General features: G+C 40.3%; 1 protein-coding gene and 1 long non-coding RNA gene across 4 annotated transcripts; one reads left to right on the top strand and one right to left on the bottom strand.

The window, feature by feature from the left end:
* Positions 1-44,895: 44,895 nt before the first annotated feature.
* LHFPL6 (LHFPL tetraspan subfamily member 6) lies at positions 44,896-286,222 on the bottom strand. Of its 3 annotated transcripts, none has more exons than XM_025874688.2 (4): positions 285,908-286,212; positions 283,830-284,399; positions 75,289-75,387; positions 44,896-46,020 (listed from the first exon to the last, which is right to left on the bottom strand). In XM_025874688.2, the coding sequence occupies exons 2-4, from the start codon at positions 284,212-284,214 to the stop codon at positions 45,902-45,904; spliced, it is 603 nt and encodes a 200-aa protein (XP_025730473.1). In that variant the 5' UTR covers positions 284,215-284,399; positions 285,908-286,212; the 3' UTR covers positions 44,896-45,901. The 3 variants fall into 3 exon arrangements, with proteins under 3 accessions (XP_025730473.1, XP_073750733.1, XP_073750734.1); XM_073894632.1 differs by having other exon boundaries at positions 285,948-286,212; XM_073894633.1 differs by lacking the exon at positions 75,289-75,387 and having other exon boundaries at positions 285,908-286,222.
* Positions 169,272-171,601, top strand: LOC141373070 (uncharacterized). The gene is made up of 3 exons (XR_012378701.1): positions 169,272-169,347; positions 169,573-169,625; positions 170,712-171,601. It is a non-coding gene; the product is annotated as an uncharacterized lncRNA (long non-coding RNA).
* Positions 286,223-288,358: the final 2,136 nt, after the last annotated feature.

Here is a 288,358-nt window from a genome sequence, read left to right as displayed (position 1 = left end):
ATTCTTCAAAAGAAAGTAGATTATTTTGCTTTTGACAACCATCTTAAGGAAAATTCTAAAATTAATATCTTAGAAAGAATGGTTTGTGAGGCAATCTTTAGAAGAAGGAATGGTGATTACCAACCTACAATGTGTTGATTTAAAATTCATATACGATTATCTACATTTTCTTTTTCTGAAAGGATTACTAGATGGTCAGAGCAGAAAGTGCTTGACATAATGGCTCTGGAATTCAACAAGCCATTGACATAATATACATATGGACATGCTGGGAAAATTTGGGTTGGATAAGGTTACAACTGAGCTCATTTGAAACTGATGAATCAATGGTTGTTGAAAGCACTGACTGATTTTCTTGGCCCCACCTGGTTCATGATTTTAAGCAATAGAATGTTTATAAAATTTGTGGGTGACATGGAGTTGTGAGAGGGGAAATATGCATTGAGTGACAGAATATGGTTCAGAAGTTTCCTTTAGGCTACCCTTCCATAGTTAGGATGGATAAATATAAGGTCAGGAACTTGAATCCAAATATAAAATTGTTGAGACCAGGCTTAACAGTGGTATGTGTGAAAAGGGTTTTAAACCCTTTAGATCAAAGTTGAGAGAAAGTTCAATATGAGGCAACAGTGCAACAGAGCTTCCAGAAAGTCTATGTGGCTACTATCATAAAAGTATTATATATCAAAGAGAGAATGGCACTGGTCAGAGATACTTGGAATATCAAGTTTCTCCCTATTCCCACCCCAGTAATTTTATAATACCTACTGAAATGTGGTACCTCATCAGAAATTCTAGAAACAAGATTCTTCACAAAGCAAGGGAAAACTCCAAAGACAACAGAAATTCCAAAGTGAAGGAATGTAACTCGGCAATTTCCTTGATGAATGATGATGGTTCGGGTATTTGGAATACTATCAAAGACCAGTTGTTGGTATGCTAGGGCAAGATCAAATTTTATAAAGACTCCCCCCAGTGAAATCCATAGAAGTTTGCTGACCCAACTGTAAGCAGTGGAAAGTTGCACAGAGATGGTAGGGACTATGTAAGTGTGTCATGGACGGAGCACTTGAACTCTGTGTGACTTCCTTTTTCATTAGGCACTATTGGCGCATATGTAAGAGGCTCAAGAGCACAGTTACATGTTTAGCCCTTGGACAAGTTTTTCTTTGTTGTTTTCCCCTCCCTCAAAGAAGTTTTTCTCAAAAGGAGATTAATAGGGCATTTGTCCCTCAAGAACCAGGACAGCAGTGATTGTGGTCAAATAAACGGGCATGCTAGTTAACAGTATTTTTTTTTAATTTTTTTAAAATTGAAGTTGTATTTGTTATCAAGTAACAAAAGAAAACAATGTTTCAAAATCAGATGCTTCCACAAACTTAAATAAAAATAGTGGTACCTCATCCCATTCTTTTCACACCCAATCCTCTTTATATGAGACCCAACTTTTATTATTTTTTAACCTCTCTGGAAGCTTTTAGGAAGTTCTTTTTGTTCCCTGAATTTTGAAACTTCACATTGTTCTGTTATAGTGTGTTTTTCCCCCCAACTAATATCCATTCTGCTTTACAACTTTCAGAACTTTGACGCCATCTCCTTTCTGCTCTTTACTTCTTTTCTATTTCCTGTTTTCTTTATTTTTGTGGTTTCTTTTTTTTTTTTTTAATCTCTTTAACATTTTAACAGCAGTTAAGGATGGAGCAGATATAAGTGTACGTGTGTTGGATCCACTTGGTTTTCTAAACATTTTCTTCATGATAGGACTTCTCAGAACCTAAAAAGTGTGAAATTCTTTGTGAATATCTGAGAAGGGGATGTACTTTGCAGTGTTTTTATATTAGTTAGCTTTGCTGCAGTAACAAGCAGCTCTTCAATTTCAGCAGCTTACAACATGGCAAAGGTCTCTTTTTACAGATGTGAGTAGATGTAACTTGTCACAGCTCTGATCCATGTGTCTAGTCATTCCAGGACTTGCACTGAAAGAATAGATAGGGCCTAGATCATGCTATTCTTGTAGCACGTATGAGAGAAAGGAGGCTAGCCGAAACTTCCAAGGCATCTTGGAGCTTCTCCTTAGATGCTCACATTCCATTGGCCAAAGACTGTCACATGCCAAGCCCAAAGGCTGTGGGGCAAGTGATGTCTCTCTCCCAGAAAACACTGCATCACACAGAGATTGGCAGGGTGCATCCTTCTCTTATAAGGAAGAGGAGAGTAGATAATTGAGGATAAGATACCACTGATAATCGAGAATAAGAGTATCTACCAACATATCACAAACTTCTATCACTTGCTTGTGTATGTGGCTTTGGGAAAGCTAATCTCTGAAGCTCTTTCCTCATTTGTAAAATAGACATAATAACATGAACTCCTCAGCTTTGATAAGAAGATTAGATATGAGCTATGTAAAGGGTCTAGTGTGTCATGGTATGCCACTGATAAATATTTGTTGAATAAATAAATGAGTGGATGAGTGAATGAGTGAATGAATAAAAGCTTTTGAGTGAAGTGGTGTAAAGGCTTAGTTCAGTTGAATTTGGGCTGGCTCTCTCATTTTAAGCTTCTGATGCCATGAAGAATTTTTTGAGTAACCTGTGGCTGAATCATAGCAATTATACCATTTTAATGGAGTGAATGCTTTTTAACATAATTTCTTCCCAAGAAACTTTTGCATTGTTCTTCTTGCCAAATTTATATTTTAAGCTGGAGTCTGCATGCACAGTGTTAGTATAAACTGTTCCCTACATGATCAGAAGGAGACAGGAGGGAGGAATTTCCTGTGTTCCCATGTTACACTGTTGGCACAGGTTCTCAGCTATATGCTATGGACACTTAGAAGCTCTTCCTTCCATTTTGAGCCATGTTGTGAAATACTTTTGCTGGTATGGGTTCATTTTATTGGATGGTTGTAAATAATAAATTTCCTCCACCAAGAGATAGCTTTGGAGAAATTCACCATGAACTCCAGATACAAAGATATGTCCCGTAATATATCACCTAAAAAGCGCTTTTACCTCCATAAAAAAAAAAAAAAGTTGAATGGGAAAGATAATCGTATAAATAATTTATTGAAATACAAATCAGAACGAAACAAGAACTAGAACAAAGCCAAAAACAAACAAACAAGTCATCGGAATGTCAATATGGAAACAGGTCATTTGGCTGCATAATGTAATTGGAATCGCCTTTACAAAATTGTTGGTTCTTTTTATCAGATGTTTGACGCTGAATCATTATCAATCATGTGGTTGAGAAATGTACCTTTAATTATTCCAGAAGTCTTTCCAATGCCCTAGTTTTAGATGATGGACCCATGGTGAGACATTGTTTTGTGGGAAACATTTGGACTTCGTGAATTGTCACCAGCACATAGCATCTGGCTGAGAACCCTCAATTGTGTTTTCTTCCAGACAGAATGACAGCCATTGCTCTACATGGCTTTCAGAAGGCTGACTGACAAACCCTACGTTCATCTAGATACCCTGTGCCGTCATTTACAGTACATGATCTTTGGGGGTTCTCTGGAAGAAATCACGTTAATAGCAGATTACTAGTACTAGTAGTTTTTTTTTAAACGTGTTATTATGAGTCAAGATTTCCTTGGGTGGGGGGAGGGGAGGGAGAGTCAAAGACACTGCAAAGCCCTAATAAAAATTTTCTTTTGTTGTGGCATAACTATTCTAGTGTAACTCAGATCACTGAGGCATGCCAACAGAAACTCAAAAGGATTGAGAAACGCTAATGTTAAATCACACGTTTCTTTGTGTATGTGCATAATAGGTCCTTCCACCTTAAATTATTTGAAAAGGAAAAAAAAGTCTGAATGGGGTTTGCCTTTGTGAAAGAATTTTGAAGTGCTCTTTATCACTTTATAGGGAAAAATTAGAAATGAAATGCAAACATCCACAGGATCCAATACCAAGGGAATCTGTCCTCTCATGGAGTGCTTCTGAAAACTTCTGTAAGGAAGAAAATGATGCAGACTGATCCACTAAATTAATAGATGAAAGAACTGGCTTTCTGGAAAAGAATGAGTAAGGAAGACTTCACCGACTGTAAGAACACAGGAAGGTATTTTTCAGGGCAAGCTATCTGGTATCCTAAAATAGATGTTCCACTGTTAAATCAGGAAGAAATGGACCAATTTTCAAAGCTTTAAGGATCTAGTCAGTTGAATTCATTAGAATATTCCTTGGTGTCCATTTGGAGACTCCACCTTCCTGTCATCAGCTGCCAGGCTCACCCTTCATAGCACCTTTCGTCAAATGGAGAACATAATCTGGGTTTTCATCAAAGCAAAGGGGCTGGAAGGACTAAATAGGAAATCATGGTTTGTAGCTTATCTTTCATCAGAGGACCTCAAACACTTTCTGTACATGATCTTTTTTCATCTTTTCCCAAGTTCTTGCCTGGGTTAAGATAATAAGTACTTAATAGTTATGAAACTCGTGATCTATGCTTGACCTGCTTGACCCCAAGATCTGATGACTAGGAAACAGTTAACATACAGTGGAACAAATGTAGGATTATAATGTCCTATGTAAGAGTAGAAACAGTCTTTGATGATAAACTTATTTCCATTGCAATACTTGATTTCCCTCTACTTTCATGAAAGTGATTTTTGTAAGGGTTAAAAATTGCAAGTATACATGTGCAGTGTCCATCTCGGTGGATTCTCAATGCCCATTCATACTCAAGGTCTTTAAGAGAAATTGTCATGTGCTTCTTCAGATGCCCATCTATAGGTCTCAAAGAAAATTACATGGAAATTGTAAGCTCCAAGTCTCTCTCTCTCTCTCTCTTTTTTTTTAAGATTATTTATTTATTTGACACAGAGAGAGAGCACAGGCAGGGGGAGCCGCAAGCAGAGGGAGAAACAGGCTCCCCGCTGAGCAAGGAGCCTGATGCAGGACTTGATCCCACGACTCTGGGATCATGACCTGAGCCGAAGGCAGATGCTCAACCGACTGAGCCACCCAGGTGCCCATCAAGTCTCTCTTTTATAAAGGAACTCTTTGAATCAGAGGTTATTTTTCCATCAGAATTTAGGTTTGTGTACTTGTTTTTAATATCTCAAGCTTCATATCTTTCCTTAGACCTATGTCTAAAATGTTAACAAAGGAAAATTCTTTGGAAGTGTGCTTTGGACTTGTGCTTACTGCAGAGTGCAGAACCAGGAGCATATTCTCAAAAGCCCAGAGATATATTTGAAAAACAATATAAAAATGGACAATGGCCAGTCCGTATGTAAAAATATAACTCTGCCCCACAACCTGCAGCTACCTGCCTAGGAAGCCAACTCCTTTCACTACAAGGAATACCCCAGGAGGTCAGCCTGCCATGCATAATACAGGAAGCCAGACTGCCATCTCTAGGGACAATCCAGGAAGTTGAATACCTTTCGTAATACTCAACCTCAAATGACCATGACCTAATTAATAATTGACAGTTTCTCTCATTTTTGTCCCTTCTTCCAGCTTAGGACCAAGCAGAGAAAGCCAAATATGCACCCTAACCAATCACTCAGGATGCTCTGCTTCTCGTTCGCCTGCTTCGAGCTTCCCGTTGTCAACAGCCTCCATGCAGGGCACACCTGCTCCACTCCTGCTCCCTTTCCTTTTGCTACCATAAAGCTCTCCCACTCCCCTCCTCGCCTTTGAATCTCTGCCAAATACAAGTGATGGAGGCTGACTCCTTTGCTGTAGCAAGCCCTGAATAAATAGCCTTCGCTTTTCTCATTTAATTGGCCTTTGTTTACTTCCACACGTTTAACTTCTGAGAGAAGTCTGACAACTTGTTCAAGCTCTCTGGGGCTAATGAATATAGTGAGAATGAGAAAATCAGGGGAATATTGAAGTGTTCTATTACAAAAATTATCAAATATTTAGAGCTGATATTGCAAAAATAACATTGACAACCAAAGAACTGGCATCGTCTTTTCAAACGATTTGCTTTTCCGAAACAAGCCTGATTGAATGAGGTCAGGATAACATGGCATTGTCCAGAAGAGACAAAGTTGTTAGGGTTTAAAAGAGCAAGACATGCATGCCATGACAGACAGGCAACTGTTTCCTCCAGGAATGCACAATTAAAAAAAAAAAAACAGCTGGAATATGAACACAGGAGGTTTAAGTTTCACGCTTAGGCCTATAATGTTAGTAAACCAGGAAAGAGGCTGCCTTGTCTATAATACTTCTCTGTAATTTTATATTGAACCGTCCAAGCAAGGATTAAAGGGCTAAGGTTGCAATAATAAAAAGATGAGATAAATAAAAAACCAAAGGATGTTTAAAATAATGATTATAGAGGCCTAATAATATGAATGTATTTTTCTCACCAAGAACCCTATTATTAGCTATTGCACTTTAAGAGCTGAGGTCACAGGGGAACCAGGAAAGGTAGAAAGGCCATCGTGGTACAATATTTCAGGGAAGAAAACACGAGAGTACTTCACTTTGGGTCAAAATGATCATATTCACTCCTAGTTATTAGTTAGGATGAATGAATTATTGAAATTAATTATTGCTTGTCAGCTCTCAGGATGTATTTGCTAAGTGACTGAATGGCTGCACAATCAAGTCATGCCTAAAAGGATGAGAGAAGACTTTTCCAACTATGCTGGGTCAAGTAGTCATTGTCAGTAAAGTACCATGGTATACTGCTACCTTTCTTAAAAAAATATATTTATTTATTTGTTTGTTTGTTTATTTGAGACACAGAGAGAGAGAGAAAACATGAGTGTGGGGAAGGGGCAGAAGGAGAGGGAGAAGCAGGCCCTCTGCTGAGCAAGGAGCTGGATGTGGGACTCGATTCCAGGACCCCGGGATCATGACCGAAGACAGACACTTAACCAACTGAGCCACCCAGATGCTCCATACTGCCACCTTTTAATCAAAGTGGCCCCAACCCACTGTTTTTGCGGGGTGGGCATATGCTGCTTTGATTTCTGACCGCTGCTTTGTTACAACCGATAGTACCAGGTACGTGTGCGTGAGCTGAAGCACCTATATGCAGGTTTGGTACCAGGTAAATGAAGCACCTTTGGGAAGTCCTCCGAATGCATCGGCTTTCACTGCCATCATAAATTACCACAGCTTTAGGCAATACCCACTTATTACCTCACAGTTTCTGTAGCAGGAATCTCAGAACAGTGGGGCTCAGCTGGCTTTCTGCACAGGTCTCACAGTGTTGAAATCAAGGTGTCGGCAGGCCGACATCCAAGGTCCCTGTTTTCTTATTGGCTGTGGGCTGGAGCATTCTCAGCATGTAGGCTGCCTGCATTCCAAGGCTCAAGGTCCCTTTTCTCCATCGGCAAAGCCAGTAAACACCGGTCAAATCTTTTCCCTGCTTCTGCATCTTTTTTGTTTTCCTATTCCTGCATCCCTGACTGCCATTTCTGCACCCCCCTCCCCCTTCCACTTTTAATGGCCCATGTAATTACACTGGGCTCACCTGGTAATCTAGGACAATCTATTTTCAGGTCTGTAATCTTCATCTCATCTGCCAACTCCCTTTTACCATGTAGAGTAGTGTATCTGAAGTTTCCAGTGACTAGGGCATGGACATCTCTGGAGGGCCATTATTCTGCCTACCACAACCTTCTCTGAAACCACCACGATATAGGTGTCCTATACCTATATTGAGTGGTGGCACGCCACTGCCACTGAACCCTTTCTTTTAGATGGACCAAGGTAAAGCATGTTCTTGGAGCTCTGGTTCTTGTCCCTACAAATGCAGAGCTATCTTTCCAGTTCACTGTGAAAGGTCCTCTTACACGTTCTGGTCAGGAAAGAAATGAAACCCTGGGGTGCTTAGCTCCTGTTTACATTCTTGTGTATCTTTGCAAAACATCTCCGATAATCCTATCTGTAATCTGAACCTGTATCTATTTCTAGCCGGCTCAGTGGGTTGCCTGCTATAATACAGAAGGTCACGTTTGCACTGGGTCTTAAAACATTAGGAAGTTTGGGGAGGAAATAACATTATTGAGGCCCTTCATGTGTTCAAAACTGTGCAAAGTCCTTCACATGAGTGATTTCACTTAGTCCACACTGCAGCCTTGCAGGGTGGGTACTGTGCGTCCATTTTGCAAGTGAGAAAAGTAAGGCTGTGAGAGACCATGTGACAACCACTAAGTGGCGGTGCCAGGACACAAACTCTGACTCTAAAGCCAGGGCCCTGCCCACTTCACGTTGAAGAAGATGGGGGAAGGAGGAGAAATCTATTCCTGGAAGATAGCACAGTTTGGTGCAACAACGCGTCACTGATTGGGTTCATTGTACTTTTACTTTTAGCGAGGAAGGAAGGGGAAACAATGGATCCCAGAGAACGGGGCTTGACAAGGACAGAAGGGATAGAAATAGGAAAATGAGCAGGAGCCCAAAGTCTAGGTGCGCCCTGTGTGTGTCTAAGACTTTTCAATAAAAACAAGACTCAAAAAGTCTAAGGATAAGATTTCTGGCAAAACTTGTAAACTCCTAGAACTATAGCCAGACCAGAAATTCCACAGGCCCAGATCACTGCCTGTTTTTCTCTGGTATTTCTACTTTCATTCCCCAGCATAGTTGGGAATGTCTGGAGTTTGGGAGGGGACCTCACTCCTCTATCGTCCTCGTCTCCCTCTAGCCAACGAAAGTAAATCAAACGTATCAGAATTTGTTCCCAAAGTAGTGAAATAATGAAGAAAATCTTTCCTGTTCCCTGTCACAGTTTGGCAGAAAAGAAATATGTTAGGATTCTCCAGAAAAACAGTTGTGTGTGTCGAGAGAGAGAGAGAGAGAGAGAGAGAGAGAGAGAAGGAGGAGAGATTATAAGGAACCGATTCATATGATTGTGGAGACCAGCAGGTTTAAAATCTTCCAGGTGGACCAACAGGCTAGAGACCCAGGGAAGAGTCAGTGTTGCAGTTAACGTCTGAAATCTTGCTCAGGATGGGAGCGGGAGTGAGGAGTAAAGATTAGTCTTTGTTCTATTCAGGCCCTCACCTGATTGGCGAAGCTCATCCACATTGTAGAGGGCGATCTGTTTCACTCAAGTCTATCGATTTACATTTAAATCTCTTCCAAAAGCACTCTCACGGAAACATACAGAGTAACGTTGGACCAAATATCTGGGCACCATGGTCCAGCCAAGTTGACCTATAAAATTCACCATCACAGACAGGCAAGTTAGCAACCATTCATCAACTTCAAGGGCCCCACCATATTTGTGTTTTAAGATCTCTTTTTTGTTGAGTGTTTAGTGAAGTAGGTGAGGCTCACAATATCCAATTAAACTTCTTGGAATGCCTTGTAGAGGAGAAATATTGTGGCCTCTTTCCAAATGACTGATTCAGTGTGTCAGAGAATTCTATAACCCTGGGGTAAAATTAGGAAAACCTCTGGAGGCTGTATGATTCAATTTTTACTTAGCCATAGTCAATAAGCCTGCTCCAGAGACTAAAGGATGAGATATACAAGACAAAAAGCTGAGGAAACTCACGTTTTCTGAGGCAAAGAGGAACGTAGAGGAAAAAAATATTAAATCACCTGAACACATTTAAACATTTTCCTATACACAGTTCCTATGCACACACAAAACCAGCTGAAAATTTTCAAGTATTTCCTTAGATAAATATACACATTTATTTATGTGTGTGCGCGCGCGCGCGCGTGTGTGTGTGTGTGTACACCTGGAACATTTCTGTATTTAAATAAATATATATTTAAATCTATACATTGAACTATCTTCTTATCGTACATTTCAAGTAAAACCCAGCCTCATACTTAATACTAAAAATGCTAAAAGCATTCTCATTGAGGTCAAAAGCAAGATAAGGAAGTTTACTCTCTGTTAACACAGTTATTTAGCTCTTTTGTAATGGGCGAAACAGACAAGGCAAGAGAAAACTAAGAGATAAAACATTTTAGTAAGTGAGTACAAATTAGCTTTTCAATGATATGATTGTAGGTCTAGAAAGGGCTCAAGCCAATCAACTGAAAAATTATTCATATACAATAAGAGATTTCTGTAAATGGGTTCAAAATGAGTATATAAAAATCAATAGCCTTACAATATATAAGCAGCTATCAACTAGAAAAACTAAAATGGAAGAAAAGAAACTATTTACAAGAGCAACCACAAACAAATAAACAAGCAAACTCTAGGAATAAACCTAACAAGTGATGTGTTAGATCCATAAGAAAAATATTTTAATAGGTCAAAGAGGACTTGAGTATAAAGCAAGGTATACTCTGTTCTTAGTAAGAAGACTAACAATATAAACATATCAATTCCTTCTAAATCAATCTATAAATTATATTTTATCCCACTATAAAATACAAATAGAAAAATTTGAAACTTAACTCATTCTAAAGTTCATGTGAAAAAGTAAATATCCAAGCATATCTAGAACAATACTAGAAAAGAAAAAATAAGGAAACTGGAGTGTTAAAAACATTTTAAAGAAAAAATAAATAAAATAATGTTGTATATAGAAAAGGACCATTCCAATGAAAAAAATGCAGACACAAGAGAATACAAAAAGCATGTTTATAACATTCAGTTATAACACGATAAAGGAGTTAATGTATGGAGGTGGGAAAAAGATGAATTCTTCAATAAATGGAGTCTTGACAACTTGATAGCCTTCTGCGAAAAAAGAAGTCCATCTTTTACAACAAAATTTCCAGGTGAATCTAACATTACGTAAAAAAAAGAAGAATAAATTGGGCCCCTGGGTGGCTCAGTTGTTCAGCGTCTGCCTTCGGCTCAGGTCATGATCCCAGGGTCCTGGGATCGAGCCCTCCATTGGGCTCCCAGCTTGGTGGGAAGCTTGCTTCTCCCTCTCCCACTCCCCCTGCTTGTTTCTACCCCAGAGAGCTGTCTCTCTCTCTCTGTCAAATAAATAAATAAAATCTTAAAAGAAAGAAAGAAAGAATAAATTATAAAAGTACGAGAAGAAAACATGGGTGAACTTTTTTACACAATGTAACAATATTATGTACTATTTCCTAAACCCAAAAAGATTGATAACATTGACTATATTAAGAAAAAAATTGAAAAAAATCTTTTAATACATACGTCTAACAAAGGTCTCATTTCCTTAGTAGCTAAAGAACTTCAAATCAAGAAGAAAAAGTTCAATAATTACATAGAAAATTAGGTGAAAATCTTGACTAGTCCTCAGCAAACTCACAAAACTACAACTTAAAACTCTAAGGAAAGACCATTTTTCACTTATAAAATTAACAAAAGTCCAAGTTTGATGAGGCATTGTGGAGGGAACGGGAACTGGAAGGGATGTGCTGCTGCCCTGAGTGTGTATCGGTGCACGTTATGGAGGTCAATTTGAAGACATCTAATAAAATGCAAAATGCATATTGCTTTGACTCAGCAGTTCTATTTCTTGGAAGTTATCTCACACACAGTCTCACATGTACACAAAGACATATGTTGAAGGATATTTATTACAACCCTGCCTGCAAGAGCAAAATTCTTAAGAACAGCACAAATGCACATCGATAAATATTTTTAAGTCAACTATGGTCACCCACACAATAAAATGTGAGCAGATATTTTTATTGATTTTTTTACTTAGAGAGAGAGTGAGAGAGAGAAGGTGGGGGAGGGGCAGAAAGAGAGGGAGAGACAGAATCTCAAGCAGATTCTGAGCTGAGTGCAGAGCCCGAGGACTTGAGGCTCAGTCTCATGACCGGAGCTGAAACCAAGAGTCGGACGGTCAACAGACTGAGTCACCCAGGGGCCCCTAGCAGGTATTTTTTTTAAGTCATTTCTAAATGTACTAAAATGGGATAATTTCAAAATATAATAAGTGAGAAAAGCAAGACATAGAAAATGATGTACAATATGCTCCCATGGGTGATAGGCTGTATGATTGTCTGGTGTGGGCATGATGTGTCTATAGAAGGATGCTTAAAAAGCTGAGTGTAGCAGTGGGAAACCAAGGACTGTTGAACAAAATGGGAAGAAATGACTTTTTACTACTGTATGTTATTTTGTACCTTTTAAAGTTATGTACCATGTGTATACATTATCTCTTCTAAATGAATAAAAAATTCAATGTTATTGGAAATTTTATGGGTGGCCAATTCACAAGATCAAATTATAAAATAAATGTTATTATAGCAATAGGAGCTACTGGTGGTAATATTACGTATTCTGTCCAGAGCATTTTTAGATAGATAAAGTCTGGATATAGAAAGCCTTCATATGTATATATGCGTATATATATTTGATATTTAAAAACTTGAGGGAGGGCGCCTGGGTGGCTCAGTTGGTTAAGCGACGGCCTTCGGCTCAGGTTATGATCCTGGAGTCCCGGGATCGAGTCCCGCATTGGGCTCCCTGCTCGGCAGGGAGTCTGCTTCTCCCTCTGACCCTCCCCCATCTCATGTGCTCTCTCTCTCTCTCTCATGCTCTCTCTCTCAAATAAATAAATAAAATCTTAAAAGAATAAAAATAAAAACTTGAGGGAAAAGGGTCAAGCAAGACATTGCAATTTTTAGACTACGAAGTGTGGGGATGATTTTTTTTCTAAGATTTCATTTATTTATTTGACAGAGAGAGAGAGAGAGCACAAGCAGGGAAAGTGGCAGGCAGAGGGAGAGAGAGAAGCAGACTCCCCGCTGAGCAGGGGGCCTGATGTGGGGCTCGATTCCAGGACCCTGGGATCCTGACCTGAGCTGAAGGCAGACGCTTAACCGACTGAGCCACCTAGGCGCCCCGAAGTGTGGGAATGATTTATGATTTGTTTATTTCAAAATGAATTGAACACAATTATATGTCAGGCAGTAGAAATGATAATGTAAAGGGGAAAAGCAAAAAATTTCCTGCGCTCAAGTCATTTCAAACTTAGTAGACAAATGGGTGCAAGATAACAAGAAAGACAAAAAGAATTCATAAGCAGCATAGATTAAAATGACTTGAGCTGGTTCAACTAACACTAAAAGATTAAAGACTAAGAGAAGTTTTGCAGAAGTTAAAATCTTGACCTTGACTTTCAAGACCTTACCAACTCCCTTATGAAGAACAAACTCTTCCAGCTCCAAGAGCGGTTCTCAGCTACGACCCCTAGTCCTCCCCTACCCCCAAGGGCTCACATAGTTTCTGTAATACTCTGTTCTGACCTTGCACATAACAGGGATGTACAGCAGCTGTCAAGCCGCTAACAATCAGCCACGGAGGCCAGGAGGTCTCATCAGGCTGTGGTAGGGAGAACGAGTTCCATAAATAGTGCAAAAATGCTTCCTGAAACACTCTGTCATCATTACCAAGAGCATCTTTTTAGGACTCCAAAAGATTAAAGTAACAATTGACTAAACGTGTTCTGATATGTAATGCGAGTGTGGAGAAAGTTCCAAGCCATTGTAGTTTACCTTTATGTATAATCCATCCTTCTCGGGGGATTTGTAACTTAGTAGAGCAAAAGGAATCTCTAAAATAATATTTCCAAAAGTACATTTTTTTGCTACCTTCTACATTGATTTACATATTCCATTGACTCTCACATATTCTGTTGAGACTTGACATTAATAAAACCTACAACTCTGGTTTTAATTTTGCCTTGGAAGGAAGGGCCATCAACAGTTCACTTAGAATTTGAGGTTCTTTTCCAAAAATTCAAATATAATCACCTCAGATGTGTAGATGAGGGGTCTGCAACCTATGGCCTGTGAACCAAATCTGGCCCACCGGCCAATTTTGTAAATAAAATTTTTTAAAGCACAGCCGTATCTTTTGCTTACATGTTGCTTACGGTGGCTTTCACAGTGTAACAGCCAAGTAGAGCAGTTGCCATGGAGACCATAGGACCCACAGCCTAAAATATTTACTCTCTCATCCTTTAAAAAAAGTTTGCTGACCCCTAATTGAGTTTCATGCAGTTAGAGCCCTAAACGTCCAGAAAAACTTTATTCTTAATGATGTGATCACATCAGCAATAACTAAGATTCTCCCTCTGATAATAGCTGAGGATTTAAAGCTGTCAGGCTTGGGTTTCCATCCTGTCTATAACGCTCTTGCATATTTTGGTCAAGTTACTCATTCTCTTGGTGCCTATTTTCTCATCTATAATAAGAGGATAACAATATACATAGTGCAAGATTATTGTGAGAATTATAAAAAGATGCCATTTATAATAGGCACGAGGTAAGGCAAAGAGGCCAATGGCTAAGAATCCAGTTACTATCTCAAAGAACATACCTTTTTGTGTGTTTGATTATTTATTGGGTTTAAGACAACAACGATTTTATTATATCACAGTTCTGTGGCTAAGGGATTCAGGCAGGGCTCGGGGGAGTGACTCCATTGTTCTGTATGGTATTGACTAGACGGGCTGGTCCGCAGGTTTCAGATAGCTTCACTCCCATGTAACTCCGTAAGGGGCTCGGCTCGGTTGGTCAGCTAGAGCACCCACATGTGGCCTCTCAAGCCTGGCTGTTCCAGGGTAAGTGGACTTACCAGAGGGCAGCTCAGGACTCCAGAAAGTGTTCCAAAGACAAAGGAAAAAGCAGGAAGACTTCTTGTGACCTAGCCTGAGAGTCATACAAATGTCACTTCCGCCACACTCAAGCGAGCCCTTGAGGCCAGTCTTTACCTCTCAATGGGAGGAGTCACAGAGAATTTGTGGCCATCATTAATCTACCATGCCCTATTTTATATACATAAAATAATTTCACTAAAACCAACCACCAAAGCAACAAGAATTGGATTCAACCAAAGAATTGGAGAATTTAGGACTGCATGATGTTTGTTTACATTACTTTCCAACTTGTCTTCATTTTGTTTTGGCAGCAGTTAAATACAACTTGTTCCTTCTAACAACCAAAGGGGCTGGAATTCTCAATACCCCTGTTTTCATTTTCCAGAATTTACCACATTAGCTGAGTCACCCATTCTTATTACACCTAAAAAGGAATGAAAGAAAAGCATTTTCTTCTTCCAAGGGAAATAAGTACAGTGTACCTGAAAGTATAAAGGATTTTAGCCGCATTTGAGAAGTATTTTGATAGAAAGTGATAGCCACCTACTGTCTTTGCCCTTTCCTCAAATGTGGAAATGTAATTTTTCAAATCCATTTTTATTCCAGATGTGTTGGAGGGGAAGAAGCCCTGTGATGGTGAGGAATTCAGTCATATGTCATTGAGCAAATCCAAGTGGGTGGTTCTACCAAGAAATGCAGTAAAACTAAATTGGAAAAGTGAAGTGAGATCAGTCCTCATGTACTGAACAGATGTTGGATCTGAAATAGACACAAGGGCCCAGAGCTTAGCTGAGGCTGAAGTTCTGTGGAACCAGCTAATGGTGTCACGTTCCGTGTCTTCTTGCAAGCACTAAAGACTTCAAAACTGTGTTGGGGGGAAGGGCTGAAGTTTTATGTCTGAGAAAGAATATCATTCTCCAAATGAGAAACATAACCAAAAGCTCTTTTGGAGACCCCTTTTGTGTGAAGTTATAGGAAATTATCTTTGTAAAATGTATTTTTCTTTTTTTTAAATATCAATCTCTGATGTATAAAATCAATAATTTTTGATAGTGTTTAATGTACTTATGTCACTTTCATGGACATAGCTGGGTAGCTAGATGGGAGGACGGCCCACAGAATCCTTGTAGTCTGCCAGGCCTAGAAACACACTCAGTTATTTTAACCAACAGTGTTTCCCTTGATGAGAAAATCAGGTCATCAGTGGACACTTTAAGATTAGCAGCATTGTTTTCCTTTCAAAACAATATTTCCAAGAAGAACAGCTATTAATCAGCAAGTAATACTTTTTTAGTTTAAATAAATCAAGTTCTTCCTTTTTTTTTTCTCTAGGAATATGACCTACTTAAGAAAATTCACACACACTATCACTAAAATGTTAACAATTAATTATTTAATATTGTTACTGTAAAATTTAAACTGTAAAAATTGTTGAGTCTATCGTTTAAGACATAATAAAAGAAACTAGAAACCAAGTTTTGCTTTTAAAATTTGCAATTTTTAAATTTAACATAGTTCTTTAAAATGCTTTGGTTCTGAGGTTGGTTCTCAGTGGGAAGATCTCAATTTGGCACACAACTTAATGTCCTCATACTGAAGAATGCCATTCCTGAAAGCCTAAGCATCCAGGCGTGGGGCCGTGGCTTCTTAGGAAGGAATCATTGTTCGGGAATCCCCTCCATTGAGAATAACCCATGTTTAGAGTACTTAGCAGTTAACAAAATGCTTTTGCATAAATTGCCTTATTGGTTCCTCGTAAGCCTGTGAGTTAATTTTCTTGGCCCATTCTCTAGTTAAAGAAACTGAGGTCTGAAAAGATAGAAGGTTTTTTCCTTTGCTCCCAAATCCCTGACCAGTCCCGAGCTAAGCCAGGACCCTGAGTTAGGTGCTTCCCACCACGCCCTCCCCCAACCTCTTCGTGGCTAACCAGCATTACCCATTCTGGGCACACTGATTTCCTTCCTGCCTCCCACACAGCATGTTCTCTCTCACCTATGTGTGCTTGGTGGTTTTGTGTTGTTTGTTTAAATGCTTCTCTTGTCCAAAAACGTTTAACCCAGGAAGATTTCCTAAACATGTCAGCTCACATCTCTCACATTTTTACACCACATGTACGTGTAATGCATCATGGTATTTGGGTGTGTGGTTTTCCCACTCCTTCTCTAATATTTGCACATCTTAGGCATCCAAATGGCACATCAATGCCTTGAGTGCAGGGGCTGTGCCCCTCATTTACTCTCCTTCCCGAGAGGGTCAATCACAGCTCCGTGTATGGAGTAGGAGAGTACTTATTATTCAAATGAACAATCTGGAAATCTCTGTTGTTCAGCCAGGTGCCCAGGCTTCATTCCTCTGCCTCCAGTGCCTTCTATGCTCCCACCTTTCCAACTATCCTGAAGATCCACCTCCTGAACCATCAGGGAGACTTTAGTCACTGTCTTCCAGCATTTGTCATTTGTCATTTACATGCCCTTCTCTCCCACCAAACCACCCAGAATACTCACACACGGTCAATACCCGCCACAGTTTCAAATACCTCCCATAATTTTTTCTTTAATTGTCAATAGAAGGAATTCTTAACCCCAGGAGACTGTAAATTCCTTTAGAGTAGAGAATTTGTCTTGGGAGATATTCATGGGCCGAATGCAGTCTTTGGAAAAAGATCAGCACTAAAGCAGTGAAATCATCTCCGATGAAAAGCGTTCATCCCTGAAGACAAATAACCTAACTCCTCAAAGCCTTTTTGAAAATCACCCCATTTTTCAGAGGAAGTTGGTATGTTTATCTGAAATTTTTTGTCATAAACAAATCATTATATGCCCAACACACTTGGCACAATCCTATAAAAGAATATTGATGGTGAGCAAGGATAGCTGTCATGTGAATCATTTTTTACAATGAAAATGTCTGATGCAAATATTTCTCATAATTCTAGGATGAGCATATTTATGAGCTCCATAAAGATTTCATCTAATTTCTAAAATATATGGATTTTGGATTTCCATAGCATATTTTACATTCAAGATAATGAAAAGTAATGAGCTGAATATAGACTATTATATCAAAGTGAATAGGATGGTCGTTATTCATTCCAAATATTAGAATCTATTTTCGTTACATCTTAGGGACTTTAGCCTAATATAATAACACATAATAATATCTTAGTAAATTTTGTGGTATGAAAATGCACTTAGACTTCTTGATCTGGAATGGCAACTCCACATATACAAGACCAATCTTGTATAGGAATGAGTATAGGCACCAGAGCTCAAAGGCATTATAAGGATCACCTAAAACTTGTTAAATATATAGTCTGGCCTCAGTTGCAGAGATCTGAATCAACCTCTACACTTTTAGTAATAGCAATAGCGATTCATACCAAAATTTGGGAGCCAAGATACTAGGGGGATAAACTCAAGGTCCTATAGGCTTTCAAGAGCTAATTGTGCCCATCCCTCTTCCCAGCCCTGCGTTCACTGATGACCCGCTGCTAACTCAGTCAACCCTGGCAGCAGTGTGTACACCATGGATAATGGCAACTACTGAGTTGCTAAACTTTTCCCAGCCCACCACCAGATAAGAAATCAAAACCCTAGTCTCTCTCCATAAGAGAATTTGTTGGACAAACGTTGGTCCTGCTGAAAGTCTCTGATAAACATTCTGTTACAGGTAGAGCAAGGAACTCAGAGTTTCCAAGGTGTCAAATTCAGTACTTTCCCTTAGTGAAGTGAAAATTACAAGGCTCAAGGAAGTGAGTTAATGGTCATTTACAAAGCAAGGGAAACTAAAATTTCTTGTGCTGGTGAAACTGTTAAGGATTTATGGCCAAGGTTTTACCCTGGGTAAGGTGATCCAAGGGGAAGATGTTGGGGAGAGGGGAAACTATAGATCTGCTTTGCCAACTTTCTCATATCTAATCAGGTCCAACTGTCTTTTGTCTTCCAAGTGCAAGCCAACTTTGACTCACATATGAGGACCTGATGGGGGTAATCAATAGCACACCCTCTGCCATCCCTCCCGGACATGCGTAGGCATGTATGCTCACCTAAGAACAAACCAGAACTAGACAGGGATGACGCTCATTCAGCACTTTATTAAATACCACAGGAAACTCAGAGATTGGGCTTTAAGATTTGGATTCTTTCTCCACTCCAGCATTACATGTGAGTTTTGGTATGACTGGGTCAGCAACGAGTCCCATGACTCTGAGACATATTCATGCTCTCAAGTCCTGTGTGCAGTGTCCAAGAGTGGGAAAACTATGGTGTTGTTTTGTTTTTTGAGGTTTGTTTTTTTTTTTAGAGATTTTATCCATTTATTTGAGAGAAAAAGAGAGAGAGCACAAGCGGGTGGGGGGGATGTGGGGAGAGGGAGAAGCAGACTTTCCACTGAGCAGGGAGCCTGATGCTGGACTTGATTCTAGGACCCTGAAATCATGACCTGAGCTGAAGGCAACCACCTGAGCCACCCAGGAACCCTGTGAAAACTACAGTTTTGAAGGAGAAAGAAACTATCTTGCAGTTTCAATCACTGAGAGAAAGGGAATGATAAAAGCCATCTTTGAAAATAATTGTGGCAGAGTGGACTTGGTCTGGATTCGCAAGGAATTACAAAGGATCAGTCCCTTAAAAGAGTAATAAATATACAAAAAATATTCTTAGGGATAGTCTGCAATCTAAACACCATGTGGGATCACATATATTGATCGTCTATGCCAGCTTTCCTGGTATAGTCATGATTTTATAAAATTTTTATAAAATTCTATTTTCTCCAATAAAAGATTTGCATTACTGGAAATCCATAACCAAATGAGATGAATGCATATCCTATAAAAATTAACTAACTTCACAAATTACAAAAACAAAAACCTTTAGCCAGATGATGTGTCCCAATTTGAGATTTGGAGACTATGATCACCATGTTTATAGAATTCATGATAGCTTCCTCATAGCTAGGTATATGTCCAAAGGCAGGCCCTGTGTTTTAAAGGTGAGAGCATGCACATGAACTCTCCCTGAGTCTTAGTGCTCGTTCAAGGCTGATTTCTCCGCCCCGGACTTCCTCTGAATCACACCCTCTACTGCTCTAAAGCTGAAAGTCTATTGAATTAGACAAAGGCGAGAGGCCTCAGATGGCACCAGAGAGGTTAATCGATGTTTCTGGGGCTACAGGCTGCCCTGTGGAACAAAGTAAAGAAAGAAAAAGTAAGGGGTACATAATAAAAGCTTGTGGGAGAACTGGAGTATTTTCCTAAATGCTTAACTTTCTACTGTTTTCCCCCAAATTCCGGCCCCGGCTTAATAAGAGTAATTAAGTGTAGGAGAAGATCTGTTAGGGGAGGAGGTCTGAGAACTCAGGAAGCATGTGTGGGAACAAACTTATTCCACGACATAGAGATGGAACTCTGGGTGGTCCTCGCCCAGACCGAGTCGTTCCGTGGTGCCGAAAAGACACAGATGCCAAGGAATAGCCCACGCAGAAATTGCTCTCTCACTTCTTATTTTCCATGAGAAACTTTCTGTAACATTTTCCAGTTTTCCTCCTCACATGGGCAACTTTCGATGATACTAGGGCTCAATATTCATGAACCTCCACCTTGCCCACCCCATGGAGCATTGTGAATTATCATGTTTTAAAAGAAATAACATTCCTAACTTAAATATCTAAAAGATTTTCTCTGGGAAGGGGATAGGAAGAAGATCAAGGAATAAAAAGCAGTCTATATTCATAGTTTCCTAAGTATATCCTATTTTGGGAAAGCGTGTTTTACAACTTCTCATTTCAAGTAATATTGCACTTGAGCATAATAGACGCTCTGAGACATCCTGCAGTTAAAATAATCATCCTTAGATTTTTTTTAAAAAAATTTTTATTGTGTTAACATACACGTAAAATAAAATTTACATCTTAGTCATTTTAAGCGTGTGGTTCAGGAGTGTTAACATGCCTGTATTTAAATACATTCACATTGTTCTGTAGCCAACACTACCATCCAACCACAGAACTCTCCATCTTGTAAAACTGAAACCCTGTCCCCACTGAGCACTAACTCCACATTCTCCCCTGTCCTTGGCAACCACCATTTTACCTTCTGTCTCTATGACTTGACTATTCTAAGTACCTAATGTAAGTGAAATCATACAGCATTTGTCCTTTTGTGACTGGATTATTTCACTGAGGATGATGACCTGGAGGTTCATCCATGTTGTCACCTACACAAGAACTACCTCCCTTTTTATTACTAATATTGCATTGTGTGTGTACACCATGTTTTGTTTAGCCAGTCATCAGTTGATGGGCACATGTTTTAGCTACTGTGAACAAGGGTGTGCAAATACCTCTTTGAGACCTTGCTTTCAGTTCTTTTGGGTGTATACCCAGATGTGCATAGATTTGGTTTTAATTCATCATTTCCCAAACTTGGTAACTGCAGAACCCTTCAGCTTATATTCAAATAAAATAGAATGCTGTTGATATTGAATCTCTATTAACAGCACAAGAAACTCATGTTCTGCAACCTACTACTTAGAATGTGAGTCAGATATGTCATTTCTTTTTTCAGAAACAGACAAAAAAAAACCTCTGAAAGAGGTTCCTTCCCTTATACACAGCTTTAAATACAAGGATACTTCACCAGATGAGCCCACTTCTTGAAGTAATGGGGTCCTGAGTGAGAGCTGCACCACAGGCATGGAATCAGACCCTTGAGATCACTGAAGCAGGGCACTCTTGCTCAGAAGGGAAGCCAGCCAAGCTTCCATTGCTGGAACTGAATGGTTTTCACTCCAGGCATGGCACTTCCGCTCAGATTCCAAACGTCACTCCTTGACAATTTCTAATTGAAGGCATCGATTTCCTTCTCTGGGGGTTTTACTATCTACCACATGGGCTCTATCTTTAGTGTGCATTTGCTATATTATATTTCATAACTTTCTCTTGCCAAATTATTCCTCAACATAAATTCTCAGTAAGCTAATGCTTCACCCCAAGTCCTTTGCAGCAATCTGCAGTAAATGTGGGTGCTGAGACTCTCAGTAATAAAAGGAAAGCTGCTAATGTAGACATAACCATATATTTTAAAGGAACAGATGGATCATAACCTCAGTTCTTCAGGAAGTGGGGTGTGCTGACCTTCATGGTTTACTCACTGGGCTTTCTAGAGTCAAAGGTTACTACCTGCAAATGGATCTCTTTCACCCCCTCTGTGTCCTGAGGTTCTCCCTGGTTCCAAGCTCATTGGTATTTGAGATGAGCTTTTCCCAGTGTTTCTTTAGTGTCCACTCTGCAAATGCCAAACAAAGGAAACATTAGCAAAGAGGAGGAGTAGAGAGGATCTGTGTTGCAGCTCGGGAGGCAGCTCTGGGGAAGGCGAGCACAGACATTGCAACACCAAGAACTGAGCACTCAAGGGAATATACATTCGTTGGGGCTGGTCCAAAGGGCTGTCAAGACCTTAATAAGAGGAGTAGGCATGTCACTTCTGTGACTATGCTGGCTGGACACAAGGACCTCAACCTGGCTGGAGATGTGGAATATGGAGGAACTACCCTCTCGAATGCGTGGTTCTTCTCCTGCAACTTGATTACCTCCAGATGGCCAGGGCTCCTACCCCAAGTCCTGCATGGTGGAATACTCTGTTCTGGCCACCCTTCAGCTATGCCTTTCTGTGGCAGACAATTCTGAGCACCAAGCCCATGCCACCTTCTGCTTCCACACCACACCCTGCGTAGCCAGGATCATGAAATTCTCCATCCAAGGGCTCAAGCCCCTGCCAGCCTGCAAGGAGCTCTTCCATGGGTATAGTCTCTGGAGGACCCATTCATAGACCTGAGAGGTGGCCGAAGAATGGCTGTTTGTAGGGCAGGAGGGAAGTGGGTTTGGACAGAGCTGTATTATATATACACATGCATGGGTGAGGTACCTTGCAGTGAGGGACAGAGCTGAAAGTGGGAAGAAAGTGGGAGTGGACATATATGTCTACTCTTGCCCCCAAGCCCTGTAAATGATGGAGGTGAACTCACTGAATCCGTCATATTAGGCATCATATGACTGGCTAGGAGACATTCTCCATACATTAAATAAAAAAGGTCTCTTCACTTTGCTGGGTACAGTAAATAATAATTAACATAAAAGCTACCAGCCCTTAATGTGTAGTAGACTCTGTGCTAAGAAGTTTACATCCACACCTCCTTGAATTAACTAAAATATAGAAGAACTTATATCTGTCCCGTTTTACAGATGACGAAATCAAGGCCAATAGAGGTAGTAATTTGCCCATATTAACACAGCTTGTAAGTGGTAGGCTGGGGTTCAAACTCCAGGAGACCTCTATCTTGCGTGAGTGAAGGGAAGCAGAGAAGGCTGAGTAGATGCAGCCAAGGGTTGGTTGCTGAGATGGAGGGTAATCTGTAGACATTTTGGAAAGGGTCGGGAAGGATACAGACACACTCACAGAAAACGAGCCAGCTAAGAAGGAGGAAAAGCAAGTCAGAGGCCCAGGACGAAGTGTTGCCAAGAGCTGGGGGGCTTTTGGAGGCTGGCTAAAAATTCCAGCTTTGCCTCTGAGTAGAGCCCAACTCCACCCACCAGTGATCTTAAAGCAAATTATTCAGTTAATTACACAGCACACCTTACAGCCTGTTGGACCAAAGAAAATTTTTTTTGAGGGAAGATTTACATTTTAGATATAAGTAAATAGTTGGCTCTAAATGTTTGTAGTTCAAAGGAGGAATTTCCCACCCCCTCTTTTTAGTTAACTAAAAATGACTAGAAAAGCTATGAAAGGCCCTTGTCATGGGCTCCTTCACACAGTTCCAATGACTGAAGCTTGGTTTTGCCTGTTGTCTCGTAGCCCTGGAGGATGTGTAGGGCTGAATTTCTGAAAAAGAACTTACAGCCACCAGATCAAGGCAACTAGGGACAAACATTCTGGATATGAACTGTTTAATAAAAGACCGTGTTTTTTATTAAGGTCCAATTACAGTCCACCTGGTGAATTTGGAGAGAAATTAAAAGCCATGAAGAAAAATGACCAAATTAATTTCAATGCTTCTTTCTTAAATGTGGAAGGAGTTTATAAAGCATCTGTGTGTAAATGAATAAAGAATACTCCATCATTTTCCAAGTACACAAGTTTGAAGACAGCGAACGAGCAGAGGACAAGTAGGTAGTACTGGTGCTGCACGTAACAAAAATGAACAAAGAGCATCACACTCTCATTACGTTGCAGTTTTGCTCTTGGTGCTATTATATCCCTGTTTGTTCTCCATTAATGAGATCTTATAAAAAACTCCATCTTCCTTCTCTGACTGGCTAGTCTGACATTTCCCCTCCTGGTGGATGCCAAAAACAAAAATAACAATCCATATCCACAAAAGAAAAATAGTTGTTTTTTCTTTTGCAAAATAAGAACTGAATACAGCAGGAACGAAGGACACTCCTGGAGCATTCCAGTGGGCCTGCTGGCTCCTGCTCACTGACAAGAAGATTCTAGATCTGTCTGTCTTTTGGAGCACTGTTCCTTCCTGGAGGCACTTTATATTTGTTATATATATCGTGTAAGCCACACAACACTTTACTTGAATGACTACCCCTACCGTTAAGGAACTGAAGGCTCCTTGGTCAATACATTTTTAGTTCATGTAAGCTTTATCTTAATTTTCTTAAACTTGCATTTTTATTTTAATACCAATAATTTTTCAAATATCCCAATACCTCAAAAGTGGCTTGTTAAGGTGCAAAAATGGGGATGAAAATAGAAACATTAATACTCCAACTCAGAATAACTTCACCATGAAGAATAGCGAAGAGGTCCCCAGGGTAAATATTGAATTTGACTCCGCATGTGTTGGGATAGCAAATCTGTAAATGAAGATATTTCACAAGCATCCAAGGAATGACAAATATTTGAACATTGAATTTTATTGGATTGTCTTTTTGTGTAACATGAGTCCTTAGTGTGTTTTCTTTTAAGAAACCTTGTTATATTATGACATTAACCAATGATGCTTTTGCATCAAATAAAGAAAAATTGCTTTTATGAGAAACCAAACGAGTTTCTCCAGAACTTTCCAGTGCAAAGCTGATGTTCTTATTGATGTAAGTAGCACAGTCTAACGAGGCACAGGCTTTGAAAGTAGATGGGCCATTGCAAATCCCAGCTCTGCCACTTACTACTTTTGTGACTCTGGGCACATTAATTTGGACACAATGTCCCTTTACCCACCTTCCCTTATGTTTAATGTGGAGGTAAGATTTATCTAATATTATAGGTTTGTTATGAGGATGAAATGTACGTACAGAGTTGAGCACCATGCCTGGCAAAGAGCAAACACTCAATAAGCACTAGCAATCATCAAACACAAAGTCCAAATCCATTGAGGGTTCTCAGCATCACACTCTTCATGAAAGCACAGGTATGAATAATAGTAAACTTGAGCTCAGAGAAACAGTCTAATAACAGATTGCCAAAGGCCTTTATCAAATGGAGCTATGGATACTTCATACCAGGGGGAAAGACAAGGACTAATACACATGCTGCAGGCATAAACTTTGCATCTGGATGAAGGTGTATGTTGTAAAATGGGGGATTTATCTGGTCTTTGTGCCAGGTTTCCGAGATGGAGCTTCTAAACTTTTGAAATTTTCTGAGTGACCGTAGTGAGTCCCTAGATAGTTCGCGGATGAGGGATGGCCATACCAGAAAGATGTAATCAGAGGGTTGGGGCTTTGAGCCATGTGATACTAGATGTACCTCCAAGGAGGAGAGGAGGGGCTGGGGATTGAGTTCAATCATGTGCCAGTGATTCAGTCATTCGTGCCTATGTGATGAAATCCCAATGAAAACTTTAACCATTGAGGCTTGTCTGAGATTTTTGGCTAATGAACACATTTATGTGTGAGGAGGGTGATATGCTGATTTCTCAGGAACAGGACATGGAAATTTTGCATTCAGGATTGTCTTAGACCTTGCCCTATGTGCTTCCCCTTTTGACTGGTCCTGATTAGTGTCCTTTATCATAAAACTGTAATCACAAGTATAGAGCTTTCCTGAATTCTGTGAGTCCTTTTAGCAAATTATCAAAGCTGAGGGGGTTATGGGAACTCCTGAATTTGCAGCCAATTGGTCAAAAGTCTAGGTGGCCTGAGGACTCCGAAATTTGCAGCCGGCATCTGAGGTGGGGCAGCCTTGTTGGGGACTCTGCCCTTAACCTGTGGAGTGTGCATTAGCTCTGGGTAGTTAGTATGAGAAATGAGTTGTGATAATGTACTGTACGAATCAGCTCTTGGCATATATATGTGCCCACTGTGTATTGAGTAGACGGGCTTGATGGCTTTTTGACTTATTCAACACTGAAACGATAATTTAGAAAAGGAAACTTTTTTTAAGCTAAGGATTCTTTTATGAGCCATGGTGTGGATGGGAGAAATTGTGTTAACATTAATACTGACAAAACGTGAGCTCAGGACTCATCAAGGGAAGGTCTCTCTCACCATCCACTGAACACTTTCTCAGAGACAGCCATTGTCAATCAACAAATGACTCCTCATCTTCATGTCAGGGTTACGGTGAGAGGTACAACTGTAAGGCAATCAAATCAAACCCACAGAATAAAGGTATCTTCAGCCTATTGTGCAAATAGATTGGAAGTGTAAGCTTCCTTCTCCTGAATTTCTTGACTATCAAAGGAGAAGATGCTTCACATCAGCCTTTGAAATCAAAATAATGATAAAACCAGCTCATCACAACACTTTATAAGGCCAGTAAAACACATTTCCATAATTTCATGAAGCCTGTTCAAGTATCATAGCTCAACAATATATCGAGAACTCTGAGTAGCCTAAACCTGTCGCTTCAGAGGTGAAATTTCAAGATGTTGCTTCGGAGGATATAAGATTAGGATTTTATAAGAAAGACAAGATATGATAGACTGATTGCCGAGAATCTGACCTTCTCCAAAAGGTATGTGAAATACTTCACTCAGGAATTAGTGGACTTCATATTAGTTGGTTAGAGTTTAAAACAACCTCCACGGGAGGCAATGGAAATGGAAAAAAAAAAATTACTTTCCAGAGTGGAATGTCATCAAAGTGTGGATGAGGAAAAAGTAAGCTGCTTTATCCCAAGCTAAAATACTCATAAGCCTATTGACTTTACACCTGACGGTGCCAGAAGCAGTCTTCAGTGAGAGATCACTCCAGGAATTTTGAGTCCTTGCTTTGCCCTGAAAAATAACAAATTCACAAGTCACTTGCCTTCTTTTTGAGTTAGCTGCTCTAATTTAGTAAAAAATAAAGAATACAAACCCCCCAAACCATACTGAGTGCTAAACCTCACTTAGGTTGAATGTTATCTACCATCGAGCTGAATACAGTAACTTGGGACAGAGTGCCCATTTAACTAATATGGACTTACCATCTTTAAATTATCTTCATTAATAGTAGCAAGGACATTTGTTTTACATTTATGTAAAATTGACTGTCTGATTCCTGGGTGCCTATTAGCTGAGGCTTAAAGTTGACAAACTGGCCTGGGAGGGGATAGTTCTGGAATGGTGACGTGAGCCTCTAGATGGGGACCTAGAGGAATGGTTTCCCCAGCAAAACAACCATTTAACTGGTGGGAGTCGTAAAAATAGAAACAGAAACAATCATTTAAAGTCTCTGGAGATTTCCCCAAGGATGTATAGCAAACAGCCTGACATTTACTCAAATTATGCTAAATCTTGATAAAAAACAGAAAAAGTTTCCAGCATTTGAACTAGGACCAGCCCCCATCACACCATCACCTACCCACATTCTGGGTGATGGAAGAACTATTGCTATGGGGGTGGGGGGTGGGGAGATAGGGTCTCCTGCTCTCCTTAACATCGAGTCTAAAGCTGGAAGTAATAAGCCACTAGGATTGCTCATCCTCCACAGTCTCATGTTGGGAAAACACTGTTTAGAGCAGGCATGGCAGAGAAATGGTATACTTCCTTCCCCCACCCAGCTCATTCAAAGAGCAAAGGTTCTTCTGCAGGTACTACAAACTGGGAATCCTGGGGCCCGATGGTCTCCACTACAGCTTGCTCATAGGGAAGAGGTTCCACACCAGCACTGCAAATCAAGAAAACAAAAGGCACCAGAGCAGGTGTCACTCTGGGAGAAGTGGGCTGCCATCCCCATTTCTAGCTCTGGTTCAGGGGCTCTGAGGTTCTTATCTGGGATGGGGGGAGGCGCACGCTGTAAGAATGGAGAACTGCACAGCTCCACCTGACAGGAATGACGTTGGAATGGAGCATTTGCCAATATCCATAGAACTTTATAGCACAAGGAGTGGACCTTAACGTATATATAAACATTTTTTTAATACATCATTTAGAAAGTGAGGGGGAATCCCAGGATAGAATGAAGAATGTGGAAAAACTTACCTAACGCAAACAAAATAGGCAGAAGTGAAGGGAAAGATAAACAATTCAACAGTAATCACTGCGGACTTCAATATCCCACTTTCAAAAATTGATAGAACAACTAGGCAGAAAACCAATAAGGATACAGAAAACCTGTATAACTCTAACCCAAGCTGACCTAACAGACACCAGTAGAACACTTCACCTAACAGCAAAATATACTTTCCTCAAGGACACATGGACCATTCTCTGAATCAAATGCTAGACCATAAAAACTAGCCTGTCGCTTTAAATTCTTGAGTATAATGGGACCAGATCCTAGATATATTCATTCAATTCAACAAATATTTACTGAACATCTAATAAATGACAAGCACTGATCTGGAGGCTGAGGTAACAATAACCCACAAGAAAGACAAGGTCTCTGCCTTCAAGAAAATTACACTCAGGGAAGGCAGACCCACAAGTCCACAAAATATCAGTAATATAAATCCAGAGTGTTATTATTAGCCTGGAAGTAATAAACAGAAAGGTAGGGTAGTACTTGGGGGGTGAGAGGTGGGAAGGGCGTGGCTCTGTAAACTACTTCAGAGAATGAGATCATGAAAAGACTACTGTACTTGAACTGAGACCCAAAGATAGGAGAAGGTTAACCCTTCAGATATTTAGAAGGCCAACACCTAGCCGAGGGAACAGCAAAGGCCCTGAAGGCAAGGCAAAGAAGGTCGGCGTAGCTGGAGACTGACAGAGAGAACATGGGCAAGATGAGCTTGGAGAAGCACGAGGCAAAGGCCTGAGCCTTTCTGGACCCCTTAAGAACTTGGTTTTACTCAGAGTGCGATGAAAAGCTAGTCAAGGGTCCAAGGTAGGGGACTGTCAAGATCAGATTTATGTTTTTGTAAAAGAGATAATTATTACAAAAACACACAGAAAAATTTAGAGGCTTGGATTAGAGTAATAACCCTGGTGGCATTGGAGACAAACAGATTTGTGATTTATTTTGCATTTGGACCTGGGTGGAAAAAAATGAAGAATGAAGATGACTTTTTTTATTTTCAGCTTCATTAACTGTGGGTACAAGTTACCACCGACAGAGATGAATAGAATTGGAGGGAAAAAAAAGTCAGAACCATAGAGAAAATGAAAGGTTCTCTTTTGGATATTCTTAGCTTGAATGTTGTTAGATATCTGTGGGGAAGTAGCATGGCGGCCATTAGATGTTTGACTTGGGGTGCTCAGTGAGAGGACTGGACGTACAAACTTGGCTGCTATCAGCAATTCAGTGGCACATTAGGTCCTTGTCCCACTCACTGGCCCCATTCTATGCTGGCCCTACCTTCCTGCCATCATGAACCGCTCCCGTCTCCCCACAGTACCCAGCTATCCTTCACCTCCTTGTCTTTGCCCATGTTGCTCTTGCTTCCCGGACGTTCTCTCTCACCACGTCCACCTGCTGGATATCTACTCATTTTCTAGTACTGAGGAAGAATCTGCAAGTAACATCCGCTATATATGTTACTAACAATTTTGTAAGCTACCATCCTAATCCTTACCTAAATTTGCTTATCTAAAAATTCTCAAAAAACAACACAAAACAGCAAGAACAAAACTCATGGAAATTGAACGTACATGTGCCAAACCAAACCAAAACTGGGTCCCAGAGATCTGGACGTGAACACAGAGACCAATCTGTTAAGCATTTTTGCTAAGCATTCAGTCCTAGGTTTTGGTAAACAACTTCCTCTGCCTAAAAATTCTACTTTAAGATTCTTGAGGAGGATCTTCACTGACTCCCATCTGCGTGTCTGTCTGTGTGTATACCCCTGACTAAAAGTCTGACAAGGGCTCGATGCAGTTGCTGGGTTTTCTTTAACAAGAACAAAAACTCAGGGGACAATTCCTCTTTATGTTGCTTTCCCTCAAAAACAAGGTAGAATAACCACTTCCTGCTGTCTCCCTAACTGGATCCTCTACACACTTGTGTAATTGCAGTTCCACGTCTTAACATGGCTGCCTCCCTGTTAGACTGCTTCTTGAGGGTCGGGCCCTCTATTTGTCCTGCATATCCTCTCACATACAGCACGTTTCTTTTTCTTTGTTCTTTTCTTGTTTAAATCAGAGAAAGCGAGCACAAGCAGGGGGAGCGGCAGGCAGAGGGAGAAGCAGGCTCCCTGAGGAGCAGGGAGCCCGATGCAGGGCTCCATCCCAAGATCCTGGGATCATGACCTGAGCCGAAGGCAGATGCTTAACGACTGAGCCCCCCCAGGCATCCCACATACAGCACGTTTCTTGCCCTTAAAGATGCAAGCTAGGAAGGGAGGGGAAAAGGGAGCAAAGGAGGAAGGAAATGGTATGTAGCATGTTTCTAAAGCAATGCTGTTTCTAATACTTTACTTGATAGACATTTATAATTCACAATTTATGTTTTTCTAGAACGATCGACAGCCCCAGTTTTTTTTTTTTTTTTTAATAAACGCGTGTAGCTAATACGGTATAACCAGAAATCATGGAAACACAACAGTCTATTCAGTTGCTTAACTAGGTCAAAACACATTTTCCTTCTGTCTCATTTCTTTTTTTTTTAAAGATTTTATTTATTTATTTGACAGAGAGAGAGAGAGACAGAGAGAGAGCACAAGCAGGCAGAGAGGCAGGCAGAGGGAGAGGGAGAAGCAGGCTCCCCGCTGAGCAGGGAGCATGATGCGGGGCTTGATCCCAGGACCCTGGGATCATGACCTGAGCCGAAGGCAGCGGCTTAACCAGCTGAGCCACCCAGGTGCCCCATCTTCTGTCTCATTTCTTCCCGAAGCACCCAGCCCTTTTCTTTACTAACTGAATAGCTCAAAACCACTTGCCAGAGGCAGAAAAAAAAAAAAATCAGTGACTGAAAATGTCTGCATCAGCGAGCTGACACTCGCCGAGGAAGGTCATAGGAATTGCTCCTTGAGAGTGTCCTTAGGTCCGGGAGCAGCCCTACATCCTGGGCAAGCCCGCTGACAGCCTCCAGCCTCAGGGGAGGGCAGACCCGCTGGGCCTGGGGAAAGCCCCAAGGTTCTGAACTCAGGAAACAACAAAGTGCTCATCCTGGCCACGGGTTCTGGGGTCCTGTGGTTTGTGCTATTTCTTATTCACTTTTGAGAACACGGCAGGTGGTGGAGCCCTCCTGTTGCTGTCTCTAGTCCCCACACAGTGCACTGTGCTCATGTCATGCCCTTCCTTCCTCAGGCTGGCACGCCTCTTCCTCCGGGGCCTCACTGGACACACAGAGGTCTGAACCGTTGCGTCTTCATTTAGGAGATGTAATTTAAACACCATGAACATTGTGAGGTGCAATTAAAAAGATCAGTCCACGGACGAGCTGGGCAGAGCCGTTCTTGCTTAGGTGGTGGTTCCGATAAACTAGGTCTCCAGTGCCCCTGACGGTACTGCTAGAGACCGCTTCACAGGCTTTACGAGGTTCCCAAGGAAACAAACTGCCAGAGCACTGTAGAGCAGGTGTGGACAGAAATTTTGCAATTCAGAGTCATATGTTAATTTGAGGTAAACGAGGTTCTGATAGATTCTTTCAGATATAACCGAGCACCAGACTTCAAAATGTGAAAATGTTAAGAGTGAAAATCATAGTAACATTTCCTGAGCACTCATTATTTGCCAGGCACAGTGCTGTGAGTTTCCCATGACGGGCGTACGAGTGTCACCTCTGGTTAACAGACGAGGGAACGGAGGTTTAGAGATTAGGACATCTGTCCAGCTAGCAAGTGACAAAAACAGGTCTCTGACTGCTACTAGTCCATGGCTTTAAACTCCAACATGGCCAGAGTTTAAAACAACAAATAGGATGATTTAATCCAAAAAACCCCCCCAAAAACAAAACAAAACAAAAAAACCCAAGATATAAAACCAAAGAACAAGAAAGGTTGGAGCAACTTTGTCCAGGACCCTGAGAGTGAGTGAGTGGGACTCTTGACAGGTCAGCGGTGAACTGTCTGGAGAAACCTGCTGAGCCTGCCCCAGTCTGGCCTCCATCCAGACCCACGGAGGGAAAAACACATTGGCAACAGCTGTTGGATGCTCAGGAAGAAAGATCAAATGCTCTGGGGGCAGACGCTCGGAATTCTAGACCATCATTTTTATCTTGTGACTAAAACTGTCTTAATAAAATCAGAAGTTTATCCTCAAGGCCTTTAACTCTTACCTTTAGAAAATCAATTATGGAGGGACTGAAGGTTTTCAGTACATAAAGGGAATTACTGACCACCCATCCCCCCGTTCCCTATTTATCTGGCACTTCAATACTGTCCATTCCTGCTTCTCCTCCATATTCTCCCCTCAGCCTATATGCCCACCAAGAAGTCAACAAACCCCTTGCATTTCTAATTCATAACCCTCTACCAAAACGTATGGGTCATACTTTTTTTTTTAAGTTTTTTTTAAAATATTTTATTTATTTATTTGACAGAGAGAGTCATACTTTTTAAATAACAGCTCTTTTCAAAAATCATCAACTGGGTGACATATTGTTCTTTTTATCTGAAAATAGATTTGTGCGCATACCTTTCTTTGGATAGGAAGTGTGTTCCTATTTTAAGCCAAAATATTGTAGGTATATTCATATATTAAATGTATTAGAGAAGCATGCTGCTTACATTATTATCCATTATTTATCTCTTGTGGAACTTTAGGTTTTTCTAATAAAGAGAAATGAGGAAGCCATACTTGTGTTAGTAGATATTGCTAAAAAGACAACGTAGATCACTCCCTGTAGAAGAAAAAGAAAATATCTCTTTTCTATTCCCTCATTTGTAATAATATTCCCTTCCATTTCAAATTCAAGCTACCCCATTTTCTCAGTAGGTCACCCCAATACCTGCTGAGATCACTAATCTCTCTGGTGGTGAGGACTGTAACAAGATGGGACTCTCCACAACTGGTCAAAGTGGTGAACTGGATTCATGTGTGTGAATAAGGTTAATATGGATGTTTGTTATATGCTTTCTTACAGGTTTCTCTAGCTTTTAATGTCTTAACTTATTTTTTGAAGAGCACATTCAGGGGCCCTGGGCCAGACCTCCTGAATAATACTCTTTGAGACTTAGGTCCAACCAACTGTATTTTTAATAAGCAATACAATGCTGGGGGGAACTGTCTGATGATTTTAATGCCTGAGAGGTTATTGGCAATCTTTTAATGTATAAATTATCTCTTGCATTGCCTCCAAGACATCGCAGAATGCCACAAAAGAAACCTAATCCTTGCAATACAAACAGATTTCGAATCTGTGTTTGCTTGAACAGAGCGGATAGATTTTGCACTTTGTAAGATTTCCCCATGTGGAGCGAATTCACAGCACAATTTCCAAACTAGTTTGCTGGGAAACTTCTTTTGACTCCCATTAGAAAGGGCCTAGATGTCCATCAACAGATGAATGGAAAAAGAAGATGTGGTATATATACATGATGGAATATTATGCAGCCATCAGAAAAGAAATCTTGCCATTTGCAATGATGTGGATGGAACTAGAGGGTATTAGCTAAGTGAAATAAGTCAATCAGAGAAAAACAATTATCATATGATCTCACTGATTTGAGGAATTTGAGAAACAAGACAGAGGATCATAGGGGAAGGGAGGGAAAGATGAAACAAGATGAAACCGGAAAGGGAGACAAACCGTAAGAGACTCTTAATCTCCGGAAGCACACTGAGGGTTGCTGGAGTGGAGGGGGTGGAGGGACGGGGTGGCTGGGTGATGGACACTGGGGAGGGTATGTGCTGTGGTGAGCGCTGTGAATTGTGTAAGACTGATGAATCACAGACCTGTACCCCTGAAACAAATAATACGTTATATGTTAATAAAAAAAATTTTAAAAAAAGAAGGCCTTCCTGTGCCCCACCTATGACCCCTGCTATACTTTTTGCAGGAGACCCTGAGGAAAACTGAGGGAGAAATTGCCAAACGTAGTATGCAATGATTCGTGTTCATCTTGTTCTAAATGTTTCTCTTCTCAAGGATCATTGGAAGCCTCCGATAAAGAGGGTTTAGGATTTAGATTTCAAAGGACATCAGATTTATACTTTCTTTCTATATAATACGGCTTGGGTAATTAATGCACCATGTCATTTTCCAAAGAATCTCACTGAAGATTGATATTCCCAGACATAACTACAAACCCATGTTCCAAAAGGAAGCACAAGGTAAGCCTGGGGCTGAAGTTCCTCAGATATGATACAGCTCTTAAATTCACTCAGTCGTGCAACAAATATTTATTGAACACTAACAATGAGACAAAGGCAGTGCTGAAGGAGTAAGAAAGACATGAACCTTGTCCCTAAAATAACAACATTCCAGTGATGAACATCAGACAATTGACTCATTGCAACTTCAGTCACAAGAGGGTCTGTCGAGAGGCCCACTTCATCCAAGGAGTCAGGGACGGCTTCCTTTAGATTGTGGCCTCCGTTACACGTAGGGTTTAGTTACGCCCAGAGAGGTGAGAATGATGTTCTAGACGGGGAGGACAAAGTGCAAATGCTACAAGGCACTTGCCATCTCAGCCAATGGAAGGACCAGAAGGGTGGACGATGTAGCCCAGCACAGGAGATCAGGAGAAGTCGCTGAGGCAGGCACATGATTAGGTCTGTGATTTTGATTGTTTCACCCATATGGAAAATGGGTTTACCAGAGAGCAAGAGAGGACATGGGAAGATGAGTCAGAAGTATGCAGATAGGAGGGATACGCTGTCTGCAATGTGCTTTATAAGTGTTACGTATAAATACACACACATATGGGCATGATATTATATAACATATATGTTACATGTAACTACATACAAGTATATATAAATTAAAAAAAAATTTTTCTGCCCCAGAGGTGGCTACTTCACATTCGATTTACCCTTATCAGACATCCATTTCCCAGAGGCAGCTGCACAAATGTCTTCAAATATGGCCAGTAAACCTTCCCCACAGTGTCCGTTCATTGGCATAGGAATGCTAGAAGGAATATTGCATTGGTGAAAGGAGAGGCGTTCAAAGTTTATGAATCGACTCTGGGCAATTAGACAATCTCTTCCGACCTCTGAATCACTTCTACCTCCTCAGAATCTCGCAAGCCCTGTAGCCTCTCTCATTTTTCTAAGGAGGAGCCCACACCCTCGAAACCAGACTCTTGGTTCCGTGTCGCACTTCGTAACAGAGGATTCGGATCCAAAAGAAGGAGAGCTAAATCCCGCTGCTAGAAGACAGTAGTCACATCTACTTGAGGGAACCCTTCAGCCCGGGTACCTTCCAAAGTGCCAAAAGTCCAACTAAGTGGGACAGATCGTATGACAGCTTTCGTGCTTACTTGCAAACAAATGCTTGCAACAGGCGGCAGAATCTGGTCAGAGACTTGCTTTAATTGTAACATCCCATCTGGTGGCACACTCATGGAGGAGGATATTTACAGCTCTCACAAAGCTCCAAACATCCGAAGCTAGCAATAGCTTGCCACAAGACCCTGAACACAGGATTGGAAAATTTGGCTTCAGTCAGATACCATTAACTGGATTAAGACAGTCTGTGTGGGGATGGAGAAAGGTGGAACTTCCTCAGGGGCGGATTTAATGTGGATGAGGGAGGCTTCTGGCATGAGCAGCTTGGTTCGTACCGTGTAATACACAGAGACAAGGAACCCTGGCAATGAGGCTGGTTTAAGGAGGAAGATCATCAACTCTGTTTGGGTCAGTGGGTGTGATATCTTTGGGAGTTTGCTAAATAGAGATGTTGCCTATGCCTTCGGGTATGAGAGGTCGGGGGCTGAAGATGTTCCTGTGGGCGCCTTTGAGAATCGATGTATTTAAAGCCACGGGAATGCATGAGATTGCCCAGGGAGAGAGTGGTTTAGAAGGGAAGGAGACCCTGAAGAACTGCAACATGTAAAACCTGAGTCCCGAAGCACATAAATCCATCAAGATTTTGGTGTTACCACTCTAGCTAATATGTGGCATTTTACATAATATTAGAACCAAGAGCAAATTTGCTTTTCAACTAAGAATTGTCTCTATTTGGAAAAATACTTGCACTGGAGTATATGTGTCAGTGGTACATTTAAGCAACAAAATTGGGACACAGACCCACTCTGCAGGAGAGAAAGAGAATTTAAGGAAGAGTACAGAGAAGGGGGCCCGATGAAGAGAGTGGGCTGGCCAGTTTATTGGAACTCCACTGTGGAAGGGCAGCTAAAGGAAGGTTCTCGTGTTTCCGTTAAAATTGCTTGTGATGCTGCATTGTAAACCCTTCCCTCCTTCCTTGTCACCTGGCAAAGCTTCAGAAAAACCTAAAAATCTCAAATTCTTACTGTGAGTACTCTTCTTCCTTTTAGAAACCAAAAAAGGAGTTTCGGGTCAAGGGCAAAGAAGTAAGGGACAAAGGCAGCCTGTGGGTCCATACGGGGTAGCCTCTGAAAACATTCCCCCAGAAATATGCAGAAATGTGGGGGCTGGCTTTGAATGTTAATAGACTGTGGACCTGAAGTGTTTGTTTTCCATGGATTTTGAGGGGTAGGCATATCTGTCATCTCATCTCTGGATTATATACTTTTAAATGTTCTTTGTCTTCTTTTAAAATTATTTTTGAATAAGTAGCAGTCACAAGTTTGACAATACAAAAGGTCCCATAAAGTAACTCTCCTTCCCACCTTTGTCTCTTATCCAGAAGCAACCATTATCGTCTTTCTAGAGATATTCCTTTTGTATAAAGAAAATACATGGCTCTTCTTTAAAAATGATCTTAGAAATTTTAGCACACAGTACAAACTCCTGGGCATCTTGCTCTTCTTTCTTAAAAGACCCTGAATATCTTTCTACATCAGTACAGAAATGCTGCTTTTTAAATGGTCATCTAATTTTCTACATTCGAATGGACCATAATTTATTTAAGGAGTTCCCTGCTTGTCATCATTTAGTTGTTTCCAGACTTCTACTATTATTGAAAATGCCTCAGTGTAAACCTCGTCCACACATAATTTTGCACATGTGCAAATTGAAATGGTTCTTCCTGACAAAAGAATTTAAAGCTCCCTTATCATGACAAAGGGCAGACCATGGAGGAGGCAGGTGCCAAGGAGAACACAGATGGAGGCTAAGAAAGCTCAGCTTAGAATCTCAGACAGCTGCAACAGCAAAATCACAGCCAGCATGTTTCAGGGCAGGTGGAGGAAAGCAAAGCATTGTAGAGAAATAAACTGATAAAGACTTAAGACTAGAGATCTGTGTTTTAGAAGAAGACATTCTAGAGCATGTAAGACCTCACAGGACAAAGCAATGTGGAGCACACAGAAGACAAACTAAATTAGCAAGAACCATCCCCTTACTTACCATAGATAAGGGTGAGCAACGGGTCTTCGGGAGAAACTGAAGCCAAGGATCAGAAACTGTGTTTGTGTCTAGCTTTTACAATCACGTATGGATATATGTGTAAAAAGATATACGTGTTACAAAAGATTTGTAACAAATCTTTTTAGACGCCTTATAAAATCCGGAGTTCTTTCACTTATCTCTTTTTTTTAAAGGATTTTATTTATTTACTTATTTGAGAGGGAGAGAGTGCAAATGGGGGGGCGGGGAGAGGGAGAAGCAGGCTGTCCCCTGAGCAGGGAGCCCGATGCGGGGCTCGATCCCAGGACCCTGGGATCATCACCTGAGCAGAAGGCAGACACCCAACGGCCTGAGCCACCCAGGTTCTCTCACTTCTCTTGATACTGTTACAGACATATACTTGGAATGCATGGACTCTCCCTTACTATTAATCAAAACTCCAGGCCTGGAATGAAACAAACCCAAAACTAATGATGGTAACAAAAATTAACATGTATTGAGTGCTTATCACCTGCTGAGAACAACAAAGAGCTCCCCACTGATGATCTTGGGTTATTTTCATAAACCTCTAAGAAGATAAGATTATTGCTCAGATTCTACAAATGAGGAAACAAAGGGTAAGAAATTTGCCCAGGTTCACATGACTAAAGCAGGATGGAATCAAGATCCAAACTTGGGCACCTTGAGTCAGAAACTCTTAAACACTGACGGACAAATGACATCTTAGCCCAACTAGAGCATCTAAGTCCATTGCCGGTAACTAGCCCTGACCTATCCATCTCTTTATGTTAGCTCTATCCTTAACCCTAAGGCTGCCTCAGAGACCGGGTGTTTGTCAGCCAAGTGACTGGGAAGCCAACCACTTCATAACTTGCCTTGAGCAAATAATAATTCATTCTCGATAAGTACAGAAAAACAGCCCTTATAAACAGTGTCTCCTAATGAAGCTTATTTCTGTGTGTGCTACAAGTTAAACATTCATTTTTAAAAAAATTAGTAGTAGTAGCATTATGGTCTAATATAGGCTTACAGAACTGCAACAAAGAATATTTGTTTTGAGAACTTAAAGGAATAGAAAAACTTAAGGCTCATAGTAAAAGAGAAAATATGTCAGCCTTAGATGTGTCACAGCGTATGTGATCAGCAACCACTTTTTTTTTTTAAGATTTTATTTATTTAATTGACAGAGAGAGAGAGACAGCGAGAGAGGGAACACAAGCAGGGGGAGTGGGAGAGGGAGAAGCAGGCTTCCCGCGGAGCAGGGAGCCCGATGTGGGTATCCATCCCAGGACCCTGGGATCATGACCTGAGCCGAAGGCAGTCGCTTAACCAACTGAGCCACCCAGGCGCCCATCAGCAACCACTTTTTAAATAAATGAATAATTAAAAGAAAAATACCATGGTATCAGAAGTCATAAAAAGAGCATTCTGGGTGAGCCAAACAATGTTTCAGGCAATCATACATAGAAGGCACAGCATAATCTTTGAAACAGGACAAGCAACAGTCCTTTCCCAGATCCCAGAGAAACAGCAATTATGAAAGTCGTTAAGAAAAAAAAAAAAAATAGAATAGGGAGAGTTTCCAGATCCAATTGCTGCTGGAAGTAATTTATAGTCAGTGTGGTCACAGATGGCCTCATAGCACAGTGTTCTCTCCTTGCTCTTATTTGTATTAAAATATTCTCATTTTTCACTACTGCCTAAAATTTACTTTCAGATATAAATATTTACTTTAACCACCTTAAGTACATAAAACTTGGAATACAGAACTAAAGAAGACCCGGACTATAAGAATGTTGTTCTTTTTCTACGCTAGGTGAATTCCTCCACGGAAAATATGCTTATTTTCTCATTGACCCCTGTTGCTACGTGTTAGTGCAGTGACCCAGTTCATGGCATCCTTTTGCCTTATTTGGGGGAATTAGGGCAGTCCTGTTCCCTCTTGAGGTGACAGGCCATTTCTTCTAGGTCCTATGAGCTTGCTGGAACCTGATGGTTTTATTTCCATTAAGGCTCTCTCGAGATACCTCCTCCATTTTGAAAGAAAGCCTGAAACAGAGAAGGGTGCATGAGGAACATTTGATGCTCTGACAAATTCACTCCAGTTACCAAGGACTGCAAAAACAATTTCACAAGGACCATTTTGCTTTTAACAAACATGCTAAATGAATTCTATATTTAATTTCTCCTTCCCAGCTAGGTTTCTTTTTCTTTTTACAACTTAATGAGGTAAAAAAGATACACAAAAACTGCACATATTTAATGTATACTACTTGACGAGATTAGACATAGGCAGACACCTATAACCTCATCACTGCAATTAAGGTAATAAACATAGCCATCACCTCTAAACATTTCCTTGTATCCCTTTGTATGTGTGTGTGTACCAAGAACGCTTTACGTGAGATCTACCATATTAACACATGTTTAAGGATGGTCAACTAGGGGCACCTGGGTGGCTCAGTCGGTTGGGCGGCTGCCTTTGGCTCAGGTCATGATCCCAGGGTCCTGGGATCGAGCCCCGCATCGGGCTCCCTGCTCGGCGGGGAGACTGCTTCTCCCTCTCCCTCTGCCTGCCTCTCTGCCTACTTGTTCCCTCTCTGTATCTCTCTGCCAAATAAATAAATAAAACCTTTAAAAAAAAAAAAAGGGATGGTCAACTAAAGACAGACACTATATTGTATAGCAGATCTCCAGAGCTCCCTCATCATGTGGGGCTATAATTTTATACCCATTGAACAGCAACTCTTCATTTTCTCCTTCCCTTGACAGCTGAGTTTCTTGAAAGTCCACTCTATTATCATCCCTTCTTTCTCATCTCTGATTCACCCTTCCACCCCTAACAATTTCAGCTCCACCCCGCCACTCTGCTAAAACTGCTGTCTTCTGAGGGCATTATTCACCTTCTAGGTACCCAATAAAATAAATATAACTTGACTCCCACAAGACATCTGCCATAAACACTACTGAGAACTTTCTTCCTCTCAAAATTCTCTTCTCTTCCATTGAGGTCTGTGACATGATTGCTCTTTCAACAGGGATCTTATCCTTTAAATGATGACGTTCCCCAAGGTTTCCCTTGCATTCACTTTTTTTTTCAAGTATCACAAGGTTAATTGATAGATACAAGTATATAAAATCAGGGCATGAACATGACTTGATAAATTGAGTAGACTTCATTTCAATACTAAAATAAGAGGGGCCGGGGCACCTGGGTGGTTCAGATGGTTAAATGTCTGCCTTCAGCTCAGGTTGTGATCTCTGGGTCCTGGGTTTGAGTCCCATGTCTCACTCCCAGCTCAGTGGGGAATCTGCTTCTCCCTCTCCCTCTGCTTCTCCCCCTGCTTATACTCTCTCTGTCTCTCAAATAAATAAATAAATCTTAAAAAAATAAAATAAAACAAGAGGGGCCAATTCTAATTCTCACCATGTGCTTCACATCCATAAAACCACTTCAAAGGCATTAACGATCTCTCAAGACTGATCAATTTTGTGCAAGTAAATGATATTTCTTTTAAAAAGACTTGTGCATTTGCCCAGGCTCAAGGATATTAAAATCTAGCACATCAAGCCCATTACTAGAGGCAGAAATACAAGGCAATATACTATTACAGCAATAACCATCAATTAGAGTCAAGAATGCTTGAGTCACAACCAAATGGATAATCAAATATTGCAACAACTCAAGTATTACCGAGCAAAGTGCATTTCTACAGTATTTGGTGTTGCTCTTCAGTCTTCCAACTTGAAAACCTAGGATAATTGGTGGCAAGAAAGGTTCTTGCAATAGACTGCCTCTGCCTGAGAACTTATGACGTAATTATTGCATGCTGCTAATATGCTATCTAAACATTAAGGCTACTCCTAAAATATTTGATGGTAGACTATGATTAAGACATTACACTACAAAAAAACCTTATGCAGAAGGACATCATAACCGCTGTGCTTCTGCTTTAAATATTGTGAAAATATTCTTGCATTTATTTCTTTTTTCTTTTTTTAAAAGATTTTATTTATTTATTTGACAGAGAGCACAAGCAGGTGGGATAGTAGGCAGAGGGCAAGGGAGAGGCAGGCTCCCCACTGAGCAGGGAGCCTGGTGTGGGCCTCAATCCCAGGACCCTGGGATCATGACCTGAGCCGAAGGCAGATGCTTAACCGACTGAGCCACACAGATGCCCCATTATTTCTTATTAATGCCTGTAGTCACTGATATTGCCCATATCTGTTATTTCTCCTGAGCCTAAGGCCTTAATTTTCAACTACCCATTAGGCATCTCCACCCGGATATCCCACAGGCACCTCACACACAAGTCCTTCATTACCTTGATGTTCTTTCATATCGCGTCTCTGGGTGTGGCATTCCACACTGGAGACCACAACCACCTCTGCTCTCATCCTTCCCACTTTCTGTATCTCAACATCTATTGATTCTAGCCTCCTATTCTCTCTGATTTCTGTCCCATCCTCTCCACTTGCACTAACTTTGCCTAACTTGGTGCTCACTTGATGACATCAACCTACTTGTTCACCTCCTTTTCCTGAGCACTTAGACCAGAGCAGGAGCTCATGACTCTCTGTTGGTAAGATGAATCCATTGTAACAATTCCTCTCTCCACCTCTGCCCCCGAAGTGACTCACCACCATGGTAGCTCCGGGGATCTTTGTAAACCACACAAACCTGTCGTCAGGCCACATTCCCTCCCACCTCCCACGTCAAATGCTTTCCCCACCTCCACGATCAGTTGTGATCTTCTTAGCATGGCCTACAGAGCACTTCTTCCCTTTCCGCCTCCTGTCTAGCCTCGTCTCCCACCATACCCCAAGGCACCCTCCCTGCAGCCCTAGGAGACAGCAGACAGCACCAGAACTCGTTAAGGACCTCCCCCCTCTTTTTAGCAAGATATGATGAGCATAGGATAAAGGGCAGACTTCAGCTGCCAGATGGATGGATTCTGGAAAATGTGTACATCTGTAACCACCATCCTAATCAACACATGGGGCATTTCCATCACCCCAGGAAGTTCCCTGTGTCCTCACCAGTTAATGCCTTAAGGTTAATCACTGCTCTGATTCCTATCACTATATAGTAGTTTTGTCTGTGTGTCTGGCTTCTTTTGTTCAACACAACATCAGAGATTCATCTGTGTCATCATGTATATCAGAAGTTCACTTCTTTTTATTGTGGAGTAGTATTCTACTATTTAAAATATACTGCAATTTCTTTATGTACTGGCAGACATTTGAGTTGTTCTCAGTTTGGGAGTATTATGTAGCAAACCGAAATGTACATTTTTATATAACGTTTTTGCTGGCGGAGTTTTTTTTTTTTTTTTTTTTTGGCGGAAATACTTAGGAGGAGGATTAGTTCGGTTAGCTTCATAAGAAACTGCCTAATGGTCTTCCAATCATGCATCTCTGTGCTTGGTAATGTTGGGTGTCAACATTTTTATTTTGGTCACTCTAGTGTATGTTAAGTGGTGTTCCATTGTGGCTCCACATTGCATTTTCTTCTGCACTAATGATGCTGAGCACCTTTTCAATATGGTTATTGGCATTTGTATATCCTCCTTTGTGATATACCCCATTCAAGTTTTTATCTGCTTAAAAGAAATTGAGTTGTTCATTTTTTTATTATTTGTTTGCCAAATACATAACTTCCAGTCTCCTTTTCACTTTCTTAATGATGTCTTTTGAAGAGCAGAAAATTATAATTTCTCATCTTTCTTTTTCTGTGCCTTTTTAATTTGTCTGTGCAGGATTATTTACCCAGCAGGAATTTCCCCCGTGTTGAGATTCATTTGACATCACAGGATACGGAATTTATGGATTTTTCTTCTTCCTTTTCCCCCACAAGCATGGGGCCAACTTGAGAGCAGGAGTCATGTTTTATGGAGTGCTTCATATCTAGTGGGATACCTAGCAAATAGCAGGTGCTCAAGGACAATTTATTACCCAAATACACAAGTGAATGTGTGGAAAATCGGAAGAGTTGGTTCCATTTCATCAGTTAACTTTTTTGCATGTCATTTTCTGAAAACAAGGAAAACTCCCCACTCAACCTCACAAGTGTGTCCAAGCAAGAAAAGCTTTATGAGGTCGTGAAAATGAGGGGGTTCTGCCCCTTAAGTGTATATCAGTAAGCAGCCTGTGAATAGACACATTTCACAGATTTTATTATTCATGCTGTTGTTATTATTTCATGAATCCTGGTTTTTATTTGAAAGGAAGTACATGTAATTTCTTTTGGTAATTCTTAATAAATTAGATGCTCCTTATGAAATGCTGGGACATCTTGAACCAAAAACACAAATGACTAGTCAGAACTCAAGATACAAGGGTTTGCCATTTGACTGCATCCTGTTGGAGTGATCAGCTTTTTATTCTAGTGAGGTTCACTAATGTCTAAAATCATATGGGTCACATAAAAGCAACAATGTCATCATTAAATCTGTCCAAGAAATAACCTCAATGAATTCCATAGAGAACTCCCACTTGATAATGGGAGTTAAGAAGTCATAATACTATTCTGACAGGAAGGTGTGGTTCAAAAACATTTGAAAAGCACCAGCAATAATGAAAATGATGGGCTCATTGAGGAAGCAAAGTGTAATCTCCTCTTGGCAGGAAACCACAAAGTGGAGAAACCCCTGCTTGGCGGACAATGAGACACAATCAAAGGACATTCAGCCCATTATGAATTAAGCATCTGAGAGCAGAATGACTTTTTCCATAGCAACAAAGCCTTAGAAAGTCCAGAATTTTATTGGCCAGATTCTTGTATTGTTCTTCCAGGCCAGCATGAATCCTCATGCTGGGTGATTAGAAGTACCAGAAGCAAGTGTGACATTCAGATATTCAAGCTCAATTGATAAATATGTATAGAAAGAATAGAAAATGTAGTTACACGTATAAATAACCAGAATGCTCAATTCCCCAATTCAAAAAGTACACAATTTAAAAACTAATTGAAACTGAAGTTTTAAGGATTTGATGCAATAACTCAGGCTTGCCTAATAAAATAATAGATCCATTAGCCAGGATGCAATCTTTGCTCCTCAAAGTGTTGGTTCTGCTACAAGGTGATGAAAACGTCCAAATCCTTCTCTTTAGTCAAAGCTTTATGCCGGGAGCAGACATGTGAGATAATCTCTTTCCAATGGCCAAGAACCCTAAAAAAGAGTGGTGTGCAATTGTCCCTGGCCCAGAAGTACTAAAGAAACGCAGCACCGTGTTGAAGGTGGAGTGGCAGCAAGTCACAGGTGGCTTGTCATGACACTGGCGTCATCCCAGACACTGTCGGCCCAGACACCTCCCCAACAATGACCTATGGCTCTTGTTGCCCTAAACCATGTCCGACTATTGTCCAGATTCTCAAAGTCAATCCAGAATAGAGTTGAAATTCTTCTCTCATAAGAATTTGGTCATGATTTAAATGTAGTTAGAATTCTAGTTGCAAAGAATTTCAGTTGAAAGCAGGAACTCTTACTTACCTTTAATACCTTGTGTGCCCAGAACAATGCCTGGTTGGGTGATTAGGGAGAGAATTAATGGGAGGAGTTAGGAGGAAAAGGAAAATTTATAGGACTGTTGGAGTAGAAAGGCTATATTTAGAAAATTAAAGAAGTAAATCCAGCAACTGAATTAACACTCCACGACTCATTTAACTATTGATCAAAGAGAATTTATTCACAGGGTTTTTCAAATACAAACAAAATAGCACTTTTAAATTTTTTTTATACAAAATGAATATTGAAATAAATGTGGTACAACGCAGTACAATAATGAACAAAAGAAAACAAGATCTAATGAATGGATAATGTCTCTCATTATCTCACTCCTTCAACTGAATTCTCTCCTACAGTGGACAGGAAGTTGCCTCTTTACTTCATAAGAATATCATAGCAGAAGCTACTCAGATAAAGAAATCTTGCATATTTTTGAATAATATTGAAATACAAAGGCTTAACTCTAAATGTCTGCATAAACACTGAACACATGTTGAGGGCATAAAGAGTTTATGCGAGGATATACAAAATACTGAGAGTGGCTTATTGGTCCATTTATTAGGTTTAATGTATGCTTTATAAAGTGATAATACTGTATTTTAAGTGTACATTAAAAAGAAAACAGAGGAGTAATGCGCTGCTAAACCTCACATACAATCTGTGTAACAATGTCTATGTTTGTGTGTGGGCATGTGTGTGGATGCGCATATGTCTGTATGTGCTTTCAGAAGTGCCATGACCTACAGGGAACATCTGTGTGTTACCCTGCTTCCCAACATAATACTGTTTCCACTAGCCCTTTTAACTTTCATAGTCCTCATCTTTTAAAACAATCCAAAATCCTTGTTTGCATATATAGGTTTGTTTGGTGTGTGTATGTGTTCAACATTAACAATACTCTGTGGAATAGAAACACCCAACACCCTGCAATATTTTTAGCCTTTGGTCCGTTCTTCTCTCTTTCTCCATATTCTCCATTTCTTTTGCAAATCTTGCACAACCCTTTATGCCATTCTGTAATGTTGACCATTCCACTGGGTTTCATTTCACGAGCACTGTATGGATTAGAGAACCACTATTCCACCTTTTGAAAGCAGCTGGATGTTTCAGTCTCTCCAGACCCCTTTGGCCTATCTTCTCCTCTGTTTGCTCCCGGTGGCTCCATCTCAGTAGGGGTACTGCTTCTGTTTCTTGCCCGAGAAGCAAGCCAGCCATGTGCACAGCAGCATGGCTGTGGCAGCACCTGCCCCCGTGCAATAGTAGGCCCAGCCGATCTCACACTTACCTAGGGACACAGGAGAGGGAGAGAAAACAGGCACAGATCAGGATGACTTTGCAGGACACTCTGTTATTTCTCCCAGTGTGTATGCTCCTGGCGTACTGCAATAAAACTGAAATACCCATTAAAAGTGTGGTGTACTCACTCAAATGGAATGATAACAAGTGCTGAAAGCTATCTCAATACTGAAGAAAGAATGGCTGTGTGCATTTCAGAAGGACCTCAGGCCCATGCCTCCTGCTAGCTAAGAAGATAGAAGTCTATTCTCTTCCACCAATGCTCACTCTTCTGGTTGAAGAAAAGGAGGAATGACAGCAATCAGGATGGGGGGATAAAAGTATTAGTTCTAACAGAAACCATTCAAACTGATATGCACAATGAAAAAAAATCAAAATATAGATATAGTCCTTCTGCAAAGGGACCACTCTGAGGAGGAGATCCATTTGAAGGATGATGCTAAAATGAATACGGCTATTTATATAAAATTGCTGAATGACTTACAGTTTACCTTTTGAGTTGAAGAACAAAAATTCCCAGGTTTTCTGGGGTCAACACTCACTTTTAAATTAAAATGTCATAAATGAGAGCATAATGGAAAGGGTTCAAATGGGGCCTGACCTGTCAGAGTTGGATTAGTACTCCTGGTAATAACAACACACCTACAATACTAAAAATATAATTAGGAAAAGCAAGCAGAAGTAGCTATTTTAATTTCAGAGAGAGCAGACTTCAAAGCAAGAAAAGTTATCAGGTATAAAGAAGGGCATTACATAATGATAAAGGAGTGAATTTTCCAAGGAGACATAATAATCCGTAATGTGTGTGTGCTTATCAACAGAGCATCAAATTACATGACACAAAAACTGACAGATTTCAAGGAGAAATAGATAAATCCATTATCATAGTTGGAGACTTCAACACTCTTCTATTGGAAATTGACAGATGCAGAAAAAATCTGAAAGGACGTAGTTGATATCAATCAACTATATACAACTGACATCTACAGACTACTTCAACAACAGCAGAATACACCTTCTTCTCAAGGTCACATGGAAAATACAGAAAGATTCTGGGCCATCATACGCACCTTAAAACATTTAAAAGAATAGAAATCATACACTGTCTACTCTTAGACTACAGTGGAGTTAACCAGAAATCAGTGACAAAAAGATCACTGGAAAATACCAAAATTTGTGGAGATTAAACAACACTTCTAAATAACACAGGGCCAAAGAAGAAATCTCAAAAGAAATTAAAAAATAGTTTTTGAACTAAATGAAAATGAAAACACAACTTATCAAAATTTGTAGACTGCAAAGGAAAGAGTGCTTAGAGGGAAATGAATAGCATCAAAAGCATATCTTAGAAAAGAAGAAAGATTTATAATCAATAATATAAATTTCTGCCTTAGGAAACTAGAAAAAGAAGAACAAATTAAACTCGAAGTATACTAGCAGAAGAAAATAAATGAGTTAGAGCAGAAATCATTAACATTCTATGAAACCATCATTGCCCTAACACCAAAACCATCATTGCCCTAACACCAAAACATTACAAGAAAAGAAAACTACCAACCATTATTTTTCATGAACAGAGATACAAAAATTCTCAACAAACTATTAGCAAATTGAATCCAACAATGTATAAAAAGAATTATACACACAACCAAGTGTAATTTATCCCAAATATAAAAGGCTGGTTCAGCATTCAAAAGTCAATTAATTACTGGGGTGCATGGGTGGCTCAGTCAGTTAAGTATTTTGACTCAGTTCATGATCTCAGGGTCATGAGATCAAGCCCCACACCAGGAATCCATACTTGGCAGGGAGTCTGCCTGAGATTCTCTCAAGCCCACCCCCCCCAAAATGGGTAAATTAATCTTTAAAAAAAGCCAATTAATATAATGTATCACATCAAAAGACTAAAAGAAAAAAAATCACATTATCATATTGATAGATGCAAAAAAAAAAAAGGATTTAACAAAAATCCAACATCCATTCACGATTAAAAAAAAATTCTCAGTGAACTAGGAATAGAGAGAAACTTTCTCAACTTGTCAAAGAATATCTAAGAACATTTACAACTAATATCATACCTAATGATGAGAAACTTAAAGCTTTTCATTTTCAGATTAATTTTCATTAGTGCCTGTAAGAAATTCAGGAAAATTTTGAGGGATTGCCATTTCAATGATCTTGATGAAACTGCTTAGACATGGTTATCATTAAACTTCAATAAGAAAGTCCAATAATTTATTAATATGTTCAGGGTAAAATAAATGGCAGAGGAAAACTGCTCTATTGTACTGTGTTGTGCCTTTCCCACAAGGTAAGGATGTCCTCTCTCACCACTCCTCTGCAACATTTTACTGAAGGTTCTAGCTAATGCAATTAGGCAGGAAAAGAAAATAAAAGGTATACAGATTGGGAAGAAGAAAATAAAACTGTCTTTGTAGATGGCATGATTGTCTCTATGGAAAATGTGAAAGAATCCACAAAACAAAACAAACAAACAAACAAAACACTCCTGGAACTAATAAGCGATTATAGCAAGGTTGCAGGATATACAAGGGTAATATACAAAAGTCAATTGCTTCCTATAGACCGGCAATGAACAAGTGGAATTTGGAATTTAAAAGATAATACCATTTACATTAGCACTCCCCAAAATGAAATAATTGGGTATAAATCTAATAAAATATGTACAAGGTCTATATGAGAAAATCTACAAAACTCTGATGAACAAAATCAAGGGACTAAGTAAATGGAGAAATATTCCATATTCACAAATAGGAAGACCTGATACTATGAAGAGGTCAGTCCCTCCCAAATTGGTCTATAGATTTAGTGCAATCCTATTCAAAATCTCAGAAAGTTAGTTTGTGGATATTGACAAACTGATTCTAAAGTTTATATGAAGAAGCAAAAGACTCAGAATATTGAACAAAATTCAACAAATTTCAACACAGTTTGAGGACGCTACTCAACTTCAAGACTTACTATGAATCTCCAGTAACCAAAACGGTGTGGTATTGGTGAAAGAACAGACAAATAGATCAATGGAATAGAATAGAGAGCCCAGAAATAGACCCACATAAATACAGTTAAGTGATCTTTAAAAAAGGAGCAGAAGCAATAAAATGAAGCAAAGATAGTCTTTTCAATAAATGGTGCTGGAATATCTGGACATCCATATGCAAAAAAAAGGAAATTGCACATAGATCTTACAGTCTTCACAAAAATTAACGAAAACTAGATCATAGACCTAAATGTAACACATAAAACTACAAAACTCCTCAAAAATAACATAACAGAAAACCTAGGTAACCTTGAGTATGGTAATGACTCTAGATATGACACAATCCGTAAGAAGCACAATCCATGAAAGAATTAATTGAAAGGCTGAACTTCATTAACATTAAGAAAAAAAAAACCCTCTGCTCTGTGAAAAGCAGTGTTAAGAGAATGAGAAGGTAAGACACAGACTGGGAGAAAATATTTGCAAAAGATATATCTGATAAAAGAATCTTATCTAAAATATACAAAGAACCCTTGAAATTCAACAATAAGAAAACAACCTGATCTTAAAAATGGGCCAAAGATCCTAACAGACACTTTACCAAAGAAGATGTACAGATGGCAGATAAGCATATGAAAAGATACTCCATATTATATGTCATAACGGAATTGCGAGCTAAAATGAGATACCACTTCATACTTACTAGAATGGCCAACATCTGGAACACTGACACCACCAAATGCTGGTGAGTATATGAAACAAGAGGAACCCTCATTCATTGGTGGTGAGGATGCAAAATCGTACAGTCACTCTAGAAGACAGTTTGGTGGTTTCTTATAAAAGTAAACATACTCTTACCATACAATTCAGCAATCACACTGTTAATAAAATAAATCACACTGTTTAATAAAATGTGTTTAATAAATGTGTTTAAAAAGTGTTTAATAAATCACACTGTTAATAAAACCTATTAATAAAATAGGTTTCTGCGTTCATTAATCCTCCCCTTCCTAATTTTTTTTACAGCATTCAAATTATTCTTTTTGTGTGCACAGTATGGAAGGCCTCTATATCTTGCATTGAACATTGTCTTTTCTGCTCTAATTTTAATTCTTTTTTTAGCCAGTCTTACGATCTTATCAGAAAATGCTTTAACAACAATTTCCCTCCCTTTTCTTCTGTTATCATTTATACATTACATTAGATACATACACCCAGATATTTAGATTTCAGTCACTGAACACATAAACCATAGACTGAAAACTATACCCTTTTTTTTTAACAAGCCAGTCATTTTATCTTGTTCATTAATAACTTTTCTTTTGAAAAATACAAAGACTGTTAAGTGCAGCATACAATTTGACTTCATATCTTCGCCCCATTTACAGATAAGAAGGGGAGATCAGGCAAAGCCAAGTCAGTCACTGGCTTGTGACCATACAGGAACAGCAGCAAGATTAAATCAAGGGCCTCCACATCTCAAGAGGACACTACCTGGGGACACAGACAACAGGCTATGTGCAGTCTTTGCCCTGGGTGTCATCCTTGACTTCTCCCTTTCCATATCGAATATTAGTAACAATTTGAACATAGCAAACATGTATTGATTGCTACTTGCTCTGAATTGCAGAAGAGCTTTACATGGAGTGAGTATTAATGCATTTAATCCTAATCTGAACATGATGTGATAGGTACCTTCAGACGGGAAAACCAAAGCCAAGAAAAATGCAATAACCTGCCCAAAGACTCGCCCGTAGTAAGTGGCAAGTCCTTTGCCTCTCTCTCTCCAAAATTTACCTTCTGCGCTACCACTCCTCAAGTGCCTGCCATCACCCTCGAGCCGTCTTCCCTGCCATCACTGCCTTCCTGTCTCCCTGCTCCTGCTTATGGCATCACCAATAGCACAGCGGGTAGCTATCTTGTAAAAAATAAATCCTGTTAAGACCCTGCCTTACTTAAAATTTTCTAATGGATTGTCAAACATCCAATCTCCTTCCAATGGCCTATCAGGACTCGAATGAGCCTGTTACCTGCCTACTTTTCAAAACTCATGACCAACTTCCCTCTTGTCTTCTTTCTGGATACACTGGCTACCCTCTCTGGACCTCCTGAGGCTTGTTGTTGGCTTGGGTGCTTCACGTTCATTATTCCTTCTACTCAGAAAGTTCTAGTCCAGATCATTAGGCAGCTGGCTCCTTCTGAAATGGCAACTCTGTAAAGATTTGTCCCACCCCCGCCCCCACCTGCTTCATCAAAGTCACACTATTCCTCTACCTCACTTTACCGCCTTTGCAGCAAGCACTTACCATGCTTTGTAAATACTGCGTGCGTGTGTGTGCATGTGTGTGTGTGCACGCGTGCGCGTGAGTGCATGTGTTTAATTTCCGTCTCTCCCACTGAGTGAAAGCTTCAATTAGGGGAGATATTTGCATATTTTCTTCCCTACTCTACCCCTACAACGGTGCCTGGCTCACAGTAGGCACTCACTAAATAAATGTTGAATGAAAGGCAAAGTAATAGAAAAACAGAAAGAAAGGAAGCAAAGTAGGCAAATAGCCAGTCCCTGAAAAACAGAGTAAATCTGGAATTTTATTATAAGAACGACTCTAGTCCTGTTTTGGCACAGAAATATTGGAGAGAAGTTCCCAAACCAACTTTATAGCATTTACAGCCTCATACAGAGTGTGTTAAATGTAACAGGTTAACAGATCCTGAACGATCACACCTCTACCTCAGGGTAGGTCTCATTGGCACAATGACCTCCATCAACACTCACAGATTGAATAGGTTTGAATTTTTCAAGGGTAACAGAATCCCCTTCGTGGACCAAATTTTCTGATAACCATCCGCAAATGTGTCTGGGGAATAATCTCCATTTGTAAATCTTAGGAATAATCTCCATTTTGAATTATTCTTTAGCTGGATTAAATAAATCTAGGAGGAAGAATTAATAGATAGCTAAAGGATGGCAAGTGGTTGAGAACTTTTCAAGAAGTCAGCAAAATTTGTGGGTAATCCATGCAGCCTAGGGCTTATAACATGGAACACGATCAATCATTCATTAATAACAAGGTATTGACCTACACACACTTCCATGACCTAACAGGAAAAGCAGAGGGCATAAGTCTTTATTAATTATTGGACACTTATTCAAGAAAAAGTAACTGGTGAGGGCAGTTATTTGAAAATAGTCCATGTGACAGTAGCCATGTGTATTAAATAAAGATGAAAAAGAAGCTACTAAAGAATTGACTACTTAGGACCCAGGAGAGAGAGCATGATTTTTTTTTTTTTCCTCCAGGGAAGTCAATAGAATATAGGGGTTCTTAACTGGCAAGGCTGGTAGCAGATGGTATAGATATTCTACCTAATTCCCTTATACCCTCTCGTTGGTCCTGAGTTCTCACCCTTAACTTCTCATTGTGCTCTGCTCCTAACAGCTTACCCTTGCGACCCTCTTCAGAGGACCCATGAGTGTGGAGCCTCGTTGCCCCAACTCTCAGAGAGCTTAAGTGCCCCCTGGTGTGGCCAGTAGCCAATGACTGACTGGTGCAGAAGTATGAAAGCTGGTTTCCTCACCTCCAGGTGAGACAAAATCTGTGGTGGAATGAATGTTCCAGAGCCCCTGTGAGTTCAGGGTGAGGCTGGGACCTCACCTCAAATTGCACCCTTGCCTGGCATTTACCCCTTCGCTACCTTACTTCCCATTTCCTTACTGGTTTCTTGAACGTGAATCCTCGTCTCAGGATCTGCTCTGGGGAACTTGATTTAAGACGAGAGCAAGTGAACAAAATTTTTCTTGGTTTTTCTTTTTCATAATAAAGCTTTGTGAGGTTTCAGTTGTCAGAGGCTTAACCCCACAACCCACCTACCCAACCCACCCAGGCCCTGCCATCACTGAAGGACCCACAGGATAAAGTCTTCGGTGATGTGGGAAACAAAGGTAAAAGAGAAAAAATAAGGCAAATTTCCTTATTACTTATTGCCCATTGACAAAGTCCTTGAAACAGGTAGAACGACCTTGCTCTGGGAGCTCAGCTGCGCGGACGTTCATACTTTGCTAAGGGCAAAAGGCAACCTTAGGCTAACATTATCCCAAACCCCTAGGATCCTGTGAGTCTACTTAAACATATAAAAACTCCTTTGGAAACTTCCTTTTCCTCTCTCCCCCAAGATATATGTTGGCAATCATTCCCCAAGCATATGGTTCCCTGATTTACATCTGAAGGGTCTCAGGACTAGGGTTTTACTAGACAGTGATAAAAGACCTTTTCCTAACAATAGCTAGCCCCCTTGAGGTCCTGGAAACCTTGCTTCCAAAATTCCTTAGAGATTTACCCTGTTCCTAACCCCTTCCCACCTTGAAAGAAGACAATCCGCCACTCCTGACAACCTCAGGGCAACTCTTTCTGCCCACGAGTCCTGTCTCCAGGCTTTAATAAAACCACCTTTTTGCACTGAAGACATCTCAGGAATTCTTTCTTAGCCATCAGCTCTGAACCCCAACATTTCCTACATCATTCAGCACCAGGTGTCTGCACTACTGTCTTCCAAGGGGCAAATCCAACTCCATGCCTTGTTAAGTATTTCTAATAATTGTTGTTTCTGGAGCCCTTCTTGTTGTGTCATAAAACATGTGGTCAACTCATCGAACCAGCTGTTTATTAGATGAAAATAGAAAGGAAACTAAATAAAGTTATTTAAAAAGTGTGCCATAGGAAAAGAAAATGTTTGAGAATGTCATCAGATATTGCCACTAAGTACTCATCTATGCAAATTTATGTGTGTAGTTTACACATTTTGTGATTTAAATTCAGCAACTGGCTCAGATCCAAAATAAGCAACTAATGTTCAGTGTGATATAGAAGAAAAATATTCCTCTATTTCAGATATGAAGACTTTCACTTACTAAGTAATTCATAAAATACAGAATCATTAAATCAATACGGATTTATTCTGGTATTTTGGATTATTTAGAAATATAGCCAGCCCATCAAACTACCCTCAAAAGATATACAAAAAAGTATATACACACACAGATACACACACACAAGTACCTTTTGAGAAGCAGGAAATGGAGAAGATCAATCTGGTAAGATCAACATGTGTCAATAGGATTTAGGCAAATCTAAAGAAACACTAAGTCATCCAACCCCTGATTCTTGATTCCTTCCTCCCATTCTTCCTCTCTCCCTCAATTCATTCATCGAGTCAACAAATATTTATGAAGTGCCTACTTTGACTAGGAATCACTGGGTGCCGAGGATCTTATTGGAAACAAGATAGATATAGTCCTTGCTATCAAGGAGTTTTGTCTGGGTCAAGGAAGTACAAAACAATAATTATGCAGATTATTATATAATGATAATTGAGACGTGTGATTTGAAGAAAAAAATTCAGGATGCTAAGACAGCCAATCACAAAGGATCTTTAGATCTTTAGATCAGTGAAGGTGAGCCTTAAATTAGAAGTGAAATACACTCTGAGCCCTGGAAGAAGAGCAGGAGCAAGCCAAGTGGAAATATGAAAGGCCAGCGAAGAGTGTACTTGCACTTGGGTGCTGGGAAAGGAGAAATATGGGCAAATTAAGTTTTGTTAAAGCACTGCTCAAGAAAGAAATGAACGCCACTTTGGGTGTAAGCAAGAGAGGGGGCTGGGTGTGACCACGTCCAGAGTTTGAGAGCTTGAAGCCTAAAAACTTCCTCTCCAGAATTTTCATCTGTATTAGTAGATAGAAATGTAAGGTATTCAACGTTGGTCAATAAATTTTGAACATCTATTATATGTGTTGCAATGTTACAGGAGCTGGAGACCCAGCAGCGAACAAGACAGAAAGGGTCTTTGGCCTAACAAAGTTTATGTTCTAGTAAGACCGATTCTCAAGGATCGCTCACATCACTTGCATTATTTTGAAACCATCCCTTGTATATTTTACATGTATATTTTGCAGAAGTTCAGTCGGATGAAATTAATCAGATACAAGAGGGATTTCTTTTTTATGAAACATAAATACAAATACAAAATATCGAGAGTTCGTGAGAGTTCTGTGACTTTCCAACTGCACACTAGACACCCTGTACCTTGAATTTCTCCACAGGAGAAAGAAAAGGAGATTTTTTTTTTCCTCTTTGAGCATGATCCCATTGCTCAAACCCACATGCAATAATAAGAAATTAGCACCATGTTTTACAATAATAAGAGGAAAAAGTGTTTTTGAGTACATTAGGCTACCAAGAAAGTTTTTATGTTTTTAAATGGCATGGTGGTCCCTGAGTAGTAATAACAGGACTAAAGGAAACCAGGAAATGCAGGGCCATTCTTCCAAGGCCTCTCTCTTCCCCGTCAAGGCAATAAATGCTTGTTATTATAATGCAAACCAAAAGCATTTTGCTAGAGGGCAAGTTCCGTCTGTGATCCTTTCAGGAAATTAAAGAAGGAAATCTGTTTAAACTTTCCCTTTTGCTCTCTGTAATGCTCCATCAGACAGGACTCCAAGCTTGCTTGGTTGGCACACTGCTGCTTTCAACAATGGGGAATACTATTCTTGACAGATAAAATAGAGGTTAATGGGACAAAAAGCAGCAAACCACAGTCACCTGCCAAGTCAATGGAAAAAGATGCTGTGGCGGCGATCCAGGGCAGGCCGGAAGAGGAGATGGGGTGCGAGAGGTGTGTGGCTGGTTTTTTCCGGGAGGCTCAGGTTAGTTTTTGGTGCAGCTTGCATCAGTAATAGAGACAGAAGAAAAAGTACAAAGAATCCAGCCATACTAAGAGTAACAATGGAATTCTAGAGATCTTTTCATCTTTTGAGGAAATGGCAGTTTAACCTCTGCTTTTTCATTAATTGGTCCCATTAACATTTCAGAGCCTACGATCTGACACTGTGTCTGCCTGGTCTCTTTTGGTATCCTGGTGCTCAGTACAACGCCTGCACCACAGCGGACGATCAATACAAGTTCCTGGCAGGAATGAGTATCAGACACGGTACTGAGAAGAGGCACTGTGCTGAGGACAGGAATCTGAAATTAATAATTATATAACAGCCGTCATGTATATAAACTGTGAGCCAGGTGTGGGACAGTTTGCAAGTGGCATCTCTCACTTTATTATTTTTGCCTCTGATGCTTTCCAGAAATTAGAGAAACAAATCTGATTATATTTTCTCAGCATGGTTCCCATCGTGAAGATGAAGAAATTGTGTTATATGCAAGGTAAGTAATTTGCCTAGTATCTCAAATAAATGGCTTCGACTCGAACTTGGGTCAAACTGATTCCAGAACTTTCTCCTGTGCTCCTGATAATGTATTAGGATGTCCTACATCAAATGTATTTTTCCCATTTCCATGTGTTAAGATAGTACTTGTTGATGTGGGAAAAAGAAAAATTATTAAATTTCCTTGCTACCTAGAGCCCACTGACAAATCCTTGAAACAGGCAGAGTGACATTCCTCTAGGGACTCAGCTGCCTTGATGTTGATACTTTTTGCTAAGGGCAAAAGGCAATCTTAGTCAACCCCTAGGATCCTGTAAGTCTTTTTTAAGATATAAAAACTCCTTTGGAAACTTCCTTTATCTCTACTCCCCAAGACACATGTTGGCAATCATCCCCCAAGCATATGACCCACTGATACACATCTGGAGGGTCTCGTGACTAGGGTTTTATTAGACAGTAATAAATGACTTTTCCCCAACAATAGCTAGCCCCCTCCAGATCCTGGAAACCTTGTTTCCAAAATTCCTTAGAGACTTACACTATCCTTAACTCTCTCCCAACACACAGCTCAGGCAGCCCTGCCCTCTCACTCATGCCCTCTGACAAAACTCCACGTGTGTTGGCCTCCCCGGGCTCTGCATTTGAACCTGAGCCTCACCCATTCCCAGCTTCCTCCTTTCTTCACTAGGTCACTGCCAAGTTGCCAGACTTGTGGCCACAAGGGCCTGAGTCCAAATATCGTAAGATGACTGACTTTATCAAGGTGGAATACCTTTCCTCTGTGATTTTTAAAATGTTCACCGTACTACGATATAAATGCAAAGCCTGTGTAGGAAAGAAGCAGACATGTTCAATATCATCCTTTTTGCTGGATAAATAATGAGGGCACACGAAGGTGGAAGGATCAGTGGAGAGACAGAAACTTTTGTCCTCTTAAGTACCAGGGACAAAAGTTGGATAGGTCTTTCTCCTCTTGAATAAACTCCTTCATGTCTCTTCATATTCAGACCATCTTGTCTGCATATGCATTAAAACAAACAAACAAACAAAAATAAGGAAGAATGAAAAGAATCAATCGCTGGACCAATTCCATTTGTTCTTTTGTGAAGTTACTGAACAAAGGTGTCTCTAGTAAAAAAGGAACAAGTTTAAATTTAATTCAAATATTTAATTCACTTATTTATTTAATTTTTTTTAATTTAATTCAAATGTTTAATGAAACAAGTGGTTAAAATGATACCTTTTATGTCTGAAAAGAGAAGAGCAGAACACCCAAACTTGGTGGCTGGGTACAAAATGTAGAGGTAAAAAGACTGAAGGAACAAAATACATGAAGTGTGGGTCTTTCTCAAGGTCCTGGGCGGGTGCCCATCTGGTCATTACTGGATGAATAAACTCTCCTGTACACAGCTTCAGGGCCCCATTTATTTGTTTGTTTGTTTGTTTGTTTATTAAAATATTTATTCATTTATTTTAGAGAAAGAGAGAGAGAGCACGAGCGGGAAGAGCAGAGGGAGAGAGAGAATCTCCAGCCGACTGTGCTGAATGCAGAGTCTGACACGGGGCCCCATCTCAGGACCCTGAGATCTCCACCTGAGTGGAAACCAAGAGCTGGATGCTTAACCGACTGCACCACCCAGGTAATCAGGGTCCCAGTTGTATTGTATTCTTTGTACCCCGTAGGGATGTGCTCCAGGAGGTACCTTCTACAAGCAGGCATGCCCCCTCTTAATACTTCCCGAAAAAATAGATAGTGGGGAGGTATGTGTCATGGTAGAAACCTCGAATCCTAAGCACCGCATGTCCCAAAATGCCCTAGCAAGGTGGATGTGTTCATGCCTTCTAAATTTCTAGAGCAGCACCATAGTGCATGGCCCCAGTGTTTCTCCTCAAGGACCGTGGCTTTTGACTCAAATATGGTAGGCTGACTTTATCGACCTGCTCTGCCCCTCATTCCCAAGTTCAGGATATTGAACAGTGGGATTTGAAGTCTCTGGAAGTTGAATGATACCTCTTCCCCCAAACACAGAGCATGCCTCAGTGAATGATGATCTAGCTCTGAGCACTGGAACCACTTCAACAAAAAAGAGGAGGCAAGAATGTCTTAAAATATTCCCCCTACCTTCTTGGTTTGCCCTACTTTCTTCACAGAGTTAACCAAGATGTTAATAATCAGAATATAAAATGCAAATAAATAAATAAATAAACAAACTGGATCAGAACTTAAAGCCGCCCCCAATCCCCCCCCACACACAAAGAATATAAAATGCAGAAGTGCCATTGGTAAGGACTGACACACTCAAGCTATGGCATTAGTAAGTATTTTCACAACCATGAATGTCAAAGAGAGCAGGGATTTACTCTCTGGAAAAGATAAGATAGGGCATCTACAAAGAGCCCCTAACAGCACCAGGTCTAAGAAGATATGTTACGGGTGAATTTTGATAGGAAAATATATGTCAGCCTTGTAAATTTGATCCTGTCCAGCTTCATTCATTCTGTAGCTGGAGCAGAAGGAGTGAGGAGAGGGGTCTCCAGAGGAGTCCACGAGGGGCAGTGACTGGTGTGCAAGCCCTATATTCAAATATGACTATGTGCTATCTGGGTCTCAGATTGCAGGGGGAAAATCTTTCTGAATTACAAATTAATTCTTTTTTTTTTAAATTTAAATTCAATTAGCTAGCATATAGTACATCATTAGTTTTTGATGTAGTGTTCAAAGATTCATTAGTTGCGTATAACACCCAGTGCTCATCACAATGGTATAAATTTCTCTTCTGAAACCCCACAAAAATTCTGCTAAAAAGCGATAATTTTAACTTGCTCTGTTGTGTCTCTCTCTTGTCCCCATACAAGTGTTTTAGCTTGACCTTTAGGGTGAGGAGCTGAAGAAAAAAGAAGAGTTTTGCCCAAGTACTTTGTACTATCCCCCAAGCAAATGGTGCTAACCATCGTGCACTTAGGGATTTACCAGAAAATACCTATCTGAGGTCTCATATCTGCACAGCTACTCATTTGCAAAAGGTCTGGACTCCCAGAACGGTAGCTGGACTTGACCAAAAGTTCAGTAGCCTGAGCCCAAACACACATCAGGAACAAAGGGCATTGCTATTTACTGTTATTACCACTACTAACACTAGTAATATATTCTTTCTTTTCTGAAATCTTAGTATGTTCTAATATCATAATGTAGGTTTGGACAGCAAGCATTTTTTTTTTTTTTGAGCATCTGGAGACCTCAAATACTACTTTGCATTTGTTATTTTCTGCAAATGGAAAACCACATAGCAGAAATATAATCCAGAACAAGCAATACCCACTATGAGAAAAGCAAACAAATTCAATTTCTCGCATGCATAATTCTACACTTAAAATATATCAATGTAAGGGCCAGAGATTAGATAAGAGTATTTCATCAATGTTAACTTTCTAATTTTGGTAATTGTACTTTATGGAAAAGGACATTACTTTTAGGAATTATTCCCTTAAGTATCTAGGGTTGGAGGGGCATCGTATCTGACAGAGACAGAATAGAGCAAGAGGGTGGGGGAGAATGATAAAGCAAATATGATAAAAGTTAATATTAAGGGAAATGGGATGAAGATTATATGAGAATTCTTTGTTCTATTTTTATAACTTTTCTAGAAATCTGAGCTCATTTCAAAATCAAAATTAAATGAATATAAAAATTTAACTATGTATGTGTATATATATATATATATATATATATATACACATACCCCCACATATATAAATATAAATACACACACACACACACACACATATAAAATGAGTGGGCGACTTTTATGCTTGTAAATATAAAAAAACAGAACTCAATAAATATGTTGGTCATACGGCATGCAAAACGAGACATCTGCATAATGGCGATTTCTGGTGTGTAATTTTCCTCATGAAAAGAGGCATTCACTGTCTTCCACTCCATTTGCACAGGTACAGCACTCAGCGGGGGGGGGGGGGCTGAGGAATCCCCACCCTCTAGCTGCACCCCACATACCACAAAACCTCCTCCCCTTGCCACCAACCACGGCCCGCTAGAGCGGGCCACAGCGAACAGCCCACAAATTAAACTCACCTAAAGAAAGGGGACATTCTAGCATTGATCATAACATAGTGTGAAACGCTAAGGGAGGGGCATCTGTGGGCAGAACGCAGGTGTCCAGGTGAGGAGGAAATGGAGCCCAGAGTCCATCCCCTTCTGGGGGCGCCGGGCGGAGGCCGGAGCAGCGCTGAGGCACAAAGGGTCCCTCTGGCTCCACAAAGTGCCTCCAGGCTACTGGTTGTACATACGCCCCGTGGGAAACACTTCCCACTGAAGGAGAGGGGCTTTTCCAGCTGATAGGTTTTACAGGAGCAAAGCATATGCTCCCTGAGAAGAAAAACCGCAGGAGGTTTATGTGCCGTCGAAGTCATCCCTGGTGGGTCTGGCTGTGAGCAGTCGCGCGGGGCCGCCAAGTCGGGAGGACGCAGGGTCATGGGCTACGGTAAGGAATCCAGCCTGCGCGGGTCAGAGGCTTGCCTCCGTTTTAAGCCTTGTCAAGAACAAGTGCATCACACCTCCGTTTCTGTGTCCTTGGGACTTTATCTTTTCCTCACTCCTGCTCCCCTCACCTAGCCTATCACAGCATCATGGATTTCAGAGCAAAGGGACATTCGAGAAGGATCATCTAGGCAAGGGTTGGCAACCACTTTCCGAAAAGGGCCAGGTAGTAAATATTTTAGGTCAAAAGCAGCCCCGGATGCCAAGTAAACACACGAGCATGGCTGTGTTTCAGTAAAACGTGAAAAAACAAGCAGGACAGATTTGTCACATGGTGTGCTCGCACCCTTGATGTTGGTCATCTCCCATATTTCGCCAGTGAGGATACTGCAGCTCAGGAGACCAAAGTCACCTTCCCAGGTCTCCCAAATGTCCAGTAGGAGAGTCTTTCTCTTTGTTTATAATTGAATTACCTGGTTCCAGTCTAAAGTAGGGTGCTGATGCTGGGTTATTCTTAACCAAAAACCTAGTCCTGAGTAATTGGGTGATAAGTATGTATGCCACATCATTACCTACCTGACTTTTAAAGTTAACCTCACAAAGCCAAAGCAAATAATTATAAAGTTGTGAGGAAAAAAAACAAACCTCTTTTATCAATAAACCAGTGAACAGATGTACTTCATGTCAATATAAATAAATCACCAGTGTGAAAACAATTCTAGATCTCTAGATAAAAAATGAGCAGGGTTAGATGAACAGATAGACAAAATGTGGTGTATCCATACAATGGAATATTACTCAGCCATAAAAAGGAATGAAGTTCAGACATGTGCTACAACATGGACGAGCTTTGAAGGTATCACGCTAAGTGAAAAAAGGCAGATACCAAAGGACAAATTTTGTAGGATTCCATGTGTAGGAGGTACTTCAAATAGGCAAATTCATAGAGACAGAAAGTTGAACAGTGGTTCCTAGGGTCTGGTGGTTGGAAATAATGGAGAGTTATTGTCTACTGGGTACAGATGCTGTTTAGGATGATGGAAAAGTTCTGGAAATAGAAAACAGACAGTGATGATGGACGCACATTGTGAATGCACTTAATGCCATTGAATTGCATACTTAGAAATGGTTGAAATGATCAGTCTTATGTTACATACATTTTGGCACAATGTAACAAAAAAGGAGCAGTGTTACGTGGAGGTAGAAAACAAAGTAGAGTGGGTCCGTCAGAGAAATGGATCCAAGAAGATGCGAAAAACAGACATTCAGATGATTTTGCTGGGTGTGGCTGCACAGGAAAAAGACGCTTCACTTCCTCTCACACCCAGGCTGTCAGGGGTGTTCCTGATCCTACCACACCAAGCCTGCTCATTGTTTTTCTTTCCCATCGGATCCATTCTGGGTCCTTCCTCTTAAACTCTACACTGACTCAAGGTCCTGCATCCTCCCATCCTGAATTCCGGTAAAAGCCCCATAACTGGGAAACAGGTGGCAAAGATGCTTTGCCTACGTAGCATTCCCGCGACACAAAGGAATGGCCAAAGAAAATAAAACTACCCTGGTGCTTCCAGAAATACAATCAAGTTTCAGTTTAAGTGTCAGAAAAGTAGGGTGAGTGCATCTGAATTCTTATGATCACACCAATCAAATGGACCTCTGTTCCGTGGCCCAGTAAATAATTTTGTTAAGATACACATTTGCAAGATTTACACATGAAAAATGGTTTCCCCTTTGTCCCGTCTGGCCGGCTGAGTCTCTGCTAGCACAGTTATCAATCCTTGCCCCTTAGCATCGGATCCATCCTACAGGCGTCACTAGAGATAATGCCGCTGTTAAGGTGATAAGGCTCACACGCTGGCTCTATATACACAATGTACACTGATGGCCTTTGTGTTCACGCTGTGAACCGACACAGAATCCGATCTCCACGTGGGGGAGGCTGAGATCACCGGTGGGGTTCACTCACTGTATGCTGACAGATTATCCTTTGGTTTCTGTCTATCGCTGCCATTTATAAAGGCTGGAACGACCTGAAATTCAGCTCTTCTGACTTATAAATTGGCCACAAAAGAGAGTGTGAAGGGACCTAGACTGTGCCTAATTGCTGGTCGTCCGTGTAGCCTGCGGCTGCAGCCAGTTTTCCAGCAAACCCACATGAAGAGGTGCTGCACGCCATCCCGTTGGCATTTTATCTGCCCTCCTCCCTTTGTTTGTCATGCTTCCAGTGGCCACCAAGCAGCCTCTGAATATACTCTCGGTACCCACTTAAATGGAAATGGGCTGCAGCAAGCAGTGCTTTGATCTTGGTTAGCTGCCCTCCATCTAAGAGGTTTTCCTGGATGATCCCTCCTTCTGTGTAAGGTGGTTGCTGGGGACGAGCCTAATCCAATTTGGTCAAGCACAACCTTCAGACTCTCTGGTAAATTACAGTAACTGCTGAAAAAGTGTGAGGGATGGTGCCCGGTAGCCACTCTCCGACAATCTCATTTCCAAGTTATAATGAACTCGAGTCTCAGACCAAATGCTGCTACACAGACAGACGCTTATTAAACAAACAGCTATCAAGAAGCAGGCACAAACCAGGTGATCAACCTGGTCTGGCAGCTAGTTAAACCCTAGCTCTCTATCCTTTAAGAGTTTGGAAATACCACTTTGCATGAAGGAACCACCCGAGCAATGTTCTAGGGCAGGATTCTGTTCCCTTTGGCAACAAACAACCGGAAATCCTCCAAAGAAAGACTGGGAATTGAGCTGTTTAGGGATGATCACGCCTTGGCTGCCATTCCTGAGGGCAGCATACATGTAGCTGGAATGCTTCAGTGAAGCTGTATCACTTGTTAAAATACTAAAATATGTACCTCTTGGTACTGGTGGGTAAACATCCACTTCTCCAAGTTCCCCAAGTGTCCCATTGTCCCTTCCCTGCTCCTGAGAACTCCAGAGAATCCTAGCCTCATGTCCAGAAACCCAGAAACTCCCAAGAGTCAGTGCCTGGCAGAGCAGGGTTCCTTGGGAGTCTGCTCCAGGGCGGTGGCCAAGATTTATCTCAGTTTGGACTGGTCAGGGCCTATGAAAATCTGGTTGTTAGAGATTCTGAATATCACTGGGACTTAGAATAATGGCTATATGCCTGGACGGATGTTTAAATCTCTTCATGCAAGGATAGGGAATCCATTTTTAGTATTCATCGTGGTAATCAGTAAGATGCTAATTCCACCAATAAAAATCCATTTCTGACATGGCGATCCTAATAGTCAAGCTTCTGATGTTGGCTGAGTTGCGGATACCTGAACACTGTGCTAGCAGCCTTGAGTATCTGTTCTGGAGGAGGCACCTGAGTTGTGACTTCCCCTGAGACACATCTCTCTCTCTGTTTATCCTGAAGTATCTTCAAAGGAATCACAGGCATTATGACAGTGGTGTCAAGAACTGTGAAGCATCTGAGATTTTACTCTACTTGCAAACTAGCAAATTCAGTTGCCACATTTCACAGATGCTGGAAAAGCCAGGAGACTCCCAGGTCAGAGGTGGAGGAGTGCATCACTCCCAGCTCAGCAAGCAGCTTGAGCTTCCCATCTGCATCCATCCCCTTGCCTCCCACCCGCACAGGTGGCAAACTCAGTGAGTTTGGGTCACAGTTGAGGAATCCCATGCTTAGGGAACCCCAATTTTTTATAATAGGCTGCAAACAAATCTGCCAAAATTTTGACCCAGAGGGAGACATTATCTTTATTGTGCTCAACAACAAACAAACTTGTCCTCTGCTCCAGCAGGATTCAAGGCTGTTCGGTATACAAACATCTTTGACAAGACAGTTCAGAACCAAGAGCTCTCGGGACATGCTGGAGAACTGTCTCCTGATAGTGGCACCAATGGAACTGGCCATCAGTCTAAGTGGAAACATTCAATTCACTAGGAAGGTTGAACACTCATTTTCACAGATATGATTTCAAAGTAGAATTGGTGTTTGGGAGTATCTATTTGCAATAATGCATATTGTAACTACGATGTTTTGCTCTACAACATCCCCCCGACAAACACTTTTACAGATAATGAAATCAAGTCAAAAGGGTTCAGTGGCTTTCCAGCTTCCGGGGGAGGGGGAAGGTACTTGAGGATTGTTGGCAGGTAAACTCTAGAGGTCAAGTTTCTCAGGTTCCTAATATCAGACTTCCAAATGTGGATTACCAGGGGTTCTAAGTTTTCTGATGTCAGGAACATATTTGAATACATATAAAAGCTACGAATAAACTCTCTAGAAAACAGCATGGACACACAGGCATATAAAATTTGCACAGAATTTCAGTGGGGTCACAAATCTCTGAAGCCTATTAATGGACTTTGGACCCTTGAATGATCCGGAGACACCAATCCCTGGAACAAGGCTTCCTGTAACCTCAAACTCATTTACCGGTGTCATCAAAACATCCAATTGCCAAGCCCAAGTAGCTTCCTATCCAGATACCATGTAGCTGACATTCTTGGCTATCCAAAACAGGACCCCAAATCAGGAGGTAAGGAAAAAAAACAAAACAAAACAAAACTGTCCAGTGCATACAAAAATCAGTACTTAAAGATACACGGTGCACAGAAACAGAGTTGAACTGTGTTCCTTTATTTTTTTGAGATTATTTATTTTAGAGAGAGAGGAGAGAACCAGGAGGAGGGGCAGAGGGAGAAAGAGTCTTAAGCAGACCCTGCGCTTAGCACAGAGCCCAACGTGGGGCTCAGTCTCACGACCCTGAGATCATGACCTGAGCCAAAACCAAGAGTTGGATGCTTAACCTGTTATGGAACCTGGACTGGATCACCCGACGGGAGAACCAAGCGGCACCCGGAGATCTTGGAGGATAGGAGGTTTATTTAACGCCGGCGGGCTCAGAGGTGAGCCATCTCCAAAGGTCTGTGCCCCGAGCACAAACAAAGGGGGCAATTATACACTCTACTTCAGCATACTTGGCACTTTTGGCACGTGCACGAAGCGGGGCAGGGAGAAGAACCCGGATTGGTGTGCACGGGAAGCAGAGCAGGGAGAAGAACCCAGAAGAGTCCTGGGCCAAGGACTGGGACTCTCTTGCCGGCTCGGTCGGCCATCTTGGGACACAGATTTTTCTTATCAAACCGACTGTGCCATACAGGCACCCTGAACTGTATTCTTTTAAAAGAATGATTCTAAGATGATTTATGATGATTAGATTAGAAAGGACACAAATCAGAGGTGGGGGAATACGGAGAGAAAAGCATAATTAATGACTGCAATAAGTAATTGCTGACAGTGTGACATAAAACTGTTGCAAAACAACAGCAAAAAACAAGAAAGAACTCAAATTTTTTTTCACTCTTGGTTATTTAGTGTAAAGGCAAATGACTCTACAAACGTCCTTCACTCTTAGGAATGACTCCTTCTGAATCATATGAGAACATAACTGCTAATGATGTTTTTTTAGACTTGCTTATGTTTTTTTTATGTTTCATATAATCTGGTTAAAATGATGGATTCTGGCTATAATACATCTACATTCTCAAACTATTTCAACATGATTAAAATAGGAAGTGTGTTGCCTTTAAGGCAGAAAGGAGGGACTAATGGTTACACTAGACCTTCCACGTATAAAGCACCTTCCACTCTCATCACATTTAATCTTTTCAGTGGGCCTGTGAAGTAGGGATTGTCATTCCCTTTTAGAGACTCAAGAACTGAAATTCTGAGAGGCTAAATAACCTGTCCAGCTAAAAGAGAGTGAAACTGGGATTGAAACCAGTCCACGCTTTTTCCATTAACTATCCTTTAAGGGGAAAATTCAGTACTCTGGAACAATTCATTCATATGAAATTTTCTGAAAAGACCTCATAAATGAGTTTTGCTCTACAAATTCTCTACATTAATTAGTTTTTGTCAACATTCCACCAGATTAAAAATCAGATTAGAAGTCAGATGAGGGACACCTGTGTGGCTCAGTCGGTTAAGTAACTGCCTTCGGCTCAGGTCATGATCCAGGGTCCTGGGATTGAGTCCCGCATCGGGCTCAGCAGGGAGCCTGCTTCCCGCTCTGTCTGCTGCTCCCCCTTCTTGTGCTCTCTCTCTCTCTCTCTCTCTCTGACAAATACATAAATAAAATCTTAAAAAAAAAGAAGGAAGTCAGATCAGCCTTTTGATGACTTTGTTACATTTTTGGTTTTATTCTAAAACATTTTTGATATGTTATTAATCAATAATGCTTACAAATAGCCATTTCTTAACAAAAGACCCACTAAGGAGGGTAAGTAGAACAGAGGCAAAAATATACAGTAAGGGCACAAAACAGATGAGTTCTCAATTCTGGGGCAGAAATATTTCTTCAGAGATTAAGAATGATAATATCAAGATTTGAAAGAACTCTAATGTTCATATAGACAAATCTCCCAGCAACAGCACTGGAAGGTCTTTCCTCAGTGTCACTATGTAATAAGAGAATGTTCTAAGATAAATCTGTGATAAACCTCTCAACTATAATTTCTTTGAGGGCAGGGAGCAGGTAGGGGACTTTTCAAGGGGGCTGCATTAATTACATCATCAAAAGGGGTGCACTTCGGGATGGAGGAGGGGATAAGTTCTTCTTCCGACTTAACAGATTATTCCCCAAATCCTTAACTACCAGGAAATTTTAGTAAAACCTACAGATTTATTCAAGATGATGTTCATATGGCCGATTTATCTTAATTGCCCTTTCTTACAGACATCATTGATAGAGTCAGCTGAATAAAGTTCATTCCTGAGAGAGGATCTGAAACATCAAAAACAGTTAAATTTAAAATGAGTGCTTTTCTACTGCCAGATTAATACCCAAGTGGAACATACTAAGAAATAGTTAAGAGCACCTAATACAAAAGAATAATTAGAAAAGCCAGTTCAATTTCCTAAAGTTCTTTAAGTACACTATATCTAAAATAGCACGCCACTCAGATATATTTATTTTTTTTGTTTTTATAAAGGGGATAATACTGAAAAAATTAAGAAGAATCTTTAAAAAGAAGACTATTCTTCTCAATAGTGTGGCAGCCATGACTTAAGAGATATTATTTCCCACAGGCTTTTTTTTTTTTTTAAGAGAATTACCTTTTTCTATAATCACTGAATTTCACTGCTGCAAATCACTGTAAGCCACTGAATTAGGTTTTAAGAAGGCTTAATACAGGCTTGGGGATGATCCTGCTCTGAAATAACCAAACCAAAAAGACTTAGGAAGGAAAGAATTTAGAGATTTTTTTTTTTTTTTCATCTCTCAGGGCATTTTGTTCTTTGAACTATGACCCTGAACTTGATTTTTTTTCCTGGAAGATGGTTAAGCCATATTCCTTTAGAAAGTAATGCCATAATCTCACCAGGATATCAGTGGCCAAGTATCTACAGAAACATAATGGCGGCTTCTTTAGAGGTGAAAAATCAGCAGCAGGGTTTCTTCCTTCCTTCCCTCTCATCTTCTTTCCTTCCTCCCCTTCTTCTTTATTCCCTCTCCCCCCTTCACCCCCCCTTCCCCCTTTCCTTTTCTCCCTCCTTTCTTTTAACCATTCGGTGGGTGGCAGATATGTGACATGTGTAGGGATCATGTTTATCTTAATTCATAATTTCATCCTAAGTATGTGGCACAATTTCTGATGCCAAAAACGTGCTTAATAAATATCCATTGAGTAAATAAATCTGTTGAATACTTCTCTGGGCCAAACACTGAGATAGACCCTGAAGTTGCAAAATTCCTGTCCCATAGGCTCATGTGGAACCTACAAAGATGTGTTTAGGGAAGCAGACAGAATTAGATCTAGGATTATACAGAAGGGGTACTATTTCCTAAAGCAAGACTAGAGGCATTTACTAAGCTGTAACTTAAAGCAGATATGTGTTGTCATGGTCCCACTGGTATTCATGGCCCCAAATTGAAGTGGTTCTTCTCCTCACTTGCCAGAATGAATTCAGAAAACCCTTCTCTTCATGAAAAGAGGCCCCTAAGAAGGCTGAGCGATCAGCAAAGCTGGCTGTTTTTCCTTTGGAGGTGCCTGGACCCTGCTCCATCACTTCATTACTGGCTACATGGAGCTCCTTCTGCCTGTGGAACTTTCCCAGCATCATCCGGAACCACATTCTAGAGTGTTCCCACGAGTTCCCATTGGTCTACCCAGTTTGGGGCTTGGTTTAGCTCACAGCAGCCTCTCCGTTTTCCTGTCGTCCTCCTGCGGTAGCATGCTGCATGAGGGAATACAGGCTCCTCCTCCTGGATCTTCCAAATGACTTCCAGCAACTTGGGACAAATTTTCTATTTTTGTTCCCATTTTTTTCTCCACTGACTATAACCTGCAAATTATTTTTTCTCAAGTGCAATTAGATTTGAAAGGAAAGAAAACATGAGTCAGGAGTCAAAGAGATGTGACATGGTCATTGCTCAGATTGGAAGAGATTTCTTCATTGGACTGAAAATGTGGAGGAAACAGACTCTCATCTCTTTCAACACTGAGAGTTCCTGAGTTTTCAGAGTTTATGGTACTGTTCTTGAGAAGCCAAGAGCATAATTTTGAGAACAGGAAACATGATGGCTTCTTTTTTTTTTTTTTTAGATTTATTTATTTATTTTGAGAGAGTGAGAATGAGAGAGAGAGAGAGAGTACATGAGAGTGGGGGAGGGTTAGAGGGCGAAGCAGGCCCCTCGCCGAGCAGGGAGCCCGATGTGGGACTCGATCCCGGGACTCCAGGATCATGACCTGAGCCGAAGGCAGTCGCCCAACCAACTGAGCCACCCAGGCGCCCAACACGATGGCTTCTTAATCAAATTAAATAGCAAAATGAAAGCAATAGTTACTCAAATTTACCTGGCAAATTAGCAAGACAAATTAATTGAAACACTACTTTTTATCATTAGGATATAATTAGAAAAGTCGGGTGGATGAAAATATCTCTGAGGCATGAATTAAATCAACTGGACAACCTGATTATAAAGACCTTATGCTTATTGTGTAAATACAAACTTACTGTTATGAATGTAGAAGAAAAAGAAAAGATTAATCAGCAAATATTTATTAAAAATGGTCCCGTACAAATGACACGAATAACAATGGCAAACATCTACTGGATTTTTATTTCGTGAAGATACTAGGTTACACTACATATAATTCTTATCACCTGTATTGTTTTGTTCTCTTTAAAAAGTAATAAATTCACCATTGTTAACACTTACACAGTATAAGCCATTATTGACCCTTAGTCCACAACCACAGGCTTCATGATGGAAGGAACACAGGGCACCAAGGCCAACAACAACAACAACAACAAAACCAGACTGAGATGTCTCTTCTGTTCTTAGCCTCATCTTCCACTTACAAATGCCACTACTTCTCAGTAAAATCTGTTCTATAAAACTCTGGACACATCCAAGCTCCACCACAAGAAGCCAATTTGTACACGGTTTCCCCTGACAGCAGCTATTCATTCAAGTTGGCCCAATTAGATTGAGGAGAGAGACTTTTATTCCGTTACTGGGACAAGGGGAAACTCACCCTCTCTTATTTGACATGAACACAAGCTACACGTACCAAATGTAATCACCAATGAGAAGAAAACTAGCCTCAAGATGAAGCCGAACTTAAGATGGTGGGGCCAAGGTTGACCCGCAAGTGGCAGGTCTCCTGTTCGGGAAAATCCTGGGCCCTGGACAACATCCTGGAACTCCAGGATCAGTCAAGTCGGCAGCTCACCTTAGCTCTGGCCTTCCTATGGTAAGAGGTGTAAATACCTTCTTTGTTTCAGCTGGTTGGAGTCAGATCTTTGTAACCTAAAGTGAAAGCACCCTGATGTATATAAACAAAATGAATGTTAAATGGCATTCTAGCAAAGTACAGAAAATTAACTTTCTGTACAGAAGACAAACATGGTTGCCAGAGGGAAGGCTGTTAGGGGATGGGCAAAATGGGAGTTTGGGAGTGGGAGATACAAGCTCCCAGTTATGTAATGAGTAAGACATGAGAATAAAAGGCACAGCATTGGGAATACAGTCAATGGTACTGTGACAGTGTTGGATGGTGACAGACCGTAACTACACCTGTGGTGAGCATTGCATGACATAGAGAGATGCTGAATCACTGTGTTGTACAGCTGAAACTAATGTAATATTGTGTGTCAACTATACTCAAACAAAAAATTAAAAAATAGTAATTTTCTATATCAATTAGGGTAATTTTGTTTCAAAGTATGGCTGCTGATCCCTGGCACCTGAATCACCTGGCATATTTGTTTAAAACACCAATGAGAGAAACAAGTCTACCTCTGATTTTAATGCTAAAGGCTGAAAGCTACTGTCAAGGCAAACTGTGCAATTTTACTTGGGTAATTTAGGAATTCATTATGCAACCTGTTTGTACTCTTGTTTTCCTGTTTTAAAAATGTGTGTATTCAAACATGCTCCTGGCTTCTTCATAAATAAGAAGGATCCAAAGGTAAACAGTAACAATCTTTGATTTATAAAACCAGGTATTTTTGCAAAATTGCTGCAAAGCTTTGCACTTCACAACATATTAAAATGCTTGAGAAATAATCAATAGCCTTATAAAATTGTTTTCAAGGCACATAAAAAAGTTCTCCCCAAATCTCCTTGCTAAGGAAAAAAGGCATTTTTAACAACTAGATTCTACTAGACTTCTACCACAGTACGTTAAAACCACAAATGTGAGTTTCTACAGAATCTGTTACTTGCCTAACTACTACTCATGTGTTTGGACCCAGTTTAAATACTCTTAACCTGGGAGGCCCTTCCTACCCGCACCCCCCCCCATTCCGACCTCCTCCAGTGTGCCTACTTGGGGTCTTTCTTGGCTCTACTGCCTGCCCACCCTGCAACCTAAAACACACCCACACTCACCCTTTATCTACATAAACCCTTTACAGCCTTGAATGAAAGCTCAGCTAAAAATAATACTTCCTTAGGATGCCCCCCGGGGGAGGTCAAGTCGGCTTGAACTGTGATATAGCAACTAAATAAAATAGCTGTCAGAGAAAAGATGCCTTTAACATTACCCAATAAGGAAATGAATTACTATGTATCAGGAGGTTGAAAATTCCTAGGGAAGGCCTGCTTCAGGGGTGGCTGAGCCTCAGCTGGTTCCTCTGCCTACCCCAGCCGCCACCCCCCCCCCAGGCTGCTTCTTCCTGCCTTTCTACCTGGCTCCCAGAGGGAGGGGGAGCATGGCTTCTGGTGGCCTTTCCCTTAGGCATGTGACCCCCTTTTCCCCAAAAGCTCTGGACACATTTCCTGCTGTAATCCCTGGTCCAAACGGGCTTCAGACCTTCCCATCCCAAGCTAGTGTTAAGAGGTAAGATGACCAAGATTAATTTAGAGTGCCTGCCACCTATTCATAACACAGCACAACAAAAAAAGTGTAGTATGTGTGCAGCATATTAGGATAACTGGATGGGGCTGCTCTGCGCAGCCTCTGCCCTGGGCCCTGACCAGCCGTCCCGGCGGCTGAAAGGATCAATAAAGGAGCATTATCTGAAATAAACCTCTTTCTGGAGTGTCAGGGGTATGCGTTGGTTGAAATCAGGGGTCCTCAGACCAGAGCCCCACCACCTGTTTTTGTAAACAAAATGTTATGGGAAGACAGTCACACCCATTTATACATGGAGCGTCTTTCCTGCTGCAGCTGCGGAGCTGAATCGTTGCAACAGAGACCATATGGCTCCCAAAGCGGAAAACAGTCACTAGCTGGCTCTTTACAGAGACAGTTTCTCAGGCTCTGGCCTAGAATCACCAACCAGCATGGAATAATATTGGTAAGGCAACCATGAGGTCCACTGCCGTGCCCGACACCCTTCCTTTCTAACACACATCCCAGGGATATGATCTTCTTGAACTTCTGCCTGTCCTGCTGGGTTTTTTTTAGTTCCCTGAGGGCAGTGAACAGGGTCTTTTAAAATGTCTTGATGATGGCATATCCCCAGCACCTAGCACAGGGCCTGGCGCACCGTAAGCACCTCATAAATACTCGTTGGCTGGATAATTGAATGAGTGCACTCCTTAAACAATCCTCCATACAAAACCAAAAGCGATGGTTTCTTTCAGGATATGCTCTAGAGAGAGGAAGTAACATTTCAGTAACGATACGCCAAGAAAGTGACCCACGCCCCACGATAAAGAAAACACGAACCTTAACGACATTAACATTTCCCAACCCTCGGGAGGAAGATGTGCCCGCTCACTGTCTCTTTTGAGAGGTGGCAGCAATGAGCTTGGGTTCTCAGAAGTGGCAGAGGCAGAGTGTGTCTGTGGCAACCAGCACGCGTACCACTAAAACCATGGGCCCTGGAGCCATCCTTCCTGAGAATGCTCTCCCTCACACACATGCTGTGGCTCCCAACTCCAGTCCTAGGCTCTCCCAAGTTAGCACCATAATCTGCGACTTCACTCATTTGCTGAAGTTCAGCCTTCATCAGCATTCAGGGGAACAGTAACAATTTTTTAAAGATAGAAAACAGAAGCAGTTTTGTAGGATGGTTTTGCAGGACCTAGAGCTTATTTTATCTATAAGTAATGCCAGTTTTATTTCTTCCTCATCATCCAACTAAGAGAAATTTAAAAAGAAACAGGCAAAAATTAACGCACCGTAGTTTTTAAATTGTTAAAATGTCTTGGTGAGTTTAATCACAAAAGACATTATTACCACCAGTAAAGAGGCAAGTTTTTTCTTTTTTTTTAAGTTTGACATTCAAATTTTTAATCCACAATGCTGAGAAGATATAAACTACTGGGATGCAGTAATGAAAACTGCAAAAACAGGATATGAGTTTCATTATAACCTGCTAATTAATACAGCAACACACAATAGCAAGAGATCAGCAAGAACAGTATTCTAATCAAGTTGAGGCGTGTGTGAAAACAGCCAAGAATGCCCCAAACACCAGAAAAAGAAAAATGTGAAACACTGTGTTAAAATATCTCCCATGGACACAGTTTGCTTTCCAAAAAAACCCAAAAAACAAAGAAGCAAACAAAACGAAAAAACCCCACCAAAACCAAAAGGCAAAAAAACCCCAAAACACCCCAAAACCAAAAACAAACAACAACAACAACAACAACAAAACCAAGCTGACACTCAACTTTGTGCTGGCATTTTCCCTTCTCTGCTTTTTCAGCAATCACAAACGCATCCAGACTTAGGAAAGCCTTCATAAGGAGGGAAGCACAGTCAGAAATCTCTTTTATTTTTATCCATGCAAATTAGTAGTAGTTAATTGTATGGGCTTCTCCACCAAAAGAACTAGTATTATGTTGAGGGAAGCAGGGTGTTTGTCATCCAGAGTCAAACAGAAATTGCTTTATTTTTAAATTCACAAAACCGTGATGTGGTATCACATCTGTCCGTTTTTCTCAAGATTTGACAGGAATTTTTTTCACAGAAGTTCTAATGTCGAATTTTTAAATGATGATTTAGGATAGACCAACTGACATTAGACCAACTCCCTTGAACATTTCTTCTTAGAGTGAAGTAATTAATGGGAAAAGTGAATGTTTAAGTTAGCAACTCACTATGCACTAAAGGTCAAAAACTTAATCTGTCTCTCCTTATATTAAGGGAAAGTATATTTGCTTGGCAATTGTCTTTGATGTAGTAACACCAATTCCAGAAAAAAAGTCCTCAGAAAGTAATTCAATAAAGAAAAGACTTCCTTTCATTAAATTTCTCATTACAATATGCCTCAAAATCACAGAAAACTGGACTAGACGAAATACCCAACTAGAAAGAAATAAGGACATGTTTAAGGAAATGGAGGCTCAACAACCAAGTGAAATATAATCCAATTAGTACAGATTATAATGATGCAAACCATGTAGTACTCTGCAACCTTTTTTGTAGATTGCTAAATAGAACACACTATAACTACAAGTGAAAATTCCTGATCAGGACACACAAAACCAAAGTCATGAGGTGCTCTTCACCAGTGTGCGAACTTCCGACTACTCAATCACATCTCTCCCAGCTTCTCACATATCTACGGGGCCTCCTGATGGGCTTTTCTCATTCCTTCCTGGTGCTTTTGCTGTGCTGTATTCCTGGCTCTCTAGGTGCTTCTGTCTACTCCCAGACAACCCGCATGCATCACCGTGTTCAAGACCCAGCCCTGCAACAAAGTTGTCTGCTACTCTGGAGTGAAATCGCTTTGGATTTCTTAGCCCTGGACAGTTTTGTTTGCTTTATCTCCTCAGGCAGCCTGTAAATTCCACAGAGTTATTTTTAGCACATGCAATAAGTAATAAACACATGATTCTGAATGGACTGATCAATGAATATAAACTGTTCAGAGCAGGGACTATTTCTTATCTTTGTCTCCACAATACTTGCCCTCGTCCAGGCAAACGATAGTATGCCAGTAACTTCACTAAACAAACAGATAAATGAAGGTCTGTGTGGTTACATGTGACTGCTGGCTGTATGGTTCTCTTCCTCATGTCTCTTCTACTCTCTGCTTCTATGAAAGGTCAGATAAGGTTCTTTTCTAAAAGGAGTGCCATCAATGAAGAAAACTTACCCAGGTCAAACTGGCCAGAAACGTAGCCACAGGTCTGCCGGACTTCCTCACTGTCCCAGCCCAAGGGGTAGAGGGCACAACCAGCACCAATCAACAAGCCTGCGAAGAGAGAAGCCAAGAAGGCTTTACCCGTGTTCCTCTGCATCACTAGATAAAGGCAGCATCTGGGGGGAGGGGGGTTGATATTAGCAATATAACAGATCATGGTGTCTGCTTTTTGGAAAGCCCCAGCCACGGCTCCTGTAAGCAATCTAAGGTCAGTCTGATTCCATGAACAATTTCAAGTCTGCTTAAAAGGAAAGAAAAAACAACAAAACACTGATAGACAACGCAGTTTGCTTCCAACTTTGCCTTTTGAAGCATTAAAAGCCTTGCAAACCCTGTTTAGGAAATATGATTCAGAAGCTTTCTAAATCACTCTTGTAAAAATCCAACCAATTCTTCCATCAGTCCATGTAAACAAGTAAATCAACAGCAAGCAGAAGTGCCTAATAGGTTATGCTTCATCGTGCATTAGATTTTTTTTTCCAATTTAAGAATTAAAATAGAATGTTTTGGCATCATTCAATTTTACCAGGGGCAGAGAAAACAAAGATTTTCATGAACCACTTTGGCACACAACAATTGGACCTATTAACTGTACTACCTGCTATTATACTCCGTTGAAAAGTTGAGAATCAGGGAGCGTTGCTTCATCTCAGAAATATTCTAGAAGACGGACATTTATATAATTTAAGTCCTCCTTGCAGCTAAGACCAAAAGTTTTGATGACCAAACTGAAGAAGGTGACGATTTTACTTTAATATATGAAGTTATCATGGCAGAGCACTCTGAGCGGACGGCTTTTGATAGGCGTGTCTTCAGTGTTGCTTCAAAGTCTAATGTGGGTCGACAAGAAGCTGAATGAGGCTGAAGCACTCACCACCAGAATCCGAGGGCTAATCAGAAAGTAACATCTTGTCCTATCAGGGAGTGAGCACTGTCCTCGTCTGTAAGTTCCACAAGTGTGCTGAGCGAGTAGGACCACCACACACACACAGTCTGATGGGTGGGAACACGAGCCCAGTCTGAGAGAATGTGTGTTCTACAGCGCTAAACGAGAGAGCGCTGAAATGAGAAAAAAATCTACTAAGGTGGTAACGTTGAGGCAGAATGACAGCTACTCAAGTGCCTCTAGAAGAGACTTTCAGTATTTCTGTATTGAGTTCCTTTCTGTTCCCTTTTTGCTTCTTCTGGCGGGAACGTAGCCACAGGTCTGCCGGACTTCTGCCCCAGCAGATGATTCTTGCAGTTACAGCCCCCACACATAAGTAGTCTCTTTCTATACAGGCACCTAAGGAGGGACTGCTTTCCATACTCTCCCCAACCTCTATGCTGAGCTATGTGGAGAGACATCCCCCGTGAACTGACATAGATTTCTCACCCTGGCGCCCCTTCCTCCAGTCTGTCCCTTGGTCAACAGTAAAACAACCATTTAACGCAGAGGCGCTGTGATCCGAGGGAATGCCTACAAAGAATCGCTGAAAGTGCAAATCCTGAATTCCAGGATGCCTTCTTGGATGAATATGAATTGTGTCGAGGCTGAAGAATAACCCAGAAAGCAACCCTATAAGGTTTTGCTGATTGAGCAAATGCCTCCAGTAACTGATTTCTTTAGGCTCCTCCCTTAGGACAGAATTTATAGTATTCTGAAGACAACTCTAAACCCGTGTTATCCACCATCAGGTAAAGAGATAATGAGGAAGCCAAAGTTTATGCAAACTGAATTCCATGAAGTTTTTATAAATAATATGGTCTCGCTACCATGATACTCAGTTCTTAAATTAATAAGTAACACGGCTTTTTTGAGAAATTGTGAGCAATTTTTTAATGATGACAAATGCAGAAAGAGAAAATTTTCAAATGTAAGAAAAACAAAAAATAGTAACATTTAAACCATCAGTTTTCTCTTTTTCTGATACGCAAACAAATGATTAAATAGTCTCATTTCAGACGGGAGGAAAATGTGTCATGTATCACAAAAGTGGCTGTTTTGGTCCAGGATGATGCCAGGCACTTTGGGAAATCAAATAGAAAGGAGATTATATACGGAGCACATTGACCTGTGGTTTTCTAAGTGGTAGAATGCTTGGCAGTCAGGATTCCTTTGTAGAATGGGGGGTCTTTGTGACACAATGAAATGTAAATTCAACCATATAAATGAAGAATAAATTTTGTACATAAGAAATTTGTGTTATTTGTATGATTTAAAAAAAAATACCATGGGCATAGCTCACATTAAAAAAAAGTGTTAGGGGAGGGCAAATAGCTTATCTGGATTTTTGTATTAATACTTATATAGCCTTTGTTTTGTCTTTTGCTAATGTTTGTTAACAGCAAAATTACCGCAGATGATAAAGGTCTGGGAAACATTTCTGGGAGAAAAATGTATGTCACAAGCTGATCAGTCTAATTGGCTGTTGCAATTTTAGGTCCCACAGGTAACCACTGGTGGCCTCCCACTATCTTTCTACTGTTGTATGTTATGGAGAAAGCAAGTCTTAGACTAAATTCAGCCAAATATACAATGATGTTTATTAGTCATCTGGCACAGAAAGCAGCCAGATGACCAATTCTTTTTTTTTTTAAGATTTTATTTTATTTATTTGAAACAGAGAGAGAGAGAGAGAGAGAGAGCACAAGAGGGGGTAGGGTGAGAGGGAGAAGCAGACTTCCTGCCAAGCAGGGAGCCCGATGCGGGACTCGATCCCAGGACTCCGGGATCATGACCTGAGCTGAAGGCAGTCGCTTAACCAACTGAGCCACCCAGGCGCCCCAGATGACCAATTCTGTAAGCTCAGTGAAACCCTCCTCCCCAAATCCATCACATAGTCATTCTAACAAGTGCCATCAACATACCATAAATACAGCAAATATTCAACCGGCACATTGAAGACACTCCAGACAGTGTCTTCCATCTAAAGACCAAAGAGAGTTTACTCCTGCCCAACGCAGTGGCCATGAGCTCCATGTAGCAAACTTAAATTTAAGTTGATTAAAATTAAACGAAAAATTCATTTCTTCATTTCCACTGGCCACACTTGAAGGACCTGACAACCACATGGCGCTGTTGGCTACCATATTGGACAGGGCAGAGAGAGACCATTTTCACAACTGCGGAAAGTGCTACTGGAGAAAGCTATTCTCGACCTAAGACACTACTTCAGGAGGATGCTGGGTGGGACAGATTCTTAAATCCTAAGCCTGGTACTTCTTGTTAATCAAAATCATCTCTGCTCTTTTAGATTCTCCCTTTCTAGGTGGGGCTAGAGATGCAGAAACTACATTTCAAATCTCTTCTGCTGGCAGAAATTCTGGTTCATGTCTGTTAATGAGAAGCTCTCATGTGGGATTCAGAAGGTAAAAGAGAGAAGTAAACCACTTCCCCATTGGCAGCTGCAACCAGGGGCATGCCTTTTTGTAGACAGTAGACGAGACTGGGGCAGTGGCTTCCAGGCAGTCTCCACGGCATCACCCACTAAGAGCAAATCCTCAGCTATAGATTCTTTCTACCCCTGCATGTCCTGATTTCCTGAATTCTTCTCTGCCCTTCACTTCCCCAGACCTAATAGGTCTGTGAAACTTTAAATCCCTGGGCTACCTCCCTTCCTAACTGAAATACCTGTAGTGGTTTCTTTCACTGGTCAGACTCTGGCTGGGACATGCCCGACTGGTGCTGATACAGGTCTTTCTCTTCTACCCTATAATTTGTACAGTGTCCATTTTCTCGATGAAAAATTCTCTCTAAGGGGCACCTGGGTGGCTCAGTTGTTATTCGTCTGCCCTCGGCTCAGGTCATGATCCCAGGGTCCTGGGATCGAGCCCCACATCGGGCTCCCTGCTCGGCAGGAAGCCTGTTTCTCCCTCTCCCCCTCCCTCTGCTTGTGTTCCCTTTCTCGCTGTGTCTCTCTCTGTCAAATAAATAAAATCTTTTAAAAAAAAGAAAGAAAAATTCTCTCTAATACAACTTATGCTGATTACTAAACCTCAGCAAGTATAGATTGATATTAGAAGGCTTCTGGTAACCCTCTGTGGTGTGGTCTGTGGCTAAGGGAATTTATGCTAATTAACCTTCCCTGGAGTGTGAGTTTCTGAAGTGAATACTCCAAATGTTCACCCACTGCCCCTAGATTGTCAACTGGAGTCAACTAGCATTTTATTGTCCATACCGAAGTACTATATTGTGAAGTAAAGTTAGAGATAATTAAACAGAAAAGACAGAACATGTTTTTTATTATTGAAGTATTACCGACATACAATACTAGTTTCAGGTGTACATCATAGTGATCTGATATTTTCATATGTTATGAAATGATCTATCATAAGTCTAGTTACTATTTGTCACCATACAGTTGTTACAATATCATTGACTATATTCTCTATGCTTTACATTACATCCTCATGACTTACTTATTTTATAACTGAAAGGTTGTACCTCTTAATCCCCTTCACTTATTTTTCCCATTCCATTCCCCTCCCCCTCTGGTAATCAACAGTCCATTTCCTAGATCTATGAGTCTGTTCCTGTTATATTTTGTTTGTTCATTTGTCTTCTTTTCTTAGATTCCACATATAAGTAAAATCATATGATATTTGTCTTTCTCTGACTTATTTGACTCAGCATAATAACCATTAGGTCCATCCATATTGTTGCAAATGGCAAAATTTCATTCTTTTTCATGGCTGAGTAATATTCCATTATATATGTATATATCTCACATCTTCTCTATTCATCTATTAGTGGACACTTGGCTATTGTAAATAATGCTGTAGTGAACACAGGGGTACATATATCTTTTTGAATTAATGTTTTCATTTTCTTCAGATAAATACCCAGAAATGGAATTGCTAGATTGTATGGTAGTTCTATTTTTAATTTGTTGAGAACTTCATACTATTTTCCATAATGGCTATTCCCACCGACAGCGCACATGGGTTCTGTTTTCTCCACATCCTTGCCAACATTTGTTATTTTTTGTCCTTTTGATAACAGCCAATCTGACTGGTGTGAGGTGGTATCTCGTTGTGGTTTAGATTCGCATTTCCCTGGTGATTAGTGATGCTGACATCTTTTCATGTGCCTGTTGGCCATCCATATATGTTCTTTGGAAAAATGTCTATTCAAGTCCTCTGGCCATTTTTCAATTGGGTTGTTTGCTTCTGTTTTTGTTTTGTTTTATATTAAGATGTGTAAGTTCTTTATATATTTTTGGATATTAACCCCTTATTGGATATATCATTTGCAAATATCTTCTCCAACACCGTAGGCTGCCTTTCCATTTTGTTGATTGTTTCCTTTACTGTGCAGAAGCTTTTTAGTTTGATAAAATCCCCTTTGCTTATTTTAGTCTTTGTTGCCCTTGCTTGCGGAGACTAGTCCAAAAAATATTGCTAACACCAATGTCAAAAAGCTTACTATGTTTTCTTCTAGAAATGTTATGGTTTCAGGTCTTATATTCAAGCCTTCAATCCATTTTGAGTTTATTTTTGTATATGGTGTAAGATAGTGGTCTAGTTTCATTCTTCTGCATGTAGCAGTCCAGTTTTCTCAGAACCAGTTATTGAAGAGACTGTTTTTTCCCTCTTGTATATTCTTGAGCTATGTCTTAGGTTAATTAACCATATATACATGGACTTATTTCTGGTCTCTCTATTCTATTCTATTGATCTATATGTCTATTTTCATGCCAATACCATACTATTTTGATTACCTCAGCTTTGTAGTATAGTTTGAAATCAGAACGTGTGATATCTCCAGGTTGGTTCTTCCTTCTCAAGATTGCTTTGGCTATTTGGTGTCTTTTGTGGTTCCATGCAAATTTTAGGATTCTTTGTTCTAGTTCTGTGAAAAATGCCACTGGTATTTTGATGGGAATTGCAATGAATCTGTAGATTGCTTTGTGTAGTATGGATACTTTAACAATATTAATTCTTCCAATCCATAAGCACAGTATATCTTTCCATTTACTTGTGCCATCTTCAATTTCTTTCATCAGTGTCTTATACTTTTCAGAGTACAGGTCTTTCACTGCCTTGGCTCAATTAATCCTAAATATTTTATTATTTTTGATGCAGTTGTAAATGGGATTGTTTTCTTAATTTCTCTTTCTGATAGATTGTTATTAGTATGTAGAAACACAGTCTATTTCTGTATCTATTCTGTATTTAGTATCCTGCAACTTTACTGAATTCATTTAATTCTAATAGTCTTTTGGTGGAGTGTTTATGGTTTTCTATATATAGTATCATGTCATCTGCAATTAGTGATAGGCTTACTTCTTCCTTTCCAATTTCAATGACTTTTATTTCTGTTTCCTACCTGATTACTGTGTCTAGGACTTCCAATACTATGTTGAATAAAAGTGGGGAGAGTGGGCATCTTATCTTGTTCCTGATCTCAAAGGAAAATCTTTCAGCTTTTTACCATTGAGTATGATTGATGTTAGCTGTGGGTTTATCACATATGCCCTTTATCATGTTGAGGTATATTCTTTCTATACCCATTTTGTTGAGGGTTTTTAACAAAAATGAAGGTTGAAATTTGTCAAATGCTTTTTCTGCATCTATTGAGATGATTATATGATTTTTACCCTTGGTTTTATTAACGTGATCGATCACATTAATGTGGTATACCACATTGATTGATTTGCAGATGCAAACCCACTGTGGATCCCTAGAATAAATCCCACCTGATTGTGGTGTATAATCCTTTTAATGTATTGTTGAATGCAGTTTCCTAATAATTTGTTGAAGTTTTTTGCATCTATGTTCATCAGGAATATTGGCCTATAGTTTTCTTTTTTTGTGGCATCTCTGTTTGGTTTTAGTACCAGGGTAACGCTGGTCTCATAAAATGAATTTGGAAGCATTCCTTCCTCTTAAATTCTTTTGGAATAACTGAGAAGGATAGGTACTAACTCTTCTTTAAATGTTTGTAGATTCACCTGTGAAGGTATCTGGTCCTGGGCTTTTGTTTTTTGGGGATTTTTAAGTTATTAATTCAATTTTATTATGTAATAGGTCTATTCCAATTTTTCTATTTCTTCATAATTTTGGAAAGTTGTGTGTTTCTAGGAATTTATCTATGGCTGGTTTAATGGTGATGAACTTCTTTAGCATTTGCTTATCTAGGAAACTTTTTACCTTTCCTTCAATTCTGAACACCTTTGTGTGGATCTCTCTGGATTCATCTTGTTTTGGACTCTCTGTGTCTCCTGGACCTGGATGTCTGTTTCCTGGTTAGGGGCAATTCTTAGCCATTAGCTCTTCAAATATGTTTTCTAACCCTTTCTCTTTCTTGTCCTCCTGGGATCCCAATGGTGCAAATGTTAGTATGCTTGATGTTGCCCCAAGAGGTTTCTTAAACATTCTTCATTTTTTAAAACTCTCTCCCTTTCTCTCTCTCTTTCTGTTCCAATTGAGTGATTTCCACTCTTCTGTCTCCCAGACTGTGAATCCATTCTTCTGTATCATCTAATCTGCCGTCGATTCTCTCTAGTGTATTTTTCATTTCAGTTACTGTATTCTTCAGCTCTGACTGGTTCTTACTTACATTTTTTAATCCTTTGTTGAAGTTCTCATTGAGTTCCTCCATTCTTTTCCCTAGTTTGTTACCTGTCTTTATGGCCATTACTTTGAACTCTTTATCAGGTAAATTACTTATCTCCATTTCATGAGGGTTTGATTCTGGGGTTTTATCTTGTTCTTTTGTTTGGAACATACTCCTTTGTCTCATTTTGTTTGACCTTCTCTGTTTGTTTCTATGAATCAGGCAGAATGGCTACTTCTCCGATGTTGAAGGAGTGGCCTTGTATAGAAACAACCCCTTTGTAGACTGCATGTGCCTGGTGGCTTTGGCAAACTGGCTGGAGAAGGAACAGACACAGACAGGTGGAGAAGGGGTCCCAGGGTGAGACAGTAGTGTCCCTGGTGACAGGAGGGCTAGGGCTGGCGAGAGCACCAGGGCCACTTTGATAAGATAGTTGAAGCTCAGGTGGGTATGCGAGTGGGGGGCCTATGGCATGCGACACCAGGGCCACCTTGGGGGAATGGCGGGAGCTGATGTGAGCCAGGGGCCCAGGACATGATAGGCCAGCAGGCCAGCTAGAGTGCCTGGACCCTTCTTCTGCCCACACTATCGAGCTGAAGAGGGGATATGAAAAATGGTCTCACTGGTCCTCCAACCCTAGAGACAGTTCCAGCAGTTCCTCACCTGTTTGGTGGATGCTGTAAGGTTAGCAAATGGATTTCTTTCACTTATAGTCTGGTTGCTCTTTAAACCACTATTTTTTGCTGTGCCCCAAGGTGGGAGAGTCTGGTCATGGGCTCCTCAGTGTTATTATCCCTCAGTGACTCTGCAGGTCACTGAGTTGGAGGTGGGGTTTCTGTCGTTGCAGTCTCTCTGTCTCTCCCACTCTTCTATATGTGGTCTCTCTATCATTTGTTGTGCAGAAGCTGTTCAATCAAACTTCAGTTCTTCTTGAGGAGGAACTGCTCTATATGTTAGTGTAGGTTTGGTGTATCTGTGGGAGGAAGTGAGTTCAGGGTCTTACTATGCTGCCATCTTGGACCCACCCCTGAGAACATCTTTTTAATGGAAGAAATCTGTCATTTTTCAGTTTTAGACATGTTAAACCTTAGACCATGTTGTAGAAATCAATGTTTCAGGGAAGTGTAGTTTGAAAATCCCTGAACTAGACACCTCTTAGTTGTTATGCTGCCTGCTAAAATGGGGCTCAGAAAATATTCTGGAACTTGAGGTGGTTGCCCAAATGATATCTTAGTGACCTAATAGGTTTTAATAGCTCTTGTTGCCTAATTCACGCCTGGAGAGCAAATGGCTCAGTGAGAATCTCTGGCTCACAAACTTTTATATCATCTACATGGATTTTCTTTATTAGGTTTATAAATATGGTGGTTTATAAACTTCAAGAGCTTAATTATGTATTTTAACCACACCCTTTTGTCATTGCCATAAAAAGATGTCATGAAAAAATAGTCACATTATCACATTTTGGGAAAATCTGTGCCTATAGGAGTGGAAGTGAGGAAAGAGTTGTTGTTGCAAGGCAACAACCTGAGGAAGGTAGTAATGCGGTGGGGGGAGGGGGGATGGAGGAGGTCTGAGATCATTTGCAGCTACAGGCTCATTTGTAACTAAGAAGTGATCTATTTTTACAATCCTAAGGGGTCGTGAGTAAATCACAAATTAGCATACATTAGCTCAATCTTTAGTTTTTACCTGGCACCTAGCTGAAATCAGCTATCCAGGGGCAAGAGATCATGAAGGTCAGTTTGTAGGAGGTCTTAGAAATTTAGAGAGATGTTGCTTCCCATAAAGAATGGAAATAATAATCCAAGAAATGACTCAATAATACTTAAATGAAAAAAATTCCATTTTTTTTTTGACTATGACGCCATTCCAACCTGAATGCCCTAGGGTTTTGGTCTCACCCTGTTTAAGACAATTACAGTAGTTAAAGAGCCAGGTTGGTGGAATGACATCTAAGGAGAAGCCAGTGTTAATGGAGAAGAGACAGCACAGATAAATGTGACGCAAGCAATCAGGAGCTGTGCTGCGATGTTGTGTTATAAAAGACATCTACCTTTCTCCCCAAATGGATTCTTGTACCTAAATCTTACCTAAAACTCTGCCTGCCCATAAACAACCTTTGGGAGAGTTCCTAGTGGAAACTCTATTCGCTTTCACACAATGCTGGAAATATCTGCCATGATACTAATTATTTCTTAGAATTCAAGTGTGAAGTCTGAAGTTTGTAAAGAGCTCAGTGGTCAAAGTGAGAACCAGATTCTGGGAATTTTCCCTTCTGCAAAACTCTTTCTATTCAAAGTTGGTACTTAAAACTTAGCCAGAGGAATATTAACATAACAATTTGGCTCCTGCCAAGAAGGCAAAACAAACCTCTAGACAGCCAATGCCAATTACTCTCCACAGGTGGTAAGAATAGAGTCCTCATGTTAGACTCAGAAAGCCTTATTTTTTCCAGGCACTCTTGAAAGTTTTTATGTGATCTCACTTTTTTCCATGACTATCGCTCCATTCTTTTTCCACAGTTTATTTTTTTTTATACCGTGACTTTTTCCACTTACTGCCCCTTCAGTGGTCACACCAGTGTTTCCCATCATTTCATCTTTTATGTTTTTTGGATAATTTTATCCATCCTCCAGTTCCTTTATCTTCTTTTCTGTAGCAAGCACAGAAGGAAATTGTTTTCTTTACTCTTCTCATGCAAGCTGCCCAGTCTTAGGGCCTGTTATCTGGATTTCTCTTTGGATGATGTTGGCACATTTCCATCTCCAAGTCTCCATATGCTAATTTATGTACACAATTCTCGTCCATTCTCACCCCTTACATAACTGTCCCTTTACAAAACAAATCCACTGGTGGGGAGGAAATAAGAGCAAGGACCAGTATTACAACTCTTCGGACCTTGAAAGCACCATTACAGGGAAGCTACAGTTGACCCTGGAACAACACAGGGGCCAGGAGCACTAACCCCCTGTGCAGTCGAAAATCTGTGTATAACTTTTGATTTCCCCAAAACTTAACTACTAAGAGCCTACTGTTTACCAAAAGCCTTACAGATAACATAAACAGTCAATTAGCACATATCTTGTATGTTATATGTATTATAGGCTGTATTCTTACAGTCTAGCTAGAGAAAAAAGTTACTAAGAAAATTATAAGGAAGAGAAAATACATGTACAGTGCTGCACTGTATTTATTGAAAAAAGTCCATATATAAATGGACCCATGCAGTTCAAATCTGTGTTGTTCAAGGGTCAACTGCACTTAAGTATCCTATAAAAAGGAGGCTTATGCAGGCTCATAAACCTCCCTTCAAAGTGCTTTCTGGAAACTGAGGTATAGAGGATGAAAGAGGATCGTCCAAGGACACAGAACCCAGATCAATCCCAGGGCTCCTGGATTCCAGACCAGGGCTCTTTTCCACCTATCATGATCCCAGTGCTTGCTTGCACATCAGGCCATTCCAAGGTCACACACTCGCCACCTGCTACCCAAGTACAGCCACAGCTGTGTTGGATTTCACCAACATCATATTTTTCTAAGTGGAGCTTCTCGCCGGCAACTCCATATTTCATGGGTCTCATTGAAAGCTGTGCCCACCCTGGACTGGGTAGCTGGCACAGAGCCAAGTCAAGATGGTCCCATTATGTGGCTCACGGGCCCTGACCAGTCCCAAAGGCATTTCTGACTGGGGACTATCAGTTCTTTGGAATGTCTTGAATTTTCTTATCTCTGAAGGTTGAATCCCTTCCCTTTGAGATACTCTCACTCCCTACTTCATGGTCGGGTTCCACCATGAAAATACTAGCTGACAGTTCTCCAAAGAAGACATACAAATGGCTAACAGACACATGAAAAATTGTTCATTATCATTAGCCATCCGGGAAATTCAAATCAAAACTACATTAAGATACCACCTTACACCAGTTAGAACGGCAAAAATTGACAAGGCAGGAAACAACAAATGTTGGAGAGGTTGTAAAGAAAGGGAACCCTCTTACACCGTTGGTGGGAATACGAGTTGATACAGCCACTTTGGAAAACAGTGTGGAGGTGCCTCAAAAAGTTAAAATTGAGCTACCCTAAGACCCAGCAATTGCAGTACTGGGTATTTATACCAAAGATACAGATGTAGTGGAAAGAAGGGCCACATGCACCCCAATGTGCATAGCAGCAATGTCCACAATAGCCAAACTGTGGAAAGAGCCAGGATGCCCTTCAACAGATGAATGGATAAAGAAGATGTGGTCCATATATACAATGGAATATTACTCAGCCATCAGAAAGGATGAATACCCACCATTTGCATCAACATGGATGGAACTGGAGGAGATGAGGCTAAGTGAAATAAGCCAAGCAGAGAAAGTCAATTATCATATGGTTTCACTTATTTGTGGAACATAAGGAATACCATGGAGGACATTAGGAGAAGGAAGGGAAAAATGAAGGGGGGGAAATCGGAGGGAGAGACGAACCATGAGAGATAGGGAGTCCAGGAAACAAACTGAAGGTTTTAGAAGGGGACGGCAGGGGGGGGATCGGTCAGCCTGGTGTTGGGTTTTAAGAAGGGCAGGTATTGCATGGAGCACTGGGTGTTATACGCAAACAATGAATCATGGAACACTACATCAAAAACTAATGAGGTAATGTATGGTGACTAACATAACATAATAAAAAAAAAAATACTAGCTGTTAAGGTCCAGAAGCCTCAACACGCAGCCTGCCCTGGCCACCCCAACAGGGAGCTACAGGTTTTACCACCCCCCGACCAGAGCCATGAGCTCCTACTGAGATGCACTGTATATCATTTATCTGGGGCTTACTACCTTGCTATAGTTATTCACAAGTATTACAACTCCCGGAAAGCCAAAAACTTTACCATATGTTTACTTGCGTCTAACTCACTGGTTCATGATATTTGTTAAATGTTAAATAGCAGTAATATGATTTATTTAGTATTTACAAAGGCCTCAGCATAATTATAAAATACTTATAGAATAGATCATATAAAATATATCATTGCCCTCATTTAGCAAAGGAGGAGAGGCTTAGAGAAGCAGGCTCATGCTCATGAGGCTACTAAGCGGTCATGCAGGGACTTATATTCAGGTCTGTCTGAGCTCTAAGCCAATATTGCTAAACTCTACCTTCTAATGCCTCCCAAGTCCCCAAGTGTTCATGGTTCCAGCTCTGGCTTATCTCCCACATCCACACATGTACTGAACCCTGCATACAAATGGAAAAGGAAGAACCCAGCAGAAGATCAAGCAGGATTGCAGGCCAAGATCTTTTCTCTAGGATTGACTCTATTGCCACCTGTATGCAAAGGTAGGGGTTCTTGAGAGCCCTACAGTTTTCCCCTTCCCCTGGTGCCAGGGAAGGAGAACCTGGATGTGTGCTCTAGCACACAAACAGCACATCAAGGCATACAGATGAAAAGTGGATTCTTTATCATCAGAAGCCTAGCCTAGGAAAGCATATCCTATCATAGCACTAAAATATAAAATAGAAATATGACCATTTTGGAACTATCTAAACTCTTGTTACAAATGACAGTAAGACTCTTTCTTTGCTGAAAACATCTTGCAGAAGAGAACATACTTTAGATTTTCTTAAAATGCTTTCAGAATGGCTCCTTGGTTCTTATTTCTTCTCCTTTTCCAGTTCATGGGTCAGAAGACACGAAAGACATACATCAGAATACCTGCTTCTTTGCTCAAAGCAAAAACTTCTCAAACTAATTTCAGCCATGAGTGACTTGTCATCTTTGCTCTTTCTAGAGTCGCAGGCAATCATTGGTAGAAAGCAAGCTGTTTCAAACAATGAAATTTTGGGGGACATTTTGCCATTTCTATGTGACAGATTTCTGGTAAATTACATGAGCTTAAAAGCCATGATCTTTCTAACCTTAGTAGTTAAGAAATTCCGGTTCTACCACTTCACTTCTTTTGGGCTCAGTTTTCCTCATCTATAAAATGAGGACAATATCTACCTCTTGGAGTTGTTGCAAAGATTAAGTGAGATAGTGCACGTAAAGCATGGGGCACAGTGCCTTACAGTAAGGGTACAACGAATGGTCTCTATTGTCAGGCTTTAGACTTTGTGCCACGTGTGGAGGGAGGCTGGAGGATTTGGTTCAAGCCAATGTGTGTTTGTACACCATCTCCTGAAATGGAGTCCTCCAGTCCTCTGCTCTCAGAGAAGGTCCTCTTCTTAGACGGAAGGAGGGCACGGTTTCCAGCAAGGACATTCCTGGAATGGTGAGCCACGATCACTTGCCCCAAAAGTCCTATCTGCCATGTAAACCTCAGTTAGGAACAAATGAAATAGCCTGATAATCCTCACATTTAGGCGAGGAATTCATATGCTACTACCGACGCTAATAATATTTTTGTCTGTTCCATTTTGCTTTGGTTTTTGTTGCATTTTACTTTTAAAGACAATGTTGGCTTTTCTGTGAGGTAGGTAGAGCCAGTACCAGCGTCCCCATTTAGCAGATGAAGGAATGGAGTCACAGACAGGTGGGGAGATCTGAGCTTCATCAAGTGGATAACCTGCGGCAGAGCTGGGCCACAACCTCAGCATACCTGACCCCTACTTCTCTGCTTTGGTTCAGTGTCTTTACTCTGACACTACGAGAAGGGAGCTAACAGTGCTCAGTGCTGCAGCTATACCTCTGAAATAAACAAAAATGCTAATTTTCACTGACTCTAAGGTGTTCTGCAGTGTTACAGCAGGAGAGGAATAAAGACACGGTCCTGCATTTCCAGAGTTGTGTGGCCCAGTACAGTGCTTCGCAGACTGACCAGCACACAAGACAGCTGGGGGGCTTGTTCAAAATGTCGACTCTGGTTCTATAGTTCTGGGGTGGGGCCGGGTCTCCTGTGATTGCAAGCATCTCATGGTGGGACAGACATGGGACCACACTGTGGGCCCTGAGGGTCGAGTGGGTATAGAGCAGGCTTTGATGTTGATCATGTCAGGTGCAAATCCTGACACCCCCAACCAGATGTGTGACCTTGAGCAGCATGCTTTTGAATTCTCTGAGCTCAGCTTTTCATCTACATAACAGACCTAATGGCACCCATATCTTTAACATTTTTATTAGAAATAAATGGCTTAATAAAAGTGCCCACTTCTGTGCTTGGCATAAGATATGTATCAATACTGATATTGATATTGTACCGCTGGACCTGCTGTCTTAGAACTGCAAACATTTCATTCTACTGGAGCTTCCAGTTTCAGATGCTTCATGAGCAGCTATAGGTGCTCATCAAACAGATAAACAAATAAATAAAAACACTACTCAAAAGCAGAGGGCTCTGCCTTACTGCTTGTTCATGTCACAGCAAATATCTCTTCTGAAACTAACCACATCTCTATCACTAAGAGTAATTATACCTTTTTTTCTCCTCCAACATGATATTATGAAGATGATCAGACTTACAAAGAAGTTGGAAAAATTGTATAGTGAATGCCCATACACCCCTGATCTCGATTCTATGATTAACATGTTTTAAAGTCTGCTCTATTACCTATCTATCCATTTTCCATTCCTCTACTGATCCGTCAATTCATCTTTTTTGGGGGGGGTAGGTTTCAAGCATCAGTCCATATGACGCCTCTTTCATTATTCATCCCCTAGCCTCTTTCTTCCCTTGAGCCAGTAGCCTGCACAGAGCTAGGAGCCAGTAGCCCACACAGAGCTAGGAGTCAGTAGCCCGCACAGAGCTAGGAGCCAGTAGCCCGCACAGAGCTAGGAGCCAGTAGCCCACACAGAGCTAGGAGCCAGTAGCCCGCACAGAGCTAGGAGCCAGTAGCCCGCACAGAGCTAGGAGGCAGACACAAAAGTCTGACTCAAGAGCCACAGCTGACGCAACACGACATCCTCATGGCCTGATGCCTCTAAATGGGGACCCAGCAGCGCGGAAGGGATTTACGTATAAATCTAGAGCAATGAAGACCTATAAGCTGTTCACATTTCTCAAACAATCACCTCACAACCTAAAACAGGGCTGGCTTGCTGTTTGACCCAGAAATACCTGTAAGAACTTCACGAGACATTTCACAAAGCCCAGAATGACAACAACATAAAGAGTTCCAGCCCAGCGCAGCCACTCAGCTCGGAGTTTTCAGTGGACACGTTTTCTCCTAAGGATCACTGCTGTTTTGTACAAACTGTATCACTCCTGATCCCCCTTACAGAAGAAAAAAGGAAAGAACAATGATCACATTTCAACATGAAAGTGTCCTGAGTGTGCTGCACTAGGCTCCAGCAATATCCTGTCAACACCAAACAAACAAACAAACAGACAGACAGACAACCTGGCTGTAAGTCAACTCACACTGCAAACTTAACCTAGTCCATCCCTGCTTTGAAAATGCAATGCCAATTCCACACCAGACTCTGGTCAGTTTCATGTCGGCAAACGGTGGTTACCGCAGTCAGATAAATATTTGGGTAGTAAAACTGTTAGGGACGAGGGCTTTGGAGTCTTACCTGTCCTCGAATATTGGGTCTGCTCCTTACTAGTTTCTGACCGAGCAAGGCTCTTACACTTGAGCCCCAAGAGTTTCACTGAGAAGATGGCTCTACCAGTACCTCTTTACAGAGTTGTCCAGAGGATGAGCTATAATGTCCTGGCACAGTGCAGGGCATATAAAAGTAGATTCCTCTTATGAAATGATGAGGAGGGGCGCCTGGCTGGCTCAGTCGTTAAGCGTCTGCCTTCGGCTCAGGTCATGATCCCAGGGTCCTGGGATCGAGCCCCGCATCGGGCTCCCTGCTCGGCAGGAAGCCTGCTTCTCCCTCTCCCACTCCCCCTGCTTGTGTTCCCTCTCTAGCTGTGTCTCTCTCTGTCAAATAAATAAATAAAATAAAATAAAATAAAGAAATGATGAGGAAAGAGAAGGGGAAGGTAATATTCCAAACATTTGTATTTATTTCCACAACAGTGGCTCTATGAAAACAAGAGGAATGGTGGAGCCAGACTCTGCCCCGGCTGGAGTGGCTTAGGCAGATCACTTCTTTGAGCCTCAGTGTCTCCCTCACGGCCAGTGTGGATAAAGCCCCCCGCACCTCTCAGGGATGGCATGATGACCCAAGAAATGCACGCCAGTTGCCCAGGGCATGGTAGCTGCTCCCGTAGAGGGTGGTTTGGCAGGTTTGCACATGACAGGGGAGGGTGCCCTGCAGATCACTCAGGGTAAGCCCACAGGGAGGATAATGTGTTTGGAGGAAAATATCACCCTCCCAAATTCTGACATCCTAATATCATAAAATTACCCAAGACAGTGGAGAACTCCAAAGGACTGATGAGCTCCCTGGGGCTTTTCCTTCAGCTTCCCTGTAAGTGCTATTTTAGGATCCTGTTTCAGTTCTAACATAGCAATATTTAGGAGGCAGAGTAAAACCTCTCTCCTTCACCAATACATCAAGTGCCCACAAACAGATTCCACGCCTTCAAACCCTGTTCATTTATTTCTACTTGACCTTAAAAAAAAAAAAAAAAAGTGTCAGGATAAGAATGATTTATCTTCCTATTTATTTTTAAGGTCCTTAAGTACTTCAATCGGGGGCCCCACGACAACACTAAAGTCAGATGCCAGGCATATTTTTAAAAAGTAGTAAAATCTACATGTGCTGAAATGAACAGTTAGTGAAAGACTTTCTTACAAATTGAGAGGGACGAGGCCTCTGTGCAGTTTATAACCTGCCACAGTGAGCTGCTTGAAGGCTCGAAGCTCAAGCAAATTCGAAGAGTATTTAAAATACTTTTGAAAATGTAATGGAGGGAGCATAAAGGGAAAATCTTATGTAGTAATGAAGACATGACTACCATGCAGTGCTTTCTCTTTAAGTTCTAGATATTACCAGCTACCTTCCAAACAACAACAAAAAATGAAAGCCTGGAGTTGTCCAGATGTTTTGTCTTGACAAACTACCAGAGCAGAGACTAGACTTAAAAATCTCTGTCTTTACAACTGGTTTTGATGCCACAGTGAGAACATATTCCATAAACACTGCTACCGTGTTGTAAGGCAATTCAGAGCGTAGCCTTGGAAGATGACCATGTGCCCCTCTGGCTTTGAGATCCTGGGTCCTCATCAGTAAAATAGGAATAAAATCCATACATAGAGCTGCTGTAAGGATTATTTTATATACATATGCACCTATATACACAAGCCTACATATACGCACATGTATGCACATACACAAGCCATATATAATTACAGATGTAGCCTATGTTGTCATTTGAGTATAATATATACAGGTTATATATACACATGTGGGTTTTTTGGGCTAGACTATAAGGCATTTATAACAGGTTTCTACTAACTTTCTGGCTTAAATATGTTATTTTCACTACTTATATACTCATCAAAGCACCTTTTTCACCACCAAAAAAAAATGGAGAGTATTAATATATGATAAAATCATCAATAGATGCATTGAGGAGTACAGGTGGCCAATGGACTTCAGACAGACATTTCTTTAAAGATTTTTTTTTAATCTACCTTCTTGGGTATCAGGAAAGAAAAACCTCATTTATTTTCCTCAGGTCTTTTTAGAATACCATCAATTCCACTAAAAAACAGTAAAGCCATCTGGAATAGCTGACAGACAACAATTTGGAAGCAATTTCTTTCGAGACAACTATAATGATTTTCCTTTTCTGTTTTCTTTCCCTCTTGAAATGTCAAGGATAACTGAAACTTTTTACTTTTCCATCTGTGATTTACTGATCAGCTCCAAACAAGTTTAGAAAGTACTTGAAAATTTGTTTCCAGTCAACTTAATACCGTTTTCTTTCTTTAATTCTATTTTGAAAGTACCACATTCTGCCTTAAGTGCCTTTTTGATATTTAGAAAATACAAAATACTTAAAAACACAAATTGAAACATGATTACAAAGTATTTCGCGATGGACAAAAACACTAAGTATTTAAAATACCATCATAAGCAGACACAATGAAGTCACTCATATCTTTTTCAAATAGATTATCCCAAGAGGTTTAATAAAATGAACATAGAAACAAACCCCCACATGGGTAAATGCTGCATCTTGCAGAGTAGGACTCACAGAGGATAGAATCCAGAATTCTCCTTCTTAGCCTGCTGATTTAGTTACCTGAAGAGGAATTCTACACACACACACAGAATAATACTAATCTCTTCATGAACTGAGCTGGTGGGCTTTGGGGTCTCTGCAAAGCATGGCGTTCTTTGCTATGGAGGAATTAAAAAATCTGAAGATAAGATCCATTCACTGTAGCATCTGAGATGGAGAAAAGTAACATGGAAACAACACTTCAAGCTTGTATTTGTGCCACGTTAGCAGCAAAAGCAATAATTGCCATTGAAATCAGTCAGTTTTTGGCTGGAACTCACTGGCAGGATGAGAGGGGCTCTAGTAAGTGGATGTAGTCATCCCTGGGGAAGAAAAGGACATGGAAGACGGACAGGTGCAAGTCTGAGGAAGATGAAAATCGACCAAGATGGGAATCAGGGAGAAGAGGGCAGGGACGGCCAAGCAGTGAGGATGGGGTCAGTGACTCTTGCAGAAGGTCATTAATTCTACGCCAAGGAAGCTGGCCTTTACTAAGAGGGCAAAGAGACCTTACAGTTGTGAATTAAGCTCCCAAATGAAAGAGCTGAAAGCAACCATCAAGATGATCTAATTTAGTACTTCTCAAACTTTTCCACCAAAACATTCCTAAGGAAGAGGTGAGAACTTCATACCGTATGGAGTCAGGGGTCCTACCTTAAATCGGTCCTCCTCTGAAACAGGGCTTCCTTGCTTCTGCTTGATAAATTATCAAGGGATTTTCCAGTCTACTCCACAGATAATTTAATTTTTTTGTATAAAAAATTTGCTTTCTCCAAAATGGCATAAGATGTCCATCTTCCAAAAGAAATTTGGGGTTTACCCTGTGCCTTTGAAGATGCACAGCGCACGACCCTTTCCCCTCACAGTGTATGTGGAGCTCAGCTGGAAGAATGAATCTAGGCTTCTGCTCACAAAGATAAAGTGATGTGCTCAACGTCACAGTTAGTGAAGGAATCAGAAATGCAATATTTCTTGTCCCTCTGTCCAAAACTCTCTTCTGCAATACCACACTATTAACACAGAAAAGAAAGCACCTGATCTGACTGGCACAGGGCACCTCACCCAGCACTACCCTATGAGCGAGACGCAGACTTCCCCGGCTGGCCCCAAAGATGCCATCTTCACCCACCATGCCAGCCATTGTCTCCCTCAGGGCAGGCTCGCGTGTGGTGAGAGAGATGGCTTAGACCAAGCTTCTTCCAGAGGAACTATCCCCCACATAGAAATTTCTAGCCTATTCACAAAGGGAGAATAGAACCTCAGACAAATGTCTCCTTTTCCTAGTGGAACTGAGCAGGTGCTAATCAAAGGCTGTCAAGCATGATTTGTACTACCAAGGGCTTCCAGGGAGGCATAAAAAGAAAAATCACAACACCGTGTTTATCTCTCTTTCATTGCTGGTTCTGGCAATAGTATTATAGTCAGGCAGGCTGAGTCAAAACAATTTTCTAAAAATATGGATCAGCTGAGACCATTTAAAGCCTCCTTTTATGGAGTTAACATTAGGACTTTCCCCTTGGGCTGTTTTGTGTATTCTTTCCCAGAGCCTGCTCTTCCAGCAGCATCTAGCCATCCAAAAAACACAATCTTTCTCCTTGCCAAGGAGATCGCAGCCTCCCAAAGGCTGATAAGTGGGTCTGCATTCTTCCCAGGAGCCTGGGCAACTATTCCCAAGGGGCTCCCTCATTGGGGTGGGATGCAGCACGAGCCTCCGTCAGGGTTTCTGTTGGGGAGTAGCTGGTTCTGTTGGTGGACCTGGTGCCATCCCACAGATGGCGACTAGCTGCGACTGGGGAGTAGCTGGTTCTGTTGGTGGACCTGGTGCCACCCCATAGATGGGGACTAGCTGCGAATCAGTCGGTTTCAATCATTCCAAGGTTGAGTTTCTACTTTCCCAAGTTTTATGAAAGGTGACCATTAGGCTCTGGAGGGTGAACTGCAGGCCACGATTTTATGTGGATGTTCAACTTCAGGGCAAAAGAAAATCCACCCCACATCTGTATTAAGTTTTTCACCCAACTCTGGTTGAATGGCTGCTGGTGACAATGCTAAGGTGACCCTGGAAGAGGTGTGCTTTCTGAGCAGATTCTATTTCCTTTATATTAAAATCAGTAAACAAGGGAAATGCAACTGCTTTCAAACAAGCTTTGCAAACAGACTATTTTTAGACTGTGTGGTCCTGAAAGCTGCTGCTTTACAGGAATAGGATTTTACTTGAGAAAGGAACCCAATGGCAGAACTACTTCCATAGCTTTTCACCCTGGAAGCCCTCGGGTGGGGTGGGGGGGGATTCTCCTTAGTGTCTTTACAGCATGCACATGCACACGGGGAGGGTGGGAAGGGGCCAGGAGCTCTGGAGGGGTGAACAGATAGGCCCTGGGCTCCACCGTTCCTTCCACGGGGCGGAGCTGCTCTTCCTGCTCTCCGGCTGGACTTCCATATGATCTTTTATGAGGGGAAGGGTTCAGCTCCTAAATATTTTTGAAACTACCTTAACCTGTATTATGGACTGAATCATGTTCCCTTTCCCACAACGACTTATATCCTAGCCCCCAGTACCTCAGAATGTGATCTCATTTGGAAATAGGGTCTCTGTACATGTAATCAGTTAAAATGAGGTCATAGTGGAGTAGAGCAGCCCCCTAAATCCAATCTCACTGGGGTCCTTCTAAGAAGGCACCCGGTCACAGCGGGAAGAGAGCCACGTGAAGATGGCTGTGGACACTGGAGTAGGGCTGCCACAAGCCAGGAACACCTGGCAGTGAGGAGGAGGCAAGGAAGGGCTCCTCCCTGGAAACTTCAGGAGGGGCACAGCCCAGCCAACACCTTGATTTCAAATTTCCGGCCTCCAGAACTGCAAGGGAATCAAGTTCTGTTGTTTTCCACCATCCAGCGGGTGATCCTTTCTTACAGCAGCCCTAGGAAACTAATGTGCCCAGTCAAAAACACTTTCTTGTCTCACTGTTTAATTTTTTTTACCCTCCTAGGCAATATGTTGATAAAGGAAAATACATTTTAAAAAAAGAAAGTTTTTTTTCTCAGTTTACTAACCAACTCTGGGCCCCTAACCCCCCACCCCCCACTGCATATATCTCTTAAGAAAAATGCCTCCAATTTCTCCAAGCACAACGCTGAGGTTCAAGGAGGGAGACTGCGCTCAGATGCCACACGTAACAGCCTAAATCTCTGCCTTACCACTGAGTCAGAGAACTCAGGTCAGTCAGAGATCCCCATCTGGAGAAAGCACAACTGAAGCATCAGGCACAGTTAACCATGCATGCTTGAGGTCTGAGATGCAAGCTGCGTAATCATAATTGATATTTAAATAACTTCTTTCTCTGAAGGGCTCAAAGAAATCTACAGACTTTTACTTAATTAATCCTTGCAAGCCATCCATGAAGAAGGTAAAGAAAGGTCATTCACTTCTCCCCCTTTGCTCTGGTTCATCTCAAGGTTGGCCACTCGTAGTTCTCTTTAGTCCTGTGTTCAGCATTGTCGAGTTTCTCTTCTTCCAGTATATAGACTTTTATTTTGAAGCTGTGTTCATGTTCCCATATAACCTTACTTCTGGCAGCTCCTGGTTGGTAGAAGAAAATTATCCCTGTTCCCCCACCCCCACCTCTTTTTTTGGCGGGGGAGTGGCTGCTCAGAAAGACCCAATCTATTCTGAAATCACCATTTACTTAAAGCCTGTACTCTTGGATTATCTTGAGGCTTAGGAGACTCAGTGTGCATGAGCGTGTGTGTGCATGAGCGTGTGTGTGTGTATGTGTGTGTGTAGAGAGAGGAGTAATAGCCTTGCCAAGTGGCATTACAGTGCCATAAAAAGTGTTTTAGGGTTGGAGGCGGGATCTCAGCATCTCAGCAGACACCTCATCACTACATATATCTTTTGGCTACTCTTTTGGTCAGTCTTCAGATTGTGTTCCATTGCAACTCCTCCCAGAATTGCCATGGCTAGGAGACATGGACGAAAAATACTCAAGGAAACTGAAGGAGAAAGAACTTTAGCCCCAGCTCCTATTTTAAACAGGGCTGTTTCTCCTTTGCCTGTTTTCTTATCGAACTTCTTGAGTAAGCAATTCTATCTCCTGAGCATCTTCATGGATCTTAGGCAAAGATTCAAGAAAGATCAGTGGATTTTTTTGAGCTCTTTAGAGAAAGAAGTTAGTAAAAAGAAAACAAAAACAAAAGTGCTATGTAACATTGGGTTCTCGGGACTTGACCTGGGAGGCTCTACCTTTAATTTGCCATAATGAGAAATGTAAATATCTATATCTCTCAATTTGCTAAGGGCTAAAACTCTTCTGTCCAGGGTGGAGTAAGACACTTCAATCTTCACTAGCCCATATTTGAGGCAACTCAGCAAAGGGCTACATTTTACCAACCTGGAAGCTTTGCTATACTAGTTTGCCCTCTTGGATGTTGTGGATTGATGGCATTTAGCCAAGAGCCACCAGCCTCTAATATAGCGGAGCACCTTCTCCAGTCATTGGACATGTGTGCGGCCAACCCACCCTACGACTCGAAGTCTCTTGTCGAGCCAATAACCAGTGTAAGAATTCCAGTTTTTTAAAACCCTATCGTTTCTCAGACGCTATAAAAATTCCAACCAAAGGCTTCAAAGTTTCAACGCAAGTGTTTGCAAGCCAAAACAGCTTCACACCCAATCTGCTTTATTCTGCTGCTTATATTAAAATCTGTAACTAACCACATTTCTATACTACTTGCACCCATCTTGTTGAGACAGTTGAGAAATCACAGTCAAAGGTGGTTTCGGTATATTCATTTCAGCTCAAAGTGGTCTGAAAGATTCAGAAGAAAAACTGAGTTTAGCTTCTTTAAGCAGAAGGATGTTAAAACGTAAAGTTCTAAATCATCAAGAAATCTATATCATTTAGCATTTATTAGAAGGAAAATGTGACCATTAAGAAGGAGCCAGAATTAGAAGGGAGGTGCCCAAGTTCTTCCCAAACTCTTATCAAAAACATGTATGTAGGTGTATCTTGACTGGCAGCTAAAGACAGCAAAATTGAGAAGGCGAGGCAGGAATTATTAACCCCTGTTTGTGGAAGGGGGAGAAGCATGGGGTCTTAGAAGGACTGAATTCTATAAAGATCAAGCTGTGGAAAAGAAAGAAATTCATTGAGTCAAAATGTTATGGCTAATATTGCCTAATGCTGCCTCTTGCATCTTGGGTAAGATAAATTGCATCATTACCAGCACCTGCAAGGGGCTGGAGGAACTCTGGTGATCAGAGGATGTTGATTTCCAGGGTTAAAATAAAGAAATACAGAAACTAACATCTGATCCATGAAAGCAACCCCAAAGTGATGTGGAATTAATAACAGTCAAATTTAAAAAGTAGAATGGCCATAATGTGTACCTCAGCATGACACCTTTTGCTTCAATTGGTATTTTCTCTTCCTGTTAACTTGTAAAAAAAAATTGGCCTGAGTTCAATCAAATGTAAATTAAAATTCAGTTTTTCAGTCATACTAGCCACACTTCACATCTTCATTAGTCACACATGGCTGGTGGCAACTGTATTGGACAGCACAGATATAAGACATGTTCATCATTTGCAGACAGTTCTATTGGACAGCGCTGTTTTAGAAGGAATACCTTTCAGACTACTCTAAGGATGGCTGGCATTAGTAAGACCCTTCTGTATCTTCTGAACACCAAAATGCCTGTCAGCATCAACTGCTGGGTCCATCCTAAACTTCTTTCCTTCTTTTTCAATGTTATGTCTCAGTTTCACCTATTTCAAGCTTAACTACCAAGGAAATAAACAAGGAACAAATATTATAGAAAAAGGTAATTTAAACATATAAAATGCTGTCCTATAATTAATATATAGAAAACTAAGTTGGATTATTCCTTCGTGGAGCCTATATGACATTAAGTTCTGGCCTCCCCACTATGTGGAGTGTAACTGCAAAGGTCATAGCAGATACCCTGAGCATTTTATTTATTTATTTATTTTTAAATTTATTATTATTATTTTAAAGATTTTATTTACTTATTTGACAGAGAGAGACACAGCGAAGAGCAGGAACACAAGCAGGGGGAGTGGGAGAGGGAGAAGCAGGCTCCCCACCGAGCAGGGAGCCCGATGTGGGGCTCCGTCCCAGGACCCTGGGATCATGACCTGAGCCAAAGGCAGATGCCTAACGACTGAGCCACCCAGGCGCCCCCCCCTTTTTTTTTTACCCTGAGCATTTTAAATCCAAGAATTATAGAGCCCTCAAAGTCCTCTCAAATATGGGAGATTTTACAAGAAGTGCACACAAGTGCCAAAGTCATTTGCATGAACCCTCTCTTACAAGCAAGAATGAAAGGAGAAACTAGAAAAGAAGAAAACAAATACAGTTTGTTCCTCCTTCTCCTTCAACACTGAGGACTTCACTGCCCGGATTGAAGAAGGCAAATTCATCAGTTTCGTGATCACACAGGTAAAGGAGACTGGAGGCAGAAGGGGAACATGACCTCATCCGCTCATGCCGTCAGATTCAGTTAAGGTGTGCAGTGGGGGGCATTCTCCATGTGTGCCTGTTCTTTCCGGTCATTATTATTAGACTGGTGCTAAAGCAGAAAGATTAGCAGCATGAAAATCTCAGCTTTTTAGAGACATACCTGCATAGTCTTTTTTTTCTGAATTTTTTTAAAATTTAGGTTTCTCAGTAGTATCATGAGTTCTACTGCCAAATCATTCTCATGCTTTTCCTGGGTTGCCAGTACTCTGCCACCATGAGCCATCAGTCTGATTTCTATCACTTTTATATTGCTGTGAACGGTTAACAAAAATGGTTAGGGTGTGGGGTTAAAGGCTTCAAGGGCAACATGTTTGAACTCCACAGGGCCAATTAGTTTGCTTCTAGCAATCGCCTTCATCCTGTCATCTCAAAAATAGGAACCACTGGTCATGAGAACCACCGGGAAAATAGGGAAGGATCCAAACATATGCTTTAAAAAAAAATCAATCCAAATGATAAGCTGAATGGGAAATGGATTATTTAGATAACAGATTTCTTGGTGATATTATATAAACTTCTGTTGTCGGAGATAGTAGCCACTAGCTAGCCACATGGAGCTATGGAGCCACCTGAAATGTGGCTAGTCTCAACCGAGATATGCTAACAGTGTCAAATACACTTGCATTACAAAGACTTAATATGAAAAAAAAAGTAAAACCTCATTAATAATTTTTATACCAATTACATGTTGAAATGGCACTATTTGGATATATTGGACTACAAAAAAAATTATTATTAAAGTTAATTCATGCTTCTTTTTGCTTTTCAAAATAGAGTCCCCAGAAAATTTTAAATGACATATGTGGCCCACATTATATTTCTGTTGATGGCACAGACCACGATCACAGGCTCTTTCTGTAATACAAAAGGGCTTAGAAAATGCTGACTCATGAAAAGCGAGTCTAAAACATTATCTGCTCTGAAGGCAAAAGATTCTTCTGGCAACAAAAGCAGAAGAGTGGTTGGAATTGGAGTAGGCATCATAAATATCTCCACTACTGAGAGCAACATAAAGGCCTAGCCAGCAGCTGAAGCTACATAATCTAGCAGTATCAAAAAGAAATCAAACACAGATTTCAAAATCCCCGCCTTGTCTTTCGAACTGACTGTGGGAAAGCAGCTCCCACAATCTGCTAGAGGTTGGCGCCGTGAGTCCCGAGGTACTCAGATCCTCACTTTGATTTCTCTTGATCAAAGATGGCACCTCATTACTGAAAAAGAGCCAAAGCCTCCTGGAAGGAATTTCCCCAGGGGGAGTATACAATGACCCAGGGAGACAGCATGATAATTTGATAATTACATCCAAGAGTTTTCTGAATAATATCTAAGTCCCTAGATATTGAGAAATAAGGAAAATTAGGGATCAATACATTGTAAGACCTGGGAGAAGCAATGTTTTTCTCAAGTGGCAATTCAATCATTCACAGAGCCAGACAAGGAAGGCATTTGCCAGTGTAGAAGAGGGAATATCCAACCAGCTTTCAGCCTCTTCTATTTCCACGTTTCTGTCCTTGCACTCAATAAGCTCTTGTGTTCCATAAATAGGCAGGAAGGGATGTTAATCGGTGTCAGGTTTCTCATCCAAGAAAAATTTTATCTCTGCCTCCTCTCCAATCTTTCCAGGCTTAGAGATGACCATTCCTCCCTTGTTACAAAGTCTGTACCTTATTTCATTATAATCAGTGTGATACTGTGCATATACTAGTTGGGTTAAACTTTCATGCCCAGAAGTCATTAGCTAACGTGCTACAAAGAGTACCTAGGTCAGAGTGAGAGGTAACTTCCAATCAGAAAGCCACAGTCTAGAGGTAGTTACAAGCCCTGCCATTATCTATATATCAATCAAGAGTAGAAATTTGGCCAATACCAAATAAATATCAACAGTGTGTTTCTATTGGTGAAAGTGATGTTTTGTTAATTAGCTTAATAGATGTAATAACATGATCTCATTAGGTGACATTTCAGATATCCAAAATATGTGCTTGGGAAAAAATAGATTAGCTTTGCCCCCAACTGTTGCACGAAGGTACAAGAATCCAGCTTGGCCTGTATCCTATATCCTGTATCCCTGAGGCCTGATTCTTGCACCTCTTGGAGGAATGGTGCCTGTGGCTTGATTCCTGGTTGGATTTGTGCCAAGCCATTGGTGTAGAAGGATTTCTGATTTCTGATGCCAAGTAGAAAGCCTAGAATCCCACTTTGTAAATGCTGTTGTTTCTGTCTCAAGTACATCTTTCCTCTAAGGCAAGGTCAGTACACCTAGAAATACAGAGAGCTGAGACTTTATAGAGCTTAAGGAACAAAGTATATGGGCTGTTTTGTGCCTGCTTTACCAAAGGCTCTTTATTAAACAGCGTGTGATAAAATTTTGTTTGAAATCTACTTGTTTTATAATCTGGTAGGCAGGTGATAAGGCAGTGGCTTTTCTCTCACCTACTTAGGACTCCTTAGTTACTACTCTGATCTAACAAAATTAACTCCAGTGCCCTGCATGGCCAAACTGGCTTAGGTCAGGTGGCAACTGCCCCATTTTTTCACCCTGATCGAGCAAAGAGCCTTCTTTTAGTCCTTGAGTGCAATCCTTCCTGCTTTGAGGGCATGTGATTTCCCCTCTCCATTTTTCATCTGGTCAACTCTGATGCACGCTTCAGGTCTCAGCTTAAATCACTCGTTCCCAAACTGTGCTGTGCATTAGAATCACCCATACAGCCCCTAACCTACCCCACAGCCTGGATCACACCCCATGCAAATTAAATCAGGACCTCTGGAGGTGGGAGCCAGGCATCAGTACTTTTTAACGATTCCCTATGTGATTCCATTGAGTAGTCATTTGGGAACCACTGGCTTCAATGTCATTTTTCTTAGCACAGACTTTACTAATCACTGCCCCTAAATTTAGGTTCCTGTATAATTTAGTTTCCCGTGTCTTAGAGCTTTCTCCACATTTTCTTATGTTATCATTAGCTGTGCCATTTCTGTTTTGGTGCTGCCTGCCTCCTAGATGGGATGTCCTTCGAGGGCCAACACCTTGACTGGTTTCCTAATCTCAGAATCTGAAGCAGCTAGTCCCATGCCTGGTCTGTAGGAGGTGCTCAATATCTGTTTGTCAGTAATGAATAAATCAATGAATTCAATATTTGCCACTTCACTGAAACTGTCTCCCCCAATGAAAACGAACCAACTAACCAAACATTTGAGTGATAGCTGTTATTAGTTTTCTGACAGGTACTTTGGGATGATAGGAGGGAATTGTAATCTATTTGGAAATAGGATTAATGCAAAGGAACCATAAGAGAAGTGAAAAAGGCAGAATTATAAAAAACAAGGGCTCACAGAAAGTGCCAGTGCATGCAAGGTGATGAGTAACACAGATATATGGCCATTTGTTCTCCCAGACTTCTGGGAGTGAATTTGGGCACAGATAGTCAAACTTATGTCATATAGCACAGCCTGCACCATCCATCCCAACTTTGCTTCCTTTTGCTCAGATTTTTGAATTCTATTACGAGGCAAATCTTCCTGAACTTTATGCAGCATTTGCTGAAATCAGCAGCCTTTTGTTTATGTGAATCAGAAAACTAGATTCACTCATAAAACGTGAAAGAAGTATCTCCATCTTGAAAACTGATTGTCATCTTTATTTAATTTTGATCAAGCCTTTGGGATGATATTTAAATGATTAGCCTGATGAATCATAGAGCTGTGTTAGCAGAAACAGATTTGTTTATGAGCTCTAAACTATTTATTCTTCTCACATTCGTATTCTTATCTCCCACCCAAATCCTTGATGATGTAAACACTTTTGGGGCTGTCTCTACAAACCACAATTTCTGCGTCTGGCCTGAATAGATAACTCCAGAACCCAAATTGGGGGCAGGGGGCAATACATGTTCTTGTTAATTTCAACAAACTGACACAGAAACAAACAGACCAAACGAAGTTCTCAGGCCCCTTTGCCTCATAACAGAAGCAAGTGCTGCAAATTAAGGTAACATTCACTGACCATATCAGAGAGAGAGGATGAATACTTTCTAGGGAGCTCTGGAATGAAAGAAGGCATGTAGTAAAAGTACTAATGGAAGACATGCAAGATTAGTCCGAGCTGCTTGGAGACAACAACAGCCCTTTCTCAAATCTAAATCTGAGTTAATGGGGGGACTCATCCTATTAAAACAAAGGATGGAATTTGTCCAAACTGTTTTTGCAATGGGTAACATTAAAGAGGCCTCGTGTGTGTGACTGACATTAATTTATTTTTTGGCATTGTCACTGAGCTCCCCGGAGTTCAGGATGACTGGGAAATGGTAATAAGGCGTTTGGCACAGTTTCACTCGGCTCCGGCTCAGTCCTGTGTCCTGAAAGGCCGCAGAAACTCTTTCCCAATCAAGGCTTGAGACTGTTAGGTAAAATGTTGTCCAGTGGGTGCCTTTTCTTTCCAATAAACAATATACCATTTGAGGAAGAACTGTGTCAGATGAGTATGTGTGTGGCTTTTAGTAAACCCCAGGGTGGTTTTTGTGCACAGTTAAGATTATCTAGAAGTTATTCTAAAAAAAAAAATAAATATTCCTGAAGTGTCTCAATCCAATTTGTAAATTTTTTTTAGTCTCTTGAGAAATTTAGCAACTATTAACAATTTCTTTCAAGGGATCTTTGATCAATAACTACTCTCATTTATTAATCAAACTTCTTTTTTTTAAAGATTTTATTTATTTGAGAGAGACAGAGAGAGACAGAGAGAGAGCCCAAGCAGTGGGGAGAGGCAGAGGGAGAAGCAGACTCTCCACCAGAGCCCCACACAGGGCTCGATCCGAGGACCTGGAGATCGTGAGCTGAAGGCAGACACCCAACCACCTGAGCCACCCAGGCGCGCCTATTAATCAAACTTCTTAAACATTTTAAACCACATTTACAAATTTACAATGTTTAATTTCCTTAATTCCTTGAATTGTTTGAGAACTCCACCACATACATAACCAGTTCTTGTAAATATAACAAACGAAACCTTAAACACAGTGAATCTTAACTTATATCAAATGACTCAATATTGTTTATAAACTTATCGGTATTTCAACTTAAAACCACAAGCCTGAATAAAATCGTCAGTTACCCATTTTTCAATTTAATCATGGGGCTCAATGGAGATACTCAAACATTTAAGATGCCAAACACATTCAGATTTCTTTACACAAAACATTTAATATTGTGGGATGATTCTCTGACATTGTACATTTTTTTTTTTAATTTTGAATCTCATGAAGACAACCAAGTCACCTTAAACAATTTTGTGGTCATGCTGACAAGCAGAGAGGTGAGCCCGCATTCTCTCCTGGGAGTGACTGAGTATCAACTATAGCTTTTAGCCTAGAGGTAAACTCTGGGACTGCAAGAGATCCAGGGTAATTTTTCTCTCTACTGCCATCAACATGCCAAGGAAGTTCTGTTTTGATCTTCACTAGGCCAACATGGATCTCAAGACCATGCCTTTCAAACAGGCGATCTTGTAGCCCAGATCTCCGGATTAAAGTCGTATCTTTATTTAATTTTCCTTTACTGGCAGAATTTGGCAACCCACATTAAGCCCAAAACTAATATTCTTCACTGTTTCCATTGTATTTATTTGTGGTTATTTGTGTTTCATAGATACTTAATTTCTTCATTGGATTCTACGAATCCTTTCCCTTTAAAAAAAAAAAAAGGCTGTACTGGGGGCTCCTGCTTAAGGATCTGACTCTTGATTTCGGCTCAGGTCATGATCTCAGGGTCATGAGATTGAGCCCCGTGTTGGGCTCATGTGCTGGGCTTGGAGCCTGCTTAAGATTCTCTCTTTCCCTCTCCCTCTGCCTTTCTCCCCTCTAAAAAATAATTTAAAAAATAAGAAAATTTAAAAAGTCTGCTGACCAAGTAGTTAATGATTTTTCCAGTGTCTCCACTACTGTTAAAATCTTCTGCCTGAGAATTTCTAGGGTAGAATCTGGTTCTTCCAGACCAACTTCCTGAATACCTCATATGCTAGACATAGCTCAGCATGAAGTTCGCCTTGGTGCAGGCAAAGGCATTAACTCTCCAGCATGCAAGTTTTCCATTTTCCAGACCTTTATCTACAAACATCTTCACTAACTTTTCTTGATCCTCCTCAGGTAAGTGCCAAATGGAGCATGGGCCAAGCAGAAATTGAAAACTGGAAGAATTAGGTCACATCATCAAAACTTTGCTAAGGAAAATGATTCCAAAAAGCTTTAGAAAATACCTGCTTGCAATAGAAAGAAAGATCTGGGTGGCAAATAGTAAATAAATGTCATGAGCTATGAAGGTGATGCTTTTCTAGATAAAAAATATTTGTTTAAAAGGGTGTTATACTTTAATATTCACTGATTCATTCACATATATAAATACACAGGACATATGACTTTGCCCATGATTATTAAACTGATTTATGACCTATCAATTTTTTTTTTCACAAACCATTTTACAAAAGTTGGCTGATTTAATTAGCCATCAAACCAATTATTAGGGACAGATAAATAGTACTGGATTTCCTTGGAAAGAAACGGGCATTTCCCTTCTGAGATCTCATGAAAGGTGCCAGATGCCTGTCTGGGACACATTGTCCAGCACTGTGCTTTCCTTCTGCATAATAACCAAGGAGTGAAAACGGATGCCAAAGACTACTTATCTTTGTACCTGCCATAATACGAAGCAGGATGTTTATACTCAGCTATCTCAAATCCTTTACAAAATACAGTGGAAATTAAATAAGTAAAAACAACATATATTTACATTATGTGTACATGAACAGACACGTGAAAGGATGCTCAACATCACTCATCATCAGGGAAATGCAAATCAAAAGCACAATGAGACACACCTACACCTATCCACATGGCTAACGTCAAAAAGACAAGAAATAACAAGTGTTGGTGAGGGTGTGGAGAAACTCGTGCACCATCAGGGGGAATGTAAATTGGTGCAGCCACTGTGGAAAACACTATGGAGGTTCCTTGAAATTTAAAAATAGAAATACCATATGGCCCAGTAATTCCACTGCTGGATATTTACCCAAAGAAAATGAAAACACGAATTCAAAGAGATATATGTACCCCTGTGTGTACTGCAGCATGATTTACAATAGTCCAGATACAGAGGCAGCCCAAGTGCCCATCAATAGACGAATGGGTAAAGAAGATGTGGTACGTATGTATGTGTGTGTGTGTGTGTGTGTGTGTGTGTATAATGGAATATTACCCAGTCATAAAAAAAGAATGAGAGCTTGCCATTTGCACAACACAGATGGACTTAAAGTATACTATGCTAAATGAAATAAGTCAGACAGAGAAAGACAAATACCATATAGTTTCACTAATACATGGAATCTAAAAAAGAAAACAAATTAATAAGCAAACAAAAGCAGAAACAGACCCATAAATACAGAGAACAAACTGACAGTTGCCAGAGTTGAGTGGGGTAAGGGGATGGGCAAAACAGGTGAAGGGGAGTGGGAAGTACAGGCTTCCAACCATGGAATGAACAAGTCACAAGGGTGAGAGGCACAGCATAGGGATACAGTCGATGGTATTGTAATAATGTTGTATGGTGACAGATGGGAGCTACACTGTGGTGAATACAACCTAACATATAGGGCTCCCGAATCACTATGTTGTACACCTGAAACTAATGTAACATTGTGTGTCAACCTTACTCAAGTAAAAATAAGTAAATAAATAAAAATTAATTATGTAATTAAAAAACCCAATATATATGCAATCCTAGAAATGCCAAAAACTATTGAACAAGCTATTCAATTATGCTGAGAAATAGCTGAGTTTTAAGTAAGCTTCTTAATAAATCAGTTACATAAACTGAGATTGCTATTTTATTTGTTGGTGGGATAACCTATAGACTAAACTACCCTAATGTAGACAAAACCCTTACCCCACACTATCAGACCAGAGGCCCAGGGAATTATTCATAGTAATGAAGATAACTTTTCATCCTCAAATTAAAAACAGTGTTACAAAGTTCCTAGCATAATCACTTTAATTAAGTGTAATTTATTTGATCCTTGTGCGAATCTTCCAGTATTACTGCATGCATATAACCAATTATAAATACCCAGAGACTTTTCAGTTCTCATTACAGGCAAGTAAAATGCTTTAATAAATAATGCATCCTTCCATAATTTGGGCCCGTTCTCTTTTTGTGATGGTGCTTTCCTATGTTTTGCACCAAATACACAATAAACACTATTCCTTACCTTTAACCCTATGATCAGATTGAAACTGCTGTGGCTTGAGTTATTGAAAAATAAAAATCAGGCGCCTGGGTGGCTCAGTTGGTTAAGCGAGTGCCTTCGGCTCAGGTCATGATCCTGGAGTCCTGGGATCAAGTCCCGCATTGGTCTCCCTGCTTGGCGGGGAGTCTGCTTCTCCCTCTGACCCTCTTCCCTCTCGTGCTCTCTATCTCTCATTCTCTCTCTCTCAAATAAATAAATAAAATCTTTTTTTTAATAAATAAAATCTTAAAAAAAAAAGAAAAAGAAAAATCAAATTCAAATAGAAGCGGGCCATGAAAGACAACTAGTTGATGCCATCAAATGACATTCTGCCTGCCAACTTAAAAAAAAAAAAAAAAAAAAAGGAAGCAGGTCCAGTTTGGAGCTTCCAGCAGCATGATCAGAAATATAATTTAGAGAAATATTTTAAATAGCAATGGAAGGAATGAGAAGTGTGAGTTATTATTTTTTGATTTGGCTAAATTGGTTGTCTTTAAGAAAATAAGGCCTTCTCCTTTGGCTTGTTCCATCCATACAAAGCAACCTGAATGTTATCACAACAACAGAAGTAGCTGTGTGTTTGTGCACCATCATGGGAAAGTGGCTTAGTGTACCGTAAAATATAAGAAATTCCTGGTCTGAAGAAGTTGACCTTGACAACATCACCTAGATCTACAGGCTAGATTCACAATTCTAAGTGGATTTTCTCTTCAAGACATAACTCCCTGGCTCATCTGACCAGACCTCTTGATACTTTACAGTTCAAATTGTGATGCGCTGAGATACTCCGTATGACCGACAATGATAGGCATTTTTGGTCATCACGGTGTTCTAAGCCTTGATGCACTTTAGAGACTCATATATGTCTCTGGGCCAACCAGTCTTTATTGAGTTTAACATACACAGCTCAACATACACTAATAACTCTTTACATTTCTTAAAGTAACCATTAAGTTATTTGGATAAAACTTAGAATGGTCTTTGGGTAACGGTAGTTAAAACTGGTACTTGGTTAGGAAAGAGATAATGTGACAACAACAAAACAAAACAAAATCAATCCAACATAAGTTGTTCTATAACTGAACATGTTCCTTTTGGCCTCAGGCATCTCTCTTCTAGAACAAGAATAATTCAGTAGTGTTCAATGTTAGTCAATAGTATGGCAAGATCTCTAAACCAGGTTCTACAGAGTTTATCATTTTTTGTTCCAGACACAATAATCCTGTGCTGGAGCATGCTCAGCACCAAATGCCACACAAATGTTTAAAGGGGGAGCTTTTATGTAAGATAAAATTTCTTAAAAGACTATATAGACTGGAAATCATTGTTCAGATATCCACATACTTTACCTATAACTTTTATGTGCTAAATTTGCACCGATATGAATTGTACATCACATTTTGGATAACAACGATATCATCTGAAGAACAAATTTTTTTGCCTTTAAAAAAAAAAAAAGCCATGACACAAAACAGTCTTTCACAACAGTTCAAAAATCCTGAGGCCAAATTTATTCATTCATTCGGCTTTCAGCGGGCAACTGCTTTGTCCCCCGCAGTATTATGCAAGCTTACTTAAGAATGCCGAAGAGCTCAGAGAGCTGAAAATCCTCTTCCCATTGCCATGGTGAAAAACCATAAGAGTATGAAGATAGTGGCCCCCAGCACAGCTGGGGTAGTCTCCAACATCCCTTTGGGCCACCACCACTGAACCTGGAAACAAATATTACAATTTAGAAACACACCTTCTGTCTAGAATCTAGAAAACATCACTTCAAATACCATTTGGGGGAAAAAGATCCTCTTTTCCCCATCAAACCAGCAACAGAGATACAAAACTAACAAAAGACCATCATGAAAAGACAAGAATTCTTCCCATAACTGAAAACATGTATGAGTAGCACTCACTACAGATACTTCCCACATCCTAGGGAGGTGCAGCTCCTTGTAGCACAATCTAAACACAAGTATTTTGTACAAAACCACCCAGAGGACACCCCTGCTGGGACAATCAATCAGCGCACAGTGGCTTTGGGAGGTTTTCCAAAACCAAAGTCACTGAAGAATGTTAACATTTCATTACTTCCTTCTTTTCTGAGGATTATTGAATCAGGAAGTCATTGTCCCCTATTAATCTTTGAAGAGAGAAAAAATAATGGCAGGAATCTACAACTTCCTCATAGCACAGCACAGCTGCTTGGCTTCCAATCAACATTCCATATTTCAAATAAGCATTACATGTGCAACCATAGAATTATGACTAAGTGGTTCATTACAGGGAAACCCTCCCAGGTGGGCATCTCTGTTAGAGGGATATTTGACTAAAAGGCTAAATTTCCTTTTCATAATGGTATGTTGACTATCATAAACATATTTCTGCGTGGGCAGCAGGTGAGTGTGAGTCATCTGTTTCCTCTCTACCCTAGGGCAATTAGTTGCTGTAACTAGGAATATACATTTCCACTGTAGTTAGCTAGTGTTTCATCAAAAGGCCACATCTCAGGTGCCCCTACAGATTTGCTTTAGTTGTGTTTATCACCACACTAACCTTAGAAGTTGTTATAATTAGTCTACGCCCATACCACCCTAAACGCGCCCAATCTCGTCTGATCTCAGAAGCTAAGCAGCGTTGGGCCTGGTTAGTACTTGGATGGGAGAAGTTGTTATAACTGGCAACATGGACGTAAGAGGTGAGGGTTCGGGTTAATGAAGTTAGTGGTGCTGCAGGAATGGGGACTCGGTAGAATATCGAGATATCTCTACTCTTCTGTGTTCATACCAGAAGAGTCTAGTGAGCTGTGTATACTCTCTGAATGCCTTCTGAGACTTGACTCCAGCAGAGTGCTGTATTCTGACATGATTCATAGGACTGTGGTTGCCAGATGGAATCATCACTCAGGTTAACTTAAGTCCTGACCCCACAATAGTCTTGCGTTTATCTCAGAAGGACTCTCTCATGTCAGCAGTGGTTGAAACACCTAAAAGGACAGAGAGCTGGGATTCTGATGAGCTTCAGGAAAGACACTATCATTGTTAGGGCCTGTTGTTAATAAGTGTACATGTGGAAAAAAGTGTTTTGAGTATGCTTCTGTATTTGTATCAGGGTTGTCCGGGAGAAAAGTGATAACCCTCACTTACCTCATTTTATACTAACAAACACTGTGAATTGTTCCTAAAACTCACTTTCTTCTTCTGGGGCACACACTGAAACTCCATTTACTAGCCTCTCCTCAAATACATGGGAAGTCTTCAATTGCAGCTGAAGTCTGGCCAAGGGAATGTGAGGGTACATGATGTGTGCCGTTTTGTTTCAGGGTTTTAAGAAGTAGATGCAGCACCTCCAGGTTCTTTTCCCTCTTTTGTCAGCTGGATATAGACAAGGATAAGGCTCAGGGAATGGTGCCTCCGTGGAATGAGCCTGGGTCCTTGAACCATCACGTGGAAACTGAACAGTAATATTTACTTGGACTGTAATGTGAGCTAGAAATAAACTTTCATTGCCTTTCAAAGTTATCCATCTGGGACCTATTTATTACCATAGTCTAGTCTTCTTAACTGAATCAGGAGACCACCAATATTCGCCAAAAATAACCCTAAATAAGTGTGTATGACCAAACTGATTTAGAATAGTTTGAATACATTTAACTACAAGGAGATCAACACACTGTATTTGAATAATATCCGAGAAAAAATTTGTAGTTGGGAATCAGCAGACACAATCTTTACCAAACAATTCTACAGTTTATTTTTAAAATTTAAAGATTTTTTTTTTTTTTTTTTTTTAGAGAAGGCATGAGTGAGAGAGAGAGCAAGAGCATGAGCAGGGTGAAGGGCAGAGGGACAGAGAGAAGCAGACTCCCCGCTGAGCAGGCAGACTCCCCGCTGAGCAGGGACTCCCCCCCCCCCCCACCCTGAGGACACAAGGCTCGATCCCAGGACCCTGGGATCATAAGGCAGACACTTAATGGACTGAGCCACCCAGGCACCCCTCTACATTTTATATATGACTTGACTGACCACTACTGCTAGATTTTTACGGTGTCTTTTCTTTTTCTTATTCAGGAATCAAAATAAGAATCATCATGATATGACAATGACCAAAAATAGAAACTGTCAATTATTGAGCACTTACTATGTTTCTGGAACTATTCTCATAACGTTATGCATCTAATTCATTTAATCTTTATAACCACCCCAACAGGTGCCATGATTGTCCCCATTTTATAAAGAAGAAAACTAAAGTACAGAGAGGTTAAGTGTTACATATAATTTATAAGGGGCAATCCCTCTCTGCCCCTTATAAATTGAACCCAGGCAGTCTAGCACCAGTATACAAGCTCTTAACCTCACCACTATATTGACTGTCTCTAGAATATCACAGAAGATTCAAAGATGAATAAGAGACTTGACCCTGCCCCAAGGAATTTAGAAAATTAAGTATAATACAAGGTAGTATACATATCCTTAAGGGAAACACAAAATATTGTGGAGTTTCAAAGAAGGGAGAGATAATGTCTAATCAAAAGAAATTCAGAATGTTTTATAAAGGAAAATAGCATCTGTTGTTTAATTCAATTCAACGTACATTTATGGAGCACCATTTTATGCCAACTCTTCGAAGAGTTCCTAGTCAAATAATAACTACACAATATACCCACACTGACATGCAATCAGGAAAATCTTTTACCATTTAAAGTTAGAAAACAAGATCTGAATATTCACAAAATATGTTTCTATTTAAACTTCAAACCCAGAGCTACTTTTTTTAAAAAGTAGGTGCGCCTTAAATGAATTTTTTCTAATGCTACTCTCTTTAATAAATGAACACATGTTTGCACTTGCACCAGTGTACTGAAATCTAACATGTATATTAGAGAAGTGCACATAATCTGGGTACAACTCAAAGAATTTCCATAAACTGAATGCCCCATGTAACCTTTATTCAGATCACAAAACGTGACTGGCATCCCCAAAGTCTTCCTTCTCCTCCTTTTGAGTCAGCACCTACCCCACGTGTAATCATTATCCTAACTTCTAGCAGACTAGATTGGTTTTGCCTGTCTTTGTACTTATATAAATGGAATCATAAATTATGTGTTCTTCTGTTACAACTTCTTTCACTCAACTTTATGTTTGTGAAATGTTTATGTCATCCCTATTGCTGAGTGTCATTATAATTGGTTTCTTGCCAGTGCTGCATACCAGTCCATGTGTGAATCTATCACAATATTATCCACTCTCCTGTTGATAGGCATTCAATAGTTTCCAGTTTTTGTCTCCTACCAAAAAATGCTTCTGTGAAGATTCTCATATACGGCTTTTCTTCTTTTTTTTTTAAAGATTTTATTTATTTATTTGAGAGAGAGAGAGAGCATGAGAGGGGAAAGGGTCAGAGGGAGAAGCGGGCTCCCCGCCGAGCCGGGAGCCTGATGTGGGACTCGATCCCAGGACTCCGGGATCATGACCTGAGCCGAAGGCAGTTGCTTAACCAACTGAGCCACCCAGGCGCCCCACATATACAGCTTTTCATTCACATATCTATATATTGCTGTTTTGAATATACTCGGGACTGGAATTGCTACAGCAGAGAATATATGGACATTTCAAAAGATATTTCCTACCTGGAAATCAAGCTCAGTAAATAATATGTGTTACTAATAGCACACATCAAATCAGAAAGCACTAATAAAATAAGCACTGCTTTTGAGAAGTGTCAACATTTATACATAACTCCAGAGTCAGATTTTATTTTTTTAATTTATTTTGTTTTTTAAAGATTTTATTTATTTATTTGAGAGAGAGAGAGAACAAGCAGTGGGAGGGGTAGAGAGAGACAGAGAGAGAGAGAAGTGGACACCCTGGCTGAGCAGGAAGCTGGATGCAGGGGTGGATCCCAGGACCCTGAGATCATGTCCTGAGCCAAAGGCAGACACTTAGCCAACTGGGCCACCCAGGGGCCCATGGAGTCAGATTTTAGCCACAGCTCAAGAGGAGCCTATCACAGGGACTGTTGCCATTTTCCAAGAAACTGCTCTTAAGATTTCACACCAAGCTTTAGGGCATGTGCATCAGAGCATTTAAAAACATCTAAAAACATTCTCGGGGGCCATTCTGGCCGGAGTGCAGGTAGAACACGGAGCCCTGCTCTGGGGCATCTCTCTTGGAGCACTTCTTTCACTTTCCTGTTCTTTTTTCTAGAGCAATCAAGTTAATTTCACATAGAGTGATTCAAGTTCCTGTGGCTGTGGGCTCATTTTTTTGCCACTTGTGTTAAAACATGCTATGAAATTTTTGCTTATGAAACTTTGATAGAAGGCATAATGATGCCAGTTATTTGTTTTATCTCTGCCCAAACACCTAAATGGCATAATCCCTTGGCAGTTAAAGACTTTTTCCGTGTCTACCGGCACTTAAACTCTTGAGAGTAGGGTAAATTAGACTAAAAAAAAACAACAGCATGTTAACTTATTTCAAAACATAAATAATTTACTAAAACCAGGCCGAAACAATGTCTTTGTGAAGACACTGGGCATGGTATTTTTCTTAAGAACATTTATAATTCAAGGGATCGCTCAGATTTTCAAGTTTGGGTTTCTCCCTCTTTCTAACCCTTATGTAGCCCCTGACCAAGTTGTTTGGGGAAGAGCACATTCCTCAGCCCCAAGGGCAGGCCAACTTGGCCTGGCTTAACTTGTGTTGTGTTTTTTTATAATAGCAATCCAAGACGGAAACATCTGGAAAAATACCCTGACTGAGCTGGTGGGATCAAAGACCAAAGTGAAGTGGTCTATTGTTAATTTCCAGGAACTGACACAGAGTGCAGAATGAAATAATTCAGTTGGGCATGAATCCCACTGGATTTCTGAAAGACTTGTATATCACCGTATTGCCGTGCCAGATAGCTAAAGATAAGGTAGTTCAGCAAAACTGAGGAAAAATAAATCTCTGTGTGTGTGTGTGTGTTTGTGTGTGTGTATGCGTGTGCATGTGATGTGTGTGCACATATATGTCAAACAACTCAAATCAGTAATCGGTATGTTCATGGTATATTCCTCTGATGGCAAAGACAACTTTGCCACAAAGATATCAAAAAACTAGGAAAGCCAGTCGAAGAGACGCTCACATCATTCATGACTTGGGGTCAGGAATTGAGTTTGCAAAGAAACATCTTGGTCCCCGACCAGACTGAGTTCCAGAGGGCAATGACTGTCTGGTTTATCCTTGCTCTGCTTAGTGGCTCATACTAACCGAAAGTCTACTGGGTGAAGAATAAATGAATGAATGAGTCAATAGGAGAATAAGTACAACAAACAGCCAAACTTCATAGTCTCAGTGCTGAGTTTGACTCTTCTGAAGCCTTTCTTACTTGCAATCAAGTGATCTCCTTGACTTTGGGTAAATACATTAAGAAATGAGGGCAGAAAAAATAAAAACATATATTACCTTGCCTGTGAGGATATTTGATACTTAGGTATATACAGAATGAGGATTAGAAAGACCCTTCAGGTATCACCTCTCTATATCTCTGGCCAAGGAAAGTGCTGAATGAGAAACAGAAGGGATATAGATGGAAGAAATGTCCCAAAGATGAGATTATGCGGTTTCCCTGGGTACCATCTGAAAGCAGAGCACTGAGCATACATACACTGCAGTGGGAATGGCAAATAAAATTCATAGAAACTGAAGGGTTTGCCAGGATTAAGAACATTGAGAAGATTTAGGGGGGAAAATCTGAACCATTCAAATCAGGTTCTGAGACCAAGATTCTGTCCTAGAATAAAACCTCAAGAGGGCTGGTGTCTTTACCTCATTTGTTCATTAGTATATCCCAAGGGTCTAGAACAATGGCTGGCACATTAGAGATGCTCAGTTCTTATTTGTTGAATGAATGAATTAACCTTAATATGTTAAAATTAAAAAGAGGAGAGAGGAGGGTATTAAACTCTATTATATTAGGTGCATTCGTTGGCCAGTTCATTGCCGCTACATTTTCTCAGCTGAAAGCAGGAGATCATGGTTCTGTTCACCTGTGGTGTTACTCAATGATACAAATGATTGTTGCAGTTCAAAGGATAAAAAGATAGAGAATAAAAGGTTTTCTCTCCTCGCCCACTTTGGGCTCCTTTTTCCATACAATCTCTTGTTATTTGGGCACTAGAGTCCAAAGTTCGAAGCTGGAGAACAGTAAAATCGGATTCATCTGCTTAATGCACCGATGCATTATTTAGTTGTGAGAAAGAGAAGATGCCCAGCTTTCTCTCCAGCTTCCTCTCTTTGGCAGTTTGTGTGACCATAAATCAAACATAGGCAAATCGTAAAGTCACTGTGCCGTTTTTTAAACTTTTATAACTCTGGTGTCAGAGGTGGTAGAAATTATTTGTAAATGGCATGCAAATCAAATTTTCCTCCTCAAGTTGTTAAAACCTCAGTTCTGCTGGTCCCAGCATCTATTTTTAATCTTGTCGCCTCCAAGAGGCCTATAAACATTTGTCACAGGCATCTAAAGGATGAATTCATTTTGTACAATCACATAGGGTTGTTTTTGCAAACATGAATACATTTTTGTTTTAAAATGTCATTTGCAGGTTTCTTCTCTCCTGCCTATACATTCAAGTTATCGCAAATTTTAAGAGCCCAAAGGTAAGCGGACACTCTGAACTCCGGAAAGAAACATAGGTGGAAGAGGTTGAGTTGTCTTTATTGCACTTCTTTTTTTTCTTAATTACTTTTATTTTTTTTTAATTTATTTTATTTGACAGAGAGAGAGAGAGAGAGAGCAAGAGAGGGAACACAAGAAGGGGAGTGGGAGAGGGAGAAGCAGGCTTCCTGCAGAGCAGGAAGCCGGATGCCGGGCTCGATCCCAGGACCCTGGGATCATGACCTGAGCTGAAGGCAGATGCCTAACGACTGAGCCACCCAGGCGCCCCAATAACGAACTTTTAATTAGGTAAAAGTTTGATGATATAGTAAATCATTTTCATTTTCTCACTTCACCTCAAATAGAACAATGTCTGGGGCAAGAGGAACTTAGATACCTCCATTTCATTTTTTTTTTTAAAGGATTTTATTTTATTTATTTGATAGAGAGCACAAGCAAGGGGAGCAGCAGGCTGAGGGAGAGGGAGAAGCAGACCCTCCGTGGAGCAGGGAGCCTGATGTGGGGCTAGATCCCAGGACCCTGGGAACAGGACCCTGGGAACATGACCCGGAAGGCAGACACTTAATGACTGAGCCACCCAGGCACCCCCTTTATTGCACTTCTTATCAGTGTCTTATCTCTGCCTTGAAACCACCGTGATTTATTCATATCCCTCCAGAAAGAGGAGACTGGATTTTACCATAAAGACTAACTACCCAGCCTTTCTCCCAAAGGTGCTGTTGGCAGCCACGGTGCAGAAGCAGCTGTGGGTAGCCCCGAATCCTTGGACTTGGGAAACCCGTACTAACAAGGCTAAATTAGGTCATAGCAGCTGCATTAATGCTTAGGGCTGCGCCAGCAAATCCACCAGAGGCTTACATTCCTCAAAGCCTGTATTGGAAGCTAAAGTCAAAGTTTTTTTCTGTTTTTTTTTTTTTTTTAAGTGTATCTTTCTGTTCCCACTTATCTTTTCACCAGCAGCTCCTTTAACTTTCCTCCCCCTAAAAAGGGCAGAGAGAAGGGAAGGAGTCATATCAATGATAAAGTTTCCCTCTGCAAAATTCTTCCCTGTGAGCGCTGCTGCAAAAATCCATTAGCTGAATCCACCATTCTCCACAGAGTTCATCTTTATTCCTCTCTCCTTTCCCTTCCCCCCCCCCTTTCTTTTTAACCTTTCAGTGCAGAATTAAGTCTTTGTGATATTCAGCACATCAATGAACTCTCGCCCAGCCCCAGAGGAGCTCCTGGGCCAGGGGCAGGGGCCAGGATGTGGGCTGCATTCCAATTCAGTGAGGTGGTGACAAGGAAACCGGGCCCAGCCCTCCAATGGGCCCTGTGTCTGAGTATGATTCATAACACAAACATGTTTAGAAAACGAAAGAAAGGAGGAAAAAGGCATGGGATTTGGAGTCATTCAGTCAGTATTGTTGGAAGATTTAGAGCCTTATGAAGGGAGAGAAAGAGGATTTATTCTTGGGTCCCAGTCCCCAGTGCACAGGCAGATCTGCTCCAAAAGAAGGCCAACGGCATTACACAGCATCTTCTAAAATAAGCTCAAATTAAAGCAAAACAAAACAAAACCCACAACTACTCCTCCCACCTCACCTCTTGCTTTTGCTCTGTCAGGGCAAGATAAGCATATGAATGAATGACTGAAGGAACAAATGAACAGAATAAACAAGCCATTTTTGACTATGACTGGTTTTGTCTATAATTATTTGTTTTCCTTATGAATAATGTAGGGGCAAAGGCTGAATTAACTGCCGATTCTTTTTTTATGAGATTCGGGGAAAAAATGCTGCAGGGACATATAAATATTCAGTGAACTTAAAGAACAAATTAATTTAGGTGTTCTCATTTATCCACATGGAGTATAATCGATTCAAAACTAAATAAGTGATTGGCTCAAAATATACTCTGATTCCTAAAATAAAAATTTAAAGAAAAGAGTAAAGCTTTCGTTTATTTAGGATGCGGTAGAACTAATATCAGAGAAAAAAGAACTGGCCGTGTCTTATTTTTGTATTGCTCCCTTATTTTTAATAGATTTATGCATATTTTACATTTTATCCAGGAATCTCCTTATAACACATGTGGCCACATATTAAAAAACTGGAGAAGCTAATATTAGTTTGAACGTGTGTGCCCTTGATGATTATCATACACTTTAAATGACAGACGTCTGTGTGACCCTCATCATTAAGGCAGAATTCCTTAAAGCTCCAAACAGCAGCTATGCATTTTCTTCAATTATAGAAATAAAATATTTGATTTGTTCCCAGAAACGGCCATATTGTCTTATCTTTGGGAAATTAAACAGCTTTGCCTTTCCTATTTTATGCTCTCATAATCTCTGGCATTAACATAGAATATTCACTGTGGCAAACCAGCCCTGAGGACTTTACAGCATATCAACAGTCAACATTCATTCCCAGCTGCCTGGAGAGTAAAGGTGGAAGATGCTGCCCATTGATGAGAACAAAGATTCAACAGATTCACTTTTTCTGAAATGTTTCAACAATATGACACATTCCCCCTTTTTAAAGAAATAGGGGGTGAATTAAGTTTTTCAATTTGTCAACAGTGAATCAGTCTATCTTTTAAATGGTAGTTCATTAAAGAAGCGGGTCCCACAAATCAAGAACACTTTGCACTCCCTTTGGACTGACCTCAGTCTTGCTTGCAAAAGACAAACACACACTCTTAAATGTGAAATAAATGATACATAATAACCGGATGTTTCTCTACGCTGGGATTTCTTGCTTCTTGTAAAGTACAAGTACAATCCCATATCCTCTCAACAGTAAACTGAAACTGATGTCATTGGTGGGACCACAGTGGTCTAAGGTCAACGTCTTTTATATCAGTGAACAAAGAAAGAGAGGAACATTTTCAGGCTGGTTTGGAGAAATGGTTTCAACACATATTTGGTATTCCCATCCTCTCCTCTGGAAAGAAAATGTGAGATAAAGTATTATAATTCCTACTTAAAGAATTAAAATAAGAATTATTTTAAAATAATAAAAATAGATGCTATTTTATTTCATCTGAAAGCTTTACAACTAATAAATTCCTCATTCACTGTGTGTAAAATAAGAGTCTTCTGAAATCAATTTAAATGTTTTAACTTCCACCAAAGCTGCTACATTCCTAATTGGGCAAAGTGGTTTAAGTTCATAATTCCTTCTGAATCCTAATTTTTACTAAAATTTTTAATCACTATGAGCTTTGTACATACCAGTCTCAAATTTAAAATAACGTCACGCATGTTCCCCTGCCTACAAAGAGTTCAGAAACCATTTTTCTTTTTTTTTTCTTGAGGGTATTTTCCCAAGTTGAGCTTTACCAATATAGGTTAGAATTAAAATGTTTCTAGAGATACTTAAAAATATCCAAGTACTTTTTATTACTGTTACTAAGACATGTTATTTCTTTTATATAAGTTAAAAATGAAGGGAGTGATGATTTTCAATAAAGTGACCAAAGGCACAAAGAGATTTTATGGAAAATACTCAGCACAATAGCTGGTGTGTTCCTAGAAGATCTGGATCGCCAGCTGTCTGTGCACCTGCTCAGCTGCCCCAGCCTTTATATTATCAGGCAAGCCTTCTCCAAATTAAGCTCTCTGGAGTCTGTACCCACTGTTCTCCCACAGCTCTCTTCCTAATTGAAGCAAACCGCACCTTCAGAAATAAGACTTATTTCCCAAAGGCTTTGGAGTGTCTAAAGACTATGGGTCTGGGTTATCATAAAATTCTCAACATACAGAGTATGTCTTTGCCTATCAAAATGTAATCTATACTTCAACTTGAACCTCTTTAGGAAGAAGCAACCTTTGTGTCTCCCTTCTATTAAGTAGCAATTAATGTTGCTAGCATTATGGGAGGAAAATAAGACTTTGCAATTTGAAACAATTGTGCTAAAGGAAGAAAAGAGGAGAGAGCTCACAACCGGAAGCTGGGACCCACCATATCAGTTTTCTTTATTTTATACATAGTATAACCCAAGATGCCCACCAAGAATTAGCTTGTGAATACCAAGGGAGATGAGCTTTGTGACATTGGGTAGGGGAGAGAACGCCTTTGGACTTTCAGCAACAAGAGGAAGGTGGGGTTTGTCAAAAGTTAGAAAACTTTCAAAAGGCTATTTGAAAGGCTTGGCAGAATGGTGTTACCACTTTCACTGGAAGAGACACTTGCAGGAGCCAAACATGGTGAGAGTCAGGGAAAGAGAATGTTCCCGGTATACTGCTGTAAACAGTGGGAAGCAAGGTAAAAACTGCCCTGAATTCTACTCTGTATCTGCCCAGCACTTTCTCAGTTGTATCAGTAGTCTTGACGTTATTTGTCCTGCAGAGAACTCTCCTCCTTTCCTACAGTACAGTTTGGACAAACACTAGTATCTCATCTTTAAATTCAGAGTCTCCCTTATTCTTTTCTCAAAACTAGGAAACAATTTGGTAACAGAATTGCGAAGGAGTTGTGTTTTATCATTTCTGTTTTCTAAAAATGTCTATCAGATCACACACAAAAAACCGTATCACAAATGTGGGTGCCCATTTACTTTCCTATAAGATCCCCAACAGACAGGCTGTCGATCACGGAGAAAAGCCAAAAGATTTAAAGTAAAACTTCAAAACACACTTCAAGAAAGCGATGCTTGGACTTCATATTTGCTTATTGGTTTAAAATTCCTAATGATAAAATTGTTTGTGTTAAAAAGTATTTTGCCAGGGGCGCCTGGGTGGCTCAGTAGGTTACAGTGTCTGCCTCCGGCTTGGGTCATGATCCCAGCGTCCTGGGATCAAGCCCCGCATCACATCCATCACATCGGGCTCCCGGCTCAACGGGGAGCCTGCTTCTCCCTCTCCCTCTGTCTGCTGCTCCCCCTGCTCCTGCTCTCTCCCTGTCAAATAAATAAATAAAATCTTTAAAAAAAAGTATTTTGCCAAATATAATTAATAATTCAAAATTTTTCTTACAAATGTTACTAAATGTTGAATTTGCAAACATTTAAGCCTTAGGTTCATAACATACCAATCACTCATATACTGTGATGAAATAGATTCCAGCTTTATGACTGATCCTACATATTGAAAGAATTTAAAAACTATTCTCAGTGTCATTTAGATGATTTCATTGGGTGAATGATAGTCCACCGTTCCACTTTTTGTCTCACAAGGTATGAAATCAGATGTTTCATATCAATATTATCATCATTTCCAAATGAAGTTTCACTTGGCAAGATCCCATACTAATGGACTGACAATTTCAAGGTCCCAACTTCATTCCTGCTGGTAAACAATGGAGAAATTAATGGGGCCATTTTGGAAACTCACAACTGTCATCTGTTTCTACTTAACCCAAAGCAGTCCAATAAAAGGACCTTGGAGGGAGGATGGAGGAAAGTTGAAAAGTGATTTCAGAACGCTGTAATTTGAAGGCTGGCTGTACAAACAAAACCTTTTCTATCACATATTCGAGTTCTGTTCCCTTACCTGGTGAAATACATACATACAAAGCCAATTTGAGGAATCTGACCTCTCAGAAAGGACAATCAGGTAGACTGGTATAATAATTTAAAAGATGGAGTAAACATAAAAATTGGTTTGGGTTTGTTTGTTTGTTATGAATCTTCAAGAGATGACCTTGTCTTATGTCCCTTTTGGCAGATTTTGTCAGAGATAATCACGGTCAATAATCTGGGACCAAGTACCAAGAAATGGCAAGTTATGAAAGAAGTTCTGTTCCTACCATTATTATTATTATTTTTTTAAGATTTTATTTATTTGAGGAGAGAAAGCGAGAGAGACCATACAAGCAGGGGATGGGGCAAGGGGGGTGGGGCAGAGGGACAGGCAGACTCCCCACTGAGCAGGGAGCCTGATACGGGGCTAGATCTCAGGATGCTGGGATCATGACCTGAGCCAAAGGCAGACGCTTAACTGAATGAGCCACCCAGGTGTCCCTTCTACCATTATTTTTTATATAAATGACAGCAGGCAACATTGTGTGCTTAATGTTAGGCATCAATTCTAAAAAAAAAAAAAAAATGATGCTTGTGTACAAGAAGAAAATACAGTGGGTGACAGCCACAGGTTGCATATAAAAATATGCTCTTTTATCTGGAAAGCTTTCAATTCAGCTCCTTTCCCTCAGCAATTTATTTTGGGTCAGGAGCTTCATTTGTGTTGTCTTTTACTGGATCCAAGAATCAATGAAAGGATGCTCCATCGTGTGTAATTTTCAACAGGTCTTTTGCAGTACTTAGATTATATCAAATATGATACAGAAGTTTACTGGGTTGGAATATCAACACCACTTCAGTATGCCAAATGACTTTAGTTAAGTCTTGCTTCAGGAATATTTGAAGCATATACTTTTCAAACACACAATGCAATGAAATCTTCAAAGTTATATGGGCTGTAGGTCACAAAGTGCAGCCTGCATGGGATTTCACAAATGCCAATTTCTATAGCTGAGCATTATATCAGCAAAAAACCTTTGTTTATCTTATTTCCTTTAATTTATCCCATGTTCTGGTGGTAACCACAGAATCCTCTGTAGTCTTGTGGACAAGACGGAAACTCTCAGTGTCTAATTCATTATCAGAGCATCAGGGCCAAAATTTCCGTCCTCTCCTCATCCGACAACTCATCCATCTGCTTGTGCATCATTGCTGTGGGAAGACATGTGGTTTCCTAATTAATATGGATGAGTTCTCTAGGTGTTAAGAGCACATTAAAATGTGAGAGGAAAATAGTAATTTGAGATAATCAATTCAAATGCTGCGGCTCTCTGAACACACTGTCTAAAGAAACTCAGTGACCTGAGCTGTTTACCTTGGAACTCCTTTGCCTCGCATTTCTCAATGACCGTCTCTCTGTGTTTTCCATTTTCCTTCTTGTCTCCTCTCTCAAACTTGAAAATGAATTGACCATAACGTTAAGACTGAATGTACCATTAAGTGTACAGTTCAGTGGCATTAAGTACATTTACATTGTTGTGCAGCCATCATCACATCATCTCCAGAACTTTGTCTTCATCTCAAACTGAGTCTGTCCCCATTAAACCACAGCTCCCCATTCCCCCCCTCCTCCCCGTCCCTGGTAACCATTATTCTGCTTTTTATCTCTGTGAATTTGACTATTCTAGCTACCTCGTATAAGTGGCATTAGGTTGGCTTAATTTTAAAAGGCACAAGCAGAATAATGATTATTTATCTCAAGAAAGAAACCCATCAGGCTAATTAGGCTGGCTTTTATTTATGTGTAGCCTTCCTTTTGTTGGCTTGGATACCTTTAATTCTGAATAGAAAACAGAAGTCCTCACTTTCTGCTCCAAAATGATCACAAGTCCATTTAGTTTATTATGGGTGCCCTCCCCCACCTCCCAAGATAATTCACTGGTCATTTGGCCCCTATCATATACCAGACATTATGCTAGGCAGGCCCAGAGGATAAAATGGTGATCAAGACAGAGTCCCCAATTTCACACAGATCATGGTATAGCGCGAGAAGCAACTACCAGAGTATTCAAGCACTCTAAGAAAGCTTCTGATAGGAAGAACGCAGGGTGCTTCAAGATGCCCAAAGGAGAAGCGCAAAGCCAGCTTGGGAAAAGGAGGGCTTCTGGGGAAAAGTAATGTATGAGCTGGAGACACAAGAGATAAGTAGGCACTGGAGGTGGGAAGGAGTGATCCCAGATGCAGGACAGAGTATCTGTGAAAAAGACCTGAAAGACTTTCAACAGAGAATGAGTCAAGTAAGAGACAGGGAACAGAGGGACAGACGAGATAGAGCGGGGCCAGCAGGGCACGCGGGACCTTGATGTGAGTCATGGTGTGCTGTCCGCATTCTTTTTCCAAAAGCAATGGCAGTTGCAGGATTCCAAGCATACTGGGGCAGGAGCACATTTTAGAACGCTCATTCTGGCTAAAATTAGATTAGAAGTAGAAACGAAGCCTAATAAAACTAGTTGGGGATTATAGGAGTAATCCAGGGATGAGAGTGGTCTGACCTACAATAAAGGCCGTAGAAGGGAAGTAAGTGAACTCTCCTTTGTACAGAGTTTCTGTAAACAACGATTTTTTTTTTAAAGAGCTCCGTGTAAAATAGTTACCTAAAATCATGGATTTTCCTCAAGTGGCTTATGCATCAAAATGAAAATATAAACAAAATTATGTGAAATTTGATAATAAAACGAGAAGTTTTTTTTAAATAGTTTGATCTTAGATTTGGAAATTCAATGAAAATTCAAAAAAAAAAAAAACCCACCAGATTTTCATCTCAACCCCACAATTGAGGGGAGTAAAGTTTTAAGAAATTTTAAATAAATGGAAGTTGTGAATGTGAGAAGCACCACGCAGTTATGAACAGGCTGTCAACATTGCATCACGAGCTCAGCCTCATCACACTGCTAACAATCATGTGGTCTGTGAAGGGAACATCCATACTATGCAAATGCGAAGTCCAAGGGCACATGAGTAAAGGAAAGAGCAAAGCAGAACTACAGAAAAACAGATCACTTGCTTATGTGCCAGTTTACGTTCCCATAAATAAGTAGCCAGATAGCATCGAATTTAAAATTATGGAGATTTTTACTAAGTTAAAAAAATGTTACTGTAATTTTTCGAAATGATGACCATGTCCTGGTATAATTTCCGAGATCTGGAGTCTATGTGGCTATCATTTCTCAATTCTATCTGTAATAAATTAGCATGAAATTTGAAGAGAGGGCACCAGACATTCTTAGAATATTTCCCAGAACTCTTAAAATTAATAAGGGGAAGTATCTTAGCATTTTTTTTTTGACTACTGAAGTTTTATTTTGTACCCTTAAGTTGTTCTAGATGGATCTACTAGGTATAAGTGACTTGGAATAAACTCCACATATTTAAAATGTACAATCTAGTAAACTTAGGCCTGGGCATACTCATGAAACCATGGCTACAATCAAGGTAACAGGCATATCCATCACTCCCCAAAATTTCCCCGTGCACCTCTCCTCCCACAGGCAACACCTGATGGGCTTTCAGTCACTACAGGGCAGTCTGTGGTCTCTAGAGTTTTATATAAATGGAATCATAGAGTATGCACTCTTTGGCTTCTCTCTGTCAGCAGAATTGTTTCGAGATTCATCCATGTTTTAGCATATGTCAGCAGTTCATTCCTTTTCATCATAGAGTAATAACCCATTGTATGACTATATCACGATTGCTTATCCGTTTACCTGTTGATAACATTGGTGTCGGTTCCATTTTTTATGGTGACAAACAAAGGTGTTATAAATATTTGCATACAAGTCTGTGTATGAACAGATACTTACTTTTCTTTGGGAAAATATCTCTAAGAATAGAATGACTGGATCATATATGATGGGTATATGGCTAACTTTTTAAGTAACTGCCAAACTATTTTTTCAGAGTGACTTTACCATTATACTTTTCTACCAGCAGCGTATGAGAGTTCCAGTGCATCCACGTCCACACCCACATGTTTTAGGGTCCATCGTTCTAACTTTAGCCATTCCGGTAGCTGCATGGTAGCATCTCATTGTGGTTTTGACTTGCATTCCCCTAATGCCTAATGATGTGGAGCATCGTATCATCTGCTTATTTTCTGTCCATATATTGTCTTTGGCGAAGTGTCTGTTCAAATCTTTCCTCCATTTTTATTAACGGATTGTTTATCTATTTTTTGCTTTCTTAATTTTTTAAAGATTTTATTTATTTATTTGAAATAGAAAGAGAGAGAGAACATGAGCGGGGGGAGGGCGAGGGGGTGCAGAGGGAGAAGGAGAAGCAGGCTACCCGCTGAGCAGGAAGCCCGACACAGACACGGGGGCTTGATCTCAGGATTCCAGGATCATGACCTGAACCAAAGGCAGATGCTCAACCAACTGAGCCACCCAGCCACCCCCGCTTTCTTATTATTGAGTTTTGGTAGTTTTTTTATATATTAGACACAAGTCCTTTATCAGTATATGATATACAAATATTTTCTCCCTGTCTAGGTTTGTCTTTTTATTTTCCTAACAGTCTTTTCTTATTTTTATGTTTACTGTGGTAAACTATATATAACATAAAATTAGCTATTTTAACCATTTTTAAAGAGTACAATTCAGTGACATTGATTAGATTCTATGCAATCATTACCACTATTTCCAAAACTTTTTTATCACCTCAAACAGAAACTGTAACTATAAGCAGTAATTCCCCAACCCCCATTTCCCTCAGCCCGTGGTATCCTCTAATTTAATTTGTGACTCTATAATTTCCCTATTCTACACATTTCAGGTGAGTAGAATGATACAGTATTTGTCTTTTTTTTCCAGTTTTTTTCATCTAGCACAATATTTTCAAGGCCGACCCATGTACCATGCATCAAAACTTCCTTCCTTTCTATGACGGAATAATATTCCATATATAAATATCATATTTTTTCCTTAACAGTCTTTTAATGAGAAAAATTTTTATTTTTCTTAAATCTAATTTGTCAATGTTTTCCTTTTATTCATCATGTATTTGGTGTCATACCTAAGAAACTTTTGACTAGCTAAAGATCATAAAGATTTTCTCCTGGGGCGCCTGGGTGGCTCAGATGGTTAAGCGTCTGCCTTCGGCTCAGGTCATGATCCCAGGGTCCTGGGATCAAGTCCTGCATCGGGCTCCCTGCTAGGCGGGGAGCCTGCTTCTCCCTCTGCCTCTGCCTCTCTCTCTCTCTCTGACTCTCATGAATAAATAAATAAAACATTTAAAAAAAAAGATTTTCTCTTCTCTTTGCTCATAATTTTTACAGTATTAGGTTTTATATTTAGGTCTTGGCTCATTTTGAGTTAATTTTTTGTATGTGGTGTGATGTAAGGTTTGAAGTTCATTGTATTACATATGAATATTCAATTGTTCCAGCCTAATTTATTGAAAAAACTGTATTCTCCACTGAATCGCTTTTGCACCTTTGTCAAAAATCAGTTGTCCATGTATGTGTTTATATATAAAAATAAAATTGCATTTTGTATAGTGATCTTGTATCCTGCAACTTTGCTAACTTAATTTTTTAGTTCAAGAAGTTTTTTGGGGGGATTCCCTCTGATCGTGTATCTCATATACATATATCTACATGGATATACATGATATCTAAGGATAAAAACAGTTTTCTTTCTTCCTTTCGAATCTGGAGGCTTCATATTTCTTTTTCTTACTTTAGTGCACTGGCTAGAACCTCCAGTTCAACGTTGAATGAAAGGGAGGAAGCAAACATCTATGCCTTGTCTTTGATCTTCAGGGAAAGCATTCAGTCTTTCACTATTAAGAATGATGTTAACCACAGGTTTTCTGTAGATAATCTTTATTAGGCAATGGAAGTTCCATTCTATTCCTAGTTGGCTGAGAGTGTTTATCAGGTATGGATATTGGATTTGTCAAAAGTTTTTATTGCCTCTATTGAAATGATCATATGCTTTAATTTAAAAAATTTTAAAAGTACAGTAATTTACACTGGTTGATTTTGAGTGTTAAAACCAGCCCAGCACTACTAGGATAAATCCCACTTGGTCCTGATATATTATACTTTTTACATATTATTAGATATAGCTTGCTGAAATTTTTAAAGACCTTTGGCACTTATGTGGATGAGTGATAGTGAACTGTATTCTCTTCCTGTGATGTCTTTGTCAGGACCTACAGATAATGCTGGCCTTATAGAATGAGTTGAGAAGTATTCTATTCTATCCAATTTTCTGGAAGAAATTTATAAAATTAACATTATTTTTTCTAAATGTTTGGTAGAATGCATCAGTGATACCAACTGGGCCTAGAGTTTCCTTACAGGGAAGGTATTTAACAACAAATTTATTTTAAAAAATAGATACAGGGCTATTCATCTTTTCTATTTCTCCTTTGGTTGTTTGTGTTTTTCAAGGAATTTTCCATTTCATTTGTCAAATTTGTTGGTATGAAATAATTCATAATATTTGCTTTTTATTCTTTTAATACAGATAAAAATCTTTAGTGATAACATGTCTCTCATTCCTGATATTTGTAATTAGCGTCTTCTCTCTTTTTTTTCTTGATCAGTCTGGCTAGAGTTTTATTAATTTTATCTACATTCTCAAAGAAGAAGCTTTTGATTTCAGCAATTTTCTCTATTGTTTTGTCTGTTTTGTATTCATTGATTTCCCCTCTGGTATTTATTATTCCCATTCTTCACTTTGGATTTAATTTAATCCCTTTTTAAGGTTTTTGAAGTGGAAATGGAAGTCACTGATTTGGGGCTTTTCTGTTTTAACAGAGTAATATACTATTAGGGTAAACTTCCCACTACATAACTGCACTACCAGCACCCCACAAATTTTGATATATTTGTCCTTATTTTCATTCAGTTCAAAATACTTTCTAATCTCCCTTTTTATTTCTTCTTGACTCGTGGTTATTAAGAAATGTCTTTTTGTATTCTGAACAACTGCTAACTTTCAGATACCTTTATGTTATTTATTTCTAAGTTAATTCCATTGTGTTAAAACGACATATATTATAAAACTTGAATCTGTTTAAATTTATCAAAACTTGTTTTATAGTCTAGAATATGGTATATATTGGTAAATGTTCCATTTGCATTAAAAAAAATGTATTCTTTGTGTAGTTGCTGGGTAGAGTATTCTAAAAATGTCAGTTAGGGGGTGCCGGGGTGGCTCAGTTGGTTAAGTGACTGCCTTCGGCTCAGGTCATGATTCTGGAGTCCCGGGATCGAGTCCCGCATCAGGCTTCCTGCTCAGCAGGGAGTCTGCTTCTCCCGCGGACCCTCCCCACCTCATGCTCTCTCTATCTCATTCTCTCTCTCAAATAAATAAATAAAATATTTTAAAAAAATAAATAAAAATTTCAATTAGGTCCAGTTGACTGACAGTTTAAGTCTTCCATATCCTTATTGGTTTTCTTTCTACTCGTTCCATCAATTATTGAGAGAAAGGTATTGAAATCTCTCACCTGTAATTATTGACTTCTCTATTTCTGCTTACAGTTCTATCATTTTTTGCCTCACGTGTTTTGAAGTTCTATTATTAGGTGCATAAATATGTGAGACTGTTGTTAGGTCATCCTGATGAACAGACCCCTCTATCATTAGAAAATGATCTTCTTGTTCCCTAACAACATTCTTTGCTCTGAAATCTACTTATATGATATTAATATAGCCCCTCCAGCTTTTTTTGATTAGTGTTAACATGGCATATCTTTTTAACCTGTTTGTGTCTTTATATTTAAAGTGCATTTCTTGTAGGCACCATATAGCTGGGTCTTATTTTTATCCAATCTGGCAATCTTTGCCTTGTACTTAGAGAGCTTAAACTATTTATATTCAATGTGATTTTTTTTTTTTTTTTGAGAGAGAGAGAGAGAGCACACACACACATGTGGGAGTGAGGGGTGACGGGGAGGGGCAAAGGGAGAGGGAAAGAGAGAATCCCAAGCAGGCTCCATGCCTAGAGCAGAGCTTAATGTGGGGCTCGATCTCACTCCCCTGAGATCACGACCTGAGCCAAAATCCAGAGTCACATGCTTAACTGACTGAGCCACCCAGGCACCCCTCAATGTGATTACTGATGTTGAATTTTCTGTTTCTGTTTACAATTAAACTCCTCAAAAGAATGGTATAGACTCGATGTCTCCAAATCCTCTTCTTCCATTCTCTTTTGAACCTGCTTCAGTCTGGCTCTCATTCCTACCACTCCACTGAAACAACTCTTTGTCAAGGTTAACAACTTCCTCTGTCTTGCTAAATCTCAAGGTCAATTGTCAGTTCTCTATACTTGATCTCTCTGTAGCATTTGACATAGGAGATCACTGTCTCCTTGCAGTATGCTTCTTTACAGTATGCTTGTAGGACCTCCTTGCACTCACTGGAAAACCCTGACTTCCCCTTCTCAGAGTCCTTTGCCCTTTCTACGTTATCACCGCAACTTCTTAACTTCAGAATACCCAGGGCTCGGTCCTTGGACATCTTCCCTAGCTGCGTTCATTTCTTTAGTGATCTCATCCTTCTCATCAAGTTAAATACTATCTGCAGTGGGTGTTGGTACCAGCGCCCCTGCTCTTTACGACTGCAGCACTCATTTCCTCGCCTGCTAGGGGTATTGATGATTGACACCTCAAAGCTTATTCCCTACCTCCACCAAGGGATTGCCTTATCAAAGAGAGCTGATTCACTCAGATTCACACTCTTGGGCATCTAGTGACTGGTTAATGTAGGAGAAATAAATTATGTCAACTCTGGAGCTTTCCTTAAGATTAGGGGAAGCAGGTTTTTTTTTTTTTTTCTTGAGAGAGAAAGAGCGAGAGAGAGTGAATGCATGTACACAAGCAGGGGGACGGGCAGAGGGAGAAGCAGGCTCCCCCCTGAGCAGGGAGCCCTATGTGGGGCTCGACTTAGGGCTCAATCCCAGGACCCTGGGAAAGTGACCTGAGCCGAAGGCAGACGCTTAACCAACTGACCCACTCAGGTGCCCCAGTGGAAGCACTTCTTTGTGATCTTATTACCACCTAACTTTTCCCTCCGCACAATCTTGCTTCCTTGACTTCTCACAGTTACTGATCCCAGGAGTACTTGTCAATAAACTTCTGGTGCAAATCTGCTTCTCAGTGTTGGCTTCTTAGGAAAGTTGACATGTGACATCATCCAAATGCTGACATCTATAAACTTATATTTCCAGCACATATCTTTCTTCTGAACCCCAAGACTGAAGTAGCCATCTTTCTTCTCAACTTTGCATTTTTTTCTTATCACTTTGAGGTCTAATGGAAATCTCAAACTTAATATCTAAAACTAAATACTTGGCCTAAACCATTCACCTCACTTAACTCCAAAACTATCCCACGCATAGTCTTCCCCATCTAAGTTGATGGAAACTCCAACCTTCCAGTTACTTATTACATGAGCCAAAAGCCCTGGAGAAAATTTTGGTGGCTTTTTTTTTTTCCCCCCATATTCCAGCATTGAATTTGTCAGCAAACCTGCTGGCTCTATTTTCAGAATCTTTAGCCATTCCTCACCCTTTCCAAGCTATCACTCTGGCCAGAACCATCCTTCTCTCTCACTTGAAATAAATGCAATGCCTCCTAACTTGTTTCTTTGTGTCTGTCCTTGCCCTCTACAGTCTAATTTTAACTCAGAAGAAAAAATAATTCTATTAAAACACAAGACATAGCAGATTACTCTCTGCTCAAACTTCCTAATGGTTTTGCCCTTCATCTATCCCTTCCCACTCTACCCCCACCTCCAACCTCACATCCTCTACTTGCTGTTCCTCCTCAGGGCCCTCGCACACACTGGCTAGTCCCGTTGCCTAAAAGGCTCTTCTCCCGGATATCTGCTGGGTTTACTCTCTTGCCTACATCAAGTCTTTGTTCAAATTCAACGCTCCATTACAATGGCAACCCAGCCTTATCCCTGGTACTTCCTGTTTCCCTTTCTAGTTTTATTAGTTTTTCCTTCTTGAACACCCCATTCCCAGAATTTAAACCCCATGATTTTGGGGATTTTTATCAGTTTTACTTATTGTTTCTGCAGGGCCTTGACAACAGCCTGGCACATGATAAGCAATCAATACATGGTTGTTAAATGAGGCAATTAATCAGTCAATCTGCCAATCAACTGACAGTGGCTGAATATATTTTTGTTTTACCCTAATTTCCATGGCTGAAATGTAGAAATGTAGAATATATATCTTGTTAATAAACAGACATGGACCCAAAGAGAAAGTAAGCCCTTTTCAATGTATCCTTCCACGAGGCAAAGGAGCACATTTGCAAAAATCCATTCAAATTATCTAGTCACTAAGATTTTTGCCTTCTCATGCCAAGATAAGCAGATATGGTAAATAGTTTGTGACTCTTACACTGTCATTTTCCCACTGATAGGAGTTTTTTTCATCTGTAATATTAGGGAACCGGCCATCTACGCTCTCTCACCTTGAAATTAATATAATGCTATGATAATTAAGTTTCAGAAACAGCTAACTTGGTGAGTAATCCTTTTCCCTCCAAATGGCAACTAACTTTCACTATGAAGTATATTTAACTCTAGCTAACAAGATTAACAATAAACTAAAAAATAAAACAAAAGAAATCCTACCAAAGATGAACATGGGAAGTAACTGGCATTTCTTGTAATTAAGAATTTCAGAACTATACAATACATGTGCATGCACAATTCTGTCCTTAATGATACTTTATACGGAGTAAAGAGTGTGTAATATGCATAGACCTTTGGTGATCCATCTTGTCGAGGAGTGCTTAATAAATAACAAAAAGCAGCAATTAGGCCAGTGGAAATTCCTGACAAGATTACAGACATCTGGACATGCACATCTGTTCAAAAGGCAGTGATCTGTACAGAAGACCCTAGAGAAAGAATTAGTGTCAATCTGATATTCAGTGATAAATGATTATTACCAAAAATCCAAAATGACACTACAGATAGTAACAAAACTGGCAACTTAAGTGAAAACTGAGTGACCTCGGATTTTATGAAAATTTGAAGCCGATTGCTGCTAAAGGCTGTCATGTTGGCAAGAAAATTCTCATTCAGCCTGAAAGTACAGGAATTTCTATCTGTCTCGCTCTGGTCCTATAATCCAGCTCCCGCAGCCACAGAAACCTCAGATAATCCAGCAACCACCAGGGGCCTCCTTTGGTCTAAACCTTGTTTCTTCTACTGCTTTCAACACATCGATTTCTGCCCCCCTCCCCCCTCCCCGCCAGTTTCCCTGGCTCTCTGGCCCTATTCCCGACCTCTTTTTTTTTTCTGGTGACTCTTACGAATCTAGCATCAGGCTTTTTGCTCCCCGTTGCTCATCCCAGCTTCTGCCACCGCCCCTACCAATGGGATCTTTGATTTGTACTCTCAGAGACAGCTGTGGGTCCAGCTAAGAGACCTCTCAGCACCTTTGTGAGAAAATTCATTATTATTGACATTTTAGAGACGAAAGATCTGAGAAGTTAAAAGTCACATAGCTAATAAATATACAAACAAGGCACCATGCTTTCTGCTCTGACACACTGTTTCTCTGTAAAGCATTTGCAGCATGGGTGAATCCAATGTCATTTTCCCCTTTGTATATTACATAGTGGTCAAATTGATGGAAATATTTTAACCATTTCCGTGCCCAGTGAAATTTTTTCTAAGCATGGAAACTGTATACCATTATAGAAAGGCCATATAAAAATAAAGTACACAAGGGCGCCTGGGTGGCTCAGTTGGTTAAGCGACTGCCTTCGGCTCAGGTCATGATCCTGGAGTCCTGGGATCGAGTCCCACATCGGGCTCCCTGCTCAGCGGGAAGTCTGCTTCTCCCTCTGACCCTTTCCCCTCTCATGCTCTCTCTCTATCTCATTCTCTCTCTCAAATAAATAAATAAAATCTTAAAAAAAAAAATAAAGTACACAAGTATGTTATTAATGCCTGTTTATATCTTCCTAAAGGGCAATTTGATAATGTGGCTCAAAAGTTTTGAAAAGTGTTTGTTTCAATGCAGCAATCCCACTTGTAGAAACATACCCCAAGAAAATCTTCTTTACAGTTTTAGAAATAACTGGTGTGCTCCCAAAGCAGGAGACTGATGGAATTAATTTTGAAATTTCAATGTATTGCCATGGTTTTCAAAGTGTGGCACTGACAAGGGGATTCATGAGGTCAGATCTTCTTTTATAATAACACTAAAATGTTATGAGCCATATTCACTGTGCTGACATTTGCACTGACAGTACAAAAATACAGCTAAAATTGCAGGCATCTGAGCCCAAGTCAAGGTCACAGCCACATCAACGTACACTATACTGTGTGTGCACAGATAGTCTTCCTCACTACCCCCTCACAATGGAAGAAAAATGCCAGTGTCACTAAGAATATCTTTGATGAAGAATTAAAATGTATTAATTTTATTACATATCAACCCTTGAGTACTTGTTTTTGTAATATTCTGTGTGACAAAATGGGGAGGATGCCCACACAAGTATGATGGTTGTCTGGAGCTAAAACACTTGTGTGATTGGTTATTTTGAGTTTCAAGCTGAACTAGCTTCATTTTTTACTTGAAAAAACAAATGACAAAGTATTGTTCTGACTTGAGGATTTGGCAGACGTTTTCTCTATGACAAGGAAAGGGAACTCAGTGCTGGCAGCATCTTGTGCCAATGATAAAATTTGAGCTTTCAGGTAAAAATAAGAGTTTTGAGAAATTTGTTTCTGTCATAGTGTACCTGACATCTTCTCAACACTGAAAGGCCTTTCATATGAAGTTGTTAGTGATATTAATAAATACAACTTTTTACATATAGTAAAGTGAAATACATCAATATTTGGAAGATGTACGTAACTCAGTAAGTCAATTTTTCCAAATGACTAATGTATAATGTTACAAAAATTACACACGAGTAAAGACTCCATTCAAAATGCAAGACAAGAGGATGCATTTTAATGAACAGAATAGGAAAAATTCATGGAATTCTCCACATTTCAACCAACTTTTAAGAAACCATCTCTTGTCAACTTTGGTGTAGCTTCAAAAGAGAATATCCATAACTACCTGACAATGCTATTAAATACTGTTCTCTTTTATGGCTACATATCTACATGAGCAGAGATTTTCTTCATATAGTCAATCAGATCAATATACTGCAACTGACTATGGGCACAAACATGAGAATCTACCTGTCATCTATTAAACCAGATGTTAAAGAAACTTATAAATATGTGAAACAATGCCAATCATAACTTCTTCTTTGGTTGGTTTATTCTGGGGAAAATATATTTACATTAGCATGTATTGGGTTTAATATTATCATAAATAAATAAATAAATAAATAAATAAATATTTTAATAATTTCTCAGTTGTAATTTCTACCAAGGTAAATATCAATAGCTGTAACTCAAACCAGAATAACCTGAAGTCTTCAATAATTTTAAGAGTACAAAGGGGTCCTAAGACCAAATCATTTGAAAGCCAGTGATGTAAGAGAATTTTATGTAGGCACTGAATATTGCAGGAGTTTATGGCCAGAAAGAGCCCCAAATAAAATACAACAGGCATCCAAAAAATGACTGAAGTAGGATGTACTTCAGTGTTGACAGTAGCTGTAAGTGGTACAATTTTAATTTTATTTCTTTTTGTTTTTAATGTTCTGTTAAAATCTTTACGAGTACAGCTTGTAACAAACTAACAAATGAATCAGGGAATTGTGTCGTACTAGATCATAGTTTTAGTTAAGAAAGCAACTTCTCTTTCTTCATTGTCCTCTTCATTTTTATTCAGTCCTCTCCTTTCTTCCTGTCTAGCAATCAATTCTTGATATGCTCCATTTTCTCTCCACAGCCCCTACCCTGATTGAGGTTTCCCAACCCTCAGGGCCCCAGGATACTTTATCTTATAAAATAACCTTTCCTCTCACTTGAAGAATTTCAACAAATCCTGAAGTCACTGTTTTCTACACTTATGTATTACAAGGCTCAGGGACACTATGCTTTTTGCAATCATGTACTGCAAGTTGCATGTCAAATTATGCTGGTCATGCAAGGATGTGGACAAAGGGAAGCCCTCCTACACTGCTGGTGGGAATGCAAGCTGGTGCAGCCCGCTCTGGAAAGCAGTATGGAGGTTCCTCAAAAAGTTGAAAATAGAACTATCCTATGATCCGGCAATCGTACTACTGGGTATTTACCCAAAGGATACAAAAATACTGATTTGAAGGGGCACGTGCACCCTGATGTTTAGAGCAGCATTATCTACAATAGCCCAATATGGAAGTCCAAATGTCTATGGACAGATGAATGGATAAAGAAGAGGTGGTATATATATACATACAATGAGATATTACTCAGTCATAAAAAAAGAATGAAATCTTGCCATTTGCAACGACATGGATGGAACTAGAGGGTGTTATGTTAAGCGAAATAAGTCAGTCAGAGAAAGACAAATGCCATATGATCTCAATCATATGTGGAATTTAAGGAAAAAAAATGACTCTAGGGGAAAAAAGAGAGAGGCAAATCAAGAAATATACTCTTAACTATAGGAAACACACTGACAGTTACCAGAAGGGAGGTGGGTGGGGGATGGGGGAATAGGTGATGAGCATTAAGGAGTACACTTGTGATGAGCACTGGGTGACGTACAGAAGTGATGAATCACTGAATTCTACACCTGAAAGTAATATAACACTGCATGTTAACTAATTGGAATTAAATAAAAATTTAAAAACAAATTGTGTTGATCTTATAATTTCCTGAGCCAGTATGAATTTCAGCATCCCACTGCCCACTTAAAAATAGTTGCAAAAAACTGGAGCGCCTGGGTGATGCAGTCGGTTTAGCGTCCAACTTTTGGTTTCAGCTCAGGTCATGATCTCAGGGTACTGGGATTGCATATCCCCGCTTAGCACGGAGTTTGCTTGAGATTCTCTCCCTCTGCCCCTCCAGCTTGTGCTCTCTCTCTCCCTCTAAAACAAATAAAATTAAAAAAAAAAACTATAAAATATAGCTATGGCCCCAACAATGGTAGAAAGGGGTGAGAAGAATGACTTCCATGTTGGGTCCACTTAGCCACGTGATGGCTCAATGGTTAGGTTGCTGGAGTCCAACAGAATGGGGATAAAATCCAGTTCTGTGCTCCTGCATACTCTTATAACCTCTCTAAACCTCATTTCCTCATCCAAAAAGTGAGGAACATCACAGAGTTATTACAATAGAAAAATGTTAGCTGCTGTGCTTCTATTATTATACTATTAGTATTATTGTTACTGGTGTAATCCTAGACGTTAACTCCCCATTTAGTCCTGCTTTCCTGAGACATCATTTGAGTAGGTAATGGTGGTTAATTTCTCTTCCAGTCCAACCTCATTCAGTAACTCTTTTCACATGAATCAGGGAATACATAGAGCTTAAAGGGGTGAAGTCTCATCATGGCTTAAAAGAGAAGGGACAGAGACTGCATCATCTGTAGGCTGGATGAGATATTTGAGAAGGCAATCTGGACAGACTGCAGGGATGTGTCCCACCTCCCAAAGAAGAGGTGAATACAAGGGGCCAAGTTGGGGGGGGTGGGGGAGGGCAGGCTTGTGGACAAATTCTGCCAACTCCACAGTGTCTCTCGGGTTGAATGAAATCAGAGCTTTGGGGAGTACACTATATACTCTTGTTTCAAAAACAGAGGGCAGATGCCTGAACCCTTTCTTCATTTTATTTACAATCTCCAGTTACATCCCTTTTTGGTGTTTGATATCTGCTTGATTAAATGCACTGGTTATTAGGCTATCATTTCATCAAGAAGTTAGAAAAGGCTTAAAAAAAAAAAAAAGGAACCCGAGCCCACCATAGCCATAGGGACTTAAAATGTGGCTGAAATAGAAATTATAGGTCCAAGGCAGTTGATTTTATGCCTTTTTCCCCCGACTTGAAGTTTGTGATATAGGAAGAAAAACATCTCCCCTTCCTTTTTTTTTTTTTTAAAGATTTTTATCTATTTATTTGACAGAGAGAGACACACAGCGAGAGAGGGAACAAAAGCAGGGGAGTGGGAGAGGGAGAAGCAGGCTTCCCGCCAAGCAGGGAGCCCGATGTGGGGCTCGATCCGAGGACCCTGGGATCATGACCTGAGCCGAAGGCAGACGCTTAACGACTAAGCCACCCAGGCGCCCCAAACATCTCCCCTTCCTAATACATTGCTTAAATTTTGTTATTTACCAAATTTAGGTTTCCTGGGGGAAAAAAAGAGACTTCTTTCACCAAATATCAAAGAGTCTTCCGAGGCTGGGGAAGAGAACAGTCATCTAAAACAAACTGACAAAACTTGAAAATTTCAGGAAGTATACTATTAAACTGTTTAAATCATTGTTATCCCAAATTCTCCTTATCTCCTATTTGGAAACACACCTCTAAGCATTAAGAGACTATGAAGAAGTTCTACAATTGTAAGAAGCTCTTAGGCAAATTTTGACAACAACAACAGCAACAAAATACAAATGTTCCCATGTGGAGAGAAATTTTCCGTGAAGATTTGCGGTCACGTTAAAATATCATGCTAACCAAAACTTTGGAAATGAGAAGGGTCAGTGTGGGCACCAACCAGCCACACAAGCAAAGCAGGCAGTTAAGCCGCAGAAACCCCAGGCTGGGAATCCACAGACAGCACTGATCTGGGATCTGAGGCTGATCGGTTGTGGGTGGCTTTGCCCAAGTGCCTTACCCTTCTTGACCTTACTTTTTCAGTATGTGTGTAACACCACAGGGTTGGAATTGAAGATCTCAGAGGTGTCTTTAAGCTCTAGAATTCTATTCTTAATTTCTTTTCTTGGCTTTGTGAGTTTTTGCTGTGTCACCCTCCTGGACTTCCCTGCATTGTTGGCACCATGGGCAACAATCTCCCTCTGAAAACTCCTTCCTTGGCTTTTATTGTGAGGGCAACTCAGGGTCTCACTCCACAGACTCCTGTCCTCAACTATGGCTGGCCCTCATGACTCAGTTCCTGAATGGTCACTGTCTCCTCATCCCCTGTTTCAAATAGATGACCTTTCCTAGTGTCTTCACTGGTAGTCCTACGTTGGTACTTTCAAATCTCTATCTCTAGGCCTAATGATGTCACATCACATAATGAACATGGGTTATAGGACAATTTGGGGATTTAACAGTACTTAGAAATATTCTTTAACTCAGGCCTTTTTAAAGACCTGTTGAAAATAACTTTTCCAGTTTTGCCAACTAAAAACATAAGATGGGAGAGGTTGGATTCTTTACCCGTCCAGCTACTAAAGTGGACCTTACCAAAATTAACAGGAAAGTGCCCAGTCCCAAGGCCAAGCAGATGTAAATAAACTTTTGTTAAAAAGTATTCTTTGGAATCCCTGCCAGGTGGGACATTAAAAGAGACAAATAATCTGAGGAAGTACTCAGGGGATGGTAATTATAGTACTTGCTTTCTATAATTTACTTGATAGGCCTTTCCAAAGAGTTATTCAGTCATCCAGTAAGTACATATTTGGTCCAGCCCACATATCTGCTGCAGAATAAAACAAACAAAAAGTGGTCCAGTCAGAATAACCTGGCCTCTCCAAATGGTAGCTCAGCGTCCTTCAAGGAAACCGGCTACCTCAGAGGACATCAAAGTTTGTTTGAAAGAAAAACAGCTTCTCCAAAATGGCTCCTCAAAGATGGCAAGGTACTGCAGAACAGCTTTAAATTTAGGCTTTTTTCTGTGGTACTTTAAGTATAACAGATGGATCTTCATAATTAGCATCACATTTGCATTCTTCTCTCCACACACAAAAAAAGAGCTAATAATCTTAGAAGGAGAATTAAAAAGCATCATTCCATCATATTTTATTGATCCTATTTATAATTTGTATGCGCAGTCTTTTTTATGGTCACTATTACTTCCGACCTCTCCTAGAAGATGAACAAACTTACAAATGAGGAAACGTGCAGTGTAGTTCCTCAGGAGCACAAAGTTGAAAATGACTTTAGGACTAGAACTAACCAGACAGCCCTGATAACATGGAAGAAATGAGGAGATTTGGATGCAGCTTTGAGTCCCTTGATGCAATTTCCTCCAACAGAATAGGCTGATTTACCTTTAGGTACTTTCCATGAGACTCCCATGGTCTCCTTGTGCTATATAACTCCCACCACGCAGAACCATTTAGTTTAAAGGTGCTATTAGATAAATGAAATCACTGAACAAATTGCCCTCAGAGGCAAGCTCTCCTGGTCTATGGCTTAGGACAGCAGGTGCCTGAACCAGGTTAGGGTGCAGGGCTGGAACAGTGAAGCATGGAGGGGTGGGAAGGGACCCTAGGACATCGGGTATGGAAGAAAACGTACCCCAGGAGAGCTAGGCCAGGGGAAACAAGGATCAGATTCTATCCTGTGTATAGCAGCTAACATCTTGATATTCTTCCTAACGTCCCTGTGAGGCTGATTTCATTCTCAGTTTGTAGATAGAGAAACTAAGGTTCAGAGAAGTGAAACATCTCTCTCAAATACTCTATAGTAAAGTGACAAAGGACAGTTTTCATGTAGGTCCTGCCCAACAGTAAACGTCACGATCATAACTAGTGGGCCATTTTGACCTGCCAACTACACACAATCATTTTGCTCTGGTACTAGCTCTGTTTTGCTTTGATTCATTTATATGCAATTCTCCATAATCAATAACATAACTTTGTAAGTCACCCGAATAAGGGATTAGGAGTGTAATCAATGACCATGAAACAGAGAAGATAAACTGGTCCGCAGGGAAACTCAACCCTTGACCTTCAGCTCCTGAGGGCTGATTTCTAACCAAGTCACTTAATTAGCCACAGCCTATTAAATGAACAAATTAGGATCCAAATCCTTTCAAACCACAAATCTGAGCTGACCCTTTCTAGGAGCACAGAGTTAACGTGCACTGATTCTGAGTGTGTTCCCATTTAGCACACTTCAAGCCTTCTGAGGATCCTAAAACACATGAAACTATAAGAGAAAACCATAATCTTATTTTGCCCTTCTCTTGAAATAATAATGCCTATATAATGCCTAATGTTTTGCTACTTTTTTTCTTTGAAGATGTTATGTCTAACCTAGGAATCATGGTCTTTAAAAGATTATAGTCTAAGTGCCATTTTTCATAGGATTCATTAGATTTTACCCAATAGGCAAAATCAGACCTCAAATTCTTGAGTTGGAGAGTATCCCTGAAAGACACAGGGTGTCCACAATGGAAAGCAATAGCCCCATGCCCACAAATGCTAAGATCCGGAAGCTCAGAAAGCCTGACAAAGGACGCCCCTTCCCTGAACCTGGTGCTCTTGGACTTCAGGCCTCTTCAACAGCACATTGACCATGTTCTCCACACAAGCTCAGTCCTCGCCATCCACTTCTCATCTCTAAAAGTCACTTCAGGGGTGGGTTCTTGCTGGGCAGAGGAGGAAAAGAGAAGGAAGCCAGACGAGGGAGCGGCAACCTCCACCTGGTACAGTGGGTGGACCATTGCTCTTATCCACCCTCCATAAGCTCCCCATAATTTTGAAAGCGCTGGAAAGTGAGAAACAGAAAGGATAAAGGGGAGGGAGGAAGAAAGGAAGTGAAGGGAAATTCTCTGGGGCTGCTTTTCCGTTCTTCCTCCTTCAGCCCAAACCCCCTGACATCTTCCTGTCTTCATTGTAATTCCTGGCACTACCTTCTTACCAAATGCCTAATCTCCTCCATTGTAGCAGGCCCAGGCGATTACACCTTCAGATTTGTGGGCACCTCTTCTCAGGAATGGTAAGAAGGCATAGATCTCAAAGCTACAGAGTTTCAACAAGACCAGATTTGTTGGTTGCATTTAATATAGAAGTCTGTCTTTTCATAGAAATAATGTTCTTCAAGATGACTCGGTTTGATAGAATGTTTATTCAGGGTGCATTCTGATTTAAATAGGCTTTTGTGTGCTGGATTTAGATCTTAAACAGCATAACATAACATTCTGGGTTCCAGAGTTTCTGTGCTGAAGACTTGCCTGTACTGCACTGTGCACATTTATTCATCACGTAGAAAAATGAGGAAGAGTGCAAAATGGAGTATGTACTGAGAAGAGGGTGGAACGATGTTAGCTAAAGACTTGGGCACACAGAATAAATTTTCTAATGATGGAAAGTAAGACCAGTCATTACAAACACTAGAAATTCATCATTTCCTCCCATATCTCTACTTTCATTTTCTATAAACAATATACAACTTTATGTACAAAATTGCTACCATAATGTCTGATGGTTACTCTACATTCAGATATGGGTAAGCTTTATTAATAGAAATCACATGGCTATAATTCTTTTTAATGGAATGTTTGGCTATTTAAACCATCATTCATGAGAGAACTCTAAATCCAGAAAGGTGATGAATTCTAATTTACTTACGTTAATCTGACAAGGTCGTTTGGAAATATTTAAACTGCTTGTAACAGAAATCATTTACTGGAAGGCTCTAATAAATTCCTTAATGAGTTTATTTCAGGACAAAAAGGAAGAGTAATACTCTGTTTCTGACAGGGGAAACAACTAATAAGATTGGATTTTCAATGAAAGGAGCTTGAGGGGAACTTGGCCAGTGGAGCTGGCAAAACCATGTAAGCGGACGCATTAGGAGTGATCCAATCTGGGAAATGCTTATGCTAACATAGTCATACCTCCTAAAACTGCTTCAATCACGTGGATGCAAAAATGGAACCCAATTTCTGGTTTGCAGTTTTAATAGAGCCAAAGAAGGTGCTACTTACCTCACACTTAGAGGGAGAAGCTTTTCAAAGGCTTTTGACGCATCTACTGCTCATAGAAACAGAAGTCCAGGTCAATTAGAGACTGAGCTGAATGAGCTGTGATATCCCTTACTGTATTTCATGATAGTTGCATTTAAATATGCCCTAAGCGCCTAGATGTTTGAAATGTACTTTAATGTCAAACCCAAGAAATTAACACCTAATTTTAAATCAGATAAGCTCCTAAAGAAATTTTTACTTATATCAAGGGCTAGAGTTATAACCAATATATCCTGATGTGCCACAGTCAAGAGTGTAAATGAACATAGTCGTAGGGATTATGGGAAAGTAATGTTGAAGGAAAAGTATTTTTTTCAAGGTTCCAAGGAATATAATGTTTCTATAATATTATTTACAAAAGCTGATTTGCAATTTTGCCATTTAAAAAATATCACGAGTATGAAATATTTAATATTCACTTCAAAGTTTAGAATTAAAAATGAGCCTAAATTTATGTAACATGCTGCCCTATCTTTAATTTATATGGTGGAGCTTGTTTTTAGGACAAAATATAAGTGGGATATATAGATAATGAGCCAAATAGTCAAACAGCTAAGCTTTTTATTACTGTAGACACTATTAGAAGCTACACTGAAAACTGAATGATACTATGCCAACCTCGGGGTAGTAACTGTGTCTGTGATTCAATTGTTAAGTCCACTCAAGGCTAACAGTTAAAGGTTCACTGATTATGAAATGAAAAAAATGAAAAAGAATTTCAAATTAAAATGGAATAATTTTTTAATTTCTACCCGCTCTGCATCAGATTTACCATCCCTGGTCTCTTATTCTGAAGTCTCACTTACCCACAAATATCTATCTAGCAATCTCACGTATTTGGAGCCTAACTGAGAATCAGTGAGTTAAGTCACAAAATACAAGCCACAAAGGTCTCTTACTGTGCTTTGGAGGAAAGCCTCTTATACCACCAACTTCAAAGTTTATTTGATTTTATACTTTACCTAAAAATATGATGGACCTAGTGACCTACTTTCTATATCCAAAGAATACTAGAAGCCAAAAGTAAGTGAGGCTGGGACTTGCTAGGAGAGCAGAGAAATAATGGCCACAACAGTAGAGAGAATAGACAATCTACTAAAACTGGCAAATAAAAAGCACACTATTCTGGGAAGATTGCAGTAAGATCTACCACAACCCAGTAAGTCCTGCTGACAGCACGGTATTATATACGTGACAGAGCTGATGGCCTGTCAGATGTATCATTCACTCAGAAAAGTTCATATTTTGTTTGGTTGGTCCATTTAACGAGTCATGAGAGTGTTATGTCATTTTAGAAAGGTATCCATTTAAAAGGCTTAAAACGGTATCTGTGTTATGTGCGAATGTGTGCAAGTGTGGGTAGATGGGTGGCTAGATCTACCTATCTATCTACCTATCTATTGAGAGGGATGCTTACGTTCTTAGAAATTCAACCTGATTTTTCCTGAATTCAGTTTTTAATTAGTTACACACTTCTTATATTTAGCAGTGTCTGGAATACAGAAGTAATAATAAAAAGAAAGCAAATCTTACTTATTAGTTGATAAAGTCCTACATACCATGGTAGGCTTTTTTCATTTGTTATTTTTAATTCTCAAAAGAGCAGAGAAAGGTAGGTCTTCACTATCTCCGTTTTCTCAGTGAAAATCTGGGGTCAGGAAAGGTAGATAATTTGGCCAAAGTGTAGAGTTCTAGGACAAGAATCTGACAGAAACATGGGACTGACTTACTCCAAAGTTCATGTTCTCATCACAATACCAACCTCTGTCCTGGAAACACTCAGTAGGTGCTTTCTTAAGTTGAACAATTAAATAGTGGGGCGTGATCTAAAAGGATTTTTATAGGTCCAAATCAATCAAATATCAGCAAGTTTGTAAGGCTAATAGGGTACATTTCAAAGCATTATGGACCATTTTGTGACCTGTTATCTTCTCTATATTCTATTTTACTTAGATTAGATTGTAAACATAAAGTAACTGGATAGTGGTAGGGAGGCTGCAATGAAACCATGGTGATGAAAACAACAAAAAAAAGTGACATCTGAAAGGTCACATATTAGGACATTCAATTAGCACAAATCCGGCATGAAGAATTTAATTTTAACTTACACTAATATTATTTTATTCCTATTATCCAGAAGATGGCTGGTTGTTGGCTTAGGATCCCCCAGGAAATTTGCACCAAAGCTGAACTGGAAATTGTTAGGCTTTCCTCCAAGTCTGAGATCCATTTTGTTTATGTGTTTAGTGAGGGCATAGGGTAGTTATAAATAGTTTGCAGAGCCAAAGGGAGAAATTATTAAGTTTGCTCTTATCTCTGGTAAAACAAAATACTTTGGGTTTATTCTGCATCAACTAAGATACTGGCTGATTGTCAATGGAAAAAAAAAACCCACATCAAATGGCGTTATGATTTTATTGTAGGTAAATTTCTTTCCCAACTTGATATATGCTTTTTGATTTAAGAAGATCAAGATTTATAATAAATGATCATCTTTATAAACATTGATCAACTGACCTGTATTCAACCGATCATACAAGTTAGCCAAAGACAGAAGTGTTGGTAAAATTCTTCTATACCAAACGCTCATACTGTTTGTAGACTATGAAATGAGTTTGTTTTGTACTGAAGTGCAGAGTATGCAGAAGAAGAAGTACATTTTGAAAGCACATAAAGCAGTTTATAATCAAGCATGTTATTATAACGGCAGTCTAATTCTTACCATGGTCTATTAGCATATGTCCCTACTGCTAATGTTCTCTTTCCAACAAGTCTCATAGAATTAAACCAAATAGGTTTTCTTTTCCTGTTTGCTTGTTTTCAGCTTTATCAAATTACACCCTTCACTCATATTCCTAAAGATTTGAGTATATTCAAACATTCCTGTTAAATTTGGGGAGGTAAATCCTATCTAAGCATCGTAATAGAAGAGAATAGTAATACAGAAAGCAGAAGCATGAAACGATAGGACATGTGTGTGTGAGTGTGTGTGTGTGTGTGTGTGTGTGTGTGTGTGTGTGCTGATCTCTTTTAAGAATAGATGGGCTTAAGAAATATTTCTGGATCAGGGCCATGAACGAATGAACACTGATCTCACAGAGCCCCAAGCAGACTCCTGCATGTTAAAAGAACAAAAGCTTTCCATAAAAATTTTGTTATGTACAGCTACAACATGTTAAAAAAAAAAAAAAGGAGTATGAAACAGAGAGTGTAAAAGAGGTCAATCGAATTACACCAGCTGGTCCCACTCTCTACCAGGCTGCGGAGGGAAGTGAGGCACTCCACAGGATACCTGAGATTTAATCCAGGCAAAGCTTCACAGAAAAAGAAAACCCACATGGTGAATTGTGGTGAAAACAAATCTTCAGCCAGCCTAGATTATGGAGTACTAACAGAACTTAATATTTTAATAATGTTCAATGTTTGCCCTTCAAAGAGACACTCTTATAGAAGCCAGTTTGCCCGGGGTTTGGATACAAATTGCTGAATTCAGAAATACAGCCTTCAGTTTAGAGAAGAGGAAGGGTGTCATACATTTTAGTTAATGCAAAAGTAAAAGCACAATTGCTGATATTAGAATAATGTCTTAAAATCGAAGGTCAAGCAGTGAGGGAAATGCTCCTCTGTTTTTTTTCTTTTTTTTTAAATATATAAATTAGTTTTCATAAGTGAGTGTCTTGATTATCATTACATCTTTTTTATCATATGAATAAACAATCAAAATAATTGAGACAACTACAGCAAAATAATCATGTTTCGAAAATATTTACTTCATCCTTAAATCACTAGATTATTTGAAATATCAAAATAAAATGTTTTACTATTTTCTAAAGTATATTTACTTTAGAACTAAGCAGAAAAACTATTTCAAATACTACAAATAATATAATCAATTTAATATATTTAGTGCATTCAGATTTTTAAGGTTTTTCTTTAAAATTTGGACAATATAATAATTCTTTAGGATTAAAAAAAGCCATATTATATATTCAAAGGAAAAATTTCTCAAGCTTGTCTGATTAATTAATAAAGGACTTGTTAACTTAGGAACTTATAACAAAGTGAACAATGATTAAATTTAAATGTTTTTATTCACATGTATGGTAAATACTGTCCCCTAATAAAAAAAACAATGACATTGTCTTTCAATCGGTCAAACTTACTAAAAAATTCATGTGTTTCTTTTCTATATCACGTGTTTCTGTTACAAACACCACTATTGTCATGCACAGTTGGAAGGGGGTGACAGGGGGACTTTGTACAGGGCTTGATGTGGCCCATTATGATGCCCCCACGCTGGGCGTCTCGCACACATTTTTCTTCTGCTGTCTCCTTAAGTTTCCCCTTCAAATACGGGAGTCACCGTGTGGAAGACTGTAACTGAAGCTCAAGGAAGAGCAGCAGGAATGGCGGCCCATGCATACATGTGGGAGAAGTTAAACAGAGCCGCCCATTGATCTGATCAACTGGAAAGGCAGTTCAATTACGATACAGGACATCCTGGTCCTTTTCTCTTTCTAACGCCCACTCCTTGGTGACCTGGCCCTGTTCTCTAACATTCTGACCCATTGTCTGGCTCTGTCCATCTGTCCCAGTTTCCTCTCCCCAGAGAGTGTAACCTTCTTGCTGCTCTGCAGAAACCAGACATGCATGTGCCAAGGGCAGCCTGGGGAAAATGGAGATGCCAGCAACAAAGAAGTCGGCCTGGAATCCTGACCTTTCAAAAGCTTTTTATGGACACTTAAGATAAAGAGAAGCCTGCTGACTTTCGCTCCCCCCCACATACACAGAGGCAGAGGAACACACAAGGCTGTTCTTTTTTTGGTTTTACCCTGGGAGTTGGGTCATTCTTCTACCTAAGAGAACACAATTTTCACTGAATAGCTCTACTCGAAGAACTACATTTAAATAAGTGATAGCATTGTAGTTACGGTTTAAGATCAGGCTTATCCAAGTAAAATATGCAACATGTCATTGAATGTACATGGGGGCAGTAAAAAGGCAGCCTCAGGTTAATTAGGATAGATTAATTAAGCTACATATGTAGTATTTTTATTATAAGCCTTGAAGTATATCATGATGCGCATTTAAATTCATGCAGTGCATTTCCTCTAAAAATACAGAGCACTTTAACTTGAAAAGCAAATAAAAACTTTCATGTAGCATGTTTTTTATAGTGCTGAATTAAAAAGGAAAATCTTAGGTTAATAATTTAATTTTCATTAAAACATGTGGCATTGGCAAATCAAGTATTATTATCCCCTGTTAAAGAGTACAAAATGATGTACAAAGAAACTACATGGAAAGCAAGCTACACAATTGGAAATGGACTGTTTCTACTTCTGCCTCGGCACTAGCATCCCTGAGGTGGCAGTCCACTCACCCATTCTTAAATTCAATTCCAGGGCTATGGTTTGCACAAGACAGATGGAAAGCTTTCATCATGACTGGAGAAAGAACTCAACAAGTAAATCATGTGTGTGATATATTTGAAGAGAGGAAGAACCCAACCTTCTTTTCTTTTTTTTTTTTTTTTAAGATTTTATTTTATTTGACAGAGAGAGACACAGCGAGAGAGGGGACACAAGCAGGGGGAGTTGGGGAGAGGGAGAAGCAGGCCTCCCGCCGAGCAGGGAGCCCGATCCGGGGCTCGACCCCAGGACCCTGGGATCATGACCTGAGCCGAAGGCAGACGCCCAACCACTGAGCCACCCAGGCGCCCCCCAACCTTCTTTTCAATAACACTAAACCATCAGCACCAGAGAGAGCTGGGAAAAGGCCAAAGTCAAGGTCAGGGCCAGAGGTTTTGAGTGTCTTCATGTGCAGGCCAGGCTACGCCTCCACTGAGCTCTTTTACTGCCTCCCCCAGGCAAATGCAATTGATTTTGGATCGTCAACTGCTTTGAATAAGCCAACCCAGCTTCCCTCCATCCCTGTAGATATTCAAGAACTAATGTAAAATTAGGAATTTAAGAAATATTAGGGACGCCTGGGTGGCTCAGTCGGTTGAGCAACTGCCTTTGGCTCAGGTCATGATCCCAGGGTCCTGGGATCGAGCCCCGCATCGGGCTCCCTGCTCAGCAGAGAGCTTGATGCTCCCCCTCCCTTTCCTTCTGTCTGCTGCCCCCTCCGCTTGTGCACTCTTTCCCTCCCTGTCAAATAAATAAATAAAATCTTAAAAAAAAAAAATTTAAGGGGGCGCCTGGGTGGCTCAGATGGTTAAGCGTCTGCCTTCGGCTCAGGTCATGATCACAGGGTCCTAGGATCGAGCCCCACATAGGGCTCCTCGCTCAGTGGGGAGCCTGCTTCTCCCTCTTCCCCTGCTCATGCTCTCTCTCTCTCTCTCTCTCTCTCTGTATCTCTGTGTCTCAAATGAATAAACAAAATCTTTAAAAAAATCAAGAAATATTAGATCTCAAAATACCAGTATAACTTCTAATCTGTCTCTGTTATAAAAAAGTATACCTCTGTAGGACAGGTTAAGAGCCCAGAATAATAAAACCAAGATTATCAAGACCTATGGTTAAACTTTAAAACATAACCCAATGTCATTTAGTCTCCTGGGTTGGTAACACTTCTATCTTTTCTCTATAATGTGTCCTTAAGAGTTGCAATCAAGGGATCCCTCGCTAAGAGTTGGGTTCACTTTGAGACTGAAGTTCTTCTTTCTATAATTCCATTTTTGGAACCACCTGATTAACATTAATACTTTAAACAGCTGCTTTTTGTAGACAGAATGAATTTATTATTATACATATTCATCACTTTTGGCTTCCTAGTGACACTGTTTAGAGAATGGAGATACAATATTTTCATCTGAAAGGTCACAACATGTACCACTGCTGGCATTTTAACTCCTTTGGAAAAATAAATGTAATCATTGTATCATTACAGAGTGCCCTTCACTTTTTTTCTTCTCATTGTGGTACCTTTGGAGATTCTGTTAGTAAAAGTCAAGTGGTTTTCAGTTTTTTAATGATTAATCATTTAATACAAGTCACTGAGCAGACAGGCGGAACTCTCCGCCTACAGCTGCTACAAAGGGGTGAGAAGCAGCATCCCTCAACCCAACCTGGGTTAGGCACCGAAGAAAACAGAAGGTGGAGAAGTTGCAGTTTACACAGCATATCCCGAAATAACTGAATACAAAGATATACTCTGCTCTCATCAAAGAAGAAAAGGTGTGCCTTTGTTGTCACATACCATCAATATTTTCAGTGTAAAATTAATTATTTGGATAATAAACCTTATTTTCCATTTTATTAAAAATCATGACCAATAGTTTAATTAGTTCCAGAAAGAGTAGCCATGCTCAACACAGCAGCAATGACTCCTGCTCAGAAGCCTAAGGAAGAGAAATGGTTTATGAGAACAATAATCTGATTTTATTTCACTAGGGAGCAAGGCTCTCAAGTCTCTTGTTACTTTTCACAGTAGATGTTAATGTATTTATCAAAAGTTATGAAGTGTTTACTTCATCTGTTCCAGTCATCAATAGCAAATAAGATTCCAACGTGAGAGAATAAGGAAAAAGAAGTTGTTGTTTTTTTCTAATCACATTAAAATCACACTACCAGTGTGGCTGTTTAAATAAAACACATGAAAAATAACATGATTGTAGAAATGTGATCAAATTTATGAAGAGCCATACTGTGTCTGTGTACATACGGATGCCTCTGAAATCCACAGTAGGGCAAAAATCATCATCTCCTACACACTCTATGAAGGACACAAATAAATTCAAGGAGATTGTTGATTCCTAGAGCTCTGACTGCCAGACGCAGAATGTGGCAAAAGCTGTAATGAATTACTTAGCATGGTAGACAAAGAAATAAGAACAATCTACTAGTGACAAGAGGAGAACACAAGTTCCTGAGAGCAAAGGCCATTTCTAACATATGAGGACTCGCATGTAGACAAGTGTCAGTGTCTAAAGATGCTTATTAACCAACCATAGCCAAGTCTTCCTGGGGATAACTTGTGACTGGCAGAAAACTGAGCCCTTTTGGAGATACACTTACCCTTCCCAACTTCAGAGGACTATTTCAAAAATGACTATGATTCAGAGGTTTGACTTTACTCCCCAATCTGTAAAAAGATGATCTTAGATAACAAAAATACAAATTTTTACTTTTGACAAATTGCGAAAATCAAGAGATCAATGTATTTCCTTACATGGCACTTTTGAGCTGAAATTCTAGAACAAGCCTAAAGATGTAAAGGGTTGAGGGTATGTGGATATCTACACTCAGTATATCATTCTCTTTGGGTTTATCTTTACATTTTGAAAACAGAGATCAAAATAATATCAATCCTAAGCAACTCCTTCAGAAATAAAGGAAGACGGAACACGTCCCCACTCATTTTATGAAACTTTTAATACCCTGATGCCTGATAAGCCAAAGACATTACAAGAGAACTGAAGACCAATAGAGCCAAAGACCAATAGAAAGAAAATCCTTAACAAAATATTTAAAAATGAATCAAAAATACATAATGAGTATAATATATCATGACCAAGTCAGGGCCCCATCATGACCCAGAAATGTAAGGAAATTAATGTAATTCACCAAGGCAATTCAATGGGAGAAAAAAAGTCTTTTCAACAAATGATGCTAAATCAACTGGATATCTATAAGGGGGAAAAAAAAAACAACCCAAAACAAACCAACACACACACACACACACAAAAGAGCCTTGACTCTGAACCTCATATAACATTCAAAAATTAAGCTTAAATTATTCATGGACCTAAAAATAACAGCTACACATTTTAGGAAAAGCATAGTAAAAAAATATTTGTGACATTGGGTTAGGCAAAGATTTCTTAAACAACGATTTCTTAAGCACAAATTCACAATGATGAAGTCCATTGCTAAAATGGACTTCATCAAAGCTAAAAACTTTATTTGAAAGATATAGTCAAAAAAATAACAAGCAACAGACTGAGAGAAAATATTTGCAGAATAAAGACCTCTCACAACTCAAGGAGGCAGACAATCCAATTAAAAATAAGTAAAATATTTGAACAAGCAGTTCACAAAAGAAGGTATACAAATGGGAAATAAATACATTAAAATATATTCAATTATCACTAGGCATTAGGGAAATATAAAAATTTGGTTAAAAAGACTTACAATATCAAGTGCTAGAAAGGGTGTGGAGTAAGTGGAACCCTCCTATACTGCCACTGAGAATGAAAAATGGTCCAGATGCCTTGGAAAACAGTATGGCAATATCTTACAAAATTAAAGATATACTTATCATCTGACTCAGCAAATCCATTCCTAGAAATTTATCCAAAAGCAATGAAAGCTTCCATCTGCACAAATGCAACACCACAGTGACAAAAAGCAGACCTAGGGTAGAGGGTGAAGATCAGCTATAGAAGGGCACAAGGGAACTTCTTGGGATGAGGGACTCCTTCTGTTTCTTGAGAGTGGCAGTGGTGAAACAAAGGGAAATGTTAGCAATATTCATCAGGTCATCCCTAGAAGATGGGTGAATTTTATTGTATGAAATACCTTAATAAATAAAATTAAAATTATGTAAATATTTCTCTTTATCTGCTGTCTTTTAGTAAAGCAAATGGCACAGTCCCAGGGAAAACTACCACAAAATAACATAATGAGGCTGAGATTTTTTCAGAAGAAAGTGATCAGAAATCCAGATCCAAGCAAAATATCTTCCAACACCATGAACGTTATCCAGTAGCATTTTGTGTGTGTGTGCAAAAATGTTCATCGGAGGGAAAAAGTAGCAATACAGCTGTTTCTGGCTATGTTAAATTACATAATGGAGAAAAAGCTCCTTCTGATTTCCAATTTCCAGTGACAGTCTGCCCTTCGTAAACCTTGGAGACTGGAGAGTAAAAAGCCAGAGGTGGGGAGATGAACGCCAACCAGAGATAGGAAGCTGAAGAATAAACCAGTAGAAAAGTACCAAGTGAAAGGAGGTGAGGGAAAAGCAGAAGAAGAGCTACATGATAGCAAAGGAAAAGCACAAAGGAAAATAAGAGATGTGAGAATGAGCATCAAGGCACATGAAAGCAAGCAGGGTCGGAAACCAAGCAGAACGTGTACAGAGAGAAAAAGAAAAATATGGAAACTACAAAGGAGGAAAGACAAAAAAATGAAATGAAGGAGGGATAAGAAGTCCACATTTGGATGGGAATGTGAGATCTAAGCCTGCCAGTGTATTATTTTGTTGTAAAATTCAAATATTTCAAGGAAATACCAGAGAAATAACTTGAATTTCTTTCCAGATGTTCTCAACATATTTTTTCCCTTCTATGAAATAGAACCTTTCTGGGGGCCTTCCGAAATCTTATTTGGCTCCCTTAAACTTAAATAACTCAACCTAAAGCATGCTTTCTCTTCCAGGGGTATTTTAATTTATGCATTTTTTTGTGATTCTGCTCAAAGAATTAAAAATGCTTATGGAATAACTTCCCTGTCATTCAGAGAGACAGGAAGGAAATAAAGTATAAAGACATACCTGTATCCTGGTTCCAGGTCTGTGAGCAACTATGTGAGTTAGACAAGTCCCTTAATATTTGTGTGTGTGTGTGTGTGTGTGTGTGTGCGCGCGCGCGCACGCGCGCACGTACACACGCTCATGGGTTTTAACAAAGCAAACTCTCTTCCAGTCCCTTTATTTCACTCTTCTTTCTCCCTTACCCTCTTTCTTTTGTTCCTTCCCTCCCCAAGTCTTTCATCTCATCCTTTATCTTTTCTCCCTCTCTCCTTCCCTTCTTTTGTTATCTTCCATCGAATACTGAGCACAGGCTCTGCTGAGCACCGTGCCAGCTACTGGGGACACAAAACCACAACGCGTTGAGCTCTACTCAGGACTTGGACTGGCCTGGAGAGAACTAATTTATCAGTCACTTTCAGTGTTTTAATATTAAGGAGAAGCGACCACTGGCTGTTCTATCCTCCAACATTAATCCTTTTAAGTATAAAAGTAAGATGTTATTTAGCTATGGGAATTTAAGCCATTTTGGATACAGCAATTTTCTAGTTATACACTCTTATTTATCTCCCCATTTCCTTAATGTCATGTCTTCATAATTCAGCATGGGATTTTAAAGCTCAGCCTGACAAGACAGCCTGAGGGTCCTGCAGAGTTGAGGCTGCAAACACAATTGTAGGAACTTAAGGATAATCGTTTGCGCCAACAACAAAGGCTCTGACAACCTAAAACATAAATATTTTCAGGAAAAAATGTGCCTCGTTTCAGCCAAGAATTTGATATGCAAGAAATCACTTAAAGTAGGGTTGAAAATACGTTAAACTGGCATTGGCATATCAACCTACCTTTCAACTCTTTTAGATCCCCACAATGATCAGAAAGAATGTGATATACGGATCTTTTTTTAAAGATAATATACCTTAATATATCTCAATCCCCTCTCTTCTTAACTTACTTTGTGCCATTCAATAAATCCCGTGAGCACCTATTGACATTTCGCTTCCCAGGCGATGACTAACTGATCTCTGTAAACTGGCAGGTGTTTCAACCACACCTTCACACAGAAGGCTTGGTAGTCTAGTTGATACAACCCTGGAAGCCATGGAGGGCTCAAGAAAGAGTAAAGCTTGCATCTACCTTTATACAAGTCAAGGCTCAAGAGTCCCATGGTTGATTATCTAAAATCAGATCACAAGGAACCTTCTGATGAAATCCATAAGAAATTCCAATCCCTTCCTTTGGGTCAAAGATGACATCCCTGCTTATCTCAGAGCTTCTCCTTCTCCAGCTTTTCCTAGGTTTTCCAATGATTGCTCAAAAGGAGACAATTCAACAAGAACCACGGTGCAAATATTAAAGGTGCAGGCTTGCAAGACAACATGCACACCGGTGTGAAAACAGAAGAGAAAGCAACACAACAGACAAGCAGCTACCTCAAGATTCACAGCAGCTTTCAGCAATTCTAAATTATGAGTTTCTCAAAGAGCAAGAGCGGGTTCTTTTCAGTTACTTGGTACAGAACCTAGGACAACGTTTGTGGGCACTTAATACACTGTATTTGATGGTAAAACAAATACAAACAGTGCTGGTTATTTTGAGAGTCGTGCTCCTAAGTGACTTAAACTCTTAACAGATGCTCTATGTAGGAGTTAGCACCCTTGCAGTAGATACTTAGTTTGCTCTTTAGAAATATTAATGGGGAGAAAAGACTCTCTGGGGTCCTGCCAGTGCTTTAAAACAAAATGTCCTCATCTGTATGTGTTTACAGCTACATGAGCAAGGAGCGGGGGAGGAGCATAACTCCACAGTCAACAGCCCATCTGGAGAACCTGAACATCCACAAGTCACTGTCCCCGGGGAAATTTTTTCCTTATAGCTGAGGTTTGTATTCAGAGATGCTTAGGCTCATCTGTGCCCAGAAGGGGAAAAAAAAAATGACCCTTAGCTAATTACACCAGGGGAAGGGACTGAGGAGGTAGGGGTGGAGGGATGGTAGCAAAAACCAATATAAAAATCTACCTGGAAACCTGCTGCTGAAGGATAAGTATTTAAAAAGTCTCAAACCGGGCACCTGGGTGGCTCAGTCGGTTAAGCTTCTGCCTTCGGCTCAGGTCATGATCCAGGGTCCTGGGATCGAGTCCCACATCGGGCTCCCTGCTCAGCAGGGAGCCTGCTTCTCCCTCTCCCCTTCCCCCCTACTTGCTCTCTCTCTCAAATAAATAAAATCTTTAATAAATAAATAGTCCCCAACCAGCATACAATGGTACAGCCAGTTGGAATTTCTTCCTCCCTTAATATGAGCTTACTATAGACATTTGTCATGTTATCAACCATTACTATATTTGCAATCCCTGAAATTTCAAAAAAGAGTTTGAGAACTCTCACAACAGACAGAAGAGCAGACGAGGATTTGTAGGATTTGTGGGAAAAAGCCCTGTGGCTGGGTCTGTCATCTGGGGATCATGCAAAGTCAGTCCTCTATGTTAGGTCTGTGCTTAGCAGAGGTGGGGCCGCCTCAGATTTTCCCACCTCAGAGGATCAGGGAACTTGCCCTTCTGCCCAGAAGCCAGCCTTCCCTCACTGAACTAATTGTGCATCCTGTAACTCTTTGTGGATGGAGCAGACACTTTTCCCTCATTATCTCCCCCTTTAGAAAGCCTGGGGATAACAGTGTGCTAACACTCCCTTAGAGTAAGGAGAAGAGATGGCTCAACTCTTAGAAACACTCTCCCAAGGATTTATTTATCAAAACATCACTACAAAACACTGCTCCCTGGATAGAGCTTCTGCCCTACAGTTTAAATTCCTTTGTTTTGATTGGCTTTTCTGCCCCCTGCCGCCAAATGTGCCCTATTATATCCCATGCACCATGTCTTTGGGAAAGTTTAGTGAACAGAAAATATCTGGCCTTTGCTTTCGCCCACATAATTGTCAGCATGTTGAAAAATCATTTCTCTCTACAAATATTCCCAAAATCTGCCATCCTATCCCTAAAATGTTGCCTGTTACTCAAGGACTTTTAGGAAAAGGGAACAAACCTGTATTAAGCAAGAAGTAAATGTCACATATTAGACTATGCACTTTTCAGTACTGTGTCGCTCTATGAAATGGGCAGTGGATATTACTGTCACTATTTCATAGATAAGGAAACAAATTCAGGTAAATCTCACAAGTGGCACATGGTGAAAGCAAGAATCAAACCCGAGTCTGTGTGACTCCAAGTTCCACTGGTGTCTTTTCCTCTGCTTATTCTGACCCTCAAAAGCCTCAGGAATTGAAGTTTTGTGAGGTCAAGGTGAGAGTCACTACTGAAAGGCTTGTGATAATTCTTCAGGTTAGGGCTGGGGGTGTTATCATGGTTATCTTCAAGGAAAAGCTAAGCCAAACCAAGCTGCAATAATATAAGTTCTTCCTGGCTAATGCCCTCTGGTTCTGCAAGAAGGGTCTCATGAGAATGTTCAGGAAGGGGAAGTAGCCACCAAGGGAACTTTACATCCTACACAGGTGCCCTCTACCTCCCCCACAAAGCCATCTAAGGTTGCGACAGGAAATGGGTTTCCATCACAACTGTCAACACAGATTAAGAGATGCTATCAAGAGTGATGGGTTGACAAGATTCTGGGTCATGACAAGAGTACAGAATCGATTATGAAAGGCTAATTGCCCTCCCTTCCTTTTTGCTGCTGTTGAGTCCGACCAAATGATTTCAAAACCACTGAAAACCAGAAGGGCTGAATTTTGCAAATTCTTACCATCAGTGGGGCTTAAAACCTAGAACTTTAAAAATCAGCAGGCTCGTGGGAAAGCAGGAAGAACAAGAGGAGACTGAGTCCCCACGCTTAACAAGACAACACAACATATAGCCCCAGAGAGATGCAGCATAGAAGCAGCAGTTCAAAAAATCCCTGGGTTATACAAGAGGGAGAGTTGCTTACTTATTCCAGAGGGTGTACTAGAGAGGCAGGGATCACTGGAAGACTTCTCCAGGAACAAAGGAGCTGGGGCACACCATTTCCCTCTCTCCCCCTCAGCCTGGATATGCAGACACCTGTGGGAACCGGCACGGTGCCAACACTTGCTACCTAACTTGCTAACGGTGTTCCCCACCCCCGTGTTCTTCTGTAGACATACCCCCTCCAATCGGCCTCTACTCCAGGTGCTCTCCCAAGCTGACTTGCACACATACTGTGAACACCACGTGCCCTGCCCACCCCCCCACCCCCCGTTCTCCTGCAGTTTGGTGCTACTGCATCTCTGGCAAACCTGGTCTGACTCAGCTCAAGCCCAGTGTGGCCCCAGACTGGCCCACTAACAATACAGGGACCAAACCCTGCCCTCAACAGGCAAAGAGAACCATTACAGATGATTGGACAGAAGGCTAAAGTGGCTCAGCCACAACAGCAGGGCACATGCAACACACAGAGGGGACACCCCTGAAGCATCAGGTTCTGGGGAACAGAGGACACTGCACCGCGGGGCACTGCAGGACCTCTTCTTCATAAGGCCACTGCTTTCAAGAGTAGGAGTTGGAGCTGACTTTACTAACACACAGAAACAGACACAGAGTTAGACAAAATGAGGAGACAGAGGATTGGCCCCCAAATGAAAGAATAGGACAAAACCGCAGCAAGAGACTAAAGCAAAACAGATGTAAGTAATATGCTTGTTAGAGAATTTAAAATTATGGCCATGAAGATACTCACTGGACATGAAAAAGGAGTGGAGGACCTCACTGAGACCCGTCATGAAGAGATAGAAAACATAAAAAAGAACCAATCAGAGCTGAAGAACTCCATAAATGAAATTACGGATGGAATAAGTAGTAGACTAGGGGAAGCAGAAGAACAGATCAGTGACCTGGAGGCCAGGGTAATGGAAAGCAATCAAGCTGAACAGGAGAGAGAAAATAAAAATGATAATAACTGAAAAGAGACTTAGGGAACTCAGCAACACCAACAAGTGTTGACAAGCATGCAGAGAAAAAGGAACTCTCTTGCACTACTGATAGGAATAAAAATTGGTGCAGCCACTGTGGAAATCCGTATGGAAGTTCCTCAAAAAATAAAAAAAAAAAAAAACTACCATATAATCCAGTAATTCCACTACTGGATATTTACCCAAAGAGTATGAAAGATATATGCACCCCTATATTTATTGCAACATTATTTGTAATAGCCAAATTATGGAAGTAAGGGGCCATTAATAGATGAATGGATGTTATATATAATTGATGTGGTATATATATAAAAATATATGTATATTTATATATATATGGAATGGAATGGAATATATATGGACTATAATGGAATATATATGGGATGGAATATTATATATATATAATGGAATATCAATGGAATAAATATATTCTATATATATATAAAACAGAATATTACTCAACTACATAAAAGAGTGAAATCTTACCATTTGCAACAACATGGATGGATCCAGAGAGTATAATGCTAAGTGAAATAAATCAGTCAGAGAAAGACAAATACCCTATGATTTCACTCGTATGTGGAATTTAAGAAATAAAACAAATGAACAAAAAAGAGACAAACAAAAAATAGACTTTTGATTACAGACAACAAACTGAGGGGGTGGGGGTGGGGGATGGGTGAAATAGGTGAAGGAGACCAAGAGCACACTTATCCAGAGGAGCACTGAGTAATGTACAAAATTGTTGAATCACTATATTGTACACCTGAAACGAATACGACACAGTATGTTAACTATATTGGAATTAAAAGATTTTAAAAAGTGGATGGAAATGTTTTACATCATTTTAAAAAAAGACAATTAATGTTGAATTCTGGAGGAACTGTAGTACTTGACTCCATATGAAAGAATGGATGTAAAAAAGGTTTTAAAACAAAGTGCTACAAAAAACATAAAGAAGGCAGCTTTTTTATTCTATTCAACAATCTATTAATTAAAGCTGTAACTAAGTATGATTTTATTTCTGTAACATTTGAAAGGCTCAATGTAAATAAATTCAAATATTAGGGGGAAAAAAACAGTCTTTTTTTAGACCTAATTTCTTGAATTTGAGTTTTGAATATTTGGTCACTGCAGAAATAAAGTATATGACCTGTTTCTGGAGAACTGGAAATTGTGAACTTGTTTCTCTCCCTAATCAGTAACATACAATGGGGGAAACATGGCCTTAATTGTTAAATTGTTATTCAAACTAATCATCCCAGAATGAGATCTCTGATTCCCCTATTGAAGGAGTCCTTCAGATAATTCAGTGTCTATTATATCTGGGAATACTCTCTTCTAAAAGGGGCACTTATTAGCTAAAGAAGAACAAAAAGGCAATAATCTTCAGGGATAGCTGCTGTCAAACAACATAAATCAGGGACCATCATTGATTAACTAATTTGAGTAGTGAAGACAGATGTGGTTGCTATGGCAATAAAGGAAGGGTTGAAGATTGATCACCTGAACAATTCCTTATTCTTAGGGGATTTCACAGAAATCAGAAACCACGAAGGGAAATTGCCCATCAAGTAACTGACTGTAACCATAAAATAATAATACTTTGCAACCACTTCTATTCTGAAGAGTTTAAATGGCTTTACCAATACTAATTTTTAGAGTGACCTGTGACAGCAAGGGGCATCCCAATCTATAATTAAGAGGACATTTGGTGAGGTGATTTCTGGACAGTACATGAGTGAAAGCTCAAAAATTCTACAGTCTTCCTACCTCTGTGGCTACTAAAGAACTCACTCCCCTAATTTAGAAACTACCCAACATATTCAGTGGTTTAAAGTGGCTCTTACCCAAATAATGCAATTTTAGGTTAAAGAAAATGAGAGTCCCACTGTCCTGAGCTCATATCCCCCATATTGTTGCCCCCCATCCCGGCATCCAATTAGTTCCAGAAGGAATGTTTAGGAGCTGAGCACACCATGGTACTAGGAATGCCTCTCCAGAAAAGACAAACTGAGAAATTACTTCATAATCCTTGTCTGAAGAGATCTCAAATGTTCCTCTGTAGGGGAAAAAAAAGATCAAAGCTATTCTACTTGGTTTCAAGGGGTAGAATTTCAGGGTGACCTGAGCGAGTAGAGACATTGCATTTTAAGGATGCTAGTTTGAATCAATATGAAGAAGGGAGGAGTCACCTACATGGCGAGAGGTTTCCTTTCACTGAAAAATGGTTTAGCAGAGGCCACTAATGACATACTAAGATGTCTGTTTGGAAGATTGCTTCCCATCACTCAGAAGACTTGTCTGGAGAAGCTCGATGGCGGCTTCCTCTATAATCCGTGGCTTCCTCTATAAAGTGTGGCGCTGCTGGGTAGAACGCTCAAGCCCTTGCCTGGAACTCTGCTTTCTATGCTCTTTGAAAGATTATTTCCCTCTTGAATGCCAGCCTTTCGATCCGAGTGGGCTCTCTTTTATGGAGAAAGGCCACTTCCCTCCATTCTTCAGCTCTGTTCCCTTCACTAGAAAGAGAGATTTGGAAACCTTTTTAGAAAGTCTTAAAATGCTCAGCTAAAATATTTGTATCTGAATTTGACTGATGCCTAATGGATTTTCCTAGGGCTCCCTCAATATTGCCACATAATTCTAGACACTCCCAAATTGAGAAAAATAGAACACTCAGTCACAAAGACTGAGGAAGAGGACAGAAGAGGAAGCTATCCCATTCAGATTCACCTTTACTTGGATATCAGCATAAATGCAAGTTAGCAAATATTAATTATACATTGGGCATTTGAGAAAAGCAGGGATGAACATTTCTCTGTATTTATACTTTATCATCTTGCACAGAAGATGCAAAGCACCTATGAGTATGATTCATACACACTGCCTGCCTTCACACAGTCCAAAGAGAAATAAGAGAAATAAGAAAATACTTAGCGTACCCTCCCCTGTGTGGTGCTTTTTTAGGGAAGTGTTTAATTAGTAGTTTGGAGCTCAGGCTTCAGCATCAGTTGGCCTCGGCTGAAATAAGACTCAGTCTGTGACAAATACTGTGACCCTAGATGATTCAAAATATCTTCTCATTTTGGAGCATCTTTTATCAGTAACGAAAGCCTTTGCTCTTTGTTCACTTCTCTGTAAAAATAAATAACAAATAGGGTCATAGAAGACTCCATGGTTCATCAGTGAACACTTTTTCTGACCAAATCTCTCAAACATTTATCACATGATGACACTGCAGAATAAATTACCTTTGTTGTTCTTATTCAGGTTTTTATAACTTTTATGTAACCATATATTAAATAGATAAGGGATAAACATAGGAATTATGCACTCTATCTATTCATCTATTTGCTCTATTCTGTAATTCCCATATTATTTTTTATAAACTGGCCTTGCTACTTCATGACAAAGTGACGAAGACAACTTAGAGGTCTACCATGCTAAAAGAACAAAAGGTGAGTTCTGATAAAATCAGACAAAGTGTTCGAGCAGTTACGATTCTTATTTACAGAGGGAGTCTGGGTTTACTCCTCACCATCTCCTTGGTGTCCACACTCTATAGTACCCGTTCCCCTTCATCGCCTCTATTCACCTAAGATTCCTAGTGCACTTCTAGATTCCAAGTGTTCTGAGTTTGGATATCATGTCTTATTTGTGTTTTCATTCCTAATGTTTCGTACAACGCTTGACACGTGGAAAGTGTTCCATACACATGTGTTGAATGAGTGAGTTAACAAATTTTCTCCCAACTGTTTTCAACATTCATCTCTCATAATTTATGAAAGGCATCTCCATGTCCATGGGGTTAAGGACTCTTTTTGCCTGTCATGTTAATGCAGCACTCATTCCTCTTGGTTACATATTCCTTACATTCCATGACACTGAAGGCTTCCCCAAGCACTGCCATCCTTGAAATTCTTGAAATGGCACCTCACTCAGGTCTTTTCCACCAATCCACATAAGCCTGAATCTTCACAGTTATGTCCCACAGTGCAAATTTCTTGATTAGTATTAGCAGATCTGTGCAAGTGTTTGTTTCTGATACACCCTTACCGCCTTTCTTCTACCGCCTCTCTGAAAGTTCTTTATTCTTTCATTCATTCTTCTTACTTATTCTTTCATTTTCCCATCATAGACAATGAACATTAAACAGATCCCTTTATAGCTGCTGTAAAGTGATCATGCATTTCTGCTTGGCCTTTGTCATTTAATTCCAAACAGTGAGTTGGTGAGGGCTGCAGGGACTGGGGCTTAGCTCTTGTGCTCCAATCACCAAGCAGATCCAGTATTGAGTGGTTCCTGAAAAAAAAAATGCTGGCTGATTTCTTGAACTGGGCCAAGATTCATAGAATATCTTGACATTTCTGTCACCAGTGTAATGCTTCCATGATGTATCTCTTCATCCTTGGCCATATCCTAAACATAACGTCATGATTTGTACTCTGAAGTTCATCGGGATTATTCATAGTCCCAGGAAATGATCTGAATACAGCTTCTATATCAAAAATATCTAACATTATCCTTTTATAGCCTCGTTACTAACTACTTAGGACTTCCCTACACATGATAAAAATTCTCAGAGAGAGCCCAGCTTTAGATTTTCTTTTCTTCTCATCAAAAACTTAATCTTTCTTTTTTAAAAAGATTTTATTTATTTATTTATTTATTTATTTATTTATTTATTTATAAAGTAAGAACATGAGCAGGGGGAGGGAAGAGAGGGACAGAGAGAACCTCACGCAGACTCTGTTCTGAGCACAGAGCTGGATGCAGGGCTCCATCTCATGACCCTGAGATCATGACCTGAGCCAAAACCAAGAGTCAGACACCTAACTGACTGAGCCACCCAGGCGCTGTCAAAAGTTTTATGTTGACTTCATGAGGGAATTAATGTTAAGACTAGCATTCTGTTTTCTCAATTTGTACAGTTGGAAATGCCAAAGTGTAAGAATAAAAACATTTTGAACCTATAATAAGTTCAAAATTCATCATTCCCTTCAAGTAAACACCTCAGCACTGTTTGCTGTCCTAGAAATGTTTTTAACTAAGTTTGTATGCCTCAGGCTAGCATCACTGTGTAAAGCCTAGAAGAACACTGGCTATTCCAGGAGTAAAATCATATTTATAAAGATTTCAACTGTAAGATACCAGTCATTGCAGCATGACATTCGTTAACTCTTGCGGGGAGAGCTGTACTGAAAGTACTTCAAGTCAGACTTTGCCCTTTATCTCCTGACTTCCCCGATAGCTTCTTTTCCTTTCTTTCTCACACCCTCCATTCTACAACACACACACTTTACATTACCAGTGACCAAGAAGTCATTTAACATTCAAAATTACTCCTGATATTCAGATTCTCACGGTCATTCAGTTCATAACTCTGTCCTGGCCCACTTTATCATATGCAAACCACTGGCCACCACCTTCTTGCCCTCTTCATCAACACAGTTCATGGTCCTCTGGCTCTTTCCTCCTCCAAGGTGGCTGAGAAAATAAATCAGGAGTAAGTCATCAAAATATATAATAAGCCCTATCTCTGGAAGACCAAATAGACTAATGGAGTAAACTTGTAGTAGACATTTGTGATTTTCAATTGACCAAGTGAGCTAAATCTATCTCCTCACCATAGTGAAGCAGAATCAAAGAATAATTTCACAGAGCATTTGCTGAATATCTGCCGTGCCAGGCTCTAGGGAAACCAAAGATAGACATGCTTCACATTGTGTCTTTCTACAAGGCTCTTCCAACCCGGTGAGTCGCAGACACAGACCCTTGTGATCCCACCACAAGGGCATCACTACTACAGTGCAAACCCATGTCCAGCACTACGGGAGCACAGATCACCAGCAATTCACTATGCCTTGGGGAAGAGTTGAAGGAATCTTAGAACGTCCTACAAGATGGAATAGCTATCTCCAGAACTCTAAGTGAATGGCATGTGGGGTTAAATAATCAAGGTAACCATCTCACCTCTCTGCTTACTTTTAAGATATATATATATATATATATATATATATATATATATATATATATATAAAATCAAAGTCATAAGAGGCTAGCTAACATGGAAAATTCCTGTGGCAGAGTTTTGCTAAACTAAATGGGCAAGATGAACCCATTTCCCATTTCTACATCTCCCATTCCAAGTATAATATTTTGTGCTGGGTATGTTTGAAGAAGTGCAAAAGGAAAACCATCTCAAATGTCTAATTTGTTAAGAAAGTTCCTTTCAAATTTAGAGAAAGGTGAGCTTCAATTGCATTTTAATATTTAGCAGTTTACTCTTAGTTTATATCCTATTTTTTTCCACACTGTCAACTTTTTAATGACCATTTTGTGTCAGTTTTTCTATAGAATAATTAAACATTGGGTGCTAAGAAGTAAACCGAAAAGGAAATTTCTTTTAGTAACAAATGCAGACTTTAAAAAAAATCTCAATAAATCAAAATGAGAACTTCTTTTGGGATTTAATGAATTGCATTTCAGGTACACACACATGCTTCTAATTTACTAAGCAGAGGAATGGACACTTCCATGAATTCATATTCTATGACAAATGGATGAAAGAATTTATAATAAATAATAATTAAACCTATCGAATCATGCATTAGGAGTCTGATTATTAGTCCAACAACTTTCTAAACTTAAACATTAATTTAAAGAAGAATAAGTTTAATAATTCCTCAGGTTTTAGATAACACCTTTCAATTTGTAAAATGCTATTACACAATTAATAGTAAAGGTCATAAATAATTACATAAAAGAGTAAAGGTAGTGAGATAGTAAAATTTCAATTAGTGAACCAAAACAGAAACCTGAACATCCTTCTCCAATTCAGGCCTTCAGACACTTGCTCAGTAAATAGTCATTGTGCAACCACAACTAGTAAAGCTCTATTCTTGGCACCATGAGCTATAAAGTAAAATAAGAGAGTCCTTTTCTTTTTTTTTCTTTTATTTATTTTTTTAAAAGATTTTATTTACTTATTTGACAGAGACACAGCGAGAGAGGGAACACAAGCAAGGGGAGTGGGAGAGGGAGAAGCAGGCTTCCTGCAGAGCAGGGAGCCCGATGCGGGGCTCGATCCCAGGACCCTGGGATCATGACCTGAGCCGGAGGCAGATGCTTAACGACTGAGCCACCCAGGCGCCCCAAGAGAGTCCTTTTCCTGGAAGGACTTGGAAACCAGTCAGAGGGACACCCAGAAAATCAATAACTATAGTTCAGGTCCGTGCAAAATGGAAGCTGGATGTTGGGAGAACATCCAATCACAGTAAGAAACTTTTCTAGAGGAAATGGTGCTTGCACTGAATTTTGAAAGACTGAAGGATGAGAACATGTTGGCCAGAAGGAGGAGAGAAGGCTATTTCAGGTAAAGGAAGCATGAATTTCTATCATTTCCACCCTTCTACCTTGAAAACCCTGAAATGCATTCTCTCCATCCTTGATGTCATTGCATTATTTCAGGCCTTCCACATTTTCTCCTAGAAGACGTTAATAAATGAATTCCCTAGAGGACTTCAGATACCCTGATAAGGTGAGACCCAGTGAGTGCAGAGAGGAGAGAGTTGTCACTGTACTATGGCAGACAGCAATGATGGCTTAATGGCCCTTTATCCATACCACAGCCCATCCAGGAAGTCCTATAAAAATGGTGACTGCGTTGGTCCCACTGCCTCCAAGACTCTCTCAAGCCTCCTTGCCTTCCAGCCTCAGCTCTGAACCCCCATATATACATTTATCAAGGGCGCATATTGATCTGCTACTAAGTTGGATTTTGGCTGACTTTGTTATGTATTGTTATTATGCAGGTATGACGCCATATGTATCACGTACGTCACTGGGGACCACATGGTCAACCTTGTAGAGAAATTAACCAGGGGACTAGAATTTGCTTTTTAGGGATTAGAAGTTATTCTTGTAAAATAAAGCTTTCAATTAATACAAGCATGATTATCATTCTCTTTCATTGTCATCCTAGCAACATCCAAAGTTATTTTCAATAAAAAGGGACTTATTTTAAATTTTGAGCAACTCACCACCAAATGATTCTATCCTTTCCAGAACAATGATGTGGATGGAATACTTGGGATGCATTTATCCTCTGACCTGGTATCATAGGAAAGGAATAAACGCTCCAGACAGGTGAGGTGGTGTTCCCAAAACCACACAGCAGTTTGGTGACAGAGCTGAGACTGAACCTGGGACTTCCAGGCCTTCTGGCTCTCAGTTCATTTTCCTTTCATCTCATCGTGCTAACCCTAGACTTTTCGTAGTTTATAAACACGCCTGATCCCTGCAGTTCCATGCATCTTGCCCAGATATGTACTCTTCAGTCATTTGCACAGGAGAAAAGAATCAGACGGTAGCTCAAATCACTGATTAGTTTAATCCACTTTAACATGCCTTCCCCTTCTTCATTACTAGCACCCTCACCACCTCCTCTTCCGCTGGCTTTCCAAAAGCTCTTCCCCACAGTAGAGGTGGGGCCACCTACCTGTCATTCTCCTGGTATCTTCATTGTTGCAGGACTCATACTTTAAAGTCTGATAAACAAAGTACAGCTTCCGTTGGTTTTATTTCCTGGGGAATATACCAAGGCTCAGCAGTGAGAATGGGAACATTTTATTTTCTTTTAATGAACCTGAAAGTTTTCCCCCCTTCTCTATTAACAGTAATCCGTGCACTATACAGCTCTTTCTGCAACTGTAGCTAAAATTCCTTGAAGGTATTAGTGCTCTAGTGATGACTCTGCATTGTGGGAGTAGTGATTCCAGAGCGGAGGGGAGAGTTGAAGCAAAGCTGAGATGGGTATCTCCAGGTAACAGAGCGCAGTGGAACCCTCACACCGTCCGGTATGCGGATATGTGGGCAGGGGGCAGAGCTCGGGGATGCTCAGTGGGAAATGGAGGGTTTCATCAAGCTCTCCTTTCAAACTAGAGTTCTAAAGATGGCTGGGGTCTTCTCCATAGACACACCAGCTGGGCCTTGATGCCACTTCACCTGCCCCTTCAAACAGGTGTGCCTTAAGGTCTCAGGCAAATGCCCAACCCTTCCAGAATAAGGTCAGAAAGATACAAGATCTCTCTCTCTCTCTTACACACACACCACATATACACACACAAATTAAACACAAAATGTATCTGTCCAACATGCCATGCTGAGACATATATTATAAAACTTGCAGGCAATCACTGAGTTCCTTAGAAACTCTAGAGTGAAGGAAAGAAAGCCAATGATAGTTCAGGTGAAGGATGTCTTGTTTCTGTTCCCTACAATGCCATTCAAGCTTAATTTAATTTCTTTCAATATGAATGTGTCCAATTTCACTTTTTTCTATTAGGTTAATCTACAAGATTTGACATAGTGGAGCTCACTGAAATCCTCTTTCAGGCCCATTGACCACAGTGCCCCTCCTTTCATTGATATAAGTTCTTCTTGAGTCATTGATGTGAACCCATCACACACCAATATTCAGTATGAAACAACCTTTCAATGGACGGGGTAGAAAGTAAAACACAGAATAATTATATTATTTAGAATTTATGAGAGCCAGATACTGTATCCAGTTACAGAGTAAATACCAATGGCATTATATCAGAACTCGAAATCATTCACAAGTGCTAGTGTTCTACAAAAAGAACACTTGGGATGGTTGAGATGTCCAAGTTCAGGCATTAACCTGAATGAAGACAGTTCCAAATGGGGATGGTATTTCCATGAGGATGTAAACATCAACAGGTCACTCCCAGGCCAGTTCCTTTACCAATACAAATTCTCACAGAGACAAGTTTGTAACTAGATATGTAACTTAGAGCCTGGGCAAAGAGCAGCTTGGAAGCTGACTAAATCCGTCAGTGCTACTTCAGAGTTTCCTTGGATTCTTTTCGTACGGCTAAGGAGCATGTTAAATTCAATTCATTTCTTTCTCTGCTCCTCTAGAGAAACAGAAAGAGAAATGGGGAGGAAAAAAATTTCCCAGAACTTGATGACCATATTACATAAAATTTCCAATTACACAAAATGTCCTCAGTATGTGAGGACAAAGTCTGAAAAAAGGGTAACTACAGAACACACAGTCATTGATCCGAGGGCAATGTTGGATAGTTTATCTTCCTGAGCAAAACTGCAATCGTAACGCCAGAATTCTGCCGCAAAGCCCCTGCTTACAGATATTTTATGGGTATGCCTTTTTATGACCCTGTATTAAACATTCTGTATCTGTGATCTGCGAAAATATAATAAAAAAGGTTTAGTAATATCACTTTAGAAAGAAAAGGAACAAATTGTTTGTTTGTTGTAATAATACAGCTTTTCTATTTTATGGGCTTGTTTAAAATAACAATGCAAATTATTTTTCAGTTTCATGAAGACAATTTCACTGGTCCTTATTTTTTCATTTTTCCAGATCTGAGTCCATATGCCAAATTACACAAAGAAGAGACTTAGCAAGACAAAGAGGTAACAACTTTTTATTTTCATTCATACTTGGTTTTTACTTTGTAATTTAAAATATAGTATTATTTTTCCTTCACTTGTTTAAACAGAGTCTCTCTTAAAAAAGGAGAAAATAATATTTCTTTGCCTTCTTTCTTACTCTTCTAGAGTCTAATTAAGAAGTCAGTGTGACTTAAATTTAAAGAATACTGTTAGGTTAATATAATGTCATAGCACACTAATCCTGAGTTGGCAATGAACAAATAAATAAGCACTTAGTCAACTGTGCTTTGCACAACCCCTTGTGCTAAGTATTGGACAAAGGGAGCTCTCAGACGATGTCCCAGCCCACAAGGAGCTCGCTGACTGTGGCAGGACAGACAGGTGCCACAGGCAGTAAAACATCTCACACCACATGATGCTAAGGGAGGGGGTGGACAGGAGAGACCATGTCCACATGAGTACAGGGAAGAGAGATCCTGACAATGAAGGAAGGGCCTCCTAAATGGACAACAGTGCAACTGATTCTTCAAAGAAGGAATTTATTTTGTAGATCAGTGGTTCTCACATTTTACATTGAACCAGTTAAAAATAGAGTCCAACTCTGTTCTGCCAAGAGAACCCTATAAAATATGTCCCAGATGTGACCCAGAAATCTGTGTTTTTAATAAGCCTCCCATCTGATCTTGATTCAAGTGGTCCCAGGACCACCCTTGGAGAATCATAAAGCAGGCAGATGGGGAGAGGTGGTGTGGGTAAGGGTGGCAGATCAGGCAGGAGAAACCATCTGTGAGATACAAGCAGGGCAGTGTGCACGGGCATGGAGCGACTGAGAAATTTGAGGGGGAAGATGGAAATGTAGGTAGGTGCCTGACCATGAAGGCCTTGCTCACCATGTGTAAGAGCATAAACTTGATCCTAAATGTGATGGAGAATCAATCTCAGTGTTAAAAAAAAAAAAATGAGAAATAAGATCAGATGTACTTAACTTTTCATGATAGTAACAAAGTTGAGGATCAATCCTTTCAATTTGATTAGTTGATCCTTTTTTTAAAAAATAAAACCATGAAGAAATGAGAAATACCTTTTCTGTTGTTGTTTTTAATGCAGACACTCACGTCGGAATACAGTGGTTTAAAGTGCCCACCAAAATTGCAAGAGGACCGCAGTGGCAGCCCATCTCCTGACAGATGAGGCCAGGTGGCCCCTGAATACCACAGACACCATATACAGTGATGCACAAGAAGAGCACCAACCTTCTGGATGGCACCATGATGGGTCCCTGCGCCCTGGATGAGACCACAGCTGGGAGGGGTCAGTCAGCATCACAGGGAGGCCCCCACGTAGAGTAGCCGCAATAGGTTACCATGATCAAAGCATAAAGGAAGCATCACCAGTGACCAGTCCCAGTAAGGAAGTCAGATGATCCATCCCACACCATGTAGGGAGCACACACACGGCATGTGGCATGGCCACCAGGAATGAAGGGCTGAATCTGCATCACCTCCCAGGGGAGCAACTATCTCACAGGACAGAGTTCCACAATGCAAGAAATGAAAAATCAGGCCGGGAATGGTGTGTACTTATGTCTGTGTCCTGACCATAGATTACTAGTAACTTTTAAAATTTCATACAAATGGAAAAAAAAATGAATTACCTTTTTCCATAAACTGATAATTTACTATTTCTATTAATGAATTATGGCAAAAATACATGATCAATAGTGTATTTAACCTAATGGAGCATATATTCTCTTTTATTTTTTTTGTCTGTAGGAGAACATCTACTTTTATTTAAACATGCATTAATTAAATTAGAAATAAAAATTTGAGGGGCGCCTGGGTGGCTCAGTCATTAAGCGTCTGCCTTCGGCTCAGGTCATGATCCCAGGGTCCTGGGATCTAGTCCCACATCGGGCTCCCTGCTCCACGGGAAGCCTGCTTCTCCCTCTTCCACTTCCCCTGCTTGTGTTCCTGCTCTCGCTGTCTCTCTCTCTGTCAAATAAATAAATAAGATCTTAAAAAAAAAAGAAATAAAAATTTGAATTACAAAATAAAAAATAAGTTTTCTTTTAAATTCAATTAGATTGTTACAATTTGAATAAAGGCTTGCAACTAAAATAAGATACCATGTGCCAAAGAGTTGTTTGGTCCTTGGCATGACTTCTAAATTCCTACTAAAGATCTAGCAAGAATTTGGCAAAGTAACTGAGCCTAAGGACTCTGGACTTCTGGTGAAGGTAAGTAAAAATTTTAATAAAAACCAAGTTGAGGTCAAAGTGCATTTTTAATGCATTTCCTCCAGCCTCCAATATAATTTATATCAACTGTAGCATCGCTAGGAACATAAGTCTGGTAAAAAAAAAAAAAAATACTGCAGGTCTGCAGAATTTATAAACCATCTACGTGCTCAATATTCCAGAACCTGGGGGGAACCTCTTCCCTTCAAGATGATGGCAAACAAAGACTCTTAAGCTCAGTTTAATGAAATACACAGTCTTTTTTTTTTTTTTTAAAGATTTTACTTATTTATTTGACAGAGAGAGACACAGAGAGAGAGAGGGAACACAAGCAGGGGGAGTGGGAGAGGGAGAAGCAGGCTTCCCGCTGAGCAGGGAGCCTGATGCGGGGCTCGATCCCAGGACCCTGGGATCATGACCTGAGCTGAAGGCAGACGCTTAAGGACTGAGCCACCCAGGTGCCCCAAAATACACAGTCTTTGAGTCTCATTAAATATGAGACCCATTGCCCCAGTGCCAAAGAGGGTGCTCTGTATTGTCTTTGCAGTTACATAAAGGCAATGTTGGATTAGCTGCTGACAATATTTGTAAATATCAAACACATCAAACATGGGTAGTTAAAGAGAGGTTTTGGCACTTTAAAAACTCAATCGCATTTCCCTTTGCTCCCCAGCAAGCATACCAGGCTTTCAAAACCTGGCCTTCTCACTGTCCAGCCAACCCAACCATGTCCTCATTTCCCCTGACCTCACCCTCAGCAGCTGCCCCCGACCCAGCCCCCGCTTCTAAGCTGATAATGCACTTCACGCCCAGACCCCCTTCCCCACCTGCTATCCCCGTGACTCCAAAGCCTGTTCCAGTGATTCCATCTTGGGTGGGTTCTCCCCTTTTCCTAACCACTGTTGTATCTAATCAGCACTACATTGCTTATTTGTGATAGTACTTCATATGCTTCTGCCTCTCTGAGTAGATTTCATAGGCTGGGACTTATTCATAAGTATTTTTAAAAATTGTTTTAAATCTACCATGGGAACTATGGAATAATATTGTTAGCAGTAGAACTGGGCCTACAAATCTTTGTCCCAAGGAGGATTTGTAAAGAGGAACATGACCCTGCTACCAAATTCCCCAGACCTTAGGACATTGTCCAGAAGGAAAGAGTACTCTGTATATGAACCAGAGAGCACTTTCATAGCACACAAGAGTTCATCCCTAGATGAGACATGCTGTCTTCTGCTTGCCTGGTTAAATGAAAAGAAAGTGGCACTTTTGAGAAGAAAAGAAAGACCAAATGATTTTTTGGTTCTAGTTCTAGCTCTTCTTATGGTTTATGAGAAGCACCCTAGTAGGGTGTCATGGAAACAACAGGTAGCTAATAATGATGGTCTTACCAAGCGTGAATCATCTATATATTGATTTCCCTAAAAGTTAGTCATGGATCAACTTATCTAAAAAGAAACTGATGAAATTATGAAGATACAAGCCAATCAACGCCAATTTAACAGCATTGACCTGGAAAACAATGTCTAGTTTTGAGAGGAATTAAACTAAAAAAAGTTCCAAAATGAGGACAGTCTTCCCATTTTCAAAACCAAACTAAAGACGGATCGGTGTTTACTGAGCACTTACTATACATGCAGCACCATTCTGAGGAGGGAGTGGAGGGGGCTTCTAAGAAGTGAATATCCCTCCCCTCAAGGAGTGGGCATGCTCAATCCCATGATTAATGGAAGTTATGAGAAGTGGTACCTAAACGGAATTTAGGATATCCACAGAAGGCTTTGTGGAGTCCCTTGAATATTTATTGGATTTTTCCTTTGGTAACCAGAACTAAACTATACACATTCTTTGAGCCTCTGTGGGGGCCAGGCACTGTTCTAAATGCTGGAAATACAATAATTAATAAAATAACAGTTGAACGAACTCCCAGACTGGACCTAAGAATGCACAAGCGTCACTCCATTACTTGCATACTAATAACACATTAAATGTACTTTGTGTGAATATTTGGTCTTTTAAAAAATCTAGTTCAATTACCTAGTTAAAACCTATAGTGGTCACAAACAGAGAATAGCAATTCCACATAAATGTCTTTTTGAAGTGAGAGAGAGAGAGGAAATAATCCTGAAAACATCTTCTGAGTACTGGGTAAACTAAGCAGAAGTAGACTGGGAAGAACTTTATCTAAATTCGTAGAAGAGGTCTCTGATGTGACGAGCACTGGGTGTTATATGCAACTGATGAATCACTGAACACTACACGAGAAACTAATGATGTACTATATGTTGGCTAATTGAATTTAAATTAAAAAAAAAGAAAGAAAAACAGGGACAGATAAAAAGAAAGGATAAAATAGGAATATGTAACAGAAATGCCATCAACAATAATCAGCACCGTGTATAGTGGGGTCAGAAAATGTATTTTAAGGGCAGACTGACATTGACAGTCCCTTGTGACTGACTTGACCTCACTTGACACATAAGTGCCAGGACAAGGCAGACTACTAAAGAGCCAAAGCCCCATTAACACAGATCCCAGCACATGTATATACTGTTTCTTACAATAGCTTGATTTCTTTTTTAACCTATGGTATAAAATTAGCATTTTCCCAAGTTATTGGAAACTCTGCAAACAAGTTAGTTTGACAAACTAGGAAATACAGATAAATAAAAAGAAGGGAAAACTCCTCCCATCATTCCACAAGCATAGAAAGCCCTCATTAATATTTTGCACAGATTCTTTCAAAGGTGCCAATTTATTTTTTTTTTGAAGATTTTATTTAATTTTTGAGAGAGAGAGTATGTGTGTAAGCGGGGGGAGGAGCAGAGGGAGAGGAAGAGGGAGAGAAGCAGACTCCCTGCAAAGTGGGGAGCCCATGCCCGGGGCTCAATCTCAGGACCCTGAGATCATGACTGTAGCTGAAATCAAGAGTCAGACGCTTAACTGACTGAGCTGCCCAGGTGCCCCGTCAAAGGTGCCAATTTAAAGAAGGGCTTGTCTCAAGAAAGAAAAGAATATCAGAAAAATACAAGAAGAAAGAAATCTGAAATTAGACCTACTCTATGGGACACATCATGTTAACCTCTTGGATAAAGGTTTTTATGTATATTTAAGTGAAAGTACTTACTCCCTAAAACATAATGATAGTTGCATCTGAATTTTATTATGTATATATTTATAATATATATATAACATATATATAAAATTCATGCACAGCATTTTTTTACTATAATTCTTCTCAGTTGGCCTTGTCATTTGTCCACTGTTGTCCCATGATAAAGGGTCCTTTCTGGCATTGTTAAGAAGGAGGAATACCGGGCGCCTGGGTGGCTCAGTAGGTTAAGCGTCTGCCTTCCTGTCTTCGGCTCAGGTCATGATCCCAGGGTCCTAGGATCGAGCCCTGCATTGGCTTCCCCTGCCTCTCCCTCTCCCTCTGCCTGCCACTCCCCCTGCCTGTGCTCTCTCCCTCTCTCTCATTCTCTAAAAAAAAAAGAAAAAAGAGGAAAGAAGGACGAATACCAAGCCGAACCCATTTAGATGAAGGCTATTTACTTTTACCCAGAAGAAATGTCTTGGTAGCTTGTGAACAGATCTTAGAGAAAATGCCACAATAGGACTAACTTTGTGGGGGCTATTCAAGTCCTTCACATTCACAGACACTCCTTGGGTTTAAGAGGTTACCTTTTTTCACTCAAGAAAAATTTCAGTGGAAAGATAGGCTTGGACATGGTAAATCAAAGCAGAATCAGGCAACTATGGTATCATTATATTATGATTAATAGAAGGGGTAAACTCAACAAAACTATAAGCTTATCTCTTACCAATATTATTAAAAGAACAAATCTTAGAATCACAGAATTAAAACTTATTTTTAAAGGTTAAAAAACAGGTACACATTGGGGCACCAGGCTGGAGTCAAAAGAGCATGAGACTCTTGATCTTGGGGTTGTGAGTCTGAGTCCCATGTTGGGTGTAGAGCTTATGAAAAAAAAAAGAGATAAACTTAAAAAAAGCTACATATTGCATTGTTTTCTTAGTATCAAAAACCTGGAATTAACATACACTAATGAAAATGTCATAGTCATACAGACAAACCACTATTTAGCTTTTAAATATTGTATTAAGGAGGGCACGTGTTGTGACAAGCACTGGGAGTTACATGCAGCTAATGAATCATTGAACACTACATCAAAAACTAATGATGTACTATATGCTGGCTAACTGAATATAATAAAAAATTTTTTTAAGTAAAAATAAAAAATAAAAATTGTATTTATTAGCATGAATAATTTAATTTATTAAATATTTATAAGTCCATATGTGAATGCATATGTATTAATGAGTATTAGGGGTCAGTTTTCCTTTTTATTTAACTTTACTTATGTATTTTTAAGTTTACCTAACTTGTATTAGTTTTATAATAAAAACATACTTGTAAAAAATGTCTAATAACACAGGAAAAGGATAATTTTATGATGGCAATTGGGGACAGGCAATGAAAAACTATATAGGATATAGTTAAAAACAGTATTTTCACTCATAGTAAAAATGGACTAGAGGAAAATATTTCAAAATATTTGTTCAATAATCATCCAGCCCATATTTATTAAGCACCTATTTCATACCAAGCACTCTTCTATTCCCTGAGTATTGAGTGGTAAAGCAAGATCTTTTCAGATGCAGGTAAATGCTGTGAAGAAAATATAACAGGCATAGTAATGGAAGTTAAGTGTAAGGGTTGAAGCTACTTTAGACTATGCAGTTAGGGATTGCTACTTCGGGGAAAGATATCTGGGATGGAACCTAAATAGTAAGGAAAACCAGCATGTGGAGATGTAAGGACACAGAGAAATACGTAATAATGAGGGCAAAGATCCCTCCATGAAATGAGCTTTTTAGAGCTGGGACACAGGGAGCAAGAAGGTGGGGAGACTAGTATAGGATGCATTGAGAGGAGTAGGCAAGGGTGAGATCATGCAAGGCCCGGGTGATGAGTCTGCATTTTATTTTAATTAATGAGAATTCATTGTAAAATTTTAAACAGAGGTATGACATCATCTGAGTACTTGCTGATGGAGTAGAGGTGAAGTTGGCGGGAGGAGGAGACATCAGGCATGACCCCAAACATGTAGAGCTACGGCTAGATGGTGATGCCATACTGTGAGGTTAACTAAGAGAGAGACACATCTCAGGGTGGTAGAATGTGGATCTAGAGAATGAAATGTTCATTCTCACCATGTTTTGTTGGACATGCCAAATGAAGGGCCTGGTGGGCAGCTGGGTATCTGAAGCTCGGTGAAGAGAATAAGACTGGTGAAAACAGGAATTATTGGTATATGAATGATGTTAAAAGCATAGTTCTGGATGGAATCACAAAAAAAGTAAGTGAAAATAAAGAATATTTGAGAAGAATTGATTCTGTCCCTAAGAACAGGCAGAGCAGAGAAGATAAAAAGAATAGTAAGTTATCAAAAAGACCAGGGGGAGATGATATCTCGCAAGATGACCTGAAAGACTATTTCAAGAAGGAGAAATAACCAATGTGCCAAATGCTGCAGAGAGGTCCAATAAGATAGAATTGAGAATTAACCATTGGGTTTGCAACATTAAGGTCATGGGGGACCTGGATAATGGCAATTTTAATACAATGGTGAAGAAGTAAGATCCATTTGGAGCAGAATGAGGAAAGAATGGGAGAGAAGGAAGCAAGAAGAGCAAATATAGAAAATTCAATTGTATGAAAGTTAAAGAAGTAGTAGTAGTTGGAAGGGAATTTAGGGTTTCATTAAAGGAGGGAGGCATGAAAGCTGACTGAAGGGGAAGGGATTAGACACAGGGCTCGCTCAAGTGGACGGGTTGCCCTTCATCTGTTGCAGCAAAAGGGAAGTCAGTGTAGTGGGACAGATGCGGGTCAGCTGGTGAACACTGTAGGGGATGAGTGCAGGAGCTTCCACATTTTATCTTTCCAATCCCAGTAGTAGTTATCTCTGATGGGCTGGATTATTGATGAATTTTATTTTGGTGTTACAATACTTCTTTTTTGTATTTTCTAAAGCTTCTCTAATGAATATATATCACACTCAGAATAAAAACAAACATTACTGGGCGCCTGGGTGGCTCAGTTGGTTAAGCGACTGCCTTCAGCTCAGGTCATGATCCTGGAGTCCCGGGATCGAGTCCCGCATCGGGCTCCCTGCTCAGCGGGGAGTCTGCTTCTCCCTCTGACCCTCTTCCCCCTCGTGCTCTCTATCTCTCATTCTCTCTCTCTCTCAAATAAATAAACAAAATCTTTAAACAAACAAACAAACAAACATTACTTATAAACCAAGTGGTGAATGAAACTTAAAACTACACTAGAAACATCTGAAGACTAAAAATATTTATGTTGCATAAGAGATTTATCTGAACACACATTAAAAAGAGGGAGTATTTTTATGGCATAATCTCTGCACTGTTCCAGCTCTCTAGCGATCAAATACACTTCCCTCCTTATCTGTTTCTATGAATTGTGTCTGGGACAAGGGCTCAAGAAAACGCACCAGTATTGTGACTCTGAAACTCAACCAGAAAACAGAACTTTTCTTTGTCACTAACTCAAGTCTAACACAAAACTGTCACATATACAAAAAAAAAAAAAAAGAAAAGAAAAGAAAATAGGTCTACATTATCCCAAACCCCCGTCTGCCTGGTCACAATTTTTTAACAAAATCACATCTTGTTGCTTTTCATCCAATTCTGCCTCAGGCAAAAGCATTTTATGATGTCATGAAACACACAGTTTATTGGTATAGATTCTATTTCCTTTTAATTGTTTTTAGATGAAATAGTGATGCCCTTTTCTTCGTTGGCTTCAGAATCCAAATAGACCCAATTTAGGATTTTGCAATAGCACCAAAATAATCAATGCAGAGAGGAAAAAGACAGAGATGCCAATATATACAACTTATTAACTAAAAAGCAGAAAGGGGCTAGGATATTCAACCATCACTTATTGTGAGTATCCATCACCCTATTCCTGCCATGGAAAGAAGTGGCTTGACACTCACTGAAATTTGCCTTTTTACATTTATAAGAGACTTTAGATGTTTAAGGTAGTTTAAAATCTGGCATACCATCAGGAAGAGAACATTACTGACCACAGCCACAAGCATTATTAGTTATCTTCTCAGTTGAGTAATAAATTATTGTTCCCAGTTTGAAAAGATTCACTTGGAGGAGCACAATTACACAGGTACTTTTCAGTTCTATTTTCCACAAATAGTTTTCTAAATTTCACTTTAGTTTGCTGTCGTTGTTAGAAATTTTAATGAGAAGAAACCCTGGCTGGTCAGACAAGTCATCTCTTCCATGAACACATGATCCTGAATTATAAATAGGGTGGATCTTCTGGGGGAAGGCAGCCACTGACAGAAAACCAGCAGCCCTTCTCCTTTCTTCTCCCTTTCCTTATGTTCTTTCCCACCCTCCTTTCATGTACCGAGATGATTTATTTTCCTTTTGGGTTTTTTTTTTCCCCACTAATGTGAATTTCCTCTAAAAAAAACAAAGCATCCTAGAAAGAGGCTATAGTCAGTTATGAGGGTTCTAAATACCAGCCTTCACCTCACCCGCGTTTGCGATAGACTACTCTCAAGATTATCTTTTATTATATGCAGAAGTTCTCACTTTGGTGGGGGTGAAGGCCTGTGTGTGTGGGAGGCGAGTTCTCTTGAGATTTGTATATGTGACGGCCTACATTCACCCTACCCTTCAGAATGACTGATGGGCTTCCTCCCCACTCCTTCCTTGCACAGCAAGAGAAAACTTGCTGATATTTACAGTGATGAAGACAAATGACCAAACATGGCAGTTTTCGTCTAGAGTCAATGCACAATTATCCTCTTATAAGCCTGTGGATTTTCCATGGCCGATTTTCAATCCCAGAAAGGTTTCTACTGATACGTCCTATCCTTCAGGGTCACTCTCCCCTCAATAGTCAGTTACTGCTCAGGGAATACCAACTATATTTAATACCAGATTAAGCAAAATATATAGGAAGATGAATCAGCAGGAAAAACCATGTTGCATACAAAACACAAAAAGTAGTATTTGGGATGTATCTCATAGTTTGTATTATCAGCACCACCACTTTGTAACTGAACAATGTCATGGAAGCATTTCAATGCTCTCTAAAAATCTTATGTGCATGTCCAATTCAGAGAAATGGGTTGGGTTATTTCAAGTGTTCTATAATTAATTATCTAATTTATAAATGATTCAAGGGAAATCTGTTCTTCTTCCACCCAACAGTCCTTATTTATTCATTTCAGCAGACATTAACAGTGCCGTGGACAACAGGAAAGAAACAGGGAAAAGAGGATTAAAACAGCTCACTTTGTTGCTTCCTAGATTTCTGATAGAATTCTGGTAAACGCAAGACTGGACTGGAAAATAGACTAACATAAGATTTCCCCATGTTCTACTTCGGAACTTCTTGTATGCACGTGTTCCTTGGCCTCCACCACGGTGAATAATCGAGAGCTAGCTAAGACCAAGGCAGATATGAAAATCAGTACATTTTCCGGGATCAACAAATTGGGATGGAACTAAAGGAAATGGCTAATGAGCCCAATTTTAACAATTTAGAAACTGTAGTGAAAGAAATTCAATTTGTTTTGACCTCCTCCAGCACTCACACTTATATCACCAACTTGGCACTTAGCATATGCTGGTTTGTGCCATTATTACTGTTAGTAACAATACCAGTTGGCATTTACTGATCTTCTACTGAGTTCTGGGCTACGTAAGGCACCTTACAATGTTTCTAATCTGTATAGCAACCCTTCCCAGTATTGTCATTCCCATTTTACTGACAAGAAGACAAAGGCTCAGGGATCAGTAATGTGCTCGATACCACAAAGTCTGCTGGATCAGTGGTAGCCTAAGGGTTGGACCCAAAACTGGCTGACCCCCAAACCCTCTCCACACAGTTTTCTCAATGGCAGGTGTAACCATTTACAGGTCACATTCTCTTTCCTAATGAGACTGGAGGCATCCAGTGGAAGACTGAAGAGGAGTCCCTAGGGGGACACAGACCTAGAAGTCCCATATCTTTGCATCCCTCATTGTTTCCTGCACAATGCTCAATAAGCACTACTGATTGTGTCTCCATTTTGGTTGGGGATTTTTGTTTGTTTTGGCATCATTTTTGTTTCTCTAGAAAGGCAACAATGCAGTTGCTGTATGAGTGCTTTTGTGACCAACAGAAGAGATTTTTTTTTTTAATGTATCACAACCTTGTGCTATCACTTATCAATGTCTAGTATACATACAAATCCACCCCAGGGGACCCTCGGGAACAGACCCAGGAGTGTAAGCAGCATTATCCCAAGTGGTCCCTGAGGTTGGCTGCCAACATGACGACTATGGTCAGAGTGTCTTGCTCTAAAGATGGATTTGTCAGGGGGACGGGCATCTCAATCTGTCACTACAAGTGGAAAGGCGATCTCGCCAGCTTGAAATGCAGGGGTCACTCTGAGCCCCTTGTGCAGAATAGAATGAAATGCTAACATACCAGGGTGTCAAATTTCAAAAGAGAAAACAACGTAGCTCCTCCCTGGATTACTCTGCCTCAATAATTTAGAACAAGTGGGTAGTCCCAAAGAAAAAATTGAAATTGTGTCTTTGCTTACAAAAATACGAAACGTTGTTTGAGTATTCTTGTTAATTTATTCAATGATTCTTACTTGGTGCACAGCAGAGACTTTAGTACAAAGCCTACTATCTTCACAGGCAGCCATGGCCGAGACAAGGGTCAACACCCAACTCAATGAATGCATGTTTACCTTAACTCGCTGATTGGTGACATGAGAACTGTTTCTCAGAAACGAAACATAAAATCTTGGAAGCTTTTGGAAACTATCACACCGCAGAAAGGGTCATTCTGGAAAGCTTTCTTGCAAAAAGTGTTAAAAATGACCAATGGACCATCCATCCATTTGGGCAATACTATGCACCCCTCCGACATTATTCAAGAAACAGACGGAGATGGAATAGATTCTTTAATTCTCCAAAAACTTTATAGTACCTTTTGGGCTTGATTTTTAGTAGAAAAAGAACAACCTCTCCATTTTTTAGTAGACAAAGGATTGTGCTTCAGCCTGGAGCTCTCCTGTCCCGCTCTGGCTGCACCACTGGTTTCCTAAGTGACCTTGGGTAAAGCACTTAACCTTCTTGCATTTTAGTGTGTCCAACTGTGAAATGCAAAAGATAATGACAACAATGTTAAGGCTTAGCACCTACGCACCTCACTGATGTGTTTCATGAATTCATCATATTGGGCTTGGAAGGGGCTTTTATGCTTTAAAAGCATTTGACAATAGTTAGCAAATTCCCACATTAATGTAACATATATGGTCCACAGAATTACCCGAGAGGTTTTGCAATGTAAGTGCATGCAGCTTACTTTGTGGGCAAGACATTAGGTAACATTAAAAGAAATACAATTGCTCTCGCTATTTACCCCAGGGAGGAACAGGGGAAAAAAGCAATTTTAAAACATCTTACCCAGTTTAGTGAGGATTATAAAAGTATCCAAGTAAAAAATCAGCCTCTGATAGTTTTAATGGGAGCTCTGAGACTAGATAATGGATGGCCAGTGAGGTGACTCTTCCTGTTATCCCGGAAGTCTGATCCTTGTCCCAATCCCCCCCTTCACCCTGTCACCATGCCCTCTCTCACTCTCCACCAGTTCACATTCTTCTCTCCCAACAAAGATGAAACTTCTAAGCAGACTTTCCGGGTTAGATAAACCCTGCTTCTATCATTCTATCCATATGGGGGAAATCTTAACTACTAAATGCAGCCTAATTATGTCTTGTTAGATCATGTAATACATTCTTAACTGTGATGAACTTTATGCTGATACATGACCCTGTTAGACTGTTAGCATGGGTGCTAAGCCCTGGGCCCCCACTTCCTGAAGAGTAGCATCCACCGAATATAGCACTCTCAGTTCGGGGACCATGCAATGAATGGCGCTGATTAGTTTTTAAGCAGTCTAGATATTTATCATGGCACAAGGTTTCCAAAAGTACATTGTCACAAATACATACTACTTGGACTCTACACATGTGACTTTGTGGATCATTTCAGATTCTATGTCCTTCATCATGAACACGGAAGTTGTAGGCAAACACCTCCTTAATGGAAATCTGTTCACTTTATGTGGCTCCTATACCTTCCTTGATCTGTTGAGTTTACTTTCCTTTTGCCCCATCTCTCATGAGTGATCTGCACAGTACCATATAAAGACCCCTCTTTGTTGTTTCTTACAGAAACAGAACTGCCAGCAAGTTTGTGAAGTCCTGATCTGTTCTTTGCTGTGGAAGGCTTTGTGGCATCTCTTCAAGTGGTTGTGGTTGACGCCCACATCATAAGTGGTGTGCAGAAGTCATTGAACAATGGCATTAAGACCTGAACACTAATGACTGGTCTAGGATACTACTATACAACTGTGAGGAATTGCTTTGCAAAGCTGATAGTTTCTTCTGTTTCTAGAGCCAAAGAATCTCTATGATGGAGCACTAACCTGAAAGTCAGGGGACCTGTGTTCTAGTCTCAGTGCCGCCCCTGAGCAGGAGCGGGTACTAGACAAGGTACTTCAGTTCCCTAAGCCAATGTTTCTTCAAAAGGGTTGAACTTGATGATCTATTAGCTCCCTATGAATCTTAAAATAGATATATAATAATATTATTCCATGACTTTTCATACTATGTATTTAAAAGATATATTAAAGGGGGTGCCTGGGTGGCTCAGTCAGTTGAGCATCTGACTCTTAATTTTGGCTCAGGTCATGATCTTGGGGTTGTGAGATCGAGCCTCCAATCAAGCTCCATGGTCAGTGGGGAGTCTGCCTGAGATTCTCACTCTCCCTTTCCCTCTGCCTTTCCTCCCCCATCTAAAACAAATAAATAAATCTTAAAAAAAATAAAAATTTTTAAATAAGAAAAATAAATAAATAAAAATAAAATATACTAAAGGAATGGAGAATTCTGTGGTTTTCTGAAAGAATGATTACGATTTTCCATGCAACCTTTGGAGAGCTGGAAAGTATAAACTGGGTGTTATATGCAACTAATGATTCATTGAACACTACATCAAAAACCAATGATGTACTATATGTTGGCTAACTGAACATAATAAATAAATAAATAAACTTCTATTTAGAGATTCACAAAACAACAACAAAAATCAGTCCACATAAATAAAACATGAAATTAAAAAGCAAGCACCAATTTAAATATAAAATAAAAACTGCTATTTCTGTACCAGAAGTTGGAAAGCTGGAGACAACAAATAAAAGAGCAATAACTAACAACAACCACAACAAAAAAACAGATAAAATAATGGAATAAAGAGGTTTCTATGGGGGACTCAGCCTCTTCTTCTACTTTTCTCCTTCCTATTCACTGATCCCAAAAGACGCAGGAACTGTTTCGGTATTTTTTATGCCCTGAATAGAGAGAATAGAGCCAATACAAGTACAAAGCAGGAAGGGAATAGGTACTTAAAAAGCCAGCTAGGGAACAAAGCAGGGTGGACAAAATCATAGTCTCTAAATGGGTGCATGGATGGATAAGCCTTAATAGGATGCCCAAAGGAGAGAGAGAGTCCTGGTTTGGCCAGTGGGAGGGTATTTCTCAGGTGTGTCTATCTCTGTGTTAACTCCGTCTCCACGCTGGAAAAACCTGATGCGGGATGCAATGAATGCAGCTTTGCTGGAGTGGTTAGGGAAGCAGACAGTCGCTAATGCTGGAATTACAGCCACATCTGTGGCCATGTCATTAGCTGTGAAGCCAAGTATCTGCCACGAGATTGCAACTATGATATGTAAACCGATAACAGCAACAATTAAAACGATAACACTACAAAGCCTTAAGAAGTCTTTAATTATTCATTTATTTGGAAAGTAAGGTTGAAGAGTACAGCTGCTAAAGATACAGCTTTTCCCTACTATTTCCTATTTATTTGGCTTTCGAAATTTTTCTATTGTTAATGTAATTCTCCTCCATGTTTAATGAACTCTGATGTTCCTGGAAGTCCTACAAAAAGATCGGTGTTAAATCCCAGTACTTCCAATTACATTAGGCATGTGAGCAAAATATTAGCTCTCTAAAACGCACAATCAACCCAAACTTCACTGGGATGAGGGTCATGCGGGTATTTAACACACTTGAACGTAGCAATTAAAATATAGTGCCTGTTGTGTGCCTCTGAATTTAGTCAACAAAAATCTGTGAGTCATACCACGGCACACTTAAACCACTCTGACACTTTACAGTCTAGACGAGAAAAAAGGGAATGAGCAAGATATATGATACAATCTGTTAAGAAATAATGTTATGTAGGCGGGACAGACTCCGAGCCATAAGCAAGAAGGGGAAAGGGCTGCCTTCTGATAGGGGATTAAAGAAAGACTCATGGCAGAGGTGGCATTTGAAGTGATTCTTAGTCTGGACAATGAGGGAAAATGACATTTCTAACAGCTGGGTCAGCACGACGGGTAAGTCAGAGGCAGGTGAGAGCAGAAGGAGCTTGGGAGATGGGGAATGGTGGCCACTAGATGAAGTCACAGATATGGCCATGGAGGGAGATGAAGGATGGGTTACGGGAGACTTGCTTGAAGAGTCTGGAATTTATTTGCAAGTCTAGAGATAAGTCAAGTTTTTTTGTTTTTGTTTTTGTTTTTGTTTTTTAATTTGGGAGCCATAGTTCATCACGCCCTTGAAGGATTATCTATCTGATGAGGATGGGCAGGATGGCTTGTGAGGGAAATCCCTGGAGTCCTCGTAGGGGGCTATAATGAAAGCATAAGAAGGGCTTGCTGAGGCTGTGGAGTGGGGGTGGTGGGAAAGGAGAGTGATATACTTCCTTCTATAACAGGGCCATCCAATACAACTTTCTGCTATAATGGAAACACTCTCCGCATTGTCCAATGTAGTAGCCACCAGCCACATATACCCAATATGTACTTGAAATGTGGGTAGTGTGACAAAGAAACTGAATTTAAAATTTTATTGAATTGTAATCAATTTAAATTTAAAGAGCTACATATATCTAGTGACTACCGTATGGACAGGCCAGTTGCCAACTAACAACTATCGCACAGGTAAGTTGTCAAAGAAATCAAGAGAAATAACATTAAAAATGTTTAAGTAGCACAAGGCAGAAATTCACATTACTTTTGATAGCTCTCCTAAAATTTTGGCATGAGTCACGTGCCTGTTGAAGGACATTTAGCAGTGACTTTCCAGAGGGCAGGAATATTCATTCCTCTTTCTATTTCTTAGTCCTAAGCACTGTAAGTACTCAAAGTAAACAATTTGGAATGAATACATGAATGGGTGAATGCATGAACACAGTGTCTATGCAGCTTGGAGTCCACCATTCAAAGAGTTGAATTTAGGAAAACATCTTAATAGGTGAAGTAGCAACTGTCGACTACCTCTGAAACTTCATTGCTTAACCGCTCTAAAAATCAAAATACTAGAGTGTATGAACTGAACAGCTGGAAGAACTGAAGTTTCATTTTCTTAGTGAAACTGGTAGTGTTATTTTTGCTCAAGGGCTTTAAAAGAGTCAAAGGATTCATAAGAATGGTAGAACCTTAACACCATGATACCTTTAGTTTAATGCTTTGAGAAATTTCCTGATTATAAAAGCAATATATGCTTTTTATGGAAACGTTGGAATGCATTAAAATAATAAAGGAAAAAATAAAAGTTATTCACAATTTTATAACAAAGGCATTCACTGTTGGGATATTATATTTCCTTTATGTCTTTTTTCTGTATCTATCTATCTACCCTTTTTCTCCAAATAAGGCAAATCTTCATAGCATGAACAATGTCCCCATTCTTCTAAAACAATCTTAATAGCTGCATAATATTCTGTCATGTGAAAATGCCATAATTTATACAACCATACCCCTACTATTGGTCATCTACATTGTTTCCAATATTCTAGAATGCTATTTGGCAATTTGTATCAAGCTACTTAAAATAGCTAGTAAGTACTTCTGGGAAAATATCTTAAGGAAATAGTCCTCCATGGGCATCAAAGAATTATTTATAATATTATAAGGCTGCTAAAAGGCTTTAACATCAAATAATAAAAGAATATTAGTAAATTATGTTACATGAATATTAAAACTTACAAAAGTTGTTTTTGAAAATTTTGAAATAAGATCAAAAATACTTATAAGAGTAAGTGAAAAACATGATATCGAATTACATAGGTAGTATAGGCACCAGTTTTTAAACCAAAACCAAAACCTATGCATGGAGAACCAAACAAACAAACAAACAAACAAGCATGGGAAACACATAGAAAAAATATTCACAAGGTTTTTTTTTCTTTTTAATTTCAGTATAGTTAACATACAGTGTTATCTTAGTTCCAAGTGTACAATACAGAAATATTAGCAATGGTTATCCTTAGCTGAGAGACCAGACAGTAATTATATTTACTTCCATCCCCAACATTTCCACACATTAAAAGCTCTGTAATAGATGTAATTGTCTGTTAAGGAGTCCATCGAGTGTTGTGGTTAAGACCTCAGAGTGCTCTGATGTTGTCACCATGTCCTCAAAGAAGACACCATGGTGACATCCATGTCATTTACTTAGGTTGTTTAGAACACTGTGAGACAAGTTTGTCCCTGTTCCTATAGAGAGAAGCAAGTGAGCATGAGCTCTAAGCAAACGGAGACTTGGGGACTTTCACCACAGTGCACGTTCTCATCCCTCTTCCGAGAGCGGCACAAGGACTTGGTGACCTTGCTGAAAACCTTGAACAACAATCATAGCATGTTAATTTCATCTGCTTCCCATTAGAAAGAAAACTCATGGTGTTACCATGTCAAAGAGTCTCAGGTCCCATGCAAGGGATTCTGCCAAGGGTCTCCCATAAGACCGTTCAAACACACTGGGCAGGTGGTATTGTTCACAGTCGTGACCACTGTGCTGGAACAGCTTCCCGTGTGAAAAGGCAGTAAGTATGGCTGAAGCATAATGGCCTCCAAAACCACTGTTACCATTTGCAGGACTCTTACCAGTGTGGCCTTTACGCGCTACCCATAAGGAGGACGCTGTGCTAAGCAGTTCCCTTTATTTTTTATCATTCATGCCGCCCTTTTGCAGATGAAGAAATATTAATTAAGAGCTTGTTAATATCCCTATTTTACATATGGAAAACTTGGAAGGGTAGAAAGGATAAGTAAGTTGGCTGAGGTCCTTTACTAAAAATGCATCAGCGGGTGCCTTGGTGGCTCAGTTGTTAAGCATCTGCCTTCGGCTCGGGTCATGATCTCAGGGTCCTGGGATCGAGCCCTGCATCGGGCTCCCTGCTCAGCGGGAAGCCTGCTTCTCCCTCTCCCACTCCCCCGGCTTGTGTTCCTGTTCTCGTTATCTCTCTGTCAAATAAGTAAATAAAATCTTTAAAAAAAACAAGCATCAGTGGTGGGATTCCAACCCAGGCAGTCTGCCTCCGGAGCCTGGCTCCTCTGCTTTCTCTCTCATCCCTATTCAGCTCCACCAAGCTCTTAACCTCTGCTCTGAACACTGTTTACATAATCAAAATGAAGTTTACATACTTACCTATTTGTAAGCCATTTCTAGCTAATGTGAACAATTATCCCACTAACATCAAAGTGAATAATAATTCACAGAACCCCCTTTTAATAGATATAGCTCACAAAACCAGAGATTCACTGGAGCAGTTCATTTGAATTAGGTTCTACAGTCATTTAAGATTTAATTTGAATAAAATTGGCCAAACTTACTGTATTACGGCACTCACAAAAGACTGTCTAGTGCCAAAATAAGTGTTCTCTGACTGAGATCATGGGCATTCTTCTTCTAATTAATTAGGACAGAACTGTCCATTTTTTATTAGCCCACTGTTTGCACCACTGATCACCTAAGCTGGAAGCAGGAAAGTCGTTTAGCTCTGTGACTATGAACTGCTGTACCTTCCCGGCACCGCATGCCACGTCATCCTTAGGTGTTTAGTTAGAACGTGAAATGACTGCACTGCATTCTCCCATCCCAAATTCTCCTCGCTCTCCACGTTCATATCTGTTGGTCTAGAGAAGGGAGTGATGGAAAACAGTTGAACTCAATCAACATTCAGACGCGAAAGAAAAAGAGGCCTTCAGAAGCAGACGTTGTGACTCCAACTGGAAGGCTGTTTTCCACGTACATTCACTGTATTCATGAGACCTTGTTAACACATTTTATTAACATGAAAATATATCTCAAGTTGATGGATCTTTTCAGATTTCAGGGTGTGGATCTCCCAGAACCTCTTTACTAGGCTACATTCCTAGTTTATGACCTCTTGCCCTCTGACCTGTGATTTCATTTAATAGGATTCAGCGCATCTAGGAAATTATGGTTTATAAGTAGAATATTGTTTGTCTTGTACTTTAGAGTTCCAAAGCATCTGTTGAGTGATTGTAGCATTTCAGTTATGGACATAAAAGGAAATGATGGCCCTTTTAGGGGGTGGGAGTTAAGAGCTGAGGGTTGTGGTCTTAACATGGAGCAGGACATATCTCTTTTCAACAACCATACTGGGATTTGGTGGTAAGTATATGGTTATCCCATGACTCAAACATTATAGACTGCTTCCTACCTGCCAAGAATTGCTGGACATCAAATTAATACTTGCAGTGTGCCTTCTAAGTGCCAGGCCCCCAGCCTGGGCTCAGAATAGGAAAAGCCTATGATGTAACTCAAGGGTTTTTTTTGTGTAGCTCGCCAGCTTATGCTGCTGTATGTCCAAAGTTGGGACCAACAGTGCTGTGGAAAGTGCCCAGGCTTTAAGAAACCAAGTGCTTGGAATTAAAATCCTGTCACAATTGCTTACCAGCCAGGCGACCTTGAGAGTCATTTTATTCTTCTGAGCTTCATTTTCTTTATCTAGAGCCAATGGAAACAACCTCTCGGGGCAAACGTATAGGGAAAATAAGGGGATGGATATAAGGTGTCTGGCACATGGTTCAATTAATAGGAACTCTATGGGAAGGAAAGATTAGGCAGTAAGGGGAAAAAAAAAAGAAGGAGAGCTCAACCAACTCAATCCCTTGATACTTGACGAGATGAATGCTATGAAACGTGATATAACAGACCCCAAAGAACATGCTCTTTCCACCCCACCACCTCAGAAATGCATACATACGTGTCACTTACACCTCCCAAATGCAGAGAAAGACCAAGTGTATGAGAGCCAAAGAAAGACATCCCTCCTGCACACAGCAGACTGGTGAACTCACCAGTAGAGAGCTGTAGAAAAGAGTATGGAGCTTCGTGAGCAGCTAGACCCAACCCAGTCATCCCAGGAAGGCAGGCGATCTGCTATTAGAGAAAAGGCTAAGGACATCCCATTTTTGAAAATATTTGCCCCGCTGGCCACTACAGAGATCCAGGGGTCTTTCGTGCCACAGGCATTTCCAATGACCGATGGGCATGAAGTGCAGGTGTTACTTTCCAGGACCTCCGGGTGTAGTGCAATCCTCAGGAGCAAAGGGCACAACAATGGCAGCACCTCTGCCGTGCAGGTTGCAGGTGGCCCAAGGAAACCTATGTACTCGCTGGAATCCTAACACTTCTCACCCCAAACACAGACCCTTATCCCAAATCCAACAGCTGGCTGTAAATCGTGGAGCCAGAAAAATGAGATGGAACAATTAAACTTCAGGCGGGAGTATGGATTTAGTGATAGATGATTAGGCTCATGATCTTTTTTTTTTTTTTTAAGTGTTCAGTAATTTATCAGTTGCGTATAACACCCAGTGCTCATTACATCACGTGCCCTTCTGAATGCCCATGATCTTGAGCAAGTAAACTACTTTCTAAATCTACTAATGGGCTTTAAGCCAAACCCCCACTTACTGCCGTCTCCACAAGAGGCAGACTGGGCACTAGGTCAGGTTTTATGGTAATGCTAAGCAAAAATGAGGTAGGAAATCGGGTGATCGCTAAACCACAAGGGCTTTAGTTACTGGCATTGACTGCAAACACTAAGAGAGGAAAAGGTCAAGGTGAGAGAGGTCTGAAAGAACTGATTTTATTCTTGATACATGGGCTCTAATTTTACTGACTTCACCCTGATTGAAGGAGAGAAATGAAAAGAGAACGCACGTATTTACAGGAACTCTAATGACATCCCCAGGAGAAATTTCATGTCATCCCTAGAGATGCTCTCAGGCATGAGGAACATACCCCTCAGAAGAGCCAAGTGTGCATTTTTAAAGAAAATTTACTGGCATAATTTACTTCGCTCACGCAATAAGATGTTCTTCTTTCACTTTTACAGCCGCGGGAAAAATTCGTTGGTGACTAATGAATTTTTAATATTTGTATAGGAGTCAATCAGTCACAAGCCTTCCTGCTTTGATTTCATACTTAATCTTCTGGTATTTTGACAGCAATCCCAAAGATAGGGAGAGAGCACACAGCTGTTTAAGTTAGGGTTTATTTTCTCCACTCTCTTTACAGCATTAAGAGCACTGGAAATGACAGTAATACCATTATCTGATTTGATTTGAGTGGCAATCTTTTCAATTTAATAACTCTGATGTCAGCTTCTCTGTCATGTTGCCAAGTTTAATTCCAACTTCTACTGCGATTAAGACTCTAATGAAGACACTACCTGATTCCAGTGCCAGCGCACACCTGTGAAGCTTTGCTCCTTTTTGCTACTGTCGGAGCTTCTGCTGTGAACCATGGTAGATCAACCCCAGGTAGCGTGCCTGTCAGTTGTGAACCTAAAAACCATTGAACATCCCCGTTTTGCTCTAAAATTTTATTACCCTACGGCATATTTAATATTTTAGTATCACTTTATTTTCCAGTGTTTTACCCTGTTTTTTTTTTGGTCATTCGTCCAAACCACCCCATAAAAGGTAACTAAGTGGTCTGGGTCCTAAGTAAGACCTACCAAGGTTAAGTGACTTTCCCCAAATCAGAATTATCCAACGCCCTCTGAAGAATCTGCTGAAAACTTCATTCCCTAGTCCACAGCTCCATTAGGATAAAAAGCATTTACAAGCACCTATGTGGTGGAGGGCTGAGCCGGAACCTGGCTAATCTGAGCTCATCACGTTCCATTTGTTAAAAAAGTGCTTCCAACGTTTTGCACATTTTTCATCTACATATAGAACTCAGACTATCAGGGATACTTGTATCTCTAGGGAGTCCTATTGGCCACTTTTCCTCCTGAAATTTATTTATTTCAAAGATGAAAATCAGGGAGAGAAAATCAGTAGAGACTGCAAGTCTGAGTCATTGGAGAGCAGTTAGGAATCCAAAACATAGCCTGGCTCTCAAAGCTTAGAGCTACATCGGGAGGGGATAAACAAGTCCTGAAATACCTAGTTTAACAAAGGAAACAAAAAGGCACATAAGCACTACCAGTTCTCTGGGTGAAGAATTCAAGGAGGAAGGCTACAAGAGCGAATGACCACCGTTGACGTCTCTGGCCATGGCACACAGGTGCTCTTGGATCTCCCACCAGCAACTACACAAACCTCCCGGTGTGAGACCGTGAGGCTTTGCCATTTCTCCGAACTTCTTAACTCCACTGTGGCCATTAAGAGCACCAACTAATCTCTTTCCTATGCTCCCGGCAAGATGAGGAAGTGCCTTTTTTTTTTTTTTTAATTGCCCTGTTTAAAGTCATGATGATTGTTTCTTTCCAGTGATGGTCAGAGTCTGTTCTCTTCAAGAGATTTTGCAGAAACAATTCCGAGTCTGGCCTTCATCAGTCTGTACCTGAGTCCCGGCAAGAGCTCCTTGCTGACCTTCCTTCCTCGAACTTTCCTCACTTCAGTATCCCTACAGAGAGGACACACCTCTGCCCAGGACTTAGGCAGCCCCTTTCCAGTACCCGCACTGCTGTGTGCAGTGCACGAGGTGTGGGGGTCAGTGGCTCTACCCACCCCGCTTCCAGGAGGGGCATGCACCTGCTCTAGCTCAATTCTAGGACATAGACTGCATTTCTGGGGATTTGATGTAGGCCCAAATCTTCTGGCTACCAACTTATTGCCCCAAGAAGGGCACCTCCCTGAGAAAAGGGCTGGCACAAAGAATGGCAAGAAGGGGACCCATCAGAAATGACCTTGCTGGGGCCCCTGGACTATTCTTAGATGTCAGTGACAGGAGTCCATAAATTCCTCCTTTTTGATTTGGCCAGTCTGAATTGGGTTTCCGTCACTTGAAGCTGAAGGGATCCTGAGTGATCAATCCCACACACATCTGACCAGGCCTTCTTACTTGAGAGCTCTTCTCCTGGGTTGTTTGGTTCAACATCCTTGCAGACTTGCCTGCAATGTACAAACTGGTATACTCTTTCTTCCAAACTTTTCTCTTTCCACTTGGCTCCCTTTAGATATACGCCAGTTCCTGTCTGCCTTGACCCTCTAGGTCCTGGCTCAGTGATTTCCTCAAACCCTTGTACTGTCTCCCTTCCCAAATAAAAGTCCTTTGCGTCTTTGGGGGCTGTTTTCAGAACTCAACTGATTTCTTCCTGCTACCTCCCATTGGCACATTCATTCCCTGTACTCTCTCATCAGGCACCTGACGATAGATTAATGGAGATGCTGATTCCTCAATTAAATTAGAAATTTCTTAAGGTCCATGAATTGTACAATGAGTGTTCTCAAACCTTTTGAAATCTACCCTATTCTTTTTGATAACTAAAAATTCCACAGCTCTTTTAATTTTATCTGAAATTTCACAACAAATTAAATACGGTGACCAAAACCAAACCCAATATTTGGTATAATATTAAATATGCATTTTGAAACTCAACTTGGACAAGAAATCTGGGTTGTATCCTGAGATGAGTGGTTCTCAAAACTTGAGCGAACATCACAACCACCTGGAAAGTTTAGGAAAACACAGACTGCTTGGCCCAGCCCCTAGAGTTTGTTTTCAGTGGGTCTTGTGTAGGGCATGAGAATGTACACTTCTAACACATTCCCAAGTGATGCTGAGGCTCTAGTTTGAGGACCACACTTTTGAGATCGGTTGTGCTGGAGGCATGTTCCTTCCTCCCTCCATTCCGTACACGAAAAGAGCACGTCTTTGAGGTCTGGATCCAGAACTCCACCTCTGTCTTTCTAAGACCATGTGAATTTATGATCTGCGGCAACAGAGTGCAGAGCTTGGAGTATGAACTCGGTGGCCACACAGAAGACATGACCATCCAGATCTGCCATGTTGCCGGGTGACACTGATCACTCAAATTCCTCACTCTCTCTGAGTATCATGAGGCAATTATGTTGCCTGCCTCACACACAAGGTGTGTGTCCTGCCTCACACACAAGGGTTATGTCCCTGCCTCACACACAAGGGTTAGAACTGAAGTGATTCTCACAAGGCTCAACACATAGTAAGGGCACAGTAAATTCTGACTGTTACCACCGAGGGTGTCGTCATCACTGTTGACACAGCAGGTTGATTGTCTTCTGGTTCCCAGTCCGAGATTCTTTTCACTCAACAATATCCCTTTCAGACATTTTTTAACTTTCCATCTCTTTTAGGTGAATCTACCTTTCACTACAGCACAGCTTCTAATATTATCTGTCTCCCACCTCATGCTATTCCTCTGCTCCATTACAATATTGGAAATTATCTTTCTTTGAACAGCCCAGATATTTTTTTCCTTCCATCACAAAAATGTACTTTTTCCTTCAGCCTCGTTCAGCTAAAATTCCATTTTTAGAAAGTCTGTGCATTAAAACAAATTAGATTCTGGGCCTAAAATAGCCCCCATTTTCTCACCCCCTGACAATTATTAACGGTTTTCCTACAAAATACATTAAGGCTTCCCAGAGACTCTATCTATGGAATTCTCTACCACATTAGCACTGTGGAGAAGAATGGTTATTTGTGGCATTTCGCAGAAACAAGAGGAAAACAAGAGGAAAACAAGATTCATTGTCTCCTGCTCTCTTTCCTTCACTCCGTGGAGTAGAGGCAGGAAATTTGCTCTTAGTGTGGTCATGGAGTTTCTGAAGAGGCATCAACCATGTGTTCAGAAACTTGACAAGGGGCTGGCCCAGAGTGAGCCAGGGCACAGAAGCAAGATGCTCAGGAAAGCAGGAGCCAAGAGTCAAGCAATTAACATTGTTTTCATGCTTCCCTATAATTAGGCAGATCAAAGGGGACCTGGGCTTACAGATTTCAGCAGGCCTGCTTCACTCTCTGAGAGCAGTTAACAAACAGCACTGTAGACCGTCAGTGTGACTAATTAATTGTTCACAAGCAGAACTCATTTTCTTATAAATCACTCCCTTCTGAGTCCTTTACCAGTTATTCCCAGTCGGAAGTGTTGCACTGGAGAAAATGTTCAGGACATACATAGTTCCCGTTTCCTGAGTGTTTACTGCGTCTTGCAGATTGCTCAAGAATACCTCAGAGCGACCCTCCCAGGTGGGCTTTGGGGCTCCAGCTCCCGTGATTTGACCAAGCCTCATTTCTAGTAAGCGGCAGGACTTGAACTCAGATCTTTCAAAAAGTCAGTGATTTGCAAATGTTGATTCTTAAAAAAAAAAAAAAAAATCTCCTGAGCTGCTTAATAATAATACACATATGAGTCCAGTAGGTCTGGAAGGAGGCTGGGAAGCAGGATATTTAAAAGGATCCAAGTGATTCTTACTTTCACTGAGGCTCGGTAAACCAATTGCAAAATTTAAGAGACCGTCCATGGAACTTTCTGTTTTATTCCAACACGTCGAAAACAGAAAGTCCATTGCATGGGAATTTTACACTTTCATGACGTGTCAGTCTCTTTCTAGTCTTTTCCTCAGAGACCCTGACTCATTTCTATGATAGTCCATATACATGTCAGTCGTCCGCCCAGAACTCTGAGGGGTTCCCAGTTTCACTCAGCACAGTGGCCAGAATCCTTATAATGGCTTACAAGTGCCCTGTGTCCTGGTCCACTCTTATTTCTTGGACACTATCACTCCTCCACTCATTCCTCTCTGGACACATGGCCCCTTGCCATCCCACAAATGCTCCAGGAACTCCTGTCTGCACCTTTGCACTTGCTGTTCTCACTGCCTAGAACACTCTTCCTCCAGATACGCACACAGCCAACTCCCTCATCCGCTGTCAGTCTCTGTTTAACTGTGGCTCAGTAAGGATGGCCCTGGCTTAAACCTACAACCATGCCTGGCTCCTGTAATTCCTAATACCCTTTACTTTCTGCTGCTTTTTTTCTTTTTGTCATACACTATCCCCTTCTACCATGCCAAATAATTTACTTATTTTGCTTCTTATCCAGTCACCATCTCCTCCCACAGAGTAAGCACCGTGAGGTCAGGGATCTTTGCTTATCTACTGAGGTATCCCAAGCACCTAGAACAGTGCCTGGTATATAGCAGGCGCTCAGTAAATGCATGTTGAATTAATGACTGTAATGGAAACAAAACTTCACACAACAACACTTAACCTTACTCCATCACTGTGCTCTGATGCAGCCAATCCAATTCTATTCTAACGTATTTTATTCAAGTGCTGGGTATAATTCACGACTTGGCCAGTGAAAAACACTGACATAATTAAAATTCTGTTGCTTTGTTTGCCAATATCTTGCTGGGTGCAAGATAGGGCCCCGATTCTCACAATGTGCTACTTGACCAGCAAAGACGAAAGCCTCCCCCAAAGGTAAATGACCATAATGGCAGGAAACAACTATACATGATAACAGTCCATGCACAAATAAGAAAGATGCTAAGATGATAAAATCAGAAGTTTTGGCATATGAGTCCTTTGACACAATGCTAACTTAGCTTTGAAGGTACAGAGCAAAGCTGTGAGAAATACATGAGGATAGTAGGCAAGGCATGGGTGAGTCAGCAAGAGGAACACTAACATGTTCCAAATTATATTGTTAGTTACACAAAGAACGTTTTTAAACCTACAGTTTAATCACCATGTTTTGTGAATTTTCCTTTCAAAACTGTTAAAAGGACAGGACTGGTTTTATTTCAGATGAACAAGATGAGTCGACTCGATATCACCAATTATTATTTGTAGTTGTTATCTTATGGGGTCTTAAGTATTCTTTCACCTTAGTTTGGCTTCGTGCTTCAGAACTGACGCTGTAAGCATTTCCCCACCATATTCGTTTGCTTGGGCTGCCATTACAAAACGCCACAGACTGAATGGGTAAAGAATGGAAACGTATTTTCTCACACCTCTGGAGGCTGGAAGTCCAAGATCAAGGCGCTGGCAGATTTTATTTCTTCTGAGGCCCCTCTCCCCAGCGATGGTTCTCTTCTCCCCATGTCCTCATGGGGTCTTCCCTGCCTGTGTCTCTGTCCTAATTCCTCTGCTTATAAGGACACCAGTCATACTGGATTAGGGTCCATCCTCATGTCCTCATTTTAACTGAATTAAAATTAACTTCGAAGACCCCAACTCCAAATACAGTAGCCACATTCTGAGCTACTAGAGCTTGGGGCTTCAACATATGAGTTTGGGGGAAACACAATTTAGCCCGCCTACGTTTCTGATTCTAATCCAACCTACTCAGGAATAAGCGTATTATTTTGCATCTTCATCTGCTGTCATATATGCAACCAAAAGCCAAAAGAAAAATACACAACTTCACATTCAATGTACGTGACATCCCCAAAATAATAAACAGAAATGAACTGGCTAGTAATACAAATTAATTAATTAAAGTTAATTTAACTACAACTAAGATTTTTCATTTTTCTCATCAACTAGGGAGAATAAAAGAACTTCTATGCAAAGCTTGGGCTTTCTTCTGAGATACTTCATTTTAGATTGGTTTACACAGACACCTTTTTTCTCCTTAACAGTCTTCTCTGGGCATTTGGTGAAAATTAAAAAGAGAGAGGAACATCCATCTGAGGGAGCGTCAGCCAGTCAATCCAGGAGGAAAACAGGAGGTTTAAAATCAACCATGTATAGATGCTTCGGCATCAAAACATCCTAGGAAACACTGCTGTCTCCACATTACATAGAGTGTGGACTCTGAATGGAATACAGTTGTCAGAAGCATCTCAGTGGGATTCAGAACAAAGCGGTGTGAGAATTTTGTCAAGTCAAACATTCCCTGAGGGCCTACTATGTGCAAGGAGTTGTGCAAGACCCTAGAGGAGATTTAGCAAGACACTACTGGAAGAAGTGAGGAATTTTTACTAGGTGAATTAAAGATTTGGTGGAGACAGAAGAGCTGTCCAAAAAACTTGAGGGCTTGCAGGCAGAAAAAGGATTCAATTTATTCTCAGAGGCTCCAGAATGCAGAGTTTGATCAAATGGTTCAAACTCTGAGAGGCTGCTTTTGGCTGCAAGAAAGATGAACTGTCTAACAGAACTATCTAGTAACACTGAGGTAGTGAGTTCCCTCTCACCAAATATATTCAAAAGGAAGGCTCAGGGTGCGTGGAGGGATTCACGTGTCAGGGAGAGAATAAACCACTCCCTTGGTTCCTTACAAACCTGAGACTCTCCCATTAGGTTCATTCCCTCTGTGGGCTTCCAGTGATAGAGTCAGACAGATAGACATCTACTTCTATGCATTGTCGAAATAATATTTTGTCTACAGTAGAAATAAAAATACTATCGTCTATTCAATGATGCATTTCCAAACAGTGGAATTATCCATAATTTCTTCGCTTCTTACCAGTCACTGTAAAGGATCTGTGACACATCTCTCCCTCTATCCCCTGCCACTAAATTCGGATCAAGCCTACAATCAAAACGGACCACCTTGTCACTAAGGTTCCCAGACAAAAACGACCCCAAGTATATTAGTGCAGGAAACAGAATTAAAATAATGTAGCTCCGTTCTACACTGTGATCTTAGATGGTACCTTCGTTACAATACCACTTTCTTGGGAACAATGTGATAGCTTCATGGGCTTAATATTCCTATACTGTGACCAACGAGGCAGTTACTTGTGACTAGGTGGGGAAAGAGGCTACTGTACCATGTATTTGCAAGGGGGCCTGTTGTGACTGCTGCTACTACTACCTTTGCCAAGTTAACGAGGGCTGAGGATCCTCATGTTCAGTGGTGAATACTAAGCCCAACCTTGAGAACCAACCTCAGGGGTGGGAGCTCCGAATGGAAAAGGGTAAACATCTGTCAGAGTTAAGTTCCATCTGATTTCATGCTCCGATGAGCAGGGGAAACCAAAATCACCTAATTTTCTACCCAGCTAGGCTAGGAGGATGGTCACAGGGAGACACATTTCAAAATCGTCATATTTTATTTGACTTTATTTTTTGCTCGTCACCCCTAAATTAATAAGGGCCACCCACCGTTCAGCAGCTTAATCAACAGAACTCCATCATTCTGTCAGCCCCTTAGGACGGAAGGAAGTGTGCAGGAGAAAGCCTGGCTGGGGGAGGGGCGCATGGCAGAGAAGGGAGGAGGTTGGGATAGGAACTGAGAGAGAAAGATGTCGAAAAATAATGTGAGACCTCACGTATAATGTGGAGCTGAGGCAGCCATGTAATTATAAAGCTAGCTTTTCTTTCACTTGACAGCACAAGAAAAGAAGGTGAAGAGAAGCTTTTAAATGAAACATGACATTCCCTTATTAAAGTCTGATTTAGATTTTAAGTGGCCTAGAGCTTTGCATTTACTTCCATACCCTGGGCTATCCAAGGAATAGATGTTTAATAGAAAGAGAAACCACACATTTTTTTTTTTTGGAACAGTATGCACGTTTCTAAACAATTTCTTTATAAACAATTTATGTTTATAAAAGCTTTTTACATTATCTAAGCAGTAAGTGGCCACGTTTTGGTAAGCATAAATGTATTTTAGTTTATAGGGAAAAAACATGATATGCTTTTTGTTTAAAAATAACATGATGCATAATGTGTGCAATGCATTAAGAATTTATTGCCCATCTCTGTTCAGCTCCTTTACTGGGGGTAGCCCACAGAAACTGCAAGTCCCTACAAGCAGTGCTCTGTGGCCCACATTAAATTGGAGCATTGCATGCTGGGACCTGTAGACCCTAAACAAGAGGGCAGCTGCAGTATGTTTCCTGTGTGATGGGCGGTCTAACAAGTTTCAGAGTTTATATTCTGTCTCATAGCCAAAGATGAACACACCTGCCTCTTTTCTCCTTCCCACACCCATCTTAACATCCCTCCGACCCCAGAGGACTCCAGACATTTCCTCCCAAAGTGGGTGTGAAATGCCCCAAATTGCTGCATCTACTTGGTAAGTATTACCAATAATATTCATAATAATGCCCGACAGCTATTGAAAATTTTGGCATATTGCAATACATAGCAAGTAAGTAACAGATCCGAGACCCCAGCCCAGGTCTTGGGCTCTCAGTCCAAGTCTTTCCTGCATCCCAGCCTCCTTCCTTTTTCTTTTTTAAAAGATTTTATTTATTTGAGAGAGAGAGAGTGCACGAGAGGGGGTAAGGTCGGAGGAAGAAGCAGACTCCCCGCTGAGCAAGGAGCCCGATGCGGGACTCGATCCGGAGACTCCAGGATCATGACCTGAGCCGAAGGCAGTCGCTCAACCAACTGAGCCACCCAGGCGCCCCACCCTCCTTCCTCTTTTCTTTCTTTTCCTTTGTCTTTCTTGTCCCTTTCCTTTTCTTTCCCTTTCTTTCTCTTTAATAGCTTTATTCAGGTAAAATTGACACATAATAAGCTGAACTTATGTAAAGTGTACAACTTTATCAACTGTGATGTGTCTATAACAGTAATACCATCACCATAATTAAGATAATAAACATATCCATCAGCCCATCAAGTTTCCTCCTGATCCTTTGTTAATGCCTCCCTGTCCCCATTCTATACCCTCGCACCCCAGGCAACCACTAATCTTCTTTCTTTTTTTTTTTTTAAGATTTTATTTATTTATTTGAGAGAGAGAGATTGAGAGAACAGGTGGGGGGAGGGTCAGAGGGAGAAGCAGACTCCCCGCAGAGCAGGGAGCCCGACATGGGACTCGATCCCAGGACCCCGGGATCATGATCTGAGCGGAAGGCAGATGCTTAACCGACTGAGCCACCCAGGCCCCCACTAATCTGCTTTCTTGCACTATGGATTAGTTTGAATTTTAATTTTATATAAATGGAATCATACAGTATACACTCTTTTTTTTTGTCCAGCTTCTTTCACTTGGCATAATTATTTTGAGACTTATGCAGGTTGTCACACATATCATAAATTCATTCCTTTTTATTGCTGAATAATATTCCAATATATGGATATACCAAATTGTTTATCCATTCACCTGTTGATGGACATTTGGACTGTTTCCACTTTGGGGCTATGACAAATACAGCTGCTATGAACATTCATATATAAGTCTTTCTATGAATATATGCATTCCTTTCTCTTTGGTAAATATCTAGTAGTGGAAGGCTGGGAAAGATGGCAGGCGTATGTTTCACTTTTTGAGAAGCTGCCAAGTTGTTTTCCAAAGTGGCTGTAACACTTTGCTTTGCCACCAGCAGAGTGTGAAAGTTCCAGTTCATCTACATCTTCACTAGCACTCGCTATGGTTAGTCTTTTTAACTTTATTCATTCTAAGGAGTGTTGAATGATATCTCATTGTGGTTTTAATTTACATTTCTCTAATAACAAATGATGCTGAACATCTTTTCATGTGGTTATTTGCTATCCATATATCTTCTTTGTTCAAACATTTTGCCCATTTTTAGTTGCACTGTTTTGTTTTCTTACCGTTGAATTTTGAGTGGTTTTAGACATTTTGGATACAAGTCCTTTATCGGATATGTGATTTACAAATATTTTCTCCCAGTGTTTCTCAAAGAACAAACATTCTTAATTTTGACAAAGTCAGATTTAGTCATTTTTTTTGTGTGTTTATGGGTCATGGTTTTGATGTTGTATCTAAGAAATCCTAACCTAACACAAGGTCATAAGTACTTCTTCCTGTGTTTTCTCCTAGAGGTTTTATATATAGTTTTTGGTCTTACATTTAGGAATAGAATATGTTTGGGGTTAATTTTGCATATGGTATGAGGTGTGGGCTGAAGTTCTCTATTGCATATGTATTTTTATTTGATTACTTTTATATTGCTATTCTATATTTGACTATTTAAAAAAATTTTTTTAAGATTTATTTATTTATTTCAGAGGGTGGGGGAGGGACAGAGGGAGAATGAGAGAGAGAGAAAATTCTCAAACAGACTCCCCACTGACTCCCCAACACAGGGCTGGATCCCAGGACCCTGAGATCATGACTTGAGCCAAAATCAAGAGCCAGACGCTTAACTGGCTGAGCCGCCCAGGCACCCCGAGATTTAAAAATGTTTTATTTTTCACTATTTTAAAGCATCTTTCTCTTCCAATTCTATTAGCAATTCTTTTACTTTAGGAATGCCAAGACGATAAATAAACAAGAGATTTTAAAGATAGTCAATAGCATAAACCAGACAATATTAAAGTAACAACTAAGAAGTGACCAGACATCGAATAGGCTTTATGAGAGGAGCATCCTGAGAGGAGGCTGAAGCCCATCTGCTGGGGGTTACCAATGGTCCCGCACGTAGTAAAAGTGAAGGCTAATATGCTCTGTTCTGAAGTCCCATACAATCAGAGAACCTCACTGGAAACTGAAAAACTAAAGATAACATCCATTAAAGGCAGAGTTCAGTCTATCAAATTATACATTCTGAGCAGTGCTGGTTGATAAATAACATTTCTCCAGTTTCCTTTATCTTTGTTTTGTTTTTTCTTCCAACGTGAAGACCCTGCTTTACATGACACTGGTGTTCAGAAATGCTACTTTTGTCCTGGGGTAGACTGAAGTGAAAATGTCTGTAGTAACTGCCAAGAACACTGCCTTGTCCCTTCCCAGGGGTGGGTCACTAGAGACTCAAAATCTAGAAGAGACTGTTTATCCTGCTGCTGCTCCAGGATTCTAATTTTAACACTGGGAGGTGGGAATGGTGGGCACTTGGGAACTGTATTTTTTACACAGATTTGAAATCATTGCATCTGTACCTTAAATTCTTCACCGAACCCTATGTTAATCAAGAGGTCAGCATGCATCTTTCCAAAAAAAAAAAGGGGGGGAAAAGATAGAATGGGGAAGAAGGTAAAAGCTGGGGGTCATAGAAATTAGTTGAAAGTAAGTATTCTTTACAGAAATTGGTAACTTTTCTTCCTGGGCGGAAAAAGTTAAGTAAAACAAAACAATAATCAAAGAGAAAAGCATCAATTTAAAATACTCAATTTAAACCTGAAATTAAATTACCGGAACTGGTATCCTTGACTATTATTTTTTAAATTTTTTCTCCTGAATATTTCAAATATAATAAAAATCATGGACATTTTAAGTCTTTGACCATATAATGCACATTTCTCTATCCACTTCCCAATTTATTAATCTTAACATTTTACCACTCATTTATTTCTTAATATAATACATTATTAAAATAATCATTCTTGATTAAAAATTGACAAATAAGAATAAACTGCAAGGCATAAAAAATACACTTCCTCCCACTTTCCACAGGCATTGGTAATCAATCATGGCACTCTTTGTTCTTAACCTCTAACAATTGATTAAAATTCGTTCAAAAAAAAAAAAAGAAAGAAAGCAAAAGAAAATGTAATAACCATTCCTGACAAATGAATAAGAGGCATAAACAAAGTGTTCAACCTAAAGACTGGGAAAAATTGAACTTTCTAGACCAATGAGCTTGACTCTATGAATAATTACGGAAATTTTGCTTTATGAAAAATGAATAACCTCAAGCCAGGCTATTTTCTTTCTGTGAAAAATCCATAGTGTTTAACGCAAAGACAAGGTTAGGAAAATAATGAAAACCTATTTTGTTTTGTCTGAATTTTGGTAACTTTTTGGAATCTATCAGTAATTTAAAGTCTGATTTTCTCTGGATCTATAGTTATACTGAGAAGGTATTTGCTATCCATTTTTCTGGTGCTGCATAGTAAGATTTTGTCTACTGTTAGGTATCTGCCTCATGCAACAGAAACAGGTATGGAACTGTCCTTGAGAAAGGCTTGTTTCCTTCTCCAGACAAGGGGTTCTCAAGACTCTCCCTGAGACCATGTACTAATACCTGTTTTCCAGTTCTGACGTGAGATGAGTAGTTAAAATGCTTTTTTATTTGAAGACATAATACAAAGAACATATCAAGCTTTCAATGTTTATCTATGACTCCAACAGCTTCTCAGTCCTTACCTTCTCCTTCATGCTTAATGCCTTGGCTTCGTGTAACCTCTCATCTCACGCTAACGGCTCCATCTCTGTGGCTGTCTGTTGCCCTGCCTGAGCATCAGGTAGGCGCTTCCATTCATTCCTTTCATAGTACGTAAAATATGAAACAGATAAAATCAAATTCCTCTCTCTGTCATCAGTTACAAAATGATCAGGCCCATCTTGTCCTTCTCTATTTTACTCTGTGAAGTTGTTTTGGAAAATACTCGTATCTTCCAACTGCTCTTCAATTCTAAAAACAGTCAGGGTAGCTTGACTAGCCTGGGATGTCTGGAATCTGGAAGAAGATGAGATAAGAATGCAGGCTCTCTTCCTGACAGTTTTGTTCTGAGAACTACCCCTTGCCTTTGCAGGGTTTAGGTGGCAGGCAGGAGTTGGAAAGGACTGCCCAGGCATATGCTGCATCGTTCTGCCTTTCATTTCTCTGCTTTGGGCCACTAGAGAGACCACATTTATCAAGACCTATGGCCAAAATGTGCTGGGTGCTGTTAGAGAAAAATACCCTCATTATTTACTGGCCTTCCCCTCGCTGACACCAATATCTTCCTTTGGAAGCTCAAAGGACATTTTTTGAATAATAGTAAATAAGCTTAAAAACTTACTACCTGGAAATATTGGTTGGGAGAATGTTTTAAGCATTTTAGATCAAATCAAATGACTCCCAGTTGGAAGTAGAAGGGGATGATGCTTCTTCTGGCATTCATGGAATTCTGACCTAAGGTAACTCTTTTATTAGGGACGCCTGGATGGCTCAGTTGGTTAAGGATCTGCCTTCAGCTCAGGTCATGATTGCAGGTCCCCACGTCGGGCTGCTTGCTCAGCAGGGAGCCTGCTTCTCCCCCCTGCTTGTGCTCTCTCACTCTCTCTCTCTCTCTCTGACAAATAAATAAATAAATAAATAAATAAATAAATAAAGGTCTTTAAAAAAAAATAAAGTAACTCTTTTATTTTAATCATCAAGGTAAGTCTTCTCAGTCCCCATCCCTTAGACTCCCAAGTTTGCATCATCTTCTACACACAGTCCTGCTTCTCGGTTATATTTCTTTTCCACGTCTTCCGGTGGCCTTCTTTATTTGAATCTCTCAAAATAGTCTTTGAAAATATCAAGGACTAAAAGTACCTAAAGATAGAGAGTTCTGAGAGTAGAGAAATGAATGTCCATGTTCTACTGGATGGATGCTTAGAAAGCTAGTTCATGGAGAAATGTGAAAATGAAGAAGGTAAACTGTATTTTATTGAGAGCCCACTGTGTGCCAGGCACTATAGTGGAAGCTTTCATGTTACCATATGTATTCTTCACAATAACTCTATAAAGTATTATATCCACTTTACAGGTGGGAAATTGAACTTCAGAGAGAATAATTTCATTGCCCAAGGTCATATATCTTCCAAATCAAGATCTAAACCCAGGGCTTTAAGATCCTGGCCCTTACGATCACGACAGGTATGTGGCCCTCATTAGTTCCAGTAACGCCTTTCTCCAGCTGCACTCAAGAGGTATTTATTATGTGTTCTATGATCCCTACTGTACTAGTATATTGTGGGATAAATAATATGTGCAGTTAATCCCCATCCCCATCAGCTTTAATCTGAATATATTCCATTTCTTTCAATTAGGAGCCATGTAATCATAAAAAACTGGGGGGAGTGCAGGGGACAGCAGAGAGTGAAACAGAATCAATACAGTGGAAAAGGAAAGTCTTGATGGATTGATGGAGATGTGGGAAACCCCTGAGAAAAGGGCTAACTAAAGTAAGTCTTAATGGAGCTTAAGATTTCATCTATACTCACCTTGCCCTTGCACCTTCTTTAACAGATGATTCACTGTCTGAGCGGAAAAGGGTTCCTCCCAATAGCAACTGTAGCTCAATCTTACTTTGCACAGATGAGGACCCTCAAGTCCAGAGGAAGCAACTCAATAAAATCTACCCAGCTAAAGAGGATCAAACTTGGACTTTGAAATTGTCCCTTATCCAATTTTATGCTTCTTCTACATGCTTTAATGCAGTGCATTCTTAAGATGTATTCATTCATTCATCCACTCATTCATTCTTCAAAGAATATTAAGTCCTAAGTGTGCTCCAGATCCTGTGACAGGTGCTGGAGAAAAAACAGGGAACATGCCAGGTGTGGCCCCTGCCTTGCAGAGCTTATAGATACAGATTCTCACCCTCCCCCCCAAATACAGCTAATAATAAAGTCACAGAATAGAGCTACAGAACATTCGTTTTCTCCCTCCTAAAGTTTAAATCATGATTAGTGATCTGTGACTATTAGTCTATTTTCATGTAGGTGTTTTCTTTTAACTTTGAGTTCCACAATTATCATCTATGCTTTAGGAAAGCAGAAAGAATTGTTTAGGTCAGGGGCTCTCAAACTTCAGTGTGCATGAAAATCACTTGGAAGACTCATTAGAACACACATTACTAGACTCTACCACAGAGTTTGTGACACAGCAGCTAAGGGACAGGACCGAGGATTTACATTTCTAACAAGTTCCCAAGGGATGCTGCTGCTGTGGCGACCACACCTTGAGAACCACTGATTTAGATCAGCCCCAGAATGCACAGCCTCCTACACAAGAAACTTAGGCCAGAGAGGGTGGCTCATATCATCTCTTACCAGTAGTAATGAGTACTATTATTCTGATTTTACACATGAGGAAGCTGAGGCAAATAAAAAATCAATGGCTTGTCCAAGAACGTGTCTCCCAACTAATAATGAGTGCAACAGGTCAGGTTTCTCCAAGCACAATTGAAAAGTGTTACAAAGAATACGACTTCGAGCCTCGTGCAATATCCAAAGAGTGCTCCCCTCTTTCCAACTCTGAGAACTAGTCAAAAAAAAACAACTGATGGCCCCGTCCTGAGCCCACTCTCCAACCTGATTCTTGAAACCCAACCATTAATCTTCATAATCCCTACTCCTGGTTGTTAGACTCCGTCCCACAAGAAGCGGAGTAATTACTGAAGGATGGTTTAGACCGAGAGTCAGGAGACCCACATTCTGGTCCAGCCTCAGACACTGAGTATTTAAATTGGTTCAATTAAAGTAGGAAGGGTCATTTCCTTCCTCTGTGAACTGAAGGACTGGAAAGGTGGCTTGTCAAGTCCCATCAGTGGACTGTGAAGGGACTGAAAAAGGGAGTAAAGGAAGGGGTGGAGCCACAAGGGACAGGGTTCCAAGTGCAAGGGCGTCTCTGAAGGCACAAGAGGAGACTCTCATCCTCCCCTCGCTGCACCTGCCCCCCTCCCGCAGGGCAATGACTGGTGACCTCTCTCATCCAGTCTGATCCATCGACTCACTGTTGACACTGACAAAGGAAAAGAGGTCTCACATCGACACCGTTTGTACCTGTTACAAATGCCACAATAATCTAAGCTGGAATACGATGCTACGTGTGACAACAAAATTTACCAAAGACAGGCAAGCCACAAAACCTGCCTGAGTAGCTCATTATCATTCAGTGAAGTTAACTGAGTGCCAAGGGATGGATGGAGGGAAAGGCATAACACTTTGTCAACTCAGCAGAGCTCCAGAACCAGGGGCAGCAAGGCACCGACTAAAATGCAAATGTATTTCTACACTGGCACAGTAAAGAATTTAATATTCCCAAAGCTGAAGAAATCAACCAAGGACACAACCGATGGATGTACAATATTTAATTCCAGCCAGCCAAAACACAAAAGAAAAACAGTCAAGTGCTACCGGATAAGGATGCCACAAATTTGAAACAAGCTCAAAGCATGTGCAAGGTGAACATGGGAGTTTTCTAGACATTTGCAGGAATAGAAAAATCAATAGACAACTACCAAAGCCGTCCTACATACACATTCTGTTTAGGGCTGCCTGAGCCACTGCTGTTGAACTTCACTCATCTGGTCCTGATGAGACTTGAAACCCCTTTAAATGGAGTGGTTGCACCTCTAACAGCTCTGTCCACTTCACGGGCAAAGGATCTTATTCTGTTTTACATTTTTCTGGTTTTTCTGACAAAATGCTGTCTTATTCCATTGGCTCCACTTTATAAAGCAATCCAAACCGCATTGGAGCCCTGCCGCCTTCAAGAAGTCACGTGTCCTAAAACTTGGGCAGCCACTTCAGGTCTTGCCCACTTTTCCATCAAGGGTCCAGGATTTTTCCAGAAGGCAAAATAAAGCTTGAAGCACACCAACCTGTAAGTCAGCATCAGGAAGCAAGGTCATGTGTTTTGCCACATATGATCCAAACACATGCTGTGCCAAATTGGCCTTTAGTCACTTGAATTGACAGAAAATGTGCCGAGGCTGACACTTTATTTTTACCATTTGCCCTTATTGCAAGATAAAGGCTGTCACCTTATCCTTCTTGGGAATTTCTCTCTGGCTTAACAGCTTCCTAAATGCTTGCCTTTGTTTGATAACCTTTTGAAAGTATTGCTTTAAATCATCTGTCTCCCTCTCTAATTTTTAATCTCTACCCTACAGTAGAGCAGTTCCCCAGCTATCTATGTGGAGGTAGGTGATTAACAGGCTCACTGAGCACCCCTCTGTTAACGCCAACATTGTCTTCCCAGCCACACCAACACGGGAGTGGCAGTGGGGGAAGGTCGGGAGAGACACAAATTGAAGGAATTGCGTAAATAAAAAGCGTTATTAATGGAGAAGGGAGACCAATAACAGAAAACATTTGCTTTCATAAAAAAAATACTATGGGAGTATAGTTTCACAGGAGAGAACTGTAGCTAGTGTCTAGTTTTAGATGAATTCACACTTCAAGAGTTGTACATAATCACAGTATACCATTCTCTTTATTCACGCTACTCACTTAATATGTTTAAATTAAATTCCAACTGAGGAATTTTTCAAAGTGTTTTTGTATTCTAGCATATCCTAGAAGACTCAAAACTGTGGAGGCTAATTACAGGTTCCTCTTGTCTAATCCTTTTGGAACAGTCGGCTAGCTGGATTCCTGTGAGCTTCACATTTGGTATCTGGGCAGACAAAGCCCAACACAGCAGCAACAACAAAAGTCTAACAGCTATACCACACTTCCAGCAGCCTCTAGGAAATGAATGCAAAACATTTCTCTCCTGGCAAAGGCTCCATGCCCCTGGAATGAAGTAATTTATTTGCAGGCCATTCTGCCTTCTGCCATGCCAGCTTCAAATACCAGACAGCACATGACTTATCATCCCACCGCACACAGGCATCCTAGTGGTGAGCCTGAGCAGCCCACAGTTCGATTTCGCTGGCACGGGGTGACAAATCCCTAGAGGGCTGCATCTGCAATGCAGGAGATTAGCATAACTGATCTCTATATGTTCCTCATTCGCAGATAAAAGATACCTCAAGAGCATGCAGACTTCCCATAAAGTCCCACTAGTGTTGAGGGCCCTTAAACACAGCCAGTTCGGGAGAGCAAAAGGATGACTTGGATGTTAATTAACAGTCTGATGAATATAGAATGTGGGAATCAACGGGGACTAAAAGCAAACTCATCAGGAGCTAAGACGCAGCAGACATGCTGGACAACGTTGGCCAAGACGCTTGACCTCGGTAAGCCTCAATTAGCTGAACAGTAAAACTGGATAAAACAAAAACCTTGATGAAAATCAGATGTTGGCTTTAATTTCCTCTGATGAGCTTCCTGGAGTAATTTACAATCTCAGAGACAACAGTCAAAACACAAAGCAAACATCAAAAGTGGCAGCATGGGAGGGATTTGTGTCATTTCAACCATCCAGCATATTACACAAAGTCTCTTAAATCAGCCTGCATAGCATTCTATTAACGTAAAGCGCATGCCAGGGCAGCAATTTAAGTCTTCCATATTGGAAATTTAGTGTGCCATGTAATTTTAAGGAGGGAAGGAGGTTGAAAAAAAAAATCCTGATCTCCCCTATGTGATCCAAAAATAATACCTTTTCCTAGAAATTGCTTGAAAGAAACCCTACCATGGTGTTAAAGGGAAAGGCTTGCCAAGTGTTCTGCGGGTTCCAAAGAAAAACACTGCAGACTGTAGGGGGGTAATGAGAACTTTCACACTTCTACATTATATAATTAGTTCCTGAGTACCCAAGACTATTTAAAATGCAATTCGCTGATTGGAAAGGAAAGAAATAATGAAGTACAAAAAAGAGGATAAATGAAGATACCACTTGTTAAGCAGGTGAACGTGCATGGTGCGGTGGGGGGGGAGGGGCAGTGGGAAACAAGGATCCTATCCGCTCATGCTCTAAGCATTCAACACTTTCAAGAAGATCTAATGAAAAAATGTTTTTTGGCACTGATTTCACAAATAGATACAGGGTCTTTGGCTCTCTTTTCTTTATTCAAAATCTGAAATAACCTCAAGGTAGCCAGGCATTAACCTTTATCAGTACTTTCTATACTGAAGATCCCAAATACATGTCTCCAGCCCAGACATTTTCCAGATCCAAATTTCTGTCCAACTTTCCTCAACTTTTTGAAAATCCCTAGAAGTTGTCTCTATTCTCCCCACACTTAGTAGCACTGTATGTTCGTCTGGGATAGTTCCAGTCGATGCCTGCTCTCCTGGGGTAATTATTAATAGTGCTTCCTTTTTCTCTCAGAATGGTCCAGATTGGAAGGATAAATTACTTTGATCACACCACATCCACACTCCCCACCCACCTCCACCCTCCACCCACTCCAGCTTGAGATAGGCCTGCATCATTGTCTCTAGCTCAGACTGCTGAAATAATCTATTAACTGGGCATACAATCTCCCTTCCCTTCCTCTGATTCATCCAGTATAGGTGGATCTTTCTAAAGCGAAAATCTAATCAGGTCACCTCCCTGCTTCATTGGCTTTGTCTACTTTCAGAATAAAGCTTGAATCCTTTAGAGTACTGAAGTTCAAAGTCCTCTGTGAAGTGACTTTATTCAGTAACAAAATGTGGTCTTCCCAGCCACACCAACCCTTGAATGCTGAAGAGGGAAGGTAGGGAGTGATGCAAATTGAAAAAAAAATTGCTTAAACAAAAAAGAGTAGTAACTGAGAGGAGAGAACAATAATAATTTTTTTTTTGCATATTTGTTACATTTTTATTGAAAAAATGTATTACATGTTGGTTGAATTTAACTATATGAGAACCACCCCAGTAACAATGATAATGCAAACTTAGGGTCAGTTTTCCCAGATTCTGAGGCGTTGATGAGCCAACATGTCAGGTCCCAAAGAACTTTTCTGGTAAATAAAAGACAAGAGATTTGGGCTAATCTGGCTACTATCCCCAGTAGCTGTGTTTTAAAAACTGTATGTCAGTCTTCTCATATTTTTAATAGCTTAATTTGTTTAAACACCTTTAATTTTGAATGTACTAGAGAAGATTACTATTTGAAATAGCTCTGCAGAAAAATCTTTCTGCATGATAAAGACATCTCTTATAAAGTGTATTTTTCTGTTTATTAACTTCTCATTTTCACAGGTTCTCCAAATCTTTCTAAAGCCGTCTGACACCTCACACTGGGCCAGTCTATAGGGAATCTCAGGGTTGGAAAAGTCTATAAAGTCCACACCTGTTTGGTATTTACCTGAGTAAAGGTGTCTCAGCTTTGAGATACATTGGAATCACCTGGAGAGTTTTTCAAAAATGCAGATGCTCAGACACCCCACCTGTGATTTAATGGATCAAAATCTCCAGAGATGAGGCCCAGACAGGTATGTTTGCTGATGCTCCGTGAGGTTGGACAATGTTGAGTGACATCCAATCCATAACAGAATACCCAGAGAACTGGCAAATAAGCAGAACCAAGGCTTATTTGGTTTCAACGTGAGAATGGATTAACAAATCAGGTGTTAAGCCCGATATGTAAGTATTTTACAACTGGGGTTTATTTCTAATAATCTTGCTTCATACTATCCAAACTAGTCAAATTTACACAATCCTAAAATTATGCCCCCTATACATGCTAAAAGCACAGGGGAGATAAGATTATTATTAATTTGTGTACATAAAAAGCTGTTAAGAGAAAAGCAGATGCTGAGTTCAAACTGGATTTCTATCTTGAACATATAAGTTTCATATGATCCATACAGTTTCACTTATTTTATTTTAGTGATGCAGTTGGTCCAGGGAAAACTTTAAGGACATACTCATGCATACCAGCAATGTTTATTTGTGGGATAAATACACATAATTAAGAAAGCTAGAGGGGTAGGCCAAAGTGCATTCACTTGCATTATTCTCCTAACATTTCTGTTTTCTTTAGGGCTAAGAATTATGGTCAAAATAGTTAACCCTGTAAGACCTCAAAAAATGTGAGTATTATCCATCATTAGCCATAAAGCCAAATTTCTCAGAAGCATTTTCCTCTTGCCAAAAAGTAAAAGGAGTTACCACAAAACAAAACACTACTGAAAGCTATTTGATTTCAAAAAGAAAAAAAAGGAAGTCTGATAACCCTCCCTTGTGTCAGCTTTCAGTGAATCCCAAATCCCAGCTCTCCCTAACTCATGACTTCCACAAGCTGATTCAACTACCAGGGTCACAGTTCAACCTGCCTGTCAAAAGATTTCTCAAATCAATGCATATTATAATAAAAGGAGGCTCTCACTCAAAAAGGGCACTCAAAGCTATTCAGTGACTTTTTGGGGATACTATAACATAACCAGGTTCTGTCTAATTCCCTTCAAACCAATTACAATAACCAAAAGAAACCCACTCATAAAATCCACTTAATATAAAATAGTCGAATCTTGGAAGACCAGCAACATTTCATCAAAGTGAAAATATTGTCGTTATGTTTCTATGTTGCCTCAGAACCACAGTTTATAAACATGTCCATAGAAATATTACATACACAAAGTTACAAATTTTGCAAGTCCAACTCAAATATCAATGTGTTTGAGGAGTCTGCTAATGACAGAAGTTCTACAATGAATCTACTTCTAAAGAGTCACTAATTTATTTGTCTTAAGTGTGGTTTTTGAACATACGAATTTTTCAATGGAGCCAGCAAGGACTCTCCTCAAATTGCTGATGAGGTCAGCATCAAAGTCCCTAACACTCTGAATATTAAAAGAGTTACCAAACATTACATCCTCCCCCACATCCCATCTGCAATTGATGTCAGATCAGTTAGACCCGGGACTACCGTCATTCAGTGGCTTTAGCAACAAACAAAAATCCTTACTTATCAAACACGAATACAGAGTTTTTTTCTAAGCATTTCCAGCAGCTGAAATTGTGAAGCTAAGCATGATACATGAGAAACATGTCATCAAGGCTGAGAATGGAAGCTCTAATGCATTCCAGCTCTTCCTGTGACCTACAGATGAGCCTCATACTTTCCTCTTCTGTGTCAAAAAGGTGAGCATCCTCATATCTTAACAGATTTCTGGAGGACAAATAAGGTAATATATGAAGCACTCTGGGTATGATTAACAAAGAAAAGAAGCTGAAATGTTGTTAAGTCTACCCAAAGCAGGGGCACCTGGGTGGCTCAGTCGGTTGAGTGTCCGACTCTTGGTTTTGGCTCAGATCCCATGTCTGGGACACCCAATGGGAGCAAGAGTGTATCTTAGGAGACATAATACTGAGAGGGGGCATTCAGTTTTAGTACTATCTGGAACATCTAGTTGACACCAGGGAATTCTAGTGGCAATTCACCAAGCAAAGCTCCAATTCCTCCAGGGCAAAAATAAAATAAAAAGTAAAAAGTTTAGGTCTTCCAGAAACTGTGATGAACTGGGCAGATTAACGATGTCTGAACTCAGCCACAGGGAGAGAAAGCAGGACTCTTGTTATTAAAAGTAGAGTCAAAGGGGATTTGGGTCTTTGATGCTAGTAAAGAAACCAGCTTTAAAAAAAATGTAGCCACATCGGGGCACCTGGGTGGCTCAGTCGTTGGGCGTCTGCCTTCGGCTCAGGTCATGATCCCAGGGTCCTGGGATGGAGCCCCGCATCGGGCTCCCTGCTCGGCGGAGAGCCTGCTTCTCCCTCTCCGGCTCCCCCTGCTTGTGTTCCCTCTCTCGCTGTGTCTCTCTCTGTCAAATAAATAAATAAAATCTTAAAAATAAATAAATAAATAAATAAATAAATAAATAAAAATAAAAATGTAGCCACATCAAGGCCAGACAACAGCAACAACGGTGGCATTTCTGAGCCAAAGAACGTTCACCTCATTCTCCTAGGTTCCTCTTGCATGAGCTGTAAATGGTCTCTAAAGCAGAGATTCTCAGCCCTCACTCCCCTTTAGAATCACTAATACTTGGACCCCCTACCAATGTAATCACACCAGGCTCTCTGGGTATGGATCGTGAGCATTGGTATTTTTTGGCCTTCAAGGTGATTTTACTGTGCAGCCAAGGTTGAGAATGACTGCAGGTCTTGGAAAGGAGCACTGGTGGGGCATGTGCAGTGCCAGCTATAGAGAAAAGGCAACTGGACCCAAAATCAAAAGCATGCTGGGACCCAGGGCAGGATCTAAAACCAGAGGCCCATATTCAAATTCTACATAATCCTAAAACTGTGTTTACACAGATACCGGTTCTGCTCCTTTAACAACTGTCTTACCTTCAAAGGTCTGAGGTAGCATTAGGTGCCTACAGCCTTTTAGACAGATCATTAGACAAATCAGACACAGAAACAAAAGTCCCCACTCAGAGCTTTGATCAATACTTCTTCCAAGTTTGAAGACTCCCTCTTTTTAAACTACCTCACTATCCAGGGCTGCATGTTACAATACTTCTGTGCTCCTTTTATCTTGAATTGAATCTTAGAAAGCAGAACTTCAGAGTGTCCTGAAATACCACATTATGTACAGCCGGGTTCTACTGTTAACCTATCATTCGCTGGATGTGTGTTTCATGTATATCTCATGGGATGAAAAAGCATTTAGAAGTTAAAAAATGAGAATCACAAATTTCTTTACGATATATGAAGAATTTCTGGCTTGATTGTCTCAAGTTCATATCATTTGGTCAGTAGCAGACACAGGATTTTACATAACAATGGGACTGCTGATAAGATATGCTGTGAGCTGGAGTTTTTGTGTGTGTTGTAATCATGTTTACAGAAAGCAGTGAACTGTATGCTTTCCTTGAATTATAGAAGTAAAATATAGTCGTGATAAAGAGTCATCATCTCTCCAAATATCGACAACATGTCTTACTGTGCCCACTGCAGAGCAGTCGAAGGATTCTTGACTGTTGACTGATTTTGCTGATAACTTCTTTTCTCAGAAGGTGAAGGAAGAGGGCTGGTTCATTGAGACTTAATTCTGACCAAGCAACAAGGACAAGCCAATTAGTGAAGAGGAATGAATGGAATACTGAATGAAGTGGCCCTCTCACTATTCTCTTTGAGACCTTCCCTCATTATTTCTTGCCCATTCCACTGGTTTTCTAATTGTTTTCACGGTAACCTCTCCCTTACCCCAACCTCCTGCACACACACAGCCTCTTACTAACCCAACACTCTCACCACCACCAGAGTGAGCATTTTGCCATCCAAATTTTGTCATGTCACTTTCCTCCTCCAAAGACTGAAATCTTTCTTTTCTTTAACAAGCACTTAGCATCTACCATTTGACAAGCATTGTGTAAGTGCTTAACAAATATTAACTCATTTAATCCCACAAAAACTTTAAAAGGTAGGTGACATTTTAACTTCACTTTGCAGATAGGTAAACCAAGGCACAGCAGGTGTTAATAAGTTACCTAAAGTTAGACAGCTAGGATTCAAGCCCAGACAGTCTGGTTCCAGACCCCGTGCTCCTGGCCAGTACACTGCTGTTAGCATGGCCAAGTGCAAGCTTTTTAGCATGGCAAAAGTCCCCCATGTCAGTTGTAGGGGAGCAAAATTTGCCACACTAAACTGTGTCTCTTTGTAATGCAGATTATTTTAGGTTGGTTATTTTTAAGAAACAGACGGTTCACAGGAAGAAACTCTGACTTTCCCCCCAACTGCCTAAAAGAATTTAGATGGGGGACCTGCTCCAGTAAGAGAGCTGTGACCATAGCTAACTATAGTATAATGTGAACGAGTTGTGGTAGACAGGGAGGGATGTTGCAAAGCCTGTTTGTTAGAGTCCTCTCTGTGCCTCATTGTTTCTGGATTGCCCAGTGAACATTTGTTTACCAAACATTTACTGTTTTCCACCTTCTTATGAATTGTCTTTCTTCCCTTTGAAGTCCCAGATCCCTACTTGCTTCTAATTACCTCTGGATAACATATCGCTTCAATTGCCTGTGGGACTCATATTCTTATGGAGCCCTCGTACGTATGTAATTAAGTTAGATTTTCTCCTCTAATTCGTCACATGTCAATTTAATTCTTAGGTCAGCCAAAAGAATCTTGCAAAGTAGAGAAAATTTTTTTCTCCCCAACACAGTCCATGACCGACCTCTACGACATTATTTTACACTCCTCCCCAACATGCACCCCATGCTTCCCAAGTGAAAGCAGATGACTTACTGTTCCATACACAGGGCCTGCACCCGTCCATCTCCACATGTACAGGTGATATTCTCTCGGCCAACACAGCCTTCTACATCACCTTTAAGATTCAGCTGGCATATCCCCATCTAGATGTAATCTTATCTCTTCCCCCAAGCAAGATCTACTCTTTCCCATTTCAAATCTCACTAGGTCTTTAGGTGAGAGGAAATTAATCATGTTTTACTTATAATTACCTGGGTACATGTCTGTTATCTCTTCCCCTCCAACCACAAAAAGACTGTTTTCTCTGTGTGTCCTTTTCACAGGATCTAATGTAGTTCCTCATGCTTATTGATTTCAGTTGCATAAATTCTTATAGACAATGTAGAAATATGGGCTGAATGACAGTATGGTTAAATGAAATCACAAACTGTTAATCACTTTTTAACCCAAATGTGTCCATTAATGGACAGTCACCCTAATAGGAAGCTTCTGGTGGTGGACAACTTTCCTATGTTTTTGGTCCTGTCTTGACTTGGTCCTATTGGTAACTTTCAGGCAGAAAAAGAAAGAATATTTATCAGGTCATTGGAGGATGCAAAAATATGAGAGGAATAGAAAATCAGTAACATGGGGGCACCTGGGTGGCTCAGTCGTTAAGCATCTGCCTTCGGCTCAGGTCATGATCCCAGGGTCCTGGGATCGAGCCCCGCATCGGGCCCCCTGCTCAGCGGTAATCCTGTTTCTCCCTCTCCCACTCCCCCTGCTTGTGTTCCTTCTCTCGCTGTGTCTCTCTCTAGCAAATAAATAAATAAAATCTTTAAAAAATAAAAAAAGGAAAAAAAAGAAAATCAATAACATGATAAAATCAACCTCAAAGAATAGGTTGAAACTAACATAATTGGAATATCATATGAATAAGTATAAAGACCTGGAATGAGCAGTGTTAAAATGTAGGTTGAGGGAAGCAGAACCTCATGAGTCTTTGCAAAGAAAAAGAAAAAAAAAAAACTGCCTTGATTCGTGTTAATTGCATCGCCTTGGACAATTTACATAATCATTTTAAGCCATTATTTAATCCTCTATATAATCTTATGCTTTGGAACTGATACATGTTAAAGTTCCTGTTACACAGAAAGTATGCAGTTTCTCGTTACTATGATTGTCATTATACCACAAGGGATTTAAGTTTCTGTAAACTCAACACTGGCCAATGATATGACATGATTATTAAAAATTAGTGCAGGCTTTAGCCGCATTAATAGATATGAAGATCCAAAGCCTAAGAGGAATGAGCCAACTGGACTCCTCACTGGTCAGAGAACTTGGCTGTGGGACTGGATTCTGGAGAACATTCGACAGTAATGTCAAAAAGAAAACATAAAAGGCCTGAGAGAGAGGTATAGAATTTACTTTTCATCATTTGCTACCACAGCAGCTCTGCTCTCAAGTAGGTAGAAAAATATAGAGCCCATTTATTTCACAAAAGATGAAAAAGCAAGTAAAAATTCTAGAATTCAGGCAGGTATTAGAAAAAAATGAGAGAAGGACAGAAAAGAGCTTCATGGAGTCGAATCTTGAGAGTAAAAAGAAACTCCATAAATGTGCTGGGTGAAATTTAAGGGAGCATCAACATTATCGTTACACTGAAAAGAAAGGATGTTTGAATAGTCATATTAGGGAACAACAGGTAAAGATGCCACATGTCCAAATAAACGATAATAAAAAGTAAAGGCTGACGATGGGATGGTTGAAATACAAAAAGATACTTCAAGATGTAAAGAACGTACTGATGTCATGAAACATGAAACGGAGGGTTAGATGATTTTTTAGAAGATTTTATTTATTTATTTGAGAGAGAGAGAGAGCTCAAAAGCAGGGGGAGTGGCAGAGGGAGAGGGAGAAGCAGGCTCCCCACTGAGCAGGGAGCCTGGTGCGGGGCTTGATCCCAGGACCCCAAGATCATGACCTGAGCTGAAGGCAGACACTCAACTGACTGAGCCACCCAGGCGCTCCACAAGCTTAGATTAGAAAAGAAAGAAACTAAGGGACTGTGCCTAAGGAATGCCATTTCATCCTGGAGAATTAAATATTCAGCAAATGACTCTTTAGTGCCTCTATGAAAGAAAATCCAGTCTATACTGATTTTATATAGACTGAATTTTCCTCCAAATAAGTATAGTTTAATCAGCAGTTCTTTGGGAAAGATGCAATTCACAAGCAGGGGCTGGAAACGTGGGGGGAGGGGGGATTCTAGGTGGCTCCATAGGAACCACATTTATTAGGACACCTTTCAAAATTCGTTACAATTTTAGGTCATGTAATTTATAGGAACTGAGCATATTTGGAGACAGTACCATTGCCTCACTCAGAGGTTCACTGAAGGGAAAGAGAACAAGACCTGGATTCAACCTTCTGGAACATTCTGCAGTTACTGTTTTGACCTGTAGACAGTACCTTTATACGAAGGGAGAAAGGTACCTTGACTTTTAGAAAACCCCTGTCTTCTTTGAGCTAAGAGCACTTGAAAGGAATGTCATAAACACCAGCCATCTTGACTGCCTTTCTCAACACCTATTATGCAACAGTGGGTTTAGTGGGAAATGAGACCATGGGTCCCCTGTTCTCATGGCCATCAGGAGAGGTGGACCTTAACACAGCTAGGCACAGATATAATGAACTACTTTCATGGGAAATGTCATTAATAAGGAGAAAGGGGCACTAACATAGCGTATAACTGGGGGTTCTGTCCAAGTGTGCAATATATGGAATGAGGAGAAAATCAGCAAAGGAAACAAAACTTCTTGAATAAAATTCTATTATCTACCAGATGTGGCAACTTTGCTACCCTGCTGATAAAATTATGGCAAGAAAACTGTCAGTCCAGCTGACAGAAATGCAAGAGAACCTGACTGGCAGAAAAAGAAAAATGCATTTGTGGACCACCTCTGGTAAATGCTCAGGGCATTTGAGTTCTGCACAGGAGCTAGAGAAGAGTCACAGTTCACAGACAGAAGGTGGCCAAAGGAGCTGTCATTTGCTTTCTTTCCATTTTTGATATAACCTTTTGAGTGGCCTGCTTCCTTTTTTATTTTTTTCAGACATGAATCATAGTTCTGCCTCTCAGACCCTTTTTAAAAGTCATTTTCATTACATATCTTCATCATGAGTTTATTTCTGGGGTCATTGACTAACAAAGGATATTGTCTTTTTAAACTTGGATTTCAAAAGTGAAAAGCATTGGGACATAGTTCTCCTTCTGACTTCATTTTTATATTAAAGGAGATAACAAAATAACTCATTTCCATAAGAAATCTTTTGTCATAGTATTGTATTTCTGGAAGGATATTATCCAATTCGGTAATGAGTTTCTCTGCATTTAATATTATCTTAAGCCTTCATGTCAGCCATAGTAAGTTTACTGCTATGCACTAATTCCAGACGAGCTGCTCAAAGAGTGATTTAAAAAGCATCAAGCCACTGGAAAAGGAGGGTGATGGCTAAATGCCTCCTTAAGTGCCTACATCACCTTGCATCTTCTTCTTTACACACTTTGACACTGAAGAACAATGACAATATAAAATAAGGATGGCCAAGCTAAGGACATGTATCCAAGAACCTTTATCTCTTTTTCAGCTGATCCCTTAGGAGAATCTTGTAATTGTATGATAGCAACAAGAGCACCACTCATGCAAAAGGCTTTATTAGCACCAACACAGTAAAAGCATAATCCTCATAAAAAGTCTCAAGGTTTCTAATTTGTAATAACAACTTCTTCTCATTTTGCTTAAAACTCAGCATATGCTATAGAAAAGTTAAAAGAAATACTTCTGATCAGTCACAGAAAAAGAATCTTATCTAATAGGTGCTACCCCTTAACAAATTCTGGATAGAACCAAGTTCTTCCAGTTAAAATAAGACTCTTACTTTCCTCCACTAACATTGTTTCATAATATTATCTTTGTATTGGTCAGGAATAAATACATGCATTATCATATCATCAAACATACAGAAATCTAACTATAATCTTGTCCAATAGACACCACGCCCATATTGATTGATGGAAGCCCCAGGAGCTTAGCTACAATTGTATCCCAAGTCCCTAGTACAAGGACTAGTGTATAATGGTACTCAATAAATTCTACTAAGTGCTAGTACTTATATGGCTCAATGACTTTTGATATACTAAAAAGCATAACTATCTAGAAATTAGCATTCTGGGTTAAAAGCTTTCATATTTTCCTTTGTCCAATCATTTCTTACCAAACGGGGGCTGTATGCATCCTCCCCAGGGTCTTCCTTCTCTCGACTAATCCCTAACCCACCATATTCTCACATCCATTCTTAGCAAAGAAGCCTTTGACCTTCGTCCTATTGCCCAAAGTGGTCTGCTTTCAATAAGTATAATAAATATCATGCAATAAGCAACAGCAGCTTCATGGGACATGAGGAGAGTACTTAGGGAAGAGACAATAAATAGTTTCAGTTATGAATAACTTCATGTTAATAAGAAATTTCTCTTGTCCACCTTCAAACTATAGACAACATGGCTCCAACTGTTATAAAAAAGAAAAGTGTATATAGATTATGTCAGGTTTCAAATTCTGAACTGAACCCAAGAGCTTCCCCATGTTGGTATCAAACTGAGGCACGCTTCTAGTTTTAGAGTTGTTATTTCCTGTATCCTTTATACTTAGCTTTAATGGTTGCTTTGAGTCTTATATTTATAAAATCAGTAAGACAGGGACATACTCTCATAGTTGTCTTTATTTACAGCCCAGAAACTTTACTGCACATGCCAGGGGTTTGACCCACTTTTCAAAATTCCAGACTTAGGAACTTCCAGTTACTTCTGTTAGAAATAAGATTTGCGGTTGTAAAAATTTAAGCTAGGAAATACTTTAGGCTAGACAATTTGTATCTGACCTGTCTCCTCTTCTGTACAGATTTGCTAGCTTGTGCTCTACTTCTAAATCATACAGATTCTCATCTCCTTCCACTTGAGATGACCCTACAAAAAAGGTTTTGTTGAGGGAAAGGAGAAGGACCGAGTGGCCCACGCCATGACTCAAGCCAGAACTCAGACAGAAGCTCCATGTGGCCCCTTCTCCAGGCTATGCCTCAAAGTCCAAGCCGGCTCTATACTCACTGATATACTCTAGTCTTGTCCTGTCCCCACAAACGGGCTGAATCGGCTTCTCAAAGAGGACACTTACTGCTGCCCCTCAATTACAAATCCTTCCTCTCCCCTCTCGTTGAAAAGAATGTGGCTTCTGAACTTTGTACAAGCTGACATAGCAAGGGAAATTAAAGGACTTCTAATTGGGTCCCACATCACCTCTTAGTGCCCTTAACAGCAGCTTGGAAACCCCCGAGAGGAACAGTGATGGCAGGCCCAGTAGCATCCTGAAGGGCTTGAGTGCCAGGCTGGAGGGCATCCCTCTGTCCCAAAAGCCAGACACTAAAATAGACAAGTGTTTCTGTAAATGTTCATTCACCATAGTGTCACCTTTACAAATCAAAGTGGAAGATTTCCCATCTCTCTCTATGATATTAAAAATTAGCTCCATTTTAGGGAAAGTGGAAGGCAAGATAAAACACAGTGAGAAATGGAATTTATGAGCTGCTTCTCGTACATCTGAGCTACAAATCTTGCACTTGTCACCCCTGTTGACAAGCTTAAAATAAAACCATGACTTTTATTTTAAGTCCCCAGATATTCTTCCAGGAATTCCCTTTAAATTATTTTTCTTCTTTGATAAGAAGAATTAACAGGGAATGAATAATAAATGTATTTATTGTGTTGCTTACACTCTTTGGAAGGGAAAAATGTATATGACTAGATTTTCAAATAATTGCTCTCTTTTATCGAAAGACAGAAACCTCACTCAAGCCAGCACCAGTTAGTTTCTGTTCAGGACAGCTGGAGGGCAAGGTCACTATCTGCCTGTACCCTTACTTAGCAGAAAGGCAACAGCCAAGAAATAATGCATAGAATTCATGCCTATTCCCTAATATCTATGTAAAATATTTAGTGATAGATACCCTGTGTGTTTTGTCCATTTATTCAACAAACATTCATGAGTTCCTACTATGTTCCCCCCAAGGGGGAAGAAGAGCATTCCTACTGGGAGACACCTGGTATATTCATACTCAGTGGGTAAGGCGCTGAACCAGGCATGGACAAACATGTTCTCATTTAAAGTCTAAGGACACAGTAAAACCAAATAAACCTTGTTGAACTGATTTAATTTGATGTTCTTATCTCTGATACACAAATGGGGAAGCCAGGACTTAGAGAAGTTAATTAACTCGCCCAGCTAGTAAGAGGTGGGGTTGGAATTCAAATGGTCTATTCTACTCTAATTTTTGTTCTTTCCAATTCACTGAGCTACTTTTTGGGAAATAAATAAAAAACAATAACTTGTACTCACGGTCTAGAGAGAAAAAAATACACAGATAAACTGAGCAACCACAACACAATGTAAACGAAATCAGTGTGCTAATTTATAGAAAGTTTTGTACAAAGGGCCCAGAAAAAGAGGTAATTTTACGCTGAGGCTTCTCCAAGGATTAATCTACCCAATTCCAGACTACAGTTCAGCACTTCTATGTGCTTCTTCGGAATGCAAGGCACACAGTAGGTCCTCAGTAAATAACTGCTGAATTATTGAATGAATAGGTCGGATCTCTTTAAGGGAACACAAAGTGGGGGAAGCATTAGGAAAGCAGGGCTATGTATGGGTATGCAGAGCTCAGAAAATCCCAGCTCCCCTTCCGAAGCTGGGAGAAGGTGAGGAGGGCAGTAGGAAGAGAGGGGCCTGGAGGGATGGGCAAGGGCAGACCATGGAGCATCGCACTGGCCTGTGCTGAAGACCTTGAACTGAATTCCACCGGGGATGAGATGGCACTCCACCACTGGGAAGCTTACAGTGCAGGGAATCAAGATCAGCATCCTCCCATCCCACAAATCCAAAGCACATCACCCTCTTCATATTTATAGGAATTGGGCAAATGGAAATCCTAACAAGGGACATGAATAAATGATACCACACACCTCCGACTGCACCGAGGGAAAGAGCATAAGGAAAAGAGCCTAAAAGTCGCAGCCAGAGTCCAAACTTCCAACTACGTAACATCAGAGACAAAGAAGGTTCCTCAAATGACATTCACTGTCAAAACTATAGCGCTGGTGATAGACTCCAGCAGAAGCTCCACCTGAAACCACTGTCTCTCCTGCTTGTTACAGACAGGAAGACATTCGGTTAATTAAAAATTGTTATAAGGGTGGCATTCATGAGATACCTACAGATCACAAGCAAATGACACTGAACTGCCTCCATTTTGCACAAATTATTTGCAAGTTAACTCATGCCAGGCTCATGTATTATAGCTAATGAACACACTACAGCTTTTTCCAGTGATCTCCATGAGGAAAGTTTATTGGCCTAACTTAAGAACCAGTATTAGAAACAATCTAGATATGGCCCATACGATTAGGAAACATCCTTTTCTTTCTGGATAAATTCCGTCTAGTTTGTAATAGGAGAAGGGGCTACCCTGGTAGAAATGTTTTTCATGCAAATGAGAATGAATGAATCTCATCATCTTTGTGTAGATCACTGTGCTCACATTCTGTCTCCCTTTGGACACACAACCTTTTAAAAACAAAGAAAAAATCAGAGCACACCTAAATAAAATGGAAAAGGCTATTTTAAATTAACAAAATGTACTTGGAAGCTCTGGTAAGATTCCAGACGACTCAAACCAAAACACTGCTGTGCGAACAAAGCAAACATATACATTTGGAAATAAAAATGTATCACACAGAAGTACCACATTTAAAGCAGAAATTTAGAAACCCTGAGCTTTGGGTGGAGAAGCTAGTTGGACTTGCTGTGGATTCCTTGCAAGTACCACAGCTCTCCATCAACCGCCAAACTGCAGCTATGCGTGGCCTGGAGGCTTTGCAAATCTCCTAAGAGAAGTTCAAACATCACATTAAGAGCATGAGAAATTCGACTAAAGAATAAATAACTTGTGCCGAACAAATCACACTTTGCAGAACATAATTTCATAACTCAACCCCCTCTGCCACCAGTGGGCCCAAGAAAAGAGACTTAGCGACAAAAGGTCACAGGACAGAAGCTGAGGCTGTGAAGCGCCATGCAATGGACTCCATCAGCAGCTGTCCAAGCAGGAAAACAGACAGGGCTCCTACAGTCCCAGGTGGAGTGGTGTGCTTCTACCTTTTGATCTTTTATTATTACTTTGTTTCTAAAAGCCCACATATCAGCTCTCTAAAAAATGTAGTATCAACAGAAGGATTGTGGAACATGGAAATTCTGAAAATTCCTTCCGTCCCTCTGCCCCAGATGATTGTGGCGGCTTCCTGCCTGATAACCTGGCCTCCCTCCAGCATTTGACAACCCAAACCATTTTTTGTTCTGATGTCAGATTTTTATTCTTAAACAACAACACTAATTACGCTCCTGCCTAGACCAGACACCGGCAGTGGCTCCCAAATTAAATATAAGGTCACCTCTCCACTGTACAGCCCCACCTCATGTTTTCCAACCTCACAATCACCACTGCTTCTACTAACACCAACAACGGTTTTACAACTAATCTTTGCTGCAGCCCAACCATTTATCCCAATAAAATCTTACACATAATCCAAATAATATGAAGGGGATACAATGGTTTCTTATTAGAACATATTCATTTTACATATTCATATTATATCATTTTCTTTTTATGAAGACAAATACAGAAACTTTTTACTTGTACATAGCCCCTGGGACCAAATGTGAAGAACTCCTCCGGACTTTGAAAATGAAGTCAATATGGTTGCCATCCATGAGTTAAAGTTTTAATCAACCCAAAATGGATGAGATATATAGTCGTCCTTAAAAGAGACCGATGGTTTATTGCCCAGTAAAATACAGGACAGTTGGAAACCGTGTGACACTGGAATTTCAAGCTATATGACAGAAGAACACTGGTTTTACAAAACATTAATACGTGTTCCAAACAAAGAGATCCACAGTTAAATAACATTGGAAAACATTGCATAATATATCATCCTGCTGGCAGATCAACAGTATTAGTTTCTTATTAGAGAAACTGGTTAGAGTTATTTGACCCACTACGTTTCACACTTATGGTCTCCAAATCATCCCCTACTCCTTTTTTGGAAGAACACTCATGTGATACTGTGATTTATAATAAATATAGATCTTTGTTTTCACTCAAGTTTCCTGGCTCACAAGCTCCCCAAACCCTTGAAATTTCCGGAGCAACAAGAGCAATGGGAACATCTTTTGTTATAATATTCGGTCTCTTGTCCTCACTTCTGAAATTGTGTCAGAGCCATAAAGGTGAAGTGGGTGTCTCGTTATTCATAACAAGACCTTTGCACCACTACCAAGTGGGTCTCTGTTAATGAGATGACTTTTGGAAGGCACCTAAGGATGGGGGCTGGTTGCCAGGGGACCCAACCATGAAGAGCCAGTTTCAGTCCCACCTCCTGGTTTCCAGGGAGGGGAGAGGGGCTGGAGGTTGACAGTGGTCAGTGATATAACCAATCATGCCTTTATAATGAAGCCTCCATAAAACCCAAAAGGAGAGGCTTCTGAGAGCTTCCAAGCTGCAGAAGCAGAATGCTTTCATGAGCTACCACGCCGGGCCCCAAACTCCTGCAGGACAGAAGTTCCTCATTCAAGACCTCGCCCTATGTATCTCTTAATTGGGCTGTTGATTCAGATCCTTTAATATCCTTTGTGGTAAACCAGCAAGCTAGTGAGTAAATGGGTTTCCTGAGTTTTGTGAGCTGCTCTGGCAAATTAATCAAACTCAAGGAGGGGGCCATGGGAACATCTGATTTCTAGCCAGTCAGTCAGAAGCATAGGGAACAACCTAAGCTTCTGAGTGGCATCTGCAGTGGAGGGCAGGCCTGCCGGACTGAGCCTTTTACCTATGGAAACTGATGCTACCTCTGGGTAAATAGTGTCAGAATGGAATTGAATTGTAGGACACTCATCTGGTGTTGGAGAATTGGTTGTCAGTGTGGGGGAACCCATCCTTCACATTGTAATTTGGTACTGAATCCATAACCCATTAATACAGGTTTCCTGAAAAGAAGCTTGGAAAATACCACTATAACCAACTCAATACTAACTAGTCTCATTTCATGTCGGAGACATTTCTAAAACACAAAATTAAAAGGAAATGAGGCTAATTATCTTGGAATCTAGGCTGCTCTAAAATTTGTTCAATATACAAAAGATAGGTAAAAGATGTGGGTGGCCAGTTTGTTTCTTTTTATTTTGTTTTGTTTTGTTTACCAATAATTGGGAATATGGGTATATTAATTAGGTCACAATCTAAGATGCTGAAACAAAGAGCACCTCCAAAATACAGGAGCTGAAACAAGATAGTGGTTTATTTCTCCCTTGAGGAATATTCTGTGGTGGTAGGGTGAATCCGCCATCCTCAAATCCTCAACACGTGGCTTCCCTCTTGAGTCCAAGGTGGCAGGTCCAGATCCCACCAGCACTTGCATATCTGAGCAGCAGTGAATGAAACAGGAAAGGCATATACACCCCTTCCTTTCAAGGGACTAGAAGTACCCCACATCACTTCTGTCTATATCCATTGACGAGACACAACTTGGCTATCTGCTATGGTGTTGATGGATAACTATCAATCTCTGCCACCACATATCTCTAGCAAAGATATCACTAGTTAAAACAGAAGGGACTCCTCTCAACTGTTGGAGTCTGTACCAAGAATGGGGATGCTTGGGTGTGCTTTCAGAAGTACTGGTCTATTTATCCTATGTCTACAGCAGATTAGAAGATATACGGTCTTCCATTTCCATGTCTGAAGGAGGACAATAACGCCACAGATACTTCCCCACTTCTTTGTGGTCACAGGCAACATTCCACACCCTTCCAATTCCTGGCTGTCAAGTTTCCAATGAAGAATCCATATTTGAACTGAGGATAGTAGTGATCTTCATAGTAATCTAAGGATGACACAGTGGGTTGTATATAACTGGCTCACAGGGCACCTGGGTGGCTCAGTCTGTTAAGTGTCTGCCTTCAGTTGAGGTCATGATCCCAGGGTCCTGGGATGGAGTACCATGTCAGGTTCTCTGCTCAGCAGGGAGTCTGCTTCTCCCTCTGACCCTCCCCCCACTCATGCTCTCTCTGTCTCTCTCCCAAATAAATAAATAAAATCTTAAAAAAAAAAAACTGGCTCACAATCTCAGTATAAAATATATATGTACCTTGCTTTGATCCTAGTTAAGAACTTTCAGAAAAATCAGGGGCATCTGGGTGGCTCAGTTTGTTAAGTGCCTGCCTTCGGCTCAGGTCATGACCCTGGAGTCCCAGGGTCGAGCCCCACATCGGGCTCCCTGCTCAGCAGGGAGTCTGCTTCTCCCTCTGACCCTCCTCCCTCTGTGCTCTCTCTCTCTCATTCTCTCTCTCTCCCTCAAATAAATAAATAAAATCTTTAAAAAAAAAAGAACGTTCAGAAAAATCAAAACCAGGCTCGGCTTTGCTGAGCATAAATTCTGTACAAAGAAAAATCAGATTTATGGCACCAAAGAAGTAATGTTTTTTTTTTTTAGTAATGACAAGTAAAAGACAAGATAAGACTTTTAACATATAACTAACCTTGAGGCAGTTTGGCAGTAATCAGGACTACCTATAAAAATTTCCATTTTTTATTCTTCTCAGGAGCCTACAGTTCAAATGGAACTTGATCCTGTTCTAACAGTAAACATTTATTTGATGTCCTTTAGGCCAAGGAAATACAAGCTTTCTTGTTAATCCTACCTCCACTCAAGTTAAATAAAATATGCAAATCAGCTTGTACAGTATGTAGCCCATCATAGTTTTCAAAACAGGGTAGTATTAAGCATTTCACATATGATTATGTGCTACACTAACAAGTAACAGTAACAGAAATAATTATTGGGTTTCATACACAAAGAATTCTATATAAGTCAAGTTTAAATATTTCTTATAACAAAGTAGTTCTATAAGTGTCGACATGCAAAGATCTCAAAGTTATATTATAAATAATAAACACGGTTCAAAATGTGTAAAAAGCATGTTGTCATTTGTCGAAAGGGGATGGGAAAGGAAAGTAGATATTCTTTTATGCATGTAAATGCATTACACACTTTCTGAATGATGCCCAAGAAAGTGGTAACAGTGGATGTCCTTTAGAGGAGACCTTGAAATTGTGTCAGAGCCATACAGCAAGAGATGCTTTTATACTTTTTTTTAACTGTCTTAAAAAGTCATTTAATGACAGATCCACTTTACCTTCCTTTCTGACTATTTCTTTAAAAAAAAATTTGTGTGTATTTGAGTATAGCTGACACACATTCCATTAGTTTCAGGTTATTACAACATAGTGATTTGACAACTCAATGCATTCTGTTGTGCTCACCACGAGTGTAGCTGCATCTGTCACCAGACATCACTACTGCAATACCATTGGCTAGATTCCCCACGCTCCATCTTTTATCCCTGTGACGTATTCATTCCATACCTGGAAGCCTATATCTCTCACCTCACTTATAACTGTGAACCATATCCATGCATCAATTTCAAATAAATACTGCAAACTGAGTGTCTTAAAACAACAAAAATATGGTCTCTCGTAGTTCTGGAAGTCAAGATGTTGGCAGGACCATGCTCTCTACCAAGCCTCTAGGAGAGGGTCTTTCTCTTCCTCTTCCAGCTTCTGGTAGCCCCAGGCACTCCTTGGTTTGTGGTGGCATAACTGTAATCTCTGCACGGTCACATGGCATTTTCAGGGGTTTGTGTCTACCCAAAATTCCCTTTTCTTATAAGGACATCAGTCATATTGGATTAGGGTCCACTTTAGTCCAGTATGACCTCATCTTAACTTTACAGACGTATGGTTACATGTGTAAAGATCCTATTTCCAAACAAGGTCACATTCACAGGCACCAGGGGTTGACCTCAACAGATCTTTCTGAGGGACACAGTCAACTCATAACACTACCATAATCTACATCATCACCCATTACATTCTATAGACCTTATTTCTCAGCCCCTTCTCTTTGGTCGGAGCTCAACACAACAGAGTGCTTGGGTGACTCCAGTGATCACTTGTCTTCCTTTAAGATTTGGTTGGCACTGTAAAAATGAAAATGCATCTTTTGGTGGAAGAAATTTAAGTAAAAATTCCAAAGAACAGAAGGGTAGATGTGTTTTAGCTATATTAATAGGGAAAGAAGGTCATTATATAACACTAAACCAGAGTATCAGGCACTTGATCAGGTTACTGTATGAATTCAGGGGTAGTACACACCCTCTGTTTTACTAGCTATCAATTTTTACCTGGTTGAAGTTGACCTACACAGATAGGTATGCTGTATATTTTATAGCTAAACTGAAGCAAATAAAGAATTAAATTGAGCTTTGCTAGAGACAAAAACACCTTTCTTCTGCTATGATTTTATCTCTTCCTTTGAGTCACGATCACCTGTTCTTAGTTATTACACTGAACAAACAATTAAGGTCAGGATGCAAGAAAGAAGGGGCATGAGGTGAGACAGAGACCATCAGCATTCAAAATAAATAACTCAAGTAAGTAGAGGTCAGAATAAATTTACTCAACCATTCACAAAGCATTAATTGATGACCTACTTCAGCCCTCTCCTTGACACTATGTAGGAAAGGGAAAATGAAACACAGTAATCTTGCTGCTCTCTTTCTAGATTATCCAGTTAGCCAAAGATCTACCTGTTTGTCAGGGCACAACCCTAAGTTTACAAGCAGAAAGTAGTCAACTTGCATTATCGAAACATAGAAGCAATCTCTAAAATGCTAAAGAAATATACATTGCAAAGTGTCATTCTTTTTGTTAAATTATACAACCAAGCAATCCTACAAGAACATGGAAACCATGAGTGAAGAGAGGAAGGAGTGACAAGAGGTTGCTTTCATGGACAATCCTGTCTGTTGTAGCATGGAGCTGCAACACTCACAGGGGAGTAGGGTCAACAGAGGATGCCAGTTGCCATCCTCAGGCCCTCTGACCTAATGCCAGAGCCGTGACTCCCCAGGGTTCAGGGTTCTCCCAGCCAATGATTGAGCACTGTGAGGATAATACTAACTACACATTCTTACCCAGTTCAGTGTTCTTCTAATGGAAAATTTCCCACTGGCCTCAGTGCGGTCTTCTCAGAACTATACTGAAGTCTGAAGCTCTCCGCCCCCATCCAACCCTTCTTCCTCCCTCCTCTATTTCATGGGCATCAGACCTAGGCTCAGTCCGGGGCTCTCTCCACCTTCTCCTGATCCCCCTTTTTAACCTTCCCCACCATTTCCCTCCCTCCCCCTACCAACTCAGCTCTCTTGCAGGCTCGACCAGCAGAGTGAAGTTCACATTCTACTTAAACTAGTACAGAAGTGAATCAAACAATCAGTAATGAATCCAGTTCTGATTGACTTTTTGTCTACTTAGGACTTCATGGGCAGGTAATAGTTTCTTTTTAGGCAGTCACTTGTCCTAAAACAATGAAGCATGATTATTTTTCAACTCCTTATCCTTAGCTATCTCCTCTCCATGCCTATTCTAATACATTCAATATCCACGAGAAGCTCGGACACTTTCTTGAGGTCATTACAAGGCTATTGAGCATGTTCCCTCTGACAGGCTTACACTGCTGCATTTGTCATTTTGATTAACTGTATTCCTACTGATGGGAGCCCCTTGGGAACTTTTAAAGTTCATTCACTGTTCTCTACAGTGTCTTTCTACCTCACACTCTATCCCTCCTCTTGCAAGACCCATAAATGCATTCCTGCCTAAAAATAATGGGACAGATTAGGTCACTGGAGCTCCAAGTTTCAAAACATACACATCAAACGATATTATATGATTTTAGCTGAGATGCACAAAATACTAGACCTGGGCTATAAAACACAAGTCCATGAACCAAAGAAATGTGAGTTATAAGGCAAAATAGGAAACTTAGACTAACACAATGGAAGTCCAGCATTAAAGGTCACAGGTTCCAGCTGTGTCAGCCTTAGGCAGATTTATCCTTACACATCCAGTTTATTTCATGCCAGAGAAGGAGCTTCTACCATTTTCCATGTTAAGAAACTTCAATGCCTTAAAAACTGCATTGAAATTTTTAAATAGTTATAATTACTTAAAAGCAACTGTTAACTTAGGGTTTGGGTTTCCCTCTTTATCTATTTAAATCTCAATCACAACTCCTTTCAACTTCCTTCACATCTCATTACCAGTCTTTACAATCTTTACCCACTTTGTTGTTTTTCTCTCATATTACTTCAGTTAAAAACAAAGGAAGAAATGCCACAAAATCAAAGCCCTCAACAACAAAACAGAACCCAAACAAGACACAACTACCAAGAAAATATAGCGACGCCCACTCTATTAAACCATCACCAAAGAACTTCATTGATTCAGAATGGGATCCAGGGACAAAAACCACTCTGAAAAGCAATGGATATGTTAACTCTACTGGAAATAAAGTTAGAAATTAAAAAAAAAAAAAAAGGCAATGGAGAGTCAAGTTTAGGTGACCATACTAAGGGTCAGCCCGGCACAGTACAGACAGCAGAAAATCAATGGTAGGTTGCAAGTTCCATTTCTAACTCTTTGCTTCTTGCACTTTGCTTCTTACACTTCTGAGACGCCATTTTTCTTATTTTTAAAATAACTTGTTGACTAAGCTGATGGTCAATCTCAGGGTGACCAGAGGTGGCACAAGTTTTCAGATCTGATGCATATTTGAGATCACTTCTTATGATTCCTGGACAACCATGTTTAACCTGAATTCAAGAGAGATCTAACTTTCAGTTGACAGTAAACCCAGGGCAGACAGGAACATAATAGTTGATAGCCCTCAAAAGCAATCAGATATGTTGCAGAAGGTGAGACATCCTACTGGACATATAGCATGGCCTTTTCAGAAAGTCAGTGTCATGAAAAAAGGGACATATCTTGAGTGAGGGGGACTTGAAAGACACAAACATCAGATGCAAGGTGTAGTTCCGATTGGCTCCTGGCTTGGGAAAAAAGTTGTAAATGATATTTTAGAAACAATTCAGAAATTTTTCGTATGAACTGGTTTCAAACTACATTAAGGAATTACTATTAACTCTGTGAGGCATGATAATTTTAAACTGACTACACAGAAAATGTGGGGTTTTTTTGAGGTATCCACTAAAGAAATTAGAGGAAGAATGTGAGGATATTTATAATTTACTTTAAAATATCTGTGCATAAGATGTGATCTATTCATCTGCCACACAGTTATTCAACTACCCCAAGGATTGGCAAACTTCTTCTGTAAATGGCAAAAGAGTAAATATGTCAGGCTTCACAGACCATACGGACACTGTTGCTTTTACTCAACTTTACTGCTGTAGCACAAAGGTCAACATATACAATACATAAAGAAACATGTGTGGCTATGTTTCAATACTTTATTTACAAACACAGGAGCCTCCAGGCCATAGTTTCCTGACCCCTGATCTGCCCCCTTCATTTAAAAACAGATGCTGGGCTCATAAGCAGTACAATCCTTGGCCACAATGTACAAACATGGCATTACCTTAGTCTTTTAGTTCTCTTTCCCTTTGCACTTAGAACAGCAGCAGTATATATTTCTCCTTTGAGATCCATTATATCTGGCAAGTGGTTTCCTACGCAGCTAGTCTCTTCTCCATCACGTGACTCGGAGATTTCATTAAAAACAAAACAAAATCAATGTGCCTATAAAGCAAAATAACCATATCAGAAGAAAATTCAACTGAGAAGGTTCTCCTAACCTATGGGCCAAATTCAACCGGGGATCTCCGGCTCTTGAACTGATTAACCCTTGACCAGCTTTTGAAGACAAGTGGAATAGTCACTGGACCCTTCACCTCATTACATCACTGAAACTAAATTCACTCTTTCAGTTCCTTGGTATATTGGCTACACAGCAAATCCAAACTTTCCTGTACGGTATGCTGCAAGAGCCCAGTGGTGTGGGAGAGTAAACACAGTTTTCTGTGTTGATGGTCTGGGTAAACCACCATCAGTGGATAAAGCCACTGAGAAAACTAGACTCAACCTGCACCGCATAGGTGAGATCAATATCTCTCCCCAGGCAGGCACAGGTTCAAATACAAGGACATGTCTGTCTGTCAGGATGCTCATAAATGAGCAATCCTTCAAGAAAGAATGATTCCCACAGACTCAAATATCTTCTTAAGATGACATTAGAAATACAGAAGCCAGGGTAAAATATGTAGAGAATTAATTAAGTCTGCACCATTGGTTCAGACTGCCTATTAAAAGTTTACTTAGAGTGGAAAGCTTTAGTCTGTCCACCTCTGTGCTCTGCCATTAAAACTGCATGTAATAAACTTTTATAGAATATGGCATGTCATGAAGTTTAAATGGATTTAGTTCCTAAAGGAGTTTCATAGAGGTGATGAGTGAAAACTGAGAGAAAATTCATGTTCTATAGATTCTCTATTAATAAGAAGAAACCTAAATCCTGGTTCAAATGTTGAGGGAAAAAAACCTACGGAGTTAAGATAGCCTATAAATTCTTTGGAAATGAGGGGTGGGCAGGGGCGGAGGAGTAGAATCCCTGCCAAGTTTCAAGGTCATAAAAGTAGTTGAAATAAAATACAAAGCTATATATAGGACCACATTTTTCATGGTAATATACTTTATGGTTCAAACTGGGCAGTTAAATAGGAGACTTGTGAAGAAACACATTAGAGTCTTCTAATTAATTCTATGTATTTTTTTGACATTCTAAATTTAAATCGACTAGCATAAGAAAAGATAGAAGAACGAAATTACTACTGTAAAGTCTTATGAGAAAGTTGTTTATAGAAACATGTTATTTGTCTTTAAAATATCTGCTTCTAAGTATGGTATTCATCCAGAACATAATACATACACTATTAGAAACACTATTGGATTTACACAATAATTTGTGCCCTGAAATTTATGTAAATGTATTGACAGGAGGGGAGATTTATCTCTGCTCTAACCCAGCAGAAAGGATTTCTTGATGAGAAATAAAATCATTGGGGATATATGTGATCTACTTAATACAATAACTTTTCACCCATATGGAGTGTTTTGGGTGAGCAATTAATATCATAATTGTAAAACAGTTGCATCCTTCTGCAAGATCGGCTTCCACTGGTCAGAATTTACCTGAAAGTTGAAAAAAAAATCTTTCAATGGAGAAATAACAAAGTTACACTCCTTTCAAAGTATTTTAAATTGCCCAATCTCTGTTTAGCTAATTTGAGATCACCTCTTTCATTATTAACTCAGATCAAGGACAGCTTGCCAGGAAGTAAACAAATGCATTTACCGTTTTTTTCAACCAAACATTAGAACACAAATGAACAGGGAGGGACACTAAAACACACCCTTCAGCACTTCAATGCTGAATAAAAGTTTAAAGTGAAACAAGAATGGCTAATACATAGTAAGTACTGTCACTGAGTTACACTGGATGTATACTTTCTCTACAAGATGAGTAAATCTGCCAAGATTAGGAAAGGCTTATTCTTGCTGTAGGTTAGCAGGTTGTGTTAATGGTGACCATCAAGGTTCACAGCATGGGAAGCTCAGCTGTCTCTGGGCAACCCGATATCGCTCCTAAGAGCACCCTCCGTCTCCCCTCTCCAGCTGGGCCATTGCCGAGGAGATGGATCACATGGACAACCACACTGGGGAAGTGTGGTTTTGGTGGCTACAAAGACACAGCTTGAACACAAATCAAATCCTGCCATTCTTTGATGTTTGCTCTTGATGAAAAATTTTGGACCCCCCCAAAATTAACAAATTAAATTTTGCAGGTGTGTTTCATCATTCTGGTGTTCAAGGCTCTCCACATGTTGTCCCCCACCCGTATGACACTTGTGTCATCAACTATGCAGTCACGAGGATTTTATAACCTCTATAACCCACTGCCACAATTACTCCTGCCTCTGAGCCTGACCTCCCGTTGTTCTTATCTGGAGGCTTCCATCTAACTCTGCCTCTCCAAATCCTATCCCTTATCTTTCAAAGTCCAACTAAATTCTCACCTCTAATGCACAGCCTTTTCTAACTACTCCAGTTCATGTGGATCCTCTTCTCTCTCACTGCCCCTTCTACATCCATCAGCTGGAGTAGTGACCCCATTATTTGTTGATGTGTTAATTTCCATCTGAGCTCTGATCTACTAGAGAGCACAGATCACCTTATTCATCTTTGTATCTGCTCCAGTGTCTAGAATAGCACCTGACACATAGTAGATGCCCATTTAAAATGCACAGAACAGGTTACCATGGGCAGGTGGTGGGGGAAGGGTTGAATGGAAGGAGAGATCAGGGAGCCTCCCTGGGGTGCTGGGAATCTTCTCTAACTCTTCACCTGGATGGTGTATGGGATGTGGTATTTACACACTAAAAATGTATTGAGCTATAAATATATACATATATATGTATAGTGGACAAAATGAATGAATGAACTAGCAGCAAAAAATATACAAGGCTGCTTTTCTCTAAAAACATGGCAACAATGGACACACACACACACAGACACACACACACACAGCAGTGTCATTTCTGCTTGGATGGTCACTTCATAGAGCTTCCTTAGCACCCGCCACCAGCCTACACCTTCCAAAAAGGCCCCAGCATGCCAGTGTCAGGATGGCAGTCCTCACACCCTCAAGAACTATCCACCATGCAAACACTCAGTAACTCTGAACAGTGTAATTATAGATAGGCATGAATCTATTTCTTGTCTCTGGGATCTTGGGCAAGTTCCTACCCTCTCTCAGTTCCATCTCCTCAACAGTGGGAATAATAACAGTACCTACTTTATAAAGTTTGGAAAATCTTTAATAAAATAATATACTGTAAATATGATTAGCATTAGCATTTATGCATAATTGATGACATAAATGTCACACGGATGGGGGAGAGCCTTGAACACCAGTGATTATACAGAGCCTAGCCCATAGTAAGCCCACAATAAATATTAGCTTTTAGACTGTGGAATCTTATGATGAGATTACAGATAAGAAAACGGAAGGCAAATGACCAGTTGGTAATCCATGTCTGGCTGCCTCTAGAGATCACCCTTAATCCAGGCCAGTGTTTTGTTTTGTTTTTTAAATGTGGTCTATGGTCTCACCCGCGTTAGAAATCACTTCTGGTCTTTATAAAAAATGCAGACTCCTGAGCTGACCCCCTAGAAAGTGAAACTCAATTAATCTTAGGGCATAGGAATCTGCATGTTTTTTACAAGATTTATTTATTTGAGAGCCCCAGGCACCAGAAACCTGGGGTCACTCTTGACTCCACTCCATCTCTCTCCTTTATTTCATTTTGTGCTCTCTCTGTCCCTCCCTCTGCGTCTCTGTTCCAAGTCTAGTCCTCCCCTTCCTGGACTTCCATAAGAGCCTCCTACCAAATCACTGCGTTTTAAACCTTGTTACTTTCCAATCCAGAGCTGTACCTAAAACTGCAAATCGACCAGTGTCACTTCCCAACTTGGCACCCTTCGGTGGCTTCCTATAGCTTTGGCTGCTAAACATCTTCAGCATGACTTGGGAATCCTTTTCTACTCTGACTCTGCCCGCCATTCCAGCCTGTACAATGCCATCCCCGGCCTCTAATTTTCCGCCCTACCGGCGTGAAGCCATTCAGTAGTTTCCTCCACAAATTCTGCTATTTTCCACCTCTAAACTTCAGTTCCTGCTGCTCCCTCCCCATGTTCTGCTCTCTCCATTCTACTGCCCTAGCTAACTCTGACTAGTTCTTCAACTTTAATTTCCTTATTTTCTGGAAAACATTTCCAAGCACTCTTTTCTCTTCTCCCAAGGCCGAGTTACATTTCATTCCATGGTGTCCAATACATTGCCTCTGTGTTTCTGTCTGCCTGTCTTCCTGTATGTTTCATCCACTCATTGCTCCGTTCATCTTTCTGTCCCCAATACCTAGCAGAGTGCTTGAGCACAAAAAGAGACAAAAATTGACTTGCTGAACCATTTAATCCACCAATAACAAGCATTTACTCTGTTTTTGGCTGAGATGGGTGGTGCCATCTGTGGCCAGGTACTTCTCTATGTAGAGAGTCCGTCCAAGGAACTGGTCTTAAATTCATTGCCACTATGCTCAAGTTAGCTAAATTAGTGAAACAGTGAATACAGACATTTCTCAAGCATTTTGCAAAACAGTGAGATACTACAGCAAGCTTGAGCAGTACCAGCAACTGAGAAACGAAGCTCCTCTGTTGGATGCTGCTAAACTGAAACAAACCCATGGACAAGAAGGTTCAGCTAACTTTGAAACCACAATTTTTTTTTACTAATCAAAGAATATCCCTAATGATTCCAAGTTCTTTTTTCAATATCTGTTCCTTCCTTTGTTTTCTAACATTGTTCACAATGAAGCGTCATTCTAGGTACCTGAGTGGCTCGGTTGGTTAAGTGTCTGCCTTCGGCTTAGGTCCTGATCCCAGGGTCCTGGAATCGAACCCTCCAGCCTGCTTCTCCCTCTCCACCTGCCCCTCCCATGCTCATGCTCACTCTCTCTCAAAGAAATAAAATCTTAAAAAAAAAAAAATGAAGCAATATTCTGATATAAATTATTTCAATTATCAGAACTGGTAGGTTAAGTAAAGCCAAAATGCCCCAAAGTGAGAAATGCTATGTAATCCCATGCCTTAGCATAAACTTAAGCCATTTTCTTTTTGGGAGAAAACAGATCTACATATACCCACCCTCACCCTATTCCACCCCACTCTCCAGAAAATGAACAAAAATTTAGCTCGCAGATAAAACAATTCCAAGGCAAGATAAGAAAGGCTGAAATATTCACAAACTATTACAAAAGATTGCTTCGAAAGAGTACATCCAGGTAATTCAATTCAATTCAATTAAACAGAAAACTATGGGAACATTACTGGGAAATTACCCACTTCAAAAGATTTAACAACAGAATATACATTGGAAATTGGAAGCATTGTTTCCCAATGACAAACCAATGGGCAAATTTAGGAATCAGAGACTGTGTCCCTTTATGGTCTGTTTGATTATTGTTCTTCTGACAATGTGAGAAGAAAAGCTTTGGAAACAAGAGGTTCCATGAGTAGTAGTAGAATCTCAATTTAAAGAATCATCTGAATGTCCTTAAAATATAGAAAGGACCAGTGATCTTTTCTATTGTATTCCCACTATTTGGATGCTTCACATCTCTACATAGTTAGCGATTGAGGTAGATTAGCTATGGAACATATTAGGATCTGTCTTAAGATCACAGTCACTAACAAACTTTTTTCCTTATTTCTTGGCGGGAAAAGTCACGTTCTCTAACTTCAGAATAAAATTCATACCCAAAATTACTACACAGAGTTACTCAGAAATCTACAGTGTGTGTTTGGAGAGGAAAGAGATTTTTATAAATCACCAAAATTCTGCCTCCCTATTACCATGCCTCAGTAGAGGAAACCAGGGATTGTCTGGAGAGACGGCTGATTCCAGGGTGGTCAGGAAAAGTCCAAGGTGAGACTTGGGACATCTTGTTATAGTAGAAAACAAGAGGGTACCTGGGCGGCTCAGTTGGTTAGGCGCCTGCCTTCAGCTCAGGTCATGATCTCAGGGTCCTGGGAATGAGTTCCACCTCAGGCTCCTTGCTCGGAGGGGAGCCGGCTTCTCCCTCTCCCTCTGCCCCCAACTCATGCTTGCTCTCTCTCTAGTGCTCTCTCTCTCTCTCTCTCAAATAAATAAAATCTTAAAAAAAAAGAAAGAAAGAAAATAATTGAAAAAAAGATGAGTGTATGTCACAAGGATGCAGGAACCAGCTTGAAAGCATGAAAAGCACAATATGTAAAGAATGGAACTGAGAAATTAGACTCGATCAAAAACACTTCTACTCTTTGTAAAATACCATTCAAGAAAATGAAAAGACAGGTCACAGAATGAGAAAATATCTACAAAATACAGATCTAATACAGGACTTCTAACCACAGTATATAAGAAATCTCTCAAGAAAATCTACTAAAACAATCCTATTACAAAATCAACAAAGATTCTGAAGAGACGCATCATCAAAGAAGATACATAGATGGCAACTAGGCATATGAAATAATGCTCACTGACCGTTAGGAGAGTGCAAATTGAAATTGCATGTATGGTCAATTGATTTTTCAACCAAAATGCAAAGGCAATTCATTGGAGAGAGGGTAATTTTCACAATAAATGATATTGAGATAATTGTGTGTCAATATGAAAACAACAACAAACCCTTTCACTTCCACCATAGACCTAAGTGTCAAATCTAAAACATTAAACTTCTAGAAGAAAACAGGGAAGAAATCTTCGTGACCTTGGGTTAAGCAAAGATTTCTTAGATACAACACAAAAACCACAATGAGATACCACTACACCCACAGAAGAATAGCTATAATGAGAAAGACAGATCATAAAGAGTGATGGCAAGGATGCAGAGGAACCAGAATTTCTCATATACCACTGATGGGACACAAAATGGTACTGTCACTTTGGAAAACAGTTTGGCTCATGAAGTTAAGCACACATATACATACAACACAGCAATCTTATTCCTAGTCATTTACCCAAGAGAAATAAAAATGTATGTTCATACAAAACTTTCAGGCAAATGCTGATAGTAGTGTTATTCATAACCACTAACAACGAAAAAATAAAATAAAATAAGTCTTTCAACCAGCATATATAATACCAAAGTGGTACATCCATAAGATGGTATACTACTCATCAATGAAAGGAAACAAAGTATTGTCATAGGCAACAACATGGATGAATCTCAAATGCATTATGTCAAGTGAAAGAAGGCAGATTCAAAAGGCTGCATGAGACACAAAAAGCAGATGAATGGTCGCCCAGGGCTGAGAAGGTTGGAGGGAAATAGGAAGTGGCTCCTGACAGGTACTGGCATTTGGGGGGGAGGGGGGAAGTAATGAAAATGTTCTATAATTGACTGTGATGATTGCCCAACTCTGAATATACTAAAAGCCATTGAAACGTACACTTCAAATGGGTAAACTGTATGGCATGTGACTTGTATCTCAATAAAGCTGATTTATAAAAAAGGTTATATACTATATAATTCCACTTCTATGACGTTCTACAAATGGCGAAACTATCGGCACAGAGAACAAATCACCGGTTGTCAGGGGCTGGGCTGGAGGAATCGGCTACAAAGGACTTGGGGGAACTTTTGATTTGTGGTAGAGGGCACACAACTGTGTGTGTTTGTCAAAACTCGTGCAACAGTTAGCAGGATGAATTTCACTGCAAGTGAAGAATACCTGAATAAACCTGATGTTAAAAATAAAATGCAACTGTATTTCCTATCAGAAAAACAGTCATTACTTTTGTGGGTTTTAATTTATATATTAGAACGACAACACTATTCACCTTCTCCCAGATATTGTATTATCAGTGGTATGTCACAAACATAACACCTGCGAATATATATACTTTGTCATTACATTTTTTTTATCACTGAAGTGGTGTTATTCCACTTTTTAAGCATTTTTGAATAAATGTAAGAGGTAATGCAGTAATATGCATTTCCAGACACAATTATAAAGCATTAACTACCTCTGGGTCTATTTATTATTGTTTTAGGAATAAGATAAATTCAGTTTACACGTGCTTATTATGTTAACGATGGGCTTTATAGTCTTAAAAAGCATATGCAGAGGGAAATTTAATTGCCTATTGAAAAGAAATGTTCCAAAATCAAATTATTGCATTCTTGTAAACTTTCTTAAAGCATGTTGGATTTTTCAAATAGCAAAGTTGAATTTTTTTTTAAATATTGAAAAGTGTCACACATGGGGAAAATGTGCAAGAATAAGAACAGTGCATAGAACATCTGCCTACCACTTACCCAGACTTACCTAATGCTGACCTATTATCCTGTTTGTTGTCATTTGTTCTCACATATATATGCGTCTAGTTCTGGGTTGTCTGGACTGTTACATTCACCTATGTGGCTATCCTCTGACCAACTCAAACACGCTGACTTGATTAATGCCGCTTTCTACTAAAGCCTGAAATCAAATAGCATGAGTCTTCCGACTTTGGTGTTTCTTTTCAAAATTGTTTTGGCTACTCTAGTACCATTACCTTCCCATTTAAATTTTGGAATCAGCTCCCCCAAATCTACAAGAAGTCAAGCTGGGAATCTGATTAGGAATGTGCTGAATCTATAGGTCAACTGGGGGATAAAAGACACCTTAACAATACTGACTCTTCCAACAACCAAGGACATATTTTGTCTCTCCCTTGATGTAGGTCTTTGATTTCTTTTTTCTAAGGGGAAATTCAGTTTCTATTTCTGGCATCCTCTTTTCCATCACTGCCTATCCCCCACTCCATTCCCCAAAGTCAAGTTTTGACACATTAAAGAATGTGCTTAAGACATGGATAAAAAGTAATATTTTTGTATTTTTAAACTTTCAGCCACTAACGTAATGACAGCCTTCTGTACTTCAAAGTTTCCACCTAATAATGACTCAAAATATCTTGGTTAAGTTCCTTAATATCTGCGAATTAGGTAAATATAGCTGGCCTGAGCTTTTTGCTGGACAGGGCAACTCTTCAAACATCAGAAAAAACTCATGAGAAGATAAAATTTTAAAAATCAGGACCCTCTGTGCCAGCTACCATTCCCTTCATGGATCAGAAACAGCATGCGGTTATCTCATTCACAAAGTTTTTTGATCAAAATAAATTATACACATGGGTAACTTAACCCCAACGTCAACAAGCCAGCTTAAACATGGACCCTCGAAGCCTGTCAGATCCAGGGGCCAGCATTAATATAAGGAGGAATCTGTGAACTAAGAGGAACACACACAATCACATTCAAAGACCATGTTTATGACAGCAATTGGTTAACTGAATATTTTTCAAAAGAGTCCCTTTTGTTCTTAATGGCACTGAAACCATTGCTGGGCTCTCCCACTGTCACCAACAGGACCAGCAGTGGGGAGTACTGGTGTAGGCCCAAGATCAAAAGTTGTGATGAAAGGGCCTGTAATTAATAATAATTGCTTCCCAAGTGTCTATTTTACATAAAGATTCCACTTCATAAGGCATACATTCAAGCCCACTGGAGAGGCTTAATATTTTCACTGTGGGTGGTCCTTTCTGGGAAAGTTATTCAAAGGGTCTGCATGGGGCTAGCAAAACATCATTCGCAAGAAGGATACAGAAGAATTACAGAGACAAGCACACCTTCGCCAACGGTGACATCTTACAAAGCAGCCTGGGCAGTTTTGGAAGCATGCGGAACAAAGGGCTTCTAGAGACAGTGAGGGTGCAGTTACTCATTTAGTCGAGTTCTTTTTATTTAATGGGTGCTTTTTGGGAGGTGGTGACCAAGAGTGGGGTTGACGCTTGCCGTCCTGGTTGTATACTTAACTATTATGTTTCTGTGGATAATTTTAAGTAAAAGGGGAAAACTCTATGAATGCCTTTGAATGGAGTTAAATGGCAGAAATAGGAAGCCGCATGAACAAGCAAAGGGAAGCCGGAATAATATTTCTATAACTCGAAAAAAATGAGAAGTTTCAATAAATACCAACATTTTTATGCTTATATGACAAAACTGTTCATTTTAATCTTCATCGGGAACAGATGAATACAATTAATGGAATACAATTTTAAATTCTTTTGATAACCGCTTAATAATCATGATGGTCAGAATCACTGTGGCAAATGGATTAAAATAATAGCCCCATTCTTCATTCGTTCCTATATCTACCCTCCATGAAATGAAAATATGCTGCTTGACCCCTTGAAGATGGACTGGCCTTGTGACTTGCTTTGGCCAAAAGAAAGCAGTAATGAGACTAGACCTCAAAAGGCCATGCATGTCTGGGAATTCTGCCTTGCTGTCATGAAAAGTAGCCTCAGCTGACCTGTTGGATGATGCAGAACAGACAAAGAAGAGCCATCTCAGCTGAGACCATCCCATACCAACCTGCCACAAGGCAACCTGTCTGCAGATGGCAGACACATGAGAATGGGGGAGACCTGCTGCACTACCCTGCCAACACATAAACTCATGAGCATAATTAACATATGGTTCTTGTTTTGCCATGAAATTGGGGGATGGTTCATTACTCAGGACAAGCTCGCAGATACAATCACCTACCTTTCCAAGTACAGTAAGAAACTTCAAGTTCATTCTGTATCTTTCTCTCTTCCTGTGTTTTCTCAGTTAACCACTCCCACCAACGCTAGTCCTATGACTCTTGATTATTCAATGTACTTGGACCTCTCTCATATTTCCTATGATCAGTCACTTAGTCTTAAAGCTTCTGTCAAGAAGCGGGTCTCAAATCCATCTGCTTTTCTCCATCCTTTCCACATTCCACTGGTAAAAGTCCTTCGCTTGTCTTCTCAAAGATTTCCTTTCCTCATTCCTTTGTTTCTTTAATACATTCTTTAGTCACTAAAGCAGAGTCATTTTTTTTACTAAATAGAAATTATTATTTTAGTAAGACACATGTCAGGACATATTCCCCATCTCCGATACTTTAACAGCTGCCAGTTGCCTTCAGAATGTTCTGAACAGCTTAGCATGGGATTCGAGATGCTCCGTCATCTGATCCCAATCTCCCCTCTTCGTCACTCCCCACTGCCTCCTTCTACACGTCTTCAGTACCATCAAGCTGGAACTATTACCCAAACCCTTTGACATCTCTGTGCCTTCGTGATGTTATTTTCAGCCCCTCTTCCCCATCAAACTCCCAACCAACCCCACGGCTGACTACTCTCTGACACTCTTCTGCGGTCCCCTCCACACACACCTCCGTCCCAGCAGTGCTTTGGGTGGATTCGTCCTTTCCGCTGAACATCTCGCACCTCCCTCTATTACAGTCCTTTTCTCATTACAGTTGAATCTATGCTTAGTTGGATACCTGAAGGTTATAAATTCTTTGGCAGCATGGTACGTGAGTTTTTGCACCCCTCATATGCCCAGCACAATGCTTAATATGTCAAGTGTAATATGCTAGGGATCCTGGGGTCTCAGAAGGAGAGGAACTGTTCGGAGTGAATTTAATTTTCTGGCCAACAGAAAAATCTAGATGTGGGGCAAATAAATCCCTTCGCTCCCTGATCAGAAATGGAAAGTTATGCATAGCAGAAAGTTAGTTTTTGACTCCTTCAAAATTTTAAACTTCAATATCACAATACACCATCAGCTATTTCACTCCTATTCAGGAAACTGACAACTATAGACTATATTAAATTCATTTAGAATCAGGACCCATAAGTGTTATAATCTCTATCCATTCTCACCCTTGTCTGTCTGGCATATTTGGCAGAATCAGATAAGTGAAGGGTAACTTCTCAATACAGTAAATACAGTAAAACCTTGAAAAACAGAGCTCTCTGTTAAGCAAGCCATTTATTTTTAAATGCTGCTGTGAAGTGAAGAAGGAAAATAAGTTGGTATCAAGACTCATGCACTAGCTACTGTCAGGCATATATTATCTTCAGAAGAGAATCCTATAATCACATGTACCTTTCCCCTCTAAAAAGAAACACAGCGACTCTGAGCAAAGTCTTTTAACTCCTCTATGTCCCTATTTGCTCATCTGTTAAATGAGTGACTGAAACTAAACTTCAGTGAGCTTTTTTTTTTTTTAAGATTTATTTATTTATTTTAGAGAGAAAGAGAATAAGCAGGGGCAGAAGGAGAGGGAGAAAGAATCTCAAGCAGACTCCACACTGAGCACAGAGCTCAACGTGGGCCCATGGGCCGATCTCAGGACCCTGAGAGCACCACCAGAGCGGAAACCAAGAGTCGGATGCTTACCCAACTGCACCACCCAGGCCCCCCTTCACTGAGCTTTTTTTTTTTTTTAAGAATTCATTTATTTGTTAGAGAGAGAGAGAGAGCACACGCACGAGGTGGAGGAGAAGCAGAGGGAGAAGCAGGTTCCCCGCTGAACAGGGAGTCCAATGCTGGGCTCAATCCTGGGACGCTGGGATCATGACCTGAGCTGAAGGCAGATGCTTAACCGACTGAGCTACCCAGGCACCCCTCAGTGAGTTTTTGAAACATTAGTTTATTGAAACTAATGTTCACAATAATGAATATAAGGGAATGAAAGATTTTCAATAATAAAAATTTCAAGTATTAAATTATGCATAATATACTTTAAAAGACAGCAAAAGACACGACTATAATTTTGAAAGTTTTTTTTTAAAGGTGAAAAATAGAGTATTTTCATGGCTTTCTTTTTTTTTTTTAAAGATTTTATTTATTTATTTGAGAGAGAGAGAATGAGACACAGAGAGCATGAGAGGGAGGAGAGTCAGAAGGAGAAGCAGACTCCCCGCTGAGCAGGGAGCCCGATGTGGGACTCGATCCCAGGACTCCAGGATCATGACCTGAGCCGAAGGCAGTCACTCAACCAACTGAGCCACCCAGGAGCCCTTCATGGCTTTCAATTAGTTAGAAATTTCAGGGGCGCCTGGGTGGCTCAGATGGTTGAGCATCTGCCTTCGGCTCAGATCATGATCTCCAGGTCCTGGGATCGAGCCCCCAGCTCAGCGGGGAGTCTGCTTCTCCCTCTCCCTCTCCCTCCGCCTCTCCCCCTGCTCAGGCTCTCTCTCTGTATCTCTGTCTCAAATGAATAAATAAAATCGTAAAAAAAAAAGCAAAAGAAATTTCAATTAATAAGAACAATCCATTTCTACCACACAGTCAAGTTAATCCAAGTACTACTGTAAATATTAAAACACTGGTCTTGAGAATGGAACCACCACAGCTTTGGAGATGAGCTGTGGGGCCTTACACAAGTTATCTAATCTCCATTGCATTGTCTGAAAAATAGGGAGAATAATTCCTGACTCGTTGGAGGTTGTACAGATCAAATGAGATAATGTCCATGCAGTGACCAGAATATAGCAGACACCAAATAAATGTCAATTTCCCTTTCTCCACCATCCTCAAGAAAATTCAAGAGCACTTCAACAGTACATGCATGATTAGAAGTTTCCTCTCCACTGTATTTATTATTGTTTTTCATTACTCAACATGCTCTCATATGCTAAAATATTTTATTTTCACAGATAACACTTGCTTCAAAGTCACTTCTCCCGTTTACTAGATGGCAGGCTAGGCTGATGATGCCATTAAAAGCCACAATAAATTTACTCATAAAAACAATCTGACGCAAGTTTGGGCTTCAGTCATATGCTGGCATATGAAATAAAGTTAGGAAATATCTGATAATAACTTTAGTTAATAGAAATACTATAGAGAGTAGAAACCCTTGATCATCCTAACTCTCCCCAGTACTAGGCAGGATATCCTATTTCAGGAAATGAAGAATCTATCATTTTCTTAACGATGTTTTCTGATCTCTAAATGCCACTCTCTATGCATATAGTTAAGCAGAGTTGAGCTTTTAACATCTTCATTTGAAATAGAGGAAGATTCTAGAAAGCATTCCTTTCGATGAAATTCCTGTTAATTTAATGTAATCATGCTTTTGGTCTTGTTCCACTAAGTTCAATTGGACAAAACAGACAGGAAGGGACAGAGCCTGGAACCAGAGTTCCCATTGGAGAGGTGTCACTCTAGGTGCTGAGATGAGGCCCATCTGTCTGACCAAACACAGCATCCAAAGAAATGATAACAGGCACGTACTAGAAGTCTCAGTGATGGAGAGTGGCAAGAGTGATACCAGTTTCAAGGCCAAGGGAGCACCCAGTGCCTCTCCTCTAGGGGCAGGAGGAGATGCCTTCCCAGGAAAGCTACACATAGAAGAGACCCACTGGCCCTGTTCCCTAGACTGGGATTCAGAGACAGTCTCTGGTTTCTGGGCACAGGATTTATGGAGGAGACAAGGTCTTTTTCCCAATGTAATTGGCCTAATGAGCAGGAAACAAGATGTGGATGCAGATCGGGTTCAAGATGGGCACTTGGATCTTAAAAACAGTATCTAAAAGAGGGCACAGGGTCAGAACTGGATTAATTGAAGAGGACACTGCAGATCCCCAAAGCAAATGGGATGGAGCTCCTTAAACCCCACCTCCTCCAGCATCATTCCTTTTTAGCAAACCCAATATATACCACAGAATAATTGTGAAGATGAAAGCCATTTACTGTAAGCCAACTTTGTGCCCCTGCTCCAGGCAGTGGGAAATCAAAACCGAGGACGACTGTCTCCGCCTTAAGAAGCTCAAAATCCAGTGTAAGAGGCAAAACATGAGGAATACTCTGTTGCAGGTGGTCACCGCATGCTGCAGGACACAGAAAAAGCCATCTAACCTCGAGCTGGTTAAGTCAGGAAAACCTCCTCAAATATATTCAATATGTTTTGTTGAACTAAATCCTCGGACAATTACTACGGCAGTCCTCTAGTCCTTTATCTTCTCTTCCCTCGGGAGAAAACATTTCTTTGACTCTCTTACATTAAACATTTAAGAAAATCCTTCCCATTCTTTCCAAAACGCCCTCTAAATTCTCTCAGAGCACTGCGGAATTATTCAACCGGTGATCTCTGCCACAAAGACCAACTGAGCTTCTGGTCTACACAGGCATCACGATGCCACGCAGAGAACCAGTCCTCGAAAATCTATCAACACGGTTGCCATGCAAATCCGCTACTAGGTTATGTCCTGGGCAAGAGTTTGTATGAGCTCAAAATCAACATTACTAGTAATTATAAGTTAGCAAACACCTTCTGTTAGCATCAAACCGCATGCTTTGTCTAAATGGTGTTGCAATGAATAAATGATTCATCTCCACAATTCTTCTGAGATAGTATTTATTACCTCCACTTTATAGATGAGCAAACTAAGATTCAGAAAGTACATACATTTTCACAAGGTTATATAACTAGAAGATAAAATCCTTCTAGGGGAGCCAGAATTTAATTCCTGCTCTTTGTCTCCAAACTGTGGATGTCTACAAGCTTGCCTCTCATCTACATACAGACTTCTTTTTGTTTACTACCTGGGAATACTCCAGCACAATCTAGTTTTTTATGGAAATTACCTAACATGGTATAGCGTTTGGCTGTTTTCAAAGCAGCTTTACACATATCATGTAACGGCTACGTTAAATCCCATGACTCTGTGTTGGCTCCAGCATTGAGCCGAAGGTTTTAGCTTGGCAAACTCGACTGATGCTTGACCAGCTGGCCCCTGGTGACATGCTAGCCTCCTCTCTTGCCATCCTTCCCCTCCCTCTGCTTTCTTCACTCTTATGCTCGAGCCAGCACTTGTCCACACCCATGTGGCTTCCTCTGACCAAAGGCCTTTCCCACTTTTCTGCCTGACCAATGGCCTCAGCTCTTCAGGACCCAGATGGTCCACATCTAGAAGATTCACCTGCCTCCTCCCCACTCCCCAGCACTGACTGCTCCCTCCATCTCACTTTTAGAATGCCAGCATAGCTGCACTTACTTCCTTGCATCAATACTTGTCTTCCAACCTCTCCCGAAAGCCTTACTAATCAAGGTGTGACCCATGCACCCGCGGTGCGGACATCTCCCAGGGATCTCTGGTGTTCCGCAAACCCGCAGCCTCAGAGTTGACACCAACAAGGTCTCTTTGACTCTGATGCACTTTAGACTTGGAGAAGAAATTCTCTCACAGGCTATGGATTTCAGGGTAAGATGAGTGGAATCTTATGTATCCTCAGAGCTCAACACAAGACCCAGCACTGAGTGGATACTCTGTAAATGTTTAAGTCAAGGTGAATGTATGATCTCATTTGATTCTCACAACAACCTTCTAAGATAGGAGCTGCTCTCTCTATGTTACAGATGGGAAAACTGAGGGTAGAGGATTTAAGAAAATTTCCCACAACTAGGGATGCCTGGGTGGCTCAGCCAGTTAAGCATCTGACTTTGGCTCAGGTCATGATCTCAGGGTCCTGGGATCAAGCCCCGGGCAGACTCTGTACTCAGCGCTGCTTCTCCCTCTCTCCCACTGCCCCTCTCCCTCTGCCCCTGCTCCTGCTCTCTCTCTCAAATAAATAAAATATTTTAAAAAAGAAGAAAAGGAAAATTTCCTAAAACTCACACAGCCAGTGATTACAGGATGAGGTCCACATCTTCTTATTTATTTTCATTTCCCTATGCTACTATACCCCATGCATTATAAATAAGAAGCAGCATTTATCTAATATTTCACAGGACATTGATTTCAGTATTAGGATACTGCCCAGGTGAGATTAGCAGACACTGTGCTTTCAACGTCCACGCATTCATTCATTCACTATTATGCTGTAAAGTCTTACTGACCAGCCACCGTGGGCCGTGCAGTGTAGTCAGAATGAAAGACGTGACCAAATCAGTCTGTGCCCTCATGCAGACAGCAACAATTAAAGAGCCCTCCTTTTCCAATGTGAGAAGACCCAGAGTCCAGGATGCAGGGCAAGCATGAAGGAAAGACCCAGAAGTCAGACGTAGGGTCGGGCTGTCTATTGAAAAAAAAAAAAAATACCATGTTAAAACTGTGTTGGTTTCATTTATCTCTTAATTTTCCAAGACCACACTTGTGCGTGTGTGTGCGTGTGCGTGTGTATGCCATGTGCATACAGTAAAGGGGAAAACATGAGGAAAGGCGTTTGAAACAGCCTATAGCACATGCTGCCAAATAAAATCTGGTGAGGAAAGATAGAGACAAAGACCCACCAGGGCGCCATTCGGTTTTCAATGCATCAAAGATTTACACACTCTTCCCATTATCATTAATGGCTGTTATGAACATAATTTGTCCCCACGCACCAAGGGGAGAATAAATTCCTCACAGAGGGGAAATAGAGGGTATTCAAAGAAAAAAAAATATTTTATGCAGAAGACTGATGACTGCTAGCTGATAATGAATGCAGTAGGAGTAATAATAATTTTTTAAATTCCTCGTCAAATGAGTCATAAAGATCACAGGGCAATACTAGAAACACACACACACATACAATATCTCTAAATTCTCCAGCAATGTAACAACGACCAAAAAAAATGGCTTTTTTAAGAACAGGGCTAAATAAACTAAAAATAAACATCAGGATGAAATGAAAAGGGAGCAGAAATTCCAATAACTTTAAATTATAAAGATCAAATAAAAAACCCAGAGAAGTACAAGGATGGATCAAGTAAGAAAACCCCTTCTGGGAGACTCCATTCTCCCGAAGTCACTAAATCTGTTGATGACTGTAACAAAATAAAGGAAGGTATCTTTGTGAGGAGGAAAAAGCAAACACATTCTTAAGTGACTAGAATAAATGAGTCTGGCAGGTTGATAAGTGACTTATACAGTTCCATATAGGTGTTAGATAATTAGACAAGGGACCGAAAATGTTCTTGGAGGGTAAAAGCCTACAAGTCAGCAGGATGGAAGCATTCTCAAGAGCAGCATTGTTACATATTTTAATGCCTTCTTGGCTCATCATAATAAAACAAGAGGCAAAGTAGAGGTATGGACTTGGAATATCATTTTTACTTTCCTGGGAGCAGCATTTCTTAAGACGATTGGGAGACTTTTGTTCCTCATCAGATCCTTATTAATCCACCATCATGTCTCCATATTTTATTATTCCTACCAGGGTAACAGATTATGGCCACGATCTCAGGTCATAAAGTGTAACAGCTAACTCGGGGGATTGGAAACGAAATTTGGAATAAATAATGGCATGCTCCTTTACTTCTCCGAGCTTCTGCTTCCTCCCCTGTAAAACAAGGTTAATAGACACCATCACCTAGGGCTGTCCAGTAAGAGAACACACATTCGTTGTATATTCCCCATGGGCAACCAAAACTGTATGATATAGATGTGAGTCTCCTAGAATCAGGCCAGGCCCATCGTGAGCCCTCAGTAAACATGGGCTGCTATTCTTGCCTTGGAAGGCTTCCTGCCTTCGAGAGTCATTAAATACAGGAAATTCTGAGCTGTTTTCCTCTGGAGAGATTTTTTTTTTTTTTTAAAGAAATACAGTACAGGTTTAGCCAAATTGGTAGATAAATTGCCAAGTCCAGGGATAAACTCTATTTAGTGCACTCTGAATAGGGCACCTAACACACCATTATAAATATAGAGTGCTTAACGAGGAGTATTTGATAAAAATGGTAAAGTCTACTGCCAAAGTTAAATGAGATGCCCTCTTTGGACTCCTTCCAAATGGAGGCAGTGAAGGAAAAAATGAATATTAAATATTTATCTGTCTATATATCTAGACTGTGTCATCCAGACTGGGACAGAGCAACAAGTATCCATGCCTCTTCAAATGTCTCAACAGTGATAAGTGGACCATGCAGTACAAACTTAACAGCACTGACTAATAGTCCTTGATTTCACTTGTAATACATCACCTGTAACTGCCCCACCTAGAGGTGGGCTCGGCAGGGACCCTGCTTCTCCCTCTCCCTCTGCCCCCCCTCCCCGCTTGTGCTCTCTCTCTCTCTCTATCAAATAAATAAATAAAATCTTTGGAAAAAAAACTACACTGTTATGTTATACTACTTTGGTGGCCTTTGGGAAATATACAAGTTGAAAGCATCTAACCATGGGCAAGTGAATTTAGTTTGGACCAGGAAAGAGAAACACTGATAAAGATTAAATTTGCTTATTTAAACATAAAGCCTTTGTGTACGAAGGGTTAACAATACCACTTCCATACTCTGCCAGCGAGCAATTCTCCTCTGGAAACTGGGACAATATACCAACTCTTATGTGACAAAGTGAAAAAATGCTGATGGGGCAAGGTTCTGGAAAACCTGGCTATATACCTTTTATATGTTGATATTGTATCAGCCAGCATTCCTCAATAAGTAAAATAAAAATAAAGGGCAATAAAGTAAAGACTGTATCGTCTGGATGGAGTGGCAATCCCAAACTATAAACATTTCTTCCACATTCCAAAGTTCTAAGAATAACTCCAAAGATCAAAATGACCCATGCCACTTAAAAGATACCATTTACTTAGAATAAAAAAACAAACTATCCTGAAATAAGTATGCCATCCAGCTCATCCCATGCCCAGAAGAAGATAAGCCAAGGAAGAAAAGATAGAGGAGGAGCCATTAAATTAAACTACAAGATAGCCCATCATAGAGTAATCAAGTGTTCTTTTAAGAAAACAATCCAGTTTATGTCATAGAGAGTATCATTTCCAAATACTCTGGTCAAAAAAGAAAGAGTCGCTTTTTGTTTTGGGGGGTTTTTTGTTTTCTGTTTGTTTTGAGTTCAAGTTTACTGCGAATTACATATGACAACACAGTTCTTAAAAAGTGCAAAAGGAAGCCCCAACTATCATTTTGCTGCTGTGGTTTTTATATTTGTGTAGTTGTTAAAATAAGATGAAATGCTGGCACACTATGACCGAGAGCAGAAAACAAGCTACTGAACGAGGAGAAAGTGACCAAAGAAATAGAGTAGAGAAGTGAGGGGTAGTTTGGGATGGATTTTAGTGGGAACAATGTTTTTTTTTTTTTTTTCCGGTCTGCATTAATTGGCTTATTTCTGAATGAACATGTGATTATTATAAAAGAACAGTCCGTATAGTCTAGTCAAACTGTAAATTCCTGGCAGAGTCAATTTGAAAGTGTAAGGCTGACAAGCCCTTCTTTTAGAAAATCTGAGAACTATTTGCATGAGAATTATCACTCTGAAGTGAGCAAATTCCAGTCCTGTGGACTCCCAGCCTCTGCCACCTACACTGGGGCTCCCAAGCCAGTGAGCTCCAGCCCACTGTATGGGGGGATTCCAGGGCGAAACCAGCTCAGAGGAGTCCTGTGGGGCACAAGAAACACAATGAGAACGCCTGTTGCCAAGTTAAAAAAAAAAGCCAAATCAAAGAAAAGCCAGAAGGCCATTTTGTTTATATTTTAACGCAATTTTTAAACTCTTCCACCCCAAAATATAACTGAGACACAAACTCAAACAAATGCAAGAAAGAGCTTCTTGAAACTCATGAAACTGAGAATGATATTTATAGCAACTCTACGCCTCTCAAGTTCAAAGTGTCAGGCATGATTTTAACCTGCTGGAAAGAGTAGAAAGAGGAGGAAGTCTTCAGATGGAAGTGTGAGCCATCCCTTTTAAAGGAAGGAACTTGTATTTAGCTGGAGACAGGAACAAAGGAACTTTTGACTGCTAATTGGTTAGCTCCTCTTTTCCCTTACATTCTATTAAGGCAACCAGTTTTTCTACTTACTATCCCTCAAGCATCATTTTGAGAGAATAAATGCTTAGAAAGCAGAAGTAGTATCTCAATAACTCCCAATATATATTATCTATTGTGGCATCACATGTGAAAGCTTTATGAAAGACTGATGAAGTAATAAAGTAATAAATAATGAAGGGCACGGAAGGAAAATTGAAAGTGACCTCTACTTGGGGAAGTTGTCCAAAACCTGGGTTCAAGTCCAACATCTGCCACTAGCTGGTGTGTTATCTTGGAAAAGGTGCTTAACTTCTCTGGGTCTTGATCTCTTCAGGCTCAAACGTGGGGTTTATAATCACACTCATCTCTCAGGACCTTTGTGAGAAAATGTATGCTAAGCACTTAGCAAGGTGCCTTTCACATAGTAAGCACTGAATAAATGTTAACTAGTATCATTTTTTGGCTGTCATCAGAGAACACTTCAATTATTGAAAAGGTCTTGGCATTGAGAGAGCATACTTGGTCCCAAATAAAGGTTAGAAAACTCCAAATTTCAGGCGCAGTAATGGTGTTCCATATTCCCACTTAAAAACATCTTTAGGATTAGAGAATAACTCAGATTTTTAAAATTCCTTGTAAAGTCTTGCATTTTAGAAGAATGGAAGTGACCAAAGAAAACTATCAGTATTATTTTTTCATCAAAGTATTATCAAAATTTTAAGTTCTGCATTTTTATCTAGCAAACTTCCTTGCTCCATATTACTAAGACTTAAACCATAGGAAAATAGAAAATGAGCACAAAATCCAATCCATAACTTGAAATTACCAAGGAAAAAGTACACAGACTTTTAGAGTAAGGACCAACAGACGTTTTTCATAAAAATCCAAACAGTAAATACTTTTAGGTTTTGTGGGCCACATAAGGTCTTTCACTTCTTCTCCTCCTCTCCCTCTCCCCCTCTCCTCCTCCTTCAGTTTTTAACAACTCCTTAAAAATGTGAAAACCATTCTGGTCCTCAAGGCAATACAAAAAACAGGCCTCAGGCCAGATTTGGCTCGCAGGCCGTTTCCAATTCTGGTTCTGGAGCAGGGATCGGGGAAAACAACAGCAGAGGCCAAATCCTGCCTGCAGCCTGCTTTTCTATATAAAGTTTTATTGGGACACAGTTACTGCCATTCGAATTGCTTACAGGCTGTTTTCCCACCCCAAAGACAGACTTGAGTAGTTTTAATGGAGACAGCAGGGGCCCACAGGCCAAATACATTTACTATCTGACCCTTTACAGAAAAATATTTGCCAATCTCTGTTCTAGAGTAATGAGAATTCTTCATTTATATAACTTTTCACTCTTCCTTCCCACTATGGGAAGAACTAGAACAAATGGCCTTCGTTACTTTGTTGAGACATTTTTTCCCCATTGTTAAACTCCATAAAAGCCAAACCATACTAAATTTTATACATAAACTAGCACTGGGTAGAGAAAATTTCCAGATACCTATTTGTTGCTTTAAATGGGTGGCAAGTATTTTCATAGTTTTTGTAACAATAGAGAATAGGAAATATTGCCTCTTAGGAAATTTTGAAAGAAAGCAATACAAAGCTGAAATAGCCTGTCCAAAAGCCCAAAATAGGATATGCAACATAAACTTGGGCAAGAAAAACACCCTTTTGCGGTACATGAATGTTGGGTGAGCTTGCCTAGTGTTTAGAATGCAGTTGCTCAATTCACTCAGGACAATGACTTGGTCAGTTCTGAAAATGTTGCTTCAATTTCAGTTTAGCCTAGAAAAAAACTATAAACCTACGTCAATAAACCAAAAGCACTATACATACATATTGCCTATATGAATCCAAAAATCGAATCCAAATCAAATCGTTTCCAAAAGCTACATATACCAACTAGCCAGTTTTATCTCAATTCTATAAACAGAATATTTTATCCTAGAAATTAAATTTGGAATGTGCTATGAAACTGTTTTCCTATCTTGCATTTCACTTTCTCTGCATATGATGGCATGAAGTCCAAATGCCTTCTGGCCCAGCTCAGAAGCTCCAGGCTCTAGCTCTTCTGCCAGGCCTTTTGCCACAGTTTGCTCTGTCCAGAGCAGGTGGAGGCCAATACAACCTCCAGGGAAGGGCTGCTGCTTTGCTGCCCAACAACAGACCGGAATCTGTGTTGACTTTATCCAGTGACTGCAATCAGGCAGGGCTAGAAGATTCACCAAGCGCAAAGGGTTTTCTGTTGAGCCCTTACCCATTCTCCTCAACCTGAACAGTTAACCATTTTCTTTTTTTTTTTTTAAGATTTTATTTATTTATTTGAGACAGAGAGAATGAGAGAGACAGCAAGCACATGAGAGGGGGGAGGGTCAGAGGGAGAAGCAGACTCCCCGCCGAGCAGGGAGCCCGATGCGGGACTCGCCAGGGACTCCAGGATCATGACCTGAGCCGAAGGCAGTCGCCCAACCAACTGAGCCACCCAGGCGCCCCATGAACAGTTAACCATTTTCATTGGTGCTTGAAACCATTTTCCATACTGCTTTTCATTACTGCTTTAAAACTGAAAACCTCAGCCAAGTACAATCCGTGAGAGTAAAGATCATGTCTGCTTTGCTCACCAAGATCCTTAGCCTCTAGTTCCACGCCTGGCACACAGTATATATAACTAAAGTAAATACTGCTGGCGGGTGAATGGATGGATGAATGGATGGGTGGATGCAAACTGCAAACATTAGAATAGTGCTGGTTATTCAAACTACGCAGTGTTAAGCCACAAAAGTTTTTATGAACATATTTTTTTGAATAATGATGATTTAGGAGTTTATAATTGTAAGGACTCTATTACCAATAAACTGATGACAGGGATTTCAACAAGCATAATCTAGATGGCTAGATCTTAAAACCCTTCAAATGATTGCCCTCATTTTCAAAAGGGAAAAACTTTAATTTTTGGAAATGCTGATCAATAATTTTATATTGCGAACCTCTCAAAAAACTACAGATTTAACTATTAACCAAACTGTCTAAATGATTTACTCAAGAGAAAGAAGATTATCAGAAAATAACACTATATCACTAAGAATAAACTTATTAAATTCACCTCATTTTTAGTTTTGATGAGTTAAGAAGATGCTACAGACATAACGTGTTTCTATTTTTGCAGGATATTTGACAAGTTAATATTCCTTAGGGTCAAGATGGAGAAGTCTAGATTGGATGGCAGGACAATAAAGTGGATTCAAACTGATTAAAAAATGATTAATAGGAACGTTATTAATTAGCATCTTAATCTTCTTGTATGTACAGAGGTCCAACTAGAAACAACAGAAATGAGAGGAAAGCACAAGCTTAAATGAAATAATGAAAACACTAACAACCAGAAAGGTTGTAAAATGAGTGGAACAACTTTCAGAAGCCTTCGCACTTGTTCAAGTGCAAAGTGGCTCTGTCTAGAAGTGAAAACTCATAATGGCCAGAGATAAATCCACTCTTAGGTGTCTTTCCCTTTAAAGTTCCATAAGTCTATGAACACAGACTATATATAGAAGGGGAACAAGGGCATAATGGGAAACCATATATGCAGGTTCTGTCTCCAGTTTAGCTTTTCAAGTGTAATCTTTCTTTGCTCCTTTTGTATTTATCACTCCCGCAAAATGATACTGTGTCTAGGTTCCCAAACACATTCTACAATTTCCCACCTTCACAGATTCTTCCCTCTTTTCCTGGAGGATATCTTTAATATTTTATATTAATTATATTAATATTTTAATTTTCTTCCATTATTAAAATTCCCCTCATGGCCAAAGGCCCATACACAAGCTATCTTTAAACTTTTCTTCATCCTGTCCACCCAAAAAAATATTTTTTACCTTGACTTTTCCTGGACTCTTGTAATGTCAGGTTTGTAAGTCTTACAAGGCATATCTTAGTTGGCATATACTATGCTTAATGTTCTATGGGCTTTTACCTTCTTTCTTAACAATCTCATTTGCTCTCGCAAGCTTTAACATCACTGAATACTGACAAGTACAAAACTTATGTCTTGTCATGATGTCTCCTTCGCATGTGACCATAACATGTCCAACCGCCTGCAAGACATCCCCACCGCAAACACAACAGTGTTCAAAATTGAAATCACCAATATCCCTCAATATACCTTTACCCCATGAACTCTTTATTTTAGTTGGTGACACAACCACAGACTCATTCCCAATACCAGGTCCTGATGATTTCATGTCCTCAACAGATTCTAATCCAAGTCCTCTTCTCAACTTCTAATGCTGCTTTAATTTAGACCCTCACATTTTCTCCCATTAGTTTCCTAGTGATCCTCTACCCCAAATCATAACTCTTTATAAATCTACTCTACAGAAGGCGATCTACCTGAAACACACACATAACAATAACTTTACACTTCTTAAACCCTTCAATGTCTCCCCATCATATCAAGTTCAAGTTCAAATTCCTCAAAACAGCCTGAAGGAGGACCTCATCTGCTGAGTTAAGCTCACAAGGTTATACAGTAAAGAGTAAGTGTTACAACCTAAAGGCACTCTGAACCCAAAGCCCTCTTCAACCAAAATGCCACATTGCTATACTGTGTTTGCCAACTCTTCTTCAGGAACAGAATACAGGGAGCCAAAGTTGTATCAGGACCTATCAGCAGGAAATGCAAGCAAATCGTTCTTCATTTTGCATCTCCCTTCCCCTGTCATGTTCTTGGAAGGCTTTGGGGACTTGAAAAAAGGAAAACTCATACTTCCCACAATGATTTCTTCTACATCCAAACCACAAACTCACAAAATCTAGAGAACTGAAATCTTACTTCATGCCTAAGAAGACTTATACAATTTTTAAATACCCAGCAGGATTCATAAATACTATGTCAAGAACAGAGGAGGTAGAGGTGGAACCTTATATGACAGAATGATCATCAAAGAGCTAAACAGGAAAATAACTACACAATTAGTGTTTGTGGCAACCACAGTTTAAGCAGATTGAAGCTATGGCAGATATAAGATGGTTTCATTTTAAATCATAGCAACTATCAGTCTCGTAACAACTGCGCGCATGTGTGTGCGTGTCTACATATGTGATGGTAGTGTGTTCCTTTTAAGTGTTTCAGACCATAGCCTAAAATAAATGAGACTATCTCTTGAAGGGGAATGTTCAAAGTAGGAAAAAACCCTATAATTTCTTTTACTCATGGTTTACAGTCTTTATCTTCTCATCCAATCAGATTCAGTAAACAAGAAGCCTCAATTCCCATTAGGACAACCATATAACCATTCGAAATGTAAACAACAAAAAACTGTTTCAGATAGTCCAAATTTTAGCCAAGCTTATTCTTTTTAGGAACTCTCAAGAGATGCTTCCCACTACAAATCAGGCTAAAGAATCAAAGTTTGTGAACATATATGTAAAAGGTTATAAATGTAATAAATAAACAGAAAACAGTAAAGAACAAGTGTTGCCAAGGATGTGGATAAATGAAACATAGTGCAGCTGCTACAAAAAATACGGAGCTTTCTTAAAATATTACTTAAAATATTACAAACAGAATTACCACATGATCCAGTAGGCCCATTTCTGAGTACATCTCCAAAGGGATTAAACAGAATCTTTCAAAGGCATATTTGCACATCCATGTTGATTACAACATTATTCACAGTAACCAAGAGGAAGAATCAATCTAAATACCCATCAACAGAATAATATCCATTCTTAAAAATGAAGGAAATCCTGTCAAATGCTATAACACGAATGAATCCTGAGGATGTCATGCTAAATGAAAACAAAAGACAAACACTGCATGATTCTACTTATACGAGGCACCTAGAGTAATCAAAATCACAGACAGAAAATAGAATGGCGGTTGCAGGGGCTGGGGAGGGGGACGATGTCTGATGAAGGCAAATTTCCTAGCTTACCCTCTCATAAAAGAAAAAAACAACCGGGGTCGAAACTAAGTGTATTGTATGCAGATTGTTTTCATCTAACCAAAGCCTTATCTTCTGTTTTTGGAGATTTCCAAAAATGTACGGCATACAATCCTAAATGCAATAATTTTGGGATAGATACAGATTTTTTCTTGTCAAAATAGAAAATGAAGAATAAAGATTCATTATTTCTTATTACTCCTAAACTAAGAAAAAACAAGTAGGTGAAACATATTAATTCCTGAAGTAGATTATTTTATAATTTAAACATGAGTGTATATATATATCATAGATCTTAGCCTTCAAGATAAAGACATCTTTTTAAATGTGTTTTTAAAAAGAATTGCTCACACATAGGTTGTTTTAAGATTAAGAAATATTTAGATAAAAAATAAATTTAAAAAATTTAAAAAAGATTAAGAAATATTTAGAAGGTCTTAATAAAATACAAAGGAGACCATTTTAAGAAAGCAATGATTATTAAAACAGTTTAAATTTAAGAATGAATATCTGCATCTAAGGAAAAGCAATCACAGTCATGAACAAAAAATTTCCAGGCTTGAAGGTCAGAACTTTATTAGGTCTATGTTTACATAACCTCTTACAAAATACTTTTAAATCTACAAGGTTTTTTTTTAAAAAAAGATTTTATTTAATTATTTGACAGAAAGGTGAACACAGGCAGGGGGAGCGGGAGAAGGAGAAGCAGGCTTCCCGTGGAGCAGGGAGCCCGATGCGGGGCTTGATCCCAGGACCCTGGGATCATTACCTGAGCCAAAGGCAGATGCCTAACCAACTGAGCCACCCAGGTGCCCCTTAAATCTACAAGTTTTTAAATGCTGGTGTATCTTTATTCTACTTTGCCCCACAAGAAAGTACTGGTAATAATTTTGAATCTAGTAAATCCTTTCTAATACTAATAGTTATGAGTTGGCTAATAGTTAATCTTTTTGATATCTGATAGGAAATACATAAAAAATATAAAAAAGGAACCTTGAAATATTTTTCCTCAATTTCCTAATTATTCAAGTCATAGATGTTTCCAGGCCTCATTCAAAACCGGTATGTGGTCCATCACCTTCTCTGATCATCCCAGGGAAAATTGAGGGACCTCCCAAGCAGAACAGGAACAGTCTTACCACAATTCATCTGTGTTACAGAGAGGGAAGGAACATGCTATCGCGGGGAGAGGAAGAGTTTGGGGCTCACCCGATTCACGTTTGAATTTCAGCTTGGCCACTAGCTTGCTCCATGCTCTTGACCCCTCTAAACCTCAGCTTTCCCATCTGTGAAATAGGGCCAACCCTCCCTTACAGAAATGTGGTAGAGATTACAAATAAAAGTGTCCAGCCAACAGTGGGTATATAATAGATATTTCATATTATTTAGATAATTCATCTATGTTTGTGTGCTTAAATCTTGTCCTCCCAGCTCCACTGCAGAGCAAGATCTAGCATCAGTATTTAGTCGGATGCCCAGTTGAGGTCCTGGTAACTGAGACTGTTGAATGAGCAGTGGGGAGAAGGTACAAGCAGGACTCAAGACATGGTGTCTTCCTTTCTCAGGCAGGGAGGCGGGTCCAACAAGTTTTACTTCTATTCCCTCCTCCCTGCTCTGCTTCATCAAATGAAAACACACACTCATGATCACATATGTGGGTGACCAGAGCTATATTACCTCTCCCAGAGGAGCCGAGCACAGAGCATAGAGGCAAAGGCAGAAAGGTAATGTGTTAATAAAGCCCGGATTGTGATCCAGCTAATGCCCACAGGACAATCATTTCAGAAGCTGCTGGTGTACTTACTTGCATTTCACACTTTAACATATGGTGAAGTAGTGATTTTTTAAACACATTTTTCCCAGTCTACTAGCACTTCATTATCTGTATAAATTAAAGACTAGTATAATGAAAATCCACAGATAGTCATGACATATCATTGGGGTCACATCTTCCTCCTTCAGTACTGATTCTTTATGCCCAGAAATCAAGAAGCATAGGTGGCCAGACTTATTTTTAGCCTCGTTTTAATTCCAAAAAGTCTTTCTTTTTTTTTTTTAAGATTTGTTTATTTATTTTGAGAGAGAGAGAGCATGTGCACACAGACAAGCAGAAGGGGCAGAGGGAGAAGGAGAGAGAATCGCAAACAGACTGCCCACTGAGCACAGAGCCCACGGGCGGGGGCGGGGGGCGGGTAGGCAATCCCAGGACCCTGAGATCATGACCTGAGCGGAAACCAAAGAGTTGGATGTTTCACTGACTGAGCCACCCAGGTGCCCCCAAAAGGTTTATCTTTTGGTAATAAGTGACATGGCACAAAGGCAGTCAACTAAGGGATGAGAAGATGTGAAGGACACTGGTAGCAATTTGGCCTTCCAAAAGTTCAAGGTGGGAGGTGAGGAGGATTGGGGGTACCGCTCTGGAGAAAGTGCACACCTGCCTCTGCAGGTCCAGCTCCCTCTGCCCGGCTGCACACAGTTTCTCCTGGTGGCTCATCTCTAGCCATGGTGCAGACTGTAGGCAGCTCCTGATCTTCAGATTTACTTTCAGCAGCTGAAGGATAATCTGTGCTGACAAGTGTGATTAGAAATCACCAATTTACTTGTACATCTGTGGAGACCGCAGAGGAGTTAGCATTTACTTTCCATTCAAGTTTATGTAGTGTACAAGTAGGCCTGGAGGAGATCCCTCTTCCTTCTGCTTTATTAGAATTCAATTTCGCTTGTCAACTAAACCTACCCCAGGGGATTTTTTTAGATGTAAAGGTTTCCCTTACCTCTTCCCAGGATGAGTGACTCTTCGGTAATCCCATTTTAAACTTGTCCCTCTGTCTCCAAAGCTACAGAGGAAATAAGCTCACTTTTCACTGTTCTAATTTATAAGCATTTTACCAGAGTTCATACAGACTAGATTTGGGTCAGAATGATCTACTAGTGCAAAACAGTTGAAGTCAGTAAAATACTAGTGCTGTGGATGAGAACAGATTGCTCAGGTTGGTGGAGTTTGCTGCTTTAAATTTTATGCTAAGAACACTGGCAGGGGCTGACTTCAAAGATGGTAAATTAAGCATTAGTTCAAATTTGTGCTGTGACAGGTACTTGTATAAAGCACCTGTTCTTCCTATTTCATTAGGAATCAAAGAAGCAAAGCTTGCATACTATTAACCAGAAATGAGGGAATAAAATATGTTTAATTCATAAGCTTCGAACCTCTGGCTCCTCTCTGCATTAGAGCGGGGCAGCTTCATGGAGTGCAGCCTGTGGAACTGCATGGGGCCACACCTGGTCTCAATGCTCTGCTACCACCATCTTGAAATTCCTAATAACTTCTGAACAAGGGGGCCTACATTCTCCTTTTGCACTGGACCCTACAAATTATATCACCAGTCCTGCATGAGAGGTGTGAACACTACTAATCTGTTGTCCTCCTTCCCTACTCACAGAACAGAATTCATCCATTCAGTGGCTATTTGTTGAGACATACTATGTGCTAAAGATGTGAGAAACTCTAATAAGACAGTTATAGTCATTATCCCCGTGGAGTTAACAGGAAAAAGAAAAAACAAAACTGTGGAAAAGAATAACATTTAAACAAGAAAAAAATATTTGGCCGCCTGGGTGGCTCAGTTGTTAAGCGTCTGCCTTCGGCTCAGGTCATGATCCCAGGGTCCTGGGATCAAGCCCCACATCAGGCTCCCTGCTCGGCGGGAAGCCTGCTTCTCCCTCTCCCACTCCCCCTGCTTGTGTTCCCTCTCTCACTGTGTCTCTCTCTGTCAAATAAATAAATAAAATCTTAAAAAAAAAAGAAAAAATATTTAAATGCTAAACTAACATTTAAAACTCGAACAAAAATTCCACGTGGCAGTTCAAAAGGATCTAGCCCTAAGTTCAATGAATATACCCAACTTTGCTGCTCCTCTTAGTTTTCCGAAGCGCCTTCTTCTCTCCTCCATGCTACACACTGAGTGACAAGTGTGGCCTCTCCAAGCAAATCGTGGTAACACTTGAGGACCAACTGTCAGCCGCAGTTTCAGGAAATCATTTTACACATTTGAAAAGTTAGCATTTTGTAAAGGAGTACAAAGTACTTCCAAATACAAGTTCAAGAAAAGAATCTCAATGGACACACACTCAAGTGTTCTGCTTGTCTCCAAAGAGCTGAGTCCCACGTCTTCCCAAGAGCTACTGTCCCATTAGGTATATTATAATCATCTACTAGACTGTCTGGAAAGGCAGCCCCAATAAATACCATATTATCCACATTAATTGATGGCTTATGGGTTTCCTTCAAACAATCCCAATATTGACAGCTACATTTGCTAATATTTTAAAATACAAATGGTCAGCAACACAGAAACAAGAATGTCCTGGGAGCTTGCCAGATAAGACATGCTCTCCATCAACATAGATTGAAATAAAGAGAAGGTTTCTTAGTACTACATTCACCACCTTTAAAATACACACTGGCAACATGTCCCAACCCATATCACAGACAGTTTCTCTTTTCCCTTTGCAGGAGAGGAACAAACAAGTTAGTTTTTATCTAAAGTAAATGGCTGGATCAGTCATCATGGAGGGGCAGGACAAAAGCATCCTACTAAAGATCCCCGGCAAAAAATGCCTAAATCAACATGTCATCATGGAGCAATGGCTGTGGACTAGCTCACAGTAACATTTTCTATTGCTGGCTATTTTAGCGCTGTCTGCTGGTTTGAATGTAACTAAAACAGGAACAAGTAAAACAAGACTATCTTTTTAATTTTTTTTAAATAGGCTCCATGTGGGGCTTGAACTCATGACCCTTAGATCAAGATCTGAGCTGAGATCAAGAATCAGACACTCAATAGCCTGAGCCACCCAGGCGCCCCATGAGATCATCTTTTGAAATTAACCTAGTCAGGAATATTTACATTTAAACAGATCTTTATTTTTGACATAGGGCTATTGGCATCCAAAACAGAAAATTCCGCAGCATCTGTCTTTTGCAATGAGGTGTGAGAGTACGGAACACAGAAGTCACCTACCCCCCAAAAAAGGGGGAGGATTAATAACAGTGTAACATAGAGAATACAGGTCAAACATGTCATAGACCCCAAATTGAATACCTAGATTTAAAATTGTCCACAATGATTTTAAGCAAATCATCAGCCAAATGAATGTAAAAATGGTGATAGGCACAGGGAGGGCTGAGAGATGACAGCCAGGGCAGCTGGTAATCATACATGGTAGAGAGTGCTCCCCCAGGCCTCCACCAGGAAGGAAAAAAAAAAAAAAAACATAAGTTCCAAAGAAGCTCAAGAAAGGCAGGATTCTTTCAAGTTGTACAACCAGAGAAGACTGTATGAAGAAGTCAAGATTCCAATCAGGCCTTGAAAGACAGATTCTGGGTCTGGGAAAAAAGGGAAAGAAGGTGAAGGAAACAATGTCAGCAAAGGCACAAAAGTGGGATTACATAGAAAATGCATAGGAAACACAACAAAATCCAGTTTGGTCCAAGTGGGATGCACAGGAAGGATGTCAGTGAGTGGTAATGTGACAAATGGAGCTTGGGAACACACCATAGAAGGTCCTTAACCTACAGGGAACAACTGAGGTATTCAAGGAATGAAAGTCCATGATCACAGCCAAGAGGATTGCTGCAGAGGCCACGTGAGGATGGATGGGAGGAAGGCAGGTGTGTAGGAAGGGAGCCCAGAATGACAGACATTCGCCACCGGCACAGGTCCTCTGAGTCATTTGAAATAATGTGATGGTGTCCCATGACACTGAATGAGAACAATATTTAATGCCAAATGACTTTGTAAGTGATCATTCAGAGATCATGACTGTGGTAGTAGCATGTTTCAGTTACACACAGTTATGTATGCCATTAACTTTCTCATAGTATATTCAAGACAATAAAATTTCTCATCATTCTATAGGATTCAGCCTCTGATGTCAAAATAATTTACTGTGTTATGGCATATTCTTCTGCCCCATCTCTATCTTCAATTTCAAAACACATTTCATCTTCCTCTTACAATATATTTTGTAGTTTTTAAGGAATTATACACAAATATCAAAGATATTTTCTTTTTAGTTTGCTCAATTCAATTCCCCTGAGAATCAGAAATGAAAACTCCAAAACCCTTGTATTGAGCTCTAATCTTAGAGAACATCACTTCAACACACACCTGCAAATATCACTGGCAAGGCTCATTGTGTGAAGATAAAATAATGATCTAGCTATATAACACAATACCGAAGCTTGCTGTTGACAGAATAACAATGACATCTTTCCAAGGGAGAGTAGAGTGACAAAAGCCATGAGTTTATAAACTCCTTGAGGTCACAGGTCTGTATTATATTTACTTCTTTATTTCCCATAGTAGCGATCACAGTTTCCAGAACAAAGCTGCAGCAGGATTTTAAGACTAAATGAGAAAATGTGCACAAAAGTGTTTGCATATTGCAAAATGCCATATTAAAAGTAGCTGACGTTAGTTGACTTGGAACTCTAAAGAATTAATTTTGCTTTCAGTTGGTCTCTGTGGTTATTCAAAAGAGATAAAAATATAGACAAATATATAATCAGGCTAGAAATACATGGAGGTGTATCAGAGACGACATGGAGAGTTAAAGGAAATGTCACAGAAGCTATAGATGATATAGAAAATACCATCATGATGGAGAAAACCCACAATATGGGGGCATCTCCTTTAGAAGAAGAAAGAAGAAAAAGAAAGAAAGAAAGAAAGAAAGAAAGAAAGAAAGAAAGAAAGAAAGAGAGAGAGAGAGAGAGAGAGAGAGAAAGAAAGAAAGAAAGAAAGAAAGAAAGAAAGAAAGAAAGAAAGAAAGAAAGAAAGAGAAAGAAAGAAAGAAAGAAAAGAAAGAAAGAGGGAGGGAAGGAGGGAAGGAAGGAAGGAAGGAAGGGGGAGGAAGGGAGGGAACCCACTTGTCCAGTTGTTGAGAATACCCATACAGATAACTCTTTCACTTCAAATAATGATCTGTCAAATACAGCCAGTTATTATGTTTACGAGGTCTTGGATGATAAGTTACCTGTAGGTAAGATTATTAGTTCAAAACTTGGTCGGAGAAATGCAGTAGGGTACAATAGCCAACTAAAAGTAGATGGAAGTATACCAAAATTCTCACTTTATAGTTCTTTCTTAACCTGCCTCTACTCATTACTTTATCCCTGACAGCTAGAACATTCCCTAGCACAGAGCAGGAGTCAATAAATATGTGGGTAATGAATGAAGCATATTAGCTTTTTAAGTTAAAGTTAAGTTGGAAATTTTAAAGCAAATGAGCTATGAGTAATAGCCACCAGTTACTGAGCATCTACTCTATCATCATATTACATGACTTATGCATATTTAAATTCCACCAACTCCAGCTCATGGGGGCCACTATTTGTCTCAGTTGAAGGAACCGGGGCTGAGAGGCAGTCACTTGCCCAGGTCACGAAGCTGATGAGTGACAGAATTCAACCCTGTCCTTCCAGATCCTGCATTCTCTTGCTTCACACCACAACATATGGCCAGAGAGTAATGCGAACGCACGAACGGAAGGCAGAAGATTTGCTAATACAAGAAAAAAGTACTAACATTTCATTTTACTTACAGTCTCACAAACACAGTTGTTTCTAGGATCTGATTGCATGTAAAATTCTGAAGCATCCCACGTGGGGAAAACTGTTGTTATTCTAATCTTACGCTGTAAGTAATGCTACAAAAACAATCTGCCACAATTTACAAGCCAAACAAGCTAAAAAGAGCAAGTCTAGAGAAATAAAAACATTTCCCTCCTCCAATATTTTCTACCATCTTCAGATCTCATCAGATTCAGAGTCCCAGATCGGCCCTAACTGGACAGTAAGACAATTATGGTAAAACCACTCCACACAAAGCATAATTGTCTGAAATTACACTGATGTCAAATGTACATAAAATGGTGCCACACAGAGCTCGCTGCTGTGTAATTTAATGAAACCTACTGAGCACCAAGGGCACAGGGAGCCAAATTGAATTTTAAATGGTGCCTACCAGGAGGCTATAATCAGGATAGCCACCAGTGGGTGGATGAGATACATGAACTGACTTTCTTCCACCAGGCAATCAAAATAGAATGCCATCTTTAGGCATGTCACCAAAAAAAAAAAAAAAAAAAAGTTAAACTATTCACCCTTTGCGCCTCTGCTTTTTTTTTCTCCTTTTTCTTTTTTTTTTAACTACATGGTCATTTCTAGACTCTTCCTTCCGCAAGGCACCTTTGGGTAGTGAACATCGTGGAGAATGGGTTTGTTTTTTCCTACCTTGGTTTTTCTCGTGATTTTTTTTTTTTTGTCCAGAAAAATAAAATCTAGTCCTACAAAGTGCAAACGCCTCTATAATCTCACCAGCATAGCAGCTGCTAAGCAGCCGGCACCGTCCAAAGGGGTGGCTTAGAATCAATGATTAAGTTAGACAGAGCTAGAAGCCTGCCTTCTAACCAGGACAGCCACATGGCAAAAGGAAGTGTCAGGATTTAAAGCCATCCCTTATGAAAAGCAAATGAAGTAGTACTCTCTCCTAAGAAGGTTTTCAAAGACATATTTTCATGAATCTATATATTTAACCCTGATCGTTCCAGCCACCCGCTTGACCTTCACCTTGAAGTCCCACCGGAACCTGAACCACAAATGGTCCAGAACTAAACTCATAACCTTGCCTCCCACAAAACAGGCCTCCTACAGACATCCCACTCTTCCTAATGGCAGGCTCGTTCCAAGACACACAAAGGCATGAAAACAGAGAGCCACAAATGAAGGTCATTCTCACCAACCGCAATCAGTTGCCAAATCATGTTGAAGATATTTCATCCTATCTTTTACATCTTATTATTTCCTAGAGTCCAGAGCCTCACTGTGTAGATCCCTAAGGCCCAACCAGATGAAGCGTAGTCTGGTGAGACTTTATCTTACTGAGGGATGTGGAGGGTAGGGAAACAAGGAAATCAGGGCAGAGTCGATCCTATAAAGCAAGGTAGGAGAAGATCGCAAATCAGTGATCACATGACACCGAGGCTGACCCCCAGCAAATGGGAAAAGATTTTACAAAGGAATTGGATCAGTAGCAAAACGTTTCAGAGTACCCATTATACCCCTGCTTGGCCCTTTTCGACTTTTCCGACAGGCAGTGATGAAGACGCAGGAGAAAAGACTCAGGGTCTGTAGCCAAGGTTAGCGAAGGCTAGCAGAAGCTCACCTGTTCCACATGTATTTCTTGCAAGATCTTGAGGACCTTGACCAAATAACATCTCTCTGCATCCTGTCAGCACCTGTGTCACATTTGTCAGTACAATTCCTCATATTAGAGCTTGTGCTTCTTGACGTTAGATACTGTCAGACTCAAGTCAGTATCCAACACAGGCCTAGCACCTGTGCCATTCTGCAAAGTAAGATCTTGATTAATAGCTGCAAAGTTGCCTGGGTTAAAAATACATATACAGTAGGGGCGCCTGGGTGGCTCAGTCGTTAAGCGTCTGCCTTCGGCTCAGGTCATGATCCCAGGGTCCTGGGATCGAGCCCCACATCGGGCTCCCTGCTCCGCGGGGAGCCTGCTTCTCCCTCTCCCACTCCCCCTGCTTGTGTTCCCTCTCTCGCTGTGTCTCTCTCTGTCAAATAAATAAAATCTTTTAAAAAATACATATATAGTAGCTTTCCAAACAGATCATATTATATAAAGTATCAGGCAGACAGAAAATTCTTATTGCCCATTTTCTCTCAGGCACCTTGCTAGGCTCTAGGGATAGAGGGGCAAATAAAACAGAGGAGGTCACTGCCCTTGGGGTATTACAACCAATTAGAAAAGACATTATACACATAATTGTAAAGATTAAGGAATCACAAGTGTACAAAATGCCATGAAGGAAAACTGCAGACATAATAGATTACATCAACATGAAAAAAAAAAAAAACAATGATTGCATATTGGTACCTTTTCCACTCATTTTTCATTCCATTCCATTCCCTCGAAGGATGCACAATTTTAACAGTTGTGTCCCTTAACCAAATACCTGGACATTGGTTCTACTTATGTATTCAAACAACACACAGAGAAATTCCACAATGACTTTTTCTCCTTTCAAAATGTACTAATGATTCCTTCTACCTCAAAAGGACTGGTATTAAGTGAAAAGAATCCAGGAGCTTTCCAACCAGCTACCTCTCAACTTAACTCTCCAGTAACTTGCCTTAAATGAACAAAGTTCTCATATAAACATGTAATAGGGATAAACAGCATCTCCCTGCACAAATATCTTCATCTTTTCATTGGCTTCTGATCTCAGGAGTATCTTGAGTACAGGATACTCAGCACGAATCCTTCCAGTGCCTCCCTCTTCAGCCTCATCCACCCACCCGCCCTCGTGGTCTCTGCTGAGCGCCTCAGAGGCACCCTACGTGCTCATTTGGTGGGCTTCGTCCCCGAGGTCCCGTTCTCCCCTCCTCCTCTTCCGCGTTTCAAGTCTCAACTCAAACCTGCTCGCCTTCGGAAAGCCTTCCTTGGCACCTCATCTAGATCATGGATTGTCCATGATGTACCTTTTCTTCCTAACATTTATCAAGCTTGTAGATTTACAGTCATTTTGGGGCAGTATTTGATTAATCTTCATCTCTCTTACTAAAATTCTAGGTAGACAAGGAACCATATATTACCATATCAGCATTCTTCTCCAGCTAGAACAGAGCCTGACACAGAGTAAGCACTCAAAAATCATTTGTTGAATAATGAGTGAGAAAAGCACCACTATATAGTAAATATTTCTTCATGTTGTCACATCCAGTATGCCTACACTTTTAAGCCTTGTAAATACCAGGGTAACTTCCCTTGAGGCTAAAATTGATATTCTTCCTCAGAATACTTTTAGGAGAATTAATTCTTACCTAGAAGTGACTATAGAGAGTATAAGGAATTGGCTTTACCTAAGGATTATAATTTTCCACTTAAATTAGGTTATGTAACACCAAATGGGAAAAACAAAACAAAACAAACAGCAACAAAAATGACACGCTAACCATACATCACATCGTAGAAAATAATAACTCCATTGTAGGTCCCTTCTAGACATGAAGAGAATGTGGAAAATTTTATATTCGTATCCAAGACAACTATGCACACATAGTAGGGAAGGAGAAATAATCTGGGGAGCTTGGATTGTTATGGGGAGCCAATGGTGGCCAGGAATAAGGAAAAGCTATACCGAGCCTGACCATGAACACTTGCCCTTTCCAGCCATATGTATGCTGGAAAGCCATGGTCCCATAGGGAATCCAGTGTTTCCTGTGTGTGCCCAATTCCATCATTGACTGCTATCTGCTGCCCATACAGAAGGCACATTTGTGGATGGCTGGGAGGACAATCTGAGTAATGTCATCATTAAATACATGAGGGGCATGTGTTTTAGTGAAACTCTAGAGCAGAGAGGTAGAGATCTGCGTCTTACACAGTGACTTGTACCAAAAAGCATTCTAGAGATGAGGATTAGATTTAATCACAGAATTAGACTATTTTAGAGCTTAAGGGCTATTTCTTTTTTTTTTTTTCAAAAATTCAATATGACCTATATATAAGAATTATAAATTACACTGGAATGATAAAACTACATTTTGTGTTTCATGGCCTTCAATGCAGTTGATTCAGGGAACGTAGACAATAATCACAGATAATATTAATTCATAGGTAATAACCAAGGGATGCCTAGTTTCCATTCTTGCTCTGCCTTAATACGCAGCTGTAACATGACTAGCTAAGCCAGGACAGTAATCTATTAGGTCTCCAAGCTAAAAGATTCATTTACCACAGGTAACTGACAGCAATTTTTGTTATAAACCTGTTGACAGTAACATTCATTTATTTCTTTATAAGTAAAATAAAAGTATAATTGAAAATGTCAACAATTTTTATGAAAATAAGATGTAGAAAATCAATTTCACATCTACTTACTGTTTATGTATTTACCCGTTTGTTATTTCTGCAATTTTAGGGACAGAAAGGGAAAATGTCTGCTTGTGAGAAGCTAGCGAAGTTCATGACACTGACAGTTACTTTAGCTGCCATCAAAATGCTCCTCTTCGAAGCCCCCAAATGTGCTGAGCACATGATGCAACCCTCATTTACACGCAGATGAACATGCAAACAATCCCAAAGCAGAAATATTCACATTGTGCAGTATAGTAAATTATATCTACATTCGGTGGCAACCACAATATTTATTACTCTTTTAAATGTTTTGAAAATGTCTGGTTTCTTATGTTATAGAAATACAAAATTACTGAGACATCCATTCATTCTCTCATCTATTCATCTAAAAACGTGTTTACTTCAGAAATGTCTTCAAACTCTTGTTCTCTGTAGTCCAACAACTTCCACGAGGCTCTCACCACCTCTGGCTAAGACTGTTGTTACAGGCTTCTTCCTCCCTTTTCTGGGTTTTGGTTATGCCCCAAATCAGTCTTACTCCTCACGGCTACTAGATTACAGATGAGAGAGTTCTTAAGTCAATTCTACCCATAACCACTCAAAAGTTTCAGTTAAGTATGGAATCCCCACCATGGAATAGAAACAAGGATTTCCACAACCTGACTCCGTCTGTCCTGTCCACTTCTAGCCTCTGTCACATCATACCTACCCCGTTCCTTACAGTATGGGGCCATTCCCTAAACTCACATCAGATCTTTTTCACAACTCCTTGGCTTTGAGAGCTTGGTGTTCCTCCTGCCTGAAGGCCCAGGGAGTCTTCTGCTCCCTCTCCAGACCCCAGCTCAACTAGCACCTCTGCTGTGAAATCTTTGCAGATCCCTCCAGACTGAAGGCTGTGCCCCCCACAACCCCAGCATTTTGTTCACACGTCAATGGACTCTGGCGATTCTTGACTAAACGTCTGTGATTTTTGTCTATTCATCGCAAATCCCAAAAGTTCACAGTATGACATGATCCTCCACTGGCCGGAGGTAGGAATTTGAATTATGTATTGTATTTTAGCAAGGGTCCAACCAGGGAGGCAGAAACCATCCTAAGGTATTTGGAACATAGACAATTTAAAAGAGCATAGGAAATTGGTCACGCAGAGGATGGAAGAGCTAAAAAGCCAAACAGGAGATAAAGAGGTGACCCAGAAACTGGCAACAGCAGGAAATTGCTGCCATTCTTTCGACTGGTGAGAGAGTGGGAGAAGAAAGGGACTGGAAGAACTGGGCTGGGGTAAGATCATCCCAGTGGCTTCCTGGCAGAAGCGGGGGCCACAGAAGGTAGGGCATTCCAGGAAAAGAGATAACTGCTGCTGAAGATACTGCCCAAGGAAGAGCTGGAGAGGGAGAAATACCCTGGCTTCTCCCTGCTTCCCTTCTTCCAAAAGGGTCTCCCATTGGCTGAAGCGACCCAGATGCCACATGCCAAGGCTTCTGGGAAATGTGGACTCCTGCAACACAGAGCCAAGCGGGAGGAGGGCAGGATGGAAAATAGCTGGCAAGCACCTCGCTTGGCTGCTGAGTGAGCCTCACCAGCTAGTCGCTGTATTCAACAAAACGTGGACGTGTGTGGAGGTATCACGAGTCCTTTAGATGGTAATTAAACCTTATCTGTTGGTTTCCTCCATAAGACTGTGAGCTCCTTGGTTCCTCAAAAAATTACAAATAGAAATACCATACGACCCAGTAATTCCACTGCTGGGTATTGACCCAAAGAAAACAAGAACGCTAATTTGAAAAGATCTAAGTTTGCTAAGTTTGCTGCAGCATCATTTACAATAGCCAAGATATGCAAGCTGCCCAAGGGCCCCCCAATAGATGAATAGATAAAGAAGATGTGGTAAATATATACAATGGAATATTACTGAGCCATAAAGAAAGAATGAAATCTTGCCACTTGTGACAACGTAGACAGACCTAAGGGGCATTATGCCAGTGAAATAAATCAGAGAAAGACAAATATTAATTTCACTTATATGTGGAATATAAAAAAACAAATAAACAAGCCACACACACACACACACACACACACACACACACACACAAACAGACTCATAAATACAGAGAACAAACTGGTGGTTGCCAGAGGGGAGATGGATGAGTGGATAGGTGAAAACAGATAAAAAAAGATTAAGAAATACAAACTTCCAGTTAAAAAATAAATAAGTCAAGAAGAAGAAAAGTGCAGCATAGGGAATATAGTCAATAATATTGTAATAACGTTGTTTGGTGACAGATAATAACTACACTTATTGTGGTGAGCACCAAGTAATATACAGAATTGTCCAATCACTGTATTGTACACTTAAAATTAATATAACTTCGTAGGTTAATCATACTTCAATAAAAAAAAAACTATAAAAAAAAAAGAGACTGTGGGCTCCTTAATAGCAGGGATTTTATCTCTATTTGTATCCCAACAGCTAGCACATTATTTGGTATATAATAGGCACTCAATACTGTTAAATGCCCATAAACACTAATTCTCTGGAATTACAATGTATTTTAACTCAGCATTTCCCAAAGCTTATTCTGTTGACCATTAATTCAAAGAGATCTTATTGCCTATTACAGGTAAGTAGGACTCTGCCATTCCCAAATAAGTTTGTGAAACACAGTGTTAAGCAGATAGTATCTTAGTCCACTGGGGCTGCAATAACAAAATATCACAGGCTGAGTGGCTTATAAACACCAGAAATTTATTTCCCACAGTTGTGGAGGCTGGAAGTCCAAGATTAAAGTGCCAGTGTGGCTGGGTGGAGGCTCTCTTCCTGTATCCTCGAGAGGCTTCAGAAGGAGCAAGGAAGCTGTCTGATTTCTGTTACAGGGGCATCAATCTCATTCATGAAGGCTCCACCCTCATGACCTCATCACCTCCCAAAGGCCTCACCTCCTACTATCGTAACATTGGAAATCAGGACCTCAACAAATGAATTGGGGTGGGAGGGAGGACAACATTTTCAGATCATAGCAGCTGGTTTCTTTATTGCAGAAAATTAACAAAGCTCACTCAGAGCTTTTAAAGTGTGCTTGAAGAGAGAGTTGTATTATGCAGCATCATTTCAACACAGATGACCACAGAACACTTTTTTCCCAAAGGACTAACATCATGCAGGGACATCATAAGGAGACACTGCTTTAAATGTCCTCATATTCGCTGTATTACTTTATTTCATCTCTGAAATATTTCTGTGAGATAGGAAAGAACAAGGTCACACCTTATAGATAAAACTGTTGCTAGTAAATAATTAAAACTAAATAGCACATCATCAAGTATTAATTGAACATATAAGATGACATTTGCTATCCTAGTCACCGTAGGGCTAGAAGAAAATTATAAGTCTTAGTTCTTGCTCTATGAAGCCATAAGACATACAAGAAAAACAGAGAACCATAAAATAGAACTTTCTTTTTATCCAACAATATTTTTATACATGTTTCAGTACATCAAAGTAGCTGGTATTGCCTGATTATTGAAAGTATGAGACACATGAAAGGGAAATTATTTACTAGAGTTATAAGCAGGTCAGTGTTGGCGCTTACATTACCTTTGAGCTTCATGAACTGTAAAAGCAAATCACTAGCTGGTATGACATCTACCATATAAAGAAGGTAACAGATCCGTCAATAATTAGTCAGCAATATCAATGCACCAGAACTAGAGCAATGTTGAATCCAACCTCATGATCTTCTGAAAATAACCATTCAGAAGTCCCTGGGAAATCCCTAGACTCCTTCCCAGTGATCTACCTCGAGCTCTATTTTTTTCTATCACAAACATTTTAATAATGAAGATTAACAACGTCAAATATTATTTATAGAAAGATACAAGGTCCTTGGTTTTGTTATCTAAGACGTGTGTCCTGTGGAATTAACATTATCTTTAGCCTTAACAATGGGGCACTTACACTAGAAAACTTGGCCAGCATGTAATAATGAAAGATAACAGTCTTCTGTTAAATAATTGTTAAGAGACGTTGGTCAAATGTTTTGGCATCCTCCCCTAATGGCCTCTCTACTGCATATTACATTATTAACATTAACCTGCAATGCATTTTTTAAAAGATTTTATTTATTTATTTGAGAGAGAGAAAGTAAGAGAGAGAGTGTGCAAGCCGGAGGTGGAGGGTCAGAGGGAGAGGGAGAAGCAGACTCCCTGCCGAGCAGAGTAGGGAGCCCAACACGGGCTCGATCCCAGGACCCTGGATTCATGACCTGAGCCAAAGGCAGATGCTTAACCAACTGAGCTACCCAGGCGCCCCTATAAAGCATTTTTTGAGAATTGGCAAAAAGTTGCTAGATCGTGTTACTAAAAGTGGTTTTATCGTACTACAAGCATAAACGAAAGACCAAGGAACAGTAAAAAATGTTTTACTTTACTATGGGTGATAGCATTCACAGCACAAACAATAACTAATGGGATAACTTTGGGTGTCACTCTCTAAAGTTCAGTGTTCTCAGCTGTGAAAAAGAATAAATTGCCTGCCTCAATGGGGTAAAATGAGAACGGAGTAAGTTCTGTAGATTACTGGTCCCTTCAGGACACTGGGCCTAAATAAACTAGTTAAACACTTAATACTATACCCTCCCCATTCCTCCCAGGAGATTGGTAATAGACAACATACTGAATGCTCTGTGAGTTTTGCCATAATGAAATGGATTAATTTTCCATAACCAAATGTTTCTCAAATCTATTTGTTCCTGTTTGCTTTTTCCTGTTAACATCTATTGGTACACCCAGGAATCAGGGTCCCTCAGAACGCACTGAGGGTGATATATTAAGGAAAAAAAGATGAACTTTAATGACATCCATGAATAAGTTTTGAACCTGAGGCTGGTAGTCTTTCCGACTACAACCAGCACACACCATAAGACACTCTTGCTAAGCTGCCGGTAGCTGGACAGGTCAAGTACTACAGGGCACTGATGATTACTGTGTCCTGAGCACAGATTTTATGCATCTCATGGTATCACAGAGGATGATGTAAAGCTCTCCAGAGTGTGTTTTGAGGGTTTTTTTTTTTTAAATAGGAATGGTTTTGAATCACGTTCCTCAGTTTGCTTTCTTTGTGAATAATCACGCATTTTTACCTGACAGTGAACCAATGTGCAATCTCTGTGTTAGAGAGGCTAACTAACTAACCCATGCTAACCCTGGCCTCAGCAGTATCTAGGTATGACTATGTTAGCTGGTGGTAACAAAGGGAAGTAAGCTAAAAATCAAATGACTCTCTTGGAAGGACTCTACTCTGCATCAAGTAAATGAAGACTTGGACCCTGTCAAAAACATCAATCTAAATAATTCTAGGTTAGAAGTCTTGCCTAGCTGCTCACATGATAGACCCAAGTGCAATGGATAACTCTTTCTTCCACCATTTTAACCAATCATTACCATTAGCATTTTTTTTTCACAAATACAAACTTAGGAAGTAAAAAAACCTATAATTCAAAATAGGTAAAAACCGAGTACACTTGGCAGTAAAGAAACCAGAGAGTCCAGCACACCCTCACAGAACATAAACCAACAACAACACACTCTCCGGTTGAAGGACGCAAACACAGCACAAGAAATGATAGCAGGTTTGTAATTTGCAGGTGGAGTCACAAATCAAAATAGTCTTTATCTAAGCATAGTGTGGAAAAGATTTGGTCCTTTTGCCTTCTGAGCGTATACACAGGACTGACTATCCACCAGTAAACACCTAAAATCTCTAAGATCAGGGAGAACACAGCTATAAACTGGTCTGTTCCTACATTAGTTATGATATTTTGCTGCTTACATCATATTATCCCCAAAATAACTATGGATAGAAAGAGATTGATAATCCATACTTCACTTACTGGTGGACGTAAGCCTAGGCCCACAACACTGGTATTATATGAGGTTTGAAGTGAATAAAATTGGGTCCTGTTTCCCAAAATGTGGCCTGGGGACCATCTGTGTTCTAGAACCTCTGGGGAGTCCATTAAAAGGGCCTCACCTGGGCCCCACACAGACCTGCCTACGAATCAGACTGTCTGGGACAGAGCTGGACTCTGCCAGAGAAATAAACTCCTAGGGCACTTTAAGGCCCACTAGGGAATTAAGAATATTGTATTGAATTTTGATGTCAGTGATTGATATGGAGAACTTGAAAGCTTCATAGGAAAATTTGGAAAACCATAAAAAACTTTCCAAAGTAAGCCTTAGGAGTACAAGTTCTTCTGGGCAAAAATTAAAAAAAGTATGTAAAAGAAGAAAACTGGTGGGGCACCTGGGTGGCTCGGTCAGTTAAGTGTCTGCCTTCAGCTCAGGTCAGGATCCTGGAGTCCTGGGATGGAGCTCCCCTTCGGGCTTCCTGCTCAGCAGGGAGTCTGCTTCTCCCTCTCCCTGTGCCCCTCCCCCAACTCATGTTCTCTCTCCCTCATTCTCTCTCAAATAAATAAATAAAATCTTAAAAAAAAAAAAGAAAATTGGTGACTATGGCTATTTGAAAATGTAATTTTAAAATATTAAATACAGGGGCGCCTGGGTGGCTCAGTCGGTTAAGCGACTGCCTTTGGCTCAGGTCATGATCCTGGAGTCCTAGGATGGAGTCCCGCATCGGGCTCCCTGCTCGGCAGGGAGTCTGCTTCTCCCTCTGACCCTCTTCCCTCTCGTGCTCTCTGTCTCTCATTCTCTCTCTCTCAAATAAATAAATAAAATCTTAAAAAATAAATAAATAAATAAATAAATAAAACATTAAATACAAACATATAAAATTTGGTATTTTAGGTTTTATGAAAGATCAGCTAATTCATTGACATCCCTGCCTTTAACGAGTCCAGAGCTCAGAGTGGATGGCACCCGAGGTGTTTGCTGTCGGTTGTCCCCACTGCTGCTCCCTCTCACCCCTTCCTGGCTGCCAAAGCCCCGCTCATGCTGCCACACTGCCTAGCTTCCATCCGCAGCCTGTTCTTCTCAATGAGCAATGTATGTGGGACATACGACTGGGCAGAAAGGAGTGGTCTGTGGCCCTAGAAAGGACCACTCTTCAGCAAGAGTGCATCATCTTTTTCCCTAGAGATGTCTAAGATCAGGAGACCCCCTTCCTTAGTCAGAGCCAACTGAAGTGCCATCTTGCCTACCAGCGGAAGCTCTGACTGGCTGGCTCCTGACTGTCCTCCTGGCCTGGTCATTCTGCTTTTGCAAGACACACACGGCTTGGGCGCCTGGGTGGCTCAGATGGTTGAGCGTCTGCCTTCGGCTCAGGTCGTGATCCCGGGGTCCTGGGATCGAGTCCCCCATTGGACTCCCTGCTCAGCGGGAGGCCTGCTTCTCCCTCTGCCTCTCTCTCTCTCTCTCTCTGTCTCTCATGAATAAATAAATTTAAAAAATCTTTAAAAAAAAAAAAGACACACATGGCTTTATGGAGTTGGTCAAGAGCTGTCTTCACCCATCTCTCTGGGCTGCAGCATGGTCCTCATGTCTGTCAGTGAGAATTTGTGACTGAAAATCCACTGCATGAAAACTACAGAGGGTGTATGAAGGTCTTTTTTGAGTTGTCCCATCTATAAAATCTTGTTTCTGTCATACAGCAATGGTAAATGAAAGAATATATATAATATATGTCTGTATTACATAATGTCCATATGACAATTATAACATGTATATAGTACGTATTAAGATTGAGGAAAATGATTTTCTGTGACAAAAACAGGAAGAGATGGAACAAGGATGTCCTCAGCCAAGAGGACACTACACACCTTTCCACAGCCCAATTGCAGAAGTTTGTATCAGATTATAACACAAGTAAATGTTAACTAACTTCTGAAAGTAAACCATCTCCCAGAAGTCACATGTTTCTAAAAGACAAAATGGTTAGCTTAGAACAGGGTTCTCGGGCTGGGGGCTCAGAACCAGCATCATCTGGAAACCCGTTAGAGATGCAAAGTATCGGGCCTCTCCCCAAACGGACGGAATCAGAGTTCTGGGTGGGCCCCAGCAATCTGTGTCTTAAAAGTCCTGGGTGATCCTGATGCACGACAGATAGCCAGAAAGAAGGAAAGCACGAGGTGGCATATCACATGACAAGTCAGGCTTAAAGGCGAGCAAGGGAAGGAGAGTCATGAGCCCTCGTCCTAAAGGGATGACAGACAGGTTCGGGTGGGACCCTACTGTGAAGGGACTCTGGAAAGGCAGTGATACCTTCATCACACAGAGCAAAGGATGCTCAAAAAAACACTCCGTCATCATTACTGTCTTCAGCAGCACTTAACTATCAATTAGTTGAGAAGATGGTCTCCCCTGGCTTCTCAGAACAGAGCACCTTCCAAACTGGAGAGGTCGCTGTTTGCTCCTGACTACCCACTTTATACATACACGTGACGCACGTTCAAGCTAAATGGGACATAGTATAAATTTGGGACTCCCTTCCGTGCCCCTTTATGAGCAGCAAGCAGTTTCTTAGGACTAGATGGACACACTCAGATCCTGACGTTCACAGGCACCAGTTAGAGAACTTACAGGCAGACCTGATCTGTCTTCACAACGTTGCCCCATGTTCTATTGACAGAGCACGCAAATAAGGCATTTCCCTAACACATGCATTAAAAGTATGATACTGATGTTTAAAAATTTTGTGGAAGGACTTCATGACTATGGCAGTACTTGAAAGCACATAATTATTTTTTAAGATTTTACTTATTTATTTATTTGACAGAGAAAGAGAGAGAGAGAGAGAGCAGGAACACAAGCGGGGGGGGGGGGTGGGAGAGGGAGAAGCAGGCTCCCCGCGGAGCAGGGAGCCCGATGCGGGGCTCGATCCCGGAAGCCTGGGATCATGACCTGAGCTGAAGGCAGATGCTTAATGACTGAGCCACCCAGGCACCCGAAAGCACATAATTTTATATTCAACAAACGAACCCAACATGAAAACCTGTTTTCTCCTAGCACCATCACCATCCGATATGCATGGACCCATTTTTATTATACACTCTATTTCTCTGAGGCTCTCTGCATGCCTTTTAAAAACTCAACTGAAGGGCATCTGGGTGGCTCAGTCTGTTAAGCCTCTGCCTTCGGCTCAGGTCAGGATCTCAGGGTCCTGGGATCGAGCCCCACGTCGTGCTCCCTGCTCAGTGGGAAGCCCGCTTCTCCCTCTCCCTCTGCTGCTCTCTCACTGGCGCTCTCTCTCTCAAATAAATGAATAAAATTTAAAAAAATAAAAGAAATAAAAATAAAAACTCAATTGCAGGTAAAACTCAACCAAGGCCAGTTTTTGAAAAAATTCTGACAGAAACATGACGTAAAACATAAGATGGAGATGTGGCAATTGAAGTTTCTGTACAAGTTGCCCCAAGAAGAGCACGAGTCATTGATTCCTTGAAGTACTCCTCGACGGGGGCAAATGTCATACCCAACAGTCCTGTCTTGCCTTGCTCTGCCAGTTGGCAGGTGACATTTTAACCTCTAACCAACCATAGCAAGACAATTCAAAATTAAGGTTGACACTTTGTCCTTTAACTAGTTCCAACATACTGCAGGGGCTTCACTGCCTGATGTTACACCATATGTGCAAACTCCAGACACAGCAGGCGGGGGTAAGCAGGACGCCTCTGTACTTTGCCATTCTCCTGCTTCCTGTTGTTTTTGGAGCAACCCTAACTTTAGCTAAACATAACCCCTCTGGGTGAACCATTTTTAGTAAGAGAATCCGCCTTATAGCAGAGTTCACTGTATGTTGACTGTATTTCGAAAGCGGGGCCAGCTCTGGAATGCATAAGAACCCACTGGCTTGGTATTTTGCAGTCTTTATGAAACTGGCCCATTTTATGAAAAATTTCATAAAATAAAATTACTGACCACTTAAGTATTTATACATAAAACCCCAAACAATTATGGAATGAATAACAGGAAGAATTCTTTTGGAAGCTTTCTTTTTTTTTTTTTCAACTCGTCTACCATTAAGCAGTAGTGACGAATGGCAGGTTCTTCAAAACCTTTTCCATAACTCGAGTTATTTTTTCTTTCTAAATTTACTCTAAATCTTGAGTAATGGGATGTATTTACTTACTTGTGCCCTCAAGAGGTTCGAGTCAGAAAAAACTCTTTTAGGTTTTGCGTTCATAAGTATCTTTTGGCAGGTAGGAGAAATATATATGGGAAAGGAGAAAATATCAACTGCTAATAATAAACTATATCCTTAGCTTAATGTCAGTGACTCTTGCCAAGCAGAGTTCATGAAAAGCATGTACAAAGGGGGGGAAAGTTACTTTTAAAAATATACATAACTTCCCCAGTGATCTTTCCCCTTGAGTTTTCTGTAAAATAGAACATTTAGCTCTGTATCATTCCAAAAAATCTGTACCCAGCTTGAAGAGGAGAGCATAAATCTCCGGGTCTCAGATTCACTTCCTGTTGCCTTCCTTCATTATACATTTAAAGATAATCAATAAAAACTGATTTCTCTTTGTAAGCATTTTCCTGTCCTGCCAGAAATAAGAACATTCCCTGCCCTAAAATGAAGGAAAAATGGAAAGTAATATTCACCATAAGAGGAGAAAAAGAAACTGCCTAAGCATTTTTCCTTAGCCAAGTGAAACACAAACAGCAAATCAAGTTTACTCCTAAAGAAAAACAAATTTTAAATACTCCTGGCATTAATTCTATTTCTGAAACCTGTGGTATCAAGAAGTTTTCAAATTCTGGATTTCTATCTCGGCTTTCAACAACCTCTTTGTGTTTTCTAATCGTTTTACTATATTTCTGTATGAATACATATATAGTCACTATGTATACACGCATATATATGATATATATATATAAATATATATATATATATATATCATACACATGACTTTAGCTCAATGTTGAACACTGAAACACCAAAGAAAGGACAGCTAAGTCCCCCAAACTGCTCCTAGGGCAGAGTGAGACGCAAAACTTCAGGGGAAAACACAGATGAGAACAGCATTAATCCAGTACAGGAATAAAGAACTGCAAGCAACTCTGTCATTTGTTTTAAATCACAAACCTTTTTGGCCCCTTGCCTTTTCAGTGCAAGGATTTTCTCATTCATAATGTTACTTGAAAGTGTTCTATTAAATAACCCGCAATCTATCTGTTGGGGTTTCTCCAACAGAATCTAGCTGAAACCTATCCATTTTAATTTTTTTCTTCTTCTTCTGGATTCTTATTCTGGATTTTTCACAAAAGACTGTAAGTAAACCCCACATCGAAGAGGAACAGACTTTTACTTTGTAATGAAGTTACAAATACATTTTATACGTTTTCCTGGCTTCCTATTTCCCTTCGTTCTGTGCTATCTACAGGTTGTCATATTTTACCAGGACGGAATATAAATCAGACAAGTTCAACCCGTCAGTTTGAAGAATGGAGGTGAAAAGCGCAGTGGAAAATATATAAAATATAATTAAAACCATATGACCAGAGATATTGAAGTAATACTTGTTGGAGGAAACCCAAGTAAAAATCAAACCTTTTCTGGTGTTAGTGAGACTCTCCAGTCCATTTGGGACAAGCACTCAGTGTTCGCTATTTTTTTCTTTCTTCACAGCAAGAGCATCCAGGGAAGTTAAATCCTAACAAGATAATTAAGCCTACAGCTGTATTTGTAGCAGAATGAAATCCATAGTTGTTCATGTAAAACTGATCTCTCATTTAAAACCATATCATTTATTTAGAAATATAGTTTAAGATTCATCAAGGGTCAATTTTATACCCGCCAAAGAGTATTAAAGGCTTATGACAGCAATGTTGACTCAAAAACCTTTTCTACTTTTCATCTCTAAAGACCTGAAGATGCCAGTAAGACACAGATAATCTAATTGCTTACTGTCGAACAAGGAGAGCAGGAAGTTATAAAATCTAAACTATCTCCCCTACTACATTATAAACAATCTCCATGTTACCACCTCATATAGGTTGTACTTAGGAGGCCAATGACATATATATGTCTAAGGATGTACAGAAATTAAGATCTCTTCAAGTTTTAAAGCTATTCCAGTAAAAAAAAAAAAAAAAAATCATAGACTCTGGCAGTCTGTCACCAAAGCCATCCCATGTCTATTTCTCCAGAGCATTCCAAGTACCAATTAGAAGGATTTCAGCAGACGACCACTACATAATTTTCAATATTGCTTTGGGATTCCAGGAAACAAGTCAAACCAAACAAGTCACTTACCCCCCAGAAACTGAATTCCTCCAGCCACTCTTCCCACTGTCCTGGAGATGAGCTCCGACACACAGCAACCCATGAGGGCGGTGAGAGCCACCAGGAGGAGGAGGCCACAGCCCAGGCCCGTCACGATGGTACAGATCCTCCATTCCACACTGGGAATGCCCTGGAAGGAGGCGTAGCGCCCACATTCCTCCACCATCACCATCATCTGCCGGCTCTCATCATGCACAGGATAGGAGCATCTCCGGAAAGTACCGAAGGACACAGACTTGCCCAGCTGTGATCCCCAGAGCCAGTAAGGCATGAAGAACCCCACACAGGAGGTGGCAGCACAAAGAAAGGAGAGCAAAGCCCAGATCACCCCGGTACAAGTCAGGCTGGATGCCATCTTTCAACAGGGCAACGGGGACCCACAGTAACCGTTCTGGGACTGCAGGAGTGAGGGAAGGTGTGAAACCACCAGGGAATGGCAGGTAGTCCACACTTCTGTAATGGGGGGTGTCTAGCAACAGAAGGGATCCTCAGTCTTCCTGGCCATCAACTTTCCATCCTCTGTGGTAAGGACGATGGTCCCTGGCAAGACAATAAATAATATTAAAAGTTAAATGTTTTTAGAGAAACGATAACACTAGTTCAGCTGGGCTGCAACTCCTAATGAATAAACATTCAAACTTGCCTCAACACTTCAAAAGTGGGAAGAACTAATTCTCCCTAGAAACTTGTCCACAATTCAAGTTTTGTCAAACTAGCTCAAAGCTTTTTCATGTCTTTATCTCCCATAAATGCTCCCAAATTAACTCTGACAGCTAATTACTTAAAGAAATGCATGGCTTCTATTTGCCAAGTCAGTGAATTTAATTCGCATGCTTGCAGTGAAAGTAATGTAGCATTTTTACTAGCAGTAAACATGATTCCAAATATTAAAATAAAGTGAACCATGCCATGGTTTGTTTATTTGGCTTGCAAGTTCATGCTCATAATTTGTAGCAACTTTTCCGTGTCCCTTTAGGTGCATTAGCTCTGCACGAGCCCAAACAAAATAATTAGGATAATTTTCACAGTGGCTGAGCACCATAAATTCAACAGATACTACAGACTGTCTAGGCACATAGAATGGATGGAACTATTAGGCATTCCCTGTACTCATTCAGTAGTATTTGTGAATTCCCTCGTCTTAACTCCCTTCTTTCTCCTAGGGGAAATGAAAGAAAGGCTGTGTATGACTTCCTTCTGATTCATTGGTTCCAATAAAATTGTCAGGACTATCTCTCCCGCTGAACGATTGTCAGTGTCTAATCTGAAAAGTAATCCACACTTTCCAGTACTCCACATGGAAGCCCAGTCATTCAAATAGTTCAACCGCATCGACTTCCACCCCTCCCTTCCTTTCAAAAGGAGTTCTTGAACCATTTCCCACACTTTCCATAAAGAAATGAATACAGAAGCAGAGCCCATGCACCCCACAGTTCCATTCCCAGAACCTGTAACTCCAGCTCCCCAGCAAATTCCCTCTCCCTCGCCTCTCCCTTTAACCCAACCCTCACCCCTACCGTTTCCTCCCCACCCGCCGCCCCATTTCCAGTCCAGTGTGTCACTCCAGGGAAGCTCCAACTACTTTTTTTTTTTTTTTTTTAATCTTGTCAACTGCGGTCAGCGTCAGCGTTAGCCGCTGAACTTGGTCTCCCTGGGCCATGAGGCTGGGGGAGACGCGGGTGGGGGGGGCGGCCTGGGGGGAGGAAGGCCCTCATCTGGAGCTAGGGTGAGGAGCCCCGAGGTGAGGCCAAGCCCATAGTCGGCCCCTCGCAATGGCCCCACCCTGGACGACACCCTATGATCCCTGAGCCCCGAAGGGGGAAGAGGGGTATTTTCCAGCCGGCCCGCGCGAAGGGAGGGGAAAGCATGGGAAGGCAGCACCCCCCGGAGGCAGCCGCCGACAGCGGACGCGGCGGCAGAGAGAGCCGACCGCGCCGCCGGGCTCAGGAAGTCCGGAGCCGGGAGCAGCCCGACTCCGGCGGCGGGGGAGCAGGGGGCGCGGGGAGAGAGCGGAGCCCGCGGCGCCGGGCAGCCAGCGCTCTACTCACAAGGCTGGCGGGCGGCGGCCGGGGCGCGCACACAACTTGCCGTCTTCCGCGGGCGGAACATCCACGGCGCAGAAGAGCGTCCTTCCTCCTCGCCGCTGTCCCTAACAGCCGCGGCCACCCCGGGCCCGCCTCGGGGCAGAGAGCGGCGTCCGGCCGAAGGCGGAGGGTCTCCAGAAGGCCGGGCTGCGCGGCCACCCGCGGAGCCCCAGCTGCCCGCGCTCTCCGGCGGCGGCTCGGGCGGAGCGCGGTGGCCACGCGCGGGGCGCCCGGGCTCGCACGCAGAGGAACAGAGCTCCCTTTGGCAGGCGAGGCACGCACCGCCTCCTCCCCTCGGCGGCCCGGCCCTCCTCTTTCTCCTGTCCCCTCCCCTCCCGCGCCCGGGGACCCACGGCCGGCGGAACCGGGACGCGGCGCGGCCGCGCGGGACTCGGGAGTCCCCGCCCGTCCCGGGGGCAGCTCGGGCGGCTCCCCCAGCCCGCCCACCCCTCGTGGCGGCTCCTGCCAAGGGGAGGGCGGGGAGGCACGCAGACGGAGAAGTAGGGGAGAAAGTTGCGGGTCCCTCTCGGTGCTCCCGAGGGGCCGCGGAAGACGAGACACGTTCCCTGGTTGCCTTTCTGGGTCTGGGGTTTGCGGTTGAAGCGCCGGCCCCTACCGGAGGTGTAGATGAAAAGGAGGGCCTTAAAACTGGGTAAAGTGACCCTTTGGAGCTTTGAGGAGATCCCTGGGTTGTGGCCACTTTGGAAGGAGTGAGAAAAGCTAGTGTAGACTGAGATAAGAGCGGGAAGCCTAAGGCTCAGGGATTCTGCCTGGCAAGCGTCTTCCAGACATGCCAGGGAGAAGGCGGGGGAGGCTTCCAGCGAGCGAGCCTCTCCCAACAGATACCCTTTCTGGGAACCTCTTTTAAGCCGTTGTATTCTCTCTCTCTCTCTCTCTCTCTCTCCCTCTCGCTCTTTTTCTCTTTCTCTCTCTGTCTTTCCCGCTCCCTCTCCTCCCTTCTCCCCCACCTACCCTTCCCTTCCATCCCTCCATCCAATCACTCTTGTAATCAATACCACCATTAGATTTCTTTTTTTGCTTGTCGTTAGCGCTCATCCCTTTCGAAGTTTAGAGCTACATTCAGTCTCAGCTAAAGACAGTATTTGAAGAATCCCGCCGTCTGGGAATAGCAGTATGTAAAACAGATACTTCTCCAGATAGTCTGTGAAGTGCTTTTTCACAAAGTAGTTAGAAGTAATAAATGGGTAGGTATATATGATATTTCATAGTAAATTTTCAAATTGCATCATTTTAGTTAGCCATAATGCTGTACATTCTTCCCACAGCTACAGCTGGAGATGTATGTTCTCTCATTATCATATTGAAAGGATTTGAGTAATAATCACTTCCAACCCTTTTGAGGTCATATAGAACTTTTTCAGAATATGGTGAGACTGGTAAGCCTCTCCGAAAAAAAAAAAATATATATATATATACACATACATATTTAGCTTTATCACAGTGGTTCTCAAGGGGAGAAGGGAGACTATGCCTCCTAGGGAACATTTGGCAAGGTCTGGACATTTTTTTTCTAAAGATTTTATTTATTTATTTGAGAGAGAAAGCATACAAAGGGAGGTAGGGAGAGGGACAAGCGGACCCTGTGCTGAACACGGAGCCCAACCTGGGCTCAATCCCACCACCCTGAGATCGTGACCTGGGCCGAAATCAAAAGTCAAATGCTCAACTGACTGAGCCACCCAGGCGCCTCTGGAGAAGTTTTGATTATCATGAGGAGGGAGGTACTACTAGCGTCTAGTGGTTAGAGGCCAGGGATGCCGCTAAACACCTTATAATGCACAGGACAACCCCTTAGAATTACCTAGCCCAAAATGCAAATATTGCTGAGATTAAGAACACCTGTTTCAGTGAAATGTCAGGTGGTTCCCTGTTCCGCTATAACCCATCCAAGAATCCCAGTTTCAGAATCCCTGATTCAAATCACTGGTTACTGAGTTCCATGATGGGTCTGACTTCCAGTTATATACCACGCCCTTAGCTATTACCCAGAGCCTTCAGATCTATATAATGTGAAGGTAGAAGATAGAACCATATAAAGACAAAATTACAATCATGACACTCGGACTCACCCTCCACACAACCTGCTGGGGAAATTGGTCCAGGACATTTCTCAAGTTTGGAGGAGTTTTAAGCCCTGAGGTGGATGGCTGGGATTACATCCTTGTTGTGTCAATCCCTATACGAACTTTTCTTATTAGATTATTTTATCTAGTCCTCAAAAAAAGAAGGAAAAAAAAAACTATGAAGAAGGTGTAATTATTATTTGATAGGTTAAGTATTTTGCCCAAGACCTTACAGCTAAAATGTGGGCTTTAAATTAACTCATTATCTGCATTCTATTAAATAGAGTAAAATGCTATTGGAGAGATTCTGCCTAAAATGAAAAAGAAGATA

This window comes from Callorhinus ursinus, unplaced genomic scaffold (assembly GCF_003265705.2).
Source record: "Callorhinus ursinus isolate GAN/ISIS: 27379988/994484 unplaced genomic scaffold, GSC_fseal_2.0 scaffold7, whole genome shotgun sequence".
Lineage (NCBI taxonomy): Eukaryota > Metazoa > Chordata > Mammalia > Carnivora > Otariidae > Callorhinus > Callorhinus ursinus.
Note: the sequence above shows the minus strand (reverse complement) of the source record. Positions and strands in the feature narration are given on the sequence as shown.

What these genes read in the sequence shown, in the direction of transcription:
- LHFPL6 (XM_025874688.2), bottom strand. Translation starts at nt 284,214, where the DNA reads ATGGCATCCAGCCTGACTTGTACCGGGGTGATCTGGGCTTTGCTCTCC. An exon ending in AGGAATTCAGTTTCTGGGGG is followed by an intron (nt 75,388 to 283,829) that starts GTAAGTGACTTG and finishes CTCTCTTCGCAG; the next exon opens with GCTTGTTGATTGGTGCTGGT. An exon ending in TTCTGGCCAGTTTGACCTGG is followed by an intron (nt 46,021 to 75,288) that starts GTAAGTTTTCTT and finishes CTGTGTCCCTAG; the next exon opens with GTAAGTGTGAGATCGGCTGG.